Raw genomic sequence first — 288,358 nt, forward strand, 5'->3', positions numbered from 1 at the left:
CTCTTTTATTTTCCTGGACGAGTGTGAGTTTCTTTTTGCCAGAGTCCTCAGCATCAGCATCAGCATCAGCATCAGCACCGCCGCCGCCGCCACCGCCACCGCCACCGCCACCGCCACCGCGCTGCCAAAGCTGTATCACTTTGAAATGAATGCGGTTTTTCAAGCACGGCCAATGTCGGTCAGAACACAGCGTTATTAAACATCCAGATTAGTAGTTTCATGAATTATTCACAGTGATAAGTATCATTACAGTCCATTAACAGGAGCAGAAAAACCAGGTGTCATTAACTATTATACCTTTGTTTATATGTAACAGTCATATGGATGGATGCAGTATTATCTCAGTGAGTATTTAATCAGCCAAGTAAATATCAGATACTAAAAGATGTGAAGACTTTCTTTTCTGTCATCGAATCATCATAAATCCATGCAGTAAAACCTAAGAATGACAGCTGATTAACTCACTAAGGAAACTATTTAAAAGTGTGCTACTACTGTCAGTGGTGGAAAAAGTACTCCGATCCTTTAGTTAAATAAAAGTAGAAATACCACATTCTAAGTAAAAGTAAAATGTTTCTCATGTAAAAGTAGAGAAGTATTATCAGTAAGATATTCTTAAAGTATCAAAAGTAAAAGTACTTGTTATGCAGAACGGCTCCTTTCAAAGTGTTTTGTTATTATAGAATATTAAATTATTTTTCCCTATAGAGGGATTAATAAAGTATGCATTCTTCTTTTATTCTGTTTTTATCACTATATAATAACAAATACACGTAACAGCATTTTAATGTCAAACTACTGGGAGGATTAGTAGTATAGTACAGCATTATAATAAAGTAATTTTCGATAAATTTTGAGGTAAATATTGTCAATAATTCCAAAGAAATTTCAAATAGGTTACTTGCTAATAATCACCTAATTACCTTGAAATTTGCGGACCTGTAAAATTACCCTTATAACATATGATTAAATTACTAATAACAATAAAATGATTTATTTCCTAATCATATGAATTGTGTGTTTTTTATGCAAATAACCACGATAGATGACAATAACGAAGTAAAACAATTTAAATTTTAAAAGAATATTTAAAGGTCCCATATTGTAAAAAGTGACATTTTCATGCTTTTATATTATAAAGCAGGTTTAAGTTCAACATAAATGCTGTGAAAGCATCGAAACGCTTAATCCACAGAGAAATACACAGAGCTTGTATTCAGAAACTTAGCTTTTTAAACAAGCCGTCAGGATTTCTGTCCATTTGTGATGTCACAAATCTACAATATATATATAGACCATTTCACAGTTTTAAACGTAAACATTCTAAATGGGTCCCAGTTTATTTCCTGGTTGCAGTGTGTGTGAATGACATCAGCTGACAGGAAGTAAACATGGACCCAAGCTGTTGCCTAGCAATGCAATTCCGTTGCAATTCCATTGAAATGTGCTAAAACGGAGCGTTTCAGACAGGAGGGTAAATACAGGTATGTTCAAGCAGACAGTACGAGGAAAATAAAGTTTTTTTTAAACATTAAAGTATGTAAACATGTTGTAGTAGAAACCCACAATACAAGTATGAACCTGAAGATGAGCACGATATGGGACCTTTAAATTTAAAAACAACAACAAAAACGATGTGGCTCATTGATGATCGGCAATCTGTATCTGCGGCAAAAAATGCGATCGGGGAGTTTATAAAGTTACATTTGCTCCTTTTTTTATCTGCTGATCTGAACCGTGACTCAAAAGATACGTTCCGAATCGTGAGTTTTGTGATCCGTTGCGCCCCTCGTTGTAAATCTGTACCAGTCGTGTTGCATTCCTTAAAACGCAGCAACTACAAGTGTTGAGGAAAACGTCCTCTTAACTATAAACTACCAAACCAACATTCAGCTTGTTACAGAAAATAACCGTCCTTTTAAAAACAGGATGCTGTTAAAATATAAATGTCCAGGTTTCAAAGCTGCTTCATCCGTCTGAAGTTCTCAACGTGGCAGAAACAGTTTTTAGTCAAATTGATGGCGACAGAATGCAGTGACAAGAAAATCGCTGCCAGCACTTAAAGAGCCGCGGCAGTTAACGGAGAGACTTTGACTGCAGGATGAAAGCAGCGGCCATGTTTCCTCATAGCCACATTATAAAGTCCTCCTGAGTGAAGTCATTTAAGAGATTGACAATCAGCACATTAACGTCACATCAGGTGAAAACCTTTCAGACTGATCAGCTTCACTGAACCGACATGCAGCTCTCTCAGCTCCGGCCGGTTCATCCACTCAGCTCCTGAACCGTAATCACTCCACCGCCGCCGCTGCTGGCCAACGTGATCGCCACCTGTGCTGACGGCGCTGGCAGCGGCTCAACAATCTGCAGCCAGGAAGTGCATCAGCATTTCATCACTGAAGTTTGATTGAAAAACACACTTTTTTTTTTGTTTATTTCATGCTGTCACAATCTGTGAGATCTTCATTTCACGGCTGCTCAAACAATGAAGCATCAGTTTCACAGGTGAAACGACAGACCTGACAGTTGTTGTTGACATAGTTGAAGTTTAAAGAGTCGCAGTGACATCTGGATAGTGATGAATCTTCTGATAGATCCTCTTTAACAGCTCAAAACGTTGTTTTATCAGCGTTATACTTCAGGACTGTCTGTTACAGAAAATCATGCATAACTTCTGTATTCAAAGCTGTAAAACATGATTAAATACAATTGACAGTATTTTTATGCAGGAATACTTCTCTAAAATCACAAATATCTTTAGTACTCTTTCTGTTCACTGGTCTGAGAAGTGAAGCTGAAGTGCCTTAAACCTGCATTCTCTCTAACAGCCAGCAGGGGGCGACTCCTCTGGTTGCTAAAAGAAGTCTGATTGTATAGAAGTCTATGAGAATATGAGCCTACTTCTCTCTTGATTTATTACCTCATTAAACATTGTAAACATGAGTTTATGGTCTCAATCGCTAGTTTCAAGTCTTCTTCAATACAGCATGATGTTCATTTAGTAAATTATGGTCTCATTTAGAGTCAGATAGACCATAAAGCAGGGGATGCTTTAGGGCGGGGCTAAGTCCATTTACCATAAAGAAAAGAATACAGAAATAAATAAGTTTGGGGAAATAAAAAGGGGTTAAAATCATGCAGATATATAAATAAATATGTAGATATATATAAGTTAGGGCTGTCAAAATTAACGGGATAATAACGCGTTATTTACGCCACTAATTTCTTTAACATATTAATGCAATCAATCTTTCAGGGGTTGTAGCGGGCATCATATGAAACTAGAAAACTTAAGGAATCCATTGGTACCAACGATGTGATACTAGCATCACACACTAAATAAATACATTTAATAATGAATAAATGCATTTAAAATACATTAAAATATATGCAAAAATAAATCTAAAACTTATTAAAAAATAAATATAGAAATGAATAAAAGTGAAAATGAAATAGTAGAGTTGATGGATAGGGAATCAATACAAAGGTAAATAAATAAAGAAGCAAATTAAAACAGAAATATCAATTTATGTCACATTTTATAAATTAATTAATGCCTACATTAATTTTAGATATTTTTGGTGCATTTAATTGCTTATTTATTTATTTATTTATTTTATTTTATTTTATTTATTTATTTATTTTTTATTTTGGCAGGGTCAGTCCTCCATACATACTGGTACTTTCCTAGTTTTTTATTTTGTCTGTTTCTGTAGTAAAAATGTTTGATGAGAGACGCTTTCAAATTGTGTTTACTCCTCAGGAATTTATTTCCTCTGTCGGAAACTACTGAAGTTTAAACTTTTAGGGAAGACTAAAGGACGCATCATAAACAGATTAGCTTAGCAACATTGGGGCTACAAACAACCCATAATGCAGCACTCTCTGTACAGTAGGATAGTAGTGCTACTCCATTCATAAAGAAGACCTGATGTTGTGAATACATTAACGTCTAATCCTCAAATATAACACAACCAATGTCGTTTGAACCCAAATTACCTTTCTGTCTTTAATTTTTTATCCTGAAGATCTTTTTTATTCTCTAAAAGGAGAAACATCAACTTCCTGAAACCCACTCTGCTTGTTTCAGACTTTTCCTCAGTCAGATGTAATCGGTCGATCGTGGCGGCCGTATCAAGATCCTGCTAGCGATTTCTCTTTTTTTAGACGGCAGCTCAATGTCAAATCTATCGCACCCCCAGACACTCTGAATGTGAACGGGAGCCAGACTTTGTGTAATTGGGTTTTAGGCTTCTTATGGAGAAGAAAAATAGGTGGTCGGTTATTGAGCACAGGAGCTGCTTCCTCGCCCCCTCCCCCATCCGTTGGGTTGTGCATCCCAGGATGAGCCTGTAAAGTTGTTTTAGCTCTCAGTGTCGGGCTGATTACAGATGATGAATCACGCAGTGGAGAGGCATATTCGATGCAAAATAACCTTTTTGTTTCACCTAAACAGGAGCAGAAAAGAAACAGTGACTCCGGGCGAGAAGTGAGACGCAATCAGTCATCATAAATGAGCAGAAAAGTGGAAAGGCTAAAAAACTTTTTAGTTCCTCAGCACTAAAACACTGTCGGCTTTGAAATGGTGCAGCGGTGTTGACAGCGTGGTGGAAAAAAGGCCCATCAGAGATTCCACTGACTCAGACGACTACAACGTGTTTGATGCGTCTCTGGCAGCCGTGACCCATTTCTGCACAGTAGCAGGGGTGATCAAAAATGTTAGAACAAATGCTATTGCTTTCTGCTGCTTCCCTGCGGTTTCTGAGTTTTGACTTCTGCGAGAGGAAGCGCTCGCCCGTCCTACACCGCCATTACCAGCGTGTGTCGGTGCACCGCACGCAGGCAGGGTAATGCCTCGAGGATCCACCACTTCCCTGAAGTCAATGCACTGATGCCACAATGGAATAACATTATTAAAGTCCTGAATTGACATTTCTTACTTGGTGAAAAGTGTGCAAATATTATTAGCAGTAAAACGTGCTTTAATATCAAAATTAAAAGTGAAAAATAGTCACAGTTTTTAAATCCTCAAAATTGGAGAAAATTAAATAATGAAGCGTGAAAATCTCCAAAGCTGCAGATAAAATGTTTAAGAGCCAACAAAAGAGGGATTACATGCTCCTTAACTGGCTGAGGAAATTCTCTCAAGCTCTTTAGATAACGTCTAAAAGTCATCGAGCTGAAGGAAGGACGTTTTCTCATTATTCATTATAAAGCTGATTGTTTTTACTTGACAACAGTCACATTCAGGACTTTAGCTGAGGCTGAATGTAAAATCTGAAGTTTACTTCTCATAATGGAGAAAGAAAAGTATAAACACGCAAACAAATAAGGTCGACTCGACTCAGCCGTTAGCAATAAGCAGTGACGTAGGTTACCATGGTAAGCTAATCAATAAGGTTATGAATAGGGATGCAAGGGGTTGTTTTTGCTGTTATTTACTCCCCTTTTGTTCGAGGGAAACAAAGATATATTCACTATAAGAAATGCTGCTGCACTCTGCTCAAGGACTGCAGAATGCAGCAGCAAGGACTGCTGCACGGGCTGCACGGCGTGGAGGATGTTCCCACTGTAACCTACTCTCGTTGGACTGACAGGCTTCTAATGACACATTACTAGAAGCTCACACGAGGTTCATTCATCATTACATTCTTGATGCTGATCTTTCTCCGAGAAAGTGTAACACTCCCACACGGCCGACTTTTTCTTTCTCTTTTATTTGTAAACAAACCGCACAGACGCTCGCCGTCACGCCAGAGTCGTGTCCAGTCAGCGGCTTCTTCTCTGAATCAGCAGCTGGTTACTGTTGTCAGAGACCGACCGCAAATAACCAACACAACATTTAGCCGGCGCAAAGTTGATGCAACACAACAGATAAACATCGATCACTGCCATCAGCAGATGTCATATGATGTTATTTACCGAATATCGGCCGATGAATCGGTGCATCCCCGGTTATGAATAATGTAAACGCTAGTTTTGATTTTTTGAAGTGGGGTTGTATGTCTACTCCTGTGTTCTGAGAGGTAAAGGCTTGCTTCAAAGCCACCAGACTCCATTCACAAAAACAGTGATTTTACCTCTCAGAACACGGGAGTTTCTGGTCTACCGCTGCATCAGTTGTGTGACTTTCTGATCTGAACTAACGTGGCGTCCACAGCAGTACGTCGCTTAGCTAACTCCTGTCTGCTTCTCCAAACTGGGAGCACACCGACCGCCATCTAAGTTACTGTATTAATACACTGACTATAAGGATGTATATATATATACTGTACATGTAGCAGCGTCATCATGCAGAAACCTACGTCAGGTCACCATGCGGGGAAAAGTTTTTAAAAGAGCTTGAAGGGAAAACAGCATTTTAACGCTGAAACATACTTGAATGTTTGGATTTGAATACATAAGGAACAACTCTGGGAAGATAGAGGATGATATAAAAACTAAAATAACGGATTACTCCTTTAAGTCGTATTAGAGTAAATGTACCTGCCACCAAGCAGCCTCTCTTTGTGGTGTTTTTAAGCCTTCACACACACACAAACATATCCATCTGAGGACGCTGAAAAGCTTGAAGTCCAAAACAAAATGATTATGAAGTCTCTCTCTCTCCCTGGAGGCCGACTAAAGCTACCTAAAGCTACCTCTCTGTCTTCAGTTTTTATCCCTACATTCATCCTCTGGGTTGCATCTCGCCGTCATCGTCTGCCCTGAATCCTTTTTCTCTAAAGGAAATATGTATAAACCAAAGGAAAGCAAGCTCTCTGTTCCTCTGAATCGCTGCTTCTCTGTGATTTAACAAGTCTGTGATGATGTTCAAACATCATTTAACATGTCTGATTTACTGTCGGCTCTTTCATTTCTCAGCTGTTGTGTCTGATTACATTATGCAACGTGTTGAACAGACAGAGAGCAGCATAACATGTTCCTGTTGATGTAACAACCGAAGTCTGCTCATAGTGATTTAAAGATGTTTATCTTTACACGGACAGTTTGTATAAGGTCGACTGTAATGAAGATTTATTATTATTATTATAACATTCTGGATCTTGATCTCTTGATCTTCATAAGATTGCAGATATTTTACAAGTAGATCAGCCTCCAAGGGACTGGATGGTGTTATTCAAAGACTTGATTTGAGACTATTTAGTATTTAGTCTCACTAATTAACCCTTTTGAATCCCTTTAGAAACGTTGCAGTAACGTCCTTGGAGGATAAAAATGTCCACATAAAAAAAAAACTGCCTTAAAACGATATATTAATATTATTTTCCACTTTACATCCTTTAACCAACATCAATCCTGATCATAACCACCAACTATTTATTAATTTCCAGAATTTTAACCCTTTAAATGCCAGTTTGTTTACATACCACGAAGTGAGTTCAACATACCGAGGGTCTCTTCTCGTTATCTGGCTTAACTAAACCTAACAACAGAGATCTCGCTAGACAGTCCTACGAATATGGTTATCAACTCAGTAAATCAACCCAGGGTTTCTTCATCTGGTTGGCGAGTTAAAATGCATAACCTTTGCTACGTTTATGCCTAGCGTCCACACTACTGCAGCGTTTTAGAGTCCTTAAAACAGAGACGTTTGAAAATGCTGCTGACCCCGTTTTAGTTTTAAACTCCGAGTCATGTTTTAGTCTGGACGGACAGAAACAGAGACCTTTGAAAACGATGACGCAGACTAGGGTTGCTAATTTGGTAAAATGTTGTTAACCGATAATCGACCCTCGTTAACCGACAAGATTTGACGCCCACGTTCGCTTCTTGATTGGGTCTTATATCAGTGATGATATGTCTTTCCCTGATTCGTCATCACGTGAACCTTTTCGGGAAGAAAACATCAGCCTCCAGCCTGACCGCCAGTGGTTAATCTCAACATGGATAATGAGTTACAAGCGTTGCTGACCTCATTGTCTCCGCTAGAAGCTGTTGTGCAGTTAAATTCTGCATTTTAAAACGCTACCACTGCCTACAAGTGCGGAAAGAAGCTATTATTTTAGCGTTTTGCATCAGTTCCCGTGTCCAGCGCTGCTTCCTGTTCACACCGTTATTACAACGATGAGATTAATTTGGAAACGGCCCTAAAATGCTCGTCTGGACGGACGTTGTTTCCGTTTTAAAACGTCGTTTTAAGACGTATTAGTGTGGACGTAGCCTCACTTCTCAACCTGAAACGTCTCGTGCCTGCTCACACAACAAAAATAGAAGGATCTGTTTATAAATCTGATTTTAATGCTGAAACATTACATTTTATCTGTTTTGTTTTAATTTTTTTTAACTATACAGCTTCTCTCATATACCATTTTTATAACTTATTATAACTTCTGTCATCTCCTAGTTAAGTATTTAAATAGGCCACCAGCACTATTCTCCTCTCCTTCTGTCTACCTTCCAGCTGCATAAAACATTTAAAAGTTATTTTTTTATGACAATATCATGAATTTTTCAACATATTTGGTTTCTCGTTAAGCCCACAGAGAGTGACAGCAGCCACAGAGGCTCATTAATGGACGTGTTTCTGAAGAGCTTTGTCTCTTTGCCCTCCCACTCGATGACGTTCGGTATACACAATAAGCCACTACTGAGGTTTCCTTTAACTCGCCGCTGAGTAGTTTCTGTGGTTGAAGCAAGAGGAAGTAAAACCATCATGTGCCGACGAGTCTATTGACTCGCTCGCCGTAAAGTGCCCGAGCCGAGGCACACATCAACCTTTCTGCAAAGAAACCGTGCAGAGAAAAGAATAAAAGAATCACAAAGACTTTAACACACACACACACACACACACACACACACACACACGCGGCGTTTGGAAACTAATTCCATGAAGTCGAGTTTTAATGTCAGAAGGTTTTTCTGTTGGTTTTTAAAGGTCACTGAAGCAAATTACAGAGAACCGTTGATTCGGTAATAAAGTGAACTTGACTTGTCACACTCACTGCGTTTGTTTCTTTCGAATCCAGAATACACACACACACACACACCGATACACACACACACACACACGCACACACACACACAGACAGATGGAAATATTGTACACATGTAAGACACACACACACACACACTCACACAGCCCCAGGTGTTGAACATGTTGAATTTTGACGCTATTTTAATCATTGAACATGATGGTCCCAGCTGTCAGGCACACACACACGCACGCGCACGCGCACGCACGCACTCTCACACACACACACACACACACACACACACACACACACACACACACACACATGCACAGGTCTCAGTCCCAAAGCATCTGATCAACTGAGGGAGTGTGTGTGAATTCACTGGCGTCTTTTTTCTTGGTCTATAATCCGTTGTTTATGCCTCCACGCCGGTGACAGCCATGGCCTGAAGGCGTTATGTGTTTGGGTTGTCCGTCCGTCCGTCCGTCCGTCCGTCAAAGATCAAGGTCACAGTGACCTCCCGTTCTCGTGAACGCGATATTTCAGGAAAGAAATGATAACACTAAAACGGTGTCGACTAGGAAATAAAAATATGTTGGGACGGGGGAGGTAAGTCTGAAGAGTTGTTGTTTTGACACCCGATTCGACTGTTATCAGTCGCAAGAAGCACCATAGATGTGGCTCATTAGGGGCCTGCTACACCAAGTCAAAGTGAAACTAAAAAGTAACACGTTCTAACATGTAAAACTGAATGAAAAGTCACGTTTTGAACACAAACAAAAAGGCTGCTTTAGGTTTTTGGCAACAAAACTACCACTTCTTTAGGTTTATACAACAAAAAACACTTGGTTACTTTTGCAAACTCCAGTCTCCGGGGTGAAAGACCTGTGTTTTGTTGCTAGAGGTCGTGTTCTTTTATACCTTCTTTCGGCGATCTACCATGTGAATAGATGATAAAACCTACTAGCGGGTCTAGTAGGCCCCTATTGACCCACATCTATGGGGCTTATAGCGACTGATAATTTCTATTTAATAGCCTAACAACAGTCTAATCGGCTGGTTTTGAGGGCCTTCTTGAATGATGACAGTTTTGATTTGGTTTGGTAATGAATCTCTGAATCCCACAGAGACGGGGTGACGACTGAAAATGTCCTGTCACCACCAGGTTCGGCACTTGGTCCTATAGAGACGTGCAGGAGGTTGGTGTCAGCAGACCGTGACGGCATCAGGAGGAGCCGTGCTTGTGGAGGAGGTCGGAGAGGAGCCGGGCTGTTGAGGCCTTTCGAAGTGGTGAGTAGAGTCTTCGTCATGTGTTTAACTGGGAGCCAGTGGACAAGTGATGTGAGTTCTCTTGGACTCGAGAATGAACGGATTAGACTTGACTGGTTGGCGGAGACCTACAACCACGAGGTTGTTATTCTAGTTTTTTATTTAAATATTGAATACTGAATGAGCTCCGTACTCTTATTGTCTTTATACGTTTACATCTTTATTATTTCACACACACACACACAAGGGAAATCACAGGTACGTGGCGCTAAAAGGCATCGATTCACACGTTTTGTCTGGAGTCATTTTCAGGTGTTTCTCTGTGAAAGAAAACAAAGTGACAACAAGAGACACTGATATCAAGTCTACTCGTTTATTTCCATTCTCAGGGTCATTTGTTTTTCTCTATTATATTAGCAGGGATAATATCAGTGGATATGGAGTCAAATCAGATTACACAAAAACAAAAATGCCAAATATTAGTTTAACATTTCTTAGACCAAGCTGCTTTCTGAAGGTCTTTTTTAACCCGTTCATTGATTAACTTTAAAGAACATTATGTACAACAGCTTTAACAGGAGGACAAATCAAGACGGTGAGGGAGTTCGTTTACGAGCTAAAATAGCATCAGAGTACATGATACAAAAAACTGTGCCTCATTCAACTGAGGTTTCTCTACAAAAATACATCTAATAACAGCGTATTTTTCTTCTCTAATGTACACAGTTATATCACAATAATAAATACGTTCATAGAGAACATAATGGTTTCAAACCTCCTCGTGGTACAGAGCTACAGGAAGAGAGCACGTATGAGCGCCGTCACACCAGATAAATAGGGTTTTATTTCTCGGAGATGTAAGTGGTGAGTTTCATGTCGCTACCTGTTCAAACACACCGCAGGGCTGCAACGCTGTAAACTGTGTATGTAAAGGATCAATACGACCAAAGTATTTTTACAGTGTGCATGAAAATCTGTCTGAGAATGAGGATGGTGAAACACGGTGATCCGCCCACAAAAACCTACTTCTTGGGTTTTTAATTTTCATGCATATTTGTATTTGTTTTTTGTTTGTTTGTCGTCGCTGCTGCTTGCACCAGAATAATCTATAGTCGTCGCTGCCAGTTGTGCCCCAAAGCCATCGCAGCCAGATGTTCAACTTCAGAGGAGGAAAAACAATGTGTTATAAGTGTGGGAGTTACTCTGCACTTCCCTTATCGTTACTGCCACCATTCACATCTCTGAAAGTCTGAATGTCTCTGGAGGTTTTGTTAACTGTGAGGTGTTTCTGATGCACTTAAAGGGATAGTTCAGGTGTGTTGAAGTGTGTTTGTATGAGGTCCATAGTCAGTGTATTACCTACAGTAGATGGAGTTTACAGGAGTACCAGCAAGGGAGCAAATAATGTACTGCTGTGGACGTTGGCAGCAGCTAAACACATTTTAGACACCTGAAATAATCAATATCAGTTTAAGTGTACGCTATATTTAGAATGTTTTCACTGCTTTACCTCGCTATCAGACAGCCCTTTCCGACGGGGATCTGAAGCCATTGTATCTATTTATTCTCTCGCCAAAGCCACCAGACTCCATTGTAAAAACAGTGTTTTTTGAATAGTAAACACGGGAGTTGCTGGTGTTATTGTGTGACTTTGTCTTCACACTTTACAGCCCTGTCCCACTTTCTTCTTAAGGTTGGGAATCACTGTATTCCCGCAAAGTCCCCGATATTGCAACGCGGTAAAAAAGACGTTTCAATCATTCCCGTCCACCCCGTGCATGTCCACACTGTTCTCTCATTTTAATCTGGTCAGCAGCTGTCTGCACGGCTCCGTCTCAGCTGAGTCTCACGTAACCGCAATTTACGCTTCCAAATCTATTTTCTTTCCCGACAATACGTGCTTAAATGCGAAGTTGATGCCCGATAAAAAAAACAATGAATAATATATTTATCCACATTTTGAAACCGGTGGAGCAGAGTGTGGATTTTTATCCAATCATAATCAACCGTTGTGTAGCCTAATTCAAATGAAATCAAAGTGATCTGACATCGAGCCTGTTACAGTTTCATAATGAACCCAAAATATCTATACGCTTCTCAACTGGTGGGCTCGCCCCTCGCCGGGCGCATCGTACGGTGCACCGCGACCGAGGCCTGCTTGGAGAAGCACGAACGTGAGTTTTACATCAGCCCTCGCCCGGACCTCGCCACTGCCCGGGTTGCCGTTGAGTTCTCGCTGTGGGGAGGGACTGTCAACCGGGGCGGACTGTCCGCAATGGCGATGTCGGGCATCCCGTCTTGTTAACCGTGCTTATGCTGTGTGATTTTCAGCATTCATAACCATAAAACCTTTATGATTAAATTGTTTACTAGAACACAAAGTTCTTCAGAGATCTAGCCTCGTAATTTTGCTTTCAAAGTGCTCCAGATTGATGCATTCAACTTTAAAATGTTCAAACCTTTCTCGGCTTCCGAGGTCACCCGCCAGTCTCTCAAAATCCTGTGGGAAACACTGTATTAGCCTACATCATCCAAAGATGGCCCCGCTGGACTGTATAGCTGTCAGACAGCGAGGTAAAGCAGTGAAAATATTCTAAATATAGCGTACACTTAAACTGATATTGATTATTTCAGGTGTCTAAAATACGTCCACAGCAGTACATCGCTTTGCTCCCGTGCTGGTACTCCATCTGTTTCTCTAAACTCCATCTACTGTAGGTAATACACTGACTATAGATACTAAGTACTTCATACAACCACACTTCCAAACACCTGAACTCTCCCTTTAATAGCACAAGTGGGACTCGAAAGAGGAGAATTTGAAGAAAGAAGAAGGATCCACTGGTATTCACATGTGGCTTTTGTCCTAAGTCTGTAGCTTTAAAGGAAGAATCCACCCTGAGGGGCTCAGACGGAAACGCTTTGAACTTCCTGCATATGAATGAAAGAATGAAAGTGCCCGAGATGCTTCAGACATGTGTGTTGAAAATCACCTGTCAAGCTGCAACAAGCAACCAATGAGTGACAACTGAGGGGGGGATGTTTATTTCGTTATTACCTGACAATCAAATCTCTCTCTGGAGGACGCCGTCCTGTTGAAGGTGTGTCATATGACGCACTGAGTCGCTCTCGCTCTCTCAGTGTGTGTTTTGGCCTTTGTTTCCTCGCATGAGTCACTAAATGTAAAGTTATATCCACCACACTCTCGGGGTATTTTTAGTGCAGCTGCAATGGAGCGAGATGGAAGAGAGTCAACAGTCTAAAACGTCAAGAGAGGAAAGGTCAGACGCTGGAGTCAGTCCCTCAAAATCAAAGAGCAAAGAGCTTTATTTCAAACTTAACATTTTGCTCTGACGTTCAACTCTCACGCAGAGAGAAAAATACACTTCAGAAGAGGCTGGAACACACAATTTATACACTAATGACAGCACCGGCAGGCCTGTATGCAGCAGGAACACACCATTTCCATACAGCATGTTCTACTTTTCATTTTCTATTTTGACTTTCTCCAATCTGACGTCAATCAAACTACTTTAAAACGCCAATTAAACTTCCCAAAGAGAAAACAAAATGCTTTCCTAAAAAGTTTCTTATTTTTCTGAGACGTTCCTGAGGCTATTTTTACCATCATCATGAATTAATCTTTTCCAGCTGTGAGCAGCTTCTCAGTTTCCTTCATGCAGTTCAATATCCATCAACTATTTACCAAAAACCTTTGTGATTTAGCCCACAGACAGGGAGGGATGTCAAGATACCAGAAATTCAGTAGTTGATACCAAAACCAGTGAAACTCTACGATTCTTGATACCAGTTCGATATCACGGTAAAAAACTAAAGTAAAACAATAAATCCCATGTACTTCAACATCCCCTCTTTTATTACTGGTTTTTGTTATGCAGTTAAACAGTTCATAATTCCCTCTCTATTATCTATTTCGTATTGCAGTGAAACCTTCAAACATCTGGATTTATTCAGGTTTCTCGCCAAAAACTACGTTTTACAAGATTACATTTGAACATATCAGAACGTGCGAATTTACCTTGGCCAATACTATTTTTTACTGAATAGAGTCGCATCATAATGTAAATCAATGGCACCTCCCGCGTTGAAATCATCAGGACGAGAGCTAGTTAACGTTAAATGTTAGCAGCCGGTAAGCAGCACAGTCCTGCACGGAGCTTACAGCTAACGTTAACTAGCTCTCGTCCTGCAGATTTCAACAAAGATTTGTTGTTCACAATAGGACGCATCACTTGGACGCGTCAATAGTGAGTTTACTGCGTCCCAATCTGTGGACAACTCCGGGTCTGAAATTGAAACCTTAAACTTGCATTCTTTCTAACAGCCAGCAGGGGGCGACTCCTCTGGTTGTATAGAAGTCTATGAGAAAATGAGCCTACTTCTCTCTTGATTTATTACCTCAGTAAACATTGTAAACATGAGTTTATGGTCTCAGTCGCTAGTTTCAAGTCTTCTTCAATACAGCATGATGTTCATTTAGTAAATTATGGTCCCATTTAGAGTCAGATAGACTATAAAGCAGGGGATGCTACCTTGTGATTGACAGGTCGCTACCACGGCGTTGTCCGGTCTGGGAGTTGTTTTTGTTTTCGTCTTACAACTTTAACCCTTTCACAGTGTGTTTTCACTTCATGAAAGTTAACTCTAACAATTTGGTCGCCTCGTGTTACTTCTGGTCCGTCACGGTGACTACGTCCACTTTTATATACAGTTTATGGTCCCAAACCCGGGACGCCGGGACACCATTAATCTTGAACCCTGACGATACCTACTATACCTGTTGTACTATTTTCAGAATTTTGACATTGCTTGGTACTGAAGTATTGGTTCTCATGACATCCCTACATACTGGCATCTTTGAGTGAACTTAATTTAATCACATAATTAGTGTGTTGAAAGGAATTAGGACACGACTATTATCTAGTTTGAGCCTTTTTTAAGGTTGAATGTACGAGTGCTGTTCAGAGACGTTTGTGACAAAATGATTGTTTTTTCTTTGTTAAAATCATCATTTTACCGCTCAGTAACGTAGTAGATATATTCATTTTTAACATTAATTTTGGACAGGAAACCCCAGGATCTTGTTTCAACCATTTAGAAACCCTCTACTGGGGAAAAACAGACTTCCTAACCGAGGATATGGCTAGCTTAAAAAGGCAAGCGGGTCATCAGCTCTTAATAACCTCCAGCTGAGAGCAACGACTTCACATCTGTCTCCAACGCCATTCAGGGAAAAGTAGGAAATCACCAACTGAAGTAGAAGCTCTCAGGAGGACAGAAAGATATCTGATGGATTTGTCCTTTACAAGTCACAAACCATAGTTTCCAACACGCGTTAAAACCGAGCAAATCATCGGTTTAAAATGCAAAACAGGAGCGTCGCCTGATTTCTGCCGAGGGGAAACGAGCCCAGCTGTGTTTCCCCGCCGCTGCGACTCCACTGGCTGCACACCTGAGGCTCATTTGGAGCAGGATTGCGACTGATGAAGATAATTAGCCATCATTTTTTTTTCAGACGTGTGAATCAGTGCTTTGAGTGTTTTGGACGAGGTGATGAGGTTGCCGGGGGGTTGGCTTCAACAAAGATCGGCATTGTTTTTCTACTTGAAATTGTTTTCACTCGCGTGTCGAGTATGCAGGTAATGACACGTGCAAGCTGCTTTCACCCAGACAACTTAGAAAAATGTGAGAATGCACCTTTAATGAGTGTATTTAATGCATTTGTTAGAACAACACCTGTAAGGGCAGGACTGCAGGATGATGCGGGGGATACAGAGACGGGTGGTGGTGGTGGTGGTGACTCTGCATGGGATGAAACGCCGTCGCTAAGGGATACGGACCGGGGGCTTCCAGGAACGGGATGTGGGGGGATGAGGAGTAGAAAGAGGGATGAAGAGGAGGAGGAGGCGGTGGAGGATTAAGAGTGAGAGGTGGGGAGAAGGAGGTGAGAAGGTGAGGGTACGAGTGGACGGGGAGGTGCGACGGCGGCGGGAGGAGGGAGAGGTGATGCTGGATGATGGTGTGACGGAAGGAGAAGGAGGAAGAGGAGGAAGGCGGGAGGAGGAGGGGAGCGTGGAGGGGGACGCACTGCGGAGGGAGGGCGTGGGGGAAACGAGGCCTCTTTTCTGCGTAGAAATCTATCTCCTTCCTCCTCTCCCTGTCCTCTCTCTCCTTCCTCCTCACCCACTCCTTCTCCCACTCCTCCTGCTTCTCCTTCACCTTCTTCCTCTCTTTCTCTGCATCTCTTTCCGCCTCTCTCAGTACGTCAGCCTCTGTCGCATTTCTGACGCCAACGACATTAGCGCAGCGATTACAATCACTAAGATAATCACACTGAGCAGCGTCAATATCGTCTCCATTTCCCTGATCGATACGGCTGCAGGTTTTCTGATCAATTGGATCAGAGAGGTTGTGTTGGATGTGACTCGGCGGTTTGGTTTCAACCTCCTCATTCAGCCCACTTTTGTTATGTGTGTTGTTGTAATCACAATTGTGATAACATGCGTCATTGGTTTTACAGTTACAGCCGTCGTTACACTCTGATCTCTGAGCTGCAGCTTCCTCACAAACATCAGTGGTTTTATCAGTATCAGAGGACACGTTTTCACTCTTGTTTTCACACTGACAGCGGTCAGCGTCCACGCTACAGGTACAGAAGTCCACAGGTGTGTCCGCGGTGTTGCAGGTAGGTTTGTCTACGTGATCAGGAGAGCGACCCTCGTCTTTGTCCGTCTCGCCACAGCTTGGATTGTCGTCAGGATTGTCACGAGTAGCGTCATCGTGTTTTTTATCACACTGACTGTGGTCGCTTGTTGTGTCACAGTCAGTCCGGCACTTCCTCTTTCCCTCGCCTGCACAGGCGTCGCCGTTGCCGCCGTTACTGTCATCACAGCGGCAGTAGTTGTCCGGCTCACTGTTATTCGTTTTATGACACACGCTGTGTTTTGTCCTGCAGACTAAGTGGCAGTTTTTCTCCGTCCCGTTGCCGTCTGGACCGCACAGGATTGTCCCAGTCTCCACGCCGAGGTCAGCGGTCGACCCGACACAAGCTCCTTCCTGTCTCGGATCACACACGGCTCGCCTCGCTTGCCTCCTTCCCCTTTTCCGTTTCTTCCTCGGCGTTTCCCCGGCCTCGGGCGGTGCCGTCTTCCTCTTGGCGGCTGCTCTCTTCGACATCGCTTCCTTTGACATGGCATTGCTGGGGAGGGTCACGTCTGCGCCGGCTGATCTGATTCCTGTCTGTTGTGCGGAGCAGCGTGGCGCCAGGCCCGACGCAGGGCGGCTGTGTCCTGCCGGTATTGTTTGTCTTTGACTGCACGCTGTTTCTCTAAAGGGAGTGGGGACGAGGCTAATCGCCGGATCGCACGCTGTTTCCCTGCGAGGCGCAGGAACAAGACAAATTTGCAGCTCGCGTGATGTTCCTCGACAGGGAGAAGAAACCACGAGGTTAAACGCGTCTTCTCCTATTATCTCCGTCCTCCTCGGATTCCTCCGCTCCTCATCTCTCTGCCCTTCCTGCCTCCCTGTATTTTTGTGTATCTCTCTGTCGTTCTGAGCAGGGTCGGGCGTAATTGCAGGGCAGCGTGGCGTCTCTGTTACAGACCCGGGGACGGGGCTAATCAGTGAGTTACATGCTGCACCCCTACAGAGGAGCTTTCTGAGCCCGTGGCCCCACCCGGAGGCTGATTGCTGGGATTGATGCTGGCTGGCCTCCCTCTTCACCTGCACACACAGCTGGTTACACCGATTACACCGATTCACAGGAAGATTACTTAATAGCTCTCCTCGCTTCTCGTCATTTCTACCTACCCTCTCTCGCTCCGGCTGATCTCCTCTTATCCTCCTCTCTTCTCCCCTCATCTTCCTCTCTCTCCCTCCCACCAGCCGATGCACCGCCAGATTACTTAATAGCCCCTTTTCTCTGCGCTCCTCTTTCTCGGCGCCCTCTCTTTTCAACCTCTCGCCTTCAAACATCTGATTCACAGAAACGCCGCTTATTATCCTCCTTCCCCTTTCTGAGTCTTTTCTATCCGTCTCCTCTCCTCTTTTCCTCCTCCCCCTCTTCCTCATTCCTCTCCTCACTCCTCCCCTCCTCTTCCTCCTCCTCCTCCTGCCTGTTTTCTGAAGGCCTGGCGTCGGTGCAAGGTGGCATTCTGCGGGAACGAATTTTAAAGCGCTTTCATCACGGCAGCCGCAGCGGTCCGGAGCACCGTCACCACCGCCGCTACAATGGGCTATAGGATTTCCTGCCTCATCCTCTTCTTCCCTTTCATCTATCTTCAGCTCCCTTCCTCCCTCCATAACTTCCTGCCTCCGTTGGCAGTCGGGTTGTTTGATCACAGGCGGCTTTATTCCCTCCCGCCCTCCTTTCTTCTCCTCGCCCCCTTCCTTGGCCTTGTTGTGTGCTCTGAAGTCGTACAGTAGAGGGTTGATGCTGAAGGAGATGGAGGGCGACGTCTTGGTGTAGCTGACCATCTCCGACGGCCATAGAAGAACCCGGCTGCCGTCTCGGCTCAGGACTCGACAAAACGGCTCTTTGGGACGATTTGGAGGCGAAGAAGTTGCGTCTTTAGCGCCGTTTGATTCTTTGGGCTGGATTGAAGACTCTTTGGTCTCATGTAAAACTGATTTTTGAGGCTGATTTGTTGCAGGACAAAGCAAATCTTTCACCTCGTCATCGTCATGGGTTTCAGCCTCGCTGTCTCTACGCACTGAATCTTTAGCCACAACTGTGCTAACACTGTTTAAATAAAGATGAGCTCCAGTCCCGGTCTCACCGCCGACTCGGGCTCCAGTCCCATTGTCATTACATAAGGAGAGCTGGCCTCCATTCCCGCTGATAACAGAGTCCTCGACTCTGATCACATTGCGATTACATAAAGAAACCTGGGCTTCGGTCCCAGAGACAATAGACATATTGGCTCCAGCCTCAGAGTGCTGGATTGCACTTTTAATGTCCCCACTGCACTGGTTTCCAGTGTCCCCCCAGTGATCCACACCTACAGCGTCCACAGATACTGGAGATTTGAGCTGCTGATCTGCGACTTTCTCCCCCACGTCTTTGACTCTCTCTTGCGCCGTCACGCCTTCTTGCTTCCCCGAGGCTTGGATGAAGACGGCGGCTGATTGGTGGAGGAGGACGCAGCTCCTTTTGGGCAGCGAAAAGGACACGGGGCGGAGTCTGCCGCGTACGGACTGGACGTCTGCTCTGCTAGTGTTGATGTCTGCTGCGTTACCGGTGGTGATTTCCTTGCTGAAGTTTTTGTTGAAAATGGAGCCATTAGTGGTGGTGGGGATGTTATTGGTCATAATGGGGTTGCTTGAGTAATTATGAGCCCAGGGGATCTTGTTAAAGTGCCTGGTTTTGGTGGTCATGTCGTTGTTGAGGATGCAGGATTCAGTGGTCGTCGTCGTGGTGCTGTTGGCGTCCGTCGGGTCGTACGGCCACTGCGCGTTGCCCAGGAGACTGGTTTCCAGTGCGGGGTCCAGTGGGAGGAAGGGCTGGATCAGCGGGGTTTGAGGCTCTGGGTGGAGGGGAGAGAAGAAAGGATTAGACAACGCTTACATTTAAAAAACATAACAGGATTATGTGACTATAAAGAAAGCGGTAGGAAGAAGAAGATCCACGTAGAAGAATAGCATTCATTTTCTAAGACTTCCCATACAGTAAGCTCCTTATGCATTTATTCAGCGTCCTGGCTCCTCTTTTGTTGCTTTTAACACATCTGAATGTGATTAATGGGTGTAGGATGGACTTAAGAAAAAAAACATAAGCACACAGATGAATGTGTGTGTGTGGGGGAAAAAAACAAGATTAAGGGTTTTTATTCCAACATGTAATTTCCACTTCGGAGCTCAACATGCTGCCCGACATTCATCCGTCTATACATCAGAGTGGCAGATGATGATTCAGGCAAATTATTTCTTGAGTGAAGGTTTTAAGATGATTCATAACTTTAAAAGTAATCCATAATGTGCCTTCCACTCACACCAGAAACCTCTTTTGTTAAACATTCGAGACGTTTTTAGGAGGGAAATGAATTATTACTCCTCCGATACTTTCACATTTAACACTCGGAGAGGTTCGACTTTAAGTGCAGTCGTTGAACTTTTCCATCAACTTTTAAAATGAGAAAAACTTTTCTGAATATGATTTATTTTCAGGGAAAAGACTGTGGTGACAATTGATTGTTTCTTTGAAACCACAAGAACGCTGCTGCTAAATTTCATGTTCATGCTTTCTGTATTTCAAAAAAAATGAATCTTGCACCCTAAAATCCACCTGAGATGGTCTGACGGGAGCCGATATCACCTCCTGAATCAGAACCAATTCACACTGAACGACACGTTTAATTGGAAAATATTACTCCAGACACTTTTCTTAATGTTCAGATTTTGGTTGAAGGTGTTTTGGAGAGGCGGTGTTGATTCAAACTTCATGGTCATTTTGAAGGTTTGTGGCGCTGTTGAATAGATTCGTGCTAAGAGGTGTTTTCTAATAAGTTGATGAATGGGGAGGACAAAATATTGACTGCATTAGTTGAGGAAAGGCGTATCTCGGTGCCGTTTTCTTTTGCATGTCTTCGTTTGAAAAGTAATATATCACTAATATAGCAAAAATAAATAAATAATAAAAAAAGGTTTTGCAGTAAAAGTGACATTTGTGCATTTGAGCTCTGCAGCAGAAACCTAGAGCATTCAGAGGATGGATGGATCAGACTACACACCTAGAGCATTCAGAGGATGAATGGATCAAACTAGAGACCTAGAGCATTCAGAGGATGGATGGATCAAACTAGAGACCTAGAGCATTCAGAGGATGGATGGATCAGACTTGAGACCTAGAGCATTCAGAGGATGGATGGATCAGACTAGAGACCTAGAGCATTCAGAGGATGGATGGATCAAACTAGAGACCTAGAGCATTCAGAGGATGGATGGATCAAACTATAGAGACCTAGAGCATTCAGAGGATGGATGGATCAGACTAGAGACCTAGAGCATTCAGAGGATGGATGGATCAAACTAGAGACCTAGAGCATTAAGAGGATGGATGGATCAGACTAGAGACCTAGAGCATTCAGAGGATGGATGATCAGACTAGAGACCTAGAGCATTCAGAGGATGGATGGATCAGACTAGAGACCTAGAGCATTCAGAGGATGGATGATCAGACTAGAGAAATAAATTGTTAAATTTAGCACCAAATCTGTGTAACAAATGGTATCAACCCCCAAAATTGCGGCAACAACTTATGAAACATAATAAAGCAGCATCTCAAATTAATCTTCAGGTTCCCAGCTTTCAGATGATGTACACCACTTCTATGTGACATCTACTGTTGACCTGCTATCTCCCCCTAAAGATCCCCTGTACCCCCCTAAAAAAGACTAAAACGGCTCTATAGTGGGTCTCAGAGGGTTAATATTATACCCACTCCTGTCTCATGCATCTCTTTTGTGGAGCAGTTTACACTCCAGCAGAGCCGGGTTATATCATGTTCGGTGGTGTGACTCAATACGATAGCGTCCTTTATTCTCCGACTCTGTATTTTAAAGGTCAGCTCTGTCGAGACGGGTTGCTTTTGGTCAACGGCAGGAATCCGTGTAACAAAGTTCACCAACGTTGAACTCCATTGATTTCAGTGTGACGTTCTGCTTGTGTGACCGAGGCCCCGCAGCAATGTTTCATTGAGTTTATAATTGTTCCACTTGTTATGTTGTGGACCGTTTCTCCCCTAAACGCTCCTCTGTGAGCATTGCAAAGATTTCAGAGCTGTTTGTTTCTTTGCTCTGCTGTCGATAAAGTTATGTCAGCATCGCTGCAGCCGACCGCACTCGGTTTAATTCCTCAGTATGAAGAGCGGTGCCTCCATCACCAAAACCAAACACACACTCATTAACTATTTAAGCAGACGACTACACGCCTTTAATGCAGATAACAGAAGCTCTTACTTGGTCCCAGCGCGGCGCCGCTCGGATGGACGTCGCCCCAGTTCTGCACGAAGTCCGGTCTGGTCTGGTTTGACGGGTCGACCGCCACCGTGGTGGACCGGAACATGGGACCAGAACCTGGAGCACTGAGGACAGGAGAGGAGGACAAGATAAAAGTCAAAATGAGGAAAGGATGTAAGAAAAAAGGAGAGGAGGGAAAGAGGAAAGTGAGGATGAACAGAAACAAATAAAAAGGAAAGGAGGAGAAAAGGGATGATAAGGAAAGGAAAGGAAAAAAGGATGAGTGGAAAGAAATGAGGAGGGGGATGAAAAGGAACAAATGAAAAAGGGAAGAGGGGAGAGGAGGAAAGATGCAAGCGTGAAGAGAATAGGAAACAACAAAAGGAATGGGGAGTAGAGAAGAGGATTAAAAGTAAAGGAATAAAAAGGAGAGGAAACAAATGAAACAGAGAGAATGAGAGGACAGGAAAAGAGAAAAGGCTGTGTTGAAAGGAGAGATGAGATGAAAGATTGAAAGTAAAGGATAAAAGAGGAGAGGAGGATGAGGAAAAGGATGACGAAGAGAGGCGGAAACAAGGAGACAATCGGTGAGGAGGGCGAGAGGAGAGGAAGAGAAGGAGAGGAGACGAGGAGACAAGTGTTGAGGAGGGTGAGAGGAGAGGAAGAGAAGGGGAGGAGACGAGTGTTGAGGAGGGTGAGAGGAGAGGAAGAGAAGGGGAGGAGACGAGGAGACGAGTGTTGAGGAGGGTGAGAGGAGAGGAAGAGAAGGAGAGGAGACGAGGAGACGAGTGTTGAGGAGGGTGAGATGAGAGGAAGAGAAGGAGAAGAGACGAGGAGACGAGTGTTGAGGAGGGTGAGAGGAGAGGAAGAGAAAGAGAGGAGACGAGTGTTGAGGGTGAGAGGAGAGGAAGAGAAGGGGAGGAGATGAGTGTTGAGGAGAGGAAGAGACGGAGAGGAGACAAGTGTTGAGGAGGGTGAGAGGAGAGGATGAGAAGGAGAGGAGACGAGTGTTGAGGAGAGGAAGAGACGGAGAGGAGACAAGTGTTGAGGAGGGTGAGAGGAGAGGATGAGAAGGAGAGGAGACGAGTGTTGAGGAGGGTGAGAGGAGAGGAGACAAGTGTTGAGGAGGGTGAGAGGAGAGGATGAGAAGGAGAGGAGACGAGTGTTGAGGAGGGTGAGAGGAGAGGAAGAGACGGAGAAGGAGAGGAGACGAGGAGACGAGTGTTGAGGAGGCTGAGAGGAGAGCGGAACTGAAATCCAGCTGAAAATCAATCTGAATGCTCTTCCTCTCCTCCTCTTCCTCTCTCTCTCTTTGTGCCTGAAGCTGCTTTGTTGCAGATGTGGAGACGGCAGCGACAGCCGATACCGAGACACGGCTTGAGCCGCTCAACGTGATTGGTCACTTTAAAGCCGCGCTGATTATCCCCATCAAGCACAGTGAGATGCATTTCATCGGTTGCTGTGCCAACGCTGGTTGTAACCAGGGAGCTAGTTAGTGATGTCTCTTCTTCTTCTTCTTCTGCAGTTTTATTTTTACTCACAGTGTGAAACAAACATGTCAGAACATGTTATTAAATATATGGAGGCCTTCGACGGTTAGCGAGTATTCAAATCCAAACGTTCCCTGCGTGGATTTAGAAGTCGTGGATGTTTCATCGTGTCTTCGGGGACTATTTTCTGGCGGAGACTCACATTTTGGTTTTTTGCGTGGGCGTCTTCAGGTTGTGCCTCGCAGCTCAGAGTTTCAAATTTTGCATTCATGTGCTATCGTATATATATTTTGAGAGACCAAATTCTCTGTTTGGTATCTCGCCAGATGAACTCTCATCATGTTTTCAGCAGCCAGATCCACATCGTCTGTTCCCAGACCTCCGTGTTTGTTTATCATTCGCCTTAAAGCTTGTTTTTTTTAAAGACAAACAGCATGTGAGGGCGACAGTGTTTGTCCACCCGATTCCACTGTTATCAGCTCATTAAATGTTAATTATCAGTCATCATAAGCCTGATAGATGTGGGTCAGTAGGGGCCTGCTACACCTACTACGTTGTTAAAGTTAAAGTGAAACTTAAAAGCAACACTTTGTACAGCCTGTTTGGACAAAAAGGCGTATAAATGCCAAGATAATGCGCAACAAGAACGCCTTTCTTGATTTCCGGGTACCTGTACCGACTACGATAAGAGTTAGCGACGTAGAATAAAGAGCGAGAAAGACCACTTTTCAGTTTAGGAGGATGGGTCCAACAAACACCAGATTTTCAACCAGGAGACCGGTGTTCAAGACCCGTGTTTTGTTTTGTAAGTTACGTTAGTGACGTTTGTTTTTTATTGACGTGTTTTCTGTAGTTGTTTCCGTACGTATTTTACTTAGTTTACGTACTTATTTTAAGCCCAACCATGACGTTTTCCCTTACCCTAACTGAGCGGTTTTCTTATCTAAACCTAACTTTGGCGTTTGCATTGCATGGCGTCCAAATCACACACGAAAAGGCTAAAATGCGTACTCATGATAGGCAGAGCCCAACAAACACCGGACTTTTAACCTGTGTTTTGTTTTGCAAGTTACGTAAGTAACATTTGTTTTTTATTGATGTTTGTGACGTGTTTTCTTTAGTTGTTTCTGTACGTATTTTTCAAAGATTATTTTTTGGGCTTTTTCCTTTATTGACAGAGACAGTTTTTGAAAGGAGGGAAAGAGAGGGGATGACGTGCAGCAAAGGGCCGCAGGTCGGATTCGAACCTCGGACCGCTGCGGTAAGGACTTAGCCTTGGTACATGGGGCGCCCGCTCTACCAGGTGAGCTACCGCGGCGCCTCTTATGTAGGTGTTTTACTTAGTTTACGTACTGATTTTAAGCCCAACCATGAAGTATGAAGTATGTACTATGAAGTAGTGCAAAAACTAACATCGTTAATTCTTCCTGCCCGTCGTCCGTCATGTTTGGTTGCACTAAAGTCACGTTTAAATCGCTGGAGATTTCGCAAGATTCCCGTGTTATTTTTTCCGTGTGAGGACTCTTGTTGTTGATGAATGAATCTGTTAGTGTGTGGTGTTGCTCTCCACACACTATAGGAACAAAACGGTTCAATTGAACAGAACTTGTCGTTATGTGTGGGCTCTCTCACATTTTACACATCTGTTAAGGTTTGAAACATCTTTTAGTGTGGGCCAGACTTAATTTGCTTAATCTTCGCAGGTCTTTAGACCGCGGTGGAAACACAGACACAAATGGGCACCTTTTGATTTCCTTGAAAAGTAGTTCCAGGGACTAAAAGTCGGTGGAAACCCTGCCTTTAGGTGATGCTGTGGCGGTGCATGTTACTCACCAATCCCCCGTCCTCCTCTCTTCATGCTTGTGGAGCCTCCTCAGCGCTCGCTCCTCTCTCACCTCCTCCCTGCGCCTCCTCTGCCTCCTGCAGGCCAGCGCTCTGTAAAACTCCCTCTGCTTCAGCTCCTTGAGGCGCTGCACGACAAGCACATGCATTATTCAGATTAATAGTAGTAGTAGTAGAAATAGTAGTAGTTTTACTTTAACAGGTAGGATTAAGAGGTCAGTTTGTCTATAAACGTTTATCATGCAGCATTTAGCTTCTGTGTTTGTGTGTGTGTGTGTGTGTGTGTGTGTGTGTGTGTGTGTGTTTGTCGTCCGCTCTGCAATTCTTTATCAGTGTGTGTGTGTTTGTGTGTGTTTATGTGTGCTCACTAAGTCAGCCAGTGTCAGCTTTAGTACAGTCCAGACCAGCTTAATTCACTTACTGAGCTCCGTCTGCAAGCTGTCTGCAAGCCGGAGATACTGATACTGTGTGTGTGTGTGTGTGTGTGTGTGTGTGTGTGACAATAATAATAATAATAATAATATAGCGGTGGGTTCATATCACAGGACAGACAGACAGATGACAACAGACAGACAGGTAGACAGACAGACAGACAGACAGCGCGGCGAGCAGAGAAACCGACAAATAGATAAACAGACCGAAATAGACGGAGAGATGAAACACGGAGGGACAAAGAGAGACAGGAGGCAGGAAGACACATGAAGAGTCTTTTTTTATAAAGCTTGCAGTGAAGCTCCAGCGTTTCTTAGAAGGTGAACATACAATGTGAGGGGTGGACAGGGGAATGACAAGAAAACCTCACAATAGAAAACCAACACAACACAAACCTTAAAAATAACCACAGAGGTAAATCAACCGCTGTGTGACTCAGTCAGAGACACGAGGAAACTTCTTAGAGTGTTTTTGTTTACGGGACGTATAAAATAAAGTTCTTCATTACAAATAATATTTTAATGTTGCAGACAATTACATGAAAATCTAAGAGACACATGTCATAAAAACACGGAACGTAAAACCCAAATTATTCTGCCTGATCTGTAGAGCAGGGATGATTCACCCATCTCCTGATTCATTCTTGGGTGCCGATTTGTTAACTTTTTTAACACTAGACCATGAGAAAAAGTTGAATCATACACTTCTAGGGACTTTTACTTTGGCAAATATCTAAATTAATAAAGTAAGAATGTTTGATCTTCAGCATGTATGTAGTCAGAGATGTCCTGAAGTCAAATATATCAGTCATTGACAGGAATTATTTATTATTTCCAGCAACCCAAAAATCAAAGAATAAAGACATTTCCCTCACAGATTAGTGGTATTTTCTTTTTAATTTAGAAGGGACATGTAATGTTTTATACTAACTTTGGTCTCTAGCTCTCCCGTCAGCTCCGTTCTCTTCATATGTCCATGATCAGCTCCATCGGGGCCGTTTGAATGCATTTAACATAAATGTCAGTATATGGGTGCTCTACACTCGTAGCGTCGGCCCATTTGACCGCGATACGATAACGTTTCCTGTCCGTGACAGAGTTAGCATGCAGCTTTTAGCCGTGATGTCTAGCTCTGCTTTTCCTGTCAATGTGTGAAACCCAAAGTGTTTCCATCCTTTACTGGATGTGTAGTGTTTACCACGCTGGATTTAACATGTGAGGGTGCAGGTCGTATCCACGACGACCCTCCAACGTTTTCTATTTTCTGAGGTTTGTTTTGGTTGCCGGATACGGAACGGATATGACGTCACGTTACCCAGACTACAACAATAAAAGCAGCCTAAAATGTACATAATTATGATGTGAATCAGAAATTAAAGTTCCTCGTAGTAGCTTTACATTTTAAAAAGATACAATTATTTAAAAGAAAGTTTATAAATCTGCCTTTGATTTGTTTTTTTACAGAACGGCGTGCAAAAAATAATGTGATATTAGTAATGTTTTTACTTTTAGATTATATTTCATGTCCACCTGATGTACGAGTTCTCACCACACATTCTTCTTTTATAAATACCAGTTTATCGGTGGGAAACTGTGTATGCACATTTTTTCACGTTTATTAATCTGGCACCAGGTGAAATGAGCATAAGTACTGTTGTTGTTGTATATTAATTGTTGATTTGATGAAGTTTATCGGCTCTGGACATGTGCAAACATATACTCTACCTCCCCCAGTAGAAGACTGACACATAGGACCGTCCTTTTAGTATATAATAGATGATAGTGATAATTGATGCTTTCACACATTGAATCTGTAATGAACAACGGCTTTGTGTTTAAAGAGCCAACGACTGGGATCCTTTCCGATCCAGAGCGTTGAACACAGAACTAACACAACAAATAACGTGTCACCTTTCTGCTACTTAACAGATCTCACTGAATAAATTATCAATTCAATTAGAAAGACACACACAGCCTCTTTAAGCAGAATAACGTCGGATAAACTGCCTGTTTCTTCCTAAAGTCTGCATCCGTCACAGCAGCACATCAAGTGCTTGTGACGTCTGCAAAACCACTTCATTTCCAAAAGAAGATGGGACCGTGACTGACCGCGGACCAAAAGACGGGCGGCTTAACTCTCCCTGTGTGTGTGTGTGTGTGTGTGTGTGTGTGTGTGTGTGTGTGCGCGTGCAGGCTGGATGGAGAATATTACTGCCAGAAAATCCATTTCCTGCAAGTGTTGCAGTCTCGAACAATATGCCCTAAATGCTCTGCATCCTCAAGTAAACCTAATAACTCTGAACACACAGCTAACTGTGAGGAATATTACGCCTCGTTCATCGCTCGCTAGAAGTGAACAAAATGATAATTGCAGCGAATACATTCCTCCCAGCACCTATAATTTTGTAAACACCCAAACAGCTGCAAGATCTGCGAAGTCGTTCTTCCTCCACATCCCACTATATATGGAGGAACAAACGTTTTTTACATTACGCTGAAAAAAAAAGTAAAATAAGTGATGAGAGAAACATCACAAAGCCTATTTCTTTAGATAAACACGGTGCATTATTGATGACTTGTGTGTTTATTATATAATCAGCGAATATGTGCTATTGATTTTAACCTAGAAGGATGCCCTAGATAACTGTCATTAATATTTTTGGTATTGATAGAAGTGTAATAACATTTTTTTTCTGAAGAGATTAATGAGTTTTTTAGATTTACTTATTTAGCATTAAATCTAGGTCTATAAAGAGTTCCCTCAAGAACAAAGAAAGAGACAGAAAAATCTTCATGATGAGCATTCAAAGGCTTTTGGTCGCATTTCACAGCCCTGATTCGTGGTTATTACACAGAAAAGTGTTTAACAGGTCACAGCATTGAACACATCATTATACAGTAGTATTACGTTGAAACAAAAGGAGGAGGAATTTTAGCATTATAATACGACAATTACCAATTTTCATTGATTTTGAAGGTATTACTGAGAGTAGCCTATAATATTGTACAAACATCAACTTATATTATCTCATTATTATGAGGTTTATTATTACCCCATTAATGCCACCATATTAAAAAAAAAAATATGCACTGATATAACTATTTTATTGGAAATAACTGAAAGGTTGTATAAGGCTGTTTTTGTGAATGGAGTCTGGTGGCTTTGAAGAGAGCGATATAACGGCTTCAGTTCTCCGTCAGAAAGGGCTGTCTGTCTGACGGCGAGGTAAAGCGGCTGTGGACGGTAGCAGCAGAAAAACTCATTTTAAACACCTAAAAAAATCAATATCCGTTTAAGTGTACGCTATTTTTAGAATATTTTCACCGCCTTACCTCGCCGTCAGACAGCCCTGTGCAATCGCTGCTGTCAAAGCCACCAGACTCCATTCACAAAACAGTAATTTTACCTCTCAGAACAGGGGAGTTGCTGGTCTATTGGTTAGTTAGTTTGTGTTATTGTGTGACTTTCTGATCTGAACTAACGTGGCGTCCACAGCAGTACATTACTTAGCTTCCTGATGGTACGTCTGTCTGCTTAAATCACTGGCAAATCACAACTCTACATCACATTGATGCAAAAATCATTAAGAAATCTAATATTACCAAGAAGCGGCTCTGCTCATTGATTTGCAACATTTCCTCTGCTATATTACTTTTCTTTTTGACTTCTATTTGGTAGATAATCATAGTTTTGGGGGATGTAAACAGGAAGTGAGTCAGCTTTTGGCTACAACTTGATCCCTGTTTGCAAACTGGCACCGTTAATTAGTATGCGGAATTAGTTATTCGCAGCTCCTGATTGCAATGTCCCCATAAATGTACACACAACTATCAGTGGATTACTGTGATACAGAAGACAACTGAAAAACGTGATGATTCTCAGGCAAGTTCTGCAGCTATACGGAGCCTCTTTATTTATTGATGTGAACGATATCCTCTGAAAGTGTAACTCACACACTGAATCTAAAAACTTCACGTGACATAAAATCAATGAGTAGAAGTTTGCAGCTGATATTGTTTTTGTGTTTGTGTGATTTCCGTGGACCACAGTGAGTGTAACAGAAAACCGGAGCAGAGTGCTCGCCGTCACGGCCCTGAGATGTAATGAATCCGTGACCTTGGTCAGGAGGGCTTAAGGTGTAGCGTGGCGGGATCAACCAGACCGCCGGGTGCCTTGTTAAAGGTGGTGTGACTCACCTGCTTGTGGTGGTGGTCGTGGGAGTTGATGTGGTTGTCGTACTGTTGGTGTCTCACGTACTGCTTATCGCAGAGCTCGCAGTAGAAACTGGAGTCCCCTTCCTCCTACAGACACAGACAGAGAGAGGAGAATAGAAGTTAAAAAGGAAATCTCTCTTATGTTATTGAGTCTTTGTGGTGATCTTGAGAATTGTTGTACCATTAACAAGATATATGGCTCTTCATTTTCAACCTGAATCTTTTAAATAAACAGAATCCAAATGTTTTCTACGGAGAGGTTGCTTTGCCATTTATCCAATTTTCTATTTTATAAAACTTAAACCATTTTGCTCAGATGGTTTAAGGTGCAAAGTTTCCATCAATAAATTTTTTCAGACTGTTGTTTTTCTCATGAATACTTTAACACAGAATGCCCCCACTGATCCACATTTATGAGGCTGATAACCACTAATAACGCCCTTTAATGACCCGATAACCGTCTGAAGACTTTCAGTCACTAGAAGCCCACAAACTTCTGTAGTTTTCTAATGACGTAACGCTCCTACTATACATCCATACAGCAGAGCAGATGAATAAACTGTTTAATCCATTCCTCGCTTCCTTTGCTCTTCTTGTGTAAATGTAAATCATGACTTCAGACTCTTTAAAGTTGGTCGTAAAAACAAAATGAAAACAAAAGTGTGTTTATAACCCCTGGTGTGTGTGTGTGTGTATGAGTGAGTGTTGAGTTACAGTCAGAGCCGGTATACAGTCGGCTGTTAAATGTATTTATGGTGAATGCATATTCATCATACTGGAGCTTTTAATTTGTTACCTGTCGTACAGAGAGAGTGTGTGTGTTAGTGTGTGTGTGTGTGTTCCCATAGAGCTTGTCATATAGAGTGATGCTGTCTCTATTGCTTCCGATGGCTAATGGGCCCTTCAATCACAACTATTGATCAGCAATCTGACTGTCTGAGCCACACAAATACACACACAAACAAACACACACATTTCTGTGAACCCACGTGCGTCCACAAGCTTTTAACACATTCAGTACAGCAGCGTATCTTCAGCCCACACACACACACACACACACACACACACACACACACAACATCCCCATTAATGGAAGATTGATTTATCTTTAAAAGTAGGGAACATTCAATCTGTGACACGACCTTCACTGGAGATCTGGTGTGCGTGTGCATTCGTGCATGCATGTGTGTGTGTTCGTGCGTCACTGTTTGCATAAGTTGGAAATTTCCAACTTTTGTTTGGTCTCTAAACCAGTGGTTCTCAAACTGTGGGGCGCGCCCCCTCCGTACAGCGCCAGAAACAGATTGAGATAACAAAAATGAGAAAAAAAAAGTGTGGAAATTTGCCGTAAATCGGGAGAAATTTGGAAGAATTGTGACCCGGGAAAAGGGCGATGAAAAACAGGAATCTCCCGGGAAAACCGGGAGGGTCGACAAAAATGACTACATGTTTTTATCTAACGATATATTCTGCTTCAGTCCATATTTGTCGTTGTTCAGCCTTTCAAAAACAACAATTTCACTGCAGTTAAAAACTGTTTTATCTCCAGCACGCACCTTTATTAACAGCAATCCAACAGCACCATAAATTATAATATTATTCATATTATTCTATATATATTCATTATATATTGTAGCATTATGTACATAATTTACAATAATTTAAAATACTCCTTTATTTCTATTTTTCTTATATATTTATAGAGCAACTGTAACGTCCCAATTTCAAAAGTTTTGTATTTAAAGGTGCTACATGTAAGAATTTACATGTATTAAATGCTTTGTATTACCATTGTGTGAACAGATTGTAATGCAACTTAAAAACTGAGATCCTCCACGACTTTCACGGTTGCCTATAACAGCCTGTGGACTGATTTCTACGTGAAGGACTCGGGATGGTTTTGCTTTGTAACGTTAGCTGATGAAGTAATTTGCAAATGCCAAGCTAGTTAGTTTACATGGAGACTGGACATGACAGAAATGGTGATATATGATAATGTAATGTCACGTCACTGTTTTGGCCGATGCCCAGGATGATCGCTTGTGCCTACAGAGGAAACAACAGGATGCTGACTGCAGTTCACTTATAACAAGGATTTTCTGAAAGTTACATATAGCACCTTTAATAAATTAAATCTAATGTAATAAAAGACAGAAAAACAAATAAGAAAATGCCTCGTGGAACAGAAGCTTCTCTAGTAGCTTCTACTGCTTCCCTCTTCAAGAAAGAAAAGGGGGTAAATCAAAATGAGAGATCGTAATTATTTCCAAAATTCACTACATGTTTTTATCTAACAACATATTCTGCTTCAGTCCATATTTTTTGTCGATCAACCGTTCAAAACAACATTTTCACTGCAAAAAAAAAACTGTTTTCTCTCCTGTGCGCACCTTTATTAATGGGGCGGTCTAGCAGCAATTCAACAGCACCATAAAATACATTAAATATAAATAATAAAGAAGGCGGTGGCAGATGAGGAGAGACCAAACCCAACAAATAAAGAAGACCTTTAGAAACATTCAGGGTCTTTTCACTTCCTGCCACTCAGAAAGTGTTTCTGCCACTTTTGAAATCTCTGCACTAAATGAAGGAATAACATTTTAGATCTGATGTCATTCAATGATCAATATATTTTACATAAAAACACTATTTGCATTGTAAATTACAGTGTTAAATATTTAAATATTTGCTTTGATTAAAAAAAAAAATCTTGGCATTAGTAGTTGAATGATGTGTTATAAGCTGCTGAGAGATAATGTTAGTGTTAGGAAGTTAAACAGGTCATAATTCTCTCTCTATGATCTATTTTATTTTGCTGTGAAAACATCTCCTTGAAACAACTGGATTTACTAGATTACATTTGAACACATCACGATGACGATCGAATTTTCCTTCACCCATTACTAATTGTTACAGAACAGAGCTTGAACACACCACAATGTAACTCAATGGCAACTCGTTAGTAGCTCCGTTATTTAACCAGGCAGGTCTGTGCTGCTCACCGGCTGCTAACAGCTAACGTTACAAACTCTCATCCTGCTGATTCAAACACAGATTTGTTGTTCACAGTGTCGCGTTATCAGGGAAAAATATGGTGCGTCCCTTCAGGTTTAGTAGCGCCACGCTTTTGAGTGTTTCTTTTTCTCTCCGCCACCATGGCTCCGGTCCCAAACTGAAACATGATACAGCGTGCGTATGCTGTTACGTTATTGTGCATGCGTTACTGTTGGAAAGCATCAATAAAAGGAATCTATAGTCACGGAGGTATGACATGCCAAAGAATCAGACAACTAGGAACCGGTTGTCTGCCAAAGTGGCGGATGATCTGACGATTTTATCCACCACTGCCAACAATTTACCCGCATTTGACGGGTGCTAATTTCAGACCCTGATTACATCCCAGTCACGCCAATAAAAAAGTGGTTTGATAAAGTTCAACCCTCATCCTACCAACCTATTTAACATACCAGTACTATAAACTCTAAGAAACAACCATCGTAGGCGTGGAGGCGTGAAAACATTTCTTCCTCCGTCGGAGGGAATGACAGAAAAAGTTTGAGAAGCACAGCTCTACTAGAAAATGTCTTTGTGAGCTCCATTAGAAGACAGACGGAGGGGCAGAGAGAGACAGACAGACGGACAAACGAGCGAGTTAGACTGAGAATGTGACGGAGGACAGATGGAGACAAACAGAGAGACAGTGGCAGAAGCAGAGGGGAAACACAGACGACCTCGTTTAATCCCTCGCGGTCCCAGAACAGCCGCCATCCTGCAGGCCATTACCGCGGGGACCTCCTGCTTCAGTCAGCATTAGCCCGTCAGACAAGTGATTACTGCAGCTACCGTAATCCCATTAAGTAACGAATTTATGCTGCATTATTCTATTACACAACGAAACATTACATTTGCATTATTTAATCAAAGACGGCATTGGTTTGCATTATGTCATTAAAGATGTCGTTGGGTTGCATTAGCCCGCTGAAGATGGGTTTTGATGTCCATTAAACATGGCTTGCTGGATAGCTTTGGAAATTGCTGCTCAGCAAAGTCAAATTAAAACACATTACAGTGGAGAAGCTTTTTGGTGCTCAGCATGGCAACACAACAGAGGATGTGTTGTCTTGTTGCCATGAGAAAATCTCTCTTTTTAACTTAAGCTGAGGGAAAGAGTTTAGGAAACATCCTGACCCGTAGCGAGAATGAATGTTTCTAAAGCCCCCACAGGACAAACTCTCTGGTGTTTGGTTGTGAGGCAGAAAAACGAACCTCCCTAAAGCCAGAATACATCTTTTAACTCCGATTTAAGTGGAAAATAAAGTAGAGAAGCGACTCAGCCGGATCAGATACGTGTTGAAAAACTTAAACACTGATATATTTTAGATTATGATGATGTGTCTCGCCTCCACTTCAATCTGCCAAACCTTGTGATCAACTATTTAAACTACAGATTCTATTGATTGACTAGTCAAGTGTGAAATGTTGAAGAATGAGAAAGCTTGTGACCCGGGCCGCCATGTTGAAAACAGTCGAGCCAAAACCAAGCACCGCCCACCAGCCGGAGCAAACATTCTCATTTTACAGCTAAACGGTACACTACACGATGTTTCTGAAAACCTCTGAGGAGAGAAATAGTCATTACAGTAGCAGAATATTGATTCATATTTGATCAGCGCTGCCTAGTTTGACCGTTTGGTCGGAGTTTGAACTTCACGAGCCGCATACTCGCTAACCTTGAGACCTTAAAAATAGGGAGGATTTCAAAACTAAAGCGGGAGGGTCTGGGTCTCAGAGACTTTGTTTTCTGCATTCTGGTGACCTTTAAAGAACAGTTAAAGTACACTGTAACAGCATTTTTATGTTAAACTTTTAATTTTACCTTTAACTCTCAGGAAAGTAAACTAAACTAAAAAAAGAATAATTCACCCCTCTGGCGTAAACTTGGCGTGAATCTCTGGTATAAACTAATATTCATCAGTTTTTATTCATTTTTTGCCGCTGCTTGAGTCTTTCTTTCAGTTCGCTAGCTCTCTCCATTTCTCTCTCCGTCTCTCACTCACTGAAGGTTTATTTCATATAGCTTACGTCGCTCCATGATGGCTTTTCGCTACGTTGAGCAAAGCCCAACTTCGGGCGGTGCATGCTATGATGTGCGCTGAACCGGCGAGCGCAGCTCAAACATGAACTTAAAGTGCGCTGTATCGCGAGCATAGACAGCTCTCCTCCTCTGGGAAACGACATTTAGTGCAGCTCAATAGTCGTCCGGGTGGAAACAGTAGGGCTTATACAGCGCCAGACACAGGTTATGAAAAGGAAAAAAAAAAGTGAAAATTTTCCATAAATCGTGAGAAATACGGGAGAATTGCTACGATGCTGCGTGTAGTGTCACGGACATGCAGCCACTTTCCCAGTAAAAGTCTCCACCACACATTTAGTTTAGTTTAGTTTAGCAGGTTGTCAGCTGTGTGTCTGGCCGGCAAGTGTCCAGCAGTGTGTGTGTTTGTGCTACGCTAGCAGCTCTAGCATTGCCGGAGGCTTTGTGCTCGCTGCCGCGCACGTACAGTGTGTTCCAATCCGCGTACTTCTGTACTTACACTTACTACTTTGAGTGCATAAGTGCGTTCACACTGGGAAGTACTGCAAAATGCAGTGCACTCAAAGTACCCGGATGTTGTACACAAAACGGTCAGATCGTTGAGTGTGGAACGCTGGACACTTTCCACACTCAATTGTCGCCATCTTGGCTACGTAGCGGAAGGGGCGGAGCCACGACCACTATTCAAACATACGTAGATAACAGAATAAAACAATACAATACGTAAACATACCGGTGCATTTTCAGCCAACAGGAGGACACATCGTCAGCGTAGGCGACGACGTTGGAAACATAATTTCCACTCTGCTTTAATATTTTTTCAGAAGATATTTTGGCGGGTAGCGAGCCGCGTTCAAATGTTGCGATCGTCATTTCCGGTCAGTGCGCCGCAGAGTATTCGATTTGAGACGACCCTACCCCGCTGAAATTTACGCACTACTCAAGTGAGTACAGTGTGCTCACAGTGCACTACATTGAAGTGTACTTCTGGAAGTACGTGGATTGGAACACTCGGGTAGTCTGCGTAACTTTAGTGAGTTTCAGTTTTCAGTTTTCAGTAGCAGTGTGTGTACAGTTTATTTGTCGGTGAATAAATGTTACGAAACTACAACTCCTCTGCTCCGCTCAAGCGAGCCGGAGAGACCGGAGCTGACTTCCTGTATCCTGCAACTCCGGCAATTATTCATATTTCTTTTAACTGTTTTAACCGATAGTGTTAATCAGTTAAAATGCTTAATGTGGGTCAACGGTTAAACGGTTAATTATGGACATCCCTATTGTACATTGAAAGAGTTGTGTTTTGTGGGACATTTTAATAATCACACCTGAAAGCAGTAATCTAAACCTTATTAAATGGCATCATCACTCACAGTTGGGGTTATGCCGTTGGGGCAGAACAACTTCAAAACAAAACCCTGACATTTCATCAGCCATTGAAGTCGTGTTCGTGATCTAATCACAGCTTCATATTCACTCTCCTTTGAGCTCCGGTTTACACCAACTCCTGAGAAAAACATCTGTCTCTGTGGCGAGAAGATGTTCCTCTTTTCCTCAACAGCCACTTGTTTATTTCGGTCTGTCGTTTGAAGCCGGCAGTTAGCGAACACTTGTCTGATTTTGTTTACTGGAGACTGCAGCTCATGTTCAGCTGGAAGAACAAGACAGCGATCTGAAGGAGGCTACGACGAGCTGCAGAGATGCAGAGCTGCATAGATATGTTGTTTATTAACACACAATTAGCTGATCTGGGTTGTTTCATTCTGACTTTTACTTGAGACTGAAGAATAAAAAAAGGGAAAAGAAAGCATCAAACAATGTACATGTGAGGACGTCTCGCTCAGCTCGGCGTTGTGAAATGTGTTACTTCAGCTGAAACAAAGCTGTCGGCTGTAACTAATTTGATTTTGGATGTCTTATAAATGGCTTGATAAGTCTGAAGTGTGAAGACTTGTGAAGTGAAGCTCCTCTGCAGCTCGCCAAGCAGCTCCTGTAAATGACTTTCTTACTGACAGATCTCTCTTTCTCCGTCTCCCTCGGGGTTATGTTCTTTCTCTGAGCTCGCACTTTCTTAACTCTAATGACTAACCGCAGCCGGTATGTAGATAGAGACGGGTTCTAATCTAGTTTTTGGGGGTCAAGTTAGGTCATATTTAATCTTTTATAAAAGACAGAGAATAGACTTTATGTTGATCACCGTCCGGTGTGGCGGATTCATCTCCATGTTGCTTTACAAATTAACGACGAGGTCACGACCTTTTCTGAACCCTGCTGTGATAAAAGGAAAGAGCAGTGAACGGGTGGAGCTGCAAATATCTGTTATTGATTACAAACAATCGGTAGGAAGGCATTTTGTTCCAGTCTTTAATTGTTGTTTCATGAGTTTAAAGCCTCCATGAAATGAAAAATTATGTGTTAATTGTTCATTTACCTCTTGTTATAAGCCAAAATATATCTAAAAAAATGCAGTATCAGAGTATTTTTACATCAAAATCTGATCAGAATCCCGGTCTTTTCTCTTCCTGTAAATGGTTTCAAATGTTTGATGACTCATCCGATCAAATGAGACTTTGGGCGACTAGCTAGCCAATCGTCTGTGGATCGAATCAATATACGTTCTTTGATCGAAGTAGCTAACAAAGCAACAGACGGGTTTCTGTGCAACGTCATCACAGAGAGGCAGCTAGGGGGGTAGAAAGTATGGCATGTCTAGCGGAGCCAAGCTCCAAAGCAGAGATGACGAGAAGTTGTTGAGCAGTAAACTGCACCGACAGCAGAAAAGATGGATGTAAAATGTTTAATATTCAGAGGTGATCACATGACTTTGCTAAAAACAGAAGGAGATTATGGATCCAGGCCTGATGAGTAAAAGCATTCTAATCACACAGCGCTAGCAAAGCAGCGGGTGGTCATGGCGAGCTGTCACGCTCCACAGATCGATAAAAATGATCAATAACAGGGTGATCGACCCACTCTGAGGAATATTAATTTATATATTCAGCGACTATGCTTTAGAACTTAAAAGTGACGAAAGTTACGGCTCTAAATTGCTGTAACGTTACGCGACTACGGCGGGGAAAGCTCACTCCGGTATGCCGTAACGTTACGTTTTTTTTACTCCTCTACGGTCACACAAGCGGACGTTAACGTTAGCTAAACGCTGTTTTCATTTCCAAAACAATGTGGCCGAGGTTGAACTCATTAAAGGGACTGTTTGTAACTTTTTACACGTATAAATCTACCGGGTCGGGATCCCATGCGCGCTTGCGTGTGGCTGGAGTCTCTGCTCCGCTGCCTGCCTTCACTCACACACCGTGCACGTTCTTGCTGTCTCGCTCCACCTCTACACGTTCATGCGCGCTCACTCCACACTGCAGAAGAGTTAGTTTAGCTCTGAGAATATCTAGTGAATGTACAGTGGACGTTTGTGCAGAAATAACTGCTGCAGCTCCTCCAGACCAACAGAGGTTTCCTGTGTCTTGTGAAGTGACGGGGCTCCGCAACGAGTAACGTTATCGTCTCCGACCGGGTGCCGGTGTCTCCCTGCGGGCGCAGTCGGGAGACGATAACGTTTCTCTTCCTGCTTCAGCCCTGGAGGCTGAAGCAGGAAAAGCCAACACTACGATCAGCGTTGATTCATGGAGAGACCTTGGTCTGGTCAGCTAACATTACTGCTAAGCAGCTGAACTATAGAGTGATATTGTAGTTTTAGCTGACGTGTGTCGCCTCACTGTTTTGAGCGATGCTTGTTCATGTCTATGTAGAGCGAGCACAGGCGCGAGCAACAGGACGCTGACTTTCGTTGACTTAACGGCCACAGGTGTCGCTGTTAACAAGCATTTCTGAAAGTTACAAATAGTCCCTTTAAAAGGAAATTTTACTGATTTTCAGCTGTCTCTGTGTCACTGCAGCGCGGCGGTACGGCGGTATGTAGTGAACGTCCACTGCATGACGACGCAAAACGACCAGTGGAGTTTTGTGGGTAGGTGAGCGGGGGGGCTACGCGCGGCGTTCATCTGCGTGTACTGCCGCCCTGTGGTAGCGTTACCACACAGCAGGTTGAAAATCTGCAAAGTTTTCATCTCGTCCTCCTCCTGATCTGCCAACAGGTGAGCGAGGTGTGTCTGTAGAACTCTGTATTGAAATAAACTCTAAGCCCGCCCACTTTTTAGCGGCCCAATCAAATGTGAATGATTTGATTTAAATCCCCTCACCGCTCAAATATTCTGTTTCCCTGTGAGATACGTCACAGTGCAGCAGTTAGAGACGCTCTAACTTCTGTTTCATGGGGACTTTAATTGCATACTTTGGAGCATTTTTTGAATTGCAGTTTGGCTCAACAGCCTTCAGCAATCAAAACTACATCAGTGAGCCGGGAAGGTTACTGGCGTGCAGCAGCAGAATCACACAGCGAGGGAAGGCTGATGCTGCCCCGGTCTTTTAGGGTGGTGTGAGCTCTCTGGGTGCCAGAATGTAGAGTAAAACAATACAGCATCACTTTATCCAAACTGTAGTGTAGTTTAGAGACAATGTCGCTTTTTATCCGCGTGAGAACGTCACATTTTCCTCCGATAATCAACTTTTTATAGGACTACATGGAGCTGTTGTTGTGTTTTGTCTGTATATTACATTCTGTGTGTTTTATTGTTTTGTTTAATTGGTTTTATTATTGTATGTTTTTCATCATAAATCCCATCTAGAAACAAACCAAAACAAATCCCTTCTGGGACGATAAAGGTTTAAATTAAAAGGGGAATGAAGTGAAATGAAATTAAATGAGTGTGTGTGCATGTGTGTTTGTGTGTGTGTGTGTGTGTGTGTGTGTGTGTGTGTGTATGTTTAGTGGTACGACGTCCTCAATACAATCAGAATAAATGCTTTCTTCTAATTGAAAGGAAAAGAAAACAAGTGATTGACCTCCACCGCCCTCATTTTACCAAATGCACCACTCAACTCTAATTGAAGGAACTATTATATTATATTATATTATATTGTATTATAATATATTATATTATATTATATTATATTATATTACATTATATTATATTATATTAGTGGACTGTTCTGGTCTTCTAGGGGGAAATAAGAGTTTATTAATTTGTTGTGAAGACATCCAGACTTCCACATTATAGCAGAGCAGCAAACCGACTCTCGTCTAGTTTAGTTTAGACTCTATGGGACTGATTTAAACCATCTATAGATCATGGTCTACAGTGCATTTAATTGCAAAATTCAATATATGATAGTAAGCATTAGGCTAAATATGATAAACATGTATTGATATTAGGGCTGTCAGTTGATTAAAATAGTTTTTTATCTGTTCAAAATGAACCTTAAAGGGAGATTTGTCAAGTATTTAATCCTCTTATCACATGGAAGTGGACAAATATGCTGCTTTATGCAAATGTATGTATATATTTATTATTGTAAATCAATTAACAACACAAAACAATGACAGATATTGATCCAGAAACCCTCACAGGTACTGCATTTAGCATAAAACAATATGCTCAAATCATAACATGGCAAACTGCAGCCCAACAGGCAACAACAGCTGTCAGTGTGTCAGTGTGCTGACTTGACTATGACTTGCCCCAAAACTGCATGTGATGATCATAAAGTGGGCATGTCTGTAAAGGGGAGACTCGTGGGTACCCATAGAACCCGTTTACATTCAAATATCTGGAGGTCAGAGGTCAAGGGACCCCTTTGAAAATGGCCATGACAGGTTTTCCTTGTCAAAATTCAGCGTAAGTTTGGAGCGTTATTTCACCTCCTTCACTACAAGCTAGTATGACATGGTTGGTACTGATGGATTCATCCGTTTTTTTAGTTTCCTATGATACCAGTATCTTCACTCTAGCTTTAAAACTGACAAACCAGCAATGACAGTTACGCTGCGCCGTGCGCCGCTTTGTATAAGATAGATGGAGCCCTGAATGTGTAACTTCCAGCAGCTCTCTGCGCCTGAAGCAGATGTAAAAACTCTTCAGTTCGAAGGCAAAGAACAAGTTTCATTTAGTTTTCTCTGTGTGGGTTAAACGATGAGGACTTTCCAAGGTCTGTTAGTTTGTCTCTTGTTCAGTTAATGGAAATTAGATGTAGGTCAGGAGCAGGATGACCCTTTCCTCCTCTCAGCTCAGCAGACAGACTTTTATATATATAACTGGAGAGAGGATAAGAAACTAAGGGATGTTTGTTAAAACGAGGCTAGCAGATTACAAAGAAAGTAGCGGAGAATACCCCCTATTAATGTACAGGAACATGTTTATAATCCATCTGAGAATATGGACAGAACATCCCAGGATTTACCTTTACAGAAAGACAATCGCATCTTGAGTTTATCCACTATGAATGCACTTATTGTAAGTTACTTTGGACCAAAGTCTCTGCTTAATGTTAATTTAACTGCACAATAATTTGTGCAATTATTCAACTGTGCAATACTCTGGCATTAATATTGCATTTACATTTCAACAAATATTCTTATTTAATTATTATTTATACTATACTTGCATTAATATTAAATTAAAATCGCATCACTTATTTGCATTATTTATTTATATTTCTCTACATTTATTGCGTTATGTATTTGTTAGCTTTGTTTATGTACATTTGTACTGTTTCCCTATTCAAGAAAGAAAATTAAATAACTAGAGACACAAGTTAGTATTCTGAAGGAATTAATTAAGAAAACGGTTTGTTATTTGACAGCAAAAATATACTCCCCTCCCAACCTGGCAACCCGGTCCTGTGTTCTTATATTTCTAATTTCTTATTCTTGTTATTTATTTATATTTCTCTACATATATTGTGTTATATATTGTAGCATGATGTACATAATTTACATTTTCCATTCTCCTTTAATTCTATTTTTCTTATATTTAGAGCAACTGTAACATCCTTATTTCCCCCTGGGGATCAATAAAGTATGTCTTATTCTGTTTGTGATTCTGATTAATAAATTAAATCTAATGTAACAGAAGAGAGAAAAAAAAAATGCATTGTGGGACAGAAGCTACTTCTTCAAGAAAGAAAAGGGGGCAAATTATGTAACTAGAGACACAATTTTGTATTTTGAAGGAATTAATTAAGAAAATAATATCATAAAATTAATGTATCAAGTAAACAGAGTGCACAGAATATTAATTTTGAATTAATTATTAAAGCAACAGTTTGTAATTTGACAGCAAAAAAATTCTCATTTGAGAGAACGATTCATCAAATAATTCCCCTCCCAACCTGGCAACCCGTTGGTATCTACAGTTACCGTAACGACCAAACAGGCAAACAGAAATCCACATTCATTATTTCAGATCTGCGATTCATTCTAGATACAAAATGCTCTAATAACAACGATTCTTATGATAGTTGAACATTTTAATTAGAAACCTGGTGAATAATTAAAATCTGCATGTGAACAGACAGTTATTTTATGTATCAGTCATCCGTCTATTTTCAAGAAATATTCTTATTTAATTCTTATTTATACCTTTCTTGCATTTATATTTACACACTTAATAGAATCCCACTCAACATTTTACTTATTTACACTGTGTTTATGTATTGTATGTGTTTTCTTATTCTTATTTATATTATTTATTTATATTTCTCTACATTTATTGTGTCGTATATTGTAGCATTATTTACATAATTTACATTTTACAAACTCCTCTATTTTTCTTATATATTTAGAGCAACTGTAGCGTCCCAATGTATAAATTTTTCTTTATTAATAAATTAAATCTAATTTAACAAACGAGAGAAAAATTAAGAAAATTAATCGTGAAACAGAAGTTAAAAGTGGAAAAATTAAGCAACTAGAGACACAATTTAGTATTTTAAAGTATTAAATTTAAGAGATCAGGTAAACACAGTGCACAGATTATAAATTTAAAGCAACAGTTTGTGATTTGAAAGCAAAAAAAAATACTCATTTATTAGAGATACAATAATAATCGCTGAAAATATGTACAGATTCTTGTGATAGTCGAACATTTTAATTACAGTTGCCACTAAGAAACCTGGTGAATAATGAAAATCTGCATGTGAACAGACAGCAAATCAATGGAAAAAAGGGCGGAGTAATGCACATTAAGCAGGTTTATAACCTTATTTTATGCACCAGTCATCAGTCTATCATGATAATAACATTGTGTTTATCCCTACAGGTTAGTTTAATAAGCTGATATAATAACGTGTTTATCCCTATAGGTTAGTTTAATAAGCTGATATAATAACGTGTTTATCACTATAGGTTAGTTTAATAAGCTGATATAATAACGTGTTTATCACTATAGGTTAGTTTAATAAGCTGATATAATAACGTGTTTATCACTGTAGTTTAATAAGTTGATATAATAGTGTTGTGTTTATCATTATGGGTTATTTTTAATAAGCTGAGAGATCTTCGTGGAGAGTTTGGCTGCGTTTCAGCTCTCGGCCTCCGGGGAGCGCTCTCCTGCTCACTCAGCTGTTGGAGTTGCTGCATTTCAGTTAGCCAAAACAACTTTTCCAGTTTGTAGGTCGCTGGAGACCTCCCGGATCACTTCACATTTCATAAAATGTTGTCAGAGTCAAAGCGTGCTGGTGGAGGCGAGCTGCGCGCCGAGGGACGGCAACAAAGAGAGGCCGAGGCTGAGGCCGAGGCTGCTGCCCGGCAGCGGCAGCTGGATCTGGGACTAGAAAGGCTGAGCCGCCCTGAGCCCACTGCATGGATCTGAGCTGCTGCTGCCCACCGCGCTGCACTCATGTTTATCTCTGGACTTTCTTTCATTGTTGGTGTTGAATTCACCAGCTCTGAAGGAGTGTGTGTGACAGCGGGAGAGCTGAACATGCTCTCAAAGGCAAACTGAACGAAACAACCAACGCAGATAGAAGCTAGAGAGCTTTTATTAGCATCAAATAACTAACTTATCAACTACCCAATGAGCATTGGTGATCTACATAGAGCTGGGCCTTGTCAGTCAGGTGGAGCAGCATGCTTTATGCAGGGTTACGATACAGCCAAGTACACAGAGGTTTACCACACTCTCGTCTTATCGTACAGACCCTGAGTGGGAAAACATTCATGTCAGCTTCATCGTCATAATAACAGCTAGTGGCGCCCGGTCGCACGAAAAGGGGGTATGAATCACAAGGTAATTCGTAAGTCATTCTGCGTGCAATAAGAACCCTGTTCTTGCTTTTAGCGTGTCATCTGTATGCCATGTTGTCTGTACTGACTGCAATGTAAAATCATCCATGTAAATATGGTATGCTCACAGCTAGTGACAAAGAATAACCAGGGAGACAGACTGCTGATGGTGCAGGGGTCCAACAAACACAGGACTTTAACCAGGAGACCGCTGTTTTATTTAGTAACTTATGTTAGTGACGTTTCTTGCGTGTTTTCCGTAGTGATGTTACGTTTCCGTACTTATTTTAAGCCTAACCGTGATGATTTCCTAAACCTAAGTGGTTTTGTACTAACTGCGAACATTACCGTAGTTTTGTTTTTTGCGTGGCAAAAAGGTTTAAATGCATCCTCATGACAAGCATAATGTCCTTGTAATGTGCTATTAATACGCCTTCCTGTGACGTCAGGTTAACTAGTGAATACAGGAGACGGCTACTACATCTCCCAGTTGACGAAAAAAAAAGCACAATTGCCGACAAATCGGTGTCAAAATGGCTGCAAAGCAGTTAAATTAGTTAGACTACAATTGATTCAACTAATTAGAACAGATATATACAGTATCACCTACATAGTGTATTTATTTGTGGTTTAATGAACCTTTACAAATATGTAACACAGTGAACGTGTCTAATATAGTTTTCATGTCTGTAAATCTGGTGTGACTATAGATCTAACAACAGGTTTAACCATCCTGAAAATGATGTCATAACTCCTGTTTATGAAGGATGCTGATGTGGTTATTTATTACACATGATATAAACATAATTAGCTTGATGACATGACAATAAAGTTGCATTTGCAATCGTGCAAAATTTGCTGAAAATGATATCATTCTTAAAATCTTCCATGGAAACTGGGAAGATGTTCTGATCCGGCATAATTTGTCCCACAGTGAGCTGAAGTCCAGCATCAAAAGGTGCAAAAAACAGAATAATGTTTTACTTAAAAAAAGGTGAAGAACAAGAACCGTGCTTCTTTCTCATGACTTTAAAAGGACGGTAACTTCTTCAGACTAACGCTGCTGGATGCAGAGCCTCAAACACAACTAGTGAAGATGAATGTGAGCTGGAGCCTAAAGACGTGAGGGATCAAACATATGGCCGCGCGTCTGGCTTAATATCTGTAATGCAGAATTTTATGCATATTTGACAAAGTTGTGTAAAGAGGGCGAACGGCGCTGTGCTGCAAAACACATTTAAACTGATGCTCCTGACTACCGCTGACAATAGCACATCCACAGAACGGCTCATGTGATGCAGATGACGAGTTTATAAGTCCAACTCTTTGCCATCAGTCTTGAACATCCCAAACACTGAAGATAAACAGACATGTATGTCTTTTTTCTCCTGGGTGAGTCAAACTTTTCAGGCTGTTTTCCTACGATGTTCTGGACGTTTATCGGACTGCTGTCCTCTGGTTCAGCCCGGTGTTTTGTCCCTTCTGTGCCTGGTTAATTAGAACAACTTAACCTAATTATCTTGATGGGACATCACGTCATTTTGAACTTTGACTGACCTCTGTCAGGAACCAGGTAATTGCTTCAACATCAACAGATCTGTGGTTCGATCTGTAGCTTCCAGTAATGTACAGCATTATGCCACTAACCAATAATTGGATGGTTAGCAGGTCAGAAAGAAGCTTAAAACTGAGCTATCTTTTCACCAGCAGGTCATCAAATCAATGTTTCTGCTGCTTTCTGCAAATATATGTAGATTATTTATTATTGGAAATCAATTAACAACACAAAACAATGACAGATATTGTCCAGAAACCCTCACAGGTACTTAAAGTACAGTTGATTAAAGTAGTTTTTTATCTGTTCAAAATGTACCTTAAAGGGAGATTTGTCAAGTATTTAATCCTCTTATCAACAAGGGAGTGGGCAAATATGCCGCTATATGCAAATGTATGTATATATTTATTATTGTAAATCAATTAACAACACAAATCAATGACAGATATTGATCCAGAAACCCTCACAGGTACTTAAAGTACAGTTGATTAAAGTAGTTTTTTATTTGTTCAAAATGTACCTTAAAGGGAGATTTGTCAAGTATTTAATCCTCTTATCAACAAGGGAGTGGACAAATATGCTGCTTTTGCAAATGTATGTATATATTTAATATTGGAAATCAGTTAACAACACAAAACAATGACAGATATTGTCCAGAAACCCTCACAGGTACTGCATTTAGCATAAAACAATATGCTCCAATCATAACATGGCAAACTGCAGCCCAACAGGCAACAACAGCTGTCAGTGTGTCAGTGTGCTGACTTGACTATGACTTGCCCCCAAACTACATGTGATTATCATAAAGTGGGCATGTCTGTAAAGGGGAGACTCGTGGGTACCCATAGAACCCATTTACATTCACACATCTCGAGGTCAGAGGTCAACGGACCCCTTTGGAAATGGACATGACAGTTTTTCCTTGACAAAATTTAGCGCAAGTTTGGAGTGTTATATAGTTACTTAACGACATGTTAGCACGATATGGTTGGTACCAATGGATTCTTTAGGTTTTTCTAGTTTCTTATGATACCAGTATCTTCACTCTAGCTTTAAAACTGAGCCGCTAAAACCTAAAAAATTTGCGTCAAAGAAATTAGTGGCGTTAAAACGAATTTGCATTAACGCGTTATTATAGTTGTCACGTTATTATCTGAACACAAACCTTGGTATTTTTTCTAACTTTAACCAAGTAGTCTTATTGCCTATACCTAATCAATCGTTTCACAACGTTAACCACATGACATTGTGCATTTCTGCAAGCATAATATGAGGCTGATATGAAACATCGACATTCAGCGCATCCTGTAGTTTGCAATAACGTACAATGCCAACATTTTTCTCGGCTGACTTAGTTTTTCTAGCTTTTGTTTCCTGAAAAGATCTATATATATTTGGTACAAATTATATTTAAATATATAACAGATAATTTAAAACATAGACGGTATTGAATTGGTATACTCCAATAAGTTAATTCCAGTTTATTGGTGGTATAACCCAGACTGGAGTCATTTAGTCGGTGCACATCAGGTCAGCTGAGATGAGAGAAATCAAAAATTATTCCACAGGATAGCGTTCAATTCAACATTTATGACAAGGAAAAAGTTTCCAATGATAAATGAGCCATGACTGAATATTTACATGATTTTAAATGAGCTCGTTCTGTCAAGGAACTTTCTTCTCCCTTTTGAAGATATTATTAAGACACTTTAAGTAAATTATGGACCGGTAAAGTAAAGCAATACTTTAACTCTTTTATACAACAAGAATGTCGATATTGGACGTTTCTGCAAAATCTTGATATGATCAATGACAATACTTAATATTTATTACTGCACAACTTTTCGTAACATATCATACGAACCGTTGTATGAGGATATGTTGCTATAAATTACATTCCTTCACAAAGAAAACATGTTTTTTACTTCAATTAATTAGATAATACTTGCATATCTGGTTTTCATATATTTTATATGTTAAATGTTAAATTTTACATATAAATAAAACAAAAACTCATGTAATAAATTCACACATGCGTTTTTTGGAAAAGATCTATTTCAATGGGGCCAATTTATCGTGTCGGCCACAGATACATGCAAATGAAGCCGTAGATAATACTGTAAATCAACCTACACATGTACACCCTGTATATAAACGTGTAAATCTAACTAAGCAGTTTTTGTCACGTAACTTCCGCACTTAAGTTACGGCACTTATGTAGTTATTTTAACCCAAACCGCAATCTTTTCTTAACCTAACTAAGTAGTTTGTTGCCTAAACCTAACCAAGTCAATCTTTTCCTAAACCTGACTAGTTTGTTACCTAAACCTAACCAAGTCGATCTTTTCCTAAACCTGACTAGTTTGTTGCCTAAACCTAAGTAGTTTGTTGCCTAAACCTAACCAAGTCGATCTTTTCCTAAACCTAACTAAGTAGTTTGTTGCCTAAACCTAACCAAGTTGATCTTTTCCTAAACCTGACTAATTTGTTACCTAAACCTAACCAAGTCGATCTTTTCCTAAACCTGACTAGTTTGTTGCCTAAACCTAACTAAGTAGTTTGTTGCCTAAACCTAACCAAGTCAATCTTTTCCTAAACCTAACTAAGTAGTTTGTTGCCTAAACCTAACCAAGTTGATCTTTTCCTAAACCTAACTAGTTTGTTGCCTAAACCTAACCAAGTCGATTCTTTTCCTAAACCTAACTAAACAGTTTTGATACCTAAACCTATCCAAGTTGATCTAGTCCGAAGCCAAACTAAGTAGTTTTATTTTGAAAATTTGGAGCAGAAATTGACACGTGCGTCATATGTTGCTGGGCATTTGTAGGAAAACGCACGAAAAATACGTTGTTGAAAGTCTTGCTGAGCGTCACGAAAAAAAAAGGTAAATTAGTGTTATGTATACAAATCAAATAGATTAAATGTCATTACTATTTCACGAACTGTCGTGAGACTGGGTTGTAACTGGTATGATTAAGTTTAGGGGAAAGTTGTGGTCATGGCAAAACAAACTATGGTAATGGTGGATTATGTTTAGAGATTCTAAAACACTTGGGTACGTTGTGAAATATCATGGTTATGGGTAATAAAAAGCAACAGTAATGTGTAAGCCAAATAACAGACAGTAAGACTTTTGTAAAGCAGAGATCTCTGCAGATATGTTCTCAATCTTCTCCATCAGATTGATACAAACAGTCGTGCCCATTTTTCAGCGTTGTGCTTTCATTTGATGAATATTTTTTTTTCTGTGAGATTTCTGGCTGAGATCTCCATCAAACATCCTTCCTCCTCCTCGGCTGGTCAGCTGTGCAGCAGCCAGTGAATTCACGATTTCTAGCAGCCAATTTGATTTCGCGCCTGCCAAATTATTTTTTTGGATCGCAAAAGCCGGATCGAACACAGGTGGGCTACCTTCCAGAGCGGCTAGTAGACCCGACAGACTTCAAAGCCAAAGTCAAAATGAGCGTGCACGGACACACACACACATGCATGTGCACAGCCTGCCACCCACACACACTCACACACACACTCAGTGAAGTCTCTCTGTGTCTTGATGGCGAATATTTCATGGCTCATTTGTCTGAGTGTCTGAACAACAGAAAGCGAGAGACACAGAGAGATAAAAACTAATGATAGAGAGAGGATGAATAATAGAAAGAAAAGATGAGAGGGAGCACGAATAATAAAAAAGAGAAGATGAGACAGTGGAGGGAGAATGGGTGTTGAAGTAATGATGCAGGAATAACATCCTTCTTATTGTCTCTGCATCCTTCTGTGTGTCTCCTGTCTTTGTCTTGTTCTCCTTCTGTCTCCTCTCTCTGCCTCTCCACATCTCCGTCTTTCTCCGTTTATCTCTCATCTTTCAAGTCATTTCATCATCAGCCACACAGCAGAGACAAGGCCAAGTCAAAAATCACTCCAAGACCTTTTCTTTTTTTTCACTTGAGCCGAAACCGCAAAGGATCTCTTGGTGGTTCAAAACCATGGAAGATATTACTGAACAGGCCTACCCAAGATGTCACTGGAAGAGACGCCAAACGGCCTCAAAGAGACACAAAACGACTTCAGAGAGATGCAAAGCAGCCGCAAAGAGATGTAAATAGACCACAAAGAGACACCAATTGGCCACAAAGAGACACAAAACAACTTCAGAGAGATGCAAAACGACCACAAAGAGACACAAGACAACGACAAAGATACGCAAAATGGCCACAAAGAGATGCCAAACGGCGGCAAAGTAATGCAAAATGGCCACAAAGAGATGCAAAAAGCCTGTAAAGAGATGCAAAATGGCCACAAAGACACAAAAAGACCTCTAGGAAACTCAAAGCAGCCGCAAAGAGATGCAAAACGACCACAAAGAGATACAAAATGGAGACAAAGAGACGCAAAATGGTTTCAAAGAGATGCAAAACGGCCTCAAAGAGATCGAAAATTACTACAAAGAGATGAAAAATGACCACAAAGAGATGCAAAACGACTACAAAGATACGCAAAATGCTTGTGCAAAGAGATGCAAAACTACAGAAGAGGGCGGAAAATGACCAGAAAAAGATGCAAAACGACTACAAAGATACACAAAATGCTTGCAAAGAGATGCTAAATGACAGAAAAAAAGCGTAAAATGGCCACAAAGAGAAACAAAACGACTACAGAGAGATGCAAAACAACTGTTAATAAACACATAATGGCCACATAGACACTGAGAATGACTACAAGGAGATGCAAAATGATTAAAAAGAGATGCCAAACAACTACAAAGGGATAAAAAATGGCCACATAGACACTCAAAGTGACTACAAAGAGATGCAAAACAATTGTTAAGAAACCCATAATGGCCACATAGATACTCAAAACGGCTGCAAAAGAGATGCAAAATGGTCACATAGGGAGGCAAAATGACCAAATAAATATGACAAAGAGACACAAGATGACCACACGGTGCAGCAAACGACTACAAAGAGACACAAAACAACCACAAAGAGATGCATAATGAGAGTCTTAAGAGCAGGTCTTCCTTTTCCACCTTCTATTAACATGCAGCTCATTTCCAGGTAGATTCCCAGGCAGGAACCACCACCACGTCTCTGTTACAGCTCCCATTTAATAATGAATCTCAGATATATCACAGTGAGATGCACAGGTGTCCCCCCCGCCCCCCCCGCCAGGCACCTTTCTCTCTCTCCGCTAATTTAAAATGACTGGATCGGTGTGCTTGAAACGCCGCCCTCTCCGGGGAGGTCCTTAGGCTGCGCGTTACATTTCTTTAACTTTTGAAAGTAGCCTTAATTAACACCCCACAGGCATCAGCTGCTTGCCTTCATCACTACGCTCTCATTGAAACGGCGACCAAAAGGTCTGTGTTTCATAATTCTGTTAGTTTGAATAAATAAGCAAAACACACAAACGAAGGAGAGAATGAAGGTGTTACAGCATGAAGAGGAGATTAGTCTGAAGAACAAGTTCCTTTGATAGGAATGTGACATCCCCGAATCATGACTCCTTTCTTCTCTATCTGACCCTCCCCTTTCCTCCTCCTCCTCTTCCTCCTCCTCCTCCTCCTCCTCCTCCTCCTCCTCCTCTTCCTCTGCTCTCTCATTATGTGCTGCTTTAATTAGCCCGTCTGATACGGCAACTGGACTTCAGAGAGACAGCGAGAGAGAGAGGAAGATAGAGAGATAGAGACGGGAAGATAAAGGAAGAAGTAAAGAGGGTTTTTTGAAGTTGACACTTTGTGGGTTAATTACTCAGACTTTCCCTCCCACTTCACTTCTTATCCTTCAACTTTTCATTTATTTTGTGAAAGAAAAATATGTATGAATAAATTTATGTATGAAAAATAAATATAGATGGAGGGGTGTTTACATTTCCACCTATTTTGCTTAGTTTGCCATATTTTGACTTCGTATTAATTACATTATACACGTCAGTAAACCGTGAAGTTTAATATTATATAGATTACAAATACCACTTTATAATAACCATCATTTATAAATGGTAAATTGATTGTTATTAAAATGTAGTTATTATTATAGTTAATGTAGTAAAATGGCCGTCGCCATCTTGGTTTTTTGGCAGTTGCCGTCCTGGTTTTTTGGCCGTCACCATCTTGGTTTTTGGCAGTTGCCATCTTGGTTTTTTGGCATTGCCATCTTGGTTTTTTGGCAGTTGCCGTCTTAGTTTTTGGCCATCACCATCTTGGTTTTTGGCCGTCACCATCTTGGTTTTTGGCCGTCACCATCTTGGTTTTTGGCCGTCACCATCTTGGTTTTTGGCCGTCGCCATCTTAGTTTTTTGGCCGTCGCCATCTTGGTTTTTGGCCGTCACCATCTTGGTTTTTGGCCGTCACCATCTTGGTTTTTGGCCGTCGCCATCTTAGTTTTTTGGCCGTCGCCATCTTGGTTTTTAGCAGTTGCCATCTCAGTATTTTGGCCGTCACCATCTTAGTTTTTGGCCGTCACCATCTTGGTTTTTGGCCGTCATCATCTTGGTTTTTGGCCGTCACCATCTTGGTTTTTGGCCGTCATCATCTTAGTTTTTGGCCGTCGCCATCTTGGTTTTTGGCAGTTGCCATCTTAGTTTTTTGGCCGTCGCGATCTTGGTTTTTGGCGGTCACCGTTTTGGTATTTTGCAACTAGAAGGGATACGAGAGGGTGTAGCTGAGTACACCTAAACGCTAAATAAGACATTTGTAGGCGACCGAAAACATTATAATAAACTTTGATGAAGTGAAAACACACTGTGAAAGGGTTAAAGTTGTAAGACGAAAACACGGCAACTCCCAGACCGGACAACGCCGTGGTAGCGTCCTGTCAATCACAAGGAAGTCCCGCCCTAAAGCATCCCCTGCTTTCTGGTCTGTTTGACTCTAAATGGGACCATAATTTACTAAATGAACATCATGCTGTATTGAAGAAGACTTGAAACTAGAGATTGAGACCATAAACTCATGTTTACAATGTTTACTGAGGTAATAAATCAAGAGAGAAGTAGGCTCATTTTCTATCAGACTTCCATATAACCAGTGGAGTCGCCCCCTGCTGGCTGTTAGAGAGAATGCAGGTTTAAGACACTTCTGCATCGGCTTCACTTCTCAGATTTTCTGCTTTTCCGGGATTTTTCTTGGAGGAAGGTAACGAGGAATTTGAACTGCAGTTTTCACAGTTTTATTGACCACAATTATCTGCTTCATTGAGAAAATAACCAGCAGATTAGTTAATGAAAATAATCCTGATAAAAACAGTGTATATCTGCTGCTGGTGACTTTGGTCTGTAAATATTTATATGAGCCGTTGTGACACCATATGAGTTAAACTCCATTGTGTATGTGTTGTTGTTGTTGTTGTGCCTCAGCATGCTCCCACACTGACCAGATTGCCAAATTGTGTTTAATGCCAGGAAGCTACTTTTTTACTTCTTATATGGAAGACATGCTCGTTCATTCATCCTGTCCTTTTTCCGTTTACTACTGTCGTTGTCACTCTGTGCTTTGTATGAGTTGGTAGAGAAGAATGGCATGATCCCTCACTGGCTTCCCACATCACTGGAAACAAAGGCCAATGAATACCAGGTGTTTTTTGCTTGTAATAAGTACAAAAAAATGCCAATAGAACAAGTGAAAATTGACTAAGTAATATTTTTGGAAATAAATGTAATATTTAGGCCTTTCAGGATAAAAAGAGATGTTGAAATTAACTCGTTTTGAGAAGTGTTGTGTGTCATAATAAGTAGTATTTTTCCACTTAAAAAGCTATTCAGGATACATTGTTTAAAAATGAGAGATTTTGACAAGTAATTAGACAGATATACTTCATAAGATTTTGTGTTTTAATGCTGTATAAACACTGCCAAAAGAGTTATTCCAAACCTTTTTTGACTTTTGACTCTGGCTACCTTACCACGTTGGTTATTTACAGACAACACTTAGTCAAACGTGATTCAATCAGATATGTAGAGATGTCTGGATCAGTAATATCCGGCCTCTGTGTTGGACGGGGTAAGACTGAAGGGACATGGCGGCGATCAACCTTCATTTATTAAGGTATCGCCAGCGCTCAGGTTCAGGCAAGGTCGCAAAATAATTATTAGACATGTGTGTAAAACAAACTTTTGTTTACTAGAGATGACTGTATACAAACTTGGCAAAATTACAATCCAAACATACGTCAAATTGCATTAAAGACTATGAGATCTTCTGATTTCTTTCCCCCAAAAGGCGGCGCGGCCTTGACTTTTTGCGAAGTACCGGTATGTGCCAGTCTGATGTATCGGGCCCTTTAACTCCGCCTCCCGGCCCTCGCTCCAGCCTCGGTCTGTGGCTCATTCACATGAACAGAAGAAGGAAAATTTGTGACGTTGTAATTCCACAATTTGCTTCAAATCCCGCCGCTCTTCGTGGCGGCTTGGCGACGCCACGTCCCCAAACACTTTAAAAAGACTTTGATGCACTCTTGCATGCAAGTTCTTCTCTAATAAACGGCCGACTTGAATCTGGCACCAAATGTGAGACGACGACAGGAAAATGAGACGGGCATATTGACATTAATATTGCATCACTTTCAAGAGTGTTTGCCATGCTGTTTCGAGAACACGACCCACATTCTAGCCAAACAGTCTAATCCTATGAATAAACATTGTTCAAATTAGAAACACACACACACACACGCACACACACACACACGGTGTACGGTGTCCTGAGTGTTTACAGCAAAGCCTTCTTCACTGAGGCTTCGACGCAGGACTCATCTCTCTCAGTTATGGCAGTTGTTTCATGTGAGACTTTATTGCTTGATGAAAGAAGGAGGTAATTGTGTTGTGTTCTTAATGCAGAGAGGCTGAGTATCACCTTTCCATCTCTAAATAAATGAGAGGCCAGGCTGCTCCAAAATGAGCCGGTGGGCGCTCTGCAGCCCTCCACCTCCACTTTACAGTCGATATTAAAGGCTTTTATCCTGCAGACTACAGAAAGTGGAAATCACAGAGAAGCTCATTGATTGAAGATGCAGATTAAAATGCATTTGAGTGTCGGCTTTGATAAAATGCTGTCAGTGCTGTTGTCTTCAAAAAATGTTTCAAGCGGTGGCGGGTGAGGACCTTGGCACGCCGTGGGAACACCGGTGCCGAGTGGATGCACCATTGGCGTGTTAGTGAGTGTGTGTTAGTGAGTGTGTGTGTGTGTGTGTGTGTGTGTGGCAGGGAGCTATCTGCAGCCAGAGGGCCAGATGGAGACAAATGGATGATCTTTCAAGACAACAGCCCTCCAACTAACACACAGACACTCTCACAAATCACACTCACACACCCCAAATCCACACACACTCATGCGAAACAAACACACACTACTCATACTACACTAGCCATACACACACACACACTTACCGTATTAAGTTCAATATATTTTTATATAGTGTCAAATCATAACAGGAGGTATCTCAAGACGCAGTACAGTACATAATGTAAGGGATAATGTACAGCGAGCCGGTCATTGTAATGAAAGAATCCCTGACAGGGCGATACCGCGGAAGGGGTTTATTTCACAACAATGACCGGATCGCTTTACATTATCCAGCTTATTACACGGCTACTTACTGAAGAAATCAATATTTTGACACAAAAACGGCCCGCCAGAGTCCGACATTAGAACAGCGCTGATAGCAACGGTCTGTTATACATAGCAACGGTCTGCTATAAAGAAATAACAGACGCTGTGATTGACCAATCAGAATCGAGTATTCAACACAGCCGTGTAATAAATGGAGATACATTTTCTGGTAAACACATTGTACTTAATGCAAGGACCACTCATACGCATTGGTACGTATAAATACCCCGACATTACACGGACATTCCACGTGTCATTCGTACGCAGCTTTTTGTGTGTCATTTGTACACCACGCAAACATCCACAGTTAGGTTTATGCAATAGAACCACTTAGTTAGGGTAAGGGAGAACATCATGGTTCGGCTTAAAGTAAGTACGCACGGAAACAACATAACACAAATACGAAAAACAGGTCACTAAAAAACACGTGACAAACGTCACTAACAAAAACAGCGGTCAACAACGGTCTCCAACACGGGTCTCCTGGTTAAAAGACCGGCGTTTTTTCTTTGTTTTTATACTACGTCACTAACTCTTACCGTAGCATTTATACGTGGGTGCGTTTACGTTACAGTCAGTACAGGATACACAGCGTACAAAAGACACCCGGAAATCAAGAAAGGCGTACTTATTCAACGCTAAACGTGGCATTTACACGCCTTTTCGTGTGAACGGGCTGATTAAACCGTCAACATGAAGCGTCACACAGTGAACTGCAAAAAATAAATAGTTTCTGTTTCTCTTTAATTCAGACAACAGAAGTGTGTATTGATTCTCTTTAAGGAAACAGTATTGATCGACTGTCCAGCCCGATGTGTAAAATGCAAATCTGTCCCACATTGTCTCTATTTCATTTATAAATCACTATTCCAATACTTGAATTTATGCCTTCAATTTCTCCACCCGAGCCGACTCAGCTGACACTGATTTATTGGATTAACCGCATTTATTCTACTCTGAAATTCATTACCTAAATCTGTCATTTAAAAAACGTCTCTTTCCATTACGGGTTTTAAGCTTTAAGTAATTATGTCGCAGGTATCTCCTGCAAGAAGTTAGTAAACCTTTCTAATTGCAGTATTGGATTGCTCATGCCTTGCTGCAAACCATTAAGTAAATGTCTCGGGGAGCCAGATATATACGCTGTGAGGTAGTTAATTAGAATGGAGCAATGCCCGCGGTTAAGACACCCCATAATATAACTATAATGCTTGAGAGATCTCGGCTCTGACTGGAGGAGATCGAGCGTCATTCATCAGATCCTTCAGTCACCGCTTCACCATTTTCGGAAAAATAATTTCCGATGTTTCAGTGTCTCTCTGTTCATTATTTACTTCTTCCTCCATCCCTGGCCTCTCTATCTATTCATCTCCATCCCCTTTTTCTATCTCTTTGTTTCTATCTTAAAAAATTCCTTAACGGCACTTTTTTTTTTTTTTTACGGGGAGCAAAGACGGAGATTGATTGAGTGAACAGCAATAAAGAGACAAGAGGCGAGCGGAGAGTAAGAGTGAAAGAGTGAAAGAGCAGGGAGGGAGGGAGGGAGGGAAAAAAGAGGAGAAGTGAAAAATCTCTGAGCCATAATCTTCACTCAGCCTGGAGAAGCTCTGCCAAGCTGACCACACACACACACACACAGACACACACACACACACACACGGGCGGGCGGGCTAAGTTTAAGACAGAGTGGAAATCAATGCAACCACTACCACTATGCATGATAATGAGAAACACTGTGCCTCTGCATGTTTGTGTGTGAGGCAGCATGACAGAGGATGTGTGTGTGTGTGTGTGTGTGTGTGTGTACAACGAGCATCTGTTTATGTGGATATCTGCAGAGTGTGTGTTTGTGTGTGTGTGTGTGTGTGTGTGTGTGTGTGTGTGTGTGTGGTCTAATCCTAACTAAGCCTGTGGATGTGTGTCCGCCTCTGATACAGAGTCATAGGCTGATTGGTGTATCTACCCCGACAATATGTGTGTGCACGTCTATATATGAGTGTGTGTGTGTTTGCCGTTGATGGAGAGTTCAGGTTCAACAAAAAGTCACTTTATTAAAAGTGCCAGGAAAAGGGCAGAGGTAGTAAGTGAAACTAAGCCTCTTCCTGGTCACGCTATCTTTGCTCGGAGGAAGTAGAAGCAGGAGGAGGGGGAAGCGGGAAGAGAGAGGAGGTGGAGGCAGCGGCGGCGGCGAGGTGGAGGTTAAAGACAGGGCGGTGCAGCTACAAGCAGCGCTAACCTGTCCAGATCCAGCGCTTGGAAGTCGCGATCCGAAATCGTTATTCCTGGTCATGCAGCAGGATCCGAGAAATCCATAAAAACCCACGGCTGGATCCTGACATGTCGGGCAGTTCATCAGCAGCTTATACCCTCACATTAGAGACGTCTGGCTGCCGTATGGAGGAACATTAAGGTGTTGAATGTGCGCAGGACTGTCTTTACTTTAACTCTATCACCTTTAATTTACATATGCAACTATTCTGCATTACCAGTATAGTATATGTTTTAGGGGAAAGGATTATTTCCCTTCAGAAAGAGCATCAATATTGTTCGTATTGGCCAACTACCAAAGTTTTCTGGCTGGTATTTTCTGTTGGCTAAACCTTGGAAACATCACGCATTTAGAAAGAACATACATTTTAAAGCTAAATACATAAATCTGGTGCACTTTGAGAGCAAAATTAAGAGTCTACATCTAGGAAGAACTTATTGCTCTTGTAGACAACTTAATCATAAACAGGAAGCAAGAAGAGAAGACACAGCGAGCATTAAACGGCGAGAAAGAGGCGAGGGATGCTTTAAAGCGCCACTTTCACCAAGCCTTCACGGCCAGTGAGCTACCTCTGGGTCTGAGAAGTGAAACCAATGCTGAAGTGCCTTAAACCTGCATTCTTTCTAACAGCCAGCAGGGGGCGACTCCTCTGGTTGCTAAAAGAAGTCTGGTTGTATAGAAGTCTATGAGAAAAGGAGTCTACTTCTCACTTGATTTATTACCTCAGTAAACATTGTAAACATGAGTTTATGGTCTCAATCTCTAGTTCCAAGTCTTCTTCAATGCAGCATGATGTTCATTTAGTAAATTATGGTCCCATTTAGAGTCAGATAGACCATAAAGCAGGGGATGCTTTAGGGCGGGGCTACCTTGTGATTGACAGGTCGCTACCACGGCGTTGTCTGGTCTGGGAGTTGTCCGTGTTTTCGTCTTACAAACAACTTTAACCCTTTCACAGTGTGTTTTCAGATGGTAAAGGCCAAAAACCAAGATTGCGAAGGCCAAAAACCATAATGTCGAAGGCCAAAAACCAAGATGGCAATGGCCAAAAACCAAGATGGCAATGGCCAAAAACCAAGATGGCAACAGACAAAATGCCAAACTTGAGGCTTCAAAACAGCAGTCCACAAACCAATGGGTGACATCACGGTAACTACACTGTCTAAGCTAAACAATGTAAGCTGCTGGTTTCCGTCCAGGATTGTTTTGGTACAAGAACACCAGAAAATTGGCATTCTCGCTGGATTTGCACGGTCGTCTACCTCCAGAAGGTTTCTGCTCCTTTCTGACTGTCAAAGACTAAAAAACAAATCTGTGCAAGTTGGTGGAAACAATCTGTATGTGTGGTTTGTCTCGTCTTTGTAGGTTTCAGCCCCGTCTTACGTTTTGTTGCATATTGGACTATGATTTGTGTCAAAACTAGTTGTGATGTCACAACATCATGCCTGAGATTTAAGACCCTTCAGCCTTTTATTGTCAAACTCTGCACATACGTCATTCTGAACAGTGAAGGTCCTGAGTGGAGGGGGTCTTTAAATCCAGTGGAGCTCAACAGAGACCGGGTAGGAAGTATCAGTGATGATAGACCGACTAACGCATTGTTGGTTTTAATCATTTCATGGCATCTAACATATAGAATAACCATCCTGGTCACACAAAAAGGTATGAGAATTACACAATAATGCTCAAGACGAAAGCCTGTAAATAGAACACCATTCTTGCTTTTGGAGTGTCATTTGTACGCCATGACTATGACTTGAACCAAACTGCATTTGATTATCATAAGGTGGGCATGTCTTTAAAGGGGAGACTCGTGGGTATCCATAGAACCCATTTTCATTCACATATCTGGAGGTCAGAGGTCAAGGGACCACTTTGAAAATGGCCATGACAGTTTTTCCTCAACAAAATGTTGTGTAAGTTTGGAGTGTTATTTAACCTCCTTCATGTCAAGCTAGTATGACATGGTTGGTACCGATGGATTCTTTAGGTTTTATAGTTTCATATGATACCTGTATCTTCAATCAAAGATCGATTTTATTAATACGTTAAAGAAATTAGTGCCGTTAATGCGAAATTTGTGTTAACGTGTTATAATTGCCTTAACCTTGACAGCCCTAGTGAAAATGTGTGAAAAATATGTGAAAGATAGGTGAAAAATTTCCAGAAAATGCCTGAAAAATGCTTGTAAAATTTGTGAAATATATCTGAAAATTTGCTGAAAAATATGTGAAAAAAAATTGGAAAATGCCCCCAAAAATTGTGAGAAATGTCTTAAAAATATAGGAAAACATTTTTGAAAAATATGGAAAAAAATATCCGAAGAATGTCCAGAAATGTGTAAGAAATATCTGAAAGAAATATATGAAACATATAAGCAAATTGTGTGAAAAACAGTGTCCGAACAATGTAAATAAAATGTAAGAGAAATGTCCGAAAAATATATGAAAAATGTATTTTTATTTGAAGAATGTCAGAAAGTTGTGTTAATGCGTTAAAGAAATTAGTGGCGTTAAAACTAATTTGATTTATTATTGCGTTAACTTTGACGGCCCTGATTTATTTATAAAAGTATCTTGTATGTTATACATCAAACCTCCCAGGCTGCTTACTCATCCTATAATATGTCGTACTCTACATGTAGCTGCCTCCAGCATGAGGAAATTATACAGTATAACAGACGTGAACTGACAAATGCAGAGTTCAACCTTGATGCGCCCGACCTCGATCCCTCTTGTCTCCCGTCTGCTCCGGCCATAACTAATTTTCCCCCCTCTCACCTAATCCCTATACATCTCCTTTTATTCTCTCGCCCTCTATCACTCATTTCCCCTAATCTATACAGCTTCCTCTTCCTCTTCCTCTCTCTCTCTCTCCCTTCCTCCCACCTCCCTCTCGACTCCCATTTCTCTGCCGTCTTCATATCTATCTCTCTCTCTGTCAGGGGTAGAGAGGAGTATCATTTAGAGGAGATAGCTTTCGCAGACATGCCGTCGCACACACACACACACACACACACACAAGTTAGCCCGGCGATCCGTTGTCTCCCGGTGCGTCGCAGCGTTTGGTGGGCAGCTGCTAAACTAGATGTTATGAAGTGCAACTGGTGCTGTGTTTGTGAGAGTAATGGAAAGAGAGGAGGAGGAGGAGGAGGAGGAAGAGGGGGAACAGTGAATAGAGAGAGAGGCGAGGCGGGGGAGATGGAAACAGGAATGAAACACAGGGAAAAGCGAGGCGGTGGCGGCGGCGGGGGGGAAGCAATCCTGTTGGCGCTGATAGATTTCTGGGAGAACAATGTTATCTCTGTCTCCCTCTCCACACACACACCAACACTCATCTTGTAATAGAGGGAGCTAACAAATCTTTGTGGAGAAGTACATGTATCCGCAGCCTTTATTTTACAACCAAGAGACGCTCCAAAGGCGGCGGCGGGCGCAGTCGACTTACAAAGAAGTCGAACCGGGCCAGAAATAGAAACACGGTCCAACCGCATACAAATCTGTGTGTCTGCGTGTGTGTGTGTGTGCTGGCTGTGGCGTCTCGGTTTATTTACATTCCTCGCTGCATGGGGGCGTGTGGCGAGGAATACGTGTGTGTGTGTAAACCGAGGAAAGCCGGAAATAGCGCTGACAGTAAAAATGCGAGACAGGTGATGCCGAAGCTGCGGTGAGAGAGTGACGGCTGAGGAAGTATTGATGATAAGTCATCATGTATGATTGGTGGAGCTACGGTCGGCACCACGGCTCGGTGGTTAAAGGAATAATCCACTGAAGCTTTTCCAATATATCATAACTAACTAAAGTTTGCACTGAGAGCTGCAACTAACGATTATTTTCATCTTCGATTGATCTGTCAAATTAATTGATTAGTTGTTTGGTCTATAAAATGTCAGAAAATTGTTGATCGGTGTTTCCCAAAGCCCAAGATGACGTCTTCAAATGTCTTGTTTTGTCCACAACTCAAAGATATTCAGTTTACTGTTATAAGAGGAGGAAAGAAACCAGAAAATATTCACATTTAAGAAGCTGCAATCAGAGAATTTTATCTTTTTTTTCCTTAAAAAATTACTCAAAACTATTAATCAATCATCAAAATAGTTGGCGATTGATTTAATAGTTTATAACTAATCAATTATTTGAAAAATATGTGGAAAATGTATAACAAATTTGTAAAAAATATATGAAAATTTTGTGGAAAATATTAGAAGAAATGTCTGTAGAATGTCCAAAAAATGTCCGGGAATTGTCCGAAAATTGTGTGAAAAATACATGATTAATGTCCGAAAAAATTATGAAAAATATAAGAACATTTTGTGAAGAAATATCCAAAAATATCTAAAGAATGTCCAAAAAATGTCCGTAAAATGTGTGAAAAACTTATGAAAAATTTGTGAAAAATATCTGAAAATTGTCAGAAAAATATTTGAAACATTTCCGAAAAATTTGTGGGAAATGTCTGAAAAATAAATGAAAATATATGAAAATTGTGTCAAAAAAATCCGAAATATGTCGAAGGAATGTCAGGAAAATTTGCGAAAAAAATGTCCCAAAAATGTATGAAAAATTTCCCAAAAAATTGTAAGAAATGTCTAAAACATTTGAAAATTGTGTGAAAAAATATCTGAAGAGTATTCGAAAAACATTCAAAAAATGTCTGAAAAACATCCAAAAAATGTGTGAAACGTGGTGAATATTTAATACTCGAGTACTGAGTCTGCTTGAATATCATCACCTCACACAACAGGAAGGTCCTGGTTGGGTTCAGACCTGCAGCCTTCTCTGTGTGCAGCTCTGCTCAAACACTAGAGTCTAAACACATGCAGGTCAGGTGAGGAGGAAAACTCTAAATTGTTCATTAAGTGCGTTTGTTTGTTGCTGCGCTGCGACAGAACCGAGGAGCGTGGACCAAGAAGTCAAACTGACCTGAAAACCAAGACAGTCCGACTCCTCGTTGCATACAAATGTGTTTAAACTCTCAACTCTAATTATTCACTTGTTTGTACTCTCTTCTGCCAGGAGGCAGCTGCTGATTAAAGACATGACTTTAACTTTGCAGAGAGGTTTTAGGTTACTGACTATACTTTATTCTTATTGTTTATGATGCATTATAGTCATGTAAACGCTGTTGAAATTGTGGTTAGAAGTAACCTAACATCTAAAAAAACCCTCAACCCTTCTCACTACATTTAGCTTCGTTTTAACCTTGCTGTCTAGACATCTTTTGACCTGCCCACCACGTATATATCGGGTCAGGGGACGCTGGGAATATCAGTGACGAGACGCTCAACAGGAGCAACAAAGGCAGCCGGGAGAGAGTCTGAGGTTATGAGACGTCATCTGATCCGCAGAGTTCGACCGCGAAGCCGACGACGACGAACCAGACGGCAGGAAAACGGAGACGCTTTTTTTCCATGAAGCAACACAACACAATCATGTGACATTTTACACTTCTCACAGACAGCCACAAAGTGGCGGCTGGTGTGTGAAACATTCGATGAGTTCGGCCTGCGAGCGTGAATGTGCTGCGGCGTGATTTTCTTCTTTTTTTTTTTAATAAATGTGGCCTTTTGTCTGTGCGAACCTGTCAAAATTAGATTAGTTTTCCACAGCAAGCATGGCCTTTACACATAATACAAACACACTCTGAGAAACACATAGACAGCTGGGTGTACACACACACACACACACACACACTCAGGGATTGACTTCCGATGTGTGAGGCCAATTCATTTTGCCACAAGTGGTCCCAGATTGGATCTGGTCAGAGTCCCATTACACCTCACCTTGGCTGACCTTAAGCCCCCCCACCACCCTCGACACACACACACACACATGCACACACACACAGGTAGCGTCGTGGAGACACAGGTCAGGTCATCAGCCACACACAGAGCGCTATTGATTGTGTGTAACGTTATCTAGATGGGATCATTTCTATTGATTGAGACAGAGGGGTCACTCCGATCAATGCTATCAGCTCGTCTGCTGTGTCATTAGAGCCGACTGAGTGCCAAAATATCCGACTTATCTTTCCTTCCTCTTTAGAGAAAGGCCACGGCAGCGGGAGGAGGAATTACCGGTTTGATCTCAGGTATCAACAGCAGGCCTACGACACTGCCGACGTGCCCCGGAGCAAGGGCATCTCTCATGTCATCTGTTGTTAACGTCGTCCGGGACTTGTACGGGACGTTAGCTAACAACAGAGATAAGACAGGAAGTAGTTCTCAGACGGTTCGTGTCCTTTATGGTTAAACGTTGTCGTACACTCAGTTCTATTCATTTTCCTTTTTGCTCCTGGTTTGGCGTCGTATTGAATAGAAACTTAAAACAATTATTTAAATCAAATGGTTTATACCATTTGCTCCATAGATTTGGTGCTAAATTTAACCATTTTTTTTAGCAAAAAAGCCATGCTGTGATTTGGGATCAAAAACTTTTTGACATTTGGAGATTGTTCTGCAAGAATTTCATTTTTCGGCGATTAGATGGCGAGCACTTCTGTTGTGTAAACTGCTCAGAAACCACCTTATTGTCAATCTACCTAAGAAAGCCATCCATCCTCTGAATGCTCTAGGTCTCTAGTTTGATCCATCCATCCATCCTCTGAATGCTCTAGGTCTCTAGTTTGATCCATCCATCCTCTGAATGCTCTAGGTCTCTAGTCTGATCCATCCATCCTCTGAATGCTCTAGGTCTCTAGTCTGATCCATCCATCCTCTGAATGCTCTAGGTCTCTAGTCTGATCCATCCATCCTCTGAATGCTCTAGGTCTCTAGTTTGTGGCTGTAAGGTTTCATGAGGCTGTGATTATCCTAGAGGTCAAGGGACTCCTTTGAAAAATGGCCGTGCCAGTTTTTCCTCTTTGGAGCGTTATTTAGCCTCCTTCCCAACGAGCTAATGAGATGGTTGCTACCAATGGATTCCTTCGGTTTTTCTAGTTTCATATAATATCTGTACCTTCACTCTAACTTTAAAACTGAACCTGCAACAGCCTCTGAAAAACAGTAAAGTCGGTCGGTGACATCCCCAGCAGCAGCTTTCCACAACAACAGCTGAGAAAGCATATGTCAATCTGTAATTTAAATGTGTACATTGATAAAATAATAAGACCACTATCTCTGTTGCCGACTAGCGAGGGCAGCAACGTTTAATCAACTACATCATCCTTCGTCCCATCATAGTAAAATAAAATGAGTAGAAACAAGTGATCGAGCTGAAACGACTGCAGTGAAGTCTGATTATTATATAACTGTAACTGAGTGAATGAATAAATTTATATTTAAGTGACAGACTTTCATGAGCTTGTTGACAACATCCTGTCTGAGTCATTAGATGTCTCTGGCTGTCACCTTCCTAAACAACAGTCTTTTACATTTAGGTTTTAATCATCGCCTTTATGAATTTATTAATACCAATCTGCGTGTGTGTTTGTGTGTGTGTGTGTGTGTGAACGAGTGTGTGCTTGATGAAGTTTAAGGAGCAGCGATGTAAAAAGTGATGGGCAAAAGGGACACATCTGGTCATAACAGCCCCAGGGACACACACACACATTAGTACATCTTTACTTGTAAAGACTCCAACTGTCACGCTGTAATGGTAAAACCAAGTCCTCACCCTTTAACTGATTCTTTAATTTTAACTCAAACACCAAGTCTAAACCGTCAACAGCCCTCTGAAGCAGTGAGGACGATTCTGTACCTGCATAAGTTACCTTTTTAACACCTGGTATTAATGTGTTTTTATCTCATTTCTGCCCCGATTATGATCGAGTCTGAAATCAGGTCATCGGAGCTGCAGAACTACAAACACATCTGAGGTCTTTAAAGCGATGCTGCTGTGTTGCCGCTACTTATTTTTCCTTTAATAACTTTTCATCCTTAAGGTCTTTAGATGGTTGATCTGATTAAATCTGTAGAAGGAGTTCGTTAAAGTACACGGCCTGTAAAATGCAAAAAATGGGCGAAAATGGCACATTGAATTCAAACTTTTGTGTTCTGAGAGGTAAAATGACTGTTAGAGTCTGGTGGCTTTGAAGAGAGCGATATAACGGCTTTAGTTCCCCGTCAGAAAGGGCTGTGTGACGTGGAACTGAAGCCGTTATATCGCTCTCTTCAAAGCCACCAGACTCTATTCACAAAAACACATTTTCTGTACATAAAATATCTTCTATTCTGACTTTTCTCTAATCTTTGCTGTTCATTGTGAAATACTGGATTGTTTTTACGTTTTCAGGCCTCTAAAAACAATTTAAAGACTAAGCTAATGTACTGCTGTGGACGCCGTGTTAGTTCAGATCGGAAAGTCACACAATCGATGCAGCGGTAGATCAGCAACTCCCCCGTTCTGAGAGGTTAAATTACTGGCTCTAAAGCGAGCTACGCCCGCTGGCGATTGTGGAGCTTTTCAGTTCCAAAAAGGCAGATAATCAATAAGTTTGTGGAGGTTCTAAACTGGAGCAAATGTTTGATTCACCATCTAATATTGTAAAACCGTCAATATTCAAAATCTACACAGTTGATTTCTCGCCTCAAAACTGTATAAAAGTGAATTTAGTGATGAAATAGCTACGAAAAAAGTACAAAACGAGCCGTTTTTTGCTGCTGTTGTTGCTGTTGTTGTTGCTGTTGTTGCTGTTGTTGTTGCTGTTGTTGCTGTTCCGTTCCAGTGCTTTGCATTGTGGGATACAGTAGGCGGGGTAGACTGGTCCGATGCATACTGGAGATTTTCCAATCAGTACGACATCCGGGTATTTTTGGCATACTGTAGATTTTGCTTTTGTTTGCATACTACATGCTACATTTTGGCCAAATCAGTACTCCCGTGTTCTGAGAGACGGTGTCTGGTGGGTTTGAAGAGAGCGTAATAACGACTCATTGAAATCAGTTGAGAAATGTAGACGTTACATCCAGAAAAACAGCAGCTCCCCCGTTCACTAGTACGTGTTTACAGGTCAGTCTTGCCCTGTCCAATATGGCGGCAACGCTGACCTACAATCCAAAGGCCAATGCGGCGTCTTCGTAGATATATCTGTGGTTTCAACCCCTCTAATCTCGGTCATGACTCGGTCTCGGTTCCGGTGGTCTTGACTACAACACCGCCTCGAGTATCGACACCATTGTTTAAGGATTTGTCTAATTTTCCTGTGACTGCGAGGACGCGAGGATCACACAATGTCAGGAGTGAATCCTCTTCCTGTTGACGCTCACTGTGTCGCTGTATCTCTCTATCTATCTCCTTCACACGGCGCCGAGTCGCCTCCAGTCGAGCGTGTCTTATTGGCCTTCTGTTTGACTTCCTATTCAGCTCACTGTGTGTGTCAGAGGGTGTGAGAGATCCAGATGGAGATGGTTTTATAATCACGGGACAGTTGTTGTTTTTATTATTATTTTATCGTTGTTTTTACTGCTCACTAAACTGAGAATGAAGAGCGGAGAGAAGAGGAGAGGAGGGGAGGAAGGGGAGGAAGCAGGAGGAAGAGGACGGGAGGAGAGACTAATAGAAAGTAATATTGCAAAGGTCTTGTTGAAACAAAGAGAGGAGAGAGAGAGAAATACAGAGAGAGGAGGATGATAAACGAGAGGAAAAACTATGACAGGAGCAACAAAGAGCAGAAAACAGGTGAAAGAGGAGCAGATAAGACGAGCAACAAATATTGATGAAAGGAGAGGAGGAGAGGAGCGGAGGGATGGAAGGAGGAGAAGCAACGTTATTAATGAAGAGGGGGGAGAAGAGGACAGAAAAGAAGAAAAGGATGAGAAGAGGAAGAACAAAAGAAGACAGAGCATGATAGAAAAGAAAGGAAGGAGAAAGCAAAAGGTGTTTTTAAGACAAGGACAGGAGACAAAGGTGACAAACAAGAGGAGCAGATAAGAGGAGCAACAAATATTGATAAAAGGAGAGGAGGAGAGTGATGGAGGAGGAAAAGATGAGTAGAAAACAAGGTCGCTATAGTGTCTGGTTGAAATGAGGAAAAGAGAGGAGAAGAAGTACAAAACAAAGAGGAGATAAATGAAAAGAGGAAAAGACGAGGAAGGTTGCAAACGAGGAGAAGAGGGGGAACGGGAGAGAACAGATAGGGAAAAAGGTGGAGGAGGAGAAGAGAGGAGTGATGGAGGGATGAAAAGATAAGTAGGTTGCCAATATCTTGTTGAAGGGGAGAAACAAGAGGAGAAAAAGAAACTGGAGAGAAGTGATGGAGAATATGAGAGGAGTGAAGGGGAGAGGAGCGAGCCCAGATGAAGAAAGAGGAGGAGATAAATGAAAGGAGGATGACAAGGTTGAAACACGGAGAGAAGATAAGAGAAAGGAAGCGAGAGGAGAAAGACGACAGATGAGGAAAAGGGAGAAGTAAGAAAGGATCTTACTAATGAAGAGGAGGGAGAAGTGGACGGAAAAGGGAGAAAAGAGAAGAGCGAATGATAAGAACAAAAGAAGACAGAGCACAAGAGGAATTAAAGAAGAAGAAAAGAAAGGTTACAAAGGTGTTTTTAAGACAAGGAGAGGAGACAAAGGTGACAAAAAAGAGGAGAGAAGAGCAGATAAGAGGAGCAACAAATAATGATGAAGTACAGGACTTCTTCAGTCAGGTAATAAGCGGGACAATGTACAGCGAGCGGGTCATTGTTGTGAAAGAATCTCCTTCAACCCTGTCGGGGATTCTTTCACAACAATGACCGACTCGTTGTACATTATCCTTTACTTATTGTCATATTCTACTGAAATGGCCTGCGTTGAACAATAAGCGTTTTCAGTCCAAAATGGCGGCAGTGGCTGTTGTCAAAATAACACCAGAGTTTCGTGTCTTTGCTTCTATACTCTTTGGTCACGTTGTGAAGACGGCGCAAATGCAGAAGACCAGAAAACGCTGACCAATCAGAGCAGACAGAAGGTGAATACAGGTCTATTCAGACACACAGGATGCGAAAAATAATGTGTTTTCTGAACATTAAATCATGTAAACATGTTCTAGTAGAAACCTAAAATACAAGTATGAACCTGGAAATGAGCATGATATGTCTCCTTCAAAACGAGAGAAAAGAAGAGAACAACAAACAAGGAAAAAAAGGAGTGAAAGACAAGATGTTGAGAGGAGGAGAGATGCTATAATGGAAGGAGGAAAGCATGAGTAAAGTTGTAAATGTGTTTTTCAGAGAGAAGAGGTTAGCAGATGAAAAGGAGAAAATGTGAGGAAACTTCTCAGCAGCTAAACTTTATCTCAGTGTTACTTTTTCTCCATCTGCTTCTGTTTCCTCTGTCACTTTCTCTCTGACTCTTTATCTCTATCTCTCCCTCTCTCTCTCTCCGTCCCTCCCACCACATTCGCAGGGTTCATCCAAGTCGCGTTGACGCCCACTCACCTCCAACATGCTACCTCAGTTTCCATGGTAATCGAGTAGCTACATAAATATATACTTTAACATTCAGCACTCCACAACTCATTAAGAACATCTCCGGATGAGAACATTCATCTCTCAGGGTGTTGTTGTTCTTCTTAAAAGGCCACCGCAGTGGATTTTTAGGGACGTGTTTTTGCGAGCGTGACGCCAGAGAAGCGCTGAGAGAGCTCGTGAACCTGTGAGGTCGTCGGCATGTAAAAGAGCCGGAGCTGCTCCGTGGAGCGTGGCATGATGGTAAATGTGACCCAGGGGGATTTCATGAGTACAAGAGAACATTTTCTAGTTCACGACTCATGAGAGAGTCAGAACAAAGCTTATTTGGGTATAAAAGCTCCGACGATGTGTGTTCACAGAATCAGCCGTCTGTGTGTGATATTAACCCTTTCAGAGGTCTGAAAGTTGTCTCTTCTAGACAGCAGATAGGTAGTCGTGGTCAACATGTTGTGGCTGACATCATGGCTGACCGACGCCAGCAGACAGACGGAGTCCGGCCTCCTCTCGTAGCGTACATCTGCTCCTCTAGCTCCTGTAGCTCAATGAGGCTCCTCTTAAAGGTTTTTGATTTTTTCTTTGTTTTTTATTCTTTATTATTTCTTTATCTTTTTTCTTATCCTCATTTCTCAGCTGGAGATCTGGAACTTATCAGATGTACGGCTCCGTCCTTGTGGAATAATAATCACTCTGATGCTTTTTGAGTTTTTTCTGTTATTACTATTTTCTTGACTATTTGATTTTACTATTTAGCTTCTTTTATCACTGCTTCCTACCTCCATGTAGTCAGTACTGACTGCAATGTAAACACATCTGCGTGAATGTGCTAAGCCTAGAGCTAGTGACGCAGAATAAATTTGGGCGGCTGTGTCTGTATCTGTAGAGCGGGTCGTCCTTTGACCGCAAGGTTGGCGGTTCGATCACCAGTTCCTACTGTCTGCACGTCGTAGAGCGAGACACTGAACCCCCCTTGCTCTCCGGGTGCTTTACAGCAGCTCACTGCTAACTAAATGCTTACGGCCTGTCCAGACTGCCCACGTGAGCAGTGCATGACGGCTGCCTCGCTGAATTGCTGCGTATCCCACGCGTCGGTTGTCCACACTGGCAGCGTTTCTGCTGCTGCTGCCAGTCCTTTCTTTCTACATAGAGTTTCATAATGGCCATTTCATTTCATTATAAATGTAATTTTTTATTTATTTTAGACAGAGAAAGGTTAAGAAACGTGTGGTAATTTGTAAATAATAGTAATAATCCAGCATTAAAGGCCCGCACTTTATTCATTCATAGAGTTCTCCAAGTCACTGCATGTTCTACAACACTGTCCTACAAATGAAGGAATTCTGTCCACAGAAAAAAATTGAGACTCACCATAGTTAAAAATACAACATTTTATGACCTGAAATTCTGAAAATATAATTTAAGACATTTAAAGGATCCGCGGTAACATTGTTAAAGGGACGGGAGGCTAGTAGCTCGCAAAGACGAGCACAAATCAACTGAATGGAAATAGAAATGGTGGCTTTGACGTTGTTCCAGCACGTTTCACAACACAAACACTATTCAATTCAATTCAATTTATTTATATATATATAGCGTCAAATCATAACAGAAGTTATCTCGAGATGCTTTTTATATAGAGCAGGTCTTAGACCGTACTCTATAGTTTAGAGACCCAACAAAAGCATTGCATTGGAGTGCGCTGTGGCCAGGAAAAACTCCCCGTTTAGCGGGTACAAACCTCGAGCAGAACCGAGCTCTGGGTGGGCGGCCTTTCAGAGAGAGAGAGATAAACTAGACAACTAAAGCCCCCTGAGGCAAATTACTAATATTGAGTTATACAAATAAAATGAACTTGACTCGACTACTGAATGCTGCACATTGTTTTAGATGAAACAGTGTAATTATTCAGTGACAACATGTGTCATGAGTCTCAGCAGCAGTTTGCTTGTTGTCGAAGCCTAATGGGAGCTGGATTTTATGGAGATGAAATTAAATCCATGAAGCAGAAGCTTGTGGATTTTGCAAAACATGTTTTTTTTTTCCCAAAGTGGAGCGACCGCGGAGCAGCTCATTAAGCCTTTAAGGTTCGGCTCATTTCAAGCTAAAACACGTCGAGGTGTCTATTAAAAAAATAAAGTTTGTTTTAGATTTCTAGCTTATAAAAAAACATGTGGGAGCCATGTTGTTAATGTTTATTCCTTTACATAAAAGATAACCGTAAAGAGATGTTAATGTATTCAGGTGTTTTATCATGCCTGTGTCGTGGCCCCGTGTCCTGTTTTATGTGCTTTCCACTTTCTGTGGACATCATTGGTTTTATTTTTAGTGGGAAGGAAACAATTTACTCTGCAATAGTGTAATTATTGAGCTGTGTGAGCGGAGAGAGTCAGTCCCTCAGTGGCTTTTTTAAGTGCTGTTTGTTTCCTGTTTCCAGCCAACTGTCAGTGTTGTTGTGTTTTAAGCATGACCGCGATCGCTCCCGAATCTTAACCGCTTGTTTATTATTGTCACCATGGCGACGAAGATCCTGTAAGCTTAACCTTTCAACCCGAAAACCACCATGTTCCCCTAAACTAAGTTGTGTTTACTACTCTGTGTTCGTTACGCTGACACCCGGCTGATCGAGGCGACAGATCAGAAAACAAATGCATGATGGCGGTTACAAAATGACGTATTTTTGTCGTTTAAAGGAACAGTGTGAAGCATTTCGGGGCTCTATTAGCAGAAATGGAATATAATATTCATAACTATGTAGGACTGTCAATCGATTAAAATAGTTAATCGCAATTAATCTCAAACGAATCGGACATTTTTTATCTGTTTATAATGTACCTTAAAGGGAGATTTGTCTGGTATTTAATACTCTTATCATATCATCTTATACTATTGTTGTTATATTAATTGTTTGTTTTTTGTGATCAAATCTTTCAACACTGAATGTTAGTTTGATAAAAACAGCAAATCGTCAGCATTTACATCATTTACATCAGTAATAGTGGACATTTTGGGATAATTTTAACATACAAACATAGTATTATTATTATTTTTTTAAATCGCTGTATACTATGTACATATATCTGCCCGACAAAAGGCTTTTTTCTGCCCCTCCAGTCTTAAAAATATCCCCTCCTCACTTCCCCCACCCCAGATGACACATGGATCAACAACCAAAAAATAAAATAAAATAAAATAAAATAAATAAATAAGAGATATATTTACGTATATATATGTATATATATATTAGGGCTGTCAATCAATTAAAATATTTAACCACAAATGAATCGCACAATTTGTATCTGTTCTAAATGTACCTTAAAGGGAGATTTATCAAGTATTTAACACTCTTATCAACATGGGAGTGGGCAAATATGCTGCTTTATGCAAAATGTATGTATATATGTATTATTGGAAATCAATTAACAACACAAAACAATGACAGATATTGTCCAGAAACCCTCACAGGTACTGCATTTAGCATAAAACAATATGCTCAAATCATAACATGGCAAACTGCAGCCCAACAGGCAACAACAGCTGTCAGTGTGTCAGTGTGCTGACTTGACTATGACTTGCCCCAAACTGCATGTGATGATCATAAAGTGGGCATGTCTGTAAAGGGGAGACTCGTGGGTACCCATAGAACCCATTTACATTCACACATCTGGAGGTCAGAGGTCAAGGGACCCCTTTGAAAATGGACATGACAGTTTTTCCTCACCAACATTTAGCTTCACTTCGTAGCGTTATTTAACCTCCTTCACAACAAGCTAGTATGACATGGTTGGTACCGATGGATTCTTTAGGTTTTATAGTTTCATATAATGCCACTATCTTCACTCTAGCTTTAAAACTGAGCGATTCATGAATAAAAAGAGACCAACACGTATAAACATGAATAAATGTTAACAGACAGAAAAAGTGTTTGAAAGAATTCAGGAGATATTTTAGCTTTGAAACTTCTCGATGTCCCACATGCACCAAAAAAACTTGTTGGTTCAGTCAAGTGTCAGAAACACACACACACACACGCTGCTATGTCACTAAAACACTCTCATGCGTGGAGAAGAAAATCCATGCGCACACACACACACACACACACTTGCACTCTATCTGTCCCTTTGGAGCAGATGGCTCCACAGTCATAGCTGATGTTTCACACATCAATGAAGCACACCATGTCCTCACAACTACTGAACACACACACACACACACACGCACACTCGCCATGTAAGTCACAACCACTGAACACACTCACTCGGAGAAACATGCTTGAACCCAGACGGACCGCTACTGTCAAACACACACACACACACACACACGTGCATGTACAGTCATCGAATGCACACACACACACACACACGTACACGTACAGTCATCGAATGCACACACACACACACACACACACACACACACATGCACCGAGTGTCCTCATCGGCGCTAATTTATGGAGCGAGGAGCCATGTTGTTGCCGACTAGCTCCAACCTCACACACACACACACACTCTCTCTCTCTACACACACACACACGCTCAGGTTTAAAGCATTAGCGGCTAACAGGCAGCAGGTTATAGTGCAGTATTGTCGAGGGTGTTGTTAGGCCTGATGTCAAATAGCCGATAGCTCCTAGTGAGAATATTGCACCGTAACCCCGCGGCATCAAGGACATTATTGCTTTTGCGCGGCCGTCAGCAGCACCTGTGGTTTTAATTGAAAGCACTCGACACTAAATACAGAAAATAAAGAAAATAAAACCCAGTTAACCCCTTAATGCTCCGACGGCGGGCCCGGTGGCAGGCCTGGACACTATTCTGTATTTCAGAGGTTGTAGCGGTCTCAGTTTTTAAGCTAGAGTAAAGATACTGGTATCATATGAAACTAAAACATCTAAAGAATCCATCGGTACCAACCATGTTGTACTAGCTTGTTGTGAAGGAGGTTAAATAATGCTCCAAAGTTGTGCTAAATTTTATGATAATCACAATTTTTGAATGCAGTATAAATGTGTCGCCTATTCTAAAATGGTGTGTTTGAATATTTCTGCATACTGGGGTCCCTAAACAGTCTATGAATTACATACATTGGGTATCACTGTAAAGCTGAGACTCTTGTGGATCCAATGAGCCCAACTGTATTCATGTGTGATGATGTTAGTTCCCATATGAGACATTTCAGTGTACTGTAGTGAGACCATTTTTTTGTAATTTGACCTCACTGTATGAAATGACCTGCGGTGACCTTTAGGATAATCACAGCCTCATGAAACTTTCCAGCCACAAACTAGAGACCTAGAGCATTCAGAGGATGGATGGATCAAACTAGAGACCTAGAGCATTCAGAGGATGGATGGTTTTCGTGGTATGGATTAACAATAAGGGGGTTTCTGAGCAGTTTACACAACAGAAGTGCTCGTCATCCAATCACCTGAAAAATGCAATTCTTGCAGAAATCTCCAAATGTCAAAACATTTTTGATCCCAAATCACAGCATGACTTTTTCTATGGTGTTCCTCGAGGTCTTGGTGTCTTAATGTTGTATTTTTGAGGGATTATTGATCATTTTTATCAATTCTTAAGGGAAAACAAATGTTAAATTTAGCATCAAATCTGTGTAGCAAATGGGATAAACCCAAAAAATGCTGCAACAACTTCTGAGACATAACAGAGCATGGGGATGACCATCATATACTTGACTCACAGGGCTGAGCTGCATCTCAAATTAATCTTCAGGTTCCAGCTTTCAGATGATGCACACCACTTCTATGTGACGTCTACTACTGACTATCTATCTCCCCCTGAACTTCCTCTACCCCTCTAAAAAAGAGGTTTGAATGGTAAAGGGTTAACTTCTTTTACTGCTGGAGATGGAGGATTTTTTTTTCTCTAAAACAAATCACTTCCTCGAGAGCGACACTTCACACATCCGGCACAGGAAGCCTCCAAAAACAAATAATATTACTGAGAGAAAAACGACATGCTCAGAAGGAATTTGATGTCAACGTTTTTGTGCCAAGTAGGGTGTCGAAAATCAGCATTATTTACTGGAATCAGTGTTTCTACAGCAACACTACTCTGGCCTCGCTGATGTTGGGAAAGGTGTGAAAAATTCCCTGACAGCTGGTGGGCTGTCATGAATTAATGTCACCGCGGAGACGCTGTGAACTACCTGATTTACAAAAACACACATATATAAGATGAAGAGCAAGAGGATGCACGACGTCGCTGAATGATTTTAAAATGTTGTTTTTAATAAATTGGAGACTTTTGGACCACCCAGTGAGACGAGCGGCGCCGACAGCAGGAATAGTAACACAGAGAGAACACAGGCAACGTGCCCAAATATCTCTGGCACATTCAAGCAATTAAGGTAGAGAGAGAAAAAAACAACATTTGATTCAGGGTGTTAGAATGATTCATTTTCCATTAAGGAGGAGAGAAGAGGGTGATATCAGCATGCAGCGTGAGATGTGTTTGCTCTCTGCAGCAGCTAAACGCTCACCTGTCGAACAACAACGTGCCAAACGTTTCAGGAAGTGAGAGTTAAGCCTGAGACGCAGTTACGAAACAGAAAAAGATCACGTTGCGGTGGGTTGAACTGGACGTGATAATGTCCAGGTGTTCCTCACATTAAAGATGTAGGCGGTTAAAAAGGGTCAGTTCACTCAAATCACAGAAAATAAAGATTATTAGGAAAGAAACTATGTTGCTACTCGCAATCCTAGCTCTGCTTGTCCTGGCAATGAATCCTAGCCGTACTGTTAAGGATGTGTAGTGTTTACCACTTTAAAATGTGAGGTTGCAGGTTGTATCCAGGCGGACCCTGCGCTGTTTTCTACTTTCTTGTTTCAGCTCGCTGCGGTTTGTTTTGGTTGAAGGATACGGAACGGATATGACGTCATGTTAGACTACAACAATAAAAGCGGTAACTTTCGATTTTTTTTCCGCACCCCTGCTATCTAGCAAAGCTAAAGCAGTGAACATATTCTAAATATAGCGTGCGCTTAAACTGATATTGATTATTTTTTAGGTGTCTAAAATACGTTGTTCTGCTGCTCCTGTCCACAGCCGTTTTATCTCGCCGTCACACAGCCCTTTCTGACGGGGAACTGAAGCCGTTATATCGCTCTCTTCAAAGCCACCAGACTCCATTCACAAAAACAGTTCATTTAAAGGGCTGTCTGACGGCAAGGTAAAGCGGCTGCTGTGGACGGGAGCAGCATAAAAACGTATTTTAACCACCTAAAAAAAAAATCTATATCAGTTGAAGTGTACGCTATATTTAGATTATTTTCACCACTTTATCTCGCCGTCAGAAAGCCCTTTCTGATGGGGAACTGAAGCCGGTATATCGCTCTCTTCAAAGCCACCAGACTCCATTCACAAAAACAGTAATTTTACCTCTCAGAACACGGGAGTATACATACAACCCCACTGAACTATCCCTTTCAGTTATCCATTTTTGCAGAAGTTACATCATTGTGGTGAGGATCATTAATTTATTTGGCATCTTCTTTTGTGCAAAATGATTTAAAATAAGTTAATTCAACCCTTAAAAAAAGAGCTAAATGTCTTCAAAAACTGGAAGAGTATCCCTCCCACACACACAATTAACAGTGTGTTCAGTAAGTGGGAGGAAACGCTTCTCATATCAATCTCCATTTAATGTAACGCTGAAAAACAAAATACAGACTTGATGTTGAATTTGAATTCCTTACAGTAATGAACAGAGAGTATCGGCTGCCTGGAACAGAAATAAGTAAAAGTTCTTGTATTTATATGCTTTAATGTAAAGGCGTAAAGTTCCTTTAGCTGTATTTAAGGTGAAATTTTGATCATGAGTGAGAAAAAAAGATGTTAAAAATGAAAACATCTTTGCATAAACATGTCTGAAGTTGAGTCACTGCAGATAAAAGGAAGCTGCAGACGCTCATCCGTCCCACAGATCTCAACACTTTCTTACACTTTTACACTGTTCTGGCTCCAGACTCGGCTGCTGCTGCCCATTTCCCGCTCATGTCGCTCTTGTGCAATCCTTTTGTGCTGGTGCAAACATATCTCTCTCATTTCCCATGCACAGAGCATGTTATTTGAATTTTTAAGACGCGATCGTTTCATGCAATTTCATCAGACCTGCCTGCCGCTAAAGAACTTGGGAGATAAAATTAGCTGTGGTGTGTGAGGGATCCAAGGTGACTGCATGGAGATATGTAGTCATGTGTGGTTGTTGGCAAATTAAATCTCTTGATGTAAGTTTCTATTCTTGGATGAGGTGATGAACGGAGTTGAATACGTGCCTCTGAGGAGAACGCCTGCGTTTTCTTCAGTGGGTAATTAAAGAACATGTATTTATGGTATCGTGTTAGCAGAGGAAACTTTACCGTATGTTTCCTGAGATCAGTTAAGAAGTTTGAAACATGTTAAGGTGCTATAATGACTTCATCAGTTTGTCATTTACACAATTAGCGAAGTCTATTTTCAACTTTCTTTTGACAGACTTTAATGAGAAATTCAACTATGAAGTTTGTTAGAAAAGAGTTGGAAAGAAGAAAAGAAACAGCATCAGTTGTGACGTCGTTATAGAAAGTCTGCAGAGGTCGGCGTCAACAAAATTTCGGACTTTGACACGGGAGACCGCTGTTTGCTTTTGTTTCCTGCTGGCATCAACATTCGATATTACTCATTTAGAAAAGTACTTTCATTAGTTTTAGGGCTTTCTGATTAATAGCAAATTAATCACACATTTTTCTGTTTTTAGATATTGATTTTTTTAGCTGGCTAAAATACATTGTTCTGCTGCTCCTTTCCACAGGCGCTTTACCTCGCTATCAGACAGCCGTTTCTGACGGGGAACTGAAGCCGTTATATCGCTCTCTTAAAGCCACCAGACTCCATTCATAAAAACAGTAATTTTCCCTCTCAGAACAGGGGAGTCGCTGGTCTACCGCTGCATCGATCGGTTAGTTAGTTTGTGTTATTGTGTGACCTTCTGATGGTTTTGGGAAACACTGATGGACATTTTATGACATTTTATAGATCAAACAACTAATGGATTAATCAATAAAATAATCATTAGTTGCAGCCCTAGTGCTGATTTTTAAGCTTTTATGCGTCATTCTAGTTTAGTTTGACTTTTAAATTGGGGGAAAGTAAACCACAAATGTTTGTGAAAGTAACCGCAGACTCATAGTCCATAAGAATATGATCCAGGATCTTTTTATTAACTCTGATTAGAGCCACGCGTTTCACTCAGCGTTTCCTTAGGAGAATGAAACGCTGCCAAAAGGCTTAAAAACGCTTCCTGCTGCTCTGCGTTACCAGATTACAGCGGGAGATTCGGTCACCTTTTCTCAGTTCTGTTGTAATCCAGATTTATGATTAGCCCCATTAGTTTTCATTTTAAGCCATAAATACCAGTATTATACCAGTATTATTTTATGCATTCATGCTTTTTCTTGGTTGCTCTTTTAATAAAAACACAAACGGTTACGCCTGCAGAGCCCTTCAGTGCTGCTGCAGGCTTCACTGTGTTCCTTCTGCAGCTTAAATCAGATGCATTGTTGATTTTTACCGCGAGGCAGTCACTCACACAGACCTATAGCCACATCATTTCACCGTGACATGCCGCCATAATTCATGATGTATGGCCCTTATTAAAAGTATTGACACGAGTAGAAGTGAAATATGATCTGACGGTGATATCGCACGAGGCAAAAGAGAGAGACAATGTGTTAAAATTATGCTTTTAATTTATTCCTAATGATCAATACACGACTGTAATTATGATTGTTCTGGTTTAAAGTTTGATGAAGACTACGATGCAAATGAGTAAATGTGATTTCATCTTAAAAAGGGGAGTAGCTGGTGTTTTATGTGTAATGAGCTTATAGCGCTGCCCTTACACAACCTACTTGACGTCTCATCTGATGTCTCTCTTTGAAGCCTGTAGGAATATTTGGCGCGCCTCTACAAGGACTCGCTGTAATTATGTTTGCCTGTAACGTTCAGGGAGAACGAGGCAGAATGAAGTACAAGGTTTAGTTGGAGTTTAGATTATGAGGGAAAAAAGTAAAGAAGCCTCTGACTCATCTGGCCGGCTCCAATCTTCCCACACAGCTTCGGGACTGAAGTCATTCCTCTCCACTCATCTTCATTCACATTTAATGAACTTAAAGCTTTTAACTTGTCACCAAGGTGTATTTTTAACACAGTAAAATTAGATTTCACTTCAAGAAGTACCTAATCCGATGTGTTTTATTTAGGGCTGTGAAAGTTAAATTATTTTTAACGCCACTAATTTCTTTAACGCATTAAACTTGTGATTCTTAAGGTTGTAGTGGGCTCAGTTTTGAAGCTAGAGTGAAGATACAGGCATCATATGAAACTAGAAAAACCTAATGAATCCATCAGTACCAACCATGTCATACTAGCTTGTCGTGAAGGAGGCTAAATAACGCTCCAAACTTATGCTGAATTTTGACGAAGAAATCTATCATGGCCATTTTCAAAGGGGTCCCTTGACCTCTGACCTCCAGATCATTTTAGCTGCATGTTCTTGCAACATTTTTACACAACTTTATTTTTTTACTGGATATTTTAGCTTATTTTTTAAACTGCTTTCTACCTATTGTGTTTATTGTTTTTTTTGTTTTATTTATTATTGTTTGTTTATATGGTAAAAAGACGGCTCCTGATCCTCAGTGTGATAAAATGAATAACTGTATGTATATTTAAATAGCACAACATTTTAAGGATATTCCGTGTGCATGATAACCCATTTTAGGCTTTTCATGTGTCATTTAACGCCACATTGGTACCGTGAAATGGTCGCGGTTATGTTTAGGCAACAAAACCACTTAGTTAGGTTTATGAAAAACGTCATGTTGTGTTTAAACTAAGTAAAATACATAAACAATAAAACATAACTACAGAAAACAACAAACATCACTTCAAAATAACTCAACAACACCTTTGGGACACGAACACCGGTCTCCTGTATGTCAAAGTTGATGCGTTAATACAAATTAGTTAGTTTTAACGCCACAAATTTCTTTAACGAATTAACACAACTTCCTTTTTACGTTGTAGCAGGTTGAAGATCCTGGTATCATATGAAACTAGAAAACCTAAAGAATCCATCAGTACCAAACATGTCATACTAGCTTGTCGTGAAGGAGGTTAAATAACGCTCCAAACTTGCACTCAATTTTGGCGAGGAAAAACTAGCATGTCCATTTTCAAAGTGGTCCCTTGACCTCTGACCTCCAGATCAGTGAATGTAAATGGGTTCTAAGGGTACCCACGAGTCTCCCCTTTACAGACATGCCCACTTTATGATCATCACATGCAGTTTGGGGCAAGTCATAGTCAAGTCAGCACACTGACACACTGACAGCTGTTGTTGCCTGTTGGGCTGCAGTTTGCCATGTTATCATTGAAGCATATTGTTTTATGCTAAATGCAGTACCTGTGAGGGTTTCTGGACAATATCTGTCATTGTTTTGTGTTGTTCATTGATTTCCATTAATTAATATATACATACATTTTGCATAAAGCAGCATATTTGTCCACTCCCATGTTGATAAGAGTGTTAAATACTTCATAAATCTCCCTTTAAAGGTACATTTTGAACAGATAAAAAATGTGTAACAGCTCATTACAATGTGTTTACTAGAAGGACAGTGAAACAAGATTAGTGAACGTCCTGTGTGTGAACGTCCTGTTACAGAAGAGCAAACGTGTCAAACTAAAGGATAAATGTATATGTGAAGAGACTTCTTGACCTCCAACATCGAACACTTAAAAAGGTAGAAAACAGGAGCCGGAGGAGCTCTTAGTGTAGTCTGAGAGAGGGGGGCCTCCACAACCCCCCATCTGCATCTGTCTGCCTCCAATACCAACTCAATTAACCTAATGGAAGTGGCAATTAATTAACTGAGCAAACACAGTGATTAAGGACCTGACAATCAACCGAGGGGGAGGGGTTTCAGAGAGGCTGATTTAGAGGTAATGAGTCTCTGGTTGGGCAGAAGGAATTCTTATTCGACTAACACTCGACGTTTGTTTATTTAATCGACTGAGTTTCTCCACTTTATATCTGGTGTTCACCAGAGACGTGCTCACAAGTTTCTTGGAAACAAGTTGCATGAAAAAAGCATAAATAAATTACTAATTAACTAAAGAAATCTTAGCCCAAAACAACCGCTAATTGACTAGTTCACACTACACGACTTTAGTCTTGATTTTTTCCGCTCCCCAACAAACGCTCCAGATAACAAGCAAACCGGCGTTGGCTCACACTCACCAACCTTGAGCCCAGAAAATTTGACTTTCAGAGACTTTGTTTTCTGCATTCTGGTGACTTTTAATGAAAATAACAAAATAATAAGTACGCTGCAATAGCATTTGTATGTTAATTAGGCCTACTTTTAATTTTATTTTTGATTCTCAGGAAAGAAAACAAAATAATTCGTCCCTCTGGCGTGAACGTGTGTGAATCTCTGGTATAAACTAATATTCATCAGTTTTCAGTATTTCTTTCTCCACTTTAAATCTGGTGTTCACCAGAGACGTGCTCACAAGTTTCTTGGAAACAAGTTGCATGAAAAAGCATAAAAATATTACTAATCGAATAAAGAAATCTTAGGGTCCTGATACAGCAAGCCGACAGTCGGCCGTCAGACAGTTTGTGGCCGTCAGTGAGCGTCAGTCTTGTTTTTTCGGTGTGTCCAGCACCGTCAGCTCTAGTCTGACCGTGTCGGAGGTTTTTCGGCCGATTCAGCGTGTTGAATCGGCGGCGGAGCTCGTCGGTGAGAGAAATCCCTCTGATTGGCTGTTCAGCTTAAACGAATCAGTGCACGAGTAGAGAAACGGAAAGTTTTGAGGAAACACGGCTATTTTCACAAACACATGAACATCTGGAATGAAGCTAAGTGATGAGTGAGAGTGATGGGAAAAGGGTCGCAGCTTTGTTTCATGAACGTATCTCGGTCTTCCTGTTTCCCTTTTTAAGTGTTGAATACAGACTACCGCCGCCTGCTGGTGTGGAGAGTTATTTCATCTCACGCAGGAGCAGAACGTACGTGCTAACTGGCCGTCAGCTGTCGTCTTTGCGGCGTGTTCGAGTGTGACTTGTCGGCCAAGACAAAGGCGACGTGTGGCGACTAAACTGGCGGCTTTCGTCGCCGCTGGTTCTTTGATGTCGGCTAGGTGTGTCCCCAGCCTTAGACCAAAACGACCGCTATCTGACTAATGCCTAGTTCACACTACACGACTTTAGCCCTGATTTTTTTTTATATATATCTGGAGGTCAGAGGTCAAGGGACCCCTTTGAAAATGGCCATTCCAGTTTTTTGTCACCAAGTTTGGAGCGTTATTTAACCTCCTTCATGACAAGCTAGTATGACATGGTTAGTACCGATGGATTCTTTAGGTTTTCTAGTTTCATATTTTATCAGTATCTTCACTCGAGCTTTAAAACTGAGCCCCCTATAACCTCCGGAAGATCTATTGTGTTAATGCGTTAAAGAAATTAGTGGCGTTAAAATGAATTTATATTAACGCGTTATAACTTCGACAGCCCTAATATATATATATATATATATATATATATATTTCCTTGCTGGAGAGAGGGAAGTTCGTCCCAAAAGCATGCTGCTGTATCTAAATCCTCCACTTTAAAGAAGGCTTGCTTCATTCAGCTGTGAGTGTGACAACCAACGGAGTTCAAGGAGTGGGAGGGCGTAGGGACCAGATTGGAGATGACCGGTTGAAACAGGCTATTTTTATGAACACATGTGCCAACAACAACATCATCAATGTGTCTCACACATATCACATCATTTACTGTGTATTTCTCGTTTGTTTTTTCGTGACAAAACATAGTTTGGAGACCTCATCGAGGACGTCATGTAATGTGAAAACCACTTAAAAACTCCCGATCACAAGAGAGCAAGTTGTGTAGTGAGAACAGTACTGAGATGTTGTGTAATGTGAACTTGACTTAAGAGGTTGCAGCTGTACTTTCTGGCTTCTCTTAGATGCAGAAAATGAAAAGTAATCACTAAAACACACATGCACTCTGCATTAAACTGGAATAATGTTAATTAAACGCATTATTCAGAGCTGAAATGAGTTTTTACACTATTAATGATAAATTCTGTTTTTCAGCATTATTATTCACACTGTATGTTACACAGATTTCTTCGTTTATGTTAATTAAAGGGACTGTTTGTTACTTTATACAGGTATAAATCTACCGGGTCGGGATCCCATGCGCGCTCGCGTGTGGCCGGAGTCTCTCTGCTCCGCTGCCTGCCTTCACTCACACACCGTGCGCGTTCTCGCTGTCTCGCTCCACCTCTACTAGATGTGCATGCGCACACACTCCACACTGCAGAAGAGTTAGTTTAGCTCTGAGAATATCTAGTGAATGTACAGTGGACGTTTGTGCAGAAATAACTGCTGCAGCTCCTCCAGACCAACAGAGGTTTCCCATGTCTTGTGAAATGACGGGGCCCCGCAGAGAGAAACATTATCGCCTCTGACCGGGTGCCGGTGTCTCCCTGCGGGCGCAGTCGGGAGACGATAACGTTTCTCTTCCTGCTTCAGCCTCGGCACCGACCCGCTTTTCCTGCTTCAGAAAAGCCAACACTAGGATCAGCAGTGATTCATGGAGAGACCTTCGTCTGGTCAGCTAACATTACTGCCAAGCAGCTGAAATATAGAGTGATATTGTGGTTTTAGCTGACGTGTGACGCCTCACTGTGTTGAGCGATGCTCGTTCATGTCTATGTAGAGCGAGCACAAGCGCGAGCCCGACGCTGACTTTAGTTGACTTAACGATCGCAGGTGTCGCTGTTAACAAGCATTTCTGAAAGTTACAAATAGTCCCTTTAAGAGGTTGCAGCTCTACTTTCTGGCTTCTCTTAGATGCAGAAAATGAAAAGTAATCACTAAAACACACATGTACTCTGCATTAAACTGGAATAATGTTAATTAAACGCATTATTCAGAGCTGAAATGAGTCAGATCAGCTAATATAACTGCACTGTGCTGTACTATTCTTGCATTTTTTACACATTTAATGATAAATCCTGTTTTTCAGCATTATTATTCGCACTGCTGTTACACTTATTTCTTCGTTTATGTTAATTAAAGGCATGGTTCAAAGCTGAAATTGGTCCAAACAAAGTCAAAGATCTGACTCCCCAAAAACACACTTAAACTTTTTAAAATAAAAGCACTTCTTCAATGTGTCTTTCTTTTTCTGTCTCACAGCAAACTCAGGAGCTGAAGACAGCAAGGCCTTACCGTGTTTCTCTGTCCGCTGGCTCCTATTGGTCCTCTGAACACCCCCTTGATGCTCCTCAGCTGTCCGTCACGCAGGTGGGTGGAACTGATCACAATGTAGTAGCACGCCATCAGGTTCGAGTGGGTTTCATACACTCAGATATCTATCTGCACTTTGAAGAAAAAGTCTTCTTCAACTCTGTCCCGCTCTCCTCATGGCGTCCCTCCTCCTCCTTGTTTTATAAAGTAGAAGAGAAATAAAGAAATCTCTAAGTTTCTGCTCAGCTCTTTAAATATTTCACCCTCTGCTCCTCCTCTGCTTCCACTCTCATCTTCTTGTCGTTGTCTAAATGTTTTTTTTATTCTTCTTCTTCCTCCTCCCTCTAGCTCTGCCTTTTTAAATATTTCTCTCTCTTTTTACATCTCCAGATGTTTTGCTCCCATCTTTCATTCATCAATCTTTCCTTGTCATTGACTCCCCTCGCTCTTTTTCTTGCTGAGTCTTCCCGAAATCTCAGCGTCTCATTGATCAGTTGCTCTAACTATCTGCCGTCCGCTGCCTCGCTCTCTTCCTCACTTCACAATCTCTCCGGTTTCCCCCTCCCTCTTTGTCTCTAAGTGGATGGGAGGGATACTTTTGTTCTGCCCATCTCCTCTCAGTGTCTTTGTTTTCTGTCCTCGTCTCTTGTTAGTGATGAGAAGAGAAGAGAAGAAGTCTTCGATCAGCCTCCTCTCAGATGCTTCCTCTGCTGCGCTGCATGTGTTCGCTCTCCTCCTCCTCCTCCTCCTCCTCTCCGCTGATCTCTTGCTCCGTGGCCAGCAGAGTGGTTTGCTCCTCAGTTACCCGCGGTTACCATCTGCCCTTTTAACGCATGGAGTGCTGACGCTTGCTCTCTCCTCCCTCCCTCCCTCTCCATCCCTCCCTCTCCCTCTCCATCCCTCCCTCTCCCTCCATCTCTCTGCCTCTCCTCTTGCTGTCTTTCTTCTCTCTTTAATCATCTCCCTCTCTCCCTCCTTCTCGCTTTCTCTCCAGCCAAAGGAGACAAGCTCCACCTACTGGTGAGCAGAGAGGAAAGAGACTGAAACAACGTTCTGTGATTCCACCCAAAACTGTATTTTAAGATAAGATAAGATAAGATAACATAAGATAAGATATACTTTTATTGTCCCCGTGTGGAAATTTTTCCTGGACTCCGTCCTACTGCAGTTACAAACACCAAACCAAAACAGCATCAACAACAATAACAAACGATTCCACACAAGACAGGGAAACAGTTCCACAGAAACAGATGTTTCAACACATACACAGTCCACGTACACAATGGCACACACCATCACACACACCATTGCAGGTATTGCACCCAGGCAGTGCACCGCACCGTCCACCGTCTTGCCCATATTGCACAGACAACAGCCCAATACCACACAGATGCAACACACTGCACTGTCCTAATTTAACACATTGCACTGTCTAACCATAGTGCACTGTCATTGTGATAGCTTTATGTTACGAGTTGTTGAGGAGTTTAATAGACATCGGCAAGAATGAATGTTTGTAACGGTTCAATCTGTACCGTGGGACTCTATATCTCCTGCCGGAAGGTAAAAGTTGGTACTCCTGGTGTAAGATGTGAGTTGGGTCTGATGACAGACTGCTCATAAAGCATCTGGAGGGTTAGAGTGTTTTTTTGACCCCCATAATCTTTTATCAGTCTTTACATGGAAACATGTTATTAGATAACCGCGGAGCTGGAGGTGATTTAGTGTCTTCAGCTTTGTCAAGTCAAGTCAGTTTTATTTGTACGGCCCAAATTCACAGATTTGCCTTTAGAGGGCTTTATACAGGATACGACACCCTCTGTCCTTTACGGTGCAACCCTCTCATCCGATAAGGACAAACTTTAACTCCCTTCCAGGATGGACAGACGTGCAATAGAAGTCAGAGAAACAACATAATGAAAATACAACATAGACAATCCATATGACAAAAAAATAATACATATAATGTGGACATATGTGAGAAGATGGATCCAGGAGGATGTCAAAAAATGAATAAAAACTGATGAATATTAGTTTCCGCCAGAGGGGTGAAATAGAAAAGACAAATAGATGATATGGAGGCCCATTAACGCCAGGAAAAGAAGAGTTAGACATGATAAAAAATAGAAATACTCACAGTAAGTCACAGTAGATTTAATAAGTCAAAATATACCATGACAATTTTTATTTTTATTATGCTCAACGTTGACTGTTTTTTCTTTTCTTATATTGGTGGAAATGGGCTTCCATGTTATGGAGTCTTCTTTAACCACAGTGACAGATTAAAAACACAGGAAAAACAAGAGCACAAAATTACTTATGGCTATCTCAGGCTGTTCTCATACACAGTTCGTAGCTATACTTCTGAAAAGTAATGCACTGTAATTCGTATACATCACACAAAATCGTGAACCAGGAAGTATAAAGAGCAAGAAACGCTGTGTAGGGAGGAGGTCGGGGTGGATGGACGAGTCTCTTTCACCCAGGAGATCAGCGTTCGTGTCCCGTGTGAAACCAGAAGTCAACGTTGATTTATTGGTCATATATCTTCCGTACTTAAGTAACGCCACTTCCGTAGTTATTTTAACCCAAACCGCCATCTTTTCCTAAACCTAACTAAGTTGTTTCCTGTAAAGACTGTGTACATGTAACGAGCAGTAATTGACACGTGTTGCTGGACATTCGTAGGAGAACGCACGAAAAATGAGGAATAACTTTTCGCAAGATATCATGCAAACTGTTGAATGAGGATACGTTGCGTAAAGCGTGTGACTTTGACTTTCCTGTCTCCTACCAGTCAATGTTGATTTCTTCCGACTATGATCTTAATCTTTAACCATGTAAGTGACGGATCAAAATCATATCAATCATTTTTGTTACGAGTTTGGAAACCAAATGATGATGATGTCCTGCTGATCGTCAGATCAGATAACGACTCACACAGAGACCACAAGATGGTAAGAAATAAAGGCTCCAGACCCGTAAACCAGAGAGGACAATCCAGACAGTTTACTTTTCAGATCAAAAGATAAAACAGATCTCTCTTTTAATCCGTACGAAATTACAGTTCAGTTGAGAGAATCTGCAGCAGAGTAATAATTTCACCTTGTATTTATTTCACTGCCCTCCAATTAATCCTTTCAGTGCCGACATGTAGGTACGTTTGTCGTCCTTAAAGGAGAGAAAAACACAAGAATTAAAGATATTGGTCTTTTGTTTTATCATCCTTTTATAGCTCCGTCCACATCATATATTCTCTTATCTTTCTCTGCCTCTGCATGTAATCCTGTTTAGTCTGTATATTTCTCTTCCGAGCCTTCTGTATTAATCAGAACAATCATACATTTATTCCAGCAAAACTGGATTAAACTTTCCTTTATAGTAAAGTTTGGTTGTCTCAAATTTAAAAGACTTACGGCGTATCTTAATGGTTTGTTTTCAGGTATTTCTCTTTTTCCAAATTCTCCACTTCACTCACTTTAACTTTTCCTAAAAAAAGAGCTTCTTGCTCCACATTATGGATATTATTATTATTATTGTTTTCCTAAAACTAAAAATTTTAGCCAACTGGGAAAAAACAACTCATGAAGAGCAAAACAGATGAATTATGGATTTCATTCATTAAAGCACCTCATGTGCTCGATTCAGTTTAACAAATAAATATTTTATTGACTACTTAAAATTCAGATGATAAAAACAAGAAAAACAAAACATTTTGATCTTTATTGTGTACATGAAATAAAACAAGTATTCACACCTTAAAGGTACAATGAGAACAAGGTATACATCAGACCGGCTCATTACGGGTACTTCACTTAAAGTCAAAGCCACACACCCTTTTGGGGGAAAGAAATCAGAAGATATCAAAGATATATTATTGCAATCTCACGTATGTTTGGATTGTAATTTTGACAATTCATATGCATTAATCTCTTATTAAACAAACGATTGTTTTATACACGTCTAATAATTATTTTTTGACCTTGCCTGAACCTGAGCGTTGCCGATACCTTAATAAATGAAGATTGATCGCCGCCATGCAAAAAAGTTTAATAAATAAATAAGTAAGTAAATAAATAGTTTTTTTTTTTTTCAATACTATATTTATTGTTTTTTTGTTCATTTTGAAACAACAGAACAAACATTTGCAAACGTCCCCAATTACAACATAATATTAATATAAAATAAGCCAATATAGATACAGGAAAAACATACATATACAAATAAATAAATAAATAAAAAGAATATACACAAGTAAAAAAAGAAAAAGAAATTAAAAAGAATAAAATAAAATAAAATCTATTTTATACAATATACATATATATATATATATATATACTGCATATACTATATACATATATACATATACACACAGATATACGCACACACAGTACATACACATACAAAAACACACACATATATATATATAATCAATTAAAAAATATATATATATATATATATATATGAATCTAACAGTGTGTACTGTGTATTTCTTTAGTCTCTTTGTGCAGATTGTTTCTAGCTAAATAAAATGTATACATGCCTCCTGATGACTGCACGTCCCCGCTGGACCTCGTTAAGTCAAAGTGCACCTAACGACCTTTTGCGAGAACGCTTCACTGCACAAACACACTCTCTGTTAAAGTGCACGACCACTAATTGTAGGTTTACCACACTTTTTTTTTAACTAGAACTACACATACATATATTATTTTGATCCTAGTTAACAGAATCCTGGTCCATCTTAAATCTCCATCTCAAACACTTACTGCCTGTAGAACTACAGCCCGGTGCTGAGGCTGCTTATTTCCTTTCTTGGCGTTCCACTTAGATTTCATTCAGTAAGAAACAAAACAAATCCTTTCTTGTGTTTCTCACTGAATGACTCTGAATTACTACATTTGCATCGGCGTTGGCTCGTCGTGAGGATTTTCCTCGACAGGAAATTGTCGAGACCCCCCAGAGCCTCGCTCTGGTTTAGTGACCGAATATTGTTGTTGAGCTCTGAGAAAATAAAGTACACAGTAAGAGGCTTATCTGATAAATTTCCCTCTACTTTGGGTCCCATGATCCAATACTGCAATAAGCTTAAAACCCTCCCATCGGCTCCACTAGATTAATTTTACACGAATACAAATCTAACTCTGTACTCCCCGGTCAATTCTTCTGGTGCTTTATGCATTAGTTTAGACCGTATATGTGCATCAGTTTGCTTTTATTTGTATAAATAAAACATACAGGATGGGATACCAGGGGAACATATACATGTACACTCACAGTATATTTTCCCCTTGTATCCCATTCGCTATGCATTGTGTATTATTGTACATCATTTCTGTTTAGTGTTTCAGTACAATAGCAAGATAATGGTGGATTTTAATTCCTGTTTGGGAAGAGAAGAAGGACATCAGTGATATATATAGTATAATTATATCGTGTGTTAAATAAATGGCTGGTTCATTTAATAACATATCACACCAACGGGAAAACAATAGCAGAAATAATGTTCACTATCCACACATTTATGTGGAAGAAGACAAACAAGAAGCAGAGTGAAAATGTTTTATTGCAGTTTCTTGGTGAGCAGATGTGTTCCAACTTTAAGAGAGATGATCATGGAAGAAGTAAAGTACAGATGGGTGACGAATTAAAGGGAAAACCAACATAAAGTGTCTTAGTAAGATGACGTTCCACCACGAGATTGTCTAAGAGCGCGTTCCCAAGCCAACATTTAGTCCGTTTTAATCAAACTTAGTGCGGTTCGTCCGGGCGGTTGTGAACACAGTAATGTACTCTGGTGTGACGACCAAAAACCAAGATGGTGACGACCAAAAACCAAGATGATGAAGAACAAAAACCAAGATGTTCACAACCACGAACCAAGATGGCGAAGACCACAAACAAGATGTTGACGACCAAAACCAAGATGGTGACGACCAAATACCAAGATGGTGAAGACCAAGAACCAAGATGGTGAAGACCATGTTGTTTTTTTATAAAAATTTTGCAATTTCTAATTTTTTGGATGGATGGATGGATGGATGGATGGATGGATGGATAGATAGATAGATGGATGGATAGATAGACAGACAGACAGACAGACAGACAGACAGATAGATAGATAGACAGACAGACAGACAGACAGACAGATAGATAGACAGACAGACAGACAGACAGACAGACAGATAGATATAGATAAACCCATTATCAGCAAACTGACATGCAGAAACATACACTGTGAAATCAACATTCCTAATGAAATACATTCATACACAACACTCACATTCATTTACATGTGATAATGTGCACTTTTCTAAATGCAGATGGCATTCATGCAGCTGTGCTCATATGCATATGTTCTCATAATGTAAAGAAATGCACATAAAAACATTTTATTTATGTTGATACTTTGCCCAGTTTTGTTTTTGTGTGTGCATGTGATTAATGTGTGGGATGTTTTTAAAAAAAGAAAAAAAAATGTTCCATTGTTCGCTTCTGCAGTTCATCAAATCTAATGAAAGCCAACAGGCCAGATAACGCTGCGCTGCTTTAGGGGGAATTATTCACCATCCTGTATGTAGCCCACCTCTCTCTGTCTGTTAATATTCTCATACTGAGGCCTGCACAGACTGAGATGGTGGTTGGACCCCATGAGACCCTACAGATGGGACAGCTTGTGCCATACTGTGGGCCGTCACATCCAGACGGTGAAATGTCACAAAAATGTCAGGGGAAACCCAGTTGGCTTCGTAGCAGATACTCTTCAGTGATACACCATTGAACAACACCAAAGAAAAGGCCAACACTCAAGTGCTGTCAGGCTGCATACTGGCACTGTCGCCATTAGTCACACACTGGTTCCATATTTTATTTGCCTGTTTAAGACTATAACAAGCTGAGTTGTGTATTTATTGGACAGCAGTGGACATTTATTGGGAAAAACAAAGCCGTAGGCCCCAAATATTTAGTGATTAGCAGTGACAGACAGCGGCCCGCTCCGTGCAATCAGTCCACGGCTTTAAAGACGTCTTAAATAATCTATGACCTTTATGGGACTTGTAGGAATTGCAACAGATTTGGCAGAACTTATCTCCTCCTCCGAGTCTCTGGCACAGAACCAACCTCCACCCCTCCACTTCCCCTGAGCGACGGCAACTGACACAACTGCATTTTCAAAAAGGGAACAAATACGCTCTCTAATGAGAGCAAGAATCCAGCACAAATGTCTCTTTTGAAGAGTTAATACATCAGGATGGAAAATACTTGAACAATAATGATCGTATTGTACAGTTGCAGGCTGTTGTCATACACCGTTCGTAGCTATACATACGAAAAGTAATGCACTGTAATTTGTATATATCCCACGAATCAATGCGTATTTAATACATATATAATCGTGAACCAGGTAGTATAAAGAGGAGGAGGTTGAGGTGGATGGGTGGGTGAAAAAACACCGGACTTTCACCCAGGAAAACGCTGTTCTTGAATGAAACCAGAAGTCAACGTTGATGTATTTGTCACGTAACTTCAATAACTTAAAGCCCCCCTCCAGCGTATTTTGGCATTTCTATGATATTTCATATTTATTTCAGTCATTTCCTGACTAAGTTGATTAGCCACACTGTTTGACAATTTTTTTTTTTACATATGACTTAATTTTGTGCTCAAAGTTAAAAAAAAAAGGTTGTTGCTAAAATGGGAATATGACGTATGACTATAGTAGAAGCTGCAGGAGCACTCATGATCGTTTGAGTCTGAGCAGATAAAGTAACGGAAAGCAGCCGGTACCGGAGGTTTGCGGGACAACAGGTCTGAACGACGGGGAGCGACACAACTTTCAGCCCAAAGGAAAAAGGGAGAAAAGTCCCATTAGAAAAATAAACGGATCACAGAGCAGCCCGGTGCGGTGTCGGTGCTGGAGCTGAGGCGAGAGCGGCTGGTGCTGGTGGACAGTGGTCCTCCAAAACATCCCGAAACTGCATTTCAAACGGCGAACCTCGACAACATGTCCATCCGTCCTCCGGTATGCTGTGGCCGGCGTGCGGCGGTGAGGCTCCTCAGTGCAGCAGCAGCCAGACGGCCGCCTCGCCAGGAGGAGGCGGTGAAGAAGAGAGCGAGTGAGAGAGAGTCGGTGTGTTGAGATAATTCTTGTCTCATTTGTGGTCTGATAAACAGTAAATTTATCTAAACTGGTTTCATCTAAACTGGGTTGAAAAACGATGAAGTCTGGTTGCCATGGTAATAAATTACGTCTGACTATTAACCACACCACCATTCTCTGTTTGAGAAAGAACGTTAACCAAAAAACAGGAAGTAAAACTGGCTGGAGGGGGGGGCTTTAAGTTTAAGTTGTTCTAGCGGCGGAGCATCGTAAAACACACTTAAGAGAAACTAAATGAAACCGTCATGGTTAGTCTTTCCAACAATCACCAACTCTGGTTTGGTTGAAATAAACCTTTATTTCACAGAGGTAGATGTGAAAATATGCCGACTCTGCACGTTGTTCTCCCCGCTGTATCTCTCTCCTTCTCTCGCGGCTGAGCTTTGGAAGCTGACCATTAAATTAGCAAAATAAAATGACAAACATCGGCCAAACAATCACCAAAAAAAAGCCAACCAGCGATGTAGTGGCTGCTTAGGGCCCCCCAAACTCATGTATAGTTTGCTGAATTGATTGATTGTCGTCGTTGGTACTTGTTGTTGCTAATGTAATGATATGTTAGGGCGACAAGCGAGGCTCATCACATTTGTTTGATCCCAAACTGATCGTCAGCAGTTAGTATAAATTAAAAAGTTCATCCTGAAAACTGACTTCTCAAAGACAGACAGATCTAAGCAGCTGGTGAAGTAATCACACCGTCACTATTAATATTCATAACTGCAGTTAAATTATGGTCATTTTGTGCTTTGGGGCTGTAAACTTGATGCTCATTTTACACAGTGTGTGTAACCAAGAGCATGTATTTTCAGATTTTCTGTCTTACGAATCAAAAACGTGGACGAATGTATTTAGGTCAAGTTTTCGATGCAGCTAAGCATGCAGAACGCCTGCTTCGGATCATTCTGTTAACTCCGACATCCAGGACATTAACGAGTACAATAATGATCAGTAAATGCTCTCCGCTGTGTGAACAACAAACACACGTCTGCCCTATAGACTTTATATCCATTCAGTGAAGATGAGGCTATGATACCTCTGTGTGCTGAGAGTCTGCAGCGTTAGGAGCTCGTCCCAGCGGTATTTGTTGATTAGCATGTGAGCCAACTGGATTCTCCCTCATTATCTAACAAGCTAATTACAAGCTAATTATTTCAAGGGAGCGAGGTTAGCGCATCAACTTTGCAAAGTTGTGAAATTGATAGAGACAATGCAGCAGTGAGGGTAATCATTATAATTGATATCAGCTCGTGTAGCTGAGAAAGAAATCACGTTGAACCTCAGGAACGAGTGGTACGTCTTTAATTAGAACACAATCTATACTGCAAAGAAAACAGCAGCCTCCAAAATGAACACATCTAATAGAAATCAGTTTATTTTCTTACTGTGGAATGAAAGGCAGACACAGTTCTTCACTTACTAGCTGTATTTTTAGACACTCGACACATGCATACATACTGGGCATGAACATACATGTGGCACATAACCAAGTTTGACCTTATGTTGAATTTCTTTTTTTAGCAAATACATTATCATATTATTTCTGTGTTGTATGGCTTTCAAAAAACAAACCATTGTTTGTCTAGACATTAACAAAAATATATCTTACTGGTGAAATTTGATGTGACATTATAATCTTTACAAAAACAGAAAACAACAGGACAACAATGACAGTCAGTGAATGCAGCGTTAAGGTTTGTAGGTCTGTAGTTGCTGGTAGAAGCCGGCGTTGGGGCGAGTTGAGGGCCTCGCCAGCTTCACCTGGCTGTACGCATCATCAAACGACAGCCCCTCCCTCAACATCAGGTAGCCAATGACGATGGAGGAAGAGCGGGATACGCCCGCGTTACAGTGGACCAGCACCACGCCGTCCTTTAGACAGAGAACAGAGAGGGAGGAGGGTCAATATAAAAGAGAACTGGTCTTTAATTACAACCTCCACATGTTCAAGAGGTCACATTAGGAAAAATACATATCTCTTCATTAGTGCAAAAACCAAGACGGCGACGACCAAAAACCAAGATGGTGACGACCAAAAAACAAGATGGTGATTGACAAAAAACAAGATGCCGACGGCCAAAAACCAAGATGGTGACGGCCAAAATACAGAACTCAAGGCTTCAAAACGGCAATCCACAGTGACTAGGGTCCACTTTTCTATATATTTAATATCCACTCTGGATGTCGTATAGAGCACCTTTAAAAAATAAACAACATCCACCTCTGTTTGATTGGGGTTGTTTCAGAACATCAGCACAAAATGATCTTGTTTTTGTCAAATTTGTTTTTTTAAAATGCTAAACGTGTTCTAATGAATGCGTGCACTGATCACCATGTTGACCTGACATCAGATAGATCGAGAAAATCTCAGCTTAAAGAGTCATTTCACTGCATCTGTCCTCGTGAAACTGTAATTTCTGACTTTCCAACACCTCTGAAAGCAGCCTTAGACAGACACGGAATAAATCTGCGTCTGTGGTTTGAGTGCCAAACATTTGCGATATGATTAATATTAATGTAGATGTAATTATTTTACTGCCTAGAGTGCCTGACTGGAAATGATTATTTTTTTTAAATTCCAGCCACATCTGTAGACAATGGGTGCAGGCCCACAGCTCCCAACTGAGGCTCAGCATATTGACACATTCGTCTCTTTTATTCAACCTCCCATATCATAATAATAATAATAATAATAAAGTCTCCTTTCAGAACAGAAACTGTAGGCACGTTTTTGATTTTACATGTCAATTAATACCCACCGAGGGATTTAAATTAGCTTCGGCTGCACTCACGCGGTTGCTGTAATTGACATGTTATCACTGTTATCTGTGCTTTCATTTCAAAGTATGAGCCAATCAGGCCGCTCCTCTGGGTGGAATACAATCAAATGAAGCACATACAGAGAGAATGACATCAGTCTTTAATAAGTTTCCATCAATCACGACGCTTTCTCTGCTCCTTTATATTATTTGTGCCGTTGTCTGCAGTCACTATAGCCACATTTCAGCTCTCGTTTTTTTCCTCCTTTTGTGTAAAAAAGAAAACTTTTCTGCAAACTGAAAATTGCCTGAGCGAGATAATCCATCACAGCAAACACGGAGACTTAATTTGGTTTTGTCAGAGTTTCTTGTTTTGCTGTTATTTCATTGCACTCGAGTTGAGTGTTTTCATATCAGCGCTCACATCACATTATGTTCTGCTTACGGTCAATCTCCTGACACACAGGAAATAATGCTCTGCCTGGAAATAATCCCTTAAAAAGTCTGACACACAGCACACAGAAATGATTTGAGTGTAAACTTTCTACATGAAATGACCCCAGCGTGGTCTTTTAATAGGTATTCTGACCACCCGCCTCTCTCTTTGTGCTGAGTTACAGATAAACCGACTGCTGCAGATGTATGTAAATGCGTCGCAGTGAGGAAGCGGAATAGCTGTGTGTGCACACTGACATGTTAAATTAGCCGGCGGATATAAAAGAGGACGTTGTTAGGCTACGTGAGCCTCCTGTGAGAAGGTAGATACAGAAATGTTAAAAGAGATTTAATGCATTTTTTATCTGGTAAAACCACGAAAACTCGGTGTGTCTGCGTGTGTCAGTGATAAAAGGGTTAGGGTTTACTCAGCTATTTCAATTTCATGTTACTTTATACTTCTACTCCACTAGATTTCAGGAGATTTTACTCCACTACATTGATCTGTTGGCTGTATTTACGAGATACTTGTAGATACTTCGTTTCCATTTTCAAATGGAAACGCCCGAAAAGCAGTGACGTAGGTTTCCCAAGTAAGCTAATCAATAAGGTTATGAATGATGTGAGTCAACGTTAGCTGTGCTAAGTTTGGAAATAACTGAAAGAGTAGTTTGGATTTTTTGAAGTGGAGTTGTATGTATACTCTGAGAGGTAAAATTACTGTTTTTGTGAATGGAGTCTGGTGGCTTTGAAGAGAGCGATGTAACGGCTTCAGTTCCCCGTCCTGTGAGAAGGTAGTTACAGAAATGTTTAAAGAGATTTAATGCATTTTTTATCTGGTAAAACCACGAAAACTCTGTGTCTGCATCTGTCAGTGCTAAAAGATGACTCAGTATGTTTACTTTACTCGGTTATTTCAATTTCACGTTCCTTTATACAGTATTTCTACTCCACTAGATGTCAGGAGGAGATGTACTTTTTACTCCACTATATTTATCGGTTGGCTGTATTTATTAGATACTTGGCAGATTAGAAGGCAGGTCCATCTGCTTTTTTCTTTGTTTTAAATAGAAACGCCCAAAAAGCAGTGAAGTAGGTTATCACAGTAAGCTAATCATTAAGGTTATGAATAATGTGAACACTAGCACTAGCTGAGTCAACGTTAGCTGTGCTAAATTTGGAAATAACTAAAAGGGTTAGTTTTGATTTTTGAAGTGAGAGAGAAAGAGAGGTAAAATTACTGTTTCTGTGAATGGAGTCTGGTGGCTTTGAAGACAGCGATATAACGGCGTTAGTTCCCCGTCAGAAAGGGCTGTCTGACGGCGGGATAAAGCGGTGAAAATATTCTAAATATAGCGTACACTTCAACTGATATTGTTTGTTTTTTTAAGATGGTTAAAATACGTTTTTCTGCTGCTCCCGTCCACAGCCGCTTCACCTCGCCGTCAGACAGACCTTTCTGACGGGGAACTGAAGCCGTTATATCGCTTTTGACTGAAATAAATTGTTCGACATTCTGGGAAATACGCTTATTTTCTTTCTTGTAGAGACAGTCAGATAGGGGGAAACTGCTAGCCTAAAATCTGCCCCTTTAAAAAGTGTAAAAATGACAATTCATAGTCGAAATATTTCAAGTAAAAATTTAAAATCCAAGACTGTACTTGTAAAGGTGTATTTTACATCAAAATGTTGCTACTTCATTTAAGTTTAAATGCTCAATTGGATGATTACATGCTGTATTACCTGTTCTCGTGTCTGATCTATGAAGGAGCTGCATTCCCCGAGATACGAGGTGATGTCGGTGTCTGGGAGGTCCAGGATCTGCAGCGTCTTATAAAGCAGCTGATCTGGGAACAGGTTAGTGACTCCGTAGGCCACGTTCAGCACATGAGACACCTGACAGGAAGAGAGAGAGAGAGAGAGAGAGAGACAGAGAGAGAGAGAAAGAGAGACAGGACACTCCTTCAGCAAATGACCCCCCCGAGCATTGACTTGTTTTAAAGGCTGTTTTGGCTTTGGCAAGAGAGGAAGAGAGATATTCTGTCAGCCATATTGATGACATGACACAACCTGAATGTGACTGAGTGAGAGGGCAGAGAGACGGAGCTGGAGGAGGGCTGATGGAAGAGGGAGAGGTGGGAGGCGGGAGGGAAGACAGATGGCTCCAATTCATTTTGCAGTATCTGTCTACTCTCACTTAAATTTAGCTTACCTCTGAGGGCTAAACTCTCTCCTCCTCTACATCTGCTCCCAGCATCCAACATGCTTTTACACAAGTTAAAGGAGGGATGTGGTGATACTAAACTATATGTTTCTAATTGTCAAAAAGTCCCATAAAGAATGTTTTCTACTCACACGTATCACTGTGTGTGAATCTAAAGCCTGAGATATCTTCTTCCTCTGTGCCATAGAGCTCCATTGTTGTTCAAAAACTGTTAAAAACACATGAACTGGGTGACATGTTCCTTCATCACCATGAACAAACACTCACTGTGGTTTATTCTGACTCAATCACACATACACTGTCCTGCTGCATCAAATGTGTATTAATCTGCAGCAGAAAATAGTCCCCAACGAATGCACTATTTACTAATGTTTGAGTAATATTTGCTTAATAATTACAGAGCCCTTTAAAATATATATATATATATTTTTTTAGTATATATATTTTTAATATAATGTTTGAGTAATATTAAATATATATATATTATTATTATTATTAATAAATTAAAATATGTACAAATAAATAAAATTATATATTTGAAAAACATGTTATATATATATTATAGCAGAAAATAGTCCCCAACGAATGCACTATTTTTCCTATTTCCTATGTTTGAGTAACGATTAAAACAAGTTATATTAAATAAAATCATATTTTTTTAAAAACAATTTGTAATTGTAATATATATATTCAATATTTGTTTTCAAAGCAGAAAATAGACCCCAAAAAATGCACTATTTATTAATGTTTGAGTAACATTTGCTAAAATAAATAGAAAATAAAAATACAATATATATATATATGTATATATATATATATACATAGGGCTGTCAAAGGACAATATTTGTCATTGTTTTGTGTTGTTAATTGATTTTCGATAATAAATATATACATACATAAAACGGAATAAAACGGGCAAAAAAATCATAGAAACAACATAATAAATACTTAAATATATGCATGTTTTGTGAAACCTGGACACCTTCACCGTGTTTCTGATCATCCTCGGCCTCGGCCATGTTCGCAGGTGCGTTCTCAAATCGAGTTATGTCGCAATTAGTCAGCGAAGCAACAAAAATACCATGATTGATGATGTAATTTTGGGATCCACCTGCTGAAATAAACTTCTGTAATGCAGATGGTACAGACACTTTTTTTTGTTGCTCTTTTCACTCGAAACTAAAGGTTTGATCGAGAAGTTAAATCCAGCAGAGTGAGCCGGATACGATCAAACCAAGAAGACTTATTCTCCCTGACTTAAATAGATTTCCTCACAAACTACACAATGTTAAGATCTTTTTATTGAGATACCAGAGAATGTTTATTAAATGTTCTTCTGGTAAAGAACAGCTCCTTTTATATAAAACGATCCTTGGAGCCCACTGTCATGTCTGAGCTTTATTAGCTGTGTGGGAAGCCCTGGTTGGTTTGGTTATTAGGCAGTCAATGTTTCATCCCAGAAACAGGAAGTGAAGGCATCTGTAATCTCTCCAATTCATCATCCTGAGACTGCACAGGCAGCAATATGCTGGTGGCCGGGAGCAGCCACTGCAGAGAGGAGTATAGTCACATCTCTCTGAGACTTACTGTAATCATTTACTCCCTCTGCTGAGCACAACTGTCACTGCACGGCGAGTCACGAGCTCCTCCGGCTATCGGCTGGTTGCTTGCCGAAGGAGCCGCAGGACGCCTGCACACCTACACGGCGTCCTCTAATCTCATGTCACTACAATCACAGCCAGGCAAGGGCATGCCTTCGCTGTATTGATCCCCCCCCCAGTACTGACCTTATATCTCTGCAGGGTGTCAATGTCGTGGGCTGCATCCTGAGAGGCTGAAACAGGCAGAAACAACTGGATGAGGATACAGACCGGAGGGCATGCCTCTGCTTACCAAAACATATCTATTTAATAAATAAAACACTTCCTGCAGGCTCGCTATAATTGCTCTGTTAGTAAATGATCAAATGCTGCTTTTCCCTCCTCGTTCACATGAATATTTATTTTTACACGAGAGAGACAAAATGTACCACTTAATTCAGCTGTACAGTTTTACAGTGTTATAATGATGATGATGATGTTAAAACAGTAAACATTGATTCATCTTTGAGTCATTTATCAAACAGAAGTGCCAAACATCCGCTGGTTCCAGCATCTAAAATGTGAGCAGTTGCTATCATTCTTTATTTTCTTTTATCATTTTAAGTTCTAAAGTAACTAAATACATTTACTCAAGTACTGTACTTAAGTACACTTTCGTCATACTGGTACTTTACTTGAGTATTTCCAGTTTATGCTACTTTATACTTCTACTCTACTACATCTCAGAGGGAAATATTGTACTTTTTACTCCACTACATTTATTAATCTTTTAAGTCATTTATCAAACAAAAGCGTCAAACATCCGCTGGTTCAATCTCCAAAAATGTGAGGATTTGCAATTTTTCTTTATTTTTTTTTAATCATTTTAATTTCATTTTAAATTCTTGAGTTATGGCCAAAATCGTGAAGATATATAATTCTAACATAGAAGAGAAATCAATGTAGAGGCAGAAGATGATTTTCAGGGTTTTGTCAAGCAAATAAAAGTATAGATTTATTTCTAAATATAGAATTTAAAGAAACTTTAATAACATTTGCTGCTCAATATGACAGAGATCTGTGCTCTGTGGTTCAGCAAATTGAATTTGGTCCCGTGTCACACTAAAAGTCCTGCATCTCTTCCCAGATGTGTCAGTTTAAATCTACGCTGATGAGGCATATGGGCCGGAGCTGGCTTATTTCCAAAGACACTCCATCCTGTGGATTTAGATTTACGTCTCAACACCATGCATTTGGCATTGTGTGAAAGTGGATTGGCGACTGCAAAGAGAGCAAATATTGCTGCTTTGAAGGCGAGTGAGCTGCTGCAGAGTCGTCACTCAGTAAATCTGGAGGAAGTCCTGCCATCATGTTTCCTGCCCATATGTCTCTTTCACATAATTATCCCGCTCCTGCTACTCATGAAGAGTGAAAGAGGCCGTCGCTCATTCTGTTTTAACTGTCTCCTTCAATGATTATCTGCCGTTTCTCAGTGGTTTGCTCTCGTTTTATTTCCTCCATTAGTCTTTGACCTGCTTCCTCTGCTGCTGTTATCATAAAAAAAAACGCCTTTGCTCACTCTTTTCATGAAAATCATAAACTTCCTTTTCTGCAGCTGTAGATAATATTATTTCAACAGCTTTTAAGCCTATAAGCGCTACTATACAAATCATATGCCTGTCTTTGTATTTCTGTCGCTGTAAGCCATTTCACTGTTTGTTTCCGCTGACTGATATCTTCCCTCCTCTGTGTTTTCTGTCTGAATGTTTTCCTACTAAGTGATATAGGGGCTGATATCTTTGCAGCCTTTGCTTTCTGCTGAGTTTTACACCGCTGAATATGACAGCTCTGTATTTATGTGTTGCTTTCTTTGTACTCGTTGTTTCCTGGCAGTGGAGGAAACTCGGATCCTTTACTTATATTTACTTATAAAGGACCAGTGTGTAGCATGTAAGGGGATCTATTGGCAGAAATGGAATATAATATTAATAAGTATGTTTTCATTAGTGTATAATCACCTGAAAATAAGAATTGTTGTGTTTCCGTTATCTTAGAATGAGTCGTTTATATCTACATAGGGAGCGGGTCCTCTCCACAGAGCCAGCCGCTATGTTCCTACAGTAGCTCAGAACGGACAAACCAAACACTGGCTCTACACGTTTTCAAGTCGGCCACCGTAGTTCTCTTACACGCTTGGCACACGTGAGAAGTTTCAGATGGTTGTAATCATAGATTGTATATATGAAGCGGACGTAGTCATCGTGACGTCACCCGTTGGTTTGTGGACTGCGGTTTTGAAGCCTTGAGTTCTTAATTTTGGTTGTCGCCATCATCTACTGTCGGCGTCTGGAAGCCACAGAGGCTAACAGTTTATTAAGCTAGCAAGCGGGTAACATAATGCAGGAAATGCAAAGACATAATGACAGAAGAAACTAGCGATTGAGACCATAAACTCATGTTTACAATGTTTACTGAGTTAATAAATCAAGTGAGAAGTAGGCTCATTTTCTCATAGACTTCTATACAATCAGACTTCTTTTAGCAACCAGAGGAGTCGCCCCCTGCTGGCTGGTAGAAAGAATGCAGGTTTAAGGCACTTCCGCGTTAGCTTCACTTTTCAGACCCTGAGGTTGCCCACTGGTTGCAATCTGCAACCTAACAAAACTAACCAAAGGCTAACAATTTAGCAAGCTGGCAAGTGGGTAACATAATGCAGGAGATGCAAAGGCATAATGACAGAGGAAAAAGACGAGGCTGTTGGGAATATCAACATTTTCCTCAGACATATTATAAAATTTTAATTGGTTGCAATTTGCAACCACATCGCTAGATGCCGCCAAATCCTACACACTGCACCTTTAAAGTAAAAGTTAAGTTGTCACAAAGCTTTCTCAGCGAGAGTTAGATGATTCATGTTTGAGAGGGGCATCAATATTCTCATCTAACTCTATATGCTTTATTAGTAATCATGAATGATGATGTAAACTTGTACTGCAAGTCCATCCGGACGGGTCGTATTTATAGGCACGGCGAGGTAGTAATCATCATTGGTATTTACCAACGGATGTCGGTATAATTATAAATATTAGAGACACTGAACTCGTAGTGCTAAAGAGAGCTGAGGGTGCACAAAGTACCCAGAGAGGAAATCACCTCCAGTCTCAGCGGTCATACGTATATAGCCTACATAATGTGACAACTGTGACAAGAGCATCGCAGACAAAAAAAACAAAAGGGCCGCCTGCCAAGTGGAATGAAATCTCCATTGTCTCACTGTCGGAGAATCACAATGACAAAGAGACGTTTTAATATCGGAGAAAACCTGTCAAACGTTTAACAAGGTGCTTTACTGCTGAACCTTTCACAGACCTGATCCTGGGAGGTGTCATAACAGGGAAATGACCATTTTAATACTGTTAGCAGTGACCCGCTGTACAGAGAAGAGTCACCGCTATTGAACCTAACAGATGTAATATCTTATTGATCCCTGCTGACTCGTTGAGTTTCTCCTGTCGTGAGGTCAAAGCTAAAGGCGTGTAGCTACAGAAGTGAACAGCACCTCGGAGCTGTGAGGGGATTCAATGTCAGGCTCAAGGACACCTCAGCAGGACGGACACACGCTGACATGTGGAGGTGTCGACCTGCGTCCTCCAGCTGAAGTGGAGGTCACCGGGCTCCCTAACGTCAAAATGAATATCATTGATTTATCTGTTATTAGGATTTTATCTATTTATTATTAGTGGACTCGAATACTGAACACTATTAAACTAGTGGCAGGACTAGTAACAGCTGTTGTAGTAGTAGAAGTAGTAGTAGTAGTAGTAGTGGTGGAGGAGGCAGGAGATACTTTTTTAATAATAATAATACAATTATTATTATTATTATTATTATTATTAATAATAATAATAATTTATTAATAATAAATAAAATAAAATTATAATAAACTACTAAACTAAACTACTATTTTTAAATAAAATGAGTAAATAATTGTTGTAATAATAATAATAAAGAAATATAAATTAATAAAAATAAATTAATTAATAAAATATATTCACACACCAGATTCACAACACCTACTTATGTGGTGGTGGGTGTTAATAATAGCAGTAGTAGTGGTAGTAGTAGTAGTAGTAGTAGTGGTGGTAACGAGTGGGGTTTTTGGTTTTTTTTTTAATCATGCGTTTTATTGTTTCCTTAAGAAAAATGACTACAACAACCTAAACCAAAGTAAATAAAATAAGAATAATAAAATAAGAATAAATTAAAAATAAAATAAAATAAATATATTTTATTAATATTAATAATAATAATAATAATAATGAGATAAAAAAAGATTTTAGTTGAAGTTTTTTGTGTACTTGTGTAGTTTTTTAACTTTATATTGTACTCAGGAAAGCTTCAAAAAGCACTTTTGGACTTGTATTTCCCCTTCCATAATATTCAGGAGCACATTATTCAAGTACTCTGTCTCTACCTCTAGTAGTAGTACAAATGGTGGTAGTCTGAACAGTTAGTAGTTGTGATAATGACCCTTGTGGTATTTGTGGTATGGGGGTATAGTGGTAGCAACAGAGGAACTAGTAATAATATTTGTAGTAGTACTACTAATAGTAGCAGTAGTAGTAGTTTTAGTTGAAACAGCAGTTGTAGAGGTAACAGCAGTAGTAGTAAGAGCAGGTTAATTTGAGTTAGTAGTAGCAGTTGTTGTTGTAATAATGGTAATGGTTGTAACAGTGGTAATAGGATCGTAGTAAAAATAGTAGTAATAGCAGTAGGATACTAGTAAGAGTAGATGCAGTAGCAGTAGTAGTAATACTTGCAGTAAGTACTGTAAGTGCAGTAGGTGGCAGTAGCAGATAGTAACAATAATGGTAAAAGTATACGGGTTAAGTGTCGAGCAGGGAGTCTACCCTTGGTAAATAAAGGTTAAAACAATAGTAGACTAGTACTCATAGTAGTAGTACTGCTAGTAGTAATAGTAGTAGTTGTAGCAGTAGTATTGGTTGTTGTTTTTGTCCAGTCATGTAAGCCCATGTGGGCTGGGCACCAGATGTAGTAAACCAAAATAGTAGAAGTAGTAGTAGTAGTATTAGTATTAGTATTAGTAGTAGTAGTAGTAGTAGTATTAGTAGTATTAGTATTAGTATTAGTAGTAGTAGTAGTAGTATTAGTAGTAGTGGGCTAGTAGTAGTAGTAGTAGTAGTAGTAGTAGTAGTAGTAGTAGCAGTAGTAGTAGTAGTGGGATAGAAGTAGTAGTAGTAATAGTAGTATTAGTAGTAGTAGAAGTAGTAGTGGGGGTAGTAGTAGTAGTAGTAGTAGTAGTAGTAGTAGTGGGATAGAAGTAGTAGTAGTAGTAGTAGTAGTGGGATAGAAGTAGTAGTAGTAGTAGTAGTAGTAGTAGTAGTAGCAGTAGTAGTAGTAGTAGTAGTAGCAGTAGTAGTAGTAGTAGTAGTAGTAGTGGGATAGAAGTAGTAGTAGTAGTAGTAGTAGTAGTAGTAGTAGTAGTAGTAATAGTAGTAGTAGTAGTAGTAGTAGTAGTAGTAGCAGTAGTAGTAGTAGTAGTAGTGGGATAGAAGTAGTAGTAGTAGTAGTAGTGGGATAGAAGTAGTAGTAGTAGTAGTAGTAGCAGTAGTAGTAGTAGCAGTAGTAGTAGTAGTAGTAGTAGTAGTGGGATAGAAGTAGTAGTAGTAATAGTAGTATTAGTAGTAGTGGGATAGAAGTAGTAGTAGTAGTAGTAGTGGGATAGAAGTAGTAGTAGTAGTAGTAGTGGGATAGAAGTAGTAGTAGTAGTAGTAGTGGGATAGAAGTAGTAGTAGTAGTAGTAGTAGTAGTAGTAGTAGTAGTAGTAGTAGTAGTAGTATTAGTAGTAGTGGGCTAGTAGTAGTAGTAGTAGTAGTAGAAGTAGTAGAAGTATTACCTAGCAGTAGGAAGGGTCTAACGACACCAACTTGCAGGTCCAGACTTTTATCTTCTATAAATCCACATCCTCCTCCACCCTTCTCCAGCTCCTCAACCTGCTCCTCTTCCTCTCCTCCATCACCTCCATCACTCCTCCTCTCCAGCAGCTTCCGGCCCGTCACCGTGGTAACCAGCGTGCACTGTTTCCTCAGATTGGTTCTGGAGAATCCCTGGATCTCCTTAGACAGTGAATGCATCACAGCAGCAGCAGCAGGGTGCACAGCTGGAACAGACCAGAGACTGTTAGAGGAAGATCAGCTGTGTGTTTACACATTAATGTAGAGGTAAATAAGCTCACCAAAAGTGTATAAACTAAACTTTTTGGGTGCATTTTTACTCTCAACAGCTAACACATGCACAAAATGTGAAATATTGAATTTTAAAGTGAGCATTCAGGTGTATAACATCTGTAGATAATGTCTGATTCTGAACAAAATCACAGACCTTCATCATGTTTAGTTGCCCTGCTTCGTGCACCCACCTGGTCTAAATGTATTGACTCCTACCAAGATCCTGCGAAGACTCAGATCATCGTTGCTTCACATGCAACATTATAACAGCTACAGTATTTAATATAAGATTAAAAAAAAAAAAAAAACAGTGTGACAAACACAGCTACTGTAGCAGCAGGCTGCAGCAGCAGTAGTGAAGCTTCAACACACAACTGACAGCCGGAAGCTGCGTCATCAGTGTGATGCGTTCAGGTGCTCACAGTAAAATAGTTAATGATACAAGTTCACTAGGAACTGTGCTCAGGGTGTGGCTCATAATGCTGTTAAGTTTTGTGCTAGTTTGCAGAAAGAAAAAAAATAATAATTTAAAAAAATCTGTAGAGCTAATTTTACTCATTTTCTCAAATGATAATAATAATAACAAGAAGAAGAAAAAGCAGAAATAAAACAAAAACATAATAAATTAAAATTAATAATAATAATAAGAAGAAGAAATCCCTCCAGGATCCTTGCGAGAGTGAAGAGCTGGTCTGTTGTTCCAAGGCCAGGACGGAATCTGCATTGTTCCTCTTCGATCCGAGGTTCTACTATCGGCCGACCCTCCTTTCCAGCACCTTGGAGTAGACTTTACCAGGGAGGCTGAGTAGTGTGATACCCCTGTAATTGGCACACACTCTCTGGTCCCCCTTTTTAAACAGGGGAACCACCACCCCGGTCTGCCACTCCTTAGGCACTGTCACCGACTTCCACGCAGTGTTGAAGAGACATGTCATCCAAGACAGCCCCTCCCCACCCAGAGCCTTCAGCATTTCTGGACGGATCTCATCAACCATCAGGGGCTTTGCCACTGTGGAGTTGTTTGACTACCTCAGTGACTTCCACCAGGGTAATTGATGATGGTCCCCCATCAGCTTTGAGCTCTGCCTCTACAATAGAGGGCGTATTGGTCAGATTCAGAAGTTCCTCAAAGTGCTCCTTCCACCGCCCGATTACCTCCTCAGCTGAGGTCAACAGTGTCCCATCCTTACTGTACACAGCTTGGATGGTTCCCCGTTTCCCCCTCCTGAGGTGCCGGACGGTTTTCCAGAAGCACTTTGGTGCCGACCGAAAGTCCTTCTCCATGGCTGCTCCGAACTCCTCCCACACCCGCTGCTTTGCCTCCGTCACGGCAGTGGCTGCTGCTCTTCGGGCCCGTCGGTACCCTGCAACTGCCTCCGGAGACCTCCGAGATAACATATCCCGGAAGGCCTCCTTCTTCAGTCGGACGGCTTCCCTGACCACCGGTGTCCACCACGGTGTTCGAGGGTTGCCGCCCCTTGAGGCACCTAAGACCTTAAAACCACAGCTCACCACCGCAGCTTCAGCAATGGAAGCTTTGAACATCGCCCACTCGGGTTCAATGCCCCCAACCTCCACAGGGATGCCAGAAAAGCTCCGCCGGAGGTGTGAGTTGAAGATCTCTCGGACAGGGGCCTCCTCCAGACGTTCCCAGTTCACCCTCACTACCCGTTTGGGCTTACCAGGTCTGTCCAGAGTCTTCCCCCACCCTCTGACCCAACTCACCACCAGATGGTGATCAGTTGACAGCTCCGCCCCTCTCTTCACCCGAGTGTCCAAAACATGCGGCCTCAGATCAGACGATACGATTACAAAATCGATCATCGACCTTCGGCCTAGGGTGCTCTGGTACCACGTACACTTATGAGCATCCTTATGTTGGAACATGGTGTTTCGTTATGGACAGTACATGACTAGGACAGAAGTCCAATAACAAAAGGCCACTCGGGTTTAGATCAGGGAGGCCGTTCCTCCCAATCCCGCCACTCCAGGTGTCTCCATCGTTGCCCACGTTTTTTTTGTTGTGAATTTGATCACATCAGGCTTTAACGCGTGTTCCCTGAACGCAGCAGTAGAAAACCAGGACAACTCCTCCTCCTCTTCCTCCTCATCCTCCTCATCCTCCTCTTCATCCCTGTGCAGGGCCAGACGGAGAGAGACGGAGGGAGGAGTACAGGAAGCTGCTGTCACCGAACATCTGAACATGGGCGAGATCTAATAACACCATCAACCACAGCTTCTCTCTCTACTGTTAACCAACCTACTGCTATACCTGTATTATCATCATCTACCGGAGGAACTGAACCAGAGGAGTGAAGATGTCTCGGGGAGTGATCCAGCCCAGCCAGCAGAAGCTGGCAGAGAAGCTCACCATCCTCAACGACCGAGGAGTCGGGATGTTAACCAGAGTCTACAACATCAAGAAGGTCCGACCACACACACTCAGTTATATATAACCACATTATGATATTAATATATGGACGTTAATCTGCACCTGCAGCCCCCAGACCACCAGACCACCAAACCACCAGACCACCAGACCACCAAACCAGAGTCAACATGGAGACGGTGTGAAGCTAGCTGGCACTGACTGCTGCTCCATCGTTAGCTACTGATATTATGCAGATTAACCACCGATAATACTGTGATTTAAATCTGTTAAATACGCCTCAATTATCCAAAGTGGGTCCCCTTAGCATCCCTGGAAGCTAACAGCTAGCTTCCAGGGATGCTAACATCTCTGGAAGCTAACACTGCTAACATCACTGAATGCTAGCTGTTAGCTTCCAGAGATGTTAGCATCCTTGGAAGCTAGCTTGGATGCTAACATCCCTGGAAGCTAACAGTTAGCATCCAGGGATGTTAGCTTGGAAGCTAACAGCTAGCTTCTAAGGATGCTAACATCTCTGGATGCTAACATCCCTGGAAGCTAACAGCTAGCTTCCCTGGATGCTAACTTGAAAGCTAGCTTGGATGCTAACATCCCTGGATGCTAGCTTGGAAGCTAGCTTGGATGCTAACATCCCTGGAAGCTAGCACTGCTAGCCACTAGCTGTCGCGTTAGCTTGCGGTAAAGTGGAGCATCTGTTTTACGATGTTGGATGTTTTCAGTTGGACTAAATACACATGTAGACTTAATGTGGACAGTTTAGTAAATGAATCTCAGTTTAACTAAACCGTAACCCGTTAAACTGATCTCCCTGAGGTGAACCTAAAGGCCTGCAGCAGCGCTAGGAGCTAGCGGAGCTAACGGAGGTAATGGCAGCATTCGGGCGTCGTCTCTCCAGAAACCAAAACACAGCTGCAGTCTGATGCTAACAGCGATCAGCTCAAACCAAGCCAGCTGTATGTATACAGGTTCCTAGTGTCTTTACACCCTAGCTGGCTGATAGCTGCATTTAGTTTGCTAAATAGTAAGAACATGAAGCGAGCAGTTAAATGCTTTATTGTATGTTAATTTGTCGATTAATTTTTAATGAAGCTGGACAAAAATATCAACAAATACTCAGCACAACGCCAGAGTCCAGCATGAGGTCTATAAACTGCCCACTTTACTGACCAGCACTCAAAAACACAAATCATTTAGTGTATAATATACAAATATAACATAATAAACCCATGTGTGTGCCATAGCTTTATCTAGCAGGCCACTTTATGTGGAATCAGTTTTGAACTGCTCACTTAAATGATCAATTATTAGTTGTTTCAGCACAAATATATTTAGCATTTTAATGTATGCCTCTCTCAGTGACATTAACATGACATCTACTGCTTTATTGTGTGTCTCTTATTTGATTAATCATTAAAGAAGCTGGTCAAAAATATCAACAAATACTCGGCACAACACCAGAGTCCAGTATGATGACTAAAAAACGCCGAACACAAATAATTCAGTATATTATTTAAAAATAAAATCCATTTGTGTGCCCTAGCTTTATCTAGCAGGTCACTTTATGTGGACTCCATGACGAACTTCTCACCTAACCTCTTAAGCCCTAGGGGTGCTGGAAGGTGTGGTTCACCTAGACAGACATTCCCAAAATAAATCAGGACTAATTCCACAACTACCAGGTCTATATGCATGATCTTGGTCTCTATGGATAGGTAAGACCTCAGAGAATTCATCCCCAGTGTCAGTAACGTTGTGACTGTTACTATTCCTGAGTAAATTGTCATAAACCAAAGGAAAAATTTCCATTTTTATCCTCGCCTAAAATGTTTTCTAGATTAGACAATGGATAACACCATTATAGCAATGATGCCATGCACAGAGATGCCACTGAATTCATTCAGCAACTCCTCAACTACAACTGTGCCAAAGCAGATATAAATAACACAAAGCACATGGATTATACAAAGGTTTTAGTCAGGATAGGACCAGGAGGACTCTCCATTTGGCCACTCGGTACCCAAAGTGCGCCAAATGGGTTTTCTACCTCTTGAAAGGGAATCTGTCTTCAGCACAAATATATATATATATATATATATATATATATATATATAGCATTTTAATCTAAGCCCCTCTCAGTGACATTAACATGACATCTGGGTGCAATAGACATATTCATGTTAAATATAATACATGTATTGATGTTACAGAGTCTTAACTGTGTTGCTCAAGTGTTACACCAATGGTTTGTGTGTGGGAGGAAAAGAGTAGTGGGTCTGTTTGTGTGGGACGAGCCTTTGTGCCTGGGTATGTATGATGAATAAAAAAAGACAGAGAGGTCAGTCATGTCCTAACAAAGTTTTAGTTCAGAGTAGAAGTGTCTGAAAGTTCATACTGTTTCCTATTTGTTTACATTTGAGTTGTCTTATACCGTTCAGCAGTTATTTCTAAAGTACCAGGAATCATATTGATGGTCTGTTATCATCAGATAATTTGATTCTCAACAGATAATTAACAAAAAAAATTTTTACTTTACATGGTGAACACATCTGTATTTTTGTCCTCTGTGTGAGTTATAAAACAGTATGAGCAGTCAGACACTGAGATTTTGCTGCTGATTACTCTTCTTAGTACGCCCTTCCTTCCTTTCCTCCCTCCTTCCTTCCTTTTTCTTTCGGTCTGTCCCATCATCTTCATATCTATCCTGATCTGCCTCACCATAATAATAAGGCTTCTGAGTATATCCACCCTGAACTGCTGTTCATGTGTTTTTTTTTATGCTTTCTTTCACCTTGTGATATTAGAAAAGCATCTCCAGCATCCAATAATAACTTCATCCCAAAGCTAGAAATTAAAGAACCGGGACACTAATCTGATACAATCAATCTGGTACCAGTTTAATCTTTTTATTTCTGAAAATTGCCTGCTGAAGTGTAATTTATCATCAGCAGAGTAATTAATGAAAACACAGGTGACAGACTTGGTTGTCTTGTTTCTACCTTTTGGGAGAATTCATGCTCACTAACGGTAATATTATCATCTGAGATCACAGCAGTGTTCTTTTCCATTTTAAGCGCCCATTACACACCATTGGCTAGCTGCAGAAAACCTTAAAATCTGTTCCCTAAATTTTTTCCGTAACAGTCACCTCAATTAATCTTGGCTGAGTGGCATTAAAGTTTTTGTTTGCTGTGCTTATCTTCCAGCCAGTGGACCTTCTAACATCATATTTTGTCTTGCACACAGCGCTTACAGGGTATTTATGTTCCTTAACTTTGCTCACACTCAGGTAACACACATAATCTCCTAAACTAGTGTGCAGTTAGTTAAAAAATATAAAATTTATCATGAATACAATTATTTAAAAAAAAAAAAAAAAAAAAAATGCAAAGTCTCTGTGAAAGGAGTAGTTACACACAGTGAAATATTTTTAGCAACTAGACTAGATGTTCTCTAACCACCAGCAGTACCATCTACTGTAGCGTTGGATTAGGGCTGCAACTAACGATTATTTTCTTGATTAATCGGTTAGTTGTTTGGTCTATGAAATGTTAGAAAATGGTTTTACAACTAATCGTTTAGTCGTTGCAGCTTTACTTCAGATGTATCCACAGGATGGATGCAACAACATTAACACCTGTAAATTCTAATGCAGTTTGGTGTAAAAGCAACAGAAATCACCCTTGTTAAGCTTTTAAAAAAAAAAATGTTTATTATTATTATTGAAACTGAGAGAGATGTTAATGTTAGGCTGGAGCTTATTCTGCTTTGTTATGTCAGTTTACAATGATTTCAAAAGTACCATTAAGTGAAATAAACAGACTAGATAAATGGATAGATATATAGATGTAATTTATTGATCCCAAATTGGGAATTTATTTTATTACAGCAGCAGGTAATCCAGGCAATGCACAGGAACAGTAAATAAAATGTTCATATCAACACTAGAGATAAATATCTATAGAATACACAATATAAAGAATATATTAGAATACACTTTAGATATACCGAACTATTACAGCTGACATAAAAAAAATATAAACAGAATTATATACGACATACAATAGCAAAGTGTGCAAGTTATAATTTTTGTTTTAAAATAAAAAATTAAATGAAGTAGTAAACCGATGTACAAATTCAACATGTGCAGGAGCAAAACAATAGAGTACGTTGAGACAGAAACTATAGAGCTATTTTAAGTTATCTGTTAGACAGAGGTGAGGTGTTGTAAAGGGTATTTAACAGAGATTTATTTCCATTTGCTGAACACTCAGCAGGACTTATTCCACCTCTCTATGTCCAACCAGTACTATCTCCACTGTCCTGTTAAGTTTACAATACTAATTGTTTATTTTTTTGCTGATGCAGTGGTTTGTGTGAGATCAGGATTTTCTTCTTCTATTGGCTGTGTGGTGCCAACATTTCCTACTGCTTCATGCTGCACACTAACAGCAGCTGTTTTCTGATCAACAAAATCTGCTCTCTCTTCTTTTTTTCAAAGCTATGTAGCACTGTTTCTAAATGACATCAAACCTATTTTGACATTTCTCTACAGCAATTTCTCGACATGTTATACACCGATACCGACGACCTGGCAGATTTATGGGTCTGGCTCCACATAGATTTACATTATTAACCATCCAAGACTTGAGCAGCTCAAGATCAAACTTTTTCTTGACTCCAGGTGACTAAACCAAACCAAATCCCACTAAAAGTGCCATCACAGTACAGTACAGTACAATACAGTAGAAATACATGACTCATGTTGCTGCTATGTGTCCATATAACTATGACATGATAAATTCAAACATCAGAGCATCACCATCACTTGGGAGCGCTGCATTGTCAGTTACTAAGCAACCACCACGGAGACGAAATGTGGAGCAAATATTGCAGCCGGTGAAAACTACAGAGGCCAAACTTTGTCTTGTGTATTTGAGACGCTGACAGCCAGAGTGTTGGCCATATTATTATTAATATTATTATTATTATTATTATTATTATGATGTCAGCCCTCCCACACACTCTTAAATTGGATGTGTAGGTGGGGATGCTACACTTTGTGTCACTCTGAAGACGGCGTGTGTTGATATGATCACATGTCGGCGCAGCATGTGTTGTTTTTTGATGTGTTGGCTCTCCTTAACTGAACTCCCAGATGTGCAGAAAAACACCTGTATGAGAGCAGCTGTTTAAAGACGTGCATGTGTGTGTGTGTGTGTGTGTGTGTGTGTGTGAGCGAGTGAGTGTGTAGACCAGTGATCCAGCAGTTTGTCTGGGTGGGCTCTTTGTTTTGATTTCTTCTCTTCTTCTCTCCGTTCCAATGCTTCCCCCCTCTCCTATGCAGCAAGGACAAGTTTGGAAGGTTTGCAAAGTTTATCACCTTCCACTGATGAAACCCCACCCCCTTCACCCTTCCTCCCTTCCTCTTCCTCCCTTCCTCTTCCTCCTCTTCCTCCTCCTCCTCCTCCTGCTCCTGCTCCTCCTGCTCCTGGCTACCTGTACTGATCTGTTGGTCCTCTCCTTTGTGCCTCACTCCTCTTCATGTTTGAATCTGTAACGCTGAGAGTAAGGCTGGGCTCCATTCACTGTCAGTTTTACCAACCCTCAATACAAATTCATTTTCACATGCACATTGTTTTTCCGTGCTTTATTTGAGAAAAATAAAGCTTTTTTTCTTGTAGTGTGCCCCGTCGTTTACTAGTCTGCAAAGCAAAAGCCAAAACTAGATTTGTGAATACCAGAACTGTATAACAATTAAGTCTTCAAATATGGCATCTAAATATGCTAATTTGATCCACAGTAACTGACAAAATGAGTGCATATATTTTAGCGAGAGTGGCTCCAGTCTGACTCAAAGCCCTGAGACATGGTATTGATAGTTCCATGATGAATTTGATGATCACAAATATGGAAAATATTCATTCAAAATGTGTATCTATTTTGACGAACCATAGAAATGTTATGCATCGATGCATATAAATAATAAATAATAATAATAAATATATAATAATATAAGGGCTGTCAATCGATTTAGATATTTAATCGCAAATTAATTGCACATTTTTTATCTGTTCAAAATGTACCTTAAAGGTAGATTTGTCAAGTATTTAATACTCTTATCAACATGGGAGTGGACAAATATACTATAACCTAAAAATCACAAGTTGCGTTTATGCGTTAAAGAAATTAGTGGTGTTAAAACTAATTTGCATTAATGCGCTATTATCGCGTTAACTTTGACAGGCCTAGTAAAGTGTGATGTAAAAACAAAACTGCAATCTTCAAATGGTATTCCCACAAAATATTTCACATCACATTTTCTGAGAAATTGGAGTTAGCACGCGGTTGTTATATTATCAATTTACACAACGTAATTGTGTATCACGATATCTCAATATATGATTTAATTAAGATACGATTCCATTGAAAGATGATAAATTATCATATTGAATTATCGCCCACGCCTAAAAGTAACTTAATCGGTCAAATAAATGTAGAGGAGTAGTATAAAGTAGTAGAAAACGGAAATACTCAAGTAAAGTACAAGTACGTCAAAAGTTTTTTAGCACTAAGAGTAAATGTACTTGGTTACATTCTACCACTGTTTAATTGGCAGCCAATTTAGCACTTACATGCCAACAAGCTGTTTTTTAGATGCCGGTTTAATCCTTAAAAGTTTATTTTAAAGTATTCTGGTACAAAACAAGTACAGTAATGCAGACAAATGCAAGAGGATGAGTGAAGATTACCCGCCGCCAGCAGGCAGTCCAGGCAGTCAGCCAGCTCTTCGCACGCTGTAGTGGTTCTCTAATGGTTCTGTTGCTAATCACGTCAAACCATCCTTTCTTTGGAGCTCTTTTTCTTTCTTTTTTCAGCAGTTAATCCCTCCTTGTGAAAACGAGAGAGGAATGACAGACAAAAAAGTAATTCATCTCAGAGAGGACTGGTATGTTTTAGCGTGGTTTACGGGGACTCTGAAGGATCACTATAAAGGTGCCACGGGGTGTTGGAATATTTCATCCAGTAATTAGTAGCCGTAATTATTTTTCAGATGTAGGTTTCCCCCGGCCCGGTGCTATCTAGTCCAGAGTCCCCCGCCATATGTTCAGCCCTTTGAGAAGCTCAGCGACTAATTGCTACCCGGAGTGGAGGAACGATGGTGGAGGCAAGACTGAGGTCTGTTCTGGTATCCAGGCAACAGCTCCCTGACTCCTCCATGACCACCACTGATGCTCAGCTTATTCCCATGCCCTGTCCCTCCATTCACTGCGCCCTCTCCTTCCATCCATCCTTCCATCAGCCCCCCTAACCCCACCCGAAACCCAGCCAGCCAGCTTATTGCACTAGCAAACCACCAGCACTAATGAACAATGCCACGCCATGTAAATGTGATGCCAAGCAACTACTAGCCAGCTCTGTTCTTTACTGCCGAAAGTTAATTAATTAATAGTAGATGAGTTGAAGCTGCAGTGATGTGGCGGTATCTACAAAAAATAAGATAGTTGATACTAGTGTAGAAACAAGGTTTCTGCATGTTTTAGCCCATTAATTACAACTCATGTATAACTTAATCAACCAACCATTATCCAAAAGCACAGGTGTTTACATTGAATGCTTGTCAATGTGTTGTTAATTGCCTGTAAGTCATGTCACTGTCACCTGTAATGCAGTTCTGACATCAGACGAATGAAAATTAATAGAACGGACAATGTAGCAGGGTGGTCAGAGCGGCGGCCATTTTTATGTGTACCGATGCCATTGTGACCGTTGTAGCGTTCTAATGAGTGAAATTTAACAACTTAATGCTTCATCTACACACTCGTTTCACAGCGTAGGAAAGCACATTGCTATCGCTAGATGAGTGACAACTTTGTTCGGCTCATTTTCTGTAACCTGTGTAGCATTAAAGCATGGTGGAATTAGCAAGATAGCTAGAAGATGGCTGGCTAGTTAACTAGCTTGCTAATTCCGCCATTGGATCCAACGGTCCCTACGACTAGCTAACTAGCCAGCCATCCATTTACGAAGTTGCGGTCGTTCTCTTCCCGGCGAGCTGCGACGACACTTCACGGCCCCTCTGACTTGTGTTGTCACTATGACAAAAATCGCCATTTTCTTTTGTACTAGACAAATGACTACGGAAAAGAGTTCAATGTCTGTTCTACTCCTGTTCCACTTCTGTGTGAAAAATATTAGAAAATAATAATTAAAAGTCGATGTTGGTAACTTACCCACAAGTCCTGGATGTTGGAAGTTCCTACTGTCATTTGAACGCACCAACAAGTAAGTAAATAAACCAGTTAAGATATTTTATGGAGGGCATTTCTAGACAACCCGGTCTCTCACAAAATTACGTTCCCATGCAACTAAACTGCATAACCAAAATACGTTTTGGTTAAGGTCTCAGTTTTAAACATTTGATTATTGATGTAAATGAAAACAAAACAATACGAAAAAGCAACAAAACTACTGAGTTGGGCTTAATAAAAAAAAATCACGGTTTCGTTTAAAATGACTTAAAAACAAAATGTTTCACGCGGGATGCGAACACCTCACTCCTGAGGGAAAGTCCTGTGTTTGTTGGACCCATCCACCTCCCCTCCCGCATGCCCGCTAGTAGCGGACTTTCCCGCTTGTTATACCTGTTATTATTCAGTAATTCATTCACAGTCACTCGATATACTACATCACCTGCTCTGTGTGTCGCTCGTTGTACTACGTCGCTCGCTGACTTACAAAGATATTTCTGATACGTAAAAGACAAACGTAATCTGCGACAAAATATGTTTCCTTTCAAATGTTCAGTTTAGTTGAATGAATACGTAATTATTAGGAGACAGGTCTGTTCTAGAGCAAGCATCACAAATTAATGAAGACGGCATTAGATCAACAAATATATATGTTATCAGTGCAGTTCTGTCTGTAAAAGAAAGTTTTCAGACTCCAATTTAAAAACTTGTTGACCATCTTAATGTCTAAAAGAGAGCAAAAACAGTTTTTGAGTTTGGGCTAAAACATGGAAAGACTTTTTCTCAGTCCTTTTAGTCAGCATACCAATGTTATGAAATAACCAGACAGTGTTTTTTACTCTGCAGTTCCCCGGCGTGAGTCAAAGGGTAACTACATTATAGCGGCCACTGTAGAGACTAGTCTGTTGTTGTAGGGCGAGGCTAGTGGTGTGTTGTCATCAGAAGAACCACTGTGTTAGAAAAACAACAAGGCTTGTGCTTCTGCAACTGCATGGATTTAACAGTCACATCTTGATTCCTTGCTTCTCATTTTACAAAGTTAAAATCCAGTCTGCCTCTCACACACCTCAACAGATTTTCTTTGGCCCGTAGCTGTTGATTAAACGCACAATGGCGGCGACTTATGAGCATTGTCAGCTGTTGAAATTGAAAATCTGGTCAGGTGTGAGAGAAGTAGGCGCAAGGAATCAAGCTGAGACTCGAGGTCCAGTCTGTGTCATTGATGGGTATTGAAATCATGTTGGTGTTGTATGTTTTTATGTGTCAAACCCCCCCCCAAAGTGTCCCAAGTGTTTTGTGTGCGAGACCCTGCAGTAGTGGGTGTGTTTAAGACCCAGCTCTACAAGAGCTCAGCATGCCTGTTTCTGGTGTTGTTGTGCGTGAGCTAGCGTCAGCTAACAGAATAAACAGACAAACTGAACTGGGTTTTGGCTAGGTAGCTAGCATGATACATAGTGTTAAGTTGATTTTTCTCATGGGGTAGGCTATCCTTTTTCTTTCTTTTTTTAGGCTAATTTTTCTAGTGAATTAAACCTATTTTACACCTGCACCATTTTGCATCCCATGTTGAATTACAGCAGATGCAAAGTGGCAGCAGATGCTAGTTGATTTTACTCATGGAGAAGGCTAGCTTCTTTTTTTTGCAGCAGCAGATGCTAGTTGATTTTGCTCTTTGTGAAGGCTATCCTTTTTTTTTACCTGTCAGAATAATTTTTCTAGTGAATCAAACCTATTTTACACCTGCACCATTTTGCATCCCATATTGAATTATAGTAGATGCAAAGTGGCATCAGTTACTAGTTGATTTTGTTTGTGGCGTAGGCTGGCTTTTTTGCAGCAGCAGCAGATGCTAGTTGATTTTGCTTGTGGAGTAGGATTTTTTATTTTTATTTTTTACCTGTCAGGAAAATTTTTCGAGTGAATTAAACCTGTTTTACGCCTGCACCATTTTGCATCCTATGTTGAATTATAGCAGATGCAGAGTTGCAGCAGATGCTAGTTGATTTTTCTCGTTGGGTAGGCTATCGCTTTTTTTTTACCTGTCAGGATCATTTTTCTAGTGAATGAAACCTATTTTACACCTGCAATGCTTTTTTTTAAGGATACTTTTTCTAGTGAATTAGACCTATTTTACACCTGCACCATTTTGCATCCCTTGTTGAATTATTGCAGATGCAAGGTGGCATCAGATGCTAGTTGATTTTGCTCGTGGGGTAGGCTATCGTTTTTTTGTGGGGTTTTTAGGATAATTTTTCTAGTGAATTAAACCTAATTTACACCTCCACCATTTTGTGTCCCATGTTGAATTATAGCAGATGCAAAGTAGCAGCAGATGTTGATCCTCTTAAACGTGCAGTTAAACCAGCAACATCCACAGTAGTGGCTCTGATGTGATTCAGTGTCTTGCATTTGGGAACCACAACGCTAAACGTGACGACTAAAAACTCACGAAACATTTGACAGTAAAGTGAAAATCTCAGCTGCTACATGTCAACAAAAAGCAGCGTTTTCAGCCGGCGTTTCATCACGTTTTGATAGCCCGGTTATCCGTTAACCTTCTGTGCTTGTGTGAACTAGCATGTGCTGCTGTTTTGTGGTTTCATTTTGTACTGGCTGATGCTGGAAATGTTTCAGCGCCATGCAAACTGAAGTCCAGTTTTATGGTTGTGGTGATTATGTTCCTGCGGGTAGAAACATTACATATATAGCGTAGTGTTTTGTGTTTCATTTTTGGTAACTTCATTGTAATTTTTATGGCCTCTCTAAATGTGTGCTTCCACTTTTCTAAACCTTTAAACCCACGAGGAACTGAATCCTCAGAATGGTCGCTGACCTCTTCTAGGATCGCTCCTCTGTGTTGGCAGCCAACAAACTTTATACATCCACTCCGTTTATGGCACATGCATGGACCACATCTTCCTCACCATTCACTACTACACTACCCATAATGCATGAGCGCTGTTGCTTCCTGCCAGAGTCAGGGCTGTCAGGCAGATACTGATGAGGAGATGAGAATTATTAATAATGAGAAGGAAAAAGGTGCAGGTGGAGTGAAATAATTAAAATATTGCTGCCTAAAATAGGACTTTCTCTCTTTCTCTTGACTCTCTGTACTTAAGTTCTCCCTCTTTCTCTTCCTTTTGTTTTCTCTTGTTTCATTTAACCCCTTCTTCATTTTACCCGTCCATCACTCTGCCCGTCATGCAGTGGTACTAACCAGCGATGGCCCAAAGACACTTCAGTTTAAACTGAAACCCTCTCATTACCCGGGACTCTCTCAGTGGTTCTCATCCTCTCTGCTGTGGATGAAATTCCTGAATGATCAAAATGAGGCTAAATTAGTAGATACTTAAAAAAATCTTTCCACCAGACTTGAGCTGATGGTAATGAGGGCCAGCAAATACAACATGTAGAAAAACTAGTATTTGTATTTGAGATGAACATTTCAGTATCTGTGCTCGGCTCTCTGATGTCTCTCCACAGCTCAGCAGGTGAGAACCACTGATGAATTCAGATGAAGCTGGTTTATACAAACACGAAAACCACAGACCTCCAAACTTCATTCAGCAAAGTGGAAATCTGTCCTGTTGTTTGTTATTAAAACACTTTGAAATCTCCTTGTTTTGGTGTATCTAAATGGTAAATTAGACTGCACAGGTCACTTGCAATCAAGTTTGTGTGTGTTTGTTTTCATGTTTTGAATATAGGGATGTCACGATACTTCGGTACCAAGTCGAAGCCAAAATTCGGAAAAGGTAATGGTGCTCGTTTTTCTACAGTAGCGCAGGTACCGTCAGGGCTCGAGACTTAACGGCGTCCCGGGACGATAGAAACGTTCCCTGGTAATGCTCCAATAGCCGTGTTCCCATTCACGCATTTTTATTCGCATTTTGAAAATTATTTTATTATTATTTTAATATTAATAAAAATTCTGTTAATTTTGAAGATTTTTTTTGCCAAGTTGTTGGTGTACAATTTATTATTTTAATAATAAATAACAATTCAGTAAATTTATATCTATGTATTAATTTGTTACATTTTGTTTTACAAAGTTAGGAGAGCAATGTTTAAGTCAAGCCTGATGTTTCCTTACACATAACAGAATGATCCAGTCACTTCCACACAGTGAGGCATACAGCTTATTGATTAAACACTGGTATCGAATCGGTACTCGGTATCGGCCGATACCCAAAGCCCAGGTATCGGTATCGGGACTGAAAAAGTCGGATCGGTGCATACCTACATTTAACTCACGACTGATCAGCTGTTTCTGCTGTCGGCGTCTTCTTGGATATTCCCATAACGTGTAAATGCTTTCTTCGGACAACATCGAACATGACTAATACTAGCTAACATGAAAGAACAATTAAAAGCCGATTTGTTTTGTTTACGGTTCTCAACCTCTACTTCTTCTTCTACTCTGTTTACTGACGGATTACAGCCATGCATAGCCTATAGCGCCAACTTCTGACCAAACTACACTGTTTATTCGCACCAAACTAGTTGATGGAAACGCGTTTAATTTGCAATTTTGTTTTTCGACTTTTCAAAAGTTCTCTTAAAATTTACTTGACAATTGAATGGAAACACGGCTAATGTGAACAATAAATCCCAGTTGAAATCGTCAGGAGGAGAGCTAGTTAACGTTAGCTGTTAGCAGCACAGTCCTGCTTGGCTGAATAACGGAGCTAACAGCTAACGTACGGAGGTTGCATTGAGTTATATTATGATAAGTTCAGACTGTAAAAATGAGTGGACGAAGGTAAATTGTCAATATGATGTAATCTTGTAAAATGTAGTTTTTTGCAAGAAACTTGAGTCGGATCATCAGGACTAATAATAAATTTGCAAAAACCAGTCTGCGGACGGTAATAAAGAAGTGTATGTTGAAGTAGATGTGATTTATTGTTTTGTTTTTATCGAATTGGTATCGAGAATCGTGCTATATCACTGGTACTGGTATCGACTACTAAATTCCTGGTATTGTGACATCCCTATTTAAATATTCCTCTGGTCCAGAAACTTCCCCTAAATGTCAGTGATGTCAATATTTCATCCACCTGAACCCCCCCTCACATCCTGGACCGGGATAAACCAGCTTCCTCTGTTTCCCTGGTGATGACCACACATCTAACATGCCTGACCATGAGGAAAGAAAATGTTAGATTAGTAGTAATAAATGTTGACATGTAGAGTGTTTCAGTAGCAGCAGTGTATACTCACCATAGTTCTTGTTTTGTTTCTCCTCACCTCTTCTTCTCCTCTCACCTTTCCAGGCGTGTGGCGATCCCAAGGCTAAGCCCTCCTATCTCGTTGATAAGAACTTGGAGTCTGCGGTTAAATTTATTGTCAGGAAGTTCCCTGCTGTGGAGACGCGAAATAATAACGTAAGTTCGCCTGCATGTGTGTCTGCAATGTGTTTTTATGTTATAACGAGGAATGAAAGTGTCCGTTCACCGGTGTGATTGATTTAGCTTCTAAATGCACACACTTCAAATGTTGACTAGGTTTATTTTTCTGCACCTAGTACTTAGAAAGTTATCACATTTGAGTGGAAAATGTAAAAACAACAGCAGCTATTATTGATTATTTAGGGTTTCTGGACAATATTTGTCATTGTTTTGTGTTGTTAATTGATTTCTAATAATCGTGATTAATTTGCTATTTAATTGCGATTAAATATGTATTTTTTTATATTATTTTGTAGGGCTTTTTGCCTTTTATTTGACAGTGATAGTTATGAAGGGGAGAGAGGATGACATGCAGCAAAGGGCCGCTGCAGTAAGGACTGAGCCTCGGCACGTGGGGCGCATACATACTTTAATCGATTGACAGCCCTATCTAAAAGATAATTAAATAAAATGTAAAAAAAATACAATAATATAAATTATATAAATAATAACTTAACAGAGAAGATGGGCAATAAATCACATTTCTTTAGAAAATCCTGTAGTAAATTAAGTATATTTCTTATTGTTTATTATTTGGATAAATAATACATAACTCTTTCTAAATTTATTTCTGAAAGGTGGAAATGATGGACGAGACCTCGAGAATTTTATGGATGTGAAATCTCCCCAATAATATTAGTAAATTGACAGTCTGCAAAATGTTCTGGTCTTGGTTTCCGGATTAATTGAATGATGGTTTTAGTGTTAAAATAATCCTGTTTTGGCTGATTTGTGTTGTCAGTTCACTTTCAGTTTATACATACAAAATATCTTTAACAAGACTGAGGAAGTAGTATTACATAGCAAGAGGAATATTTAAACTAAATTCACTTTAGTATAATTTTAAGTGACTATGTATGTGTGTGTGTGTGTGTGTGTGTGTGTGTGTGTGTGTGTGTGTGTGTGTGTGTGTGTGTGTGTGTGTGTGTGTGTGTGTGTGTGTGTGTGTGTGTGTGTGTGTGTGTGTGTGTGTGTCAGTGAACTAAACGGAGTCATTCCTCATCAGATGTTTCTTTCAGCTTTACTCGTTAGCTTAGCTCGTAGCTTCTGGCTTATGTGTTTATGTCAAACTGTCATCCAAGCAAACTGCTGTGTGTGTGATTGTGATTGTTCGTGCGTGCGTGTTGTATGAGTGTGTGTGTGTGTGTGTGTGTGTGTGTGTGTGTGTGTGTGTGTGTGTGTGTGTGTGTGTGTGTGTATGTGTGATTGTGATTGTTCGTGCGTGCGTGTTGTATGAGTGTGTGTGTGTGTATTGTATGAGTGTGTAGCTAACTGCTTTATTCAGTATAACTGTGCAAAAATTGTCTCTTACGTTGTTTTTCTGCTTTGTTTCTGTGTTTGTTTGTGTTCTGCATGCTAAACTTGGCTTATTCCGGACTTGTGCTTTTTGGTAAGTTTTTGTATCTAAGTTTCTGTAACTTTTGTATTTTAGTTTAAGTTTTGTACATTTTTGTTTTTAAAGCTATTTTGGAGTGTGCTTTTGCGTTGCTCTACTTTCTCTCTGCTGGCAGTGTTTTTACTTTTTATCCTTCATCCACCTGGTTAACATCCACTGAGTGACTGTGTGGCTGGTTAACATCCACTGAGTGACTGTGGCTGGTTAACATCCACTGAGTGACTGTGTGGCTGGTTAACATCCACTGAGTGACTGTGTGGCTGGTTAACATCCACTGAGTGACTGTGTGGCTGGTTAACATCCACTGAGTGACTGTGTGGCTGGTTAACATCCACTGAGTGACTGTGTGGCTGGTTAACATCCACTGAGTGACTGTGGCTGGTTAACATCCACTGAGTGACTGTGGCTGGTTAACATCCACTGAGTGACTGTGTGGCTGGTTAACTACCTGGTTAATATCCACTGAGTAACTGTGTGGCTGGTTAACTACCAGGTTAACATCCACTGTGTGGCTGGTTAACTGCCTGGTTTGCTGGCTGGTTGACTGTTAGTTTGGTTAAAGGGCTTGATGACTGACTGGCTGTTAAAGTGACTGGTTGACTGCACTAAGGAGTGTTACATAAACCAATCTGTAACGTCCACCAGTTTGCTGTATTTGAACCGGCCAAGTTATGAAGAAAAGACATAAAAACCTCTCAAGATTTAAGAAAATATTTTCCCAATATCTTGACTTTTGGGTCGAGTAACAAAGGTCGTAGCTCCTTGGTGCAGCAGCAGTGTCACACACTCTTCACACTTTTTCACATTTCTTACACTTTTTCCCACTTAATCTCGTGCCGTTGCACTGGGTTAAAGTTATAGGTCTGACCTGGGTTGAATTTACATACAGGATGCTCTCTGTCATGTAAATATAAACTGCTTCTTAAGGCCTTTACACACAGGGGGGCGTGATGAATAAACAACACGAAAATGCGAAATACTCGCCTGCGAATGTTATATGTTTAGGGCTTTTATTGTGAAAGGTAAGAACGGAAACATGATTGTTTTTTTTTGTGATCAAATTTTATTGATTTTAAAAATATACATTGGAAATTATAAACAAAGAAAATTACATAATTCAAAACAAAATATTAATTGAAAAGAGAAATATATATAAATATATATATACATACTGCATATAAAATAAAAGATAAATAAATAAAATAAAGATAATTAAATTATTACTAATAATGATATATATTGGTTTTAAAGATATGCATTGGAAATTATAAACAGATAAAATTACATAATTCAAAACAAAGCATTAATTGAAATATATATATATATATATATATATCAAATAAAAGTTAAATTAAAAGTTATTTGATTAATTTAAAAGTTAAATTAATCAAATATTAACATTTTACTAATAATGATAATGATAATGTGATTTGTTGATGCTTTTTTTTTTCGACGGGTCGAACAAAGATATTGAGGTGTGAATTAATGACACGATTAAAACGTCCCCCCTCAGATGTGTAAAGGCCTTCACTAGCTAAAGATACTGCTTTCTACACGTGTTTTTATTCCCGCTTGTTAAAAGATTGATGTGACGATCTTTTAACAAGCTGAGCTTATTTTCAAGTTTTGAAAACACACAGCTGAACTTCTCCAGACCTCGAGAAGCACAGAAGAAGGTTTTTTTTTATCTTTTGATGCTTCGTTCACTGATTGAATTTCCTGTCTCACTTCTGTCTTTAAATGAAATCAACATATCGACCGTCTGGCTTTGCTTTGATAGTCAGATTTTACTTTGGTCAAACATTTTTATTCTCTCGTACGTTATTTGACGTTGATCTTCAAACACAGGCTACTTCATTCATTCATACCAAACAAAAAAATCGAATTAAGCAAATGAAAAGAGTAAATCTTAATTAAACATAACTGAATAATGTCACTACATCAGTGTGTCCCGACAAACATTTAAATGAGGGAAATGTTCTACCAAAATAAAATGACTTCATATAGATTTGCGTTTTTTAATCTCTCTCTGTATCTGGTTATCTGTGTGTCTCTCTGTTTCTGTTAATGAAAGAAAAGCTTCAGTATCACTGAGTTATTCAGCAACAGCATCTCATTTATATCAGTTAGCTGTTCATTTAGTCAAAATGAAGAGAAACTGTAATTAATTAGAACAAGATACGGTAAACTGTATTGATCCCTGAAGGGAATCACAGTAATTGGATTTTTTTAAGACAGAATAACAGATATGCAGATGTTTTTCACTCTAGTTTTTATAAATATATTTATATATATATATATAAGAGAAATGTATTTACAGACTTGGGTTAAACTCAGCCAGAGCTTTTATGAGAGTAAGTTTGTGATTTGTCGGCTCAGCGTTAAAACACAGAGAAACAACTTTTAAGGTACATAAAATACAAAAAGCCCTAAAGAGAGATGCAGTAAATGATAACAGATACTCTTTATTACCTCGGTCTCAGTAAACACGGTTTACTGACGTATATAAGTCATATTTATATAACTTTTTTTGTACGCCGCCGTGTTTACAGCAACAGCTGGCTCAGCTGCAGAAGGAGAAGTCAGAGATCCTGAAGAACCTGGCTCTCTACTATTTCACCTTTGTAGATGTCATGGAGTTCAAGGTAGGAAAACACACACTAACATTATTACACTGTGAAGGATTATATGGTGGTGATGATTCTAATGAAGGTATTTATATTCATCAACAGGATCATGTGTGTGAGCTGCTGAACACCATCGACGCCTGCCAGGTCTTCTTTGACATCGTAAGTACAAAACCCAAATGAGACGTTGACAAAAACGACACATCATTATTTTCTCCACTAAAAATGTCTTGTTTTTTTCCTGTCAGACGGTGAACTTTGACCTGACAAAGAACTACCTGGACCTGGTGGTGACGTACACCACTCTGATGACGATACTGTCTCGCATCGAGGAGAGGAAAGCCATCATCGGTCTGTACAACTACGCCCACGAGATGACGCACGGAGCCAGGTGACTGAAACACGGCCACGGCGGGACTTTAAAGCACTTTAATCACTACAAACGTGTAACAGTTCAAACGTCAAGCCATGGCCGTGGTCTCTGGTAACCGTGGTACTGTGTGTGTGTGTGTGTGTGTCGTAGTGACCGGGAGTACCCCAGGTTGGGCCAGATGATAGTGGATTACGAGAACCCGCTGAAGAAGCTGATGGAGGAGTTTGTTCCACATGGAAAGGTAGGAGAACTGAGTTAATATTCATTAGTGGTGTGGTCTATTCTTCTGTAAACACTGACTCTCTTTTTAAAGGTTTGATATGTGCTTTAAAATATCTAAAAACGACTAGATCTGTGTTATAAATGTTGTTGAGTTGTGTTCTAACATTATCTCAAATGTTTCCAACAATTTTCTAACCTGAGAAATCCGTAATTCTAATCAAGGTAACCCTTATCCCCTTTGCTCATGTGTCAGTGTTTTGATTGTCTCTCATAAATGTACTTTTTATCCAGTTTTAAGTCACATTTTTACGACACACGGGATGAAGGTTTTTAGTCATCAGACATCTGGATCTAAACTCATCAGAGAAACAAGCTGAGCAAATGTTAGAGGCAGATTTTTAACGTGAAGCTGCTCAATGCTTTTACCGGTTTTAATCAGAGGGTCGGTATGTTTTGAAGAGGAGACTTCTGTAGTAAAAACCTCCTGAACCATAAAGTGGTAACTATCCACAGTAGATCACAAGTCCGTATGATATCAAACTTGTTATAAGAAAAACATGTTTTATTTGCGAAGTCACAGAGAAGAACTACACTACCCACAATCCTAAAGTGTAACAGCGAGGTCTCTGATTTTAGTGGAGCTCGCTGTTAAATTGGAAACACGTACCGCACCTGTGAACAGCTAGTGAGGGTTCGTGCTCATACGTTCTGCTCCAGGATTTCAAACTGCTTTCCTGCTCTGTAGTGTGAGCTGAAGTATCAACCTAATTAAATAGAAAATAAAGTAATGTGGTGAAAGACTGATGCAATACATGGTGATCAACTAGAGTGCCAGAAAGCCAGATAGTTATATAATCATTTGGCTTACTGTATATGTCATCTGTAAATGTATTCCTCTCCTCTCTTTCCCTGCTGTCTCTCCCTCTTCATCCTGTCTTCCTTCCTGTCTCTCCTCCAGTCCCTGTCGGATGCGTTGATCAGTCTTCAGATGGTTTATCCTCGGAGGAATCTGTCTGCTGATCAGTGGAGGAACGCCCAGCTGCTCTCTCTCATCTCTGCTCCCTCCACCATGCTCAATCCTGCTCAGTCAGACACGGTCAGTATGAAACCTGTTAGCTTACATCTGCGATCAGCGGGGGACGGGAATGTAACGATACTAAACGAGAGAGTAAATTCATGATCGAAATATGTGACGATTCAAATCGATGAGATGAAAAATGGTCTTTTTAATCAATAGAGGGCGTTTTCTGCTTTTGACGTTGCTTGTTCGATGTCCTACATCACTAGCCGTATCAAGATGCAAAGACAATAGTGGCAGCAGGTGAAGATTTAGAAATCAAGGATGCGCCATCTATTTCAAATCGGAGGTGTGGCAGCATTTTGGGTTCCCTAACCCCCTAACTCTTTAATGAAATAAGATAACAGACGAGACAAACACTGCAATTATTGCAAAATACAAAATGAACACAAATATTCAATTTAGTTTTTTTGTTATTTAAGAGAAAAGACATTTGCAGTTTCAATTTTACAAAGAAAAGGAAATCTGCATTGTTTTGCAGAGTTTAGACCTCAGCAATGGATTCTTTAATTTAATAAAGAAAAGATAAGAGATGATAAGAATATAGATTTTTGTCTGAGAAATAAAGGAATCTTTTTCGGTCATGATTTGTCTTCAATCTCATTTTGTTAAACAAATTGTGAGGAAATCATATCGTGAGTTGTATCGGATCGTGACGGTATCTCTACAAGGGAAATATTATAAATCTAATGTCCAGAAAAAGCTTGTTTCAGTATTTAGTGATGAATAATTAAAACTCTATAACTGTAGTTTGAGCTTCAGCTTTACTGAGACATTTAATCCATTCACCTGATCTGTTCCGTCTGCTCGTCTTTCTAGATGCCGTGTGAATACCTGTCACTGGACGCTATGGAGAAGTGGATCGTTTGTAAGTAAAATTGTTTCCCTGTTAAATGTTTATTCTGGCTCATGAGTTTCACTCGGTATTGATCGGTACTTGGTATTGATCTCTCCGTTGTCTCTCCAGTTGGTTTCATCTTGTGTCACGCGGTGCTGAACAGCGACGCGGCGGCGTTGTCTCTGTGGAAACTGGCGCTGCAGAGCTCCACCTGCCTCTGTTTGTTCAGGGACGAAGTCTTCCACATCCACAAGGCTGCAGAGGATCTGTTCGTCAACATCAGAGGGTGAGAGCGATGTTATCACTTACATATCGTTGTCAGTAGAATACCTTTGATTTTTGGACATTATGAAGACGATTTGAAGACGTTTTCCAACAGCCGTACATTAAATCATATTCTCAGAAAACCACATCACAGTCGTGCATTCAGTATAATTCAATTGTTCGGTATGATTTTGCTCTTTTAATGCGTCCTCTCTGCTTCTGTGTTTTCCAGGTACAACAAACGCATCAATGACATCAGAGAGTGCAAAGAACAGGCCCTGTCTCACGCGTACGTATATCATCTTTTTACTAATCCCCTCAGTGGGATTTTCATCCAATCTTTCCTCTTTGTTCCTCACAAACACAAAACATATTTCACATTTTTATGATTTATTTCACTTCCCACATTCTCTGTTTTGATTTATGTTCCTGCTTCCCGTCTTTAACCATAATTTCAGCTCTTCCTCCGCCCTTTAGATCCTCTCTCTCTCTCAGGGAGTCTCACACAGAAGCATCACCTTCTTCTTTTCCTCTTTTAACCTCCCCTCTTTGTCTCATCTCTGCTTTTATCCTCACTTACTTACCCCGTCTTCCTCTTTCATCTTCTTTCTTCTGCCATCACTGTCATCTCCTCACTTTCATCCTCTTGCCAGATTGTCCTGAAAGTGTCAGAATACCGTTTAATCGTGATGCTTTTGTGTGTTTTGATGTTCTGACTTCCTCTCTTCCGTCTCTCTGCAGAGGCTCGATGCACCGAGAGAGACGCAAGTTCCTCCGATCGGCTCTGAAGGAGCTCGCCACCGTTTTAGCCGATCAGCCCGGACTACTGGGTCCTAAGGTATTACACAATACCACCTTAAACTGTCTTTATAAATCTATTTGAGAGACCAGCATAAAAAACATTTTTACAACAGTAAATATAAACAACATAAACAGATTAAAGGGATGGTTTGGGTGTTCTCAGTGCGGTTGTATGAGGTTCGTCTCCATATTCAGTTTATTTTGTGTGTATTCTGTTTGTGGAAACAGACAGGAGTACCAGCACGGGAGCAAAGCAATGTACTGCTGTGGACGGGGGCAGCAGCAAAACGGATTTTAGACACCTAAAAAAATCAATATCAGTTTAAGTGTACGATGTATTTAGAATATTTTCACCTCTTTACCTCGTTGTCAGACAGCCCTTTCTGACGGGGAACTGAAGCCGTTATCCATGCTCGCTTCAAAGCCACCAGACTCCATTCATAAAAAACAGTTTTACCTGCATTGATCGGTTAGTTTGTTAGTGTTATTGTGTGACTTTAGTTACTTCGGATTCACCAAAGTCCCACAATAACACTAACTAACTAACCGATCAAGGCAGCGGTAGACGAGCAGCTCCCGGGTTCTGAGAGGTAAAATTACAGTTTTTTTCAATGGAGTCTGGTGGCTTTGGGGAGAGCATAGAAGGACACAACAGCCTCCGTTCCCCTTTGGAAAGGGCTGTCTGATGGCAAGGTAAAGCGTCCACTTAAAAACTGATAGGATTTTAAACACCTAAAAAAATCAATGTCTGTTTCTCCAAACTCCATCTAATGTAGGTAATACACTGACTGGATAATTACCTCATACAAACCCACCTCAAAACACCTCAACTAACTGCACAAGAGTATACACAATATGCATAACACATTAGAAGTTCCTCTAACCAGATGGAGACCCTCATAAATGTGTAACAGAATATATTTGCTGAGCCAGACTGAACATATTGCATATTTGGTTCAGAGGCTGTGAGGAAGCGTTCGCTGCCAACTGCTGCTGGTCATTTATCTTGGAATTATGTATCTTGGGGAGTTTTTGACATTTCCATTTCCCCTTTTTTTTTTCTTCTCTACTTTCCCTCCATATTTCTCCGTTTCCGCCTCTTTCATTCCCGCTAGGCGTTGTTCGTGTTCATGGCGTTGTCGTTTGCCCGTGACGAGATCATCTGGCTGCTTCGACACGCCGACAACATCCAGAAGAAAAGCACAGACGACTTCATAGACAAGTACGCCAACGTGCACACCTGTTCACACCTACAGTAACATGATCATTGCATCCTTTGGCTTGTTTTCTCTTTGGCTGCTTTAGTCTCACATCTGTTGATGTATTTGTGTGTTACAGGCACATAGCAGAGTTGATCTTCTACATGGAGGAGCTCAGAGCTCACGTCAGGAAGTACGGTCCGGTGATGCAGCGGTACTACGTCCAGTACCTGTCTGGGTTTGATGCTGTGGTGCTGAATGAACTGGTGCAGGTATGAACACATGAACACACTCTGAATGCACACACTGAGCTCTGAAAATATACACACATATACTGTATACTCTGCATAAAATCTAAACACAGAACAGGATGCAGGGTTTCTACTAAACAACGTTATTGCCCACCATGTTGAATTCTATGATAATCTATGTGATATAACACATTGAAACATTAAAAGTAGAGACTGATAATTATAACTGGCAGCTGTCTTGAATACAGTTAATTAAAGCTTCCACCTCTTAATTTAAGTTTTGGAAACCTTACCTCTAAGAAAGACTATCTTCCTATAGGTACAGAGAATGTGTCTTATTTTGCATTGCTGGTTGAACACATGTTTTTCCACACTGCCCTTGTCTTTCTAACCAGTTTTCTATCCCGTGTTTATCTGATAGAACCTGTCTGTCTGTCCAGAGGACGAGTCTATAATCATGTCTTCATTTGTCAACACTATGACCTCTCTCAGCGTCAAACAAGGTAAACCGTTACTGCTTCAAAACATAGCGGAGGAGGAGGAGGATGATGACATGATGATAACAGATCTTCAGTCAGGAACGTTTTAATGGTAATATGTGTGATTATTTTGTGTTCCAGTGGAGGATGGAGAGGTGTTTGACTTCAGAGGAATGAGACTGGACTGGTTCAGACTGCAGGTGGGCTCACACATCTAGTGCTTTAATTACTTAAAAGACATTTATCTACAGTCTGTAATTTCCACTAAATGTTTTAAATGTTGCTTCTTTGTGGAATGAAGTGTAAAAGGAAAGAACGACACATCTGATAAAGCACTGTGTTCCTTTCTACAGGCCTACACCAGCGTCTCTAAAGCCAGTCTCGGTATCGCCGATCACAAGGAGCTCGGTAAGATGATGAACACCATCATCTTCCACACAAAGATGGTGGACTCTCTGGTGGAGATGCTGGTGGAGACGTCCGACCTGTCCATTTTCTGGTGAGACGCACTCTTCAGACATTTTAATATATTTGACCTTTATGAATTTTGTGTATATCCCTTATTTCATCTGTGTTTTTGTGGTTGCAGCTTCTACAGCCGTGCGTTTGAGAAGATGTTCCAGCAGTGTTTGGAGCTTCCCTCTCAGAGCCGACACTCCATCTGCTTCCCTCTGCTCTGCACACACTTCATGTCCTGCACACATGAGCTCTGTCCCGAGGAGGTAAACACACACATGTATATATAGATAGATACACTGTCTAGTGTTTTTTTTTTACTCGCATGTCTCATGCAACAGATACACTCATGTTAATCTATGCAGCTGTCTGCTCCGACTCGTGTCTCAGCTGCTTCTCACGGGTGTAACCGCGTCCTGAAGCATTTATTTACACTTCAAGTCTATTTTTTTCAACAACATGTACGTACACATGAGGTTGATAAGTTAGCTGTTAGCAAGCTACTGTAGTTAGCCTTAGCTAGTTAAGTGCATAGCCTTTATTTCTTGTATCCTCAGTTCGGCAGCTTATAAAAACTTAGTTATATGTTCTTTACCCTGTTGGTAGTTCACCCCACCATACAGCAGCTTTTAGGCATTTTTCTGTAGTTTGCTAGCAGACGAAAGGGACGAGGAGGAACCTTCATGTAATACAAAGTTAATGGAGGGCGATGAATTGTTTTCCCCTCTAGTGTGAGCAGGACTTACATGTGCTCTGTCTCTATACATCAGTGTTGATGAGGAATATCACAGGAAAACTGCACAGAAAGTCTGGCTGCTTCTGCCTGCTTTGTTGCAGTCGCTTTGAAATGCTCAGACTAGACGGACAGACAGTCGCTGCAGTGTCGCGTGAAGGCAGTCGTCACACGACACTGAAGACACTGACGGGATTATACTCACATTCATACAGATTAGAAACATGTAAAACAACAACAGTTGTTCATTGCTGTTAAATAATGTTACAATGATGACTTTCCTTTGTGACCTTGTGTGTGTTTTTCTTTTCTTCCTCCTCAGCGTCACCACATAGGAGATCGCAGCCTGTCGTTGTGTAACATGTTTCTGGATGAGATGGCCAAACAGGCCAGAAACCTCATCACTGACATCTGCACTGAACAATGTACACTCAGCGACCAGGTAACACACACACACACACACACACACACACACACACACACAGAGGCAGACAATTTAAAGGAATAGTTTGACATTTTGGGAGATTACTCCCACATGTAATCTCTTTCTTGCCGAGAGTTTAATGAGAAGATCGATACCTCTCTTATGTTTAGAGAGGCATTGATCTTCTCATCTAAATCTCCGCCGTTGAACTAATTATCACAAAGAAGAAGAAACTTAAAGGTGCTGGAAGATTTTTTATAATAGTACCAATGTTCTGATAAAGTCCTTAAAAGTTTTCTTATGCTAACAAACTTTCTAATGTTACAAGATTCTGCAGAAACTGGTCATTTGCATAATACGACACGCTGTCATGTTAATGTTGAGAGTCTTTAGTTGATGCGTGTAGTTCAAATCCTCTTAAATCGATCTCTATCTAGTTTCACTGAGAACATCAGCCCGGCCGTGAAGAATCGTTCCTTCCTCTCCTCTATCTCTTGTTCATCCCTTCCTGTCTTCTTCTTTCTCTCTCCGCCGTACGTCTGTCTGATCATCTTCTTCTACTCTTCTATTTCCAGCTGCTTCCGAAGCACTGTGCGAAGACCATCAGCCAGGCGGTGAACAAGAAGAGCAAGAAGGCGACGGGGAAGAAGGGCGAGCCGGAGAGAGAGAAACCGGGAGTGGAGAGCATGAGGAAGAACAGACTACTGGTCACCAAGTTAGTTCAATAATAATCTCCTCTTTCTCTCTTTATCTCCTTCTGTTCTTTGTGTCTCTTTGTTTCTGCTAATAACTCATTTCTATTGATTCTGTCTAGAGATGCACCCAGGCCTGGAATTTCATCCCTTTAGGGGCCACTTGGCCTTTGGTGTTGTCAATTTTTTGAGGGCACAAAGGCCAAATGTCAGGGCAGCAAATAAAACAATGATTTTAAGTCCACAGAAATAATGAATTTAACCTCAGGGTTAAGGATGATTTTATTTTTAATTCATAATTTAACTGTCAGTGAAATTAATAAATAAAAAATCTGTTTATTTCACACAATAATTTATTGGTATTCTCAACTTTCCAATATTTGTAACTTGTCTATTTCCTGCTTTGTTGTGCTGTAGCCTGCTGAAAAAATGAACACCCTTATTAATTTAATAGTTGACTCAGTTGATCTGATCGATTAGTTGTTGCACCTCTAAGTAACGCATATTTTTGTGGATTGGCTCTCATAACGGGTCGGGTGGGTGCCGGTTAGGGTTATCCTCGACCAAAGAAATTCTCAGTCGACTAACACTCGTACGATTTCGTCGACTAATCGATTAGTTGCCTGAGTTTCTCCACAAAGAATCACATAGAAGCACCACTTTAAATCTAGTGTTTACCAGAGATGTGCTCACAAGTTTCTTAGAAAGTCATTCAGCATGAAAAATGACTAATTGACTAAAGAAATCTTAGTCGACTAAAACAACCGATTAGTGGATTAATCGACTAAAAGAGGGCAACCCTACTTTTATTTTGAGAGTGAGAGAATGTCCTGTAACTTGTTGATTGAATTTCAATTTTGCATGAAATAAATGCTACAAAGATGTTTATGTATGTTGTCAATTATAGTTTTTTTAGAAAGAAAAAAAATCGGAAAACTGCCAAGAAAATCGGTACATCTCTAGTTCTGTCATAATTATTAATACTGTATTAATAGTCTTGTTTTTATAGTTGGTTTGGCTGCATTCATGCGTTCATGCAGTAGTGATGACAGCAGCTCTTTATCCTCGTATAACATATTATATAAACTATTACATATATCTACACCTCCTCCATTTTTAATATTCTCATGTTCTACTTTCTGTTTGTCTCTACTGTATCCTCCTGTTGCTGTAAAGACACAGATTATTAAAAGTCTCATCATATCTTATTGACCTTCTTCTTCTGTTTTCCTCCTCCAGTCTGGATAAACTCCACACGGCGTTATCTGAACTCTGCTTCTCCATCAACTACGTTCCCAACCTGGCGGTCTGGGAGCACACGTTCACACCGAGAGAGTATCTCACCTCGCACCTGGAGATCCGGTTCACCAAGTAAATACACAAACACACACTGATTAAATTATTGTCCAATTAAAATACAAAACAGACAGGTACCTAATTAACTAGTAGACATTTAAGCCTTCGATGAAGAGAAAGAGCATCATCATCGTTACAGACAGCCGTCAGTGAGCAGTGCGAAGGTCAGAGTCGGTGCTTTAAACATCTTTAAAAGCAGATTAATGGAGCACATTGGATCAAAGTGATTTGGAAAGGAAATGTGAGCACATCTGTAAGAGATTCACAGCAACACATAAGACGAGACTGAGACAGTTTATCCTCTGCAGGTTGTTGTGAGGTGTATTTACTGAACTGACCTCCATGTTAACGTCTGTGTCCAGGTCCATAGTGGGGATGACCATGTACAACCAGGCTACCCAGGAGATAGCCAAGCCCAGCGAGCTGCTGACCAGCGTGCGGGCCTACATGACGGTGCTTCAGTCCATAGAGAACTACGTCACCATCGACATCACCCGGGTCTTCAACAACGTCCTGCTGCAGCAGACGCAGCACCTGGACAGCCACGGGGAGCCCACCATCACCAGTCTCTACACTAACTGGTACGTTACCGTAACAATATATGATACAGTAATAGAAATGATTGGAATGATGAAATATCAGACAGTAAAGAGGAATGGATAAAGTAAGTTTCATAAAAACAAACATGGAATTTTGTATCGTATTTGTATTTGCACAGGCTGTGCCAGTATGACATTAGTAATCTAAAACGGTCGACTCTGTCAGACAGTTCTTCCTTCTGGGGGTTTGTGTTCGCAGATTGCCGGTTGTTAGAAACTCTTTAATCACAAACACCAATAAAACAAATTCCTCTCATTTATAGTGCTCTACAGAAGAAAGATCATTTTTATTGTTGCAGCTTAAAACAACTAAATACCAGACTTTGATTATTTGGGCACAGAAACTTGAGGATTGTTCTTCTTGTGTTTCTTGTTAAAGGATAAGTTCGGTATTTCTCAACCAGGACTCTATTTTCTCATGCTTGAGTCGAAGTGACTAAAGGGGAAACAATTTCTGAAATAGGTCCAGTATTGAGGGATAACGCTGTAACCGGCAGCCGCTAAACGAGCTGTGAGGGCAAGCGAGCAGCTCAATGTAACGTTACGTTCACTAAAAGTGTTTGTTTTGCCACTAACAGGCTCAGATTGTTATTATAGTGGAAAAACCCCACATACTGTACATACGCTAAAGTTGGTGGAAAAGGGGTATATGGTCCGCAACAAAGTTTTCTATCGAATGGCGTTTAGGAGAGCGGAGACGCCAAAAAAATGAAAACATATCAGTGCAAACAGACTTTGATGGAAGCCGAACAAAAGACAGGAAATAAATGTGCAGTATTGTCCAGGTGTCTTGTATCCATTCATATTCTCATGGAAATCCAACTACTTTCGCTAAACTATTGCCAAACAGTGCACTTTCTGGATTGCACACAACAAATTCCTTCATGGGAGGTGTTTGGATGGATACAAGACACTTGGATAATGCTGCTCAGGGATTTTCAGAAAGGTTTCTGGACGTTTTATAACTTTTTTGTTGTCTTTTGTTCGACCTCCATTGAAGTCTGTTTGCCCAGATATGCTCTCCTAAACGCCATTCAATGGAAAACTTTTTCTGGGACCATAGAGGGCCTATTAGGGAGGCGAGTATTATATACAATTAATGCTGTTTCTGGGTGAACTATTCCTTTAAGCAGCCGTTCACTGAACTTAGTGTTGTGATGATGGGATTTGCTCTTAGCACAGAAACTCCTACAGATATTAAAATCTCATTTATCAACATAATGATTTATTTACTAAATTCATTTGTGGTTTTAAAATTTGGGAAATGTTCCCAATCAAATGGAGGACTAAAACATGTAACCGATAACTGATACTGTGTGTGTGTGTGTGTGTGTGTGTAGGTATCTGGAGACGTTGCTCCGTCAGGTCAGCAACGGACACATCGCCTACTTCCCCGCCATGAAGGCCTTCGTCAACCTGCCTACAGAGAACGAGCTGACTTTCAACGCTGAGGAATACTCCGACATCTCCGGTACAAACTGTCTCATGTGTTCAACTTAATGTTGTCTCGGTTTGACACATTTTAGATTCTCTGCTAAAACAAATCTAAATCTGTTGTAGTAATTATTGTAATTACGTGTGTGTGTGTTCACAGAGATGCGTTCTCTGTCTGAGCTGTTGGGACCGTACGGGATGAAGTTCCTCAGTGAGAGTCTGATGTGGCACATCTCATCACAGGTCGCTGAGCTGAAGGTATTTAAACACACAATCACAGAGATTTACTCATACATACAAATATAATTTATCACAGGAACTACTGTCTAGACTTTGGTTATGACAGTTGAAATAATGCCTAATAAAGTCTCTTTCTTTACTGCTTTTGAAATGCCGATAACTGCTGAGCTAATCATCAATATGTGTTTCATTGATGAGCTACAAAGCAATGCAAATATAAAACATTATAACTGAATAAATATACAACAAATGAGAACTCTAAAATGACGACTAATGGTCTTGACATTAAGACTGGACCTGAATATTCGACTATTCACATATTCATTTGTTGGGTAGGTGTTCGGTTCTCAATTTTGGGATTCGGATATTCATTTTGTTGTTGTTTGTTTTTAACTCTTTGGGATTCCAAACATGCATAAAACACCAAACCTTTTGGAAAATGCTTTTTATTCAATAACAAACAACAATACTGTAGAATAACAGAAAGAGGAAAGCATTTAATTAAACCGAAAGACACGTTGTTGCAGCGTTGTGCTGTCATCTCAGCCGAGAACGGAAAAATGTCTGTCTGGTGAGTCGTGTCATGGAGACGAGCCAGAAAGGACTGAGCAGAAGCCTCCGGAGGCTGCAGTACGCACAGGCTAGCAGCTGAGCACTGCCGGAGAGGTGGTGAAGAATAGAAATAGAAAGGAGTAATCCTACAGTATAAACATGAAGTCAAAAATGATCTTTTAATTGAATGCAAACTGTTTGTCTCCTTGTAGAAACTGGTGGTGGAGAACATGGAGGTGTTGACCCAGATGAGGACGAGCTTCGACAAACCAGAACACATGGCCGCCCTCTTCAAGAAACTCACCTGTAAGCGCACACACACACACACACACCTGTATACACACAGACCTGCTCAGCACCGTTTCACACGACTGCTACATTCTGATATTATGGCAGCTCTAAACTTGATGCCAGGTATACTGTGTGTTTGACAGCTAGTGTTTAACTACATTCACCTGTAACAACAGGAACCTACTGGATGTGCTGCCTTTACAACACGGAGCAAAGTTGTTGTTGCACCGAGAGGAATAAATAGTAAAAAGAGTGTGGAACACATGCCGACAACAACATCAGCAATGTGTCTCGTATGGTATCATGTCATTTATCGTGTATTTCACGCGTGTGTTTTCGTGACAAAGCGTGATTCTTCCTGGTGAAAGATCTCGTAGTGTGTGACCTCCTGTCGCCGGTCAGTCATGTAGTGTGAAAACCAGGACGACTTAAAGACTCCTTATTACAAGACACCAAGTTGTATAATGTGAACAGTACAGAGATCTGATGACTTTGAAAGTCGTGTAATGTGAACTCAACTTTAGCAGACTGGACTGAAAGGTAATTAGAAGTCAGTACAGACACTCAGCAGAGCACAACAACAAAAACCTGATACAATAAAACTTCATTTACTTGCAAATTAACTTTCCAAACTACTGAATTACTATTGATTGTGGTGTGATATATTAACTGCTGTTTACTGATTTGCCAACCAGTTTGTCAGGCTGTCAATTGAAGCTTAATTAACACATATATGTCTCTGTTGTTTGTGTTTGTTAGCCGTGGACAGTGTGTTGAAGAGAATGACCATCATTGGAGTGATCTTGTCCTTCCGCTCGCTGGCTCAGGAGGCTCTCAGAGATGTAAGACACACACACACACACACACACACACACACACACACACTACTGCTACCGCTCTACTAAGTTTGCCGTCCTGGCTCTACACATCTGTTCTGACTCCACCTTGGCCCATAAACTAAAACTTTAAAAAAAAGTAGATCAGCATATTTGACAGCTACATACAGAATACATGTTTGGAGAACTGTGTAGCGATGGCCATGTTAAATGTTTAATCTTTGCGCTCCTTTATGCCCGGTTCAGACTACACAATATCAGCCCGGTTATAGCCCGACACGGCCGTCGTAGGGTGTCGACTCGGATCGGGAACGATAAATGAGTGTCGTGTGCGACAATCGATCGTTTTATCTTGTGTAGTGTGTCATAGTACACGACAACTGAGGCCGCATCTGGGACGCCTCACGACGTCCCGACAGAAAGTCTAGCATGTTTGATTTTTTACAGCACACAGCTGTAAACAGAAGCACATGGCTACTTATTATGCAGAATGATGTCATCGGACCTATAGTTATATAGTTTTTGTAGTTCAATGTCAAGAAAGTTGACGGAAATTCATGCCGTCTTCTTTTTTCAGTTGTGATATATTAGAGCTAAAAAAAAAATAATTGTTCATTTTTATTTTATTTATATTAGTTTTTTGCACAGGCAATATTTCAGTTTGGTTTTAGAAAGATGTCGTTTTTATTTAGTTTACTAAAAGTATTTTTCACTACTTATTTTTGTTTTATTTAACAATAATAACCCTGATGATAGTGTATTTAAGTGCCACCAAATTTCAAACATCGGGGGCAAATCATCGGCCAAAAATTGCCCCGTAATTTTTTATTACTATTATTTTCTACCCTGCTTGCATGATTCTTGCAGTTTTTGGTTTGTACCCACGTGGTTGAATATTGTAAGTCGCTCTGGATAAAATCGTCGGCTAAATTAATATAATGTAATGTTGGTGGGTACAGTTGGAAAGTAACGTGTTGAAGAAACACATCTGTTCAAAATTCTTTACCATAAAAGCATAATAAATGTCACATTTTTTAATAATTGTTGCTGACGCTGCACCGCCGTCTCACCGGACCGCCTCTTGTCTCTTGTCTCTTTCTCTCTCTCCAGGTGTTGTCCTGTCATATTCCCTTCCTGGTCAGCTCAGTGGAGGATTTCAAGGACCACATTCCCAGAGAGACGGACATGAAGGTGAAACACACTTCTAGACTCATTAAATAACCTCTTAACCTGCTGTCAGTGTCAACGTCCCTCTCCTCATGCGTATGTATGAATGTTTCCAGGTGGCCATGAATGTCTACGAGCTGTCGTCAGCAGCAGGTTTACCCTGCGAGATCGACCCGGCTCTGGTGGTCGCTCTGTCCTCACAGAAAAGTGGTGAGACACAAACACAATAGTCATTTTCCACAGTAATAGATACACCAGTTAAACAGTTATGAAGCCAACGATGTTAAACATATTCCACGTCTGAAAAGATCTCATGTTTGTGTTTGTGCAGAGAACATCAGCCCAGAGGAGGAGTATAAGATCGCCTGTCTGCTGATGGTGTTTGTGGCGGTTTCCTTGCCGACGCTGGCCAGCAACGTGATGTCACAGTACAGCCCCGCCATAGAAGGTAAAGCATGCATTGTACTTGTACTTGTACTCGGTCTGAAAAAAATGGAATCGGTGCATCCCTAGTTTCTGATATTCACAGCTCAAACTACAGTATGTTTGCACTACAAATGGTATAATGTCATTTTGCATTATTGTTTTTCTTCCTTTTTATAATAAATAATGAAAATAAGGAGCTCTATGATCAGAGCCTGAGAGCAGCGCACACGTTGTAGGAAACATAATTTACTGCATCAATGATATGAGACTGTTCTGCATGTAAATGAGATCGACCTTGTGCCCTCAGATTGATTCATTTGTGTGCACAAGAGCGATATCATCATCATCATTATGTGCATTTTTTTATTATTTTTAAATTCAAAATAATCTTTAAAGGTCAGTTGCGACGTGTTTAACCTTATTTGTTGCACATATTTCAGTAAAAGAGATGTGTTCAGTTAAATAAACCTCCGTAGAGACGTAGTTAAATGAGGCTTTTGATGAGGTATCACTCAAGGATGAATTATCAAGACGTTGCCTCTTTAACAGCCTTGAAATGAGAGGCGCCATTGTTAATAAGGGACATTTGAGAGGGATAATGAGCTGTAATGGGCTCCACTATTGTTAGTATGCAGACTGCATGTTGGCCAGCGATTGGTTTTCCGACAGCACATCTCGAAACGTGGCGCCGGTGCAGCCACACCAACCGTCACACGTTTTATATTCACATTATGCTTCCTACACTCACACTTAACGGCGTTCATCTGTATGAAATACAAAGAAAAAGATAAATCCATATTTTCCCCGCTGGACTTCCAGGTTTTGTATTCTGGAGAATCTTCTTAAAGAGCCAGAAATTAAACGGAGTTAATTGATTTTCAGAGACAGATGATGTCTTCCTGTTCTGTTACTAACGGCGTGTGTTTGCTGCCCCCTACAGGCCACTGCAACAACATCCACTGCCTGGCCAAAGCCATCAACCAGATCGCTGCTGCTCTCTTCACCATCCACAAGGGGAGCATAGAGGACCGCCTCAAAGAGTTCCTGGCTGTAAGACAATTTCAGTTTTTTACTTTTTATCACCAACATATGATTATTTTTACAGAACATAATGCTGTCATGTTGAGCTGCCGCCTTGTCTGGAGGCCTCATGAAACTTTACAGCCACAAACTACAGACCTAGAGCATTCAGAGGATGGATGGATCAAACTAGAGACCTAGAGCATTCAGAGGATGGATGGATCAAACTAGAGACCTAGAGCATTCAGAGGATGGATGGATCAAACTAGAGACCTAGAGCATTCAGAGGATGGATGGATGGGTCAGACTAGAGACCTAGAGCATTCAGAGGATGGACGGATCAGACTAGAGACCTAGAGCATTCAGAGGATGGATGGATGGATCAGACTAGAGACCTAGAGCATTCAGAGGATGGATGGATCAGACTGGAGACCTAGAGCATTCAGAGGATGGATGACTTCTCTAGCTAGATTGACAACATTTTGCTGAAATTGTAGAAATTCACTTAAAACTTGTGTGTGTGTGTAGCTGGCCTCGTCCAGCCTGTTGAAGATCGGACAGGAGACGGACAAGATGACGACGCGCAACAGAGAGTCGGTCTACCTGCTGTTGGACATGGTGAGAAACTGTTAATGAGAATAAGAGTGATTACACAGAAACATAGACTGTGTAGCTGTCTGACGGTAAACCGGTGAAAATATTATAAATATAGAGTACACAGGAGTACGAGAATGACAGTATTAATATATTTATTATGAAATATTTACCATCTGGTGGTGAGTTGGGTCAGAGGGTGGGGGAAGACTCTGGACAGACCTGGTAAGCCCAAATGGTAAATGGATGGATGGATGGATGGATGGATGGATGGATGAAATATTTAAATGTAAACTTAAAACTAACCAATTCAGCCAGGTCTTTGATTAAGAATCGTTCATTATTTTATTCACTTATTTTATAGTATTTGAGTTGTAAAATTGTATTATATGTTATTTTATTAATCTCTTATTTTATTGTATTTATTTATTTGTATAATTTTATTCTATTTTATTAATCTAGTTTTTACTTCAGTTTTACTCCTATTACTGTTATTATAGCTTTTAATTCTTTTTTATTTATATATTTTTTTATCATTTTATTGGTATCAAATTGTTGAATTGTTTTGTCTTTTCTGTTGTTTTCCCGTCCCACACTTACGTCTTATTTTCGGCTTGTCAGTGTGAAGCACTTTGAACTGCACTGTTTGAAAGGTGCTATACGAACATTGATTGATTGATTATCTATCGGTGTGTCTGTTGTGTTTCAGATTGTGCAGGAGTCTCCCTTCCTGACCATGGACCTGCTGGAGTCCTGTTTCCCCTACGTCCTGCTGCGAAACGCCTACCACGCCGTCTATAAACAGAGCATCAGTGCTAACGCATAGACACACAATAGACACTTCGTCTACCATCAGAGCGCCGATGCTCGTATATATAGACACACACACACAGCAACAATAAACACACACTAACGGCATAAACTAAATACAAACTAAACACACTAAACTATGCCTACAATGCCTCAACGTACTATTCAGACAAAATAAAATCACTCTAACTACAGAACAAACGCACTAAACGCCAAAAGAACGTACAAAAAAACACACCCACAATTCAGTGCACCAAAACCCTAAATTCAATATGAACAGAAACACACACTAGCTGGATGAAGTTGGGGGATCAGTGTCTTTATTTTAATCATTGTACTTTTTCATGATGTTGCCAGGGACCATTACCATAGCAACTCGTAATATACCAGATGTTTGGTTGGTATAAAAGAACAAAAATATAAATATATAGTATATATATAGTTGACACTAAAATATTATTTTCTTTTTTCTTTTCTTTTTTTTTTCGATGAAAGATTTGAGATTTTTAGTGACAACTTCTATGTGGTGGATTTGGATGCTTATTTTGGGAATGCAATGAAAAATGATGTGATTTAGTTTTTTTTTCTTTTCCGGAGGAGGATTCCTGTTGATAATGAAAGACTTGTTGCTTGTTAATGTAAGTTTACACTTGTATACACACACTGACAGACATCCTGAGCAGATATATATACGACATACACACTAATCTCTCAACATTTCATAGTGAACACAAACACTCTCTCTCTTGTATAACATGGTGATGTTTTCTTTCTTTTTTCAAGCTAGTCGTAACTTGAACTTTTTTGTGGGTAAAGATATAATATCTGTATTCTACTTTGATGTGAAACTGAACTCGTCTGTTTTTAATGTTTATGTTTTTGTTATTTTTATGACGATTTGCCAAATGTGTTGACACTAAAAGTTGTGTATCAGGGCTTGGAAGTGGTTGGAGTGTTTGGGGTGTTAATAATGTTTGGACGATGGGGAAAACAAGGCGCCTGACTCTTCCGGCAGCTCGGTTAACAGAACGGGGGGTTTACACACAACCTTTTACAGCGGGAACAAACTTTAAATAAAGTACTGCAGTAATACTACGGTAGAGGCGTGGAGCAAATATTCCTCACAGCTGTTGTTAGTCAACTCTCTCTGATGGAGAGGGGAAGTCCCGCCCCTCTTGGTGGACCGCCATGGGACTTTATTTCAGATAAAATATGAACGGTAGTCAACGGCTATGGTCCCATGGTGGTCCACCAGAAGAGGCGGGACTTTGCCTCTCTATTAATGTCCAGTAGGTGCTACTCTTTGTTTATTTTTTTCTCCAGTGGTGTGTAAAGTATAAATGAACAAGCCGGTAATGCAAAATATAATTTATATGATCTCTTGCAGAATGGCTTCTGAAAAGAGGATTCATCTTCCATCGTCGAGGGAAATGTTTTTGCTTTTCTCCGTCAAATTTTTTACAGTTGCAGCCTTGTAGTGCTGTTCACCAACAGGCCCTACTGAAGCAGGAACAGTGCCTTGCTCAAAGGCACCTTGACAGCAGCTGTTGAGGGTCCACCACCTTAGATAAATGTCTTAGTGTTAGAGTTGTTCCGATACCAATATCGGAAATGCGTCCAATACTGACTAAAATTCAGTATCGGCGAGTACGTCAGTCTATGCACCGATACGATACCGTAATTTATTAACCCAGAAACTCAACATATTCAAATCAATTCTTCTTCTTCGCTCCAGAACAGTAGCCTTCACTTTGCTGTTGCCCTGGAGGTATCATGGCTGCCACTACTACTACTGTTTTAGAGCAGCGAAGGAGAACTGACTGCAGGTAGTTTGTCACATGACGATAGCAAACAACAACAGTGTGGTGCTAGAGGAGAGTGTAACGGTAGTCAGAGCGAGGGAAATTTCACAGAGGAAATTAACCCAGACATAACCCTAACGCTTCCGTTTGGAGGAGTGGCACTAGTGTTGCCAAGCTAAGTTGCCATTGGATCGGTACTCGGTATTGACCGATGCCGCAAGTTCAGGTATTTGATTCAGTATCAGGAAGGAAAAAAATGGTATCGGAACATCTCTTCTTTGTATTAGAGTTGTTCCGATATCAGTATTAGAAATGCGTCTGATGCTGCCTAATATTCGGTATCGGGTATTGGCAAGTACGCCAGTCTACGCACCGACACAATACCATTATTTATTAACCCAGAACTTGTTTAACCGGAAATCAGTTCAGGTATCGGTAAGGAATAAATGGTATCGGAACATCTCTACTTAGTATTAACTTTAACAGGAGCAATTAAAGCAACCAATTCCTCCACAGAGAAACAAGTGATTGACCGTAGCACTTCCACAAAAACCTGAAGCTGCAATAAGACAAAAAATAAATGTATATATCTACACTCTTGGTGATGTTTTCACTGGATTTGTAAACTGCGGTTCCTTCAATGAACTTTTCACGGGACCTTTTAGGACAGGTGGACGACTTTTACAGTGATTTATTTAGATTTTTTTTTGTCAAATCAAGGCGAAGGGCTTCATATCGAGACACAAACTCCCTTTATGCCGGCCCTCTGCTAATGTATCACTAACAACCAGGACGCTGTCTGGGAGCTCATACTGCACACTGTTTACCTAGCACTTAACATCTGGAAGCATGTAGCATCCATACAGGACATTACAGTAGATTACATGTCTTCTTTCTACTGTCAATAGTGTGCATTATGAGCAGGACAGATCCGTGGATGCATTTTGATGTGGAATGATTGCTGTTTTCTTTCTAACCTCTTCTTTTTTTCTGTCCCTGATTCCACCGTGTAACTTAAAAATGACATGAATAAAATAAACTTTAGGGCTGTGTGAGAGCTGAGCTGTGAGTGTGTGGCGCTGGTTCGTGCACGAGGCCTCGGCGAAGTGAAAACAGGTAAGTGACAACACTTCAGAATATAATTATTGTAATAAGAACCATCAGGTGACCTTTAAATAAGTCTATCCCTGTTTGTTCCTGTATAACAACAGACCGCTTACTCACTTAAACTTAAACTGAACTATTCCAAAACAAACATAATAATTATATACTACAAATATTAGATCTTGTTGGTTTTGTAATTAAATAATTTGTCAATACTTAACTTATTACAGTACAAATACCTTCCGGCTTCCAACGTCAAACACCGTTTGCTTGTAAAAACCTGGTTTTCCCTGGTGCATTACTTCAACTTAAAGTGTATATATACACTGTGTTACTTAATTGTCAAATATGTATTTTATTTTAGGCTTTAATTAAACAATTATTAGTATTTGTCCCATTATGTCAGAGAATTACAAAAACACTAACCTATGACTACAGTGTCCTACAGAAACCACCAGAGGGCACCCCAAGAAAACTAATAACATAATACTAGAAGGACGGATAAGTTGTGTTAAACTTAAACATTACAATAACCCACGTTACATATTCTATAATCTGTGTTTAAAAATCAATGCTGACATTTTATTGCTGTTAATGTGACAAACAAGATTACATATACAGAATAGAAAAAAAGATAAAACATGAATCCTTTTATCAGTTGATTCAATAAAAATACATTGAACTAATCTGATTTATAACCCCAAATTCAGTTTATTTAAAAAATGAGTCAAAAGCTGTGCTGATCAACTGTAAACAGATATTTCACTTTGCATATAACAACATCTGTAAAAGTAGTAAAACAGCCTGCGAAGACAATTAAATGGCAAATTCCATATTGTGAAACTCAAAATGTTAGAAAAACAAGAACCTATTATAAAGGTGTTCACCTTTATAATCAAATACAATCTTACAGACTCATAACATTAATGATAACCTCATCAATGTTAAAACGTCTGCAGTAAAAAAATGTCTGTACTATTGTGGTGTTTATTGCATTACATTTATTTCAATAATAGGTAATAGTAGGTATTCCAATACCTACAGTATATTTTACAGGTGTTACTGTCGTGTCAATCACCTGTGAATTCCTGATCACTCAGTGGACATTCTGAAAATTTGGGGACGAGGGAAACGACGCAGACGTTTAGCAACAGTCGCAGCCGCCATTTTGGACTGAAATGTCTTATTATATTTATAATATTTTATTGTTCAACACAGGCCATGTCAGTATAATATGACAATAAAATAGAAATAATTTTGTTTTACTTTTTATGTGGACATTTTACTGGTGTCTGCTAGTCGCTTTCAGTCCAGAATGGCGGAAGCGTAGCTCTGCTGCTGTGCGCTGACGTTGCAATAAAACCAACAATTGACTTTCACTTCTTGGCAATAAAACGTTCTTTGGTTATAGTGAAGTTGTAACGTATCACCTCATAGGTAATGTGTTGGTCCTGGATCAGGACCAGTACACAAAAACCTGCGTTATAACGGTGAGATGTGACGGTTACAGTCATTATTAGAAAGCAAGCTGGCAGTTAGCTTATAGAAAAAATAGAGTAGAAGAGACGTTGATCTGTTTTTTCGCTGTTATTTGATCAGTACAAAAGAGAATGGCGATTGTTGTTAATTGTTATGGTGACAACACACGTCAGGGAGATCGTAAAGTGTGGACACGGCTCGCCGGAAACTTGTCGTGGCGGGGATTTAGGTCGAGGAACTGACCCAAGCCACATCGCCCGCTGTTTGGCTCATTTTCTGTAACCAGCTAACTAGATAACTTCCACCATGCTTTCATGCTACACTGGTTACAGAAAATGAGCCACACAAAGTCGTCACTTATCTGGCGATAGCAATGTGCTTCCCTACGCTGTGATAAGAGCGAGTGGATTAAGCATTAAAGGTCCCATATCGTGCTCATTTTCTGGTTCATACTTGTATTTTGTGTTTCTAATAGAGCATGTTTACATGCTGTAATGTTAAAAAAAACTTTATTTTCCTCATCCTGTCTGCCTGAATATACCTGTATTTACCTGTATTTACTCTCTGTCTTTGATGGAATTGTAACAGAATTGCGTTGCTAAGCAACAGTTTGGGTCCATTTGTACCTCCTCTCAGCTGATGGCATTAACATACACTGCAACCAGGAATAAACTGGGACACATTTAAAATCTTTACGTTTAAATCTGTGTCAAGGGTCTAAATATATTTTTGTGACATCACAAATGGACAGAAATACTAACGGCTTGTTTAAAACGCACAGTTTCTGAATACAGGCTGCTGTGTTTCTCTGTATATTGAACGCTTTGATACTTTCACATTATTTATATAGCACTTAAACCTGCTTTATACTATAAAAGACGTGAAAATCTTACTTTTTTACAATATGGGACCTTTAAGATCTACAAGCCAAATGCCAACTACACGATCATCCGGACAAAGATAAGCTCGCTAATGTTACTCTAACGGAATACCAACAAAACGTCAGCTAACACTGCATATTTAATCTACCGGTATCTCGTAAAATGAAACCTGTAACGTTAGCCTACCTTTGTGTCTGACTGTAAACTATAGGCTATATACTACAATTTTGAATCTTATTTACTGTGCAGTGTTTTGTGTTATCTTTTGACATTTGTAGTAAACAGCCAGCGGACGGCACAATTAACCTTTATCCTACAAAAATGTCCGTCTTGCTGTCGGTGACATCACATTCCCTATTGATGTTAACTGTTGTGATGGCAGTGAGTTATCAGTCTGCTGCTTTGGTTAAAGGCCTGAAATCATACCTCCACCTTATTTATAAACTACTACAGGACAAACAAAGATAAATGTTATATATATTAGTGACGGTTTGTGTGGAGTCATGTTGAGCTGAATGAGTTAAAGTGAGCTGTTTCCAGTTCATTAAGAGTGAAGCTGCTGGTTTGACTCGTTTCTTTACCTTTTACTCTAATTAAACGTTAACTGCTGTCTCTCAATAAACTCTCCCACTGATCGATGTCTTGTCTTGCAGGTGCGACACTCATGATGGACGCCAGAGTCTGTTGGGTTTGTCCAGAGTATGTGCTGAGGTTTCCTCTCCTGGATCAGCCGTCCTGAAGGTTGGCTTCCTCCTCCTCCTCTTCCTCGGGTACGGCACTTTTCAGCTTACCTACACACACAAATTAACACCAATGAATGGATTACACACAAAACAAATGTTATTATCATGTATTGTTGTAGGTACTACACTTGAGATGGACGCCAGTGTCACGCTACCCCACCCGTACACCACCACCACCAGATTTAGAAATTGACAGGTAAAGTGATGACAATGAAAGAAACTAAAAATAAAGTGAAAGCAATATTGTAAATCTAAAATAACAAAGCCAGTTTTAACTTGCTATTTTGCTGTAATACCTGCCAATAACCATTCAAAATGTTAATATCAATTTAATTACTTTTCAAACAAAACGAATCAAACCTTATAAAACATGATAAACTTATCCTGAGTCACAGTATGTACTCAAATATGGAAGACAGAACCTGCCAAAATCAAAAATAAATTAATAAATAAATAAATGACTCGATGAATGAATAAATATGTCATTAAATATAGCAAAAATAATATTAAAAATAAATGTAGATAACGTAAATTAATATTTGTTTTAATTTGCTTATTTATTTATCTTATTAATTCCCTTATTTTTTTTACTCTTCTGTTTAATTTTCCCATTTATTTATTTATGTACATTTTTAGATTTTTATATTTATTTTTTATTTATTTTGGAATTTTTATTTTTTTATTTTTAAATGTATTTCTGCATTTATTTATTTATTTCTGCACAATTTTCCCTTTGCATTTCACCCCTTATTTATTCCCCCAAACTTAATTATTTATTTCTGTATTCTTTTCTTTTTACATTTCTTTATGCATTTCTGCCTCATTATGCAAATGAGGGAGCTGTGTGTCATCAAGGGGTCAGGGTGCATCACTGCTTCTGCTTATCAACTCTAGTCTTCATCCTCGATGATTTGATCAATTAATATTATTTTTGCTACATTTAATGACATATTTATTTATTTATCGAGTCATTTATTTATTTATTCATTTGTTTTTGTTTTGGGCAGGTTTCGTCCTCCATACTTAAACACTGTCATTAACTGAAATGGTTCAGGACGTTTACAAAATAAAACTAAGGCCCTGTAGGCAGCACAAAGTCCCTCTTATAAATCCTCCTTCCAGCTGCACGTTGGTCGCAGCATCAACAGGAAATACCTGCTAAATCCTTGAAGAAGAGCTGGAAACAGGCTGGGAAAAAAGAATTATATTTCTCTATGATGGAAAGCACGACATGAATAAAACAATTTAATCCAAAGTATTGAAAACACATGCGTAATGTGATCATAGGTCTGATGGAAAAAAACAAGATTACCAGCTATCATGGTGAATCCCATTCGTTTCTTTCCTCTCAGATCCACGTGATAAAAACACTGCAGAACAAGTCGACTCATTCACAAACACACAGATACACATCAGCTGTGAAACGCAGTAACAGGATGTTGATCTCCAAACAGTCGGGTCACACAGATGTGAGGAAGGCAGGAATTTAAAGCTATTTATTGCTGCGTAAATGGTGCACACAGACAAAACATCATGTCCTCTTACTTTAATCTTATACTCTAAATGTTTTAATCTCTTAATGGTTGTCCCAATCTCAAACTCTAACCCCGGTTGGTTTATATGTCACATTTTTTTAAGGTAACAATCAGAGTTTTACTACAATTCATTCGACTCCTACATGTTCTTCTTGTTTATTATTCCTCCACCGCTTTCACTAGTTCCACATTCTTCAACGTAGTAACTTTATTCAAACATCAAAATCGTCAACAAAATTAGGACATCGTTACTATTAGTTTTAGTGTTAAGATTAATCGCATGATTGTCCATAGTTAATTGATATTAATCGCAAATTAATCAAATATTTTTATCTGTTCAAAATGTACCTTAAAGGGAGATTTGTCAAGTATTTAATCCTCTTATCAACATGGGAGGTGACAAATATGCTGCTCTATGCAAAATGTATGTATATATTTGTCATTGGAAACTAATTAATAACACAAAACAATGACAGATATTGTCCAGAAACCCTCACAGGTACTGCATTTAGCATAAAAAAAATATGCTCAAGCATGCTCATGAGCTGCGCCTATATTTATGAAACAACAACACGAACCAGGAGTCCGAACCAGGACAATGTTAACATAGCCTGGCACTGATCCATCCAAACTTCATTCAGAAAACAAGCATTTTAAAAGTTGTTTGCTTGTTGTCTTGCAGACAGACTTGACAAAGCATGAATTTTTTCCAAATCAACATAATTATGTAGTTATTTCAGCATCATTTTGATCCATTTGTTTTAATTAAATCACAGCACAATCTGTTTATTTTGGGTTCATACCGCAGTAGCGACGTGGCTTGCTAGATACAGTCAGTGCGATGGCGCTGTATGTGAATATAGCTTGCCGCCGGGTGACGTTATGAACCCAGACACGACGGCATTCGGTTTTCTGACATATCTGGGACTTCCACAACATGTACAAAGCAGCAACAGTGGTTATTTCTTCCATGGTTGATGGAGGAAATAAAAGTTGATGAAAATTTGCTTCGCTTTATCTTAAAAATAGAAGATTTTAAACGATCTAGAAAGACTTTCCCTGAAGGATGAAGAAGACTCAAACATTCAGTAAATGTTTCAATATAATGCATCTTTATTCACAGCCATTTCTACACAAGCAAAACCTCACCGACGCCGCCTACCGTAATTTAAATTTAGACTGATTTAGTACATTTAACTGAAACCTCTGTGTGCGTGGAAGAGAGGAAGGAAACATACAGTATTTATGTGAAGCAGTGTGTTCGTGTTAGTTAGTGGGATCAGATGAACAGCAGTGAGTAAGAGGAGGGAAAGTTGGTTACTGAGAGACAAAGAGATGGAAGAGGGTGAAGGTGGCTATCGGGAGACGGAGTCGGGACTGGACGCTTCCTTTGTGTTGTCACGTGACAAATCTGAGAAAGAGGGGGAGAGCGAGGAAGGGGGGGGGGTGAAAGAGGATGGAAAGATCATGCAAAGCCACAAGAGAGGGAGAAGAGAGAGGAGTTAGTGCTGTTAGTAGTTAGATTTACAGCATATAGACTGTTATTATGGAACATATTAATAAGACTGGGTGTGTATGTGTTCGGCAGTGTTTATTTTTAAGAAATTGTAAATTTTAATGCCATGTATTTTGCATCTATGGTAGTTGTAGTGTACGGTGGGTTTATCAGCGGCCTGCAGCGGTTGATAAGAGCAGCTCAGGCGTAACAAAGAGACTAAAAAGCTCCTTAAAGCTGCAGAATTTGACAATCATTTGATTCAATGACTGTGTTTACATGCACATTAACATTCCACTTTTATTCCTAATATGATAATATTCCCTACTTCCGTGTAATAACGGAATAAGTACGGTCTTTAGTTGTACTGTAAATGTGACAAAATCAGATTTATTTTGTAGTATACTGCCGTTTAAAGAAGTGTGTACGTTTATCCGTCTTAAAAAACAGTTTACCCCCTGAACTGTTGCTCTCTGCCACTCCTCTCTCCTGATTGGCTGCTATCAGCAGACTCTCCTCATTCCCATTGGCTTCCTCTGGCCCATTGTGATTGGCCCACAGGGAGGCGTGGGCATAGAGCTGCGCTGTGATTGGGCTCATCTGGCCGTCTGTGTCACAGAGCCCCGCCCCCAGAAGGTGCTGCTCCACCCCCTGCTGAAGCTCTGAGGAGAGAAGTGCACCTCTAGTGGAGAGACTAGAGAACTACACACACGTCGCAAAAGTAGACGCCCGATTCGACTGTTATCAGCTCATTAAATGGGCATTATCAGTCGTTATCAGCCTCATAGATGTGGGTCAGTAGGGACCTACTATACCTACTACGTTGTAAAAGTGAAACTTAAAAGCAACACATTCTAACACGTTGTCAAACAGAATGAAACGTTACGTTTTGAACACAAACAGCTTGTTTAGGTTTAGGCAACAAAACCACTTAGTAAAGGTTCATCGTGTAGGATTTGGCGGCATCTAGTGGTGTGGTTGCAAAAATTATAACTGAAGCTTGAAACTGAACGAGAAAACTAGAAGACAAAACTGAAGGGTAACAAAACAGTTCAGTAGCTTTTCCTTACATCTTGTATTCAACATAAATCTCCCAGGAGCCTCGAGGGGACGACGTCTGAGAAGTCTGTCTCACCTGTAGGTGTTTAGCAGTTTGTTCAGGGAAGAAGGTTGATGTACTATAAAAAAAAAATTGTATGCTACCAAACTCCAATGTTCTTTCCGTGGTAACTATCCGTACTTCTCACTAAACCGTAAAATGGATCCAACCAAAAAGAGCCATAGATCTATTAACAATGCAAGTTTTTAAGGTAGTACTTTTCTTGTTAGTTCCTAGTTCCTCTCGAACCAGTTTTTTATTCAGTTTGAATCGTAGATGTCTGTCCAAACCCTGCATCATGAGCCTACAGAGAATTAATATTTACGTTAATGCTACCAAAGTCTGCTTAAAATTAACTTGAAAGGCCTTATAAGTTTAAATAAAAACAGCTTTTCGTCTTCAATGTGTGAGAATAATAAAACATAATCAGATTTAGAGTCGCAACAAACTAATCGATGAGTGATAATCGATTATTGGATAAAGTATTTTTTCATGCAAAAATGGCAGAGAATGCTGTTTTCAACTTCTCCTTTTCCTGCTTCCATCTGTTTTATATCATATTAAAGTGAATATCGTTTGGTTTTGGATGGACAAAACATTTAAAGACATGACCTTGGACTTTCAGAAACTGGGATGGACATTTTTTCATTATTTTCTGACGTTTTATAGACCAAACAGTTAATCGATTAATCTAGAAAATACTCGTTAGTTGCAGCTCTAATCAGATTAATAAACCAAAGACTTTATTTTCTGATCCTACGGTATGTAAATGTAAGCATCTGGTGCGTCGGCAGTTACTCACGAGGCTATTAGCTAACTGGTCTACACACACAGACACAAACACACGCACACACACACACACACACACACACACACTCAGACGGGATCAATAAAAGAAAAGCTTTTACTGTCTCCACTTCCTGGAACTCGGCGTTGCGTTCACTGCTAGAGGGCTCTGCAAACACACACAATATTATACACTATGTTTGTCTTTCTGTTTGCTTTGCCCTCAAAACCTGCACGGTTTCCTGCAGACTGAAGTAGAGTCCTCTGTCTCACGTACACACGTATGTGAAGTCTAATACACACTCTGTAGTGAATATGAAGGCCTCTCTAAACTGTTGTTGTAGCAGCGCGGCTTCCTCTGGACCCCGTAACCGTTTAATAATTGATTCAGTTCAGGAGATGATAACAAAATGACAACAACAAAAGTCTTTTAGAGATAAAAACCACCAGACAGGTGCTATGTTGACACACTGAGGATGAAAGCTGAGCAAATAAAGAAGATCACAACTGAGACAATACGCTTATCTTACATATCCTGCACACCCAAAAGTCTACTACCACTAATAAAATAATAATAGAGTCTTACAGGAATGAGTCATAAAACCCAGAAATGACTACGCATTTCCTGTTCCCTCATCTGGAGGTCAATGGGTTTTTAGTTAGATTTTAACGTTTTGTCCTACATAAAATCCATCAATAAATATCCTACTGGTGAATTTTGAAGCTTTTATGTGTCTTTAGTACACAGCTGTGTTGAATACTCGATTCTGATTGGTCAATCATGGCGTTCTGCGGTCTGGTATTTCTCTATAACAGACCATTGCTATGTATAACAGACCGTTGCTATGTATAACAGACCGTGTCTATGTATAACAGACCGTGTCTATGTATAACAGACCGTTGCTATGTATAACAGACCGTTGCTATGGGCACAGTTCAGATGTCGGACTCTGGCGGACCGTTTTTGTGTCAAAATATTGATTTCTTCAGTAAGTAGCCGTGTAATAAGCGGGATAATGTACAGCGAGCCGGTCATTGTTGTGGAAGAATCCCCTTCAGGGTGATGATAAGAGACCCCTCAGCTTTGCTTCTTTCACAACAATGACCGGCTTGCTGTACATTATCCCTTACATAAAAAGGCGGTTGCTAACAAGCGTCTAAATGAGACTACTAAACGTCATCGCGCCGACTCGTTCTCCTTTACAGCCTCGTTGTTTATACTCGTGCTCATGTGACCTCGGTGGTGTAGTTCATTAATAGCCTAACGTTAGCTTTTTACTTCTGGCGATTACATTACACAACAAAACGTGCAAGTACCATAAACGTTTGGCTCTTTGTCAAGGGAATCAGGGCAATGCTGACTTCCTGTTGGACTATACAAATATGTCATCCCTGAAGCACTCTACAATAACAGACTAAAAAACAGTAATATTAGTAACCATAAAACCAACCGTCTCCTCTGTTATCAGACGATCTGTGCTTCTGTTACGTGTTTTTGGTTGCAGAAATCAGCCTTATCAACATATCGAAGCCACTACATGGAGGATTATCATACTAAACTAAAACTGAAATAATCAGTGAAAATATTTGTATTAAACTGAAACTAATTAAAAACTATATCCTATAAGAAAAACTAAACTAAACTGAAAAAATTCATTTCAGTTTTTTTTTTTTATCTATAATATATCAAGAAAAAAAAGAGACGCCGTGAATTTCCATCAACTCTCGTGACATTAAACCACAGAAATGTATCAGATGTTCCAGGAGACGGCGCTACGCTGTAATTGCTTCACATCACCAAATTAACATGAAGATTAAACATTATGGCCAGTCCTACACAGTTCTCCAACCATGTATTTTGTATGTATATGTAGCTACATACTTCTGAGACAAACTAAAACTAGATATGTAAACCATCAGAAGTACCCGCCGTCCCACTGCCGTCCCAGCGCCACCATCACCATCCCCCGTCACCCTGCAGCTGAACCTACAGATCTGAGACTGACAAACACTGAAGACTAAAAGAAAAACAGAAGTGGGGGTAAAACCAGAAATAGCTGCAGATAACAGAGAGAAAGACAAAAAGCGTTCAATGAAACCAAACAAACAGAACTTCAACATATAGAGGAGCTGAAACTGAGAAGAGGAAGCAGCAGACGGGTGTGTTCACAGCTGCAAGAAACCCAGCAGAGCACGACTTTACAGAGCTTAAAGTACATAAAGTATCTTACTGAAGTATGATGTAATGTCAGAGGATTAATGGCTCTGAGCAAATATCATATATTCACGTACATTTACTGATTATTGAAAGATGTTTTCCAACAAGACGCTGATTGTTGTTCCGGTCACATCTTAAATCGGCTCTAACTGCATGTAACCTCTGAAGGACAGAAGATGCGTCTGTAGTTAATGAGCCAGAATTAAAAGATATTTAGCGTGAAAGACATGCAATGTTTTTATATAACGCACCATCAGTGGACAGATTATTCCCGTCTCCGTGCTCTCAGAGACCTTTTCACAGACATTTACTTTACAGACACTTATGCAACTGATTCTCGGTACGGTAAAAAACTGGCGTCATTTGCTGCAAATATTCTCATCTCTGCACCGTTTTATCCATTTTACTGTTAAAACAGCAAATTGCAGACGGACTTCTCAACTCTGTCTTCTACAAGATTACGTTCCCGTACAACTAAACTGTATCCTCAGTTAAGTTTTGAGGGAAACGTGTTTTCTCCCGGATTACAGTCACAGACCGATTTAAACACGTGGTTTACGTTGTAAATTGAAACAAAACAAAAAAACGTAACGAAACTACTTGGTTAGGTTTAGTAAAATAATAAAACATCACGGTTTGGCTTAAAGGCAGGATGGGCGATCTGGAGAAACTAGCAAGAGTAAACTAAATATTTAAAAATGATCCAGTGTGTTGCCAACTCTTTTCCAATGAAAGTAGCTCCAACATCTAGAGAGAAAGTCAGCAAGTCATCAACACTGACAATCCGTCCCTTCAGGCCTCCGTTCAAAGACACTCCCCTAGAATTATCATTATGAACGTGAACAACGAACATGACTACTGTCCACTCATTACATTTGGGCCGAGTGAAATGATTGGACCGGTTTATTCCAGTCCTCCGACAGCCACAGATACCGGATTTCTTCTTTATTTTTGTTAGAGCATTTGATTTATTGATTGCTGTCGGGATGTCCAGTGAAGCTTGGGACAGAATCATTCCTTTAGAAACGCTGTTTAAATAATTTGCTTATAGTAATGAAGTAGTCCGCTTACAGTGTTCATTTTGGGTCTTTTCATGCATGAAAACATTGGGAACAATGTTGTAAAACTATAGTTATGTTAAAGAGACTCTATGGAAGAATCAGAATCAGAGTCTGGTCGCTTGCGCTCGTGCTTGTGCTCGCACTACGTAGATGTGAACGAGCATTGTTGGTGTAAGCGGACTCCATTTCTAACCAAACGTTAGCTATGGTTGCACACTGTTAGCCCTGTAGCGAAGCTGAAAATAAAAGCACTCGCGAGCACGCATGACATCACATCTCTTGGATTTTCAAAAAAGCGGCCTGGATTTTTCACATTAAAGTCGACTGGCTGATAGAGAAAAAACAAGAATGTTGCAGAAGGTCTCATCTTTTAGGTGACTGTTGACTGTTGGTTTCACACGGGACATGAACAGCGGTCTCCTGGGTGAAAGTCTTGTTTGTTCGACCCGTCCATCACCCTGACCTCCTCCTTACGCAAACTTTTGTGAACTATCATTACAAACATACTCGTGATACGTCTAAAACAAACTCCACAACAGAATACTTTTCCTTCGACTGCAGTTTCGTTGTATGGGAACGTAGTTTTTTAGGAGACGGGGTTGACCTGAGATGCACCTCGTAAATGCTCCTCATAATCATCTCCTCGGGGGGAAATAGATTTCTTCCGCTCTGCCGTTCACTGAGCATCTTTTATTCATGTTCAGACTTTGTGCACATTTTGCAAAAATCACAGGAGACCCGGCTGAAAACGGTTTTGTTTACCTTTCATGGTGGGCGGGGCGAAGGTGCTCTGCTTCCTCTGAGAGGAGTCTGAAGCCTGCAGAACAGAAGAGATGAATAACGTTATAATCTGATTTAACACAGTACAGTAAACCACTCACACGTCATTTTAACAAGAATGATTTAAAGATATTATAAGCCAAGTAACGTACTTATAATATATAATGTAAAAACAATGGATCTGTTCAGTTACTTATAAATAAATATGAATATCCAACAGGAGACGTCGTCCTTCCTGATCTCATTATATCGACTCTCCAGACAAACCTTCATTTATCTGGCAGATTGTCCGTCTGTCTGCTTTGAACCTTTTAATCGCAAAAGATCTCAAGAAATGTGCGAGATACTAATATATTATTGTAAAACATTATTAACTTCAGAGTTTAATCAGCACAAGGCAAATATATTTTCCTCCTCTGAGAAATCAGTCTGATATTAAAAAGTTAAAAGTAAAATGTCAGAGTTTAGATAACATAGTCCACATTTTAAAAGAGATAATTATATACATTTTGTTATTTGTTGATTTTATATCAGATATATTTTATTAATACCCAGCAGGAAATTGAGGCGTTACAGTTGCTCTAATTATAACCATAAAGAAATGTAAGAAAATAGAAATAAAGGAGTGTTACATGTAAATTATGCATATAATGCTACAATATAAACCCAATATATGTAAAGAAATATAAGTACTAAAATTAAAACTAATGAAAATATAAGAAATATGTACAAATATTTGCATTAAGACATGCAATATATAAAATATAACCACAGTGCAAATAAGTAAATACAAAATGCTGAGAAGTGTGTTAATATAAAAGCCAGAACGGTATAAATAAGAGTATAACTTGACTGTACAGTATTACATAATGCAGTATTAATGACGGTATTGCACAGTGGAATTATTGCACAAATTATTTTACAGTTAAATCAGTATTGCACATGAGAATAATAATAAATGATGAGGTCGTAACAGTGTGAATATGAAACCTTAAATTAGAAGTTTATTCCCCGTCGCTCCTCTAAAGCAGCAGATTGTAAAACGTTTCTACAAACCTGTGAGTCTCCGCTGGCGTTGTTTTGATCTCCAACATCTGCAGAGAGAGATGAGACAGCAGCTTTGAGCTCTCTCTGCTTTTATTGATTTATCAGTAGATCATTTTTTATAACTTGGTGGCACATCGCCGCTTCCAAATCTGCACAACAGATGTTTTTTGAGCTCACAGATCATGAACAGTGTGAGAGGGTCTGTTTCTCAGTCTGATAGATGAAACCTCATCAGTCACGTCGGGCTTTAATATTATTTTTCCTCTTTCTCATTGAGGAAACTTGGCTGCGATTTCTGGCTTTCAGAATTTTATTCTGGAACAAAAGTGTATTAACTCCCTTTAACTCACTCTTTATATTCTTAATATTCTACTTTTTTTATTGTCAACAAATCCCACTAAGAGAGGAAAAAACAACTGTCAATACTTAGTAACTTCTTTTTTATTTTTTTTGCTGGTAAGTTTATTTAATTTTATTTAATTTTATTTAATTTTATTTATTTTTAATTGCAAATACAAAACAGCAGTGACTTTATTTTGCTGGTAATTTTATTTATTTTATTTATTTTTTTAATTGCAAAAACCAAAACAGCAGTGACTTTACAGGTGGTACAACAATGATAAGAACAGTTGGAGTAATACCTAAGAAATTACTAAGAAAAGGTGATGTACAGAGCTTCACATGATGCATAACAAACAAAACAAACATAACAAAAAGGATGAAATAATCATAATAGAAATAGTCATAATAATATTAATAACTTCTTAAATAAATTAATAATAATAAAAATAAGTAAGATTATAATACATATGTTTGAATATAAATAATTAGGTGGTAATAATAAGGAAGGAATTAAAAATAAATAAACTTCCTCAGCTTCTTTGTGGCTCTCAGCCTCAAGCCCATTGGTTCCTACTGAAGATGTAAATCTTTTAAAAATGTATAGTTTAATTTAAAGAAAAAAAAAGGTAAATAATCTCCTAAAACCGCTGGTCACTGTAGTTTTAATATATATCGTATTTTACAAACAGGAATAAATAGTGCATTTGTTGGGGACTATTTTCAGCGGCGTATTAATCCACATGTGGTGCTCTAGTGAGTGTTTGAGGGATTGAGTGAAAATAAACTTCAGTGAGGCTCCCAAATTCCTCTCAAGCTCAATGTTGATGTTTTCAATCTCAGCTGCTTCAAAACATCCACTGTCCACCTGTTTCTGGGGTAAATAAAACTAAATCAGAGGAAGTATCTTTAAGGAAAACCAAACATGATTCCCAGAGGTTTCCCTTAAATGTCCCTTAAAGTGGAATACTTACAGAAAATGTCAAACGTTATTTCTAGGGCTGTCAAAGTTTGGTAACGCTTGTGATTTTGAGGTTGTCGTGGGCTCAGTTTTAAAGCCAGAGTGAAGATCCTGGTATCATATGAAACTACAAAACCTGATTAATCCATCGGTACCAACCATGTCATACTAGCTTGTCGTGAAGGAGGTTAAATAACGCTCCAAATTTAATGCTACATTTTAGCGAGGAAAAACTGTCATGGCCATTTTCAAAGTGGTCCCTTGACCTCTGACCTACAGATCAGTGAATGTAAATGGGTTCTATGGGTACCCACGAGTCTCCCCTTCACAGACATGCCCACTTAATGATAATCACATGCAGTTTGGGGCAAGTCATAGTCAAGTCAGCACACTGACACACTGACAGCTGTTGTTGCCTGTTGGGCTGCAGTTTGCCATGTTATGATTGGAGCATATTGTTTTATGCTAAATGCAGTACCTGTGAGGGTTTCTGGATAATATCTGTCATTGTTTTGTGATATATACATACATTTGCAAGAGTATTAAATACTTGACAAATCTCCCCTTTAAGGTTCATTTTGAACAGATAAAAATGTGCGATTAATTTGTGATTAATCATGATTAAATAGTTTAATCGATTGACAGCACTAGTTATTTCAGTAAAATACTGAAAACATCTGCACTTCTTGTTCATGTTGATCTTCTTTGTTTTAAGGCTATGAAGGGTCACTTGTTTGTACAGCTGCCAGCTGGTTTCCACTCTACTGACTGATTGTCAGTGGGTATATTACTGAAAAATGTAAATAATGAAAATCTAAAAAAAAAAGTGTTTCTTGACCCAAATCATTGGGCCGAGAAAAAAATAAGCTCTATGGCAAACACTTGTTTATAATACTGATTGGTGTTTGCCTCCAGTCTTTCCTTTGTTCAGCCTTTAGTTATTACTGTGACGTAATCGTGACGTCATGCTGTAAGAAAGCGTCTTTACAACTATATTGGAACCTGCATCAAAAGAGCTGAGCTCACAAAGTGGCATCAGGCCGATTATTCAATCAGTCAGTTCCTGTGGAGAGAGATTTATAAGAGCTGAGAGCCGACACGCACGCACACACACACACACGCACGCACGCACGCACGCACGCACGCACACACACACACACACACACACACACACTTTAGGCATCCATCAGTCCGCTCTGAACACTGAGATCACTTTACAAAAGCTGCAGCACAAATCTAATAAAGGTTCCATTATATCTGCTGCCTTTCAGCTCTCTAACTCTCTCTCTCCCTCTCTCCTCAACTCCTCCTCTCTCTCCTCCTCTCCTCCTCTCCTCTCCTCTCTCTCCTCCTCTCCTCCTCTCCTCCACTCTCCTCCTCTCTCCTCCTCTCCTCCTCCTTCTCTCTCCTCCTCTTCTCCTCTCCTCCTCTCTCCTCCTCTCCTCCTCCTCCTCTCTTCTCTCTCCTCCTCTCCTCCTCTGTTCTCTCTCCTCCTCTCTCCTCCTCCTCCTCTCCTCCTCCTTCTCTCTCCTCCTCTTCTCCTCTCCTCCTCTCTCCTCCTCTCCTCCTCCTCCTCTCTTCTCTCTCCTCCTCTCCTCCTCTGTTCTCTCTCCTCCTCTCTCCTCTCTCACCTGCTCCAGGTTGTCTGTAGATCTGCAGAGTGGCCGGAGTCGGTCTTCTGCGACGGATCTGAGGTAAACACACAAACATATTATCAATAAATCTCTTGTTCTTGGTCAGACTTCCTTCAGCGCTCTGATCCAACACAGGTTTCACAATTCTACTGTTTATATTAAAACAGAAACCTTTAAGACTTTTTTGTCCCACAATGTTTAATTTACTGTAATCGCGATTAACTAAAAAATGTCCCAGTTAGTTTTTTAAAAAATACAAAATTCAGCTCATTTTCCAAATAAAAGTAAATTAAAATTACCAACTGGAGCTAATTGTCCCGCCGTAAATTTGTGGAAACTTAATTCATTAATAGTTCCTCTTAAAAATATAACTACCCACTTAAAGTTTGAGAGCCTATTTAACTTTTTATGTTTTTTAAAAGCACAACTTTCCCACAAACTGCACCGTAACAAGTGAAGAGATGTACTTTATGGTATATTTACTAAACCGACATCAACCGCTCAATTCTCTTTTATTTTCTGCCTCGTTCTTTTAAAATTCACGCTTTAAACGTATATTTTAAATTAATTTTCCTGACTTTCCTGTACAAAAATAAGTTTATTCAAGTGTACTATCAGTGTACTTCTTTTAAACTTAAAATAAAAGAGTATACTTTCAGTTTACTTTTTATGTACTTATCAGAGATATACTTAACAAAAGTATACTTAAGTATCCTTGGCTTATACCGACAAGTATACAGAAAAGTCTAAGTTTACTTGGCAAGTATACAGAAAAGTCAAGGTATACTTGGCTTATACTGAAAAGTATAATACATTTGGTACATTTGGCTAAGTACTATAAGTTCACTTAAAGAAAACTTGCAAGTATACTTGCAGTAAAAACTATTAAACCAGTAGTTTACAGAGAGTATACTTTAAAGTGTACTTTCATAAACTAGCTACGAAGTGGGCTACAAGTATATAACTAGTAAACTAACAGTATACCTATAAGTTCACTTGTAGTATAGTTCATATTATAGTTGCAGTACAAAATACAACTTGGATGTAAACTAGTTGTGTACTCAACGTTTACTACTCTTACATTTAAAGTGTATTTAAAGTATACTGTTATAAATCAGAAAGTGGGCCAATTTATTCCCAAGAAGTATTGAAGTAGTACAATTACAAGTATACTACTAGTACATTGATGTTAGTATACTACTTTCTGTGAGGGTTAACATGAGAAACAGGACCTGTAGTCGCAGTGATCGCACCACAATAACCAACGGACCCGATGTAAAAGTTTGATTTAACCTCTAATCGTTAAAGAAAGAGTTAACTGCGATTGTCTCTCAGCTCTCAGACGAAGAGAACAACACCGTCGCTCTGCAGGAATGTAAACGTTCATCACCATCCTGGACGCGAGATTCGGTTTACAAGATGGTATTCTCTCATAAAACCGTCGCTAAACTTTATCTAAACTTAACGCTGACGGTTTCCAACACAGAGGGGCTCGGATCTGTCTCTGTTCATTACCAGCTTCCTCACAAACGGTTTCCATCGACCGAAACGTTCATAAAGACGTCAGTAAAGTAAAGACCAAAAGCTTTACAGAGAGCAGGTGCCATTCAGAATCAGTTAAAAAAAGGTTACACGTTAAATACTCTTAGTCATCTGTGGTGTTTTGTACATTTAAGGAGTTAAATTGGTGAGTTTCTGTCACCTCGCTCCTCCAACTCAGCCGTTAGCAGAAAGCAGAACGTAGGTTACTAAAATAAGCTAATCAATAAGGTTATGAATAATGTGAACGCTAGCACTAGCTGAGTCAACGTTAGCTGTGATCAGTTTGGAAATAACTGAAAGAAGATGGGTTGTATGTTTACTCCTGTGTTCTGAGAGGTTAAATTACTGTTTTTGTGAATGGAGTCTGGTGGCTTTGGAGAGAGGCTTCAGTTCCCCATCAGCAGAAAAACATATTTTAGCCACCTAAAAAAAATCAACCTCACTTTAAGTGAACGCTATATTTAGAGTATTTTCACAGCTTTTCCTCCCCGTCAGACAGCCCTTTCCAGCAGGGAACTGAAGTCGTTATATCGCTCTTCAAAGCCACCAGACTCCATTCACAAAAACAGTAATTTTACCTCTCAGAACACGGGGAGTTGTTGGTCTACCGCTGCATCGATCGGTTAGTTTGTTTGTGTTATTGTGTGACTTTCGTACTCCTGTCTGCTTCTGCAAACTGGGAGCACGCTGACCGCCATCTAAGTTACTGTATGTGACGTTAATACACTGACTATAAGGATGTATATATACTGTACATGTAGCAGCGTCATCATGCAGAAACACTTGACTTTTTTTAGTTCTTTTTCTTTTTATTTGTGAATGTTTGGATTTGAATTCATCAGAAACATCACTGGGAAGCTACAGAACGACATAAAAACCTCAAAATATATAAATAATGAATCTGCCCTTGAGCAAAGATCAGTTTGTTAGAGATCCTGTTTTTCCCAGAATGCCTTTCAACACTCCCACCCGGGCGTGAACTCGTTGCAATCATCTGCAGATCATCCGAGACAGCATATATAAATTTAACTCCCATCATGTCACATGACCTTTCTGGTTGGTCACATTTACATCATCAGCTAATTGTGAAATAAACAAGGAACTTTATTTATGATTATTAATATTAAGAGTAAAGTTTTTATAATATTTGATTAAAAGACTGAAACTAACAGTAGATATTCCAGGAATACGAGATGAGTTTAGGGCGTTTTTCCCTTTTTAAATCTCTATAAACACACAAATGTAAACTCTTTGTCACATGCATATCGGCTCAAATACGACGGACCCGTTAAACACACATGCTGTCACTCAGATACACAAACAGCAATTCTCAATAGACCGACTTCTGCACACATACTGGTCTGCACCCACACAGAGAACATTCCAGATAACACAGAGGAGATCCATTCAGCCCTCACATGCATGAACCCACACACACACTCACTCACATATATTCACACACACACTCATATATATTCACACACACACTCACATATATTCACACGCACACTCACATACAGTACATCCAGATAGACTCACATGTTCAGCGGCCTGTGGGTCCAGCTGTCCCTGCAGCGGAGGTACAGCAAACTGGATCTTCTTGGGACTGCTGGGCTCCATTATTACTGACTGAGAGGTAGAAAGAAAGAAAGACAGACAGAAAGAGAGAGAGAGAGTGTGTGTGTTGTGTGTGTATGTATGTGTGTGCGTGTGTGTGTTGTGTGTGTGTGATGGAGGGAGGGAGTAGAGAGGGAAGGAGTGGTCTCCTCTCAGCCGTTAGGGTCCATTATCACTAACTGACAGACTTAGAGAGAGAAGAGAGAAGAGCAGCAGAGTCATTGCATCATTTTGCAAAAACATGCTCTCTGATGTAGAATGAAGTAGTTTAATAACGTCAGAAATGTGTTTTTTTAAATGTTTTAATGTTATTCTGCACTTTAACAACCAAAAAAGCAGCGGTGGAAGAAGTATTTAGATCCTTAACTGATGTTAAAGTACTAATACCTCACTGAAAATACTCTACAAGTAAAGGTTCTGCATTAAAACCTTACTTAAAGTAAAAGTATGTGAGTATTATCGGCTGATTACTTAAAGGGCAGATCCATTATTATTTTATTTATTTTATTTATTTTATTTATTTTATTTATTTTATTTATTTTATTTATTTTATTTATTTTATTTATTTATTTATTAAAAAACTTTTCCCGATTGACCTGACGAAGGTTTCTGCATGAGGACGCTGCTACATGTACAATATATATACATCCTTATAGTCAGTGTATTAACTACTATAAAGGTCGGAGCCTGCCAAAATAAAAAATAAATTAATAAATAAATAAATGACTCGATAAATAAATCAATAAATAAATGTAGCAAAATAATATAAAAAATAAGTGTAGCAAATAATTAATTGATAAATTGTGACATAAATCAATATTTCTGTTTTAATTTGCTTCTTTATTTATTAATTTATCTTTGTATTAATTCCCTTATTTATTTACTCTTCTGTTTAATTTTCCCTTTTATTTATTTATGTGTTTATTTATTTTATTATTTTTTAAATTTTTTTTAATTTATTTTTTAATTTTTTTATTTTTGCAGTTATTTTTTATGTATTTCATATTTATTTTTAAGTGTATGAATTTATTTCTGTATTTATTTATTTATGCTTAATTTTCCCCTTGCATTTCACCCCTTATTTATCCCCCAAACTTATTTATTTCTGTATTTTTTTCTTTATGTAATTCTGCCTCATTATGCAAATGAGGGGGCTGTCACTATATTTCTGTTTTAAGTTGCTTCTTTATTTAATCTTTGTATTAATTCTCTTATTTATTTACTCTTCTGTTTAATTTTCCATTTAATTTGTTTTTGTATTTATTTATTTATTATTATTTTTTACATTTATTTATTTATTTTTACATTTATTTTGAATTAATTAATTCATTAATTTTTACATTTATTTTGAATTAATTAATTAATTTATTTTGCTCTTATTTGAAATAAATGCTAGTGCTAGCATTGCAACTATGCGATCTTGCTGATGTTTAGCAGGTATATTGTTATGTTCACCTTCTTAGTTTAGTGTGTTAGCTCAGTTTCCTGTACATTTTATTTCCCAACATGATGCTGTTTCAAAGCCTTTATTTCTATATATATTTTTATTGGCCTGAGAGCGGCCCAATAAATGAACTGAATCTATAAAATCAGTCTATAAAATACCCTCAACATGTTCAGTTCAACGTAAACTCCCTGAGATTAATAAAACCGCTGAATTCCCAGAACAATAACAGAGGAGATGATGTCAGTGTTCATAATGGAAGCTACCGCCCTGAACTCACGTATATATAACGTTATTTCCAAACCATTTTACCGTAAGTTCTCAGATTTGTGAGCCTCTTGGGCGTCATAGAAAAATATATATATCCTGACGTGGAGATTCATGCGCACAGATTAATAAATTGAGATCAAGAATAAACTGTGTGTATAGTTTTAACAATCTACAATAATTAATAAACTATAAGGTGAAGAAAACATTTGGAAGAGCTCTCAGTGTTCATAATGGAGATGAAACTTTTACTACGGACCTAATAGAAAAGATCATTTCAACAAAACATGATTTATTATTTAATCTTTTATAAAAGTAAAACCACAGATTAAACTTTATCATGTGCAGCATAGAAACTGCTTATCTTAGTGTGGATCATCGCTTTTTTATGATATACCAAATCAACAATCTTCAGCAGCACCATATTTTATACATTTACTTTTCATCCCTTCTGCCCATTTTCTTTAGCTGTGACAGCCGCAACTGTGAAACTGTACATTAATGCATATTTGTAAATGTGTGTTCGTGCATTCAGAAAACAGACTGAGATAAAAAAGTTCACACACATTTACAAATAATAAATTCTATCTATGATAATACCGGCAGGTATCAGATGTCAGAGTTCACCTGAACGCAACTATAAAGAGTTTTTAAAATAGTCCTTTGTGCTTAACTGCACATCAATACCATAATATCACTATCAATAAAGCAGTTTCTAATTTCAAACTTTAAATCTCTGCAAGTTCATTTTCAGAGGAAATAAAAACATATTGTCAGTTTTTGCAGCATATGTTCTTAAAGAGATCTGCATTATGTGAGATTAACTAAAGAGATTTTCCATTTGACTATAAATGACATGCAAACAGACATTAGAGGCTAAGACAGACAGAAAGTTATGGAAAGAGACTTCTCCTCTGTGTGAATCTGTCATGTTCATTTTGTATTTTCTAACTCACAAACCTGCATCTTTTGCCACCAGTGACATCCATATGTGTATGTGTGTGTCTATATATGTGTGTGTTGGCAGTCGTAGTGGAAACAGTTTGTCCCAGTGGAGACATCTGGAGAGACTTACAGGCTACTGTAGGTGGAACAAACCACACACACATCATACAAAGAGCCTCTTTGTTTTTTATTCATGTAGCTGGTAGCGGTCCGTCTCTGCTCGGAGAAGGTGAGACTGAAAACTCTGTTGTTGGAGGCAAACAAGCACCTGTTTTTTATTCTCTTATCAATGTTTCTGTTGGATATACAAGTGACATTCTTTAAATATTTCCTCTCAGATTGTCATAAATCCTTGATAACATGATGAAGTGACGGCTTGTTGCAGTGGGGTTACTACAGAGTCAAGTTAGGTTAGGTTTCTTTAAGTTAAAAACCTGAGTGTTTTTGCCAGCCTGGTCTCGCTAAATGGCAAAGTCATTTTGCGTGCAGCAACGCTTAAGTTGCTTTTGGCGTGTCATGTGTACACCAAGTAGTCTGTACTGACTGCAACATGAACACATCTGCATGAATACGCTCTGCTCAGAGCTGGTGACGTAGAATATAAAGAGAGAAAGACTGCTGATGGAGGGAGGGGAGGGGAGGTGTTTGTTTCCCAAAGTGTTGTTGAGTTACATTTGTGATGTGTTTTCCGTACTTGATGTTGTTTACGTACGTATTTTACTTAGTTTACGTTCTTATTTTAAGCCCAACCGTGATGTTTTTCCTAAATTTAACAAAGTGGTTTTGTTGCCTAAACCTAACTACAGCCGTTACCGTAGTTTTGTTGCGTACAAATGACGCGCAAAAAGGCTAGAATGCGTTCTCAAGATCGGGTTGAATGCTCATACTTTCGAGGTTCTTGTGTAACAGTACTCGAACAACATTCAATGTGGCTGCTAAAGCTGTAAATTTAAGTAGTTGTTGTCATGACGAAGGTAGAATGTAACTAAGTACTAATACTGATATTGATTTATTTTTTAGGTTGTCTAAAATATGTTTTTCTGCTGCTCCCGTCCACAGCCGCTTCTCGACGGGGAACCAAAGCCGTTTTATCGCTCTCTTCAAAGCCACCAGACTCCATTCACAAAAACAGTAATTTTACCTCTCAGCGTGGGAGTATACGTACAACCCTGCTTCAAAACATCTGAACTAAACCTTTCAGTTATGTTCAAACTTAGCACAGCTACCGTTGACTCAGCTAGTGCTAGCGTTCACATTATTCATTATTGATTAGCTTACTTTGGTAACCTACATCACGGCTTTCTGCTAACAGCTGAGTGGGCGTTTCTATTTGGAAAAGAATGCAGATGAACCCGCCCTTTAATGTCAGTATAGCAAAACAAATGTAAAAATGAACAAGAGTTTAGAAACGAAGATGAGATTCACTTCAAAGTGCAGAACTTAAGTGTACGTTGGAGGCTCGTGTTCAATCACAAACATTTCATTAAACTCTTTAAACCTTTTCTTGTACATATTTAATGGGTCTGGTACGGGTACGGACTGTACCAGTACCAGTATGGTGGTTGCGTGGGTGCATGCAGATGTGTGTGGGGTGCACTGTTGGCCTGTAGGGGGGTGTAGAGCGTCGAGGGGTGAGGAACAGGAAGTGTGTGAGGAACAGGAAGTGTGTGAGGAACAGAACGTGTGTGCATGGATGGTGGTAACATTTGACCCTGAGCGGAGAGAGGACAACAGTGTTGAGCTCGTTGTTGCTGATATTGTTGTTGGTACGACAGCTGCTGTTGCCATTGTAACTCCGCCTGCTGCCACTGCAGCGGTTGTGGAGGCGTCACACCGTTGACTCCTTCTCCTCCTCCTCCTCCGTAACCTCCTCCTCCTCTTCCTCCTCCTCCTGTCGTCTCCTCCTCTCTCCCAGACAGCTGCTGTTGGACGATGTGGACACCGTCATCGTCGTGGTGGTTCTTGGACAACACCTGCAGGTGGAGCGTGGAGACGACTGTGTGAGGGCGGGGTAGCAGGGCCAGAGGGGTGAGGTGAGGAACGGGGGAGGAACATGTGACAACTGGAGCTCTTCGAGGCGCCTCCTCCTCCTCTCGTCGTCCGCCGCCATCTTTTCCTCCAGATCCGGCGTCTCCAGGTTCAGGTTCAGGATCCTCAAGTGTTTCTGGTAAATCCTCCTCAGAGCAGCTGCTGCTGCTGGAGCTGGACTCCGGCTCGGATTCCGAGTCCACCTCTGGTCCCGAGTCTCCGGCCTCTGAGCTGGACTCGCCGTCGCCCCCCCAGCGAGCCAGCATGCTCGCCTTGTGGTTGTAGCAGGCGGCGCAGCGAGTCAGATTAGACTGGAGAGAGAGAGAGTGAGACGGGTTAATCAGACAAACGGTCACCTGGGTAATTATTTATCTCTCTTCTTCTCCAGCGCAGTCGCACAGAAGTTCACGAAATAATCACGAAACTTTATGTATTGATTGGTGTACATGAATTTCACATATTTTTCGTGACGGTCAGCACAAAATAAATTCGTATGTAATCTACGTAATTGTGAACCGGGAAGTGTAAAGAGTGGTGAACGCCACTGTTCATGTCCCGTATGAAACCAGAAGTCAACGCTGATTTATTTGTCATGCAACTGACGTACTACGTACAGCACTTCTGGAGTTTTAACCCAAACCGTCATCTTTTCCTAAACCTAACTAAGTAGTTTTATTTTGAAAAAGCTGGAGCGGAAACTGACACGTGCGTCACGTGTTGCTTGACATTTTTAGTAAAACGCATAAAAAATACGTTGTTGAAAGTCGTGCTGAGTCACGAAAAAAAGGGAAATTCTTGTCTATGCACACGAATCAAATAGATTAAATTCCGTGACTATTACCGTGAGACCGTGTTGTCTTCTCTGGTTTTAGCGTCACCGCGGCGTGTCGAGCTGCATCAGGTCCTCAAACTAAAACAACTGATTACTTCAAGTTGTTTGTCAGCACACTAAAAAACGAAAGATGTTTTTAAAGGTGAAGTGTTTAGGATTTGGCGGCATCTAGCGGTGAGGTTGCAGTCTTGGAAAGGGAGTAGCGAGAGGTACTCAATCGGTTGCAATCTGCAACCACAACCATTAGATGCCTATGGCAAGCCGTTTTAACATTTAATGATATTATGCAAAGTTCTATTTTGCATTTGTTTTATGTTGTGGTGTCTGACACTTTAATGTATGTTTAAATGCTGCTGTCTTGGCCAGGTAAGAGATTCTTAATCTCAATGAGTACTACCTGGTTAAATAAAAAAAATAATAAAAAGATATCCGTAATTCAATTCTTCCTGGTCAAAAAGAACATTTCATATATCCACGATGACGTTCTAACCAGGAAAAATGACGTCACTGTTTCCATGCATGTGTGTTGGGCTTTCAGTTTGAGATATCTAGATTGCATTTTTGATATCTAGTTTGAACATTTTGGATATCTGCAATATAATTCTTACTATGAAGAACTTCCATTTCAGAGATCTACAATCAAATTATTAGTTTATCATTTTAATTTCAGATATCCAAAATGAAAAAAGCATTCCTGATTTACTTAATGTAATTTTTGAATATCCAAAATACATTGTGACTAAAATGCTATTTCAGATATCTGCAAGTAGAATTATTACTAGAAACAATGTAATTGCAGAAAGCAACCAATTAATTGTGGTTATCTGAGTGGAGAGGTCATTATTCATGTAGTCACAAGAGGTCAACGGTTAGGAAAAAGAAAATATAGTTTGTTTTCAGCATTTGAACATGAATCAGTGTGAGGACAACCTGAAACCAGACTGACCTCTGGTGGTTAAATCGGTTTCAAACAAGCTGATTAAACTGATTAATGTCACCTGTCAGGTCATTCAGTGACTCCAGGAAGCTCCTGAGTAACATCACTGAGAGGAGACGTTTTTTACAGTTTATCTAATGTATTATATTCTGATTTATTCTCCTACAGCTTCACGTCTGCTGTGTTAAAGTTACTTCTGGTCAGATGAGGAGCTGCAGGCGACGCCTGCGTCTGTTTGTGTAAAGCAACGACGTCCTCACACGTCCTCAAGGTAAGAATCATCTTTTACTGTGTGACAATAAAGCTCTAACTTACAGAAGTTAACCACAGAGCGAAGGTCAGGATGTTGTCTGTATCATGGGTTCATTAGTGTTCTATTAGTTATATTTCTTACACAACAGTCTGTGGATAAATCTCATTATTTTACTGTTTACAGAAGACTTTTCTCTTGATCTGTTTTATTGACCCAATTAGACAGAAAAAGAAAAAACAGTGAGTCGCCTTGATCCTTCTTTGGAGGACAGAACCTGCCAAAATCAAAAATAGATTAATAAATAAATAATAGTAATAATAATAATAATAATTAAATGTAGCAAAAATAATATTAATTATTATTACATTGAGTGATGTGAATAAATAAATAAATGCATAAATACATTTTAAAATAAATATACGATAAATTAAAAAATAAGTAAAAAATAAATAAATTAAAAATAAATGCAAAAATAAATTGTTACATTTAAAAATTAAAAAATAAATAAATACATAAATAAATATAAGAGAAAATTAAACAGAAGAGTAAATAAATAAGGGAATAACAGAAATATAGTGACAGCCCCCTCATTTGCATAATGAGGCAGAAATGCATAAAGAAATGTAAAAGAAAATGTCTGAAGAAAAGAAAACAGAAATAAATAAGTTTGGGGAAATAAATAAGGCGTGAAATGCAAAGGGAAAATCGTGCATAAATACATAAATGCATAAATACATAAATAAATACATACATTTAAAAATAAATAAATACATTTAAAGATTAATAAAATCAATTAAAAATAAATATAAAATAAATTCGAAAGTGCAAAAATAAAATGAATACATTAATTACAAATAAATGCAAAAATAAATTAATAAATAAAAATAAATAAATGCAAAAATAAATACATTTTAAAAATAATATAAATAAATAAATACATACATAAAAAAAGGGAAAATCCCAAATGTTTTTTTTGTTTTGTTTTTTACTGAAAAGACTAACTTTGAAGAATACTCAGCGTGTAAAACGTATTATATCAGTCACCTTTGGTTGTTTTGGACTGTCTTCATTGTGGTCCTCAGTGCATCCTGCAGACTGAAGTCCACCAGACTCGTCCTGTTCTTCCTCTTTCACTGCGTTCATCCCTCCCGTCTGTGAAATTACCTGTAGGCAAGACAAACATATACGTTTTATGACCAACTCTAAAAATTCAAACACTGCAAAGACCGGCTGAAGATAAGAAAAGAAGGAGATGTTACCTCTTTCATATATTCCTACGTGTCGTCTGAATCAGGCCCTCAGTTTTCTACAGGTTATACAGTAAATCATTATTTTATTTAGTGAAGACACCAGCAGCTGTTAAATGTCAACTTTTAATGAGCTTCATGGAAGAAAAACAACGAGGATGTGCTTATGAGATAATGCAGTGTGTTTTTTAAGCGGTTTATTTATCTTTTAAAATTAGGAACAATTTCTCAACACTGAATTTCACAGAATCAGAATCGGGTTTATTTCCAAGTAGGTTTTCATGTACAAGAAATTTGCTTTGGTGCAAAACATAAACATTATAAGTGAAAATTAATTTATTTTATTATAAAAATATTATTATAATAATATATAATAAATTATGTATTATTATTATATTTAATTTATTAAAAACAAAAGTAAGTAAACAAATTAAAAAACATAAATATCAAAGAAAATTACAATAAAAATACTATAAAAATGTAAAATATATCTGAATTAAAATAAAAGTTGTATAGAGGAAAATGAAAATGTGAAAAAAACGATGTAAAATGTGTACAATATCTGAATTAAAATGAAAGAGCTGTGCAGTTTTTTTTCTTTACCTCACAAAAACAAATCTAGACAGCAGACTGTATCACTATTATTTAAATTAACTTATGTGGTTGTTGTTTAAAAACACATTATTTAACCTTTAAAAGATCACACCAGTTGTTTTGTATGTTTTATTATAAATCGTGTTGATGCTTTTCAGATTAATCTGCATTTACAGCTGTTATGTTTACCATTATCTGACTCAGTTAAGTTTAATTTCCATATTATAATGAAAAAACAGGAAAAACGCAAGAATATGTGACTTATCATTTCTTAAATGTGTTTTTAAAAGTGTAGTATTTTAATAATGTAGTGTTATTTGCATGTGCTGCAGAGGGGTGGATGTTCACGGAGTTCTAACAACTAATTAGTCGACTGACCGAATCATTTTTAGTAATTTTTCAAGCAAAAATGCAGAGCTGCAACGATTAATCAATATTTGTCAACTATTAAATTAATCACTAACTATTTTGATAATCGATTAATCGGTCTGAGTCATTTTTAAAGAAAAAAAAAGTCTAAAGTCTTTGATTTCCAGCTTCTTAAATGTGAATATTTTCTGGTTTCTTTTTTCCAAAACGAGACAATTGAAGACATCGTCTTGGGCTTTAGGGAATAATTTAAGGATACCACGATGGGCATTTTATTAATTATTGACCTTTCATGGACTACAAGATTAATCAATAATAAAAAAATATTAGTTTCATCCCTGAACAACTGTAACATCACCTTTTTTTATAATCACAACGCTTTCTAATGTTTAATACTTTATAATATGAACACAGTAAAATTATGAATTTAGGGGAAAAAAGGTGTACTCACTCTTCTGTCGTCTCCTCATCAGGTCCAGGATGCAGCCGACTGTCACGTTGTGTTGACCTGCTTTTGTTAATGTAGATGAGGATTCCCACCCAGGTCAGTGCGTGTGGTTGTGAGATGACACAGTAGTTTCACTCTGAATTCATCGCTGTCAGACGGAAAGAAAACAGACGGCGGGGCGTCCACAGATAGACACACACACACAAACACACACACACCCCTTCAGTCAACACACCGCGGGATCATCCTCCAGGCCGCTACACAAACAAGAGCTCCCACATTACAGTCATAATTAGAGTCATATATATATATATATATTTTCTAGTTTCATATGATACCTAAAAATCACAAGTTGCGTTAATGCATTAAAGAAATTAGTGGCGTTAAAATTAATTTGCGTTAACGTTGACAGTCCTTATAAATGCCTCATACAACACCACGTCAAAAGACCTGAATTACAGCCTTAATAATAAAAAAAAACGTACACACAAAAAAACATGTTTAAATAAACAATGAAAACTCACTTCAGTTTAAAATATTATTTTTTAATTTATTTAGACAATGAAAACCACACACGGTACTTCGTGCAGAGACACTTAAGGCATGAAAATCTCTCCGCTGGTTTGTCCAAAAACTAAACAGGCTGTCATTAAAAAAACAAAACTATAGTAAAGAAAATATGATTCAGTTTTAATAATCAGCAGCTTAATTCAGTTATTTGTCCTCTAAACAAGAAGAAGAGTGTTGACTTAAAGGAATGGTTTGACATTTTAAATTTCTTATTTGAGCAGATTGGAACTCTCATGTGTGTTAGCTTAGCTTAGCATAAAGACTGGAAACAGAGGGAAACTGCTAGCCTGACTCTGAACAAAGGTAACACAACTACCAGCACGTCTAACGGTGCGTTCACACCAAGCGGGAAGCGAACTTTTCGCATGGCGGGATTTCATACAAAGTTGATGCAAAGAGGCAAATAGATGCAAATTTGATCTTCTAACTCTGCAAAATGTTAAAATATTCCTTTTAAAGATGCCGTTTGTCCAACATTAAATCATTATGAACTTCCAAATCAATCAAATTCACAAACTTGAGCGTTCACATCTTAAAAATTTGCAGAAAAATCTTATTTGGGGATAATTTTTTTATTACAAATGCTAATTCTAAATAATTGTATTTTGATCTATTCTTCGTTTTGTAGTTTTAAAATATGTCTTGTTTAATTTTCATTAATCAATTTAAATGTTCTTAAGTGCTTCAACTATAAAAATCCATCTCATATTTAAATCATAAATAAAATAATCTGATAGGCAAGAAAAAAAAAAGAAAACAAATATAAACAATCATTTAAAGATAAAATAAAAAAACTACCATGCTGTTATAAATAATTATAAAATCACAAGTTATTCGACATCAGAAGCCAACATGCGCAAAAATAATAATTAAAACTGCAGTGGCTGAACTCTTGATGTTGTTTTACTGGAGAAACTTTTCTTCTCAGCGTTTAAAGAAATTCAAGAAAACGTTGTGTTCATAACAAAATACTGAGCACACATTCAGGTGAAAGTAACACGTTTTAAATACCGTTACACACATTATAAGGCTGCTGCTGCAACTCCAACACACCTCTTCAAACAATAAGACTAGAAATAAACATTAATATCGGTTTCACAATCATCATTATCCACCACAGTACCTTCGACACTTTATTTCAGAGAAATAACGTTTGAAAAAAAGGACTTTTTTTAAGTTTAAAGTGCAAAACAACCACAGCTACACACTGAAAAATTACTGTTTGGTGTAATTTAATACATTTCCTGCTCTCTAATAACTGTTTGAATGTGAAAATACCTGATTGGTGGAGAGATTTAATATTTTAAAACTGACTTTTAGGAAGTTTCGACAGCTGTCTGGACGTAATTCATCAAAGAAATATGTTTTTAATTCACAGATTAATAATAGTAAAGTGTCATAAAATGTAAATACAGACGCGCTGTAGCATCAAATGTGTTTTTTGGGCTGTTTGTAAAGGAGTGAACTGTCCCCTAAAGTGTTTACAGATGGAGGTTTTCCACTGAAATCCTACCACAGTACATCTATGTCCGTCAGAAACAGGAACAGGATCAGGATCAGGATCAGTGTAGTTTCTCGTAACAGTGGATCGTCATAATTTGTTTACTTTGAGTGAGTTCAGATCACGTCTTCTGTACGTGTTTAAACAGCAAACTAGGGCACAAGTCTTAAAAGTGGAGCCAGTCTGGAGATAGAAGTAAACTAAACACCTAGTTTCCGTGCCTCAGGCTCTGACTGCTTTACCTTGCAGCTAATTAGCTGGATTAGTGTTGTCAGACTCCTATTTACAGATAGTTCAGGTGTTTCTCAGTGGGGTTGTATAAGGTACTTCTCCACAGTCAGTGTATTACTACAGTAGGTGGAGTTTGGAGTCACCTTAAATAATCAATATCAGTTTAAGTGTACTCTATATTTAGAATATTGTCACTGCTTTACCTCGCCGTCAGAAAGAAAGACAGGGTTCTGAAGCTTTATCTATGCTCTCCACAAAGCAACCAGACTCCATTGGAAAAACATTTTACTTCGCAGAACACAGGAGTTGCTGGTCTACCGCTGCCTCGATCGGTTAGTTTGTTTGTGTTATTATTAGGGCTGTCAATCGATTTTTTATCTGTTCAAAATGTACCTTTTAAAGGGAGATTTGTCAAGTAATTAATCCTCTTATCAACATGGGAAATGGACAAATATGCTGCTTTATGCAAAATATATGTATATATTTATTATTGTAAATCAATTAACAACACAAAACAATGACAGATATTGTCCAGAAACCCTCACAGGTACTGCATTTAGCATGTACCTGTGACAAGCAAGTATAACATGGTTGGTACCGATGGATTCATCAGGTTTTCTAGTTTCATATGATACCAGTATCTTCACTCTAGCTATAAAACTTATCGCGTTAACTTTGACAGCCCTAATTATTGTGTGACTTTAGTTAGTTTGGATTCAACAAAGTCACACAATAACACAAACAAACTAACCGATCGAGGCAGCAACTCCGGTGTTCTGAGGTAAAATTACTGTTTTTTTCAATGGAGTCTGGTGGCTTTGGCGAGAGCATACTGTAGATAGATACAGCGTCTCCAGTTCTCTGTCAGAAAGGGCTGTCTGACGGCGAGGTAAAGCTATGAAAATATTCTAAATATAGCGTACACTTAAACTGATATTGATTATTTAGGTGTCTAAAATGCATCCACAGCAGTCTCTTACTTCAAACTCTCCATCTCCTGTAGGTAATACACTGACTATGGAGAAGCACCTCATACAACCCCACTGAGAAACATCTGAACTATCCCTTTAAAGAGATGATCTACCAAGACAGGAAACTAGATTGTATTCGTAGCTTAGTTTGCGGTTACCTTTGATTTGCCTTACCCAAGAAAATTAGATTTTCCTACAGGCTTTTATTTTAATTTAATGTTGATTAATCCACTTTAGAAAAGGTTCTGCGCTCCACTAATGCAACAGCAGAGGCAGTTTGAGAAATAGCACAACAATGCTAAGTTGTTTGCTTTGGAACAGAAAAAAAAGACTAATCATCTGAACTCACTGTTGAACTACAATCCTCAATAATTTATGCTCATTCACTTAAAGCACTTATTAACGGCGGCGCTGAGAGCTCAACACGCCGCAGCTAAAGAAAGCAAACAGACAAAACAGCATTGAATAGAGGAAACAACAAACCAACAACAACACATATGCAGCATAACAGAACAAATCTGTGAACGTTTCTTCACTTTGTTTGTCTATTTTGTGTTTTCTCAGGTCGCTGCGTGTCGAGCTCTCGGAGACGCCGTTCGGCTGGAACTCATCACCAAAAAAAAAAAAAAAGGCAAGAAAACACTCAAGAAATACGAACATTAAAAAGGCAGAAACTTGATTAATTTAAAGACTCTGTTCATCTGATCTGACTCGTCTTCGGACTGCAGGCGACAAAAACTAACAAGCTGCAGATCAAACTGGAATCGGCTGAACTACGGAGGAGAAGAATGATGGCACGTTTTTACATTCGTGCAAACTTTGGCATCTGAAGCTCCTCGGCTCTCTGTGAGTACCGACCCGTTTACAGTCAGCAGAATAAATGTGCTCGCACACGTTGGCAACGGAAGTGGCGTTTTGTCCCAACCATCCAGACGAGCTTTAAACATTAAATTAAGACGTTTACCAGCATCAGAATGTCTGGATCACGAATGCGAATGCGTCCGCGGTCGCTCGTAGTAACTTATATAAATAGTTGGCATAGATAATAATCACGTATTTAAATTGATTGAAGGCTTTTACGAGGACACCTACATGTTTTGTTTGTGTCGTCACCAGTTGACAAGGTCGCTCGTTAAACCGAAACACCTCTCTGCCTGCGAGCTATTAAATGTGTTGACGATCAAACATGTTTGTGTTTGTAGCGCACATTTTAAAACTCAAAACTCTCCAGTCTGTCATAGTATTTGACGCTCTGTACACGACCACAGATAATTTCTCGCCAGTGTAACGTTACACGCTTGATTTCTCCGCCAACATACGTGCATATATCTGGTCAGTAGGGATGTCAATTCGATACCCTGGTAAAAAACAAAAGTAAAACTATAAATCTCATGTACTTCAACATCCACTCCTTTATTACTGTTGTCATAATGGTTTTTGTTATGAAGTTAATCAGCTCATAATTCCCTCTCAAATATATATTTTATATTGATGTGAAAACATCTCCTTTAAACAACTTATTCAAGTTTCTCACCAAAAACTACATTTTACAAGATTACATTTGAACTCGGGCTGACAATGGATTAAAATATTAATATTATATTATATTATTATTATATTATATTATAATTAATCGCATGATTGTTGATCGCACATTTTTTATCTGTTCAAAATGTACCTTAAAGGGAGATTTTTCAAGTATTTAATACTCTTATCAACAAGGGACTGGACAAATATTCTGCTTTATTCAACGCCTTCGTGACAAGCTAGTATGACATGGTTGGTACCGATGGATTCATTAGTTTTTCTAGTTTCATATAATGCCAGTATCGTCACTCTAGCTTTAAAACTGAGCTGCTACAACCTCCAAAATATCGACTGCATTAAAGATATTAGTACTCTTTTTGTTTTAGTGAATAGAGTCTAAACGCACCATAATGTAAATCAATGGAACCTCCCGTGTTGAAATCGGCAGGACATCTAGTCAACGCTGACTAGCTCTCGTCCTGCTAATTTCAACACAGATTTGTTGTTCGTAATGAAGCATTATCGTCTGGATGCATCGATAGTGAGTTTACTGTGTCCGTTCAGATTGTAAACACTGTTAGTCTTGAGCCCTGACGCTAACCTTCTACGGTACCTGCGTTACTGTAGAAAAACAAATGCCGTCATGTTTTCAGAATTTTAGCCTCGACTTGGTACCGAAATTTCGGTTCTCGGGATGTCATGATGTATCTGAATATCGAGCCACTTACTGTGTTCTACCGACTCATTATTAGCACACAGATCTGGAAGTCTGTCACCATTTGCCAACGTCAATTTCTTTAGGTTGCATTGACCATCTTTGGAAGTTAGTTGCCCTTAATGTACTCCACCGTACTTTCGTTGCCAAACTGCGTGCTTACATCATCATTGTTTACAAACTGTAACAGACTCTGTACTGTAACAGAAAGACGCCGTTTATCACTCTGGTTTCATCCTCAGCTACACGCCGACCTCGCTACCGACAACCTCAAAGACGAGAAGCTGGAAGCAGGAAGAGAGAGAGATGTAGAAGATGCTTGGCAAGTATGTGTAAAAAGGCAGAAAACACTGTACAAGAAGATGCTTTTGATTTCAACATCATCATCATCATTAACGCTGCACAAAAACAATCAGAAGACGACATGACCTCCATAATTCAACATTTCCTGCAACATTCTCAGGTCAGTTTGAAGCAACAATCGATCCAGTTATCAGTATTTATACTGGGTCAGGGAGCTGCCTACTACAATCAACAGTCCTCATCTGGTCGCCACTCACAAAGTCACAGTAACTGCTATTTTCATTCACTTTGTTCACAGGTTTCTCCAGGATTTGAGCTTCAGGTCACAATCCTTCCGAACGCCATCATCTCCAAGAGTGTGTCCATAGTGGCTACCTCAGCAGGTGAAAGCATCATATACTTTATACTCACGATATCTTTTCTGTCCGTCCAGTGTGTACTGTGCAACTCAAACACTTAAAGACAGCCTTCAGGGAAAACAAAATCATTATAAATCCAAAGTGCACGTGTTTGGCAATCAGCTGACTTCAGAGAAGAAGGACAATCCTAGAGGAGACCAAATGTCTGTCAACTCGTCCTCTGTTTAATGAGGTTGTTGGGGTTCTTGACCTCTCTCATAGTCCAGCAGGGTTGTGATGGACGTCAGGTGTTCAGATGGACAGGTCAGTGTCTGTGTCAGTGGGTGTGGTCTTTGTGCTCACGCTGCCTCCTCTCTCTTCAGGAATGGAGGACGAGTCGCCGTTGACGCTGAGCAGCACACCTGGAACACAAACATAGAGTACGTGCAGGGAGTGAATAAACACATCAACTGTGACAGGTAAGTTGTCTTTGTTTAGCAGAAGTAGTAGTTAAGGTAGATCTGACTATACTATGACTTTTTGTCGAGAAATCTTTCAACATACTATTCTATGACTTTTTTTCAACAAACTATACTATGACTTTTTTTCAACAAACTATACTATGACTTTTTCGTGAAATTTTTTCAACATACTATTCTATGACTTTTTTTCGTCATATGCTATGACTTTTTTTCGACATACTTTACTATAACTTTTTTTCGACATATACTATGACTTTTTTTCGTGAAATTTTTCGAAATATTATACTCTGACTTTTTTCGACATACTATGACTTTTTTTCAACAAACTATACTATGACTTTTTCCGTAAAATTTTTCGACATACTTTACTATAACTTTTTTCGACATATTATACTATGACTTTTTTTCGTGAAATTTTTTCAACATACTTTACTATAGCTTTTTTCGACAAACTGTACTATGACTTTTTTCGAGTTTTTTTGACATACTGTACTATGACTTTTTTTCCGACATAGTATACTATGACTTGTTTTTGTGAAATTTCTCGATACACTATTCTAATTTTTTTTTACTATACTTGACATACTTAACTACTAAAAATTTCCCCAAAAAGTCACAGTATAGTATGTTGAAAAAAGTTCTGAAAAAAAGTCAGTATAGTAAATCAAAAAGTCACAGTATAGTATTTTGAAAAAAAGTCATATAGTATGTCAAAAAAAGTCATAGTAGTATGTTGAAAAATTTGCGAAAAAAAGTCATAGTAGTATGTTGAAAAATTCGCGAAAAAAAGTCATAGTATAGTTTGTCGAAAAGTTTTTCAAAAAAAGTTCAAAGTAGAGTATATCGATAAAAGGTCATAGTCTGGTATGTCGGAAAATTTCTCAAAAAAAGTAATAGTAAAGTATGTCGAAAAAAAGTTATACTAAAAAAAAAAAGATCTGAGTACGTCTTCCACCACTGGCACTATCAAGAAAAGGAAGTATGTCTTACGTTCAGTATCATAAAGCGAGCTGTCAGAGCACGTCCGGTTCCTGCGCTGAGTTGATCTTTGACTTCCAGTCACGTACTCCTTAAGCACACCTGACCTGAGGAAAAAAACAAAGAAAAGAATAATTAAAGCTCAAATAGGAAACTTTCTCGCCTCGGTTGACATTCTTAATTTAACATTTATATATGAAAAGAAAACAATTTATCTTGCAAGGTCAGTTGAAGGAGATGTTTGCTCCCTGTGAGGAGATAAAAGACATCATTTATCCTCCGTCCAAGAGATTAAAGTTATCAGTGATGAATGGAAAGAGTTGCGATGTCTCTATACACACTGTGCCTGTTAAAAGTCCTCTAAAACTTTTGTTAAATCTACTCTCAGGTAAAAAAAAAAAAAGATGAGCTTTGGATCGTCACTGTCCTTCAAAGTCAAAGAAACCACAGTGTGTCTCATTCACTTGACCTCGACATGCTCGCCTTCATCTGGGAGCAGCTGATCAAGAGCAGCTTCCACAGTTCGGTTGTAAATGTCAATAAAAATGTTACTATCCAGACTTGGTCTCTGTTAATTTTCCAACTACGCTATAACGTCATGGGTCTAATTTTACCACAACATGTAACCACAAAAGGTCAAGAAGCAATGAAGTATAATAAACCAGTGTTTGTGTACATGTCTTCTGTCAGAGTGGAAAGGTTATCTGTAAGACCACGTCATACCAAAACTGTATTTTAAATGATCTCAAACATCATGTGACACTAGTGATTAAAAATACATTTAGTTCTTGTGACATTAAAACTGGTGGTGGAGGGATACTAACCACCTATTTCACACTAAAACAACTGTAACTTTTGTATGATATGTCACTTGATTTGACTGCTGAACTCATATTAACTGACTGTGGATTTTATCCCCATCACTTACGTTTAAATTGATTTAGTAAAATATCTCTTTATGGCCGGTGCTAACAGGAGGAATGATCACAGCAAGTAAAACCTGTTTCATGATTGTTTTAAGACAGGCTTGTCATGTCATGTGCAATGCTGCCTTCTAGAGGCCATAGTTATTAGTAGTTAGCCATGCATTATGTCAAAGTGTATAACATAACGTTTGATCCGGTTATGAAATGCACTTTGAGCTGCATCTTTGCATGAAAAATGCGATACAAATAAAGTTATTATAACAAGGAGGATGGAGGCTAGGTATTATGTGTGTTTTAACTCACCTGTCAAAGCTGTATGTTCCAGGGTGACTGATTGACCTCTTCATCTGGGCAGGAGGACAGAAAGACAGAAGAAGACAATTTTCGTTATTAAAATGGTATTTATTAATGTAGGATGTAAATGACAAAATATCTGCATGTAATAAAAATTTGTGAAAAACTAACGATGTGGGCTTCAGCTACTACAACTCTTTAACTTTTGTGTCTTCTAAATACTTTGGTGTCGCTGACAGAGAATAAAGTGTCTTTTACACTTACAGCCAACTCTTTATTTATTTTCTCAAATCATTTTAAAATCTATTTGATTTCTTTTTGCCATTATTAGGATTGTTTTCTTGCTTCATTTCAGCCTGCGGGCATCAGGCGATTGATGGTAAGCAGAGAGTAACATAATGTGTTCACTGCAGTACTATGAAAAACAAATACGAAGACGATCCGAATCACAGGGCGGATACACAAACTATTGTGGGACAGGCCTTGGTGGAGGTCTGCCCTCTCCGAGTGCCCGTCTAGTTGTACTTGAATCAGCTAGAGAAAGTGTAATTACCCTTTCAGGAGGTCGGAGGTCAGGGGTCAAACTCTGGTTGGCGAGGGTCATACACTCCTCCAACGTCCTGATGAAAGTTGCACAGGTTGCACTGAGGAGAGACGCCTGGAGACGGAGACAATAAGAAGTATCTGTAGTTACAGCATCACTCACACTTTGCTCTTCAAGACACATAACAACACGTGTTTAGTAGATGTAACCCGTCTGTCTGTACTGAGGTTTGTTTTGGTGTCTTTCATGATACAAATGTCTCCTTTAATAAACACCATCTAAAAAAATATGTTGCTATGAGTGATGATGCAGATTTGTAAAAAGTCTGAATTCATGCTTTGTCAGGTCAGGTAAAATGTGACAATCAAAAGACACTAAATTAGTTTGGGGTCAACAGAAGACGCGTTACCTCAGAAGTGGGCGTTTCCTCGGTGTCGGCAGTGTGCTGTGACTGGATGGTTTGGACCTGCTGGACGAGGAGGTCGCAGTACAGACGAAGTTCAGACATCTTCGTCTTCAGGCAGTCTGGACCTGGCAACACAGACACACACAGACACACAGTTAAGATACATAATAATGAGGTACACTGCTATAATAATAGTGGGATGAATAAAAGTTTAACAGGCTGCTGGAAATTTCCTTCCCTCAGTGTTTTGTTTTATTTCTAACAGGCCTTTATTATCTACTGGCCCCCACATTTAAATGTCAGTTTTTTATGAGAATTTATGTGAAAAAAAAACACTTTGACACGGAATGTACAGTATGCCACATTTGATTAATCTTACCTATTTTTTTCTAATTGTTATAATTAGATGCTTGTGCTAAAACTACCAAGTGAGAAACGAAAACATGCTTTTGCTTTACAACACTGTATTTGAGAATGAGTGCAGTACTCCAGATGAGGCACCACAAAGTATTATTTGAAACACTAGTTTCCCTTTTGGTTTTTGATGAAATGCAAAACATCTTCACACAATATAAACACTATCATGAGGTTGAATTCAACGAAAATTCATGAGCTAAAACTGTCTCACAAAAAGGTATTTTTTCAAATGTTTTAAAAGTAATTTTCCTACAAACTAAGACTTTGTACCTTTGTGTTTGTGACTGTCCAGCGTTCCAGCTTTGGACGAGCCTAACGCCACCAGCCACCGCTGTCTCTCTGCAGCATTTACGGCTCGGACGTAGAAATGCTGCTCGCCGGGGATGATCAACTCCAGACGCGTAATATCTGTCGGATGAACTGAAATAGAAAACACACACAGAGAGCTTGATTGATATGTTTAGATTTGTTTAGTAGCATGAGTAAGGACAGGTGAGGTATGCAGGGTCAACTAATTAAATCATTTTAAACAGCGGTCTAACCTTTAATGTCACACACGGACATCTTGATGGATCCTTTGCTTCCTTTACCAACGTCGTCCTCGCTGTCATAATAAGAGATGACTCCATTCTCTAAGACGAACCAGCGTGGCTGCCAGCCTGGGGACACAAAACAAACTCAAAACTTAACCTGTGTCTCTGTGGAGGTAACAGCAATAAACATGTACGTTTTAATAAGAATTTTAAGAGGTATTCCACTGATGTAGTACAGTATTGCACTTCTATAAAACTGGGAGACTGACAAGTGTAGTAACTAGGGTCCTATACTTTTAGATATTGTTTAAACAAACAATATATAAAATTCCAATACCTTATATCATGGTGTTTATTTACCAATAATGTCCATACGTGTCCATCTCTTCTACTAAATTTAATCTTTAATTTAAGACATAAACAGCCCATACTGTCTTTAGAGCTCATTCAAAAACTGTTTGCTCCTTCCAATCAGTAGCACCTGTGTTAACTGGCATGTGGTCTGTATTACCTGAAGCCAGCAACACACACCTAACACAAATAAAAAATAAATGGATAAATAAATAAGTGTCCCCATAAATAAAAAAATAATAATGTCATTAAATCCAGCAAAAATAAATGTACCCATTAATGAATTGATAAAAATGTGACATAAATTGATATTTCTGTTTTATTTGCTTTTTTATTTATTTATCTTTGTATTAATTCCCTTATTTATTTATTTATTTACTGTTCTGTTTAGATTTCCCTTTCATTTATTTTATTTATATTTTTTAAATGTATTTATTTTTTATTTATTTATTCATTCATTTTTGCATTTATTTTTATATGTGTGTATTTTTTTTATATATATTTATGCATTTATTTCTGCAATATTTTCCCTTTGCATTTCACCCCTTATGTATTTCCCCAAACTTATTTATTACTGTATTCTTTTCTTTATACATTTCTTTATGCATTTCTTCTTCGCCCAGCGGTCTGGCATGTGCCACCGATCCGGGCTTGAGCAGAGTCTCCGATGGGTGCGTTTCCCAGCGGCATTTGCGTAATGAGGCAGAAATGCATGAAGAAATATAAAAAAAAATGTGTGAAGAAATGTATAAAGAAAAGAAAACAGAAATAAATAAGTTTGGGGAAATAAATAAACGGTGAAATGCAAAATGGAAAATTATGCATAAATAAATAAATGCATAATTGATTACATTTAAAAATAAATAAATGCAAAATAAATAAAAGGGAAAATTAAACAGAAGAGTAAATAAATAAATAAATAAGGGAATTAATACAAATGCAAATTAAAAGACAAAAGACAATTTAAGTCACAATTAATCAATGGCTACATATATTTTTAATATTATTTTTACAATTTTAGTGCATGTTTACAACTGATCATATGATGCAGTTGAGTCAAAGAGACAAGTGCAATAAAGGTTGGAGAGTTTTCACTTCATACAAATCAGACTGTTCACATACAGACAGTGTGCTGACATTACAGTCAAAAGCAGTGTATATTTTGTCCTCTACCACTATTATTTATAGCCATGCTGTGCTGCCATCATTAAGGTCAAATAGTACATAAATAAGGGGTGAAATGCAAAGGGAAAATTATGCATAAATAAATGAATGCATAAATGATTACATTTAAAAATAAATAAATGCAAAAATAAAATTTAAAAATAATCAAATTAAATACATAAATAAATGGGAAAATTAAAAAGAAGAGTAAATAAATAAATAAGGGAATTAATACAAATTAAAAGAGAAACATCAATTTAAGCCACAATTAATCAATGGCTACATTTATTTTTTATATTATTTTTGCAATTTTAGTGCATGTTTACAACTGATCATATAACACAGTTGAGTCAAAGAGACAAGTGCAATAAAGGTTGGGGAGTTTTCACTAATACAGATCAGACTGTTGCTGATATTACAGTCACAAGCAGTGTATATGTTTTCCTCTACACCTATTATTTATAGACATGCTATGCTGCCATCATTAAGGTCAAATAGTAAATAAATAAGGGGTGAAATGCAAAGGGAAAATTATGCATAAATAAATGAATGCATAAATGATTACATTTAAAAATAAATAAACGCAAAAATAAAATTAAAAAATAATCAAAATAAATACATAAATAAATAAAAGGGAAAATTACACAGAAGAGTAAATAAATAAATAAGGGAATTAATACAAATGCAAATTAAAAGACAAATATCAATTGTTTACAACTCATATAACACAGTTGAATCAAAGAGACAAGTGCAATACAGATCAGACTGTTGCTGTCATTACAGTCACAAGCAGTGTATAATTTGTCCTCTACCACTATTATTTATAGACCTGCTGTGCTGCCATCATTAAGGTCAAACAGTCCCTGCTACAGTGGGTTGTTTATTTCTGTAACCCATTCACTCTGTATCTTTTATATCTCTATTATTGTCTTTATCATTTTTGTATACCTTTACCTCTCCTGTGATTCACTCTGTTTGCTGATGTTGCTGCTTTGACACCTGAATTTCCCTCCGGGGATTAATAAAAGGTTCATCTTATCTTAATGCATAATGAATTCTGGCATTAGCATCAGCTGCAGGTTAAATACATGTTGAGTGATATGTGTCTGTTTGATGCTGATAAAGAGCTATTAGTGTTCAGTATAAATAACTGACTACATAACAACAAACCACTATTAAATGACAGCAGTGGTGCAGCTGGCATCTGGCATGTTAAGTCTTATAATACTAATAGTAGGCTGTTAGCTGCGAGGTTAGACTGTTACAGGAGGATGTTAGCTAACACAAACAGCATCATTCATCACAGCTGGTCAGACAGACAGGTAGCTACAGCAGCTGTTAGACAGACAGACAGACAGACAGACAGATAGAGGACTCACCTGTCATGTAGTTGGTCCATTTGTACAGAATCCCCTCCATGGTGCTCTTTACATCTGCTAGTGTAGCCTGTTAGCTCTGCAGGCTGGCTAGCTGAAGCTAACTAGCTCCCGTTGTGTTCCTGTGGAGAGACAGCAGGTTAGAGGGTGAGCTCCATCAGGAGACGGATGCTGCTGCTGGTTGTCTAGCAGTGTGTGAAGTGTCTGCAGGCTGTGAGAGCTGACAGAGAGTGTTGGCAGGATAATGTCATGCTGACGGTTTGTTTGTGCTAAGCTAAGCTAAGCTAAGCTAAGCTAGCTGAGCAGCTAACAGGCTGTCAGCTGATGAGAGAAAAAAATGTCAACAAAACAAAACAGCGACTTTCTACGGAAACCTGGAGGAGACATTTCACTATACAGTTATACTACTACTACTACTTCTACTACTACTACTACTACTACTGCTACTATTATAATGTTATATATATATATATATATAAATAAATATATACATATATATAAATAAATATATACATATATATAAATAAATGTATACATATATATTAATAAATATATACATATATATAAATAAATATACATATATATATATAAATAAATATATACATATATATAAATAAATGTATACATATATATTAATAAATATATACATATATATAAATAAATATACATATATATATATAAATAAATATATACATATATATAAATAAATGTATACATATATATTAATAAATATATACATATATATAAATAAATATTTAAATATATATAGATATATATCTTCATAGATATATAAATAAATACAAATAAATATATAAATATAAATAAATAAATAAATATACATATATATAAATAAATATATACATATATAAATAAATATAAACATATATATAAATAAATATAAACATATATATAAATTAATATAAATATATATATACATATAAATATATATATAAATAAATATATAAATATATATAGATATATATCTATATAGATATATAAATATAGATATATAGTACTGTAATGCCTATTTCTCTCCTCAAATGTTTTCAGAAACATCTTGTAGTGTTCTGTTTGCTCCGGCTGGTGGGCGGTGCTTGGTATTTCCTCAACAGATCTCAACATGGCTGCCGGGTCACAAACGTTCTCATTTTACAGCTAAACCGTGCACTACAAGGTGTTTCTGAAAACATTTGAGTAGTCATTACAGTAACAGAATATGAATTCATATCTGATCAGCGCTGCCTAGTTTGACCGTTAGTTTGATCGGAGTTCAGGAGTGATTGACGGCTGCCTCCGTAGAATGGACAGCCAATAGGAACGCTCTCTCTCTGAAATGACCTGTGATTGGCCAGAGTCTCCTGTCAGAGCCATGAGGAGGTGCATAAGTCTAGTTTTCTCTCAGAACACAATTGAATCTAAGTAATTAGTGGAAATTCCTGATATTTCTCCAAATCCACAAGTTGTAATGTGTGCTGACATTTTTTAAATCAACATGATGTTAAAATGCAGAAAACACAGAAGCATTTTTTTTTAAAAGGGAACAAAGCAACAGCGACGTAAACAAGAGAATGTGTTTCTGAGAGCTTCATGATTTTCAAATAAAAACAATCTGGCAGGTGAAAGTCATTGTAGCTTACTAACTTTAGATCATAAAAAAAGAAGGCATTGTCAGCAACTCAAACCTCTGGAGTAACATTTGAACGATGAGCGCCATCTTCGGTGATGCGATTAACGAGATCCGTCTGGAGGGAAAGCTGTGCGACGCCCTGATCAGAGTCGATGGCGTCGAGTTTAAAGTCCACAAGATCATCCTATGCAACTGCAGCTCATACTTCAGGTGAGCTGGTGGATTCTGTATTTGTTTCAAATTCATGATATTGTGATTTAATCTAACCTAATGCAGAAGGTTTTAAGAGGTTTTGAAGTTACCTGTGGAGGTTTTGAGCACTATTAGAGCTGTGGAGCAATTGTTTTAGGGGCAAGAAAATCAGATTTGCAAATGTTTTTTGAAGAAGTTTGGTAGCTTACATAATATGTGACAGAAATTGATATTTCTGTTTTAATTTGCTTCTTTATTTATTTATCTTTGAGTGAATTCCCTTATTTATTTACTCTTCAGTTTAATTTTCCCTTTTATTTATTTACATATTTATTTTATTCATTTTTAAATGTATTTATTTTTGGATATATTTTTTTATTAAATCAATAAATAAAATGAATAAATACAAAATAAAAATGTACAAATAAATAAAAGGAATAATTAAACAGAAGAGTAACTGTATAAGGGAATTAATTAAAAAGATAAATAAATAAAGAAGCAAATAAATTAGAAATGTACGTCATATTTTATCTATTAATAATGACTAAATTTATTTTTAATATTATTTTTGCTACATTTAATGACATTTACTCATTTATCGAGTCATTTATTTATTTTGTATTTATTTTGGCAGGTTCCATCCTCCATATCGCAACACGTCATGCCAATAAAGTCTATTAAATGAATTGAGTAGAAGTTGTAGAAGTATGACAGGAAGTTCTTGTTCTAATACTGGTTCCTCTGACTCCTGATCCCACAGTGATCTGTTCTGCGGTAAATCATCAACACCAGAGCAGCAGCAGGTCTACTACTTCTCCCAGGTGTCATCCAACATAATGACCCTCATCGTGGAATACGCCTACACCGGCTCTGTCGCCGTGACGGAGGAGAACGTGCTGGAGCTGTTGGCGGGAGCCGACTGCTTCGCTGTGAAGGGCATCGTTAAACCTTGCTGCGACTTCCTGGAGCAGCGTCTTAGCTTCAGGAACTGCTTCCACATCTGTATGCAGGCGCAGTTACACAGATGTCGCGAGCTGAGGCGTAAAGCCTACCTCTTCATCTTGCATTACTTTGAGGAGGCCGTGGGATTCTCCCTGAAGTTCCTGCAGCTCTCTTTGCAGCAGCTGACGGATATAATCGAGAAGGACGAGCTCAATGTGAAGCGGGAGAGCACCGTGTTTGAGGCCGTCCTCAGCTGGATCTGCTACGATCCTGAGGAACGCCGGGGTCACCTGGCCATGCTGCTGAGCAAGGTAACAGCAGTTTTCAGGTACTGGTAATCCAATTTTGGGAGACTGTACCGACTTTAGGTACAGGTACTTTGGCGCCTAGTCAGGGAATTTGGAAGGGAGGTATGTTGTCTCGTTTTGCCCTAAACAATCAGTAACTGGTGACCAGTTCGATATGGTCAGTATCCTCCTTGAATCTCTAACAATCTCCCTGTCGTCTCTGTCCAGGTTCGTCTGCTGTTAATGTCCAGTCAGTACTTGGTTGACACCGTGTGCACGAACGCTCTGGTGAGGAGTAGTGCGCCGTGCATTGCCATGGTGACCGACGCCATGAAGACCCTGCAAGACTCCAATTTGGAGAGACCGCTGACCCGCACACGCCTGCCCTCGGCCGTGATATTGGCTGTCGGCGGTTGGGAAGATAAATCTCCAACCAACAGGATCGATTTATACGATGTTCGAGCTGACAGCTGGGTGAGGGCAGACATCAGTAACGCTCCTCGAGCGTTCCACGGTTGCGTCTTCCTCAACGGATTCCTTTACAGTATTGGAGGCTTTGATGGTGTTAAATATCTGAGCAGTGTACAAAAGCTCGACCTCATCACCCAAACATGGCAAGAGGTGACGCCAATGAACACAGTCCGATGTTACGTCAACGTGGTCACGTTGAACGGCTGCATATATGCCATGGGAGGCTGTGATAATAAACACGAGAAACTCAAAACTGCAGAGCGATACCAGCCTGACACCAGAGAGTGGACTCCGATCGCACCGATGCATGAACGTAGAAGCAATGCTGGCATCGCAACACTACACGGCAAGGTAGGTGGAACTGAGGACCTTAAACAGCAATTTAACAGCAGACAGGCTAACCCAGTAACGTTAACACACAGGCTAACCCAGTAGCACAAACACTAACCCAGTAGTACAAGAGCTAACATAGTAGCACAAAGACTTTCTGGTCCGATAACGCCTCATGTTGGTAGTATGGCTAACAATAACTGATGTTATGATATCATATCTTTCCCAGGTGTACCTTTGCGGTGGTTTCAATCTTGAAGAACCTCTGTCGACTGCTGAATGCTACGACCCTCCAACCAACCAGTGGACGCTGATCGCTCCGATGGAAAGTGGGTGTAATTCGGCGCGGGCCGTCGCCTACAAAGACCGAATCTATGTAGTAAGAGGAGCACAGAACATTGACATCAACACACTCACAAACTCTGACGCAGACTGGATGGATTTTTCTTTTTCTCTAGTTTTGGTTGGGTTTGCATTATTGGTCTAACATATAATAATGATTAATAAATATATCATTTCTCAAGTAAAATATTTAAATGTTCCCGTCTTAGGTCGGTGGCTACAGAGACGGCTCCCATACGTGCAGAGTCCTTGCCTATGACCCTCCATCGAACCAGTGGAGCGCGGTGAATCCCATGATTAACCCGCGGTTCAGCTTTGGCATCGCGGTGCTGGAGGACCAGCTGTACGTGGTCGGAGGGTTCAACAATCAGAGCACCATCTGTGACATGGAGCGCTACGATGAAGAGACCGACACGTGGCATGCCGTCCGGGACATGGTGACGCCTCGCGGTGGCCTCGGCTGCTGCGTGGTGGAGCGAGACATCTACGCGGCTTCATGTCTGTCATAACTATCATTTATTAGTTTATTTATATTTTGTATTAATCTGAATCTGTAAAGTAAACTGATAAATTTGCCTCTGTGATTTATTGGAGTAGAAGTATAAAGTTGCGTAAAATGGAAATACTCACGTAAAGTTCATGTTGAGCAGGAAGGAGCCAAGACTTTACACAAACAAATAAAATAATATAAAATATAAATAATGATAATAATAAGTCCAATGTTCATAATTCTTAATCTCTCTTTATTGCATTAGAACATACATTTCTCATATATATCTATATATATATATATTTTATAAATGTGAATTTGTACACTACAATCTTTTATTGTAACATGTTATAAAATACTCGTAACGCTCCAAAAACATAGCACTAAAAACAGTTACCAAACAATGATTATTACATTTCCTCGTTTTTGTTTTTGGCCACCAAGAACAGAAAAAAACAAGATGGCGGAGACGAAACTGTCAGTCAGGAGGAGAGGAGAGGACCACGGTCGAAGACAAGACGGTTGGACCATTGTGGGTTTTTTAGTGGCAGCCATTTAGTAACCAAACGGACGGGGATGAGGGGAGATGTGATGGGGGGGGCAAAGTGTGAACACTGGTGAGCATCAAGCACATGGGAGGGCTGGATCACTGGTAACCATTTAAATTACAGACAAACAGAGAGGAGAGTCTGGTTTGTTTGACCTTTTCGTTGCAGCAATCACACAATTTAACCAATCACACGCCTTTAAAGCGTAATTTAGACTCTACATCAACATTACATTAAATGTCTTTAATGTGAAAGGTTGGCTAGAGCTGCCAATCACGCTGAAAACTAACTCCGCCGCTCTGAGCTCATTGTTTGAAGAACATAAAAGCCAGTTTACATGAAATCGTAGGAAGCTGCTGTCAGCCCACAAGCTGATTAAATGTTTCCTGCTCAGCCTAAAACGTGTCTGATGAAGAATGAAGTTGTATATTTAGCATCATCATTTTCTCAGGAGTTGGTGAAGCAAACCGGTTATAAAATGAGAGGAAATACTGGCCCACGCTGTTCTGTTTCTGCTGGATATGTATGTGGGCTAACTGTTTGCTATATACGCTGATATACACACTTCATTTCCACCACAGGAATTTCGACCTAGCTCAGAAAGTGATGCAAACGCCATGATCCAGATACTTTCAGGCAGTGCTATCTAGTCGATTGTAATGGTTAGGTATAAATGAGTCATCACATCACACCAACGATTACTGAAACAAACCAATATTTTGGGTTGCTCTTTTTTTTTTGTAGACCATCACCTGCCGAGGCGATATTCGCCTAAAATTTTACCAAAGTTGAACTCCACATAAATGTGAAGATGCAAATTTGCTTCACAACCAGAAGCAAATGTTTTTTCAGCCTTTCGCTCGCATAGAATGGAAGTGGCGAAATGTTAATTTGGTGCATGTGTGACCGTGCCTTAAAGAGACAGAGCAGCGTATCAGCCTGCTTGATCAGGTCCAAAAGCAACCATTAATGGTTGCACCAGCTGTTTGTAAGTTCAGACTTATATCCTACTTATCATAATGTGTTTAATGAATTAAAACAGTTTGGAGGACACAAGCTACGTAGAGATTTGTTGTCACTAAACATTTACACCCAGTAGCTGCCAGCTGTTAGCTAACTGAACTAGCTAACGGACAGAGTGAGCTCAAAATGCTGTTTATGATGTAAACTGCTGCATTAAATTAGATTTCACAAAATGTTATGCCAGTAACATTAGACTAAATGATAACCAAATAATGTTGGTTATGTTAGCTTGAGTATTAATGTTAAATATTTGTAGTTTAAAACAGTTATTCTTTTAGTTTAACAATAAAACTCTGACTTTGTATGTGTGATTTGATCATACAAAAACAATTCAGAAATATCTAATGAAAATTAAAACTAACATATTTCTCTGTGTATTCATATATGAATAAAGCACTCATACCTACACTTATAAAGGATCGGAAGCCCTTTGCAACAGGGATATCCATCTACGCAACCAGACTCCATTGGAAAAACTTGAAAAAATTGGAAAAAACTTGGAAAAAATTTTACAGGTCGGTTAGTTTCTTTGTATTATTGTATAACTTTGGTTAGTTTGGATTCACCAAAGTCACACAATAACACAAACAAACTAACCGATCGAGGCAGCGGTAGACCAGCAACCTCCATGTTCTGTGAGGTAAAATTACTGTTTTTTTCAATGGAGTCTGGTGGCTTTGACGAGAGCATGGATAACGGCTTCCGTTCCCTATAAGAAAGGGCTGTCTGACGGTGAGATAAAGAGGTGAAATAATTCTAAATGTAGCGTACACACTTAAATCTTAACTAGCCAAGACATTTCTGAAGCTCTTATGGTGCAACTCGATTTAGCAAATCACAAGTTTGAAACTCGCTTTCTGCACAAACTTTAAAGATTTACGAAGAGCTGGTGCAACTCAATCCAGACGGCTAGTGGATGAAATCAGATGTGGTGAAGTTAAACAAGCCAACAGCAGCAGTTAGAATGGAGGATGGAGGTTACTGAGGGCAGGATGGAGCAGGGTCGGTAACAGCAGAGCAGAGAAGTTAAGTCACAAAAGACACGGCAAGCAAGATAGAGGCGGCTTGAGAGCAGCATGGAAAGCAGGGACAATCTATCAGAGAGATAGGGGGTAAGTCGGGGTACAGTATCACCATCTAACACACAAACGGTTTCAAATCTAGCGCTATAGACACGACGACTGGCACTGCAGGGAGGCGGAGGACAGATATATCTGGATGTGGATGGGTGGAGGGGGAGGAAGAGGGGATGTGAGGCATCAAGGAAACGCTGAAGATTGGATCCCTTTTTTAAACAAGTCCAGAACAAAAACCTCTATTTGTTATCAGATAGGAGAGAACAGAGTCGTGCAACACTGCGTAACATCACAGAATGATTGTCCTCTTGAACATACCTCACCTCCCCTCCTCATGCACCTGTCTTCTTCTTCTTCTTTTTTTAAACCCTCCCATCTTTGTTAGTTTCAGGGATTTCATCTTTCATTTCACATACACACACACACAAAACCCTGTGACCATAAAAGACATTTATATACACACACTCTCACACACAACAGGTAGACACTGTGACCCAATAGTACGGCTGACTGGTCTGTTAGCAGGAAGCAGAGGGTTGGATAGTGCACATGTTGATTATAGCAGAGCTTGAAGCTGGTTGACACAGCAGTCTGTTATTGATATGACAATCAGCGCTACAGTGGCACAATAGAACTGCACTAGTACAAAAATCCATATGAACATTTGCAATTTAAAAAATGAGAGTGCGTTTTTTCCCTCCACTATTATTCCAAGAAGTGTTTTTAGATTAACTTTGAGTCGATAAAGTCTAGAAAAAAAAAAGAACAAATTTCAGAGCTCAAATGATAAATCATTTAGAAAATTACTTACTTATTGTTCAAAGGACCAGTGTGTAGGATTTAGTGCCATCTAGTGGTGAGGTTGCAGACTGCAACCGACTGAATACCACTGATTGTTTCACAGCAGTTACGTTCTAAAGCACAAATAAATAACCATCCAACACTCACCAGATGATTTACTGTGGAGACAAACGCTCTTAGTTTCATTTCATTCATTACAACCAACGCGCATCAGTAAAAATATATGCAGCAGTAATTGTCGTCGTCGCAGTGAGACGAAACCTAATGTTTATTTTTTTCCAGCAGCCCACATCTCATGTCATGTTGCTTTATCATACGTCAGCAGACTAATTTGCCTAATCTTCGCAGGTCTTTAGAGAGCAGTGGAAACGCAGACAATGATGGGTTGAAGGACTCTTTTAGTTCCTTGAAAAGTAGTTCTAGTAACTAAAAAGTCCCAGGAACTTTGGGTTGAAACCTGGCTTATGAAGAGGACTCGCTCCCTATGTCGATATAAACGGCTCATTCTAGGGTAACAAAAACACAACGATTCTTAGTTTCAGGTGATTACACACTAATGAAAACATAGTTATTAATATTATATTCCATTTCGGCAAATAGAAATCCTACACACTGGCCCTTTAAATCATTAATCAGGCTTTGCTGCTTTTCTTTGTTTTATATCATTGCAAATTGAATATCTTTGGGATTGGGGTTGGGAAAAAACAATTTGAGGGAAATAAACCAAATGATTACTTGGTCAATAATATTAAATTAATAATGAAAACCATCATTATTTGTAGCCCTATTTTTTTCACATTTTTTTTATAGATTCAATGATGCAATCTCAATTCTTCCTCATTTCAGGCGCACTGTAGAACAGAAATTTGCGGTCAAAACATTTAAAGGGGACATATCATGAAATCTTTTGTTACATTTGGGTATCTGGAGTGCCTGCCAACCGACAAACAGTGAAATAAGACAACCCACTCAGTTTTTTGTAGGCTGCCTAAATCAGTAAACATGTGATTCAACAAGTCAATCAGATCTGGCTCCCCTTCCTATGTCACATGCAGGCTCATTTAAATAAACCACTAGCCAATCAGAGCAGACTGGGCTTCTTAAAGAGACAGGCGCTAAAACGGAGCGTTTCAGACAGAGGGTGAATACAGCTATATTCAGACAGATAGGAGGAGAAAAAGAATGTGTTTTTTGAACATTAAAGCATGTAAACATGTTCTAGTAGAAACCTAAAAGCTGGAAATGAGCATGATATGTCCCCTTTAAGACATCTCATGTTTCCTTCCTCCCCCCTCCTCTCCCTCAGTGAGCAGTAATGTGGTGTTATGATGTTAGGTTCCTAAGGCAGTATCACAGTACAGTCCATAGAGAAACAACAGCAGTACAGAATTACACTGGTCTGCCCAGAACCTTACATCCAGCTCAGGTGGGACACTGACCACATCTGGATTTTTTTTTTTTTTTTTTTTAAAGCCTCCGGTTATTTGGTTTACACTTTCCAAAACTGTAAAGCAAAGTTAGCCGACATTTAAGCTGTTTACTGAACATTAAAATCAGGAAGCAACGAGGGGGAAATAACAGATTCTGAGGTAACTTAAAAGAGTTAAAATCTCATTAAAATCTCCTGTGGCGCCCTGGTAGCTCAGCGGGCTTAAGGCACATGCCAAGTTCGTGCGACATCACTGGTTTGAAACCGGCTCATGACCACTGTCGCATGTCACCTCTTTCATTCACACTCCACTGTGGAAAACAGGATACTGTAATGCTCGACAAATAGACTCGATGCCATGGTGGCCATTTAGAATTCATTATTAATTAAACCACAAGCAGCATCATTAAGATCATAATTAAAGAATTTAGATTGACTGTTATATCAGAAAATCAGCCAGCAACCCTGACAGAATTATTGTTTCATGGTAGCAAGTTACGTTAGCTTGTTTCATAGCTGAGTGAGCCAGCAAAGATTTGATTTTCGGAAATCAAAACTTTAGTTATAGTAGTAATAAAAAGGTTTTCTGGGGTAGGGTATATCACAAACTGGGGCAACATATTCTCACTCCCAACTCGTCAAATATCGCCACTTGGTCAGTGCCCCTCGGCGCTTTAGGTTCCACACTAGCATAAGTTTTGGACATGTCAGGGACAGCATATCTATATACGCTTTTTACATGCATAGTGTCCTTTCAAAATAAACTTCCGTTTTCACAGGAAGTTAGCTTTAGGAGACAACTTAGGTAGGGTTAGGAAACAGTCGTGGTTGACGTTAACTTCACTGACTAGCGACTCAAATGACTCACAGGACTCACAGGACTGACGATACCGCAGAGGTAAAGACAAAGTTTATGAGCTGGAGCGCAAGAAAACACTTCAATAATCCTGGAAACAGGAGTTTAGTTGGGTTGCGTTAGAGGATGTGGGCTAAACTCCAGATTAATTTACCTAAATCTAGATTAAACATGACAATTAACTTTGGTGTCTGTTGTTATTTGATAACCTCTAATTAATAAATAAAACAATTTGTATAGGGGCAAGTAAAAAATTGACTCTGGGCAAGAAAAAACATGAACGTTGCATCCTGTGCATCATATTAAAATCAGACCTACTGGCATGATTCCTGTTGTTGAGACCACAGTGGAATGTGACGTGGACTAAAAAAGACAATTTCTACAACAGACATCTACAGAGCTGCTACTGGACGAGTCTCCTGCTGAGGCGAGGAGGGTCTCCTTTTACAACTTGTCGAGGCCTCCAGTTAATTCAGTGGCACAACTCTCAGATATAGGGTTCTGGGCCAGAGCTGGGCCGGGAACCGCCCGGCGATGATGTGGGTTGGTTCTGGCACCGAGGTAGCCGGTTTCTGATTGGTCTGGTTGGCACAAGTGAAACCGGCCGGGGGACGGCTCAGACAGCTCAGGTTGTCCGTTTTTTTTCTCTTTATGTTGTGTTGAGATTAAAGACTATATATACTATATACTATTAGACAGTAACCTATTACTAACGAGAGACAACGAGCGGAGCCGCTGGAGCCTCCAGGAGTGCCAGAACCAGCCCACATGTCTCTGGTTTGGGTGATATTGTAGTGCGTGTGGTCTATAGTACAGTAGCATCAACACAATGGTCCAATAGACAGATCAGATAGAAGATATCATACAGATGGTCCAATACAGTTATAGTACAACATCTATACATCAACTATACATTGTGCGTTTTTTTTTTCCTTTGTTATATTTTCAAGGGGTCTCATGGGGTTAGACTTGGTCACCATTACATCACTGCTGTAAGACGGGGGAGGGGGTCGAGATAGTGGTGGGCGGAGCCATAGATAAACAGGGTTTCATCAGTATAGTCTAAAAGGACGTTACACACCGAGGGCGTTTATTTCACACGTCAATATATATTTTTGGAAGTGAATACTTTCACACAGAACAGGAATAATACGCAGCAAAAAAGCGACGTAATTTTTTTTCTTGAGGTTAATTTTTCTGAGCTTTCACACAACAAATAAAGGCGTCAACATATCACGTCGTGCTGAACGGGTTGAGTTGCGTCTCTATTTATGAAACAACTCCGTAGTCCAAACCAAGACGGCAAATTTCATTACTCCTTTCAACCTCCTTCCGTTCTTACTTTTCACAATAAAAGTCCTAGACATATAATATTTGCAGGCGAGAACTCTTATCGTGTATTCGTCATGCCCCCCCCCGGTGTGTAAAAGGTCTTTACAGTGCTACCAATGTTAGCGCTGCGATCCTGCTACTTGGCAACTGGTGTGGAGGACATCAGCTAGAGTGCAAGTCTGTCAGAAATATACATTGAGTTGTAGTTGGAGTGGCAGTAATAGAGCAATAAAGTAGGCAAGTTTATATTTGATAATTTAGAGGTAGAGTTTTGGAGAACGTTCAGCAGCTGGAATCAATTTGGATCGAGTTTCGAGTTTTGGGTTAATGTTTTGTTTCTGAATTGAACAACAAACTGTTCCTGATACATTAGAACTTCTATTGCTGCGTTCACACCAAATGCAAAGCAAATTTTTTGCCTTGCATTACTCGTGCTAGACACGCCGGAGAGGAAGGGGGGTTTACCTCAATGTCGACACCAACAACGTTTAATCATTTCTGATTCAACAACATCAGGGCGTCAGATCGTCAGTGACGACAGAAGGAGAATCTCAACGCTGATAGGCTTGCACGACACAGCGTCATGCAAATTTCTCGTTGAAATATTTCTATTTGTGTCGCCCGGTGCAAAATTGCGTCTATTCGTCTCTTTGCATTGACTTCTCGGTATGTAATCACGCCACGTGAAGTTTGCTTCGTGTTTGGTGTTAACGCAGCATCAGTGGTTTAATTTCTCACCTCACTGAATTAGCGTAAATGTGTACTCCAGGAAGCGTGAGGACACGTTGACATCACTGTTGAGTGGTTACAGACGGGTAACAGAGCATATAACAAATGCTATAACAAATATGACATCACCAAATCCAAATCTGACTTTTAACAACTCCAAAACAATTCCTCTATATCGTGCTGAGGACTGAACCTTGAACGGGTATTCAGGGTTTATCACCCCCATATTTTGTCTTAGTATGTATTTTATATACGGCATGTTATGAGTTATGCTTGTGGACACTCAAACCTACAGCTTTCTAAAAAGCAGCTGAGCAGTCCACTCACATATCCCGTTATAGAGAACAGTCCAACCTGACAGAACTCTCTGTCTATCCATGGCTCTAGTTCCAAACAGGGTTAAGGGTTCAGGACACTGAGGACTTAAAGGGGTAAAGGGTTTAAGGACTACAGAGGTTACAATACTAAGGTTTTTTTTAAGGAGTCTGGATAATGAGGTGTTGAAGTTTGTAAATGACGGTCAAGGTTTACAGTGATGAGAGATTTCACCGAGATACTGGATTTGAGAGATTTATGGGTGGAGAGGACGAGGTTAGTATGAGTCTTATGGGGTGGGTAATGTTAGGATATGACCTTGGCCTCCGTAACTATAGCAGGGTCTTCTATGTCAGCTTTACTTTGAACCATCCTCAGCTCCAGCTGGGGCGGACTGGGCCTCCGACCAGGACCTGCTAACTCTGAGAGACACAGGGGTGGATGGATGGGTAGGTAGGGGGGGTGGGCAAACGGGAATGCAGACACGAATAAAGATTAACATTACAGAAGGTTTAAATGTAAAAATAGTTTGGACATGCTGTGCAAAACCAATTCAGCTTATTCTTCGCCTGAACTAGGGTGCTTACGCATTGCGTCATTTTGTGTTCTCACTTCCGTTTACAGCGGGAGTGCCGCTTAGAGTCGCCTGTCGCCAGTGTTAATACATCCATGGTTATCATCCTTTACTGGCTAAAAAGCTGTTTTTAAGCATTAAAATAGCTGTTATTAAGTTTTAATGTTTTTTTTCAGGCTCTGTAGGACCCGTCTCGGAAGGACCCGTCCTACCAAGAAGCATCGTTGACTTTGAGAAGCACCCTACATCTGTATCTGCTGCTCCTTTCCTACAGGTAGCGCAGGTTGACATGTGAAGAGCTGGTCTGATGAGTTATGAGACTTCTTCTATGAGGTGCTTTGGACAAAAATAGATTTCAAGGAGGCTCCATGACGAGTATACAGGATGAAAACTGAGTTTTTACATAGTGATTCTTTGATTACTAATTCCCTGCCTGGAAATAAGGCATAAGTGGCATAAGTGTGATAGAGAAACTGGAAAAGCTCAGAGAGAAACTGATCAATCAAGGTTGATATACTTAACAAGTTTACAACATATAGACAGCAGGACATTTGTGTGATTTGAATGGTTGTCCATGAAGATTACGCTTCACTAAACGCACCAGAGGGGAAATATATATATAAATATGTATATTAAGAGCGTAAAAAACACATGCCCGTGTCACAAAGTCTGTGTGGAGTGTTAGATGTAATAGAATGGAAGCGTATCTGTTTTAACCAATATTGCAACCAATTAAACTAAACATTTGGCATCAAATGCACGATTAAAATGTAACAGAATATTGATTTTATCTCGATTGTTGATCAAAGCTTTAGGCGCTGATAATGAGCCCTACTTTTCTTACCGTGAGCATACGAAATGGTCCTCTGGATAACATGGTGCATCACTGAAAACGTCTTCTCACAGGCCATCTGAGAAAGAGAGCGAGAGCGAGAGAGAGAGAGAGACAGAGAGAGAGAGAGAGAGAAGAGTGAAAATAAAGTCATTATTATTATTATTATGTCCTGTCGTTGATAATTTTAAATGTGTTTGGTCTGCTCAGTGTGGCTGTTTTCGTACCTTTAGGTCATTGGGGTAGTGGTGTGTCCACGCTAGAAGCATAGCAGCAAACAAATCTCCAGTTCCTACGAAGACGGCATCCACTTTGGGGACTTCTATTCGAACTCTCTGTGTTGTCTTGCTGCCGTCGGGACGAACTGAAAGAACACAGCAAAGACATGACAGCATGTCGAAGGGTTAACTTTGGTTGGCTTGGCAATAATATATACATACAGACTTCACATACACATGTTACGTACCCTTGCGCTGGCTGCCAAGCGACACAAGGAAGCGGTCTCCCAGTCTGGAGGGCAGATCAGAGGAGGTGATGACCACTGTGTCTGGGCCCATAGCGTGGAGAAGGTCCATAACCTACAGACAGTCAGTGAGTGAGATACTGGGGCTGTATTTAGTCAGTAGGAAGCGTTTAACAGGAGACACCCCAGGGTAAAAACAAATATATATAAAAATAATAATTGGATAAAGCTAGGTTCAAAATTATTGTTTAATTTTGTTGACATATTAAAGTCAAAGATTTTTAAAGAGGGAATATGTATTTTAATGTTAACAGCCATTAAAAAAAATACATTTTGAAACGTTTTTAGAAATAAGCTGTTGTATAAATCAGGCTATGAATGATTACCTCTACAGCGTCTTTCTCTGTGCTGATGTTTTTCCCCGTCAATAATCTACAACACGAGCAAACAAATGTGTCAGTAACACCTTCACAGAAACACTGAAAAGGAAGTTATTAAATAGAAAAAACAAACATCCACATTTAAGAGAAAGTCCAAAAGAAGACTCATTATTCAAAGCTTGAAACATATGATTATTCTCATACTGGTTACTGGAACACACGAGTGCAACAAAAAGGGTAAGAATCCACAAAGTCAAGTGAGTCTTTAGTGAACAGAAAAACCTTCAATGTGATCCTGCAGACATAAAGTAACACCACTAGGTGGAGTAACTTCACAGTGAAGCTACTGTAAAGAGAAGAATTAGCAGGTGTCTTTTAAACTGTGGCTTAATGTTACCGTTTTTCATAAATGCAGCAATTAAGTTGAAAAAGGAGCCAACAAAAACGTGGCTGTCGTTGACTTAACGGCCACAGGTGTCACAGTTAACAAGCAATTTCTGATTCTTACGTTGACTCCCTTTAAAAAGGGTAAAACAAGAAAGATTAGAGGTGAGCTAGCAGGTATTTTTGGTTAATTCTTTCCCAAAACCACAAAATGCAGGTATTAGATAACAATGCATGAGTGGCGTTACATAAAGATGATGTTTCTCTGCTCTTCACACAGTCACTCACTGAGCTGCAGGTAATTTAAACTAAGTATCTTGAAAAAAAAGCCAACTAGAGAAATGTCATGCTAGATTTATCGGATAACAAAACTGCAAATATGAAATAAAAAAAGACACTTGTACTCACTCAGCCTCAAACTGGTTAGGAGTTATAATGTCAGCAACAGGAACCACCTTGTTCTTATAGACCGGGTAAAGATTCTGAGGAACGTACTGAGGAACAAACACACAGGTTAGAATCACACAACACATGAAAACACACAAATAGTGTTCATCTACACACAGAAATGAGTGGGCTCTGTTCTTCTCTGATCTTCGTTTTCATGGTTTTACATGATGAGCTCTAACGGACAGAACATGATCTTAATCCCTGAAAATGCACGTCTGCACAATGTAATATATACACAACATACACATGCAGAGTGAGTCACTGTGTGTACGTAGTTCTGTCAGATCACAATAATCCATCTGTCACTGAGAAATGAGCCTTGTAACACCAGGATGAGCACTAAAACCCTCCCACACACATTACAGGCACAAGAGACAAGAATATATCTACTAACAACAGACATTAACACACACAGCTGCACATACAGGACATACATCAGCATAAACTCACCATAGATCCATGATCACCGAGGACGGGGTCACATACTGAAATGACAAAAAATAAACACGTTCATGGTCAGACACGTAAAGCTCCAACTATCACATGAATGCTGCAGTGATGGGAGGCATGAAACTGGATTTGGAATTGTAAACACATCCCAGCCAGCATGTAGAGAGACACGACGGAAAAAAACAGTCATTTTTAATGTCTACATTCACTTAAAAAAGACGACTAAAAGGCCCGGCTAGTATGGAGGACAGCACCTGACAAAATCTAAAATCAATAAATCAATAAATATGTCATTAAATGTAGAAAAAATAATATTAAAAATAAATGTAGCCAATAATTAATTAATAAAATGTGTAATAAATTGATATTTCTGTTTTAATTTGCTACTTCATTTCTATTTGTATTAATTCCCTTATTTATTTACTCTAATTTTCCCTTTTATTTATTTATTTATTTATGTATGTATTATTTTTAATTTTTAAATGTATTTATTTTTGCATTTGTTTTTTATCTATTTATTTATTTTTGCATTTATTTTTTAGGTTTTACATTTATTTTTAAATGTATGGATTTATTTATGTATTTCTGCATGATTTTATTTTCTGCATTTCTCCCCTAATCCCCAAACTTATTTATTTCTGTATTCTTTTCTTTACACATTTCTTTTAACATTTCTTTCTCAGTGACAGATGAATTTGGCAGGTTCGATCCTCCATATGCTAGTGCCTCTTCATTAAACCTCACAATAACTAGTATTACCACCTTGTGGTTGTATGCCTTGGAGGATGTAGGCGAAACTCCAGATTAATTTACTTAAATAAATATTAAACACGACAATTATTGAGATGTTCAAATACCAATTTTTCCTGTCCGATACCAATTCCTTGCGGCATCGGTACCGATCTGATCCTCTATCTAGACAAACTTCTCCATCAATATATTTAAAAATATTTTAACATCAGTGCCAACATGATACCTGAGATCCGGTCCAAAAAAACAAAATATATATTACAGGATTTTTGTTCTATACTTTTCAACAACACCACAATCTACCTACAATAACAATCTTCTCAATAGAGAAGAAGGAAGAGGTGCCATCTGTTAATACTTGACAGGTACAGTATGTTAGTTGTTGTGGACACAGTTCAGCGATAATATTAAGGTCTGATGTGCAGCCCTAAGGGTTATGAATGTAAAACCAGATTAGGGCAAGCAGGACCAACAGAGAGGTAATTTATATCCTTTCATCACAGCATGCAATTTATGTAACATTACAGAAACAATGACTTACAGACACACAACAGTAAATTGTAACACAGCACTTTCTGTTCTGTCCACAACAAAAAGTACTGAAGGTAAACACATTATGCGTGTCACCCTCTGGCTGCTTATTATTTTGAACAGTGGCAGGAGGTCTTCACTGGATCCACTAACACAGTGTCTACAGGCCAAGATACAACGACTTTGATCTGAGTGAAACTGATTCGTACAACGAGAGAGGAAAATCCTCCTGGCGAGAGAGAGAGAGACAGAGAGAGAGAGACAGAGATACAGAGAGAGAGACAGAGAGAGAGACAGAGACAGAGAGACAGAGACAGAGAGAGAGACAGAGATACAGAGAGAGAGACAGAGAGAGAGACAGAGATACAGAGAGAGAGACAGAGAGAGAGACAGAGACAGAGACAGAGACAGAGAGAGAGACAGAGACAGAGAGAGAAAGAGAGAGAGAGAGAGAGTGTTTCTTAGCTTCTTTTAGTTCATTGCAAAATCTGCTCTCGTCAACCCTGTATCCAGCAGGCACCACCAAACACCAAACAGCAGACAGACAACGTTAGCGAGCGTCTAGCAGCTAAAGAGCCAGATGAATGAATGGAGCTCAGAAGCTGAAGATGACGGGTTGGTGGTCAAAAGTTTGAATTTTGAAGCCTCAGGTCGTGTAACGCTAGAGAGTACCGAGTAGCCCTAATAGCATTCATAGCAGTGACCACAGAAATTCAGCATTTGCTAAAAACCCTTGCTGCTAATGCTTTATAGCACAGTTAAATCTTGTTATAAAAGCGTTTAGACCCAGCAGGATCCCCTCTGTGTTATATCTCCACTGATGCAACATTATCCAAACTGTATCAATTAACCTTTAGGGAATATTACCCTAAAGAATAAACATCAGAAGATGCATTTATTTCTTGTGTATACTTACAATGCAGTAACATGCAGCTCTCCAACAACCAAATGCATGTGAGTGAAACCAATAAAATGTTCTAGATGTCTAGAATAAATAAAAGCGTGTGGTTACTCACCATACACCAGGTTGGGGTTGGCTCTCTTTAGCTCCTGAACAATGTCCACTACCATCTCCAAGAAGGATGTGTCTCTGGTATACCCTGAATACAACATCATAATAGAGTCATTATGTTCACAACTTTAACAGCCACTCTGTGTAAATACTTAGTTTAAAGGGTAGGCCCATTATTCTTTTTAGGTTTTTATATCATCCTGTAGCTTCCCAGTGGTGTTCCTTATGTATTGCAATATTCATATTTTGGTCAAAGTATGTTTTAGCGTCAAAATGCTACTTTCCCTTCAAAACCTTCTAAAAACTTTCCCCCACATGGTGACCTGACGTAGGTTTCTGCATGATGACGCTGCTACATGTACAGTATGTATACATCCTTATAGTACTCCCAGTTTAGAGAAGCAGACAGGAGTACCGGCAGGAAGCTAAGCAATGTACTGCTGTGGATGCCACATTAGTTCAGATCAGAAAGTCACACAATCGATGCAGCGGTAGACCAGCAACTCCCGTGTTCTGGGAGGTAAAATTACTGTTTTTATGAATGGAGTCTGGTGGCTTTGAAGACGGCGATATAACGGCTTCAGTTCCCCGTCAGAAAGTTGGCGAGGTAAGGCGGGGAAAATGTTCTAAATATAGCGTACACTTTTAGGTGTTTAAAATAAATTTTTCTGCTGCGTCAGACAGCCCTTTCCGACGGGGAACTGAAGCAGTTGTATCGCTCTCTTCAAAGCCACCAGACTCCATTCTCAAAAACAGTAACACAGGAGTATACATACAACCCCACCCCTAAAATCAAAACTAACCCTTTCAGTTATTTCAAAACTTAGCACAGCTAACGTTGACTCAGCTAGTGCTAGCGTTCACATTATTCATAAACTTATTGATTAGCTTACTGCGGTAACCTACATCATTGCTTTTTGCTGACGGCTGAGTGGAACGCAGATGGACTTGCCCTTTAATTTTTGTCTTTGTCTTTATATTACCATTAAACTGTCCGTTAAGCAAAAAAATAGCCACTGAGGCATACTCAGATTCATTAAACTACAGCGGCTTATTAAAATGCAGTGTTTATACATTTCAATGCAGTGAAACTCAAGGCTAAGTTTTGTTTAATGACAACTTTAGTTACACAAAAAAAATAGTTTTGGTGGAACAAAATCCAGCTACAATTTGCACACAAGTACTTTTGAATGCAACGATTTAAAACAACATGATTTAAAATATGTCAACATAATGACATCACCTTAACATGAAGCTGAATCTAAAGTGCAGAACTGGGGGGGGAGTACTCCAATTACAGCGGTGTAGAAATGAAGTATAAAAGTGATGTTTCATTCACCTGTTAAAACATAGTCATACTGGTGTACGTTGTTCAGCTTGATTCCTTCATAAAGGACGTGGAGCTCATCTGCTGTCAACACCTGGCCTTTCCAATGAGAATAACCTGCAGAGAGGAGAGCAGAGGCGGTATTGTGTTTGCTGAGTTGCTGACTCTAGTGGCACATGAACACAAATAGACACACACGCGTACACGCACTGTATATGTGCACGTTAACAACCCCTATAGCTGCTGACACACACATCAAAAACCTTTTACCCCCCTTACCTGATAACATTTTCAATTGTATACCTAATATTAAAATTCTCTGAAGGTTAGGACGTTTCAGTTTGTGCATTAAATAACAGAAATGTCTGGACGGGCTGGTTTTCTTCTGAGGGAAGGAGTTACTTAATGATCTACAGGTGGTGGTAACACACAACAAAGATAAGGAAGAAGAAGAAGCCCGCAAGCCAGTAAACAATAGATGTAAACAATGCAGGATTTAAAATACTTTTAAAGATCTGCTTTATGAGGAAGGCAACTTCGTTTTAACGCCACTAATTTCTTTAATGCATCAATTCAGTTTTAAAGCTAGAGTGAAGTTACTGGCATCAAAGGAAGCTAGAAAACCTAAGAAATCCATCGGTACCGACCATGTCATACTAGCATGTCGAGAAGGAGGTTAAATAACGCTCCTAAGTTAAGCCATATTTTAGCGAGGAAAAACTGTTGTGGCCATTTTCAAAGGGGTCCCTTGACCTCTGACCTCCAGATGTGTGAATGTAAATGGGTTCTATGGATACCCACGAATCTCCCCTTTACAGACATGCCCACTTTATGATAATCACATAGGGGCAAGTCAGCACACTGACACACTGACAGCTGTTGTTGCCTGTTGGGCTGCAGTTCGCCATGTTATGATTTGAGCATATTGTTTTATGCTAAATGCAGTACCTGTGAGGGTTTCTGGATCAATATCTGTCATTGTTTTGTGTTGTTAATTGATTTCCAATAATAAATATATACATATATTTCCATAGAGCAAGCATATTTGCCCACTCCCAAGTTAATAAGAGTATTAAATACTTGACAAATCTCCCTTTAAGATACATCTTGAACAGATAAAAATGTGCGATTAAATACTTTATATATTGACAGCCCTAAATATATTTCTCACTTTTTCCCTGATGTAGATAAGCCACTAAATTTATCACTAGTTGCTTTTTGGAAATAAAGACGCTAAGAGGGTCTGAATAATCGCTAAATCTAGCGAGAAAGTCGTCCAGTTGGCAACACTGCATGCATGTGACTTTTCCTTGTAACCGAGTAGTGCGTGAACTTCGATGAACTAAGCACAAAAAAGGAAATGTTTAGGTGGTAGGACAGAGGAGAGGCTGGTGGAGGACGAGGACAAAGGCCCTCTACTAACAAACACACCTACATTGTGTGTGGACGGGTGTCTTTATTGACAGTGTGTGCATTTGTATATCGGAGTATGTGAGTGTGTTCAGTGCTGCATGTACCGATTTGGATGTACATGAATGTGACGAGAATGCTAATGTAAGCATGCGTCTGTCTGCGTATGACATGCTTGCTGCAGGCCGATGATGTCGCAGCTCCAGGTGAGTCACAGCCGGGTCACGTGGTGGGGGGGGGTTCTGGTTGCTAAGCAACAAGCCGGGAGAAAGCCAAAGGGGCTAAGAAAGAGAGATGAGCAGTCAGAGCGCCGTGTGTGAGAGAGGCAGGCCTACAGATAAGAGCTGCTTCTGTCGTCATCATTCGCTGCTGTCGCAATTCACAACGCCTGCTGCTGTTTACTGCTGCGTCCTGTCGCTGGCTCTCCCTCCTCCTGCCTCCATCTTCCTGTCTCTCTATTCACCTTCTCTGTCCCTCTCTCCCTCTCAGATGAACACGTCGTCTTCAATATGTCACCCCAAATTACATACTCTCCTTGAAGAAATTGAAAATGTTCGTATCCAATCCACAAGATCTGATTAAACAAGCACCAGAGTCTCAGGCGTTTCTACGTTAAGGTCACTGAAACAAACCCAATTTACACCGTAGATGTGAGGATTGTTTCTCACTGAGGAATCCTGACATCGTCCTCCGTTGTATCTCTGTCTGCTCTGTACGTGGGGATTATAATAGTCATTCTTATCTTAGTCTAATTGCTTCCTATAGGTTTAAATTGAACCTAGATGTAGCTGGGCGCTCACAGGAATCCCGTCTAGGCCGCGTTCGGACAGACAAGAGCGCTGCAATAAAATAAATAAAAAAATTTAAATCTTCTTTTCTTTCTTTTTTTATATAAATACATTTTTTATGTTATTTACTTTTCTTTCTTTTACTTTTTTTATTTAAATAGATTTTTTTATCTTAAGTTCTTTTCTATCTTTTTATTTTTTTTATTTAATTTTGTTTTTTGTTCTTTATCTTTTTTTGCATCGGCAATGGTTGAGAGTTAGGTAGGAGAGAACTTGGGGGGGGGGTGGGGGAGGGGATATTACCAAAATATGGAGGGTCAATCATTTACATTTGCGCTTTATTTGTATGTTTCTGCACACCTGATGTTACTTCCAATAAATTATTATGGAAAAAAACTGTCTTCTACTTTCGATAGAAAATAGTTTCCAAAGAACGTTGTTCACAGCAAGTCTGTGGATTATCCTGAATAAATGATTTTCTTTAACAAAAGAAGACATTGTTGAGTTGTTCAGTTGATCAGTGATATGTGTGGAGAAACTTCAGGCTACAACAACACTTCCAAACAGCTCAAATGTAAATTACAGCATTTTATCCGTCTGATGTCGCTACAGACGAGTCCCACGCTCGCCCACATAACAACACTTATCCTTCACTACACCTACAATTAAGGGCAGCAGATTGCTTTAAACTCAACACCATCCATCTCAATAACAATGAAAACCGACGTCGTCTAACCTGGCTGCTTTCAAACAGCCGGCTCACAACCATCACCAAGATGTTGAACAGCTCGCTGACCTTTTCCAGCTTCAGGAGTAATTATATAGTCATGATGACTTGTATTCTCAAACTAGACCAGATGAAAAACTAGACAACCATGACATGAAGGGGTCAAGGTCATCCACTCTGTACTACACAAAACACTGTAAAAAATACAAAGAATAGAGCAGACAGCGGCATTATTAACCAAATATTGTGTTTAGAAGATGGGAGGAGGCATGCTTATCAACATGGGAGTGGACAAATATGCTGCTTTATACAAATGTATGTATATATTTATTATTGGAAATCCATTAACAACACAAAAAAATGACAAATATTGTCCAGAAACCCTCACAGGTACTGCATTTAGCATAAAAAATATGCTCAAATCATAACATGGTAAACTGCAGCCCAACAGGCAACAACAGCTGTCAGTGTGTCAGTGTGCTGACTTGACTATGACTTCTTTAGGTTTCATATGATACCAGTATCTTCACTCTAGCTTTAAAACTGAGCCCACTAAAACTTAAAAACCACAAGTTCCGTTAAAGATTTGAAGAAATTAGTGGCGCTAAAACTAATTTATCATGTTAACTTTGACATCCCTAATTCTCAACTCTGTCATAATGAACTGTTCCTGAGAGGATTTCTGAGTCTGAATATCGTATCCACTGTGAAGCAACAAGCAACAGCTGGGCAGATGTGTTTATTTTCACAGCTGATCATTCTTGAAGTTGAGTTTGCATGAATAACATGAGCTGAGAGACCATCCATTAGTGTAAGACAGGAGAGAGACACAATGCAGATTATTCATTCATGGGAGTGGAAATTACATCAAAATATTAGGGAGGGATGATGCAGACATTCCCTCTGGGCCAATCAGCAACAAGATGCATCATCAGTACCCTTTATTTTTAACTGGTACATCTGAAATAATGATAATGCTGGGTCCACACTATCTGAGAATCAAGTTGATGTTGGGCCTGATTCCTTCTTTTAGTGTGGGCCAGCCTTTAGCCTGCTGCCCCCGTGACCCGGCAGATAATGGATGGATAAAAATCAATGGAGCAAAAATAGATATATTTGAACTTTTTCTAGCCATAATGCAGCTCAATCTTTCACCTTTAAATAGACCCTTTCTGCCTGGTACTATAAATACCCACATCCTTCCCCCTATGTTATGAATTTGTAGTCTTCGGGTTCAAGACTTTAGAGAGTTCCACTCTACAACTAGGCTGAGTAGTACTCCTCGTGATGAGCTAACTGATCTTGGCATCCTCATCTAAATAAGTCCAGCAGCATCTGTGACGTCCCAAGAGGACGGAGAGAGAAAGCCTGTATGAAATGTGAATGGAGTTTTTCCCCTGCAGCTACTTCTGGTGTCAGCCAGTGAAGTCAATGACCTCCCGAAAACTTGACTCACTCGGCTGTCGACTCGTCAGCCTCAACACGACCACGACAGACGCCGCTCTAACACTCGCTAACACCTCGTCACGACACCAGCGGCTCTGACTGACTCATACACACCCACACACACTAAATTAAACTAAAACACAGCACACACTCACAAAGAAATATGCTATTTCATCCGTCTTACCTGTGTGGTTGGAGAACTGGACAGAGTTGATGGAGTCCACCTCAAACCCTAAAACCTGGAGACGGAGAGGAAACAGATCAGGTGTCAGGAGTGATTAGGAGTAACAGTACAAATATACCACACTACTGCACACTTAGTACGCAAAGCCGGACAATAGAAAACTGGTTTAAGGAAGTTAATATGGTCATTAAACCTGCAAGGCAGCAGAAACAAGCTGTGAACACGTTACGGAAAACACATCCAGCAGATATGGAGCATCTTCAGCATTCATTTGGATTCGTGTTTCTGTCCACCTGATGAATGTAAGTTCGATATTCACTCTCCTTTTAGCTCCTGAGGGGAAATATCTGCCTCTTTAGCTGTTAAATGCTCCACTATGTTCACCAGCTAGTTGCTAATTTTGTTTTTGTCTGTCTACAACGCTATCAGAGTGAACCAAAACAGTAAAGCTGCAGGAAGGAAAACCAAATCAATGAGCTGAAACACACTATAAAGCCCCTTATGCTGTGTTCAGACACCAAGAGCGAAGCAAATTTTCGCCTCACTTTACTCGGGCGAGTTTGACCGCCGGAGAGGAGAAGGAGCTTGTCTCCATAGATACCAACAACTTTTCTTTCCTCCATTTCCTCCATCAACCATGGAAGAAATAACCACTGTTGCTGCTTTGTACATGTTGTTGAAGTCCCAGATATGTCAGAAAACCAAACGCCGTCATGTCTGGGTTCATAACATCACCCAGTGGGGAGCTGTGTTCACAGAGCGCCATCGCACTGACTGTATCTAGCAAGCCACGTCGCTACTGCGGTATGAACCCAAAATAAACAGATTGTGCTGTGATTTAATTGCAGTAAACAGATCAAAATGATGCAGAAATTACTACATAATGATGCCAATTTGTAACAAGTATGAATTCATGCTTTGTCAAGTCTGTCCGCAAGACGACAAGCAAACAACTTTTAAAATGCTTGTTTTCTGAATGGAATTTGGATGGATCAGTGCCAGACTATGCAGCTGCTCCATCAACACTCAACATAACGTCATCTAGGCATAAATACGGCAGCACCATTGTTGTAAACGAATCAAAAAAATGCCGAAATAACTACATAATGATGCTGATTTGTAAAAAGTCTGAATTCATGCTTTGTCAGGTCTGTGTGCAAGACGACAGTCAAACATCTTTTAAAATGCTTGTTTTCTGAATGAAGTTTGGATGGATCAGTGCCAGGCTATGCAGCTGCTCCATCAACACTCAAACTGAAGTCATCCAGGCATAAAAACGGCAGCAACGTTGTCGTTTCTACCATAGACAGTCTGTGGTTTATACACATATATTTATTTATAGTTCGGTCCGGTCTCTGTACAGATTTGGACTATCGAAGCTCTGGGTGAACACAGACAGACACAAGATTTATTTCCTCCATTTCTGATTAAACAACGTCAGGACGTCAGTGACGACAGGAGGAGAATCTCAACGCTGAGAGGCTTTCGCAACACAGTGTCATGCAATTGCAATCTATCTTAGCGTCTAATTTCCGCATCTATTCGCCTCTTTGCATTGACTTTTGCACACAAAGTTTGCTTCGCTTTTGGTGTGAACACACAATTAGAATTGACTTTTCCCTTCTGAAAGCACCAAAGCGGATCCTTAAAATATTATCACATTACATGACTATGTGTTGGAATAAATACATTTGGTCAAGTATTGTATATTGTGACATTTTTTCCATATAATCTCGGTCATAACGGCAGCATGTAAACATGAATCTGGAAAAAACAAAACTCTATTTGGCTTCATTTAAGTGGAGATAAAAACATCCTCTTAGTTTACAACTCTTTGTGTCCTCCCGTCTTTCTTAACAGATCTTTTTTTAATTACCAGAGAGAGAAAGACACATGACACATCCACGTGCACAGCCAATTGTTATCTGAATGACTTTATTTAATTGGGCTGAAGCAGGAAGAAGCCAGAGTGAATGAGTTCTTTGTTCTTTTCAATTGACTCTAACTTTGAGATACAAGAATCTGCTTACAGAGGGGAGAGGCAGCGATTCACCCTCTTTGACCTTGAGCTTGACGATGCTCCTCCAGCTATCTCTGTCTGACTGATGAACACTTTCTCAATATGTTTTCTGAAAGGTGTATTTGCATCATCAACACACGGCATTCAGGAAAAAGGTCAAGCTCTTAGTGGTGTGTCAGGAATGTAGAGCATGACACCTTTTTTATTGAAAATACTATTTTTAAAGGAGTGTACAGAATACACTCCTGGTGGACATACAGTAGTATGAATGATGAACGGTCCTTCTTACTCTAATCTTTGTGATTTTCTATTAATATCCAAAGGGAAAAGCCCATTTTTGTCAAAGTCTGACTCAAGAACGATTTAGCAAAGAAGATGGAAAGGATAAATGTCAGACCCTGCTGCAGTAAAATGGGAGGTTTTCTAAAGGGACTCTGGTGCTCGGAGACAATACCGCTTTAGTCTATAGGGACCGCCAAAATCAACTAAAAATGTAAGTTCCTTTAAAGTCAATCTAACGAATGTATTTTGTGGTGCTGTTAAATTATATTATGTTATATTATACATTGATATAAATGACAAAATATTAGAAACATGTTCGGTATGATACAATTCAACAACACAAAATCCAGCCTCCAAATTAAACTAAACCAACATCTTTAAAACTGTTTCTACAGAACTTTATAACCTTTATGAAGGTAGGATTTATTGCAGGACTTTTGTATTAGAGGGTATCCAGTGTCACCAAGTCAGTCTTTCAGCTACCTTACATTGACTTGCAGTTGAATTTGGAATAGATTTTGAGGTTTTGATGCTTGCCTATATAGCCTATTACTTGTATTCTCAAAGATCTGTTTCTGTTTGCTGCTCCAGAGTCGTGAATAAAAATGTGTTTGACTGTTTTAGAAACACGACTCTTTCACACAGAAGAAACCTGTCTATCACAAAATGTTCCTTTGGTTTGTTGATTTAAACTGTATATTTATGGCCTACTGATGTAGATGGGGCTAAGAATATGTTATTTAGGTCACATCCTTTCTCGCTCTATTCATAAGCTTCAAGTCAGCGACACAGATCGACTGTTTACAATGCTGCTGATGGAAAAGCATCGTCAGAGACTGAGAGAGGATATTAACTAAATTATAAACATTTTGCCTTTTTTGAGGAAATACTTCAACACTTAAGGTAATTCCCAGATGAGGAAGGCTTCCCGCAACTGACGGATGAAGAGTTTCTTTAATTAGCATGTGTCACAGTACAGGCTGATCACATCTGAGTCAACACAAACGCTGTATTTACTGCACCGTCGTGACTTAGCTGGCAGAGTCCCTCAGCTCTGGGTTAGCTCCTCTATACGTTCACTGTTCATTTGCACATTAATAAACAAATGATACTAGTGTTTGTTTCCATGTGTGCATGTACCATCTTTTGTTAAACGATGTTAACTTTCAGCATGTTCATGAGCTTACTTGTTTTGTTGGACTAACACAAATAAGAGTCCAAACAGCCATACTAGCAGCTCTCTGAGGCCGTACACAGGCACGGCACAGCTTCAAGCTAAATGCTAATGTTAGCATGCTTACATGCTCACAATGATGATGTTTACATACACGTGTTTAGCAGGTATAATGTTTACCGTGCTTAGTTTAGCCTGTTAGTATACAAACGTTTGCTAAATAGCACTACACACAAAGCGCAGCTGAGGCTGATGGGAATGTCATTTGTTTTCTTGGCATTTGGTCATAAACCAAAAATATTTGGACAAACAGAATTTTTGACCAGACAATGGCACAAGGAGAAAAGTCAAGGGAATCATCAAACTTATTGAAATGAACATGTTAGCCTGCTGCGTCACGCCAAAAAGCTTTGAATACCTTTGAGTATTTCTCACCGAAGCTTCGAAGCCCCAAAAAATGGTAGTGGGGACCGCCCTAATCGTGACTTAAGTATCGTGATATCGTATCGTGATATCGTATCATGATATCGTATCGTGATATCGTATCATGATATCGTATCATGATATCGTATCGTGATATCGTATCGTGATATCGTATCATGGAGCTTCTGGTGATTCCCACCCCTAAAAAACAGCATTCTTGCTTAACGACTTGAATAAGGTAGTTACCTGTTCATTAAGCTATTGATTAATTCACTAATCATCTCAGCTCTAGCCAACGGAACAAGTTTAATTACATTAAGTAGAAATAAGCACTGAATACAGGCTTGTCTGGCTACTAACAATGAAGTATTTTCTCACAGGGTTTCCTCTGAAGGATGTTTTGGGCATTACTTAAATAGGTTGCAAGATACTTGGTGTTTTTTACCCCCCAAGTGTGGATCACAACAGCTTTATCTTACATATAAAAGCATAAAGATTCACTCTGAGGACAGCAGGGTAGCGACAAGAACAACTGCAGAACCCCAAGTCAGCAAATATTCAACTGGCTAAAGTGTCCCAACACACACATCCCTGTTGGTTCCTGGGATGTTGTTCTGTATGTGCCATCATGATGAGAAGCAATCAGAAACTGTCCCTTTGAGAATAAATAACCTGTCACACTAATAATTCAGGTATTCAGCTTTTATAGTCTTGATAAAAACCTTGATAAAAAGTCCCTGTTTTTGAAAAAGCAACTGTTTGAATACTTAACTAATTTTAAATAATACAAATTTAACTCACAATATACATAAAACTGAATTAATCCCTGCGCATGAAGACAGCACTGGTGTTGGATTTAGTTTCTATGAGGGAGCTGAATCTATCCAGGTCTAAGGCAGCCTGTCTCCATCTTCAGTGACGTCACCAGGAGGAATCCTGTGGCAGCCAATCAGAGCCCTGCTTCCTCATACCGGCGCCGTCTCCTGCTTACTGACAGGCCTGTGATTCTCCGTGCTGTCAGCACAGAGAGAGGGATGCCCTGCACGCTCACTGACGTCATCATCATCATCTTATCTTAAACACCAACTGAATCATGGTTGTGACTCTGATCAGTGAGAGCAGCTCTGTCACCGGCCTGCTGGTGTTCTGTTTATTAGTTTAAATTTAAAATACAGTCTTATGTCCACGAGAATCAGTGGTGATTCATTCACAAACTGCCTGCAACAATTGCCAACTAAATACACTTAAAGTACAACACTGTAAAATTATACTGATTATTGCTCTTAATATTTAATTCATGTGAAACATGGTGCCTCAAGGGTTTGTCTCCTTAGATTTAAGAATTTATAAGATCTTTCAATGCAAAATAAGATGAATAATAAGGCCAGTTTCATCACTGGAATAATTTGAAAGCAGCTGAAAGATATTCTGCGTGACTAGTTTAATTTCTCACCAACAACTGTGAGACTCATAATAGTTAATTCAAACTGTAAATTGCTTTTGCAAGACTATTTAAGGTCTTGAATTTACTTGCAGGCACCCTGTAAAAAGACTAAAAAGACTTGTGAGGGCTTTATTACTGACACCGTCTGCATAATTAAACGGAAATGTAATTTTACTGTATGTAGAAATGTTTAAAGATGCTCTGAATCAAGAACTAATCTGAATCTAAGTTTCCTAAAAAATACACTGAAAGCCAATTTCTTTTGGATAAAATAATTGCAACAAACCACCAAAATGACAACACATTTGGGGGGAAAAATATTAGATACTAGTGTCTTTAAAAAGCCACATGCATCAGTTGGTCTTACTTAATAATGTTGACACTATGACCTACTTTGGTTGAGCAGCACACTTGGTATGTACTGGTTAATACCAGTGTCCAGTGTAAGCTTTAATAAGCTGGTATATACTATTTTTAACGGTATCCTGGTACAAAGAGGCCTTAATCAGCCGTAGTAGTTGAACATTAGTGGCTGCACTGAACCCGGTGACATGCATGAAAGCCCAGCAGCCATTAGGATAACCACAAAATACATCCTGGGGCGCAGCACGCTAAAAATAGACTCGGCACTTCTCACAACAAGTGACTGTCTTTCAGGATGATGGGACATCACTGTGGGCCTATACACTAGCCTCGCCATCACTACTGACTGCCTCGCCATCACTACGCTGCTGCTGCTGCTGGTGGTGGTGGAAAATATGAATCTATAACAATCATCAGCATCATCGCGGCAATTACAGACGCAAAGCAATCACTGTTATCATAATACTGTCAACATCAGGCATCATAAAGGGAAATTAATTCACTCTCATAGCCAGAAGGAGCTAATAACCCCTGTGTCCTTTCACATAATATCAAATAGATGGCTTGTTTTGAATGCATTTGCTCCTCACTCTGGTAGTTAGGCCTTTGTGTAAAGCACTCAGTAAACTTTGCCTTTAGGTAAGGCCTTTATTACTACTGTTAATGTAGGTAATAACTCAACAGGAAAGTCCCTATAATTAAGCTAAAGAACGAGACGCATGTTGAGCTACTCAAAAGCTACAGTTCTTCATCTGTAAGTGCTTTACAATGTCTACGTCCTGACGTCACCGCCTCTGATCAGAGGTGGAGGTCACATTAATGATAAGTCCTAATTAATACACAGACACTCGCCAGCCAATGAGCATAGTATAACATTACAATACACTTCCCAGTATGACCTGAAATCTACATTAAGATAAATTAGCAGGTTTACACCAGTAACGATTTTATATTCATCAGGGCATGTATTTCCTTTCTCATGTTGGCTCAATATGTCTGATTAATTACCAGTTAAACATACTGGACTGTTAGCTAATTGGTTGGCTGACCTTTAGGTAAGATGTCACTGGTGGTCATTTATAACTGTTTATAGACATTTATTAAAATTTATAAAAAACGATGTTTATTGTCCGGCTCTAATGTTCACAAGATGGATGGTATCGCAATTACAGGCGATTTTGTGATTCTGCAAATTGCAAGACAGCTATTGGCCACAATTAATCTGTGTAAACAAAGAGGAAAACCTTTAGTAGTAATCAATACACTACTTTATTCACTGCAATACCAACTGCTTTCAGTGTCACTGAATTTTATTAACAACTGTTGTGGTCCAATACACCAATACTGTGTTTTATTCAAAGTAATGAGTGTAAGACAACTGTGTCTGTCTAGAATCAACCAAAAAGATTTTAGTAGAGTTTTGATTGTTATAGCTCCAAGAGAACAAATCATACTTTAAATCATGACGATAATCTCATAATTATTTAATTTTGCTTAATATGTAAGAACTGTATTTGGTATTGTGAATGGCTAATACACTGCATTAAGCAATATCTTTTATGTCCTGAATAGATTCCGTTTTCAGTTAACAGGTGATGTTGATATATGATGATTGACTGCAGGATTCAAGACGGCTCATTTGGGTTAGATGTAGCTTACTGGATTTGAATTGAGATATTATGAAATGTTATTTAGGAGGAGCGCTTCTCCTTGTCGTTAACATGTTGTTTACTTTACAATCGATTGGCATGGATTCAGCTTAACAGTCAAATGTGAGGGTAATATTAATAACTTTGTTATAACGTTACTAAACATTGTCTTTGAGCTAAGTGAGCTTACATTTAAACAACATCTGTTTAGCTAACAGATCAATGCTGTTGAGAACTAGCAATTAACAATAACTTTAACTAAGAAGTCAGCTGGTCCGTTGCTTGGTACTTAACAGTAAAGTTAGCTAACTTTTTGTAGTTTTAGTTGACCTATAAGTTAAAAATAAATCTCTTATCTACTCTATACTGACATGTGGAAAGTGGAGCCAGCCTCCCTGGTCTCTTTAGAAGCAGTTAGTTGCTGAACAGTTGCTGCCAATAGGTGGCGATTGTAAACAATACCCAGGTAAGATGGCAGACGGTTATCCCATTGGTTATGATGTAATGTTACATCTACTGTTTTATATCTATGCACACACACAACAAAATGTACATGTGTTCAATTATTCTAATAAAAGTCACAATCTGGCTCATCTTTCAAAAACCAGAACAGCTGCTACGTCTGTAAAGGAAGAAAACATCCATGATAAACATTTCCTACCTCCAGTTTGTGCAAGTTTATCAGGAAACTAACAAATAGCTGTATTGATTATTTGTCCATCCTGTAGTACAGGTTATCACTGCAGGAGGCAGATGTTCCCATACACATCATGACCATTACAGCTGTCTGACTGCCTGTCTGCCTGTCTGTCTGAGAGCAGGTGATGGAAACCTGACTGGTCTCTCTCTAACCTTTAAGATTATCATTAGCTAGCTGTTTTGCAACCGGAGTATAACATTCACTGACAGACTAACTGAGGTCTGAAAAGCATGTTTTCCCCATATAACAGTTATTCAAACCACTCATCCAGATAGGGGTCATTTGATTTACACCAGGAGGTCCATTATCAGACACAACTCTGCCACCACCTCTGACATTAACAACGTCTAAATGGCTCAACAGACAGACATGTATCATTAGTTTAAGCTTTAATAGACCTAACACACATTATAGGACATCCTCTCAAACCAATGACAGGTGTCGTGCCACAGTTTCTCCGTCAAATAAATAAATAATAAGACGAAGAAAACAGCCATATTATCCATATTTCACATTAATTTCATTGACATGGTGTGAGGATAAGCTAGGTCAATGGAGGAGACACATTTTGTCTGGGAAACACATATTTGCACAACACCTGTCGTCATGTTTATTGCTTGACATCAGGTGACTGTTATTTTGGGGGGTTTTCACAGCACGTTTAGCAACAACATAGCACCATATAATAGCATTTAATATTATAAAATAGAGGTGTAAATACAACTAATGAATTAGTTTAAAGCTGTGGTGGAATCGCTGCAGTCCAGGTTGTCTGTGTGTGTCAAGTGTTTTGCATGAGCAAGTTTTAATGTTAATTTATGTGTTGTCTGTTACTTTCACTATAACTGTCTTGCTGCTGTCTTGGCCAGGTCTGCTTTGTAAAAGAGATCTTTGATCTCAATTGGACTAACATGGTTAAATAAAGGACAGTAAAATACATCATTTATCATTAGTTTAAGATAATAGACATAACACACATTATAGGACATCCTCCCAAACCAATGACAGGTGTCGTGCCACAGTTTCTCCATCAAATAAATAAATAAATAATAAGACAATAAGACAAATAAGACAAACAATAATAAGAAAACCGCTGCCATATTATCCATCTTTCAATGCCATGGTGTGAGGACTAGCCAGGTCAATGGGGGGGGGGACACATTTTGTCTGGGAAACACATATTTGCACGCCACCTGTCGTCACGTTTATTGCTTGACATCAGGTGATTGTTATTTTGGGGGTTTTCACAGCCAGAGTATAAGTTTCACTGACAGACTAACTGAGGACTGAAAAGCATGTTTCCCTATATAACAGTTATTCATCCAGATAGGGGTCATTTGATTAACACCACGAGGTCCATTATCAGACACAACTCTGCCACCACCTCTGACATTAACAACGTCTAAATGGCTCTACAGACAGACATTCATTCATTTAAATAATAAGACGAAGAAAACAGCCATATTCTCCATCTTTCATTGCCATGGTGTGAGGACTAGCTAGGTCAATGGAGGGGACACATTTTGTCTGGGAAACACATATTCTCACGACACCTGTCGTCACGTTTATTGCTTGACATCAGGTGACTGTTATTTTGGGGGGTTCACAACAACATAGCGCCATATAAAAGCATTTAATGTTATAAAATAGAGGTGGAAATACAACCAACGGCTAACTAACGGCTAACTAACGGCCAACGTCCGTTAACTCATCCAACGACGGTTTTTAGGCGGTTGATCGATTTCTGTTTGCAAAGATTATACCAACTTTATACGACGTATTTAACGTGTATCGTTACAAAAATCGGTATTTACGTGAGTGGGTTTACTGTTAATAGAAAGTCACATTTAGATAATTGTGTGTCAGACAGGTCGAGCAGCATCGCCCTGTTGTCCGATAATAGAAGCAATGCATGTTGTCCGATAATGGGTGCAGCCAGTTAGTGCTTACCTGTAATGGGAAAGAGGCGCTCTTGTTGCCCACATACCCCCGGACTACATGGCTCTGGATGGACAGAACACGGCACTCCATGCCGAGGAGGGGGGCTAGATGATAATCCGTTACTTCAACGTTAAATAACGTCAACACATAATAACCGTGAACCGGAGAGAAGCTAAACTAAGCTAACCAGCTGTGTGTCTGTTGGTGTGAGCGCGTGTTGGTGGTTTGTAGCGGGTGGTGGGCACCGACCGTTAGTGTTTTCTACTCAGGCAATCTGAGCGACCACCTAACTCTGGTGACGTCAGCACAGGACCCCCTAAACGCTAGTGATGGGAATTTGGTCTCTTTTTAGTGAGCCGGATCATTTGGCTGAGCTCATCAGGAAGAGAAGAGCCGGCATCGCATCCCACCGCAACGCACCGCACCTCAGCGCACCGCAACGCATCGCATCGCATCGCACCGCAACGCACCGCACCTCAACGCACCTCAGCGCATAGCAAAGCACCGCATCACACCGCACCGCAACGCACCGCACCTCAGCGCAACCTCCTCTCCCTCCTGCGCTGTACCTGTAGAGCAGGGGTCAGCAACCTTTACTATCAAAATAGCCATTTAAGGCAAAAAAAAAAAAAAAAAAATCTGTCTGGAGCCGCAAAACATTTGATCATTGTGATGACACAGTTTATAGTCTAAGAATATAGAATATAAGTCTAATGTAGTGAGGGCCAAAGTGCAAGTGTACTACGGAGTATTAGGGCCATATTGAGGAAAAAAATTAATCTGAGATTTAGAGAATAAAGTCATAAGTTTACGAGAAAAAAGTTGTAATATTACGAGAATAAAGTCATAACTTTGCGAGAAAAATGTCATAATATTAAGAGAATAAAAGACAATAACATGTAAAATTACTGCTTTATAATATTATGACGTTATTCTCGTAATATTACGACTTTTTTCTCGTAAACTTATGACTTTATTCTCTAAATCTCAGATTTATTTTTTTCTTCAATATGGCCCTAATACTCCGTCATACCGTCGTACCATAGACCTACAACAATGATAAATAAAAATGAAAATGTAAACAAAAAACAGTTATTCATTTCCAGTTTGAAAAATCCACAGGGAGCAACTGGAGAGGTGCTAAAGAGCCGCATGTGGCTCCGGAGCCGCAGGTTGCTGACCCTTGCTGTAGACCATCCGCGCGCCGCGCACTCCCGCCCCTCCCTGCTTGATGGTATGATCCTTGTCTGTCATCACCTGATTGGTCGCACGGACGTCATTAACACAACATTCAGTCACAGTCAGTGCATGGAGTGCACGTGGCGCGGAGAAGATCGTCCTATCATACCGCCTTGAATTAATAAAAAAAAAAAAAACGGACGGGAGTCGGCTCTTATCGTTCACTTAAAAGAGCCGGCTCTTTGAACCGGCTCGTTCGCGACGACCCATCACTAAATCTGATCCAACACAGCTGGAATTAAAATAGATGTGAATGACTCTCTTCTATTTTGTTCTATTTTATTCAACTATATCACTCCCTTTTACACAGCCGAATTATTCTAGAACATATTTTACAATTAAGTATCACTCCAATGTGTCTTTTGGTGTTTTCCCTGGCAAAATAAAGGACAAACAATTTTAAAATATGCATATTTTTGGGTGTAGTTTGGTGCTGCGCTCACTTTTTTTTTTTTTTTCTTTTTTTTTTGGTGTGTGTATGTGTGTTTTTGTGGTTGTGACTCACACCATCTCTATCACAGAGTCGTGACTGAGGGGGGGATTTGACTTGGCAAACACCGCCTCTGTTCACCACACGACACAGTCGGCGGTGATGCTGAGAAACACAGAGTGCGTGTACAGATAAATATAGCCAAATGTAGGTATAAGAGCAAGAAATAACAGAAAGAGGGAGAGACAAATGGAGAGATGTTGAGATGACAGCTCCACCTGCTGTTCATCCAGGTCTTAACTGCTCTATGTGACGCTTTAATTGCATTTCACACAAACATCTTGAACATCAGAGAACACCAGACTCCTCTTTTGAAAGTGCTGCTTTAATAAAATATAATATTAATATATACCATCATTATTGCACAGTACAAACAAACAGGAATACATTTCCCTTTATTTTAATGGCAGAACAAACATGATATGCTTTCTCTTCTCTCCCTCGTTCTGTTCTCCCATGTAGTAAAACTGAAATGAGGAGGTAATGGAGGAGGAACACGGAGAGGGAAGAGGTTAAGGAAGAGTGTAAAGAGTAGGAGGTAGGCGTCATGGATCATTTGGAGTCCTGGTCCGTTTCGGGCTCTAAAAGAGAAAAGCAGAAGAAATTTATTTGGGAATACATTTAGTTTCATTTCATCACTGTATATATTTGTAATGAGTCTGTGCAGTGACAAAATGCCAATCAATCAGCTGCTGTAGAGCTGAAACATCATGTTCCAGAGATAAAAATATATTTATAATCTCCATAAGGAATTGGATTATCAGCCATGTTGTATGACATTGTGATGTCTTTATGTTTTTTTCTCACATCCGTACTGAAAAACTACACTACGCACTAATCCAAAAGCAAGTTAATCAATCAGATCGTTGTGTTGCCATGGAGATCTTAATTGCCCCAAAGTTGTGTGACTGTAATCAGCTACATCAGATATGATGTTGTTCTTGGGGACAGACTGGATTGGCATTAACGCAACTTGCGATTTTTAGGTTGTAGCGGGCTCAGTTTTAAGGCTAGAGTGAAGATACTGGCATCATATGAAACTATAAAACCTAAAGAATCCATTGATATCAACCATGTCATACTAGCTTGTTGCGAAGGAGGTTAGATAACGCTCCAAACTTACGCTAAATACTGGTGAGGAAAAACTGTCATGGCCATTTTCAAAGGGGTCCGTTGACCTTTGACCTCCAGATATGTGAATGTAAATGGGTTCTATGGGTACCCACGAGTCTCCCCTTTACAGACATGCCCACTTTATGATAATCACATGCAGTTTGGGGCAAGTCATAGTCAAGTCAGCACCCTGACACACTGACAGCTGTTGTTGCCTGTTGGGCTGCAGTTTGCCATGTTATGATTAGAGCATATTGTTTTATGCTAAATACAGTACCTGTGAGGGTTTCTGGATAATATCTGTCATTGTTTTGTGTTGTTAATTGATTTACAATAATAAATATATACATACATTTGCATTAAGCAGCATATTTGCCCACTCCCATGTTGATAAGATTATTAAATACTTGACAAATCTGCCTTTAAGGTACATTTTGAACAGATGCACAATTAATAAACAACCATTTTGTGGTAAGGATTCCCTAAATTTGGTTATCTGACAAAGAAAAATAAACTTGTTGGTGATCTCTGTCAACATTTATAATTTTCTAAAACATATCTTTAGCATTTCTGCATTGCAATTTCTTGTTACTTATCGGCCGACATATGCCAATAAAGATAAATCTGTGATAAGATAATTATCCCTCGGGCACTACTTGGGATGACTGATGAGAATTCATCTCGTCAGCATAGATACCGTATCTCTAAAAAATGTTTTTCTGCATTTCAAATACTTCTTTTCTATTAATTGAATCATAAATACTAGCTGTACAGCTCTACATACAATGTCGTTCTCTGTGACTGAATGTCTCACCAGTAAAGGTGAACTGAGGGAAGCTGCTGAGGTCTCCTCCTCCATAAAGTCTCTGGAGCTTCGCCGTCTCCTCTGACAGGAGTTTTTCGTAACCTGGTTCCGCCTCCAACAGTCCTCCATTCAACCTTAGAGAGGAACAGGAGATAGAAGATGAGGGAAATTAAATTCAATGTCTCCTCTACATTGCATCTCAACATTACAGTTTAAATCCAGTATTCCATCTTAAGCTCTTGTGTTGTTATCATAGTGCATCCTCTGTGCAAACTGTGCCTTTTTAAAGCTACTGTATAAATAAGTGGTCAGACCATGTTATAGAATTATTTATTTCACCTTTGTATAACCAGGAAGTCTCTTGAAATCCATTATCTGTTTTACAAGACAAGCTAAATGGCTAAAATTGCAGCATAAAAATTAACATCAGAAGTCACATGAGAAGACACAGTCATATTTTAACACATTTATCACAGTAAAATAAAACCTGTGTGTCTCTACCTGCGCATGTTGTTGTATTCTCTGATCTTCTCCAGGAAGAGTCTCTGCACCGGATCTAAATCTGTAAAACACAAAAACAACAATATGATTAAAAATCAACGCTTTCACCAGACAACTTGTTCACTTCACCGATATAACCTAATGACTGTCTATCTGCAACTGTATTTACCTGCGTGAGTCCCTTTAACATCTTCACTCCCCAAGGCCTCAGCCTGAGCTCCTTCCTCCTCCTTGAACTCCTCCTTCAGCAGCACCTCCTTCTGAGCTGGAACATCATCTGTCACTTCAGCTGCAGTATCAACGTCGACTGACCCAACGACCACCATTTCTGTGGTAACAACCCCAGAAACAGGACAGGTGAGGGTCAGCAGGACAAGAGCTGATTCCACTTTCTAAAGCATCACCTTCAGTTTTAGTTCAAAACTCTTTGACAACTTAATAAAATACTTTCTGCTCTGTTCGCATCTCCTCTGCTCCTCTGCTATCTCAGTTTTAATCAACACATCTATGTCTAAAGTCTCCATCAAAGAGTTTAATTATTTTTATTTTAAAGGAATATTTCAACATTTTTAGAAATACATTTATTAGCTTTCTTGTGGAGAGCTCCGAGACAATTGTGCCGGAAACACACCAGAGCAGCGGCCTGCCTCGACCATGGAAAGCTGCGGTAGCCGCTCTGAACTCAGCGAGCTGCCAACGCTTTGATTCTGCGGCAGTGTGCCCAAACTAAAAGTTGTGGATGGTTTAACTTTTGGCGGTGAATTGCTGCTAGAGTAGAGCTGCAGCCAATCAGTAATCAGAGTCCTGTGACTCCTGTGACATGTTGACCTGTTACAAAGAATTTCTTCCCGCCTAAAACACACAAACTTTTGTTTTCCAACATTTTTCAAACTTTTTTTTCAGAAATTTTTCAGCCTTTTTTTTTTTCTACCTTTTTCAGACATTGTTTAGACTTTTTTTTCTCCAACATTTTTCAAACTTTTATTTCAGATATTTTTCAGACTTTTTTTTTTTTTTTACCTTTTCCGGACATTTTTTCAGACTTTTGTTATCCAACATTTTTCAAACTTTTTTGTTTTCCAACATTTTTCAAACTTTTTTTTCATATATTTTTCAGACTTTTTTTCAGAAATTTTTCAGACTTTTCTTTTTGGGACATTTTTCAGACTTTTTTTTTCTACCTTTTTCAGACATTGTTTAGACTTTTTTTTCCAACATTTTTCAAACTTTTATTTCAGATATTTTTCAGACTTTTTATTTTTTTTTTTTACCTTTTTCAGACATTGTTTAGACTTTTGTTTTCCAACAATTTTCAAACTTTTTTTTTCAGACTTGTTTTTCAGACATTTTTCAGATTTTTCTTTTACAGACAATTTTTTCAGCATTTTGTTTTGGGACATTTTTCAGACTTTTTTTTTTTTTTTGGTGACATTTTTCAGACTTTTTTTTTTTTTTTTACCTTTTTCAGACATTGTTTAGACTTTTGTTTTAGACTTTTGTTTTGGCGGCGAATTGCTGCTAGAGTAGAGCTGCAGCCAATCAGTAATCAGAGTCCTGTGACTCCTGTGACATGTTGACCTGTTACAAAGAATTTCTTCCCGCCTAACACACACAAACTTTTGTTTTCCAACAATTTTCAAACTTTTTTTTCAGACTTGTTTTTCAGACATTTTTCAGATTTTTTTTTTACAGACAATTTTTCAGCATTTTGTTTTGGGACATTTTTCAGACTTTTTTTTTTTTTTGGGGACATTTTTCAGACTTTTTTTTTTTTTGTTTTCCAACATTTTTCAAACTTTTTTTTTCAGACTTTTGTTTTCCAACATTTTTCAATCTTTTTTTTTCAGACTTTTTTTTCAGAAATTTTTCAGACTTTTTTGTTTTCCAACATTTTTCAAACTTTTTTTTCAGAAATTTTTCAGACTTTTTTTTTTTTTACCTTTTTCAAACATTGATTAGACTTTTGTTTTCCAACATTTTTCAAACTTTTTTTCCGGACATTTTTCAGACTATTTTTTTCTGGACATTTTTTCAGACTTTTGTTTTCCAACATTTTTCAAACTTTTTTTTTCAGACTTTTTTTTTTTTTTACCTTTTTCAAATATTGATTAGACTTTTGTTTTCCAACATTTTTCAAACTTTTTTTCCGGACATTTTTCAGACTATTTTTTTCTGGACATTTTTTCCAGACATTTTTTCAGACTTTTGTTTTCCAACATTTTTCAAACTTTTTTTCCAACATTTTTCAAACTTTTTTTTTCAGACTTTTTTTCCAGACATTTTTTCAGACTTTTGTTTTTCAACATTTTTCAAACTTTATTTTTCCGACTTTTATTTCCGACTTTTTTTGGGACATTTTTCAGACTTTCTTTTTTTTTTTTTTTTACCTTTTCAAACATTGTTTAGACTTTTGTTTTCCAACATTTTTCAAACTTTTTTTTTCAGACTTTTTTATTACGGACATTTTTTCAGACTTTCGTTTTTCAACATTTTTCAAACCTTTTTTTTCAGACTTTTTTTGGGACATTTTTCAGACTTTTTTTTTTAATTTTTTTTTACCTTTTCAAACATTGTTTAGACTTTTGTTTTCCAACATTTTTCAAACTTTTTTTTTTATGGACATTTTTTCAGACTTTTGTTTTTCAACATTTTTCAAACTTTATTTTTCAAACTTTTTTTTTCAGACTTTTTTTCCAGACATTTTTCAGACTATTTTTTTACGGACATTTTTTCAGCATTTTCTTTTGGGACATTTTTCAGACTTTTTTTTTTTTTTTTTTTACCTTTTCAAACATTGTTTTCCAACATTTTTCAAACTTTTTTTTCAGAAATTTTTCAGACTTTTTTTTTTTTTATGTTTTTCAAACATTGTTTAGACTTTTGTTTTCCAACATTTTTCAAACTTTTTTTTTCAGACTTTTTTTCCAGACATTTTTCAGACTATTTTTTTACGGACATTTTTTCAGCATTTTCTTTTGGGACATTTTTCAGACTTTTTTTGGGACATTTTTTTCAGACTTTTTTTGGGACATTTTTCAGAAATCTTTCAGACTTTTTTGTTTTCCAACATTTTTCAAACTTTTTTTTCAGAAATCTTTCAGACTTTTTTTTTTTTACCTTTTTCAAACATTGTTTAGACTTTTGTTTTCCAACATTTTTCAAACTTTTTTTACGGACATTTTTTCAGACTTTTGATTTGGGATATTTTTCAGACTTTTTTTTTTACGGACATTTTTTCAGACTTTTGTTTTTCAACATTTTTCAAACTTTTTTTTTCAGACTTTTTTTTCAGACATTTTCAGATTAGTTTTTTTACGGACATTTTTTCAGCATTTTGATTTGGGATATTTTTCAGACTTTTTTTTTTTTTTTTTAACCTTTTCAAACATTGTTTAGACTTTTGTTTTCCAACATTTTTCAAACTTTTTTTTTCAGACTTTTTTATTACGGACATTTTTTCAGACTTTCGTTTTTCAACATTTTTCAAACCTTTTTTTTCAGACTTTTTTTGGGACATTTTTCAGACTTTTTTTTTTTATTTTTTTTTACCTTTTCAAACATTGTTTAGACTTTTGTTTTCCAACATTTTTCAAACTTTTTTTTTTATGGACATTTTTTCAGACTTTTGTTTTTCAACATTTTTCAAACTTTATTTTTCAAACTTTTTTTTTCAGACTTTTTTTCCAGACATTTTTCAGACTATTTTTTTACGGACATTTTTTCAGCATTTTCTTTTGGGACATTTTTCAGACTTTTTTTTTTTTTTTTTTTACCTTTTCAAACATTGTTTTCCAACATTTTTCAAACTTTTTTTTCAGAAATTTTTCAGACTTTTTTTTTTTTTTTATGTTTTTCAAACATTGTTTAGACTTTTGTTTTCCAACATTTTTCAAACTTTTTTTTTCAGACTTTTTTTCCAGACATTTTTCAGACTATTTTTTTACGGACATTTTTTCAGCATTTTCTTTTGGGACATTTTTCAGACTTTTTTTGGGACATTTTTTTCAGACTTTTTTTGGGACATTTTTCAGAAATCTTTCAGACTTTTTTGTTTTCCAACATTTTTCAAACTTTTTTTTCAGAAATCTTTCAGACTTTTTTTTTTACCTTTTTCAAACATTGTTTAGACTTTTGTTTTCCAACATTTTTCAAACTTTTTTTACGGACATTTTTTCAGACTTTTGATTTGGGATATTTTTCAGACTTTTTTTTTTACGGACATTTTTTCAGACTTTTGTTTTTCAACATTTTTCAAACTTTTTTTTTCAGACTTTTTTTTCAGACATTTTCAGATTAGTTTTTTACGGACATTTTTTCAGCATTTTGATTTGGGATATTTTTCAGACTTTTTTTTTTTTTTTTTTTAACCTTTTCAAACATTGTTTAGACTTTTGTTTTCCAACATTTTTCAAACATTTTTTTTCAGACTTTTTTTTTCCGGACATTTTTTCAGACTTTTGTTTTTCAACATTTTTCAAACTTTTTTTTTCCGACTTTTTTTTTATGGACATTTTTTCAGACTTTTGTTTTTCAACATTTTTCAAACTTTATTTTTCCGACTTTTTTTTCCGACTTTTTTTGGGACATTTTTCAGACTATTTTTTTACGGACATTTTTTCAGCATTTTCTTTTGGGACATTTTTCAGATTTTTTTTTTTTTTTTTTTACCTTTTCAAACATTGTTTAGACTTTTGTTTTCCAACATTTTTCAAACTTTTTTTCCGGACATTTTTCAGACTATTTTTTTCCGGACATTTTTTCAGACTTTTGTTTTCCAACATATTTCAAACTTTTTTTTTCAGACTTTTTTTCCAGACATTTTTCAGACTATTTTTTTACGGACATTTTTTCAGCATTTTCTTTTGGGACATTTTTCAGACTTTTTTTTTTTTTTTTTTACCTTTTTCAGACATTGTTTAGACTTTTGTTTTCCAACATTTTTCAAACTTTTTTTTCAGACTTTTCTTTCAGACATTTTTTTTACAGACATTTTTTCAGAATTTTGTTTTCCAACGTTTTTCAAACTTTTTTTTCAGACATTTTTCACAGTCTTTTTTTCCAGCATTTTTCAAACTTTGTTTTTTACCGGCCGCAGAAAAGTGTATTTATTGCGCTGGGCCACACTTCACCACTGCTTGTTTGAATATCAATCTACAAACAGCTCTAAATCTCACAAGTTAACACGCAGTATCTAGTGTGTTTAATCCTTACACAAACACACGTAAAAACAACAATTTGTGATCTTATATCAAAGAACGTATATTGCTAAGCAGTGAAAGTCAGTTGTTTGTTCCATTGCAACATCAGCGCCCAGCAGCAGAGCTACGCTTCCACCATTTTGGACTGAAAGCGACTACCGGATGCCGGTAAAACGTCCAAGGTACAAAAGTAAAACTGAATTATTTCTATTCTATTGTCATATTTAATGTCTCTACCGAATTGGCCCGTGTTGAACAATAAAAATATTATAAATTTAATAAACGAAGCAGGACTAGGCGGAACAGAAAGTCAGACCCTTCTGCGGTAAAATGAGGTTTTATTAAGGGAGTCTGGCAGCTGCAGATCTTTACGACACAAAGCGGTGGTGCTCCCCGCTTTAGTCCACACAAAAATCTGATCAAAATGAAAGTTCCTTTGTAGTACCTTTAAATCAGCATGACTCTGAAGTTAGAGCTGCATCTACTACCACCTCCTCCTTGAAACTTACCATCCAAAACATCCGCTCTTACAACCTCCTGACCTTCTGTTACCCTGGTTACGTGTCCGGGAACAGAGAAGAGTAGCTCCTCCATCAGTGCATCTATCTGCAGATCTTCAGGCAGAGACTCGATCTCCAGAGTCGTCTCTTCAGACGCCACCACGTCCTCCTCTACCTCCACCTTCTTCTCTCCAGCAACGATTTCAGCTTCTTTCTCCAGATAATCTGCAGTTTCACTCAGAGATTCATCCTCCAGAGTTCCCAAAGAGGCCTCGACTTCAGCCAGAGTCACAGACTCCAGACTCATGGCCTCCACGACGCTCCCTCGCTCGCTCTCTCCGGACTCTTCTTCTGCCTCCTGACCTTCGAGCGGCTGCCTCGGTCCTTGCTCAGAACCCAACATGACCTCCAGCATGACAGCTTCTATCGCATCGGTGGCTTCAGAGATCGAATCTAAGGTTAACATTTCATCCTCAAACTCAGCAACATCCTCCATCGTGGTCGTAACTTCCATCTTCTCCTCTTTCGCTAGAACATCAGCTTCTTTCTCCAGAGCGTTCATCGCTTCTAGCAGAGCTTCGGTGTCAAGACCTCCAACGTCCGCCGTCACTTCTGATAAAGTTACTGATTCCAGCGTCATGGCTTCAGTTGCTTTCTCCTCCGTCTGCTCGGCGTTTGAACTTGTTTTAGAAAGCGTTGCAGGAACGTGAAAGAGGAGCTCATTCACCAACGCGCTGCTTTCTCCTTCCAACGCTTGAAGATCTTCAGACAGAGAGTCCCATTTTGACAAAACTTTATTTAGATTCTCGCCCTCGTTGTCGCTTGAATCCTCAGATTCAGATTCAGCTGCGATCTCCGTCCGGACCGACGACTCCTGGAGCTGCTTCTCCGCTTTCTCATCGAGGATTGATTTTGTTCTGAGGAGCTCGTCGGTTTTTAAAGACGCTACCAGGACCTGGTCTATGTGGAGCGTTACGGACTCTAACGTCATCTCTTCAGACAGACTCACTTCCTCATTTACTGAGCATGATTCTACTGTAGAGTCTATTTTCAAAGGCAAGGGTGCAGATTCGTGTGCGTTTTGTATTACGGGAGTGTGTGAGAGGTTGTCGACTGCTTCAGTTTCTATTGTAGGCTCTATTGTACCTTCAGAAACAGGCGAGGTGCTGGCGTCTACTGCTGGTTCTATTGTAGTTTCTATTAAAGGTTCTTCTTTGGCACTGTATGAGATGTTAACCACTCCTGAGTCTACTTCCTGAGCTGCTGCATCTACTGTGACGTCTATCGTCGGCTCTACTGGACCCTCAACAACAGCAGCTTTAGTTTCAAGTGTTTCCACAGGAAAATGGCTGGCTTCTACTGGTGATTCTATTGTAATTTCTATTAAAGGTTCTTCTTTGGCAGTATGCGAGAGGTAAACAGGACCCGAGTCTGTGCTGTTGGTTTCTACTTTGTGAGCTGCTGCATCTACTGTGACGTCTATCGTAGGCTCTACTGGACCCTCAACAACAGCAGCTCTAGTTTCTAGTGCTTCCACGGCTTCTACTGGAGTTTCTATTGTAGTTTCTTCTTTGGCAGTGTGCGAAAGGTTAATAGGACCTGTGCCTTTGGTTTCTACTTCTTGAGCTGTTGCATCTACTGAAGGCTCTACTGGACATTCAACAACAGCAGCTCCACTCTCTAGTGTTTCCAGAGGAGAGGCCTCCACTGGTGGTTCTACTGTAGATTCTAGTACGGGTTCTACTGCTGCAGTGTGCGAAATGTCAACCACTCCTGAGTCTGTGCTGTTGGTTTCTACTTCTTGAGCTGCTGCATCTACTGTGACGTCTATCGTCGGCTCTACTGGACCCCCAACAACTGCAGCTCTAGTTTCTAGTGTTTCCACAGCTTCTACTAGTGATTCTATTGTAGTTTCTATTAAGGGATCTTCTATGGCCACTCCTGAGTCTGTGTCTTTGGTTTGTATTGCTTCAGCTGGAGCATCTACTGTAGGCTCTACTGGACCTTCAACAACAGCAGCTCTAGTTTCTACTGTTTCCACAGAGGACAGGGTATGATCTACTGGTGATTCTATTGTAGTTTCTATTAAGGGTTCTACTGTAGCAGCTGGGAAAGATGATGCCTCTGCGTTCTTCTCCACCTCGTGGGCTGATAAAGGCAGTACGGTGGCAGTTTCTACTTTGGTTTCTATTGTTTCAGCCGAGGGTTGGTGTTCTATTGCAGCTGGTGTTGAGCTGGTTGGAGAGGAACCTGAGGTCGTAGCAACGGTCACGTTGGAAAGACTACGAGCATTTGTCTTTGACAAAGGAGGAATATTTGAGGTGGAGACGTTCACTGAGGAGGTGGTGGGAGGTTTGGTGGGGATGGAGGAGGCTTTGGCAGGTCGAGCTGAAGAAGGGAGGAGAGAGGAAAAGGAGGAGAAAAAGAGGATGTAAGGGATATTGATAGGAGGGAGGAGGGAGAAGTAAAACCACTCAGCACAGACAGAAACAAGCAGAACTAATCAGTGTTTGAGGGATTCAATTAATTAACTCGGCTGTCCTTCAGACAGCTCATCAGCATGTTCTCTCATCTACACTCATTTGCAAACAGTTTTTTTTTACCTCAGTGAAAAGGTTGTTTTTGAAAGGCTAAACACCAACAAATATGGATTGAAGCAGAATATTTGTGTTGTGAATGTTGGAAATGACTACTTCGATCTTTTTTCAATACATTTCGGCTTTTGGACTGAGACAATTACAGCGGACGAGGACAGATAGCCGCGTTGCTCGCTGCGTGTGTAGGAGAGAGAGAAGGTGGACTATTGCACGTAATGTTTCTGTAATAATAATAATTTAAATGCAAGTTATGAATGCAACTTTGACCTATTCGGTACAGCCATTTACATAATCTGATCTAACATAGTCTGAAAACAGGAAGCCACAAATGATGACGAAGGGGCTCACAAATCACCAGAATTAAATCCTCTTAATCTTTCAGAAAAAAAATATTCTGTCAAACTCCAAAACCAGCTCTTTCTGCAGCTGTAAATTACCGTCACCTGCTGTGTTGACAGGAAAGAAAAAAGTCTGTAAATCTGACCTTTACCAGCAGGAGGCGCTGTGCCCGGCCTCTGCTGGGAGAAGATCTCCTCCAGGAGTTTAGCAACGTCCACCGCTGGCTTCGGCTTCGCTTTCTCTGTCAAAGAAACAAAATGCAGACCGAGATTACATTTTTTTTTATGTATTAATTTAGATATTTTCCAAAGTAAAAGTCCCTAGAAGTGTATGATTCAACTTTTTCCGATGGGCTAGTGTTAAAAAAGTTTACAAAAATCACAATATCAAATTGCAATACTTAAAAATTGCAATACATATCGAATCGGCACCCAAGTATCGTGATAGCATTGAATCGGGAGAAAGGTGAATCGTCCCAGCCCTAATAAAAAGTAAAAACCTGACAGAAAATCAAGAGTTTGTCTTACTGATGTGGGTCTTGCGTGGCTGATTTTTGTCTGATGGTTTGGAGCTGAACAGTGCAGTTTGAGACCTCCAGACCACTCTGCACAACTCCCTGTGAATACACTGGACACACACACACACAAGTTATGGGATGCACAAGGTAATGCTAGTGTCAGATGGCATGTTTCTAAAATTAAAATTTAATTAAAAATTAAAAACTTTCAGGAATTCAGTACACTGTAAAGTTTTATTCCAGACTCAAAAATAATTATCTTAGGTTTATTGTTATTTTCAGTGTTTACTTTGAGATAAATGTAAATTTACATTGATTTTACAGCAGAGATTACACAGAGTCTTAGTGAGTAAATATGCAATAAATGCAACAATAACATTGTGACATGCTCTACTCTGACATTGTGAAATAAGAAGTACTTTATTCATGTTTGTATGTGAAGGTATTAAAAAGACATGTGTAAGTCATGAGGTCAAATATAAAAACAGTAAAACAGTAAATGTACTTACACATAGTCCTGTTCCTCGTCTGATCAAAGCAGCAGCCATCATTGATTAAATAATAAAGATATCTGTATAATAGTACTTAGTGAGTCTGAGGAGGAGGAATGTGTGTCAGTAGAGAACTAAATGTCCTGCAGCTCTCTGTCCTCCACCAGGACACCTACAGTTAGCCTTACTATTCTGTTTCTATCTCTTTAAACACACACAGAATAAGACTTTAACTGGTGATTTAAATACACAAAATGCACAATAACACATCTCAGTGAACTCATTTAACTAGTTAAACTAAACACGACGGTTAATAAACTCTTCCTGTTTCAACCTGAGCTGATTAAATCATCTAATAACCTTTAGTTTGTTAGTTTAGTTGTTATCTAGCTGGTATATTGTAGTTTAGAGAAGCTGTCCTCTGTTTATAGAGCCTTAAAGTTACATAAAGCCTCTAAACACGTGTCAACAATCACAGAAGAAAACAAACTCGTTTCCGGCTGTGGTCATCAAAATAAAAGCCTCACAGACAATCTCTCTTTTGAAAATGCATTGGTTCATAGCAAACACTTCACTGAAGGGTACCATACGTTTCAGAGAGAAATATTGTATGTACTAAGTTACTTTCACCACAGTAGATCAGTAGAAAATAGTGTAAATAAACTGACTCCAGTCAAACCGCTTTTATTTTGAAGGAAGTTCCGGTGTTTTATGGCTAAATGTGTTTATCTTGACGCTGATTGGTTGAGAGATGAAGGAAACGCCCCCCTCTCACTGCATGTGCCAACATGGAGCCACACCACAACACAACACAGAGCTGTTAATACATCCATGAGCTGGAGCAGCAGTAACACTCCCCTTTACACTTGGTGTTCCGTGTATCAGACATGTTATTTCTGTTGATTGTTTTTCTCTTATAATTAATAATAATTTACAAATGTCTGTTTACATACTTCTGTGATACTGAGGAGAATATTATATTATATAATCATACAACACACTGCCTCACAAAAAGTGCAATAAACAAGTGCAATACTTCAATCAATGCAATATGTGCAATATAAAAAATGTGCAATATTTTGATAGTATGCAACCTCTACTGCTCCCACACACATATATATATATATATATATATATATTGCTTCTATAGTTACCATATACCAAGTACTTCCTTTGTTATTATACTGTATATTATTTGTAAATACTCTATTATTATTTTTTGCTTCTTAACTTACTGTTTTCTTAATGGAGCTTCCCAGCAAAAAGAATTTCACACGATTGCACTTGTATAACCGGTGTGACAATAAACATCTTGAATCTTGAAATTGTTTTGCATTATTTAGGTTGAGGTTATATATGGAAAAAAAGGCTCTGTGGCCTTTTTTCCTCTCCCTGCCTAAATCATTTTTTTATTTGGATGTCCTTTGATTTTAACTTGCAAAAAAATAAATGCAAACTCAATCACTGCATGAATTCTCTACCAAGCAAAGCAAAACAATGAAAAGCATAAGACAAGTTGAATATTTTGTTTTGGGTTCAACCAGAGAATGTTTTTTCCTTCTCAAATTGTTTAATTTGATGAATTTTAAGACTTCCAAAAGGGTAAGGGTCGTGTCTAGATTGGAAATCTGCAAATTGCAAAGAGTTTCGCAATTTGCGTTTTACCTTCTAGCCACGACCAAGGGTAAGTGTCCAGAATTTTCCCAAGAAAATAACGATTAGAGAAAAGTCAGACAAAATAAATATAATTTTGTGATAAAGAAATGTTTTGTTTTATCTCTTAATCCTTTATTATCCCTCTGGTACAGCACCACTGATGTATTGTGTGAGCATCAAACCAAACCAAAGAAAGCAACAACACAGACGGCTGCAGTCTTGGTCCAACTGAAGTTTAATCTGAACATTGAAAGACAACAACGTACATCATCTTCTACAGTGATAATTAACAGCAGGCTGTCTCTATCGGCCCCGCAGCGCTCATATATTAACTCTCAGATAGCAGTAGTATTATACACAACCTGGAACAGTAAGAACGGATTCAAACTGGATTAGATTCAGTGTGGAGAGGAGGAAGAGGAGGAGAGGGTCGACAGGGATCATCATTCATCATCATCATCGTCATCATCATCAGCTTCAGTCTGGGGAAACACAAACATTCGTTCACGCCTTCCTCCACCGTCGAGCTGCTGCGACCGACTTCTGATTGGACAGTGGCTGGTCACTAAGGTAACTATCGGTTGTCTCAGTGGTAATTCAGTAATTCAGTAACCGTGGCGTTGAATTAAAATCACTAACTAAAGTTACTAACTGGACAAGTAGCGAGCTAACTAACATATCTACCGCTATATCGTATCTGTCCAACGGGCTAATGCAGCGGCCATTTTGAACACTCGTGATGGGAAAGATTAATTAACGCTGCCGTCAAAGTAACTCCTGAGTCTGTGTGATTTTAAATAAGGAAATCAGGTGAATGATATGATTAAATTGGTTATATACATGTTGATACATTATTTTTGTTGTCCTTTAAAAACAGTGAATTCCTTTTTTTTACCACAGGATTCATCACAACTTACAGCCTTTGATTTGGCACCTTCTCATGATCAAGCTAACACAACCGCAAGTACACGGCAGCTATGAACATTTAGTATTATTGTCAAGCTGCGTAGAGCTGCGTCCACACTTTACGGCCCCGCTGACGCCGTGTGTTGTCACCATAACAACTAACAACATTCGCCTTTTTTTCTTTTGCATTAGTCAAATGACCACGAAAACAGTTCAATGACCTTCTACTCCTATTCCATTTCCATGATTTGGACCTACAGTAAGCTGACGCAGTCCAGCCTGGAGCAGGATCATTTTAAGCACCCATTACAGCTTTTATTCTCAAATGGGTAGATAATCTGACGTTTTAAGTGCTGAAGGAAAAACTAGCTTCGAAGGATAGGGCTGATGATATTCTATATTTTATTGATCCTTCTAACGAGTATTGTCTGTGTACATATCTTCTTCAAATGTGGATTAATCCGCCGATGAAAGTAGTCCCCAACTAATGCACTATTTCCTCCTACTTCAGTAATATTTGCTTAAAATTAGTTTTTTTTAAAGAAAATTACAGAGCCATTAAAAAAGGAAACATATATAAATGAGCCATTTTAAATGTTAAATATGATCAATTTTCCTTCTTGGACTATTCAAAACGGCCGCTGTGTAACAGTCGAGTCCTGCTCTGCTCTAACATCAGCGACAGTGTGTTTTAAAAGTGCTGGGAGTGCCGACGCACAGTAACATTATCTTTTTTAGTCAGGGTTAATGTGTGGAAACGGTCTAAAAGGCTGTTCCTATAAAATGCATGTCCGTCGTACCTACAGCATGTCCGAGGGCCCCTATCTATCTATCCAGCTCTGGGCCCTCTGGTTCCTTCAGGGTTTTGATCCTCCCCTGCATAGCGACGCCACTGTGACAGCTCCACACAGCAGCAACATAACAACAGAGGTTAGCGACATAAATCACCTAAAACTACGACCCCCGTGTGCGTCCAACCAACATCACACAAATAACAAAACATGAAGACATTCTTCTTTACAGTACCTCAACTTACAGTAGCTGTCACACCTGTTCCCTGTTCCATTATTATCAGCATTATTATACATGTAAAAGGGACATCGTGATATTTATTTACGCTGAACACTTGTCATACATCGGGGTAAAATCTCTCCTATATTTTCAGCTGATTAGCATCGTTAACATTTCTCATTAAAACCTGTACACATTTAGCCTTTTCTGAGATAACGTGGCAAAGTGTTCAGTGAAATGTGAATGTCCCTTCAGATGTATTTACAGTACCTCACACAGCTGAACGCCTGAGGAGTTTAACTTAAGACTCTGAGAGAGTTGTAAGACTTGACGTAAAAAATAAAATAATAAAAATGTACCTTTAATTAGCCTGTCCACCTTGACACACTCATACATATCTTACACTCTCTCACACGCACACACACATGCACACACACACACACACACACACACACACACACACACACACAGGGGTTTGGGTTTGTTGGGACTAAGAAGAAGAAGAAGAAGAAGAAGAAGAAGAAGGAGGTTTGGGATTGTCGCTGGAGTGTCTGTGAGACTGTCTGATGAAGCAGAGGAAGAGAGAACAGGAAAGACCCGGCTGATCTCCAAAAAGACTGAACCGGACCAGACTGGACTAAAAACTGAACTGGACCAGACTGAAGGAGGACAGGCGTGGACTGGACTGGACTGGAATAGAAACAGGCCTCAGTAGGACGCCGTCATTCAACCAGAAAAGCAGCAGTTCAAGAAACAGCTGCATTTTTAAGACCAGTAAAATAAAATGTAAGACGTTAAGATGTGTGTAAGACATTTGAAGGGATTCAGAGATTTGATCGAGGTTGAATATTTATCTCAGAAAAGTACTATGCAGTCCCAAAACTTCTTACTTTGTGCTGACTGGTTAAAACCGTGTTTGGGAAAATTGCTCCTGATACTTTGCATATCAGACGACTGAGATTTTCCCAATGCCAGTCCATTTAAATAATCTAACGTAGCAACGAAACTCTTTATGGAGGACGAAACCTGCCAAAATCAAAAATATATAAATAAATGACTCGATAAATAAACAAATATGTCATTAAATGTAGGAAAAATAATATTAAAAATAAATGTGGGCATCAATTAATTGATAAAATGTGACATAAATTGATATTTTTGTTTTAATTTGCTTCTTTATTTTGTTTACCTTTGTATTACTTTCCTACTCTTCTATTTAATTTCCCCTATTATTTATTTATTTTTTATCAATTTTAAATTTATTTATTTATATTTGCATTTATTTCTTAATTATTTTAAATGTATTTATTCATTATTAAGTTGTATGTATTAAAATAAATACAAATAAATAAATTTAAAAGTTAATAAAAATAAATATAAAAAAGGAAAATGAAATACAAGAGTAGATAAATAAGGGAATTAATACTAAGGTAAATAAATAAAGAGGCAAATTAAAACAGATATATCAACTTATGTCACATTTTATCAATTAATTAATGCCCACATTTATTTTTAATATTGTTTTTGGTACATCTAATAATTTATTTATTTAGCGAGTCATTTTTTTAATATTTCTTTTTATTTTGGCAGGTCCCATCCTCCACAGGCTAGTTGTGATGTCTTTACAAATGTATTTGTATATTGTTATGGTTATATATTGACACAACTAGCCCAGATTATCTGTATGTCAGTTCATTTGTGGTAATTTGATGATTTTTTTTAGAAAAATGCACCAACTGAGCACAATATACACTAAAATAATCATGTGTTACAACTCAATTATGACACAAAACGGGGCTACAAGCTGGTGTAACACATAGACTGTATATATATAGACGGACGACGCGTTTAAATATCTGGATATGGGAGCTGCCATCTGGAGAGTTTAACATCATTTGGAGTCTGAGCAGTAGTATCGGGGAGTGCATCAAGGTCGTCCATCTTCATATACAGTCTATGGTGTAACACTGCAGAGCCCAGTTTACATTGTGTAGTTTAATAGTGGTGCAAATTACCAAAGTTACCTGCTTTTCCCAATTGGCAATGTTCCTAAATTACTAAATATTCAGATTTTCCCTCCCTCTTTAAACATGAACAGCTGTAACTGAACCAGACCAAACTAACAGAATCCAGACCAGTCCAGTCTAATCCAGCCCAGCTGTCTGGTCCACATCTCTTAGTCCCTCTTCGGTCCGGTCCAGTCCGGTTTGATGCTGTCCAGGTGTTTTTTTACGGTTCTTCAAACAGCTGGAGGTCCAGCCTGACGACGATCTCTCCTGTGGGAACCTCGTGGAGCAGCAACCGCTTCGTGATTGGTCCTTTAGAGCCCTGGTCCTTCTTTATCTCAGCCAACCGGATCTCCGTCCTGCCCAGGAAGTCTGGAGGGGAGGGGAGTTTAAAGAGAGAGAGGGTGTGATGGAAATATAAAATAAAGACATCTATCTCTACTGGAGAGGTAAAACCTGTTATTATTTTATATCATGACTGACCGTCAGGTGAGAACTGGTCTCGTTCAAACACAGTGACACAGAGGACGTCCTGCTCCAGGTCCTTTATAAAAAACTGACAATTGGAGTTCCACTTGGGATTCAATGTGTCCTACAGGGAGAGAAATAAAGCAAAATGAACCATCTAATACACACAGTGAAGTTATTTAATAGGCTTATCTACTTTAGTGAGAGTCAGCTTATACTGTACATCTTTATTCTTACTAAATAATAAAACATTTTCAGCCAATAGATGGATTATTGTCACGCAGACTTGGACCAATACAGAACTTAAAGTTAGTTAAAGAATATAACAGTCAATCAGTATATATTTTTTTTACTTTTTTTAAACTAGTAACTAACTTTATAATTACAAAACAGGTTCTTCTCTATAGACCATCTCTTCGTAACTTAAAACTTTAATAATAAAAATGTCAAAAATAAGAATGCTGGCTTATTAGTCTCTAAAGGACGATCACAGAGTAACTGATGGAAGAGAAATAATAATAACCCTGTACAAACTTCTCTTAATCTCTAATCAATAATAATTATTTAAAAAAACAAAAACAGAAGTATGTTGTAGACATAGTCCTACCTGTAATGTTTTTGTGATATGGCACTGTGAACCCATGGTTACCTCACAGTATGGGTTACTTTTTCCTGAAAAGACACACAAACAGGTATTTATATTATATATAATTACATTGTTTTTTATAACAATATTTGAATATATTAATAACGTCTCTTTTTCTATTACCTGTAGACCACAAACAGTTACCACTTATGACACTAAACCATTTTAAAGAACTGTTGGTTGGTCATGTCTGATTATTATTTCAGCTTGGACCAAATTTACAGTAATAGAATGAGGATTTAACACCTTGTACTTTAGCAGTCAGACTCTTTTTATTTCCTCAACAGAATCTATTTGACACTATGGGTGAAAACATACTGTATTTATATTGATGATAAATGTAGCATTCTTAGCATTCAACATTATAATGACTGGGCCTCGCTGGCCAAAAACAGTTAAGGTAAAGGGTTTTAAAGAGAGACGCTAACAGCGCATATAAAAAATAGTTTAGCAGGAAATAATTTTATTCTTTAAAACTGTTTTTCTTTTTGTAAAGATAGTGACCATACATAATAAAACCTTTTCTATTTTTCAAAATGTGTAACGTTACGTACCGTGGGAGCGACAGGGTTTGAGCTCTATTCCCTCCACGATGTTGACCATCAGCCTACCGATACCTGTCGCTCTCTGAGAACGCACTGAAGACACAAAGAGACAAAAAGACATTAAAGAGTCATCATGGAAAATATGTTTGACTACAGAGTTCAGACTGTGGCGAGAGGAGTTTTAGTGAAGAGTAACCGTTACCCTTTCAATTAGCCTGGGAATCGCTTATGCTTATCACTGGCATACACATATCTCGGCCAGGGCTGCAACTAACGATTACTTTCATTGTCGATTTATCGATTAGTTGTTTGATCTATAAAATGTCTGAAAATGGTGCAAAATGTCGATCAGTGTCAATATTCACATTTAAGAAGCTGGAATCAAAGTATTTAGACTTTCTTTTTTTTGTTAAAAAATTACTCAAACCAGTTAATCGATTATCAAAATAGTTGGTGATTAATTTAATAGTAAGAAAGGCAGAAAAAAAGTCTGAAAAATGTCCCAAAAAAAGTCAGAAAAAAAAGTGGAAGAAAGATGTCAGAATAAAAGTTTGGAAATTTTCTGCAAAAAGTTTGACAACTATATGTATATACGTCTATGGTAACAATTATCATGAATCATAATTTAAAAACGGTAAAGTCTGGCTAAAAGTTAAAGTAACTTAGACCAAACCCAGCAGGTCATGTGGTGCTCTTATGTTCTGTAACTGGAGCATGAAAGCCTGGTGGAATTAGAAAGCTAACTAGCCAGCTGCTAAATGAGTAAAAATGTTTTTTAACTAAACATTCAGGATGTAGGAAAGCAAAAGAGAGATACCTAGATACGCCTTCTCTCTCTTCTTCTTCTCCGTCTCAATGAAGAGTTCTGAAGCTGCTTTGATTTTCTGAACCCACGCCGTCCTGCACAAACACACAAACACACATTAACACACAAACAGAAACACACAAACACAAACACAAACACACATTAACACACAAACAGAAACACACAAACACAAACACAAACACACATTAACACACAAACAGAAACACACAAACACAAACACAAACACACATTAACACACAAACAGAAACACACAAACACACATTAACATGCTTTTTAAAGTCACTACAGACGTCGATCAGCTAATTTAAAGACCTCAGCAGTAAAATATCATCACCAATATTAGGAATGATGGTCCAGAACTAAGAAATAAGACGTACGTGTCTATCCATGTGTTTATATATATATATATTACCTTTCATTGATTACGTCTATATCCATGTGTTTATATATATATTACCTTTCATTGATGCTCTCCGCTCTGAGCGTGTAGACTCTGTCTATGTGAGAGATGTGGAACAGCGGTTCGTCTCCTGACGGGTCTGTTGGCAGCTTCACTAACACTTCATTTAGAAAGATCGGCTGAAAGAGACCAGAAGAGCTCCGTTATTAGTTATTAGTGATGTTAGTGAGAGTCATGAACTGTAGATACGTTCACTGTCGGTACATCTGTTCTAAATAAACTCTAATTCACTTCAAATACAGTAAAAATATCTGCAGGTTTACAAAGTTTCAGCATTTTAACACAACAGACTGAGTATTTTGAAATAATACATGCAAATTATGACAAATAAAAGATAATTTTAATGTCCAGCAGCATTTAATATGTTTACTAAAACATAAAGGATGATAAAAATTATGTTTTTTATTATGTAATAACACTGTTTTAAACGGGATATTAACAGTTAAATACATCTCACCCCTGTTTATGTTCCTAAAATGAACACATTTACTTCAGGAGTTAAAGACCTGCTGTGTAAACAGCAGTGTGTGTGTGTGTGTGTGTGTGTGTGTGTATGATGTGTGTAGTCGTACCGTCTTGTACATGCGGTACTGCAGGTGTGTTTTGGAGGAGAAGACTTTGTCGCAGCCTGAGAAGCCCAGAGGTTTGGTCACCTGAGAGACGGGACGAAGAGGACGGAAACAGGATTTCAGTAAAACACATTCAGTCACCAGAGGTGGAAGAAGTATTCTGATTCTTTACTTCAGTAAAGTAAAGTATACGGTATACTGAAAAGTAACAGGCTGTCACATAAATGTGGTGGAGTAAAGTGAGATGAGGCGCAGTAGGAGTATAAAGCAGCGTGACCTCACCTGAGTCAGCAGCAGGAAGTCGTTGAACAGGAAGCCGTAGAGCTCCTTGCTGCTCTTGGCTTTAAACAGCTTCCCGCTGTGGAGGAACTTCCTGGGACCCAGACAGTTGGTGACCGAGTTAAACACCAGTTGCTGAAGGACGGAGACGGACAAGGTGGTTATTTTAATCAGGTTAGACCATAAAATGTCAAACATGATGATAAATAATGAGTCCAAAGTGACATCTTCAAATTGATTTTTTTGTCTTTTTTTATTTGTTTGTTTATCATTGAGCTGCACCGACAACCAGAGACATGTAGTTGATATCTATGTTGTCAGTGTGTAGCGGCTTACTGGTTGTGTGTGTGCGTGTGTGTGTTTGTGTGTGTTTTACCTCAGACAGGCCTTCACACTGGACGTGAGCCTGAATCCACTCGAGACGATCTGAGTTCTCCTTCTCCCGGACGCCTTCATTCACCTGAACATACAAAAACACAGTATCTTTAAAACCAATAAAAATAAGAATACAAATTTCCTTTGAGATAAATAAAATTCTAGTTTATCTTTTTAAAGATTGTGTGTGTGTGTGTGTGTGTGTGTGTGTTCACCTGTGAGCACAGCTCCTCAGCTTTCTCCAGAGCAGCTTTCAGGTGGCTGTTGTCTGGATGAGTCTCTGGAGTGTTTTCTAAGATCTATAATCAATAACGACAGATTATAAAGTGTTAACTCGTCCCTCTGGATGTGATCCAGGTGAGGTGTGTTCATCATGCATTCATACGTACGTTCTTGATGATGAGCGGGTAGCGGGTGACTCTCTGCATGGGTTTGAGCAGGAAGCTGGACAGAGGCATCCCCTTACACCTGGGATCCATCGCCAACCTCTGACAGACGGAGACGGAGACGGAGACGGAGACGGAGACGGAGACGGAGAGACAGTGTTAGAGATAAATGATATCTACAAAATGCTGGACTAGGTTTGACCCTGTTCTTAATGTCTAGAAGGTTAATAATGCTGAATGTTTGATTATTGGATGTGTTATAATCAGATTATAGGGGGGGTTTAGTACCTTCAGGAAGTCCTTGATCTCGGGGTTGTCGTCCGTTTTCTGTTGAATCAGCGTGGCTCCATTCAGCTGACACGAACAAAACCTGAACACAAAAACAATGATCACAGAATTAGAAAACAATATTTACACACTTACATTAAAGGGGAAACATTGTGCTCATTTCCAGGTTCATACTTGTATTTTTGGTTTCTATCAGAACATGTTTACATGCTTTAATGTTCAAAAAACACATTATTTTCCTCATCCTCCGTCTGAAATGTTTTAGTGCCTCTCTCTTTTAAACGCCCAGTCTGCTCTGATTGGCTAGCGCTATATTCTAATGAGCTTTCACATGACATAGGAAGGGGAGCCAGATCTGATTGGCTTGTTGAGTCACATGTTTTCTGAAACCCAAATGTACGTGAAGAAGCACTAAAAAGGTGAGTTTTTCAGTCAGAACCTGATGTACGGCTGCATGTGAGGCAGCTGATTAGTCAGGATGTCGCCAATCATCTTCACCGGCATCCGATCGCCCGACATCTTCTTCCTCACTCTCAGAGCCCTGCAGAGGGAGAAAAGGGGTTTTAGAAAAGGTTTCTAAAGATACCAGATACACGCCAGAGCCAAACCTCAATGACTTTTATGTAAATGTAAATGATGTTTAACGTGTTGACGTTGCAAATGTGTTCATGTAAAACTAAACCTACTGTTTGCCTGTGTTGAGCATGAGAGTGTAAAACTGGTATGTATTATGTGTTTGGTGTATTTCTCTTTACTTGAGCAGTTTGATGTTGCACATGATGAGCTCCTTCCAGTTGACGAAGATCATGGCCACCTCTTTCTCCGTCAACAGCTCGCACTCCAGCAGAGGTTTGTGGAAGATCTGAACACACACATGCAGAGAAGTTACAACAAATTCCACCTATATTAATCCAATCACAGGCGTATCCTATAGTTAACTCTGATCCAAACCCCATTACATACAATGTTGAGCTCCACAAAACACTGTTCGTGGCCATGATTGGTTCACTATTAAGACCAAACACTAGATGGCAATAGAGAGACACTCCAATAAACCTCATTCATTTTTAATAATAGGTTAGTCTTACGGATGATCCTCTATCACCTTCGTCGTCTGTAGGTTGTAAAAGACTACAACCAGTCCTAAACTAAAAAGCATTTTAAGCTGAAATCATCATTCAGTCCATTTGGTGTCATAGTGTTCAGTGTGTATATCCAGAATATTTCCCTCTGGGTTTGTTTTGTCGATACAGTTTGTCTGTTTGTGCAACTGAGTCTAACTAATATTAACTTTAAAAGTCCTATAAGATATCAGGACTTTTTTATTACTTTTGGCCACAAATATTCAAGGTATATAAGTTATGAACAGTGTACGTGAGTGTTTACCTCTGTGACGAGCTGCAGGTCGTTGACGTAGTTCTCCTCGGTGACGATGAGCTCGTGGATGTATCCCTGCCTCTTCCTCTCCATCGGACTCAGCATGTCCAGCAAGTGGAGGTCAGCGCACCCTGAAATAATACAAACACATAGCTGTCAATCAAACATCCTGACACATGGAAAGATACCTATTATTATTATACCTGTATTAATACATTACCAACAAAATACATACCTGAGATCAACAAACAGGCAGAGGGACTAACAGTGGAACGCTCTGGAGGAGTGTTTGATCAGTGAAAATGTGATTAAATGTGTATTTCTGTGAAAATGTGACACACTCTTTCTTTAATGTACAATGAAGATGTACAAATATATGTTAGGAGATTATAAAAAGTATTTGTAAAGGCCCGTAAGCAAAGAGTTGAAACTCTGGTGTTTTTTTGACAACAGCCACTGCCGCCATTTTGGACTGAAAACACTTATTATATTTATAATAGATTATTATTCAACACAGGTCATTTCAGTAGAATATGACAATAGAATAGAAATAATTTAGTTTTACTTTTGTACGGCTCTTTGTAGGCGGACGTTTTACTGGCGTCCGGTAGGGCTGATAAATTGTATTTTCATCGTCATCGCGATATGAACATGCACGATAAACAACATCGCAAAAGGCCGTCTGAAACGCGATGAATAAGAAAATCATTATATTTAGGGATGGTTACTGAAACCCGGTATTGAACGGGCTCCGGGGCTACAGACTGTAGTAGGACTGATACTGACTGATGTCTGTGTTCTTCAGTCTTTCTAAGCTTCACTCAGTATTTTCATGTCAGGAAAATGATTTATTTTATTAACATGTTAGATTGTTTCCAGTGAGGTATTAATGAGTTCATATAGTGACATTGCTTTTGTAAACATTACCGTTGCTGCTCTAGGAACAACATTTAGCTTAGTTATATTTATAATATAAATATATGTATAGCTAATATGCACACTTCAATATTTGTTTATTTATCGCAAGTCATATCATCATCGCAATGTTGAACAATGTTATTGCACATCACAGATTCTCCTCATATTGTGCAGGTCTTTCAGTCCAAAATGGCGGAAGCGTAACACTGCTGCTGGTCGCTGACGTTGCAACGGAACGAAGGATTGACTTTCACTTCTTGGCAATAATACGTTCTTTGCCATAATGGTAAAATTCAATGCTTTATTTACAAATGTTACTTTAACAGGAAGCATCCATAATGTAGGTTTAACACAGATACCTTGTATGTGTGTGTGTGCGTGTGCGTGTGCGTGTGTGTGAGTAACGAGGCCAGTCGACTGCAGTCTGTCTCAGAGCATTTAATCATCAGGACCAGTCAGATTCACCGCTTCATCAAAATCTCCACCAATAAAACCTCAGGACATTTTTTTACTATCAACGCTACGCTAACATTCTGTACATTTCACTCATTCATTCACTCATTCAAGTATCCTGTTCACTCCTCTCCCTGTTTAACCATCTGATCATTCATGCTTTACTTTCACTCACTCATTCTTTCACTGACACCGAGTGCAGTCGGGTTACATTTGGCTGTTAATCCATTCGTCCATTCATCACTATGTATAATGAAGCATCAACCGTTACCATTCATTAGATTAACTATAGATCATACTTTTATTTATTTATTTATTCTTTTAAAACAGACCAGACTAGACCAGAGCCGTGCTTCAGAGCGGATAGTGTGTTCTGGTAAAAATGGTAAAAGACGTAACTGTTCAAAAATCCAGGTTTCTAAGCTTCCACCTGCAGCGCCCCGAGACCCCAAAGTGATTAAATAGGGACGTAAACGGCTGCAGACGGGAGCGTTAGCATGTAGTAACAGGTGTTATCATCAGAGGTTATTATCAGGCAGCGTGGCTCTGGTCTACGTGGCTCTTTGTTCTAAACTAAAATACTCTCTGACATTAAAGAAGTCTCGACCGTCGGTTACCAAAACCTGCTCGTCCCAAATCTGGGCCTCCAGCATCAGTTTTAGTTTAACAAAACCGACGGTCTTCGACTCCAATCAGACACCTTCACCTCCAATACTGACACACACCGAGGAGCCGACGGGATCCAAGCAGGTTAATAATAATAATAATAATAATAATAACAATAACAACTCCTCTATTGCTCGTTGTATAAAAAGTTGTTCGATAATCATTCTGAGGGTAAACATTAAAATCACAATACTGTCATCTGGATAAACAATAAAACAACAAACAATACATAATGTAATATGGCAACCACTATAACACCGGTCTGTTGCTGTGGGGAAATGCAGACGATGCACCGGCGGGCGGGGGTGCGTCGCCATGGTAACAGGTAATGTACAGTTTATATATTATTTGAGAGTGAGGTCGTTACTGTCGTTTAACACAGACCTGTTAATCAGTGATATGATGACGTGATGTTTTAAGGGCTCAGAGCAGCGCTGTAAAGATCTACTTGGTTGGAGGCTATAAAAACAGAGTTATGATGAAAAGTCATATTTTTTTTTAGTGTAAAATCTCACAGGTTTGTCCCTTCCTTAATACCTCGTAGGGGTGAAATGATTGGTTTTATACAGTAGGTTTTGCAGTGCGGGGGGGGAAGAAGCTTACTTAAAATCAGCCTTTTTTTGCATGGAGTCTGGTGACAACGAGCTAAAAAGGTGCATCACAGTGTGGAGAATTCAAGGAGGTAAAGCTCAAATTACTTTAAAACAAAAGAAAAATATCACTAGTTTGTGAAGTTGAGCCACAACTAAAAACAGCTGAGCTACTTATTTAATAAAGGACTAGTTTGTCATTTTAAGGAAATATTTGCTTTCTTGTGTGAGATGAGACGATCACTCTCATGTCGATAAAGTCGATTAGCTTAGCATAAAAACAGTCTCTTTCCAGAGCTCCACATTGTAAGAAACAAAGATTTTTCTTTAAACATCTGTCTTTAACATCCACCTCTGTATAGTATAATGACAATAAATATCATTCTGATTAAAAGTACACAAAGAAACACCTCTAAAGCTCACAAGTTAATTAACACGTTGGATTTTTGCTCCATTTGTTCACAAACAGAAATGTAAAAAGCTGTATTATTACGGGAGTTAAATGCTGACTTTAAAATGTGTTTTACGCCGAATTCACACCAGGCAGCAGCGGCGAACTGCGCCTCGTCGCAATAAATACATTTTTCTGCAGCCGGGAGGCGGCAGGCGTGTTCATGTCTATCAGGCAGGAAGAAATCTTTGTAACAGGTCAACATGTCACCCGAGTCACAGAATGTGTTTACTGATTGGATGCAGGTCCTCTCTGGCTGCACTTTGCCGCAGAATCAAAGAGCCGCAGGTCGCTGAGCTCGGAAACGGCCGCCGCAGCTTTTCATAGATGCTGCATTGTAAACAACAAATCTGTGTTGAAATCGGCAGGACGACAGCTAGTTAACGTTAGCCGTTAGCTCCCTGCAGGACAGAGTTTCTGCTTTCCGGCTGCTAACAGCTAACACACATTATGGTGCTTTCAGGCTCTGTTCAGTAAAAATGAGTACTGGAGGAATAAATTCTAACGATATCATGATGTGTTCAAATGCAATTTAAGATGTAGTTTTTGACATTACATGGCAGCTGGTCGCAGACTGCACTTGGCTGCTGTTCTGGTGTGAATTCAGCGTTAGGCGTATTTTGAGCCACGCTAGTGCCTCCTCTTGTATGCTAAGCTAAGCTAATCACCGCCTGGCTGTAGCGTCATACTTAACAGACAGACATGAGAGTGGTATGGATTTTTTCTCATCATAAAAACACTCAGAGTATTTCCCCAAAATGTCAAAAATATTCCTTTAACTGGAATGATTCATTTGTTAAATCACAGATCGTTCCACCCCTACATGTCTAGTACCAAATCTGTGTGATCCTGGTCTGCTCGCCCTCGACAGTGTGACAGCATCTCATCACCATAGCAACAGACAAAACAACAAACATGTAAACAATAACAACAACAACAGAACATTGAACGGATCAGTTAAAGTTAATACATATTCAGAATGTTAAACTACAACAGATAAAAACGTTATCACTGTTTGTGTGTGTGTGTGAGTGCAAAAACTCTCTGTACCATGTTGTGTGTCATTTGGTTAGCTAGTATGCTAAGCAGTTATAGCATGGCGTTCCATTTACAGCCCTGAGCTGCTAACACGGGCTGAGTCCCATTCCAGCTGCTCACTCCCTTCTATGCCTCCTTCACTAGCAGAGGAAGAGAGGAAGATGAGGAGGAGGAGGAGGAGGGAGCTGAAACTCAGCTGCTTTGGGACGCGTCTCAATACTGCCTCATTTCCTCTCCATCTCCTTTTAGAGTGGGAACAAGAAGAAGAAGGAGGGAAGAGGAGTCTTTGGCATTGAGGAGAGGAGAGGAGACTTTAAGGTCCTGTTCAGACCGGGTGTTAGCAGGCGTCCTGGGTGATCGGATCACAAGTAGACAGCTCTGAGTACAGGGGTGAACGCACTCAAGACGCATTGAGATCCGATCTTTCAGACCACAGTCAGAGGTGGTCTGGGTCACATATGACCTCATTCTTTTAGCAGTGAATGTGTCCTGGGCCACATTAAGGACCGCCTACTCTACTGACATCCCGCTGGGATCCGCGGTTCTCTGCGCTCCTCGTGTGAACAGACCAGCAGACGCCTTGCAGCATGGAAACGGTTTCTGTGCTCTACTGCATCCTGTTGGTACAACTGTATTTTATTAAAATATATCTCATCTACAGGCTACATAATCTACAGACTATCAGACTACGCACGCAAAGTGCATTATTATATTATTGTCGGAGATGTGTCGCTGTTTTTGTTCCGGCTCTATATCCCGCTGTTGCCTGGCAAACGCGTCGGTGTCGGCAGCACGCGGTAGACAATAACCTTTTATTTTTATGTTAGTAAAATGTATCCAAATTCATGAATATGACGGATATTACTACTGACATTCATCTAGTATTATGCTACAACGTCTGCTGCTTTAGCCGTGTGTTTACTAGGGATGTGACAGTGAGGAAACACCGGTGTTACCGATTACACCGGACATTTTACAAGAAAAGATGATGCTCAATATCCGTAGAGCGTTTACTTTGATCTTTACCGTCGGGAGGCGGTGTGTCTGGCCTCTCTGGTCCAGCGTTCGCTGCTGGGATGCAGGTTTCCACTCGGCGCCACTCCGCCGCGCACACCGACTGTGACCGCTCCGTCATTACCTCATTAACGTTATGGTTCCTTTACAGCATTGGGTTTAAATCTCAAATATTTGCCAAATAGGCGCTTTTGCTTTCCGCTTCAACACCAAATCCTTCGCCATCGTCTTGTCTGTCAACTCTGACTCCTGCTACTCTGCTCCACGCCATATGAAGCCAACACTTTCACTTTCCGTTTGTAGTTTCCGTCATCTGACTGTGTATTGATAACACAGCGCTGACACGCCAAAATTAACTTAATGGGCTTTATTTCTGTAGCAAAACGACGGTGAGGGCGGTGGATACGTAATGTAATCAGTGTGTGTCCGACCACCGCGGCAAGTCTAGCTGACATCCACCCGCTCGCTCTCATTCCCGACTCTCTGAAGCTCTGAACCTCGCTGTTGCTGTATTAGCCATGTGTTTACTAGATGTTTATTTGCATATCGAGCGGGGAAGTGAGATCAGATCACACGTGGTCACTCATGTGGAGACGTATTCTAATACCAGGTGTGAACAGACGTATTTAGAGCTGTCTACTTGTGATCCGTTCACCCGGGACGCATGTTAAGACCAGGTGTGAACAGGGCCTATGACTGAGACTGGTCCTCCAGCAGATAGTGGGTCTTTCTGTGAAGCTGTGGGAAGGGAGGGGGGTTAGTGAGGGGTCGGGGATCGGGGGTGTGGAGCCAGCGTTTTCTGACTGACGGGTGAATGAAGCTGCTGAACCGTTCGGAGCGAGGGGTTAAAATAAAAGTAGAAAACAGGAGGGAGCGGGATGAGCTGATTCTAAATGACAGAATCTCCCATAAAGCCACAAAATGACCCACTATCCACTGAACCACGCTACCACAGGGCTGTGTGATGGAGATAGTTATATATATAGTTATATATGTTAATGTTAATGTGAGTGTGTTGAGATCCAGTCAGAAACGTGTTCATCAGTCCAATCTGGGAGGAAGGAGCTCAATAGTCTCATCTCCTCTCCTCTCTCCTTATCTAAACACCTCCTGACTGCTCAAACAGGAAGAGAAGAAGAAGGAGAGGAAGAAGAGGAAGGAGAGAAGAAGAAAGAGAGGAGTCCTGACTATTGATCTCCAGGGCGGTTTAGATAAACAGAGTTTGGCCAGGTCCAGTCAGAGCCATGCTTAGACAGAGTTTCTCGCCACCACTGGGCGTTTTTTTTTTTAACGTTACAGTCTGTCTGTCTGTCTCTGGCTTCTATTGGTGGAGAGTCGCCATTTCCGGGTCATGTGACCTCTTGCTGCTGTCCCATTGGTTGAGTGGCCTAGTGGGCGTGGCCTAGTGGGTCTCTTTGAGGGCTTTGAGGAGAGGGGGGTTCTGGGTAATGATATGATCCTAGAGAGAGGACGACAACAACAACATCAACAAAAACAACTAAACAAAACAACAACAACAACAACAACAACGACCAATCGGGCGCTAGGTGGGTGGAGCGTGCAGCAAGACAGAGAGTGTGGAGGTGTGCGCTAAGCTAGCATAGAAATAGAGGATCTAGAGCAGCGAGCAGCGTGACAGAGCTTCTATCTGCAGACAGGTGTTTCGTTCACTAGGGTTGCTCCCTCTTAGTCGACTAATCAGTCGTTTCGGTCTTAGTCAAATAAGATTTAGGCTTGCCACGGTGGTGGGTGTTTACACGGTGGTCGGGCACACACCGATTACATTACGTACCCACCCGTCGTTTTGCTTTTTTTTTACAGAAATAAACCCATCATCAGCGCCGTGTTATCAATATATAGTCGGACTACGAACGCTATACAAACTGAAAGTGAAAGTGTCTGCTCCGTACGGAGTCTCAGCTCAGAGTAGCAGGTGTAATCTGTAACACCGGTGTCGTCACAAGTTTATTAACCGGTGTCCTTTCATGCTGAATGACTTATTTCTAAGAAACTTATGAGCTCATCTCTGATAAACACCAGATTTAAAGTGAAGCTTTTCTGTGATTCTTTGTGGAGAAACTCAGTTTCAAAGTTACGAATTACTTACGAGTACAAATTTCTTTGTTCGAGGACAGCACGAGTGTTTACTAACTAAAGAATTTTTAATGGGCAAACTGTAAACGTCGCATACGTGATAACGATTTTGGGGGTAGATTTTTTAGTTTCCATGAGATGATGCGTCGTAGAAACATGACATTTTCACCAATGATTGGAAGTTTTCCGCAAATGCTGCTGACGGAGCGCTACAATTAAAGGTCAAAATTTTGAACTTCAAAAAGTCATAACTCCTACGCTGTGAGTCCGATTTAGACAAAACTTGCTACAGAAATCCTTCTCTGTTCACTCTACAAAAAGCCTCTTGGACTACCACAGTCAGCCTTTTTCAATTTTTTTGAAAAAACACATTTTAGACATCTCCTAAACCATGACTCCGATTTATACCAAATTCTCTGTGGATCATTATTGGACTCAGCTCATCAAAAAGCTTGTTGATATTTCATTGCATTTTGATGAACTTTAAAAGGACATGGCTCAACAATCATCACAAAACTTGCAGGATATGTCCTCAAGAGTACCTGAAACATACCCTGAAAGTCTCCTTCAAATCGACCTCTAGAGGGCGCTACGAATGCAACAGAGTTGGTCGTAAATTAATGAGCGTCTTTCCGATCATCATAAAACCTGCTAGTCATCTTTAATGCAGGTGTTGGAAAGTGTCAAAGGTCTAAGACCCCTCGCAGCTTTCAACTTCTAACGGTCTGTGTTGATTTGAACCCCGAAATGTTCATCAGGTGCTCATGTGTCCTAATTAGAATCTTATAAGAATATTTTTTACATTTTTTATTATTGTACAAAAGACACATTTCGCCTCAGAAGTGGTGAGAATACCCACAACGTCCACTAGTGAAAGCGCTGAGCTCTAGAAACTCTAAGTCTATGGTGGATCATGCTGAAGGGACACATGCAGGAGGGGGGGGGGAAACACACACACACATGCACATACACACCGTACAAACACACACAAACACCACCCAGAGGTGTTGCATGACTCGGGAGGTAATCAAAGAGGCCCAAAGGAGTGTCAAGGTGAAAGGTCAAAAGGTCAAACCAATCCAGGGCAAAAAACACTGAGAGAGGGACAGCATCTCCACACCTGGCTCTGGGGTGTGTGTGTGTGTGTGTGTTACTTTGTATTCCTGTTGAGTATTTTAGTATGTTGTGTGTGTGGTTCATGTGAGGTTATGTGTGTGTGTGTGTGTGTGTGTGTTTGCGAGTACTCACACTGCGTGCTCGGGTCCGTATCCGTGGTGAGTTTGACGTAGTTGCTAGGAAACAGCCCCTCCCTCCCGTTGAGCTCTCCCTTCCACCAATCACAGTCGTCCTTGTTGAGCACCATGATCACCTGACCCTTCAGGAAGGCCAGCTCGTCGTCGTTCTGCGCCACGTAGTCGTACATGCCGATCACCTGACACACCGCTTCAGGACCACAGACAGATGGAGAGGTCTTTAAGGCGTCATGTGACAGTTACAGAGACTATTTCCTGTTTTATTATGAAATTATTTCCTTTTTCTTTTATATTTTAGAGAACAGGATGGGGGCAATAGTCTGGAAACACGTATCCAGACCTGGAAATGACTAAAATCATATTCCACACTACAGCGTAGGAACCCTGTAATTCATTTAAAGCGTATTGTGGAGGTGGCTAAAGGATTTTAAAAGGTATTATACATGTATTTATTTGTGTACCTGTGCTGGCCGGAGTTAGTTTCGGAGGGTTGGGATCTGTGGGCGTCGTCTTGCTGGTGCTCGGACTGAGCAGCTTCACATAGTTGGCCGGAAACCAGCCGATCTGGCGCTTCTTCCCCCGGGCCTGGACCGATCAGAACACAGAACTCGTGAGACTCAGAGTACTCACACTATGCAAACAGCCTCATAATTCACAAAATAAATATGACAGACAATATAGAGGTAAATATAGCGACAAAGAAATGCTACTAACGATTAATTTAAATAATGTTTAGAACTGATGTTTAGTATAACTAAACTGGATTAGGTGACAGGCTCAAGGTTACTGGCCTCATGGACTTTAGGTAGATCTCTTTTCATGCAAGCTCAACATGTCGAACATGTCTTTGCGTATATTAGAGTGTGTGTTCATGTACCTGGAGCTCACCCTCCCACCAGCCCCCCGGGTTCTTTTTTCTGATGAGGATGAGCTGTCCTGGAGCCAACGTCAGCTGCTCTGCTCCTGTAGCGTTGTAGGGGGCGATCACCTGAGCGATCTCTGATCGACAGACAGCAAGAAGAAGAAGAAGAAGACATAGTTAGTCTACTCATATCCACTCAAAACAGTATTTTGCTGCTTAGCTAATTTAGAGCTTGCTGGCTAACATTAGCTTTGCTTAGAATCAAGTCGGTATTATCTACGAAAAAAGACAGAAAGTGCAGAGAAGGCTACAGCAGCAACTTTACAGAGTAAGTGAAGCTCACCTGGTTTCTTTCCCAGACTGCCCGTCTTCCCTGCTGGTCCCAAACACTAGAGACAAAGTTGAAATAACAATCATTACAAATAGTCCCCTTGTTGTGTAACATAAAGATAAACCCTCAGTTCTGGTTTGCCTCTTATGATCTGAGGGAGATCTCACCTCTGACGCCGAGTCTCGTGGTTTGACGTAATTTGAAGGAAAGACTCCCGTCTTGCCTCCGACCATGCCCGTCCACCAATCCCCTTCTTTCCTGGTCACCATGACGATATCTCCTTGCTGGAAACTCAGGTCCCCCTGCTCGCTGCTCTCATAGGTGTACATGGCCACGTACTCTGTACACATGCCTGTAGACACACGTGGACTCAATGATAAATACAGCTTTCACCTGACTTTTCCAAAAATATACATATCTACATGTTTGTGTGTGATACCTTCTCCGGTCTCTGAGGGTTTTGTTGGGGAAGGGGACGGCCGTTTTCCATTGGGCGGGCTTTCTGATACTCCAGACTCACTAGAGGAGATGAAGAAGAAGTCTTTAAACTGTAGATAAAATATATTTTTTGCAGTTTTTACTTTTAAAAAGGAGCCCAACGTATTTATCAACCACTGTTCCACTAATATAAGAATCTCTAAATCTCTCCCACTAAAAGGATTAAATGATGTGAGATGTAGCAGGAGGTGAAGCTCTAACTGTTTAGCGAGGCTAAAGTAGGAGTAACTTGATCCAGTGTTTTTAAGTTTTGGCAGCAGTCGCTCTGGTTTGATGCAACCTTTCAACCCACCTGGGGATTTTGTTGCGTGGTGCGGCACCCGGCGGCGGCGTCATGGTGGCGGAGATGAGCTTGACGTAACTTTTGGGGAACCAGCCTCTCTGTCCGGTCTGCAGTTCACCTAACCACCACATGTCCTGCTGCTCCAACACCGTTATTATCTGCAACAACAACATCAACAATACTATTAGTTAGGGCTGGAACAAATGTCTATTTACTTTTACATTCAAAGTTTCTATTGAAGTTTTCGAATGAAGCTTTGAATGTCTGTCGTCATATTCTAAGACGTCATCACCCTGACAAAATAAAATAATAATAACTTTATTTATAGCTCAAAGTGTTTTAATAATTAAAATTAAAATGCAACACATTCAAACAAGGTCAGATAGACAATAAAATTAGACGATTTGAGGACAGCAGACACTCAGAGACCATTAAGAATAATACAAATGAGAGAATTATTAAATAAATAAATATATAGTATGACATTAATTATAAGCCAAATTAAATAAATAGGTTTTCAGCTGTCGTTTCAAAATGTTCACAGAGACTGCAGCTCTTATACCTTTTAATAGGGTATTCCATAATTTTGGAGCATAGCATATTAAAAAAATATTAGTTAAATTAGATATATGTGTTATTGTGGTCATATACATGTAATTTACGGTGTTGTTAGATTGCTGCCCTGTTAATACCGGTGTGTGACTCCCTCATTGAAAATGTTGTTTTTGAAAGGCTAAACTCCGACAAAAACGGATTAAATCAGAATGTTTCATTAGATAAAAACATGTTGTGAATTTTGAAAATGATTACATATATCTCTATTTCAATACATTTTGACTTTTGGACATTACATCGCTCTAGAGTTATTGGAAATATTTGGATCACACGAGTCTGAAACAATCCTACACAGCCAATACCGGAATCTAATTATACAAATAGTATAATACTAATAATATAATTGTAGCCTAATCTTTATCTGCAACTGTGCAGAAATACTGTATTTAAACACAATTAATAGACGTGCAAAAAAAAGAAAGAAGCGCAACATTTGAATGTTGATTTAGAATTTGAATGTCAACGTTATGAATGAACCCTCCAACTATTCGGTACAGCTTTTCTATTAGTTTAGTTCTATTCAGTTAAATAAATTATCCCAGGTAGCACAAAAAGATTACAATAAAAACACACACATGCAACAGAATAAAAACAAAAACACAAATTAAAACAGGAGGGAGATGCAGACCTCATTTTTGTTGAAGTTGAGGTGGTTGTCCTTCTTCGCTCTCCAGGGATACAAAGCCTGAGCCTGAAGACCTTCCACCTTCTCCCCCTGACAAACAAGAGAATAACAGTCAATGGCACCAATCAGCTCAGATGTTCACGTACAAACAGAGCAGCAACTGATTAATCCTATGAAGAACAAGGTTGTCAGCAGGGAAGAGGATTTTATTTTGAATCCAATCTGGGGGACCCGTTTGAGAAACATTTATCCAATTTAGGTCCAGGACAAAAAGTTTGGTTCTGTTCCTACCTGCCCCAGCACAGGAGAAGGCGAGGAGCCCGTCGTCATGGTAGCAGGTGTGAAGGCGGAGCGTTGTCGTAGCTGCGCCGAGGGAACACTGAGCGAAGGATTCTGACTGGTCGTAGAGGTCGGCCATGCGTCCCATCCCTCGCTGTCTGATTGATTGGCTGTGTTGGAGGGCCAACTGGACATATACACCCACATATTAGTACATAGATAAGTACCTCATATTACCCCACTTCAAAACACCCGAACTATCCCTTTAAATATCAAGCAGTGTCTAATATTCTGTCCTTAGATGGACCAGTGAAGCCAGTCTGAGCCCGTCTCTGATAGCATTGACACAGGCAGGACTTACGTGGTGCTAAAGTCGGCCCAGTTACTGTTGGCGGAGGACGTGGAGGAGGCGTGTGCGGGCGCTGGGGGAGGCGTGGACATCGGCTGCTGGGCTGTGGGGGGCGTGGCCGAGGCTGTTGCACGCAGGTTGATTGGTGCTTCGCTGTCGGGTATCCGTTCAGCATAATTGGCTGGAAACCAACCGGTGCGGCCCCTGAGCTCTCCTCCCAGCCAACCGGGTTCACCCGTCTGGGATTCATCCACCTATGAGAGCAGAGAGGCGGGATTTGGATAAAAGTAGAAGCATGCTAGCGCACACGGGGACGCTAATCAATAGAGATGTGTGTGTGTGTTTGTGTGTGTTCAGTAGGACTGCCCCCTCTTAGTCGATTAGTCGACTAATCAGTCGTTTCAGTCTTAGTCGACTAAAATTTTCGATTGGTCGTCAATTAAATCAATGATGAGTCGACAAAATCATGAGTGTGAGTCGACTTAGAATGTCTTGGGACGGGGACAGCCCTAGTGTTCAGATTCATGGTAGAACAGATCGGTGGTGTAACCATCGTCAGCAGCAGCTGTTCAGAGTTGAATTCCAGGAATCCGATTTACCAAATTAGTAGATAATCGAGCGAGACAAATAACATATCAACTTCTTAATGTTGTGTTCTGGTTCTTGTTTTTATCACAACAACCAGACTCTTATAATGACCTTTTCTATTCACCTGTCTAACTCAATCATTCTACTTCTATAAATAACTTGCCGCTGTCCCAGTGGGCAACCTCTGGATCTGAAAAGTGAAGCCAATACTGATGTACCTTGAAATTGTCTGGTTGTATAGAAGTCTATGAGAAAATGAGCCTACTCCTCTCTTGATTTATTACCTCTGTAAACATTGTAGACATGAGTTTATGGTCTCAATCGCTAGTTTCAAGTCTTCTTCAATACAGCATGATGTTCATTTTGTAAATTATGGTCCCATTTAGAGTCAGATAGACCATAAAGCAGGGGATGCTTTAGGGCGGGGCTACCTTGTGATTGACAGGTCGCTACCACGGCGTTGTCCGGTCTGGGAGTTGTCCGTGTTTTCGTCTTACAACTTTAACCCTTTCAGTGTGTTTTCACTTCATCAAAGTTAATTTTGGTTGCCTAAAAATGTCTTATTCAGCGTTCGGTTGTACTTAGCTCCACCCTCTTGTGTCACTTCTGGTTCCAAAACCCAAGATGGCGACGGCCGAAAAACCAAGATGATGACGGACAAAAACAAAGATGGTGACAGCCAAAAACCAAGATAACAATGGCAAAAATGCTGAACTCAAGGCTTCAAAACGGCAGTCCACAAACCAATAGGTGATTTCACGGTGACTATGTCCACTTCTTATACTATACAGTCTCCTTTACTGCAACTCAACAATATATTAACGTTATTTTCAGTTCTTTAAGTCCAACATGTTGTTGTCCATACAGTGTTTTGTTGTAAAACAGGTGGGAAAGGAGCTTTAGATTGCTGCTAGACTGCCGTGTTAACACAGGTGCATGCCTACTTTTGTTTCTTTTTTCTTTACCTCAGTGAAAATGTTGTTTTTGAAAGGCTAAACGCCAACAAATATGGATTGAAGCAGAATATTTTGTTAGATAAAAACATGTTGTGAATGTTTTTTTTCAGCAGGTTTACATCCAATGTGTTATCTAATTCATGTGGAAGTTTATTGATGTAAAGTATTTATGTATTGTATTGTTATGTATGTATTGATGTGACATATTTTTTCACAAAGTAGCCTAAAGTGAAGCAGCATTTATTTATTCAGAGAGGTCCGACTGTAAAGCTTTACACTTACAGTGATGCACATTCACAACTTTTCACATTCACATGTGAAAACAAATCAAGCATAACAACATTTACAGATCTGATTAGAATTATTTGGTTAAAAAACATAAATAAAGAAAAGCCAAAGACATTCATCAACTGCCAAATGAATGAACACGGTGATGACATGAGATGAACCAAATGACAGCAAATGAAAGCCGGCTTGTGATTGGTGGAGGCACGACAACACTGGGCGGGGGCTAACAACTTACCCATTCCCCCTTCACCTTCAGTTTGCACAGATGAGGAGAGAGGAAACAGTTAATACTCACACACACACAGACCTCACAGACACACTTCAGAGAGCGTAGAGTCGCCATAAAATATCTGTTCACTCAACGCGTATATTTAAGTCCTTGTGTTTATGTGCTTTATGTCCCAACTCATTTTAACTGCAGACTCTCACTCGACTCACTAGTCTAAACCCTCGTGTGCTCCCGTGTTTTTGTAGCAAGGTGACGGCTGACGGATGCACTAAGACACTGAGTTTGTGTGCAGACTACGTACCATGATCACATCCCCCGGAGCGATGCTGATCTCATCGTGGCTGCGAGCATCAAATGGATATAGAGCCCTGTAGTAGACCACCTTCACTGGGTGCTGAGTCTGGTCGAAGCTGCAGACCGGAGTCTTCTGGTCAAACAGACTGGGAACTGGACCCTTCTCCCCTGTAAACACACAGAGATACATAAGGGGTAATGTATGAATATAATAAACACAGACTAGAATCCACCAATACTGTCTGTTGCTGGTCAAACTATAAGGGGCCGTTCACATGTTGCATCTAAAAACGCCAGCCGTGCTGCTTTCATCCTTTCATCTAAGGTGCTTGTGAGGTTGCACTACTGTCGCGCCTGCTGTTACTAAGCACCCAAAACCTGCGTGCTGCGATGACGATGATGAAGTTGCGGTAATTTAGCAGTAAAAGCCGCACTGACTAAACCAAACAAATTTAATTTCCAGCACCGTAAATCCCTCACAGTAGCTTTACTGCTCCATTAGTAAGTCACCTTTCAACCAGATGTTGTCGTCACATGAAATGCGTTGTGGCGTTCCAAAAGCTGAAGTATTTTTATCTCGGAGCACAGCCATTGCAGCCTGGAAAATAAGCGCTTGGGAACGCTTGCGAATCGCGACGGCATCTCTCCTGCATTTGAGCACGCCTGCCGCGCACCAACATTGACAATAAATGTAATTTCCTCTCACGCAGCTCACTGGCCGTCGTGCTAACTGGCCGTCGGCTGTAGTCTTTGCGGTGTGTTCGAGTGCAACTTGTCGGCCAAGACAAAGGCGACGTGAGGCGACGCAACAGTCAGCCTTCATCGCCGCTAGTTCTTTGATGTCGGCTTGGTGTGTCTGGGCCTGAAGGATCTGACAGGCTTTGGAGTTGTGTCCAAAACCTCATAGATAAAAAGCTACTTGTTCCTGAGAGGTTACCGTGTTTTTATTCAGAAATTCAGAATTTAGTTCAGTAAATCTCGAGGAAAGTGTGCTGGAGTTTGTTTCTTCCTTTGCTGCTAGAAACTCTGGAATTAAGTGAAGATGCCACTTTAAACACAGGTTACCACCACACACCAGTCCCTGCTTTAGGGATCTCATGTTGCTCTGTTTCATTCAGTCTAACAGCCATAACACACCTGTTGAGGCCCAGGGGTCACCCGGCTGGCTGAACAGCTTGGTCAGTTTCTCCTGCATATCCTTCTTGCCTCTCCCCTCGTCCTCATTCTCTTCTACTGATCCTCCTGCGCCTCCCTTCTGGACCTCTTCCTCCTCCTCATCCTCCTCCACCTCCATCCCTCTCCTCTTCCTCTCCTCCTCTTCCTGAGTCACTCTGTTCAGCCAGGCGTGGGGTGCAGAGATGGAGGGCGGGCTCGGAGCGCTGGGGGCGGAGCTCGCTGCTTCATCCCTCCAGGACACGGCCTCGTCCGATGACAACCTGATGATGATGAGAGGGAGACGGTTGATCTTTCATACCGTAAAGTACGTACAGAACGTGTCATGGTTTAATGCGACCTCATCTCACCTGCTGTCCGACAGCTCGACGGACCTCCTCTCCACCGGGGTGTGTATGTGAGGGTGTGTGTATGTCAGTGAGTGTGTGTCTCCTTCCAGCTCCCTCTGTTTCTGCCTCTGCTGCCGGCTGTGGATCTCCCTCAGCTCCTGCAAGGCATCATGGGATACAGGAAGGAACAGCAAGTGAGGAGGAGGTGGGGTCAGAGAGGGCTGGTTGCTACGGGTTACCATCGACAACAAACAACTACAACAAACAACAACAACAACAACAACAACAAACAACAGCAGCAGCAGCAGTACGTATTAGTCAGGTGATCAAGGCAAGCTCAGCCCCTGAAACTGTCCCTGCTGGTAACCACGGCGATTAATTGAATGTTAATTATTTTAAGACGAGGCTGACGAGCAGCTCGCTGATTTTGAAGTTGAACGAGGACTCCTAGCTGCTGCTTAAAATCCTCCATCTGTCCTGGAGTGCAAGAAATCAACAGTAGACTGAGGTGTCTAAAATTTTGCTCCCGTGCTGCTACTCCTGTCTCTTTCTCTAAACTCCATGTACTGTAGGTAATACACCGACTACAGAGAAGTACCTAAATACTACAAAACACCTGAACTATCCCTTTAAAGTGGGAGGGGATGTTACTGGCGGCGGGGCGGAGCTTGCACGAGGCACAGTATGTTTGTGGGAGGCGTTAGGTATAAACAGAAAAAGGGGAGAAGGATGGGGGAGTCAGGGGATGCAGTGGGGGCAGTTCTGTGTAGTCATGACAACCAGCTGTGCCATTAGAACACACTCTGTTACTATAACAACAACAACAACAAGGCAGCTGTCGTGTTTCAGCCAAACAACCAACGTGAGGAAACCTTCAGAAACAAGCAAACCAATCAGAGAGAAGAGACTGACGGAGTAAAGAGTAAAACTACTGGAGAGAGAGAGAGAGAGAGAGAGAGAACGCCAAGTCAATCTGAAACAGGAAGTGAGAGACAACAGACAACAGAGCACAGACTAGACACAGACACACATTCACCCACATAAAGACAAGCTTACCACCATACTCAGATTCTAGTTTATCAGCCTCATAAATGTCTACTAGCTTCTACTTGTCTGGCTGAAACATCATCAGGTAGCAAACAGGCAGTAGCGTTACAGTACAGTAGTAATCTAGTGAAGTAGCCGAGCATAGCAACAGCATAAAGTCACTAATCTAGTTAGCGCCTGCTAACCTACACTCTAAGAAAAGTCCGTAAAAAATACGGGCTAATGTACCGTGTTAATATGAAGGAATTTTCTGTTTTACCCATATTTTTAAAACCGCATTGCATTGTGGGAACAAGAACCTCCGCTAGCTCGAAAGTTGGAAGAGGCAGAGACCGTCACACACGGCAAAGTTTAGTTCAAATTTCGGATTTGGAGAAACCAGGAATATTTTGATGACTAATTTTGAAACTAACGCAAGTTTGGTATCGTATTTTACGTTTTACCAATGTTTATATTTTAGACTTCAGTGGACGTCAGGTAGAGTTAGTCCCAGTTTTAGCCTCAGGTGGTCCGCAGAGACGGTTTTCCCTCCAGAATGTAGAGGTTGGGCCTGCTATTTGGCTAGGTCCGGAGGATATACTGTAAATCAACAGAAATTTACGTTTTAGGATTAACAGAAGTGTCCGTGAATGGAACGGAGGACATCCTGAAAAATCAACAGAAATTTCCATTTTAGGGTTGAAGAACATGTCCATAAACTTAATGGAAAATGTACTGGTAATCTTCTGCCAGGACATTATCTGTTTTTCAAACAGATTTTTTTCTTAGAGTGTAGCAAGAGTGCTAGTTTAGCGTGACAGCTGTGTTCAGCGTTAAAGGTGCTAAATGCAAGATTGGGAGCATTTCTACTTTAGGGGACGAGAGGAGGAGAGATAATAAAGAGAAGAGGGTAAAAGAAAACAAAAGATGAAGAGACAAGAAGAAAGACAGATAAAGAAGAGAGAGAGAGAGAGAGAGAGAGGGACACGGTTGCGAGGGAAAGGGAGGCTGGGTCGGTTGGTTGTTGTGTGGACCTTTATAACGTAGTCTAGCCGAGCCAGACACACCCTGACGGCTGACACACACTCCTGTAGCTGTCCCTGAAACACACATATATATATATACATACATACACACACACACACACACAGAGAGAGGATCAATCATCCTGTAGACACACAGACACACACTCAGACAGTTAACGTTTCAGTCCATATTCACGCACTTTGTCCAATTAAGGTATTAAAGAAGTTATTTATCAGCAGTTTCTCTGCGTGTTGAAAGTAATTTGGAACAACATTAGACACTTAAAGTCCTCTTGGTAGGGACCTTTGTCAACATCATCTTATATATATGCATGTATACAGCGTAAAATAACTTCATATATGATGTTGAGATTGTAATATCAGACACAGCACACTGAGCACAGACACAACAGCAGTTAGCAGGTTATGTGGGTAAGTTTACTTGTTGAATGTTGGTCTTATGAATTCAATTTTTAAAATAAAATATCCAAATCCATATACTAATTCATTTCAAACTGCTTTCCAATTACTTGAACAAATATTTTAATTAGAAACATAAATCTGGGTCTCTCAGTAGAGATTAAACAAATAAGTGAGAGCACAATAAGGCCTTGACTCATGCAAGGAGAGGCTCCTGTGACTCACTGTGATGAGTAATGTGCTGTTACAACTGTTAAGTGTAGCCGGAGTAACAAAAACAGGCTGAAGTTGGCAGCAGCTAAGTTGTCATATTATTTATTGTATTGTGCAAGAAGCCTGAACAGACTATTTCACTGACCTGTCTGTACGTGACAGTAGACTTTAGTTCAGTTAGTTTTTTTTAGGTGTTTACTAGGGATGCACAATATGAAATAACTAGTTCATAACCTGTAGTTTATTAACATTTATATGTTCTTCCTTCCTGTTTTTAATGAGTCACAAAGTTTTGCTAACGATATACATTATTTATTTACATTACATTATTATTTGCTGTGTGTACTGAGTGCCTCCTTGAGGTGTTACTGACTCTGACTTGTGAGATTAGACAAAACAGCACACCAGAGACAATACATGAGTATGTGAGTGTCAGTGCTTCTCAGTAAGGAGGACGGAACCTGCCAAATTAAAAATAAATTAATTATTCGATAAATAAATAAATAAATGTCACTGAATATATTTTTAAAAAATATTTTAAAAATAAATATAGCCATTAATGAACTGATAAAATGTCACATAAATTGATATTATATATATATATATTATATTTAAATTTGCTTCTTTATTTATTTATCTTTGTATAAATTCCCTTATCCATTTACACTTCTGTTTAATTTCCTCTTTTATTTATTTATGTTTTTATTTTTATTAGTTTTTAAATGTGTTGATTTATTTTTGCCTTTATTTTTTATTTATTTATTTTTGTAAATAAAAACCAAAGGGTGAATAAATAAGGGAATTAATACAAAGATAAATAAATAAAGAAGCAAATTAAAACAGAATTATCAATTTATGTCACATTTTTTTATCAATTAATGGCTACATTTATTTTTAATATTATTTTTGCTACATTTAATGACATATTCATTTATTTATCCAATCATTTATTTATTTATTTTTGCATTTATTTAATTTTGTAAATAAAAAACAGAAGAATAAATAAATAAGGGAATTAAAACAAAATTAAATAAATAAAGAAGCAAATTAAAATAGAAATATCAATTTATGTCACATTTTATCAATTAATTAATGGCTATATTTATTTTTAATATTATTTTTGCTACATTTGATGACATATTCATTTATTTATCGAGTCATTTATTTACTTATTCTTTTTTTTTTATTTTGGCAGGTTCCGTCCTCTATATTGCAGTAGTCAAACCACTTGAATATTACAGTCAAGCTTCAACTGGCTGAAAAACATCTGGCTGCCTGGCGGGAGCATCACAGTGCACAACACGTGTTAAACAGGAAACATCTGCACAAACCAGGCATTTTAAAACTCTTATTTTTAGGTGTTAAAGATGGCAAAGCCTTCTGAACTGACTTGAAGCTTGCCAGTTAGTAGTCTGATAAGAGGGTGAACTATGTTTTACTTGTTTCTGAAATAGTCTAAAAGAGCAGAAAGTGCAGGTCCAATCCCAATGCAACAGCTGCTCTATGCTCCAGGTGTGTTCATCACATGATATTGATATTATTTCACATTACAGAGTATATCCCAGCTGCAGTACCACCCCAGTCCAGCAGTGGCAGTGTGCTCTACCTGTCTCCCTGTCTGTTCCTCCTGAAGCTGGCGTCGCAGGGCTTCTATCCTGGCACAGTGGTTGGCATAGAACTCACACAGAGACTGGCATGGGCAAGGGAGCAAAAGGCCAGTGTAGGAGGTAAATAAAGGAGTAGAAAATATAGAAGGAAGGGTTTATTATGTGGATTAAAACAAAGAATATGAGAGGAAAGAGGTCAAGAAAGGAAACACAGAGGAGGAGGACAGCGAGTAGAAGAAAGAGTCCCAGTGGGAAGAGAGGACAGAGGACGAGAGAAGATTTTGGGGAGAGGAAGTGGTGTAGAAAGGAAGGTGGACGGCAGTAATAGTCAAACATCGTTCACATCTCAGTGGCTCGGTTCGGCAAAGAATCACCGCTGAGACGTGACTGCACTTCACTCTGGAGGAAACACTGCTGGATGTGTTTGTTTCCCAACTTTCTCTTTCTCATTGAGAACCAACTTGATTAGATTATCTGTCAGAAAATCTATTTATTGTGGTCTGTGTTGTCTCTGCTTTCCTCCCTTCCTTCTCATTCTCCTCTCTTCCTCATTGAAACAGACCACAGAACTAATTCTCCTCTCTCTGACCTGACTCAGAGCTCTGGGCTAAAGAAGAAGAAGGTTGGTCTAAGAAACATAAACATACCGCTGAGCTCCAACCCTTAAAAGGTGCAATGTGTAAGATCTGCACAAAACAAATAGGAGGCAGAATTTCATCTCTACTGCTGGGTTCATATCATAGACTGTCTATATAGATGGACGACGTGTCTCCACTTCCTCCCACTGTACAAAAGTGAAGCCAAAATATCCAAGATAGGGGAGCTGCCTTCTTGAGATTTTGGGTTATCGGGGGGTGGAGCCGCGATATCGAGCCAACCAATCGCGAGCCGAGCACAGCCGCAGCTTGTCAGCGAGAGAGACTCACAGCTGTCAATCATGACGTCTCACCCCCCTTTTTACTGCATTAAAATAACTAATTAAAACTAAACTGATCAGAAAAATGAACATTTGAACATACGTCAGCGTGATTAAGTTATTTGACGTGTACTTTGACTTTTTAGTTTGGCCGATGGCGGAGCTGTAGCAACTCACATTCAGCCACCGTAAACCCCAGCAAAACTTTATATTTATCCGATAACGCTAAACAAACTATCAAAACGTACACGGATCCTGTACCGTCAACGTGATTGACAAGATCTTGTTGCAGCTCTACTTCTTGGTCCTCTCATGTTGGATTGAGGACAGACAAGACGCTACAGTGGAATCACTATCGCCTCTCGAGGAACAATTACAAGACAGGACGGCCCGGTGCTAGCTGGTTAGCATGCTCATTTCACTAGATGCAGTATCTCTGCAACACAATACTGTGACATCTCTGACGTCAACACTGTGACCTCTTCACATTCTGGTGATAATGTTACTTCATTTTTTTTCATGTTTTAAACAAGAATTCGGGCCAGATCTGACACATTGCACCTTTAAAAAAGGAAATAATTCCCTCCATCTTCCTCACTCGGTAGTGAAATGTTGGTGAAAGCTACATGAAGCAAACCGCTCAGTGTTCCTGTGCACAGCTAGCTCTCTCCAAAAACACAGCAACCCACATTAACACACATAATAACACACCAACATGAACACAAACACAGATACTGTAGTCAGATATAAATGATAAAACATGTCAGGGGTTATGAGGGACGGGACATGATTTACAGCTACAACACCAATCCAACGTTTTCAACATGGATAATGTTTCATTCAGCAATACAAATACCGGCAACCGTGCATCAAACTGCAACCGTGCATCAAATAGAGGCAAAGTTGTGGCATGTGTGAACTTTTAGCGTCCATTTGTAAGTCAAAGTCCTCCAGTAGAATTTGTCTATTTTTCACAGGACTTGGAAGAAAACAAGTTGCTGTCCTCCCACTTTTGTGAAAATACCAAGAGTGCACTCGTGATAAGATTAAGTTTTACTTTGAGCTTTCCTTCAGATTAAACAGAAAATAACAATACGAAAGCAAAAAAACACAAGAGTAAGCACATTTTTGAAGCTTTCTCTTATAATTTTCATGATTAATTATTGTTGGGTAACTTTCTAAATTTAAATTAAATTCAAGTTTTTCCTTACTTTAAACACTTGATCTGCTGTGTCATGACAGCTTGTGTGTAAATTAATCCAGCTGTACTCTAGTACAGTTAGTTTGTTGACTATTTTAGTTCATTAAGGCAATAATGTCGTTAGTTGACTGAGTTTTTTATCTTTATATTATAATAGTATAGACCTGACTAGGGATGTCACGATACCAGAACTTGTCGTCGATACTAATAACAGTAAATCCCATGATTCTCGATACCGATGTGATACCACGGTAAAAAAAAGAAAAGTAAAAGAATAAATACCATGTTCTTTAACATACACATACTTCAACATCTCACCAAAAACTACATTTTACAAGATTACATTTTAACACATCATGATAACGTCAGAATTTACCTTCACCCCAAATGAAACCTCCTGTGTTGAAACTGTCAGGACGAGAGCTAGTTAGCGTTAGCTGTTAGCAGCCGGTGAGCAGCACAGTCCTGCACGGAGCTAACAGCTAATGCTAACTTGCTCTTCTCCTGCTGATTTCAACACGGATTTGTGGTAGTGTCTAGAAGGTAACCCACAATTTGGGAATCTCAAGCTCTGACGTCTTCATAATTTTGGCATCGACTTGGTACTAGGGATGCACCGATACCGATACCAGTATCGGGTATCGGGTTCGATACTGTGCTCATGTACTCGTACTCGCAAAACGGCTCCGATACAACGGCACCAATACCTCTCTACGGCAGCGTGACGTTAACCTCTCACCACCATCTTTTGGGTCCTATCGCACGCGCTCACGTTCCACCTCCCCGTCGGTCCGGGCGAGACGGGCCGGTGGGGACGCTGTAAAGCTGCGGTTGCGGCCGCGAGCCACCTTCGCCCCGAGCCTTTCCAAGCCGACCTAGAGCCGGTCGCAGTGCACCGCCTTGTATGCGGGACTCCCCAGCCTGTCGTGTGTCGCTCACACCTTCCAGCTGGCTGTTAACGAGGGTCTTTTGGCACAGAGAAGTAGTCGTATCGGTACTCGGTAGCGGCGAGTACCCAAATGTAAGTACTTATACTCGGTCTGAAATAAACTGGTATTGGTGCATCCCTACTTGGTATATCGACGGATCGGCTACTCGTGACATCCCTAGTCCTGACCTTTCCCCTCCGTGTGCTCTATTACTGTGTTAGCAGACGAGCTGGTTACCTTCAGCTGGGTGTTGAAAGCGTCTATCTCCAGCAGTTTGGCCCTCGTCTCTCTCTCCACGGCGTCCAGCTGTTCTCTGAGCTGCTGTCTGCTGGTCTCCTTCTGCTCCACAGCCTTCTGCAGCGACGACAGGCTGTCACCTAAAGACACACAAACAAGAGTGAGATCAGGTTAGCTTCATTAGTCACAGACAAATATTATTATTATGTTTAAGTACATTGTGTAACCAATGAGTGAGTTAACGAGTGCTTTTATTAGACATCACAGATGTACGTATGAACTGATCAAGAACTGAGAAAAACATGGTTACTTTCATCTTGACAACCGCATGTTTTTAATTATACTAATCCTCTGCCTGCACAAATCTATTCAAATCTTTTATTGAAAAGTGATGCAACTGCCACAAATTTGCCAGTCCGAATGGTTTTGATGCAAAATTTTCACAGGCGTATTTCACATTTTAGTGTTGTTTATTCCTAACGCAGCTGGTGTGTAAAGGCCTTTTAAGTGTGTGTTTAATTTATGTAGGGTAGTACTCACGATGCAGACTGTTCTGTTGAACCTGTTTCAGCTGGTCGTTGAGACTCTGTTTATCAGGAATTAGCCTCCCCAACCACTGCTGGGAGTCCTGCAGACAAACACAAAGTCAAATCAAGAAAAATAATTATCAAGTCAGTCACTTTACTAGTTCATTAAAAAAATCTGTACTACATGGATAAATCCTACAGTTTCTAAGAATATGTCCGATGACGTAGCAGAAATGAATGTGACCCTGCTGTGTTGTATTTTGCTGATTTGTTCTGCGTACCTGCAGCTGCTGCTGCAGCAGGGTGATTTCAGCGATGCGTGTCTCTCTGGTCTGATTGGTCTGCTCCACCTCTCGCCGCTGAGCTGACAGACGAAACCGAACATCCTTCAGTTTGCCCTCCAGCTGGGACTTCTTATCATTCTGGAGGACGGCACAGAGGGATGGAGAGGAATACTATTTCGTTATACTATACTATTAAGTTTCTGCTGATGTGTATGAAGTATGAGGTTGCAGAAAGAATGTGTTGATAGCTGCTCTGTTCTTCCTGTTTGGTGTTAGCTGATTGTTTTTTGGTTTATCGTTGAAGAAACCTTTCAAGCTCCCCATTGTCACACAGACCAACTCTCTCTGTCTGTCAGTCCAGAGGATAACTCTGGTGCTAACAGTCAGCTTGGTGACAAACCAGCAGTGCTGCTGCTTAAAACAGTACAACTTTGACTCTAAATAATTGCCATTAAAGGGTAACTTAGGTATTTTTTAACCTGGACCGTATTTTTCCATGTTTTGTGTCAACAATCTTTGAAACTGGTCCAGTATTGAGGGAGAGCGCTGCAGCTGGCAGTTGCTCACGGGCTGCAATATGGTGCTATCGGGGCAAGCTGGCACCGTCATTTCCGTCCACTAAAAGTGCTTGTTTTTGCCCTGATAGGCTCGGACTGTTATTATAAGAGTCTGATAACATTATGGAAAAAGTCTCGCTCAAGGAGAAGTCTCATTCTGAAATCTGGCGAGGTGAGGTGTTGCCGGAAGACAGCGGTGGAATAGTGGAATACATCTATGGTGGAAACGCAAGTGATTGTTGTGTTAAGAGTACAGAAAGCGTAGCTTAGTGTTATCTAAAAGATTTTCAATGTCATGGCTGAATAACTGATATAGCCGATAGCTGATATTCAGATTTCACAACAAGACTTCTCCTTGAGCAAAATAACAAACAGACCGGATCAAGAGAAAGGTAAGAAAAAGGGTTTTATTTCTCTGTAGGGTCCGTTCCATGATGTTGTCAGACACTTATAATAACAATCTGAGCCTGTCAGTGGCAAAAACAAGCACTTTTAGTGGACGTAACGTTACATTGACGCGGCTCATTTGCCCTCGCTGCTCGTTTAGTGGCTGCCGGTCCCAGCGTTCTCCCTCAATACTGGACCAACTTCAGAAATTGTTGTCCCCATTAGTCACTTAAGACAGAAAAACATGAGAAAATAGGATCCTACGACAGAGTATTAGGGCCACATTGAGGGGGAAAAAATCTGAGATTTCGAGAATAAAGTCGTAATATTACGAGAATAAAGTCCTAAGTATGACATGTTGTCAGATTTCCTCCCTTTGATTGACAAGCCCTAGAGTATATTCTCTTGTCTACTCTTTGTTATGTGACGAGGTGTGGGTGCTTAAGTATGTGTGATTACCAGAGCCTCCAGTTCAAACTCCAGCGTCTTCTTCCTGGCTTTGAGCAGCACTATACTCTCCTGCTCTCGGTTTCTCTGAGTCAGAAGCTCCTGGCGACGTTGACGCTCCCACTCCAGCTGACGCTGGCGCTCTAATTCACGCTTCGCAGACTGGACGGACCAAACACACACACACAGCGAAATATTACAGCTCAAAGAACAAGATGGCAAAAGATAGGAAATTAGATTATATTCATATATTACACACTTCATTATACACAACAAGCCATCCACTGTAGGAGTGTAATTTAGGCTCTAAGAGATCTAAAGAGGGCAGTGAAAGGTCTCCGAGTTGTGTACAGCAGATTTAATTACAAGTCTACAGCGGTTCAACGTCAACTCAACCATAACTCTTCAATTAAAAGCAGATAACTGGTAATCATGTTCCTCCTCCTTCCTACCTCTCTCCTCTCTATCTCTTTACGTCTCTCATCCTCTCTCTGCCTCTCAATCTCTCTCTGTCTCTCCAGCTGTCTCTCTAGTTCGTGCTGTCGTCTCCTCTCCTGTTCCAGACGCTCACGCTCCTGAAAAACAAACACAAAAATGAGCTGGAAGAACAAACAACTCTATTACCTGTTACGCATTTTATTAACCTGCTACATGTCGTAAAGGTAAATAACTCACTGATGGGACGTTGTGGCTCTTACAGTGACGGCACTGTGGCTATTATATTATGCAAATATTTCACAGACTTATACACAAGCCATCAGCCGTGACCAGTTCACATTATGAAGGCCTACAGAGTGGAAATGAGGAATCAATGGAGTCTACCTTTCTCTCCAGTTCCTCCCTCTCCAGCGTCGCCAGCCTCTCCTGCTCTTTCCTCTGCAGCTCCTGCAGAGCCTGACGTCTCTTCTCCAGCTCCAGGTTTCCTCGCTCAAAGTTCTCCCTCTTCTTGTCTTCAAACGTCACTGCGGCGAGACAAACCAAGTCAATATAAACAACGTACAGTACAGCAGCTATGATTTCACATTTTTTACCGTGCTTAAGCACTAAGAAGTGCACATTCATTATTCTAATTTTTATTATTTGTGATTTATACACAACATAACACTGGGCAGTGAGATATGATACAAAGATTACATAATATATGCATCCAACTATGAAGCAAGGAATCTCTGTCTGTGTGGTGTGTCTGTGTGTCTTTCACATAACTCATGAATTCTTGAGTTATGGCCAAAACTGTGTTTTTGTGAGGTCACAGTGACCTCTGACCACCAAAATCTAATCGGTTCATCCTTGAGTCCAAGTGGATGTTTGTGCCAAATTTAAAGAAATTCCCCGCGTTCCTCAGATAACACGTTCACGAGAATCAACGGATGGACGGACAACTCTAAAAATCTCGTGGCATAAAAAGTCACGCTGACAGTGAAGTATCTACTGGGAGACCGACACCAAATAAAACAGCTGAAGGAGACGGCTCAGATGGGCGTGCAACAATACAACTTGAGTGTTACAAATACTGATTTCAAGAAAAGGGCAGGAGCTCAGTGACAACAAATATTCTGCTTTATTTCAAACTGCCAGAACTTTTCACATGAACCTCGATGGAAAGTGGCGAGAAACTGATTGAAAGAAACAGTAAAGAAGAAGCAGAAGAAGTTTCAAGGGTCGAGGCAGCTTTTATCATTAATCATTCTTTTTGTTGTTTATCAAAAGATCCCAGTAGAGTTTTGAAGCCAACGTAGGTGAGTGTTGGCAGGGCCAGTCCCAGTTTGACCAGTAATATGATGTAATGTGGAGGACCAATCACCTGGTAGGTTCTTGCTGCACTCCGCCTCTTCCTCCACCTCCTCCGGGACGCTGAACTCCGACTGAACACTGTCACTTCGCACACGCCTTCAAAACAACACAAACACACACACCGTCAAAACAATACAAATTATTAATACAATTAATTAATTAATCAATTGTTGCAGATCTAGTAAACAAACACAAATTCGTATTACTTCTATTTATGTTTGTTTACAGGAGCTGCAACAATTACTCGATTAGTTGTCAACTATTAAATTAATCGACAACTATTTTGATAATCGATTAACTGGTTTGAGTATTTGTTTTAAGAAAAGAAAGTCTAAATTCTCTGAGTCCTGCTTCTTAAATGTGAATATTTTCTGTTTTCTTTACTCCTCTATGACAGTAAACTGAACATCTTTGAGTTGTGGACAAAAACAAGACATTTGAGGATGTCGTCTTGGGCTTTGGGAAACACTGACCGACATTTTTCACCATTTTATAGATCAAACAACTAATCAATTAATCGAGAAAATAATCAACAGAATAATCGGCAATGAAAATAATTGTTAGTTGCAGCCCTAATGTTCATAATACAAACTAAACACTAACAAATACAAACTATTTTGTATTCAATGTGTTTATAATGTTTGAAAAAACTGGTTAATGTAGTTCGCTTTAACCTGAAACATCAGTCACAAACATCGACTGCTGTTAAAATCAATATACAGTACATGTGTATTATTATGCATACCGCTGTCAGTTAATGAGGTATTTAGAGTATTGAGTATTTACCTGAATGTGGGTGGGAGGTAATCTGGTGGTAACACAGGTGGCAGCGGTAACCCTGACATCGCCATATCTATGAGGTGCATGGCCAAGATAAACTCCTCAGCTGTTAGCTTTCCATCCTGGTCGATATCCGATAGACTCCTACAGGGAAAGAAAGATGGAACAAATTAAGTATTTTAAGGACTAATGTCTTCTACGTGTAGACTCCCATTTTGATGAAGATGTACTGACCATATCGTGGCCAGCTGGCCCTGAGGAAGACTGGACTGCATCAGGATGGTGCGAGCCTGAGGACCTGAGAGAGAGAGAGAGAGAGAGAGAGAGAGAGAGAGAAAGAAATCACATTTAATGCTGTGGCAGACAGGACAGAAATATTATCACAAATAATGACACGTTAATGTGTGTGTTCTAGTACCTGTGAGGTGTCCACTCATCATCTTGTCGTGGGAGTTAAACAGCTGTCTGTACTTGAGCCTGGAGCCCTGAGGGACCGCCCAATCACAGGGGGGCTGAACACTAACAGAAAATAAAGAGACTTTACCTTAGAGCGGGTCATAAAGAACAATAAGCACATATAATGTAGGATGCAGACAACGTCAGGTTAACCGTGAGCTGTTTCTCATTTTAGCACATCGTTATCAGATTTCTGATTACATTGCCTACCTGGTAGTGTCTATGGACGTCCCCTTCTGCAACTTGGTACTGGAACGATTGAACGAAGAAGACTTGTTGACAGAGGGAGCTGAGAGACACAGAGAAGAGGACATTTAAGTCTGAGGCTGTGGTCAGATACTCAGCTCACACGCTACACGAGAATCAGGCTGATTTTGTCCGTCAATCGTCAGCAAAGCCCCGATTGTTTGATGGTTCTAAAGATGATCTTTCCAGATGTTCCTGTGGTGTGAGATATGTTAAGAGTGTTTTTTTACATCCCCCGATCGTCTCTGAAGCCCACCCTGGCCGCACCGATTTCAAATGGTAAATATTAAACATGTTCAATATGTGTGTGAGGAACCCCGAGGACAGCCGATGACGCAGCCACATGGGAAAGAACGATAGCTGATAGAGAACCAAGCTGACTGAAGAAGGAAGGACAACCACTGCTGTCATGGTGGCCGCGGCTAATGCATGAGCTAATGCTAAACGTGAAGCATTAAGTAGTAGTAAGATGGAGCGCAGTGCTACTGCAGGGCTGAGTTTTCTCTTCCATTCTCTAAGAAAGTTGCGGCGGCGACGCGATTCTGAGCTCAGGCTGGTGCACGCCAAGGGTGGAGTACGAGCAGGGAGGCAGGGAGGCATCTGATTGGTTCTTTCCAAGCGGACCGCGAGGCAGTGATTGGCAGACGTTTTTACAGGATTACAGTAGCTACAGATGACGGCTCTCTTCCGGGGAAAAGACCATTTCAACCAATTTAACAAATAGTGTAGACTGGAGAACATCGTCAACCCTGACTTTAATGTGTCTCCATGACTTCATCCATCCATCCTTCGTGAATTTTCAGTACAAAGTAAAAATCTCTGTGGTCCGCCATGTTTGTTTTCACTAAAGTCACGTTTGATTGCTAGAGATTTTGTGAGATTTCTGGGTTTTTCCTAAATTAATCTGTTAGTTGGTGTAATGTTGTTTTGGCCAAATCGTTGCTCTCCACACACTATTGGAACAAAACGGTTAAATTGAACACAACATGTCGTTATGTGTGGGCTTTCTCACATTTTACACATCTGGTAAGATTTGAAAAAATCTTTTAGTTTGGGCCAGCCTTAAGTCACTAAACGGTGCTATTGATAACATTGATAACATTCAGCCACTACATGTGACACGCTCTTCCACCGTTCCATTGCATTCACAAATGGTTGCCAGTTTGTTGCACAACATGCATATTTTATGGTCGAGTGGAGTGAGACTCAGACGGACGGTCACATCAAGTGATGAATCTTTCGTGGAGAGTAAAAGTCATTTTGCAGCCGTGTCGTTGCAGTGTGTTACCTGGGTGGGAGAAGCCTGAGATGGGCTGCATCAAGCCTGCGGGAGGGGCTCCGTTGGCGATGGGCGGGGGGAGGGGAGGAGGGGCGGACGAAACGAGTGGGGGGGACACTCCGACGGGGAGAGGTGGCAGGGGGAGAGGAGGCACGCCTGATAGAGGGGCGGAGAGGGGAGGCATGGGGGGCATGCCTGCAGAAAAAACAGACGTGATTATCAGAGTGACATCATCCTGATCAAATACATCTGCTGGGTTTTACCCCCGCCCAACGAGACATCAAGAAACCTTGAGGCAAAGCAGTCACAAGAAAACGACAATAAAAGATAATATCTCTGTTATTACATTAAACTGTGTGCAGTGGTTCTTCTGTTCAACTGTGCACCATCACAGAGACAATTACAACCATTGTGGAGGAAGAATTAAATTAAAATGATCACTGTTAGTCTAACAATCAATCACAACCTAATAGTTCATGTAAGGCCAGCTGATAAACATCAATTATTTCACATACACAGCGTGTGTTCTTGTCTGTGTCTTACCAAAGCCGCTCTGTGGGGGGAAAGTCAGTGGGGGCGGATTCATACTGGGAGGGAGCGCGGGGGGCAGCGGGTGACCCTGGAGTTTCAATTTGATGAGCTTCATGGCGATGGAGAACTCGTGGATGTCCATACGACCATCGCTGTTCATATCAGCCAGAGCCCTTAAAAAAGGCACACAGAGAAACAGTTAAAGGAAACGATGCATTGTTACATTAAAAAAAAAAAAAAGTTGAGAAATGATTGATATCTGTCGTTCTGTGAGCTCGTAGAAACTTCCCGTCTATGTGACTCACCAGATTTGGGCCAGGATGGGAGGAGGCAGACCTGATTGAAGGAAGAAGTTCCTGGCTTGGTCGCCTTGACGGACAAACAGAAACAGGATGTGAGATCAGGATCATGAAGGCCACTTTAGACCACATGGAGAAATCCAAAGCCCATTTAAAAATACATAAATATTAAGATCTTTAGGACCCTGGCAGAAATATTGCACTTTCTCCGTGTCAATACTATACTACTACCATGGTAAAAAAACTAAGTAAAACAATAAATCTCACGTTCTTCAACATCCACTCCTTTATTACCGTTAGAATACTGTTTTTTGTTAGGAAGTTTAAACAGGTCATAATTCTATCTCTATTATTATATTATATTGGATTTACTCACCAAAAACTACATTTTACAAGATTAAATTTGAATATAACGTTAGAATTTAAAGCCTGAATGCATCATAATGTAAATCAATGGCACCTCCCGTTTTGAAGTCAGCAGGACAAGAGCTAATTATCGTTAGCTGTTAGCAGCCGGTAAGCAGCACAACTGCTAACGTTAACTAGCTCTCGTCTTGCAACACAAATTTGTTGTTCGTAATGTAGCGTCATCATGGGAAAAAAATAGGGTGCGTGCCCTGGACAATGGGTCGCCATTATGGTGCCTTCAAATGGGGTCGTGTTTATCGTGTTCACGAGAAGAGTCCATATAAAGAATATATGTGGAAGTTGATCTGTAACATTAAATGTAACTTCTGGCTGTAACTTCCAAGTGTTTTCTTGATTCAGATTGTGTTTTCTGCACCACACATCTGAGCCCTGAGGACCTTGAATGACACTGCCTTTGTTCATGTCCTCATCTCACCTTACTTTAATGGTGTATAGGTGAGATAAAGAGAGAGAGAGAGATAAAGAGGGAGAGGGCTACCTGTGATGTAACCCCCGGCAGTCGGAGAGAGGCTGAGAAACTGCTGATCATGTTTGGCTCTCTCATCCGCTGAGATCAGAAACACATCTGGACCTAACACACACACAATAGAAACAAACACACACACAGTTACACATCAGACAACAAACACAAGGAAGGCCGAGACAGAGCCAGACGCAGACGGAGGGAGAAAAGGGAGGCTTGAGAAGAATGTGTTAGTCATGAGTTTCACTTCCTGTTGGAGGAGTCCTAATAAATGGCACTTAAGAAAGAGAAGAGTGTCAACTCAGAGACTGATGAGGAAAGAAAATAACGGATGAACGGATGAGAGTCAGAGACCTTTGTCTTTCCTTATAAATTCAGTCATTAACATGTGAATTTAATACTCATCACTCTCTGACGGGGATGATTCAGCCTTTAATTAGGTAGTCTATCTGCTCTACTAATAACCCAGTTTCCTTTCTGTTGCAATTTTTCTTCAACAAATTAAATTAGGAACGGATCAGAGCAGTGGTTCCCTTTAACTCCATCCTGTACTCATTTACTGGCAGTTTACATGTTTAGTGACTCATGATGACTCACTTTTACATGCAAGAACTGTTGCAACTCCCTTTGTTGTAGAAAAGAATTCTTATTATTTACGTATGCAGCCTAGATGACTACCCCCCCCCTTTCGGACACTTTTATGACATTTAATTTGTTTTACATTTTTTCGAACAGACTTTTTTTTCAAACTTTTTGGGACTTGTTTTCGAACATTTTTCAGACTTTTTTCTGACATTTTTTGGACAATTTTCTGACATTTTTACGACTTTTTTTCTGAAATTTTTTCAGTTTTTTTTCTGACATTTATTTTTACTTTTTTCTGATATTTTTCAGACTTTTGCTGACAATTTTCTGACTTTTTTTTATTTATTTTTTTACTTTTTTTCAAATGGGATCCTTTTAAATAAAAATAAATAAAATAAATGGTAATCCCATGCAGTTTTGGGCAAGTAGTTTTTTGAATGCAGTATAAATGTGTTATTTCCTCCTATTCTAAAATGATGTATTTGAATATTTCTGCATACTGGGGTCCCTAAACAGTCTATGAATTACATAAATTGGGTATCATTGTAAAGCTGAGACTCTTGTGCATCCAATGAGTCCGACTGTATTCATGTGTGATGATGTTAGTCCCCATAGCAGCCATTTCACAGTGACTTGTTTTACACAGATTTTATAGCCTACATATGCTGGTGTGCCTTTATAATGCGACAGTCTTCCTAAATTTAGATTTGAAAAAAATCCCAATGCCGCCGCCGGTCCTAAACACTTTTCTGGCAGAAACCCCGGTAGTTTGGACGCATTATACTTTTTATGTTGAAAAGCTGCAGCTATGCCGTTGTTGTGACTTTATTCAATCCCTGAAGTAACTCTGCTGTGCTTGACAATTAGTTTGATAAATAATCTTGGGGGTGGATTTTAAGATGTGGATGTAAAACTGTTTATGGAAAATTAAAGTGGATTTATGAGAAGCTATGGATCGTCTTCTAATGCACTGATGAATATTATGGTTGATTAATGGAGCAATGTACCGCCTTTACTCTTAGCTGTTAACTCTGAGAGGAAAATATAAACAGCTTTCATTACACCCATCTTTCATAGCAGTTATAAACACATACTGACCTGCGAATGTGGTGGGGAACTGTGCCATGGTTCACTCAGTCTTCTGCACTACACAACACCTGAAACAACACATTTAGAAAAACAGTTTTTATCAGATCGATCTCATTCAATATTTAACTGCTCAGTAATGCAGCGATACAACAAACAACCTCACATTAAGAACGTTTCACTGGTGAGCAACAAAGATGCGTTTTCTAAGTCATCAAGTTCAGTAATCCAACTAGATGCTTAAAAGCATTATTAAAAAGTCTGAATAAAGTCCGGTCACCTGCCGAAGGTGCTGAGACAGTAGACAAACTCAGTCAGAGGAAACTATTATCGCACGAGTGTGGAGTTAATTTTCCACTCTGCTGTGTTCTGATGCTGAAGTTGTGAATTTCTAGTTGCCCAGTGAGCCGTTATAGTTCTGATGCAACGATGTATGCAAACACTAAATAAATAAACACAGTAGTCCTCGATAAGGAGTATATAGCATATTATAAATCCAATGTGTCAACAGGGCAGCAACCCTTTATGTATGCAGGGCAGGCTGCCGGCCTGATACTCACTTGTTTGTAAAACCGCTCTGCTTCACACTCATTTACACACATTCTCACCGGGGAGCTGACCACAGTCAACACCACTTTTACACAGTTGGCCTGTAAAAAAGCTCCACTGGATTCTTTTTAAAGTCAGCGGCGATACAAACTAGAAAGCTGCTGACACCAAAAAAAAACAGGGAATTCGTGTTTTTAAGATGCCCACTGGCACACACCTAAATAAATTATTTTAAAAAAGTTACTGCAAACCCAGAAATCACCGCTTGACCCCTACTTAAGTAGGGCCAAAGAATTGGTCTACTGAGCACAATGTAGCTTGAAGTTACTGCAAACTCAGCAATTGAGCTGCAATAATAAAACCAAACTCTGAGGTCCTGATCTTCAGTTAAATTTAATATAATTTACTTGTGATAATTGTGAGTCTTTTCAAAGCTCAAGACATGTGATTCAAGGTTTATATTTTTTAATCTGTTTAAAAACGATATGGAATAACACAACACCCTGAATACCACGTACCTCTGCCCTAGTAGAGGTATGTTAATCAGATCCAGACCTGCCTCCCTCCCCTGTATCCCTCCATAACAACAATCTGACACACATTGCAACAGACAAGGTCTTAGTGAGGGTGTGTGAGTGTATGTGTGGGTTGATGATGTTTTTCCCAAGTGTGATGTAAATAAAAATACTAAGGAATGAGGAGGAACCCAGTTAAAGGGTCAAAATCCACTTCTGAGACTTCTGCCAGCACCACAATAAAATGGAGATGGAATTTAGTCCTTAGTGCTCAAAAAACAGTCACTCAGACTGCTGTGGACATTTTCACTGAGACTATTTCTTCAGTAGAAAACTGTCCTCGGACTATTGAGGCTGTGTGTGTGTGTGTGTCCCATTATCATTAGAGTGGGAGGACAAAGTAACCAGCTTAACTAGGTCAGACGAACAAAGCCCACCCTACACAAACACACACACACACACACACACACACACACACACACACACACTTTCACGTCCGCCACTGAGAAAATATTGAAGCAGTTGAGCAACTACAGTCGATTTTTCTGCTGCTCTAAAGTAGAGACGGGAGTGAGCAAACTGCTGGTCAACTACCATTATAAACTTTTATTTTCACCAAGCATTTCCTCCTTTTGTTTCTCTCATTTTCTCAGATGCGATATGCAAAGTCCAGAGGCACCGTTACACCAACCAACCAGACCATGACCATTTAGTTTAGTGAGAATATGATCTGAACTGACAACTGAAAATTTACCCCAAAACACAAGGGCATTATAAGGCTAATATTCAGCTATTTCTTCATTAAATTGCAGCAGAGATTCACAGTGTTATCTTTAGGTGAAGTTGGAACAAGAAGTACTTTTATTTCTCACAGCCAAAATCTAGTGAGATGCCAGGTAGCCAAAACTCTGACCAGAAAAGAAGCAGCTTATGAATCAAAGTGACTTTTGTTTACAAGCGCCAGTTAAACCACAACACCTCAGACCAAAGAAAACTAACTAACAAAAAGAATGATTATGCCCTTTGTGACACCAGCAACAATGTAGAAGAAGTAGAGCTGGGACGATTCACCTATCTCCTGATTCGATACGATCACGATACTTGGTTGCCGATTCAATATGTATTGCGATTTTTTTAAGTATTGCGATTCGATATTACAATTTATTGCGATTTCTGTTAACTTTTTTAACACTAGATTATGGGAAAAGTTGAATCATACACTTCTAGGGACTTTTACTTTGGAAATATCAAAATTAATACAGTAAAAATGTTCAATTTTCAGCATGTATGTAGTCTGAGATGTCCTGAAATCAAATATATATTCCGTTTGACCAGGGAGACGAGAGTGACGGCCAGCTCGACAGCAACGTCACCGCAATACGATAACATTTCCTGTCCGTGACAGAGTTAGCATGCAGCTTTAGCCGTGATGTATAGCTCTGCTTTTCCTGTCAATGTGTGAAACCCAAAGTGTTTCCATCCTTTACTGGATGTGTAGTGTTTACCACGCTGGATTTAACATGTGAGGGTGCAGGTCGTATCCACGCAGACCCTCGGCCCTTTTCTACTTTCTCCGGTTTCTTTTGGTTGACGGATACGGAACGGATATGACGTCACGTTACCCAGACTACAACAATAAAAGCGGTAACCTCCTTCTACCTCTGCATAGACTCAAATGAAGCAAATATATCGAAACTGGGAATAAAAAATCTGTTTAAAAATCAATTAATCATTACTTTAATTCCTGTAATTTGCTGATCATATTCAAGTGTTCCGTTTTAATCATGCAAATATCCGTCTTTGATCAGACAGAAAAGTTGGCACGAATTATAAATCCAGCTGCAAACTTAATTTAAACTTCAATGAATTTGTTTGTTGCAGACGTCGTGCATCTATTTCCTTTGTCATGAGTGTGTATTAGAGGATTTGATGCTCTGTTCTGTCTGTGTACATGTATTGTCTTTGTGGGATTAGTCTGTATAATTACAGCGTTGATGTAACTGGAGTGTTGCTCTGTTATCAAGGCTCGTGGCAGATGCCAGTTTAAGCCCCTCACACACACACACACACACACACACTATGCCGGCTTCAGAACGTGATACAGATTAGGGTTCAGACTCCCGTCGTCCCTCCCCCTCAGTTTCCTGCTGACCCCCTCAAACATCCCCCCTTTCCCTGCTTCCATGAATGAATTTGGGACAAACAAATGCACACCAAAAGACGCTCCCCCCATTTGATGTCTCAATCCTGGATACTTAAAGAAAAATAGTCTTAGACAAAGAGTGGACATAGTCACAGTGACGTCACTCATTGGTTTGTGGACTACGATTTTTGAAGCCTCGAGTTCAGCATTTTGGTCGTAGCCATCGTGGTTTTTGGCCGTTGACATCTTGGTTTTTGACTTCACTTTTCAGACCCAGAGGTTCTAATCACAACGCATCAGGCTCGCAAAAGTCAGATCAACCCGTCAAACTAGGCAGAGCTGATCAAATATGAATCAATATTCTGTTACTGTAATGCCAAATTTCTCACCTCAAATGTTTTCAAAAACATATTTTAGTGTACCGTTTAGCTGTAAAATAATAAAGTTGTGACCCGGCCACCATGTTGAAAACAAGTGGAGCCAAAACAACTGCAGTCAACATCGGAAATTCCTAGAAAGGAAATGGCGGGAACGATTGATTCTTAGATCCCTTGTGAGTCTCTTTTGAAAGATTCAGCATCAATACACAAAAAAAAAAACGTAATCTTCTAGAGTGCTTTTACGTAACACTTTCTATTGACGGAGAGTGGAAAAGGGAGCTGATTATACAGTACACAGGCTGTGTAATGCAAGGAATGAAGGACAAACAACTTGTTGAAGCCGAACAGAAAACATACTAAACGATAATAAACAGTAAATTTGCCTCACCTTTTCAAAAGGTTTATATATAGAAAAAAAGCAGGGGAATCTAAAATTGAGATGCATCAAATATTCATCCTGTAATCAATTAATATCACGTATCATGGGTCAAAACTGAATCCAATCACAGAGATTTATCAGGCACAATTTCTCAAAGGGCACAAGATTACAAATTTAAAAGCTGAAGTAAATAGAGAGACTATTCTTATAAATCCACAGCACCTTGGATGTTTAAATGTCTTCATCCATTTGCTGCTTTGACACGACAGATGAGAAACATATTTCTGCCTCTTCTGCCATCCGTCGTGTCTACTGTGACCTTACTGTGAATATCAACATGACATCATGTCAACTGTGTTGGGCAAGTTGTCAACAGGAATAAGAAAAAGGCAACATCAAACATCAAAATGGGCCCAGAAATTCATCATAAAATAACATTTAGTTGACTGTGCTGACTAAAAGCCTCAATCCTCCGGTCCCATTGTTTTAGTCTGAAATAGAGCGGATATGATGAGTCACTTAATCAATTAGTTGATTGACAGACAATTAATTACTGTCTCGTTTAGAAAGTAAAATGTGAATATTTGCTTGGAGGTTTCCACCATTTAATATCAATGTAAATTAAACTTTTATAATGTTAAAAAAAATATACATATATAAAAAAAAATCTCTTCATTATTATAATTTTTTAGACTAAATCATCAAAGGATTAATTGGAGAAAAATAATCAAAGGCTTAACTGATAAATAAATTAAGAATTTGTTGACTGTAGGACTGTCACAATATTTACTACTATATTGAATTTTCGTACGATAAGTGAACATGACCTCAAGCATTTTAACGTAATCGACTTATTGTACAATATATGGACCTTGATATTGCCTGTTGTGTTTACATAATGTCACCAACATTTTAGCCAACATGATGCCAGAATAAACACCAGGGCTTCCCTACCATGAAAAGACTCAGGCATTGCGCATACATTGCACATTTTAGTTAACAGAGCCGGGTGAGTCCATTTTATTTATTGTTTTGGTTGTGTATTAAGAATTAAAAGTTCATTGCCCTTTTAAAAGGGTGTACTTGCATTATAATGCTATTATATTATCACTATATTAGCAGCATAAAATGGTCTTAAAGAAACAATAATATAATTTATCGCAATTATTTCTGAGACAGTATGTCATCCAAAAAATAGTCGTTATTGTGACAGGCCTGGTTGACTTTATCTTGTGTGGACGGTTACAGATATGATGTTGATTTAAATAACTGCAGCCTCTTTGCATCAGCCTTCTCACACTCTACACACACACATAACACAAGCATTTGCATCTAACACACACACACTCCACACACACTCCCTGTTTTACACACTAGAGACACTCTGACTCTGAACACACCCTCTGACACAGACTCTGAGCTCTGCGTCTCTCTCTGGAAACACATTCTTATCACACTGATGTCAAGTGGTGAGGCATGAGAGGTGACAGGACACTCACCCAGCTCCCCCCGCATCACTCCATCCGTCCCTCAGGCTCCCTCCCCCCAACCTTTCAATCCAACAGGCCTCCACAGCTGGCTAACGTTAGCACTATCACAACTGATAGCAGGACCAAAATGCCTTGGATGGTAACAAGCTTAACAGCCAACACAATGCAAAATAAAATGGTTAATTATATTACATACTGGAGGAATACTGCACCGCCTTTTTGGGAGTTGCACTTATTGCAAAATAAGTGAAAACACCAGCAGTGAGCACAGCTGTCGAGGTGCTTTAAGGTCATATAAGCCATGTGACTCTTTACTTACCAAATGGTATTCCTTGTCAAATGGCATGACTGGCTTTATATTAGAGGGATGTTAGTGTGTAATATAGATTTAAAGATATATATTATTAGTTGCCTGATCCATCTGGCTATTTACGCCTGTTTAAAATGTTTTTTTTTCATTGCTGATGGTTTTGAAGCTGTAGGACTTGAATGAAAGGAACACACTGTTGAATGCAGTCCTGGAATATGTCGGAACAAATCGTATTATGTGGCTCTGATTTATAGGTTGTTTGAAGCAAGAACACAGAGTCGCCCTCCTGAACCCACATGAACTTTTGAACTTCCTAAATGAACTGTGGATGAATATGTTGGTAATAA

General features: G+C 39.7%; 10 protein-coding genes and 5 long non-coding RNA genes across 34 annotated transcripts in view; 7 read left to right on the plus strand and 8 right to left on the minus strand.

Annotated features, from left to right (window-relative positions):
• Nucleotides 1–9,736: 9,736 nt before the first annotated feature.
• LOC119495849 lies at nt 9,737–85,560 on the plus strand. 2 transcript variants are annotated; one of them, XR_005208576.1, is made up of 3 exons: nt 9,737–10,205; nt 68,622–68,684; nt 84,446–85,560. It is a non-coding gene; the product is annotated as an uncharacterized LOC119495849 (long non-coding RNA). The 2 variants fall into 2 exon arrangements; XR_005208577.1 differs by lacking the exon at nt 68,622–68,684.
• Nucleotides 14,727–84,619, minus strand: LOC119495848. Its single transcript, XM_037782725.1, has 5 exons — nt 84,479–84,619; nt 30,120–30,224; nt 25,483–25,619; nt 22,160–22,284; nt 14,727–19,729 (listed from the first exon to the last, which is right to left on the minus strand). The coding sequence occupies exons 1-5, from the start codon at nt 84,587–84,589 to the stop codon at nt 15,930–15,932; spliced, it is 4,278 nt and encodes a 1,425-aa protein (XP_037638653.1). The 5' UTR covers nt 84,590–84,619; the 3' UTR covers nt 14,727–15,929.
• Nucleotides 85,561–93,939: 8,379 nt separating the features above from the next.
• LOC119495455 (dual specificity protein phosphatase 19-like) lies at nt 93,940–106,332 on the minus strand. 2 transcript variants are annotated; one of them, XM_037781917.1, is made up of 5 exons: nt 106,055–106,332; nt 105,570–105,833; nt 99,860–99,906; nt 97,592–97,744; nt 93,940–94,526 (listed from the first exon to the last, which is right to left on the minus strand). In XM_037781917.1, exons 2-5 carry the CDS (start codon nt 105,805–105,807, stop codon nt 94,344–94,346), a joined length of 621 nt encoding a protein of 206 aa, XP_037637845.1. In that variant the 5' UTR covers nt 105,808–105,833; nt 106,055–106,332; the 3' UTR covers nt 93,940–94,343. The 2 variants fall into 2 exon arrangements, with proteins under 2 accessions (XP_037637845.1, XP_037637844.1); XM_037781916.1 differs by having other exon boundaries at nt 106,092–106,329.
• A 1,709-nt stretch (nt 106,333–108,041) lies between these two features.
• On the plus strand, nt 108,042–144,244 carry nckap1 (NCK-associated protein 1). Of its 7 annotated transcripts, none has more exons than XM_037781909.1 (33): nt 108,042–108,326; nt 113,637–113,654; nt 120,249–120,296; nt 121,818–121,928; nt 125,940–126,032; nt 126,120–126,176; nt 126,263–126,405; nt 126,538–126,628; nt 127,568–127,705; nt 128,507–128,555; nt 128,655–128,811; nt 129,022–129,078; nt 129,531–129,627; nt 130,706–130,812; nt 130,929–131,061; nt 131,462–131,543; nt 131,661–131,719; nt 131,873–132,018; nt 132,109–132,241; nt 133,031–133,150; nt 133,708–133,847; nt 135,064–135,195; nt 135,543–135,761; nt 137,120–137,250; nt 137,374–137,471; nt 138,218–138,311; nt 139,056–139,138; nt 140,243–140,323; nt 140,416–140,509; nt 140,631–140,747; nt 141,666–141,775; nt 142,274–142,363; nt 143,049–144,244. In XM_037781909.1, exons 1-33 carry the CDS (start codon nt 108,219–108,221, stop codon nt 143,163–143,165), a joined length of 3,453 nt encoding a protein of 1,150 aa, XP_037637837.1. In that variant the 5' UTR covers nt 108,042–108,218; the 3' UTR covers nt 143,166–144,244. The 7 variants fall into 7 exon arrangements, with proteins under 7 accessions (XP_037637837.1, XP_037637838.1, XP_037637841.1 ...); XM_037781910.1 differs by having other exon boundaries at nt 108,043–108,326; nt 125,946–126,032; XM_037781913.1 differs by lacking the exon at nt 120,249–120,296 and having other exon boundaries at nt 108,043–108,326; nt 125,946–126,032.
• A 686-nt stretch (nt 144,245–144,930) lies between these two features.
• Nucleotides 144,931–149,412, plus strand: LOC119496123. Its single transcript, XR_005208641.1, has 3 exons — nt 144,931–146,067; nt 149,069–149,185; nt 149,278–149,412. It is a non-coding gene; the product is annotated as an uncharacterized LOC119496123 (long non-coding RNA).
• Nucleotides 148,354–165,354, minus strand: ppp1r1c (protein phosphatase 1, regulatory (inhibitor) subunit 1C). 2 transcript variants are annotated; one of them, XM_037783236.1, is made up of 6 exons: nt 165,195–165,354; nt 162,111–162,168; nt 159,189–159,226; nt 158,115–158,169; nt 152,644–152,850; nt 151,783–152,104 (listed from the first exon to the last, which is right to left on the minus strand). In XM_037783236.1, exons 1-6 carry the CDS (start codon nt 165,273–165,275, stop codon nt 152,049–152,051), a joined length of 495 nt encoding a protein of 164 aa, XP_037639164.1. In that variant the 5' UTR covers nt 165,276–165,354; the 3' UTR covers nt 151,783–152,048. The 2 variants fall into 2 exon arrangements, with proteins under 2 accessions (XP_037639165.1, XP_037639164.1); XM_037783237.1 differs by lacking the exons at nt 151,783–152,104; nt 152,644–152,850 and adding an exon at nt 148,354–149,206 and having other exon boundaries at nt 165,195–165,347.
• Nucleotides 165,355–169,075: 3,721 nt separating this feature from the next.
• Nucleotides 169,076–175,045, minus strand: LOC119495241 (neurogenic locus Notch protein-like). Of its 2 annotated transcripts, none has more exons than XM_037781530.1 (3): nt 174,640–175,045; nt 173,023–173,142; nt 169,076–170,267 (listed from the first exon to the last, which is right to left on the minus strand). In XM_037781530.1, the coding sequence occupies exons 2-3, from the start codon at nt 173,119–173,121 to the stop codon at nt 169,443–169,445; spliced, it is 924 nt and encodes a 307-aa protein (XP_037637458.1). In that variant the 5' UTR covers nt 173,122–173,142; nt 174,640–175,045; the 3' UTR covers nt 169,076–169,442. The 2 variants fall into 2 exon arrangements, with proteins under 2 accessions (XP_037637458.1, XP_037637457.1); XM_037781529.1 differs by lacking the exon at nt 174,640–175,045 and adding an exon at nt 173,238–173,532.
• Nucleotides 169,959–178,610, plus strand: LOC119495244. Its single transcript, XR_005208411.1, has 3 exons — nt 169,959–170,095; nt 171,894–171,996; nt 178,474–178,610. It is a non-coding gene; the product is annotated as an uncharacterized LOC119495244 (long non-coding RNA).
• A 1,239-nt stretch (nt 178,611–179,849) lies between these two features.
• On the plus strand, nt 179,850–180,843 carry LOC119495245. Its single transcript, XR_005208412.1, has 2 exons — nt 179,850–180,614; nt 180,753–180,843. It is a non-coding gene; the product is annotated as an uncharacterized LOC119495245 (long non-coding RNA).
• A 172-nt stretch (nt 180,844–181,015) lies between these two features.
• Nucleotides 181,016–190,085, minus strand: plekha3 (pleckstrin homology domain containing, family A (phosphoinositide binding specific) member 3). 2 transcript variants are annotated; one of them, XM_037781534.1, is made up of 9 exons: nt 189,946–190,085; nt 188,267–188,385; nt 185,382–185,498; nt 185,110–185,259; nt 184,426–184,547; nt 184,026–184,130; nt 183,482–183,525; nt 182,265–182,359; nt 181,016–181,214 (listed from the first exon to the last, which is right to left on the minus strand). In XM_037781534.1, the coding sequence occupies exons 2-9, from the start codon at nt 188,304–188,306 to the stop codon at nt 181,105–181,107; spliced, it is 783 nt and encodes a 260-aa protein (XP_037637462.1). In that variant the 5' UTR covers nt 188,307–188,385; nt 189,946–190,085; the 3' UTR covers nt 181,016–181,104. The 2 variants fall into 2 exon arrangements, with proteins under 2 accessions (XP_037637462.1, XP_037637463.1); XM_037781535.1 differs by lacking the exon at nt 181,016–181,214 and adding an exon at nt 182,120–182,135 and having other exon boundaries at nt 182,198–182,359.
• Nucleotides 181,144–183,731, plus strand: LOC119495246. The gene is made up of 2 exons (XR_005208413.1): nt 181,144–181,271; nt 182,641–183,731. It is a non-coding gene; the product is annotated as an uncharacterized LOC119495246 (long non-coding RNA).
• LOC119495240 (kelch-like protein 10) lies at nt 189,423–193,029 on the plus strand. The gene is made up of 5 exons (XM_037781528.1): nt 189,423–190,100; nt 190,843–191,335; nt 191,540–192,133; nt 192,342–192,491; nt 192,664–193,029. The coding sequence occupies exons 1-5, from the start codon at nt 189,967–189,969 to the stop codon at nt 192,961–192,963; spliced, it is 1,671 nt and encodes a 556-aa protein (XP_037637456.1). The 5' UTR covers nt 189,423–189,966; the 3' UTR covers nt 192,964–193,029.
• A 4,812-nt stretch (nt 193,030–197,841) lies between these two features.
• On the minus strand, nt 197,842–223,046 carry pdxkb (pyridoxal (pyridoxine, vitamin B6) kinase b). Of its 2 annotated transcripts, none has more exons than XM_037781531.1 (11): nt 222,767–223,041; nt 212,762–212,816; nt 208,219–208,323; nt 206,884–206,967; nt 204,587–204,621; nt 204,095–204,180; nt 203,309–203,354; nt 202,926–203,037; nt 202,687–202,823; nt 202,472–202,538; nt 197,842–201,475 (listed from the first exon to the last, which is right to left on the minus strand). In XM_037781531.1, the coding sequence occupies exons 1-11, from the start codon at nt 222,845–222,847 to the stop codon at nt 201,360–201,362; spliced, it is 924 nt and encodes a 307-aa protein (XP_037637459.1). In that variant the 5' UTR covers nt 222,848–223,041; the 3' UTR covers nt 197,842–201,359. The 2 variants fall into 2 exon arrangements, with proteins under 2 accessions (XP_037637459.1, XP_037637461.1); XM_037781533.1 differs by lacking the exon at nt 197,842–201,475 and adding an exon at nt 201,490–201,963 and having other exon boundaries at nt 222,767–223,046.
• Nucleotides 223,047–224,792: 1,746 nt separating this feature from the next.
• On the minus strand, nt 224,793–237,014 carry si:dkey-22n8.3 (mucin-17). 2 transcript variants are annotated; one of them, XM_037783186.1, is made up of 8 exons: nt 236,566–237,014; nt 236,067–236,166; nt 235,685–235,780; nt 232,613–234,991; nt 227,075–227,233; nt 226,906–226,966; nt 226,414–226,538; nt 224,793–225,067 (listed from the first exon to the last, which is right to left on the minus strand). In XM_037783186.1, the coding sequence occupies exons 1-8, from the start codon at nt 236,605–236,607 to the stop codon at nt 225,039–225,041; spliced, it is 2,991 nt and encodes a 996-aa protein (XP_037639114.1). In that variant the 5' UTR covers nt 236,608–237,014; the 3' UTR covers nt 224,793–225,038. The 2 variants fall into 2 exon arrangements, with proteins under 2 accessions (XP_037639114.1, XP_037639115.1); XM_037783187.1 differs by having other exon boundaries at nt 232,646–234,991; nt 236,566–237,013.
• A 5,000-nt stretch (nt 237,015–242,014) lies between these two features.
• itsn1 (intersectin 1 (SH3 domain protein)) overlaps nt 242,015–288,358 on the minus strand; it is a 50,648-nt gene continuing 4,304 nt past the window's right edge. The window contains exons 2-47 of one of the 7 annotated variants that reach the window (XM_037783047.1): nt 282,258–282,316; nt 280,590–280,682; nt 279,689–279,752; nt 279,396–279,556; nt 278,862–279,047; nt 277,538–277,616; nt 277,290–277,390; nt 277,106–277,169; nt 276,878–277,015; nt 276,102–276,187; nt 275,120–275,259; nt 274,750–274,872; nt 274,310–274,459; nt 272,904–273,044; nt 272,636–272,723; nt 272,096–272,235; nt 268,812–268,895; nt 264,543–264,679; nt 264,157–264,455; nt 263,027–263,187; nt 262,732–262,746; nt 260,677–260,918; nt 260,328–260,502; nt 260,040–260,126; nt 258,806–258,954; nt 258,455–258,534; nt 258,183–258,367; nt 258,028–258,073; nt 257,700–257,833; nt 257,284–257,407; nt 256,818–257,012; nt 248,355–248,476; nt 247,724–247,830; nt 247,408–247,509; nt 246,969–247,050; nt 246,684–246,782; nt 246,510–246,593; nt 246,296–246,379; nt 245,923–246,054; nt 245,644–245,724; nt 245,069–245,190; nt 244,603–244,685; nt 243,795–243,878; nt 243,202–243,266; nt 242,610–242,718; nt 242,015–242,498 (exon numbers count right to left, since the gene is read on the minus strand). In XM_037783047.1, coding sequence (XP_037638975.1) covers nt 242,350–242,498; nt 242,610–242,718; nt 243,202–243,266; nt 243,795–243,878; nt 244,603–244,685; nt 245,069–245,190; nt 245,644–245,724; nt 245,923–246,054; nt 246,296–246,379; nt 246,510–246,593; nt 246,684–246,782; nt 246,969–247,050; nt 247,408–247,509; nt 247,724–247,830; nt 248,355–248,476; nt 256,818–257,012; nt 257,284–257,407; nt 257,700–257,833; nt 258,028–258,073; nt 258,183–258,367; nt 258,455–258,534; nt 258,806–258,954; nt 260,040–260,126; nt 260,328–260,502; nt 260,677–260,918; nt 262,732–262,746; nt 263,027–263,187; nt 264,157–264,455; nt 264,543–264,679; nt 268,812–268,895; nt 272,096–272,235; nt 272,636–272,723; nt 272,904–273,044; nt 274,310–274,459; nt 274,750–274,872; nt 275,120–275,259; nt 276,102–276,187; nt 276,878–277,015; nt 277,106–277,169; nt 277,290–277,390; nt 277,538–277,616; nt 278,862–279,047; nt 279,396–279,556; nt 279,689–279,752; nt 280,590–280,682; nt 282,258–282,285 — 5,400 coding nt within the window. In that variant the 5' untranslated portion in view covers nt 282,286–282,316 and the 3' untranslated portion in view covers nt 242,015–242,349. The remainder of the gene's footprint in view (nt 242,499–242,609; nt 242,719–243,201; nt 243,267–243,794; nt 243,879–244,602; nt 244,686–245,068; nt 245,191–245,643; nt 245,725–245,922; nt 246,055–246,295; nt 246,380–246,509; nt 246,594–246,683; nt 246,783–246,968; nt 247,051–247,407; nt 247,510–247,723; nt 247,831–248,354; nt 248,477–256,817; nt 257,013–257,283; nt 257,408–257,699; nt 257,834–258,027; nt 258,074–258,182; nt 258,368–258,454; nt 258,535–258,805; nt 258,955–260,039; nt 260,127–260,327; nt 260,503–260,676; nt 260,919–262,731; nt 262,747–263,026; nt 263,188–264,156; nt 264,456–264,542; nt 264,680–268,811; nt 268,896–272,095; nt 272,236–272,635; nt 272,724–272,903; nt 273,045–274,309; nt 274,460–274,749; nt 274,873–275,119; nt 275,260–276,101; nt 276,188–276,877; nt 277,016–277,105; nt 277,170–277,289; nt 277,391–277,537; nt 277,617–278,861; nt 279,048–279,395; nt 279,557–279,688; nt 279,753–280,589; nt 280,683–282,257; nt 282,317–288,358) is intronic. The other 6 variants (XM_037783048.1, XM_037783052.1, XM_037783051.1 and 3 more) reach the window with 6 other exon arrangements.

This window comes from Sebastes umbrosus, chromosome 10 (genome assembly GCF_015220745.1).
Source record: "Sebastes umbrosus isolate fSebUmb1 chromosome 10, fSebUmb1.pri, whole genome shotgun sequence".
NCBI lineage: Eukaryota > Metazoa > Chordata > Actinopteri > Perciformes > Sebastidae > Sebastes > Sebastes umbrosus.

Coding starts and splice junctions, on each gene's coding strand:
- LOC119495848 (XM_037782725.1), bottom strand. CDS start 84,589: ATGGCGTGCTACTACATTGTGATCAGTTCCACCCACCTGCGTGACGGA. Junction 30,225..84,478: donor CCAGCGGACAGAGAAACACG/GTAAGGCCTTGC, acceptor CTGTGTCTGTAG/GAGGAAGGGGACTCCAGTTT. Junction 22,285..25,482: donor GAGAGGAGGACGGGGGATTG/GTGAGTAACATG, acceptor TCCTGTCCTCAG/TGCTCCAGGTTCTGGTCCCA.
- LOC119495455 (XM_037781917.1), bottom strand. CDS start 105,807: ATGCATTCACTGTCTAAGGAGATCCAGGGATTCTCCAGAACCAATCTG. Junction 99,907..105,569: donor TAGACCCTTCCTACTGCTAG/GTAATACTTCTA, acceptor TGCCTGTTTCAG/CCTCTCAGGATGCAGCCCAC. Junction 97,745..99,859: donor ACACCCTGCAGAGATATAAG/GTCAGTACTGGG, acceptor TCTTCCTGTCAG/GTGTCTCATGTGCTGAACGT.
- nckap1 (XM_037781909.1), top strand. CDS start 108,219: ATGTCTCGGGGAGTGATCCAGCCCAGCCAGCAGAAGCTGGCAGAGAAG. Junction 131,720..131,872: donor TGGACTGGTTCAGACTGCAG/GTGGGCTCACAC, acceptor TCCTTTCTACAG/GCCTACACCAGCGTCTCTAA. Junction 140,324..140,415: donor CCAGAGAGACGGACATGAAG/GTGAAACACACT, acceptor GAATGTTTCCAG/GTGGCCATGAATGTCTACGA.
- ppp1r1c (XM_037783236.1), bottom strand. CDS start 165,275: ATGGAGCCCAGCAGTCCCAAGAAGATCCAGTTTGCTGTACCTCCGCTG. Junction 162,169..165,194: donor ACCCACAGGCCGCTGAACAT/GTGAGTCTATCT, acceptor TGTTTACCTCAG/ATCCGTCGCAGAAGACCGAC. Junction 152,851..158,114: donor CGCCCCGCCCACCATGAAAG/GTAAACAAAACC, acceptor TTCTCTCCTCAG/AGCTTCAGCAGGGGGTGGAG.
- LOC119495241 (XM_037781529.1), bottom strand. Junction 170,268..173,022: donor ACAGTCCAAAACAACCAAAG/GTGACTGATATA, acceptor CTCTCTCTCCAG/TCTAATCTGACTCGCTGCGC.
- plekha3 (XM_037781534.1), bottom strand. CDS start 188,306: ATGGAGGGGATTCTGTACAAATGGACCAACTACATGACAG. Junction 184,131..184,425: donor AGGAAACGCCCACTTCTGAG/GTAACGCGTCTT, acceptor CTCCGTCTCCAG/GCGTCTCTCCTCAGTGCAAC. Junction 182,360..183,481: donor GGAACATACAGCTTTGACAG/GTGAGTTAAAAC, acceptor TTTTTTCCTCAG/GTCAGGTGTGCTTAAGGAGT.
- LOC119495240 (XM_037781528.1), top strand. CDS start 189,967: ATGAGCGCCATCTTCGGTGATGCGATTAACGAGATCCGTCTGGAGGGA. Junction 190,101..190,842: donor AACTGCAGCTCATACTTCAG/GTGAGCTGGTGG, acceptor CTGATCCCACAG/TGATCTGTTCTGCGGTAAAT. Junction 191,336..191,539: donor TGGCCATGCTGCTGAGCAAG/GTAACAGCAGTT, acceptor GTCTCTGTCCAG/GTTCGTCTGCTGTTAATGTC.
- pdxkb (XM_037781531.1), bottom strand. CDS start 222,847: ATGGAGTGCCGTGTTCTGTCCATCCAGAGCCATGTAGTCCGGGGGTAT. Junction 204,181..204,586: donor TCGGTGATCATGGATCTATG/GTGAGTTTATGC, acceptor TTTGTTCCTCAG/TACGTTCCTCAGAATCTTTA. Junction 202,539..202,686: donor ACTACCCCAATGACCTAAAG/GTACGAAAACAG, acceptor TCTCTTTCTCAG/ATGGCCTGTGAGAAGACGTT.
- si:dkey-22n8.3 (XM_037783186.1), bottom strand. CDS start 236,607: ATGATGGCTGCTGCTTTGATCAGACGAGGAACAGGACTATGT. Junction 234,992..235,684: donor AGCGCCTCCTGCTGGTAAAG/GTCAGATTTACA, acceptor TCCCTTCTTCAG/CTCGACCTGCCAAAGCCTCC. Junction 227,234..232,612: donor AAGAGCGGATGTTTTGGATG/GTAAGTTTCAAG, acceptor TTGTTACCACAG/AAATGGTGGTCGTTGGGTCA.